Source organism: Nothobranchius furzeri, chromosome 10 (genome assembly GCF_043380555.1).
Source record: "Nothobranchius furzeri strain GRZ-AD chromosome 10, NfurGRZ-RIMD1, whole genome shotgun sequence".
Lineage (NCBI taxonomy): Eukaryota > Metazoa > Chordata > Actinopteri > Cyprinodontiformes > Nothobranchiidae > Nothobranchius > Nothobranchius furzeri.
Window position 1 is genome coordinate 74,529,771 of NC_091750.1, and position 288,358 is coordinate 74,818,128.

At 41.3% G+C, this 288,358-nt stretch overlaps 2 protein-coding genes across 2 annotated transcripts; both read left to right on the forward strand.

Annotated features, from left to right (window-relative positions):
• The first annotated feature begins 48,589 nt into the window (after positions 1 to 48,589).
• On the forward strand, positions 48,590 to 50,200 carry LOC107377648 (zinc finger BED domain-containing protein 4-like). The gene is made up of 5 exons (XM_070555408.1): positions 48,590 to 48,709; positions 48,797 to 49,028; positions 49,116 to 49,259; positions 49,342 to 49,407; positions 49,507 to 50,200. Exons 1-5 carry the CDS (start codon positions 48,624 to 48,626, stop codon positions 49,879 to 49,881), a joined length of 903 nt encoding a protein of 300 aa, XP_070411509.1. The 5' UTR covers positions 48,590 to 48,623; the 3' UTR covers positions 49,882 to 50,200.
• A 9,171-nt stretch (positions 50,201 to 59,371) lies between these two features.
• Positions 59,372 to 61,097, forward strand: LOC107372535 (zinc finger BED domain-containing protein 4-like). Its single transcript, XM_070555409.1, has 5 exons — positions 59,372 to 59,491; positions 59,579 to 59,810; positions 59,898 to 60,041; positions 60,124 to 60,189; positions 60,289 to 61,097. The coding sequence occupies exons 1-5, from the start codon at positions 59,406 to 59,408 to the stop codon at positions 60,661 to 60,663; spliced, it is 903 nt and encodes a 300-aa protein (XP_070411510.1). The 5' UTR covers positions 59,372 to 59,405; the 3' UTR covers positions 60,664 to 61,097.
• The last annotated feature ends 227,261 nt before the right edge of the window (positions 61,098 to 288,358 follow it).

The following is a 288,358-nucleotide window of genomic DNA, read 5'->3' on the forward strand; positions in this document are numbered from 1 at the left end:
GGTTTTTAAATGGCACCCAGAATTATGTTGCACGAAGCACAATTTCACATCATTCTGGGTCCATTTGTGTGAAAACAAGGTCCAATCAGGCTGAAAAGTTACAAGAAGGTAGAATCTATTAAGTTGTAAGTGATCTGAACGTTTCATGATGATCGCACATTCCTATAGGGGGTCAAAACATGTCCCAAAGGTCACCGGGCCTGGTGTCACTTTAAAGAAGTAGTCAAGTTACACCTTTGTGGGCTTATAACTTGGCTTTTGAATAACCTACAGAGGTCAGGTTTGTTTTAGTGTACTCCAATCAATAGCCCCTACAACCACAAAAAAGAATGGAGTCATTAGCACTTATGGTTTTTAAATGGCACCCAGAATTATGTTGCACGAAGCACAATTTCACATCATTCTGGGTTCATTTGTGTGAAAACAATGTCCAATCAGGCTGAAATGTTACAAGAAGATAGAATCTATTGAGTTGTAAGTGATCTGAAAGTTTCATGATGATAGCACTGTCCTAAGGCGGTCAAACCATGTCCCAAAGGTCACCGGATCTGATGTCAATTTAAAGTAGTCCAGTTACACATTTGTGGGCTTATAACTTGGCTTCTGAATGTCCTAGAGAGATCAGGTTTGTTTTAGTGTACTCCAATCAACAGCCCCTACAACCACAAAAAGGAATGGAGTCATTAGCACTTATGGTTTTTAAATGGCACCCAGAATTATGTTGCACGAAGCACAATTTCACATCATTCTGGGTCCATTTGTGTGAAAACAAGGTCCAATCAGGCTGAAAAGTTACAAGAAGGTAGAATCTATTGAGTTGTAAGTGATCTGAACGTTTCATGATGATCGCACATTCCGATAGGGGGTAAAAACATGTCCCAAAGGTCACCGGGCCTGGTGTCACTTTAAAGAAGTAGTCAAGTTACACCTTTGTGGGCTTATAACTTGGCTTTTGAATAACCTAGAGAGGTCAGGTTTGTTTTAGTGTACTCCAATCAATAGCCCCTACAACCACAAAAAGGAATGGAGTCATTATCACTTATGGTTTTTAAATGGCACCCAGAATTATGTTGCACGAAGCACAATTTCACATCATTCTGGTTTCATTTGTGTGAAAACAAGGTCCAATCAGGCTGAAACGTTACAGGAAGGTAGAATCTATTGAGTTGTAAGTGATCTGAACGTTTCATGATGATCGCACATTCCTATAGGGGGTCAAACCATGTCCCAAAGGTCACCGGGCCTGGTGTCACTTTAAAGAAGTAGTCAAGTTACACCTTTGTGGGCTTAAAACTTGGCTTTTGAATAACCTAGAGAGGTCAGGTTTGTTTTAGTGTACTCCAATCAATAGCCCCTACAACCACAAAAAGGAATGGAGTCATTAGCACTTATGGTTTTTAAATGGCACCCAGAATTATGTTGCACGAAGCACAATTTCACATCATTCTGGTTTCATTTGTGTGAAAACAAGGTCCAATCAGGCTGAAATGTTACAGGAAGGTAGAATCTATTGAGTTGTAAGTGATCTGAACGTTTCATGATGATCGCACATTCCTATAGGGGGTCAAACCATGCCCCAAAGGTCACCGGGCCTGGTGTCACTTTAAAGAAGTAGGCCAGTTACACCTTTGTAGGCTTATAACTTGGCTTCTGAATGTCCTAGAGAGGTCAGGTTTGTTTTAGTGTACTCCAATCAACAGCCCCTACAACCACAAAAAAGAATGGAGTCATTAGCACTTATGGTTTGTAAATGGCACCCAGAATTATGTTGCACGAAGCACAATTTCACATCATTCTGGGTTCATTTGTGTGAAAATAAGGTCTAATGAGCTGAAACGTTACAAGAAGGTAGAATCTATTGAGTTGTAAGTGATCTGAACGTTTCATGATGATCGCACATTCCTATAGGGGGTCAAACCATGTCCCAAAGGTCACCGGGCCTGGTGTCACTTTAAAGAAGTAGTCAAGTTACACCTTTGTGGGCTTATAACTTGGCTTTTGAATATCCTAGAGAGGTCAGGTTTGTTTTAGTGTACTCCAATCAACAGCCCCTACAACCACAAAAAGGAATGGAGTCATTAGCACTTATGGTTTTTAAATGGCACCCAGAATTATGTTGCACGAAGCACAATTTCACATCATTCTGGGTTCATTTGTGTGAAAACAAGGTCCGATCAGGCTGAAACGTTACAGGAAGGTAGAATCTATTGAGTTGTAAGTGATCTGAACGTTTCATGATGATGGCACTTTCCTAAGGGGGTCAAACCATGTCCCAAAGGTCACCGGATCTGGTGTCAATTTAAAGAAGTAGTCCAGTTACACATTTGTGGGCTTATAACTTGGCTTCTGAACGTCCTAGAGAGATCAGGTTTGTTTTAGTGTACTCCAATCAACAGCCCCTACAACCACAAAAAGGAATGGAGTCATTAGCACTTATGGTTTGTAAATGGCACCCAGAATTATGTTGCACGAAGCACAATTTCACATCATTCTGGGTTCATTTGTGTGAAAACAAGGTCCAATCAGGCTGAAACGTTACAGGAAGGTAGAATCTATTGAGTTGTAAGTGATCTCAATGTTTCATGATGATAGCACTTTCCTAAGGGGGTCAAACCATGTCCCAAAGGTCACCGGATCTGGTGTCAATTTAAAGAAGTAGTCCAGTTACACATTTGTGGGCTTATAACTTGGCTTCTGAATGTCCTAGATAGATCAGGTTTGTTTTAATGTACTCCATTCAACAGCCCCTACATCCACAAAAAGGAATGGAGTCATTATCACTTATGGTTTGTAAATGGCACCCAAAATTATGTTGCACGAAGCACAATGTCACATCATTCTGGGTCCATTTGTGTGAAAACAAGGTCCAATCAGGCTGAAACGTTACAAGAAGGTAGAATCTATTGAGTTGTAAGTGATATGAACGTTTCATGATGATCGCAAATTCCCATAGGGGGTCAAACCATGTCCCAAAGGTTACCGGGCCTGGTGTCACTTTAAAGAAGTAGTCCAGTTCCACCTTTGTGGGCTTATAACCTGGCTTCTGAATATCCTAGAGAGGTCAGGTTTGTTTTAGTTTACTCCAATCAACAGCCCCTACAACCACAAAAAGGAATGGAGTCATTAGCACTTATGGTTTTTAAATGGCACCCAGAATTATGTTGCACGAAGCACAATTTCACATCATTCTGGGTCCATTTGTGTGAAAACAAGGTCCAATCAGGCTGAAAGGTTACTAGAAGGCAGAATCTATTGAGTTGTAAGTGATCTGAACCTTTAAAGATGATTGCACATTCCTATAGTGGGTCAAATTATGTCCCAAAGGTCACTGAACCTGGTGTCACTTTAAAGAAGTAGTCCAATTACACCTTTGTGGGCTTATAACTTGGCTTCTGAATATCCTAGAGAGGTCAGGTTAGTTTTAGAGTACTCCAATTAACAGCCACCATTACCCCAAAAAGGAATGGAGTCATTAGCACTTATGGTTTTTAAATGGCACCCAGAATTATGTTGCACGAAGCACAATTTCACATCATTCTGGGTTCATTTGTGTGAAAACAAGGTCCAATCAGGCAGAAACGTTACAGGAAGGTAGAATCTATTGAGTTGTAAGTGATCTGAACGTTTCATGATGATCGCACATTCCTATAGGGGGTCAAACCATGTCCCAAAGGTCACCGGGCCTGGTGTCACTTTAAAGAAGTAGTCCAGTTACACATTTGTGGGCTTATAACTTGGCTTCTGAATATCCTAGAGAGGTCAGGTTTGTTTTAGAGTACTCCAATTAACAGCCCCTATTACCCCAAAAAGCAATGGAGTCATTAGCACTTATGGTTTTTAAATGGCACCCAGAATTATGTTGCACGAACCACAATTTCACATCATTCTGGGTTAATTTGTGTGAAAACAAGGTCCAATGAGCTGAAACGTTACAAGAAGGTAGAATCTATTGAGTTGTAAGTGATCTGAACGTTTCATGATGATCGCACATTCCTATAGGGGGTCAAACCATGTCCCAAAGGTCACCGGGCCTGGTGTCACTTTAAAGAAGTAGTCAAGTTACACATTTGTGGGCTTATAACTTGGCTTTTGAATATCCTAGAGAGGTCAGGTTTGTTTTAGTGTACTCCAATCAACAGCCCCTACAACCACAAAAAGGAATGGAGTCATTAGCACTTATGGTTTTTAAATGGCACCCAGAATTATGTTGCACGAAGCACAATTTCACATCATTCTGGGTTCATTTGTGTGAAAACAAGGTCCGATCAGGCTGAAACGTTACAGGAAGGTAGAATCTATTGAGTTGTAAGTGATCTGAACGTTTCATGATGATCGCACTTTCCTAAGGGGGTCAAACCATGTCCCAAAGGTCACCGGATCTGGTGTCAATTTAAAGAAGTAGTCCAGTTACACATTTGTGGGCTTATAACTTGGCTTCTGAATGTCCTAGAGAGATCAGGTTTGTTTTAGTGTACTCCAATCAACAGCCCCTACAACCACAAAAAGGAATGGAGTCATTAGCACTTATGGTTTGTAAATGGCACCCAGAATTATGTTGCACGAAGCACAATTTCACATCATTCTGGGTTCATTTGTGTGAAAACAAGGTCCAATCAGGCTGAAACGTTACAGGAAGGTAGAATCTATTGAGTTGTAAGTGATCTCAATGTTTCATGATGATAGCACTTTCCTAAGGGGGTCAAACCATGTCCCAAAGGTCACCGGATCTGGTGTCAATTTAAAGAAGTAGTCCAGTTACACATTTGTGGGCTTATAACTTGGCTTCTGAATGTCCTAGAGAGATCAGGTTTGTTTTAGTGTACTCCATTCAACAGCCCCTACTTCCACAAAAAGGAATGGAGTCATTATCACTTATGGTTTGTAAATGGCACCCAAAATTATGTTGCACGAAGCACAATGTCACATCATTCTGGGTCCATTTGTGTGAAAACAAGGTCCAATCAGGCTGAAACGTTACAGGAAGGTAGAATCTATTGAGTTGTAAGTGATCTGAACGTTTCATGATGATCGCACATTCCTATAGGGGGTCAAACCATGTCCCAAAGGTCACCGGGCCTGGTGTCACTTTAAAGAAGTAGTCAAGTTACACCTTTGTGGGCTTAAAACTTGGCTTTTGAATAAACTAGAGAGGTCAGGTTTGTTTTAGTGTACTCCAATCAATAGCCCCTACAACCACAAAAAGGAATGGAGTCATTAGCACTTATGGTTTTTAAATGGCACCCAGAATTATGTTGCACGAAGCACAATTTCACATCATTCTGGTTTCATTTGTGTGAAAACAAGGTCCAATCAGGCTGAAATGTTACAGGAAGGTAGAATCTATTGAGTTGTAAGTGATCTGAACGTTTCATGATGATCGCACATTCCTATAGGGGGTCAAACCATGCCCCAAAGGTCACCGGGCCTGGTGTCACTTTAAAGAAGTAGGCCAGTTACACCTTTGTAGGCTTATAACTTGGCTTCTGAATGTCCTAGAGAGGTCAGGTTTGTTTTAGTGTACTCCAATCAACAGCCCCTACAACCACAAAAAAGAATGGAGTCATTAGCACTTATGGTTTGTAAATGGCACCCAGAATTATGTTGCACGAAGCACAATTTCACATCATTCTGGGTTCATTTGTGTGAAAACAAGGTCTAATGAGCTGAAACGTTACAAGAAGGTAGAATCTATTGAGTTGTAAGTGATCTGAACGTTTCATGATGATCGCACATTCCTATAGGGGGTCAAACCATGTCCCAAAGGTCACCGGGCCTGGTGTCACTTTAAAGAAGTAGTCAAGTTACACCTTTGTGGGCTTATAACTTGGCTTTTGAATATCCTAGAGAGGTCAGGTTTGTTTTAGTGTACTCCAATCAACAGCCCCTACAACCACAAAAAGGAATGGAGTCATTAGCACTTATGGTTTTTAAATGGCACCCAGAATTATGTTGCACGAAGCACAATTTCACATCATTCTGGGTTCATTTGTGTGAAAACAAGGTCCGATCAGGCTGAAACGTTACAGGAAGGTAGAATCTATTGAGTTGTAAGTGATCTGAACGTTTCATGATGATCGCACTTTCCTAAGGGGGTCAAACCATGTCCCAAAGGTCAACGGATCTGGTGTCAATTTAAAGAAGTAGTCCAGTTACACATTTGTGGGCTTATAACTTGGCTTCTGAATGTCCTAGAGAGATCAGGTTTGTTTTAGTGTACTCCAATCAACAGCCCCTACAACCACAAAAAGGAATGGAGTCATTAGCACTTATGGTTTGTAAATGGCACCCAGAATTATGTTGCACGAAGCACAATTTCACATCATTCTGGGTTCATTTGTGTGAAAACAAGGTCCAATCAGGCTGAAACGTTACAGGAAGGTAGAATCTATTGAGTTGTAAGTGATCTCAATGTTTCATGATGATAGCACTTTCCTAAGGGGGTCAAACCATGTCCCAAAGGTCACCGGATCTGGTGTCAATTTAAAGAAGTAGTCCAGTTACACATTTGTGGGCTTATAACTTGGCTTCTGAATGTCCTAGATAGATCAGGTTTGTTTTAATGTACTCCATTCAACAGCCCCTACATCCACAAAAAGGAATGGAGTCATTATCACTTATGGTTTGTAAATGGCACCCAAAATTATGTTGCACGAAGCACAATGTCACATCATTCTGGGTCCATTTGTGTGAAAACAAGGTCCAATCAGGCTGAAACGTTACAAGAAGGTAGAATCTATTGAGTTGTAAGTGATATGAACGTTTCATGATGATCGCAAATTCCCATAGGGGGTCAAACCATGTCCCAAAGGTTACCGGGCCTGGTGTCACTTTAAAGAAGTAGTCCAGTTCCACCTTTGTGGGCTTATAACTTGGCTTCTGAATTTCCTAGAGAGGTCAGGTTTGTTTTAGTTTACTCCAATCAACAGCCCCTACAACCACAAAAAGGAATGGAGTCATTAGCACTTATGGTTTTTAAATGGCACCCAGAATTATGTTGCACGAAGCACAATTTCACATCATTCTGGGTCCATTTGTGTGAAAACAAGGTCCAATCAGGCTGAAAGGTTACTAGAAGGCAGAATCTATTGAGTTGTAAGTGATCTGAACCTTTAAAGATGATTGCACATTCCTATAGTGGGTCAAATTATGTCCCAAAGGTCACTGAACCTGGTGTCACTTTAAAGAAGTAGTCCAATTACACCTTTGTGGGCTTATAACTTGGCTTCTGAATATCCTAGAGAGGTCAGGTTAGTTTTAGAGTACTCCAATTAACAGCCACCATTACCCCAAAAAGGAATGGAGTCATTAGCACTTATGGTTTTTAAATGGCACCCAGAATTATGTTGCACGAAGCACAATTTCACATCATTCTGGGTTCATTTGTGTGAAAACAAGGTCCAATCAGGCAGAAACGTTACAGGAAGGTAGAATCTATTGAGTTGTAAGTGATCTGAACGTTTCATGATGATCGCACATTCCTATAGGGGGTCAAACCATGTCCCAAAGGTCACCGGGCCTGGTGTCACTTTAAAGAAGTAGTCCAGTTACACATTTGTGGGCTTATAACATGGCTTCTGAATATCCTAGAGAGGTCAGGTTTGTTTTAGAGTACTCCAATTAACAGCCCCTATTACCCCAAAAAGCAATGGAGTCATTAGCACTTATGGTTTTTAAATGGCACCCAGAATTATGTTGCACGAACCACAATTTCACATCATTCTGGGTTAATTTGTGTGAAAACAAGGTCCAATGAGCTGAAACGTTACAAGAAGGTAGAATCTATTGAGTTGTAAGTGATCTGAACGTTTCATGATGATCGCACATTCCTATAGGGGGTCAAACCATGTCCCAAAGGTCACCGGGCCTGGTGTCACTTTAAAGAAGTAGTCAAGTTACACATTTGTGGGCTTATAACTTGGCTTTTGAATATCCTAGAGAGGTCAGGTTTGTTTTAGTGTACTCCAATCAACAGCCCCTACAACCACAAAAAGGAATGGAGTCATTAGCACTTATGGTTTTTAAATGGCACCCAGAATTATGTTGCACGAAGCACAATTTCACATCATTCTGGGTTCATTTGTGTGAAAACAAGGTCCGATCAGGCTGAAACGTTACAGGAAGGTAGAATCTATTGAGTTGTAAGTGATCTGAACGTTTCATGATGATCGCACTTTCCTAAGGGGGTCAAACCATGTCCCAAAGGTCACCGGATCTGGTGTCAATTTAAAGAAGTAGTCCAGTTACACATTTGTGGGCTTATAACTTGGCTTCTGAATGTCCTAGAGAGATCAGGTTTGTTTTAGTGTACTCCAATCAACAGCCCCTACAACCACAAAAAGGAATGGAGTCATTAGCACTTATGGTTTGTAAATGGCACCCAGAATTATGTTGCACGAAGCACAATTTCACATCATTCTGGGTTCATTTGTGTGAAAACAAGGTCCAATCAGGCTGAAACGTTACAGGAAGGTAGAATCTATTGAGTTGTAAGTGATCTCAATGTTTCATGATGATAGCACTTTCCTAAGGGGGTCAAACCATGTCCCAAAGGTCACCGGATCTGGTGTCAATTTAAAGAATTAGTCCAGTTACACATTTGTGGGCTTATAACTTGGCTTCTGAATGTCCTAGAGAGATCAGGTTTGTTTTAGTGTACTCCATTCAACAGCCCCTACTTCCACAAAAAGGAATGGAGTCATTATCACTTATGGTTTGTAAATGGCACCCAAAATTATGTTGCACGAAGCACAATGTCACATCATTCTGGGTCCATTTGTGTGAAAACAAGGTCCAATCAGGCTGAAACGTTACAAGAAGGTAGAATCTATTGAGTTGTAAGTGATATGAACGTTTCATGATGATCGCAAATTCCCATAGGGGGTCAAACCATGTCCCAAAGGTTACCGGGCCTGTTGTCACTTTAAAGAAGTAGTCCAGTTACACCTTTGTGGGCTTATAACTTGGCTTCTGAATTTCCTAGAGAGGTCAGGTTTGTTTTAGTTTACTCCAATCAACAGCCCCTACAACCACAAAAAGGAATGGAGTCATTAGCACTTATGGTTTTTAAATGGCACCCAGAATTATGTTGCACGAAGCACAATTTCACATCATTCTGGGTCCATTTGTGTGAAAACAAGGTCCAATCAGGCTGAAAGAATACAAGAAGGCAGAATCTATTGAGTTGTAAGTGATCTGAACGTTTCATGATGATCGCACATTCCTATAGGGGGTCAAACCATGTCCCAAAGGTCACTGAACCTGGTGTCACTTTAAAGAAGTAGTCCAATTACACCTTTGTGGGCTTATAACTTGGCTTCTGAATATCCTAGAGAGGTCAGGTTAGTTTTAGAGTACTCCAATTAACAGCCCCCATTACCCCAAAAAGGAATGGAGTCATTAGCACTTATGGTTTTTAAATGGCACCCAGAATTATGTTGCACGAAGCACAATTTCACATCATTCTGGGTTCATTTGTGTGAAAACAAGGTCCAATCAGGCAGAAACGTTACAGGAAGGTAGAATCTATTGAGTTGTAAGTGATCTGAACGTTTCATGATGATCGCACATTCCTATAGGGGGTCAAACCATGTCCCAAAGGTCACCGGGCCTGGTGTCACTTTAAAGAAGTAGTCCAGTTATACATTTGTGGGCTTATAACTTGGCTTCTGAATATCCTAGAGAGGTCAGGTTTGTTTTAGAGTACTCCAATTAACAGCCCCTATTACCCCAAAAAGGAATGGAGTCATTAGCACTTATGGTTTTTAAATGGCACCCAGAATTATGTTGCACGAAGCACAATTTCACATCATTCTGGGTTCATTTGTGTGAAAACAAGGTCCAATCAGGCAGAAACGTTACAGGAAGGTAGAATCTATTGAGTTGTAAGTGATCTGAACGTTTCATGATGATCGCACATTCCTATAGGGGGTCAAACCATGTCCCAAAGGTCACCAGGCCTGGTGTCACTTTAAAGAAGTAGTCCAGTTACACATTTGTGGGCTTATAACTTGGCTTCTGAATGTCCTAGAGAGATCAGGTTTGTTTTAGAGTACTCCAATCAACAGCCCCTACAACCACAAAAAGCAATGGAGTCATTAGAACTTATGGTTTGTAAATGGCACCCAGAATTATGTTGCACGAAGCACAATTTCACATCATTCTGGGTTCATTTGTGTGAAAACAAGGTCCAATCAGGCTGAAATGTTACAGGAAGGTAGAATCTATTGAGTTGTAAGTGATCTGAACGTTTCATGATGATAGCACTTTCCTAAGGGGGTCAAACCATGTCCCAAAGGTCACCGGATCTGGTGTCAATTTAAAGAAGTAGTCCAGTTACACCTTTGTGGGCTTATAACTTGGCTTCTGAATGTCCTAGAGAGATCAGGTTTGTTTTAGTGTACTCCAATCAACAGCCCCTACAACCACAAAAAGGAATTGAGTCATTAGCACTTATGGTTTGTAAATGGCACCCAGAATTATGTTGCACGAAGCACAATTTCACATCATTCTGGGTCCATTTGTGTGAAAACAAGGTCCAATCAGGCTGAAACGTTACAAGAAGGTAGAATCTATTGAGTTGTAAGTGATCTGAACGTTTCATGATGATCGCACATTTCTATAGGGGGTCAAACCATGTCCCAAAGGTCACCGGGCCTGGTGTCACTTTAAAGAAGTAGTCCAGTTACACATTTGTGGGCTTATAACTTGGCTTCTGAATATCCTAGAGAGGTCAGGTTTGTTTCAGAGTACTCCAATTAACAGCCCCTATTACCCCAAAAAGGAATGGAGTCATTAGCACTTATGGTTTTTAAATGGCACCCAGAATTATGTTGCACGAAGCACAATTTCACATCATTCTGGGTCCATTTGTGTGAAAACAAGGTCCAATCAGGCTGAAAGGTTACAAGAAGGCAGAATCTATTGAGTTGTAAGTGATCTGAACGTTTCATGATGATCGCACATTCCTATAGGGGGTCAAACCATGTCCCAAAGGTCACTGAACCTGGTGTCACTTTAAAGAAGTAGTCCAATTACACCTTTGTGGGCTTATAACTTGGCTTCTGAATATCCTAGAGAGGTCAGGTTAGTTTTAGAGTACTCCAATTAACAGCCCCCATTACCCCAAAAAGGAATGGAGTCATTAGCACTTATGGTTTTTAAATGGCACCCAGAATTATGTTGCACGAAGCACAATTTCACATCATTCTGGGTTCATTTGTGTGAAAACAAGGTCCAATCAGGCAGAAACGTTACAGGAAGGTAGAATCTATTGAGTTGTAAGTGATCTGAACGTTTCATGATGATCGCACATTCCTATAGGGGGTCAAACCATGTCCCAAAGGTCACCGGGCCTGGTGTCACTTTAAAGAAGTAGTCCAGTTACACATTTGTGGGCTTATAACTTGGCTTCTGAATATCCTAGAGGGGTCAGGTTTGTTTTAGAGTACTCCAATTAACAGCCCCTATTATCCCAAAAAGGAATGGAGTCATTAGCACTTATGGTTTTTAAATGGCACCCTGAATTATGTTGCACGAAGCACAATTTCACATCATTCTGGGTTCATTTGTGTGAAAACAAGGTCCAATCAGGCTGAAAGGTTACAAGAAGGCAGAATCTATTGAGTTGTAAGTGATCTGAACGTTTCATGATGATCGCACATTCCTATAGGGGGTCAAACCATGTCCCAAAGGTCACTGAACCTGGTGTCACTTTAAAGAAGTAGTCCAATTACACCTTTGTGGGCTTATAACTTGGCTTCTGAATATCCTAGAGAGGTCAGGTTAGTTTTAGAGTACTCCAATTAACAGCCCCCATTACCCCAAAAAGGAATGGAGTCATTAGCACTTATGGTTTTTAAATGGCACCCAGAATTATGTTGCACGAAGCACAATTTCACATCATTCTGGGTTCATTTGTGTGAAAACAAGGTCCAATCAGGCAGAAACGTTACAGGAAGGTAGAATCTATTGAGATGTAAGTGATCTGAACGTTTCATGATGATCGCACATTCCTATAGGGGGTCAAACCATGTCCCAAAGGTCACCGGGCCTGGTGTCACTTTAAAGAAGTAGTCCAGTTACACATTTGTGGGCTTATAACTTGGCTTCTGAATATCCTAGAGAGGTCAGGTTTGTTTTAGAGTACTCCAATTAACAGCCCCTATTACCCCAAAAAGGAATGGAGTCATTAGCACTTATGGTTTTTAAATGGCACCCAGAATTATGTTGCACGAAGCACAATTTCACATCATTCTGGGTTCATTTGTGTGAAAACAAGGTCCAATCAGGCAGAAACGTTACAGGAAGGTAGAATCTATTGAGTTGTAAGTGATCTGAACGTTTCATGATGATCGCACTTTCCTAAGGGGGTCAAACCATGTCCCAAAGGTCACCGGATCTGGTGTCAATTTAAAGAAGTAGTCCAGTTACACATTTGTGGGCTTATAACTTGGCTTCTGAATGTCCTAGAGAGATCAGGTTTGTTTTAGTGTACTCCAATCAACAGCCCCTACAACCACAAAAAGGAATGGAGTCATTAGCACTTATGGTTTGTAAATGGCACCCAGAATTATGTTGCACGAAGCACAATTTCACATCATTCTGGGTTCATTTGTGTGAAAACAAGGTCCAATCAGGCTGAAACGTTACAGGAAGGTAGAATCTATTGAGTTGTAAGTGATCTCAATGTTTCATGATGATAGCACTTTCCTAAGGGGGTCAAACCATGTCCCAAAGGTCACCGGATCTGGTGTCAATTTAAAGAAGTAGTCCAGTTACACATTTGTGGGCTTATAACTTGGCTTCTGAATGTCCTAGAGGGATCAGGTTTGTTTTAGTGTACTCCATTCAACAGCCCCTACTTCCACAAAAAGGAATGGAGTCATTATCACTTATGGTTTGTAAATGGCACCCAAAATTATGTTGCACGAAGCACAATGTCACATCATTCTGGGTCCATTTGTGTGAAAACAAGGTCCAATCAGGCTGAAACGTTACAAGAAGGTAGAATCTATTGAGTTGTAAGTGATATGAACGTTTCATGATGATCGCAAATTCCCATAGGGGGTCAAACCATGTCCCAAAGGTTACCGGGCCTGTTGTCACTTTAAAGAAGTAGTCCAGTTACACCTTTGTGGGCTTATAACTTGGCTTCTGAATTTCCTAGAGAGGTCAGGTTTGTTTTAGTTTACTCCAATCAACAGCCCCTACAACCACAAAAAGGAATGGAGTCATTAGCACTTATGGTTTTTAAATGGCACCCAGAATTATGTTGCACGAAGCACAATTTCACATCATTCTGGGTCCATTTGTGTGAAAACAAGGTCCAATCAGGCTGAAAGGTTACAAGAAGGCAGAATCTATTGAGTTGTAAGTGATCTGAACGTTTCATGATGATCGCACATTCCTATAGGGGGTCAAACCATGTCCCAAAGGTCACTGAACCTGGTGTCACTTTAAAGAAGTAGTCCAATTACACCTTTGTGGGCTTATAACTTGGCTTCTGAATATCCTAGAGAGGTCAGGTTAGTTTTAGAGTACTCCAATTAACAGCCCCCATTACCCCAAAAAGGAATGGAGTCATTAGCACTTATGGTTTTTAAATGGCACCCAGAATTATGTTGCACGAAGCACAATTTCACATCATTCTGGGTTCATTTGTGTGAAAACAAGGTCCAATCAGGCAGAAACGTTACAGGAAGGTAGAATCTATTGAGTTGTAAGTGATCTGAACGTTTCATGATGATCGCACATTCCTATAGGGGGTCAAACCATGTCCCAAAGGTCACCGGGCCTGGTGTCACTTTAAAGAAGTAGTCCAGTTATACATTTGTGGGCTTATAACTTGGCTTCTGAATATCCTAGAGAGGTCAGGTTTGTTTTAGAGTACTCCAATTAACAGCCCCTATTACCCCAAAAAGGAATGGAGTCATTAGCACTTATGGTTTTTAAATGGCACCCAGAATTATGTTGCACGAAGCACAATTTCACATCATTCTGGGTTCATTTGTGTGAAAACAAGGTCCAATCAGGCAGAAACGTTACAGGAAGGTAGAATCTATTGAGTTGTAAGTGATCTGAACGTTTCATGATGATCGCACATTCCTATAGGGGGTCAAACCATGTCCCAAAGGTCACCGGGCCTGGTGTCACTTTAAAGAAGTAGTCCAGTTATACATTTGTGGGCTTATAACTTGGCTTCTGAATATCCTAGAGAGGTCAGGTTTGTTTTAGAGTACTCCAATTAACAGCCCCTATTACCCCAAAAAGGAATGGAGTCATTAGCACTTATGGTTTTTAAATGGCACCCAGAATTATGTTGCACGAAGCACAATTTCACATCATTCTGGGTTCATTTGTGTGAAAACAAGGTCCAATCAGGCAGAAACGTTACAGGAAGGTAGAATCTATTGAGTTGTAAGTGATCTGAACGTTTCATGATGATCGCACATTCCTATAGGGGGTCAAACCATGTCCCAAAGGTCACCAGGCCTGGTGTCACTTTAAAGAAGTAGTCCAGTTACACATTTGTGGGCTTATAACTTGGCTTCTGAATGTCCTAGAGAGATCAGGTTTGTTTTAGAGTACTCCAATCAACAGCCCCCATTACCCCAAAAAGGAATGGAGTCATTATCACTTATGGTTTTTAAATGGCACCCAGAATTATGTTGCACGAAGCACAATTTCACATCATTCTGGGTTCATTTGTGTGAAAACAAGGTCCAATCAGGCTGAAATGTTACAGGAAGGTAGAATCTATTGAGTTGTAAGTGATCTGAACGTTTCATGATGATAGCACTTTCCTAAGGGGGTCAAACCATGTCCCAAAGGTCACCGGATCTGGTGTCAATTTAAAGAAGTAGTCCAGTTACACCTTTGTGGGCTTATAACTTGGCTTCTGAATGTCCTAGAGAGATCAGGTTTGTTTTAGTGTACTCCAATCAACAGCCCCTACAACCACAAAAAGGAATTGAGTCATTAGCACTTATGGTTTGTAAATGGCACCCAGAATTATGTTGCACGAAGCACAATTTCACATCATTCTGGGTCCATTTGTGTGAAAACAAGGTCCAATCAGGCTGAAACGTTACAAGAAGGTAGAATCTATTGAGTTGTAAGTGATCTGAACGTTTCATGATGATCGCACATTTCTATAGGGGGTCAAACCATGTCCCAAAGGTCACCGGGCCTGGTGTCACTTTAAAGAAGTAGTCCAGTTACACATTTGTGGGCTTATAACTTGGCTTCTGAATATCCTAGAGAGGTCAGGTTTGTTTCAGAGTACTCCAATTAACAGCCCCTATTACCCCAAAAAGGAATGGAGTCATTAGCACTTATGGTTTTTAAATGGCACCCAGAATTATGTTGCACGAAGCACAATTTCACATCATTCTGGGTCCATTTGTGTGAAAACAAGGTCCAATCAGGCTGAAAGGTTACAAGAAGGCAGAATCTATTGAGTTGTAAGTGATCTGAACGTTTCATGATGATCGCACATTCCTATAGGGGGTCAAACCATGTCCCAAAGGTCACTGAACCTGGTGTCACTTTAAAGAAGTAGTCCAATTACACCTTTGTGGGCTTATAACTTGGCTTCTGAATATCCTAGAGAGGTCAGGTTAGTTTTAGAGTACTCCAATTAACAGCCCCCATTACCCCAAAAAGGAATGGAGTCATTAGCACTTATGGTTTTTAAATGGCACCCAGAATTATGTTGCACGAAGCACAATTTCACATCATTCTGGGTTCATTTGTGTGAAAACAAGGTCCAATCAGGCAGAAACGTTACAGGAAGGTAGAATCTATTGAGTTGTAAGTGATCTGAACGTTTCATGATGATCGCACATTCCTATAGGGGGTCAAACCATGTCCCAAAGGTCACCGGGCCTGGTGTCACTTTAAAGAAGTAGTCCAGTTACACATTTGTGGGCTTATAACTTGGCTTCTGAATATCCTAGAGGGGTCAGGTTTGTTTTAGAGTACTCCAATTAACAGCCCCTATTATCCCAAAAAGGAATGGAGTCATTAGCACTTATGGTTTTTAAATGGCACCCTGAATTATGTTGCACGAAGCACAATTTCACATCATTCTGGGTTCATTTGTGTGAAAACAAGGTCCAATCAGGCTGAAAGGTTACAAGAAGGCAGAATCTATTGAGTTGTAAGTGATCTGAACGTTTCATGATGATCGCACATTCCTATAGGGGGTCAAACCATGTCCCAAAGGTCACTGAACCTGGTGTCACTTTAAAGAAGTAGTCCAATTACACCTTTGTGGGCTTATAACTTGGCTTCTGAATATCCTAGAGAGGTCAGGTTAGTTTTAGAGTACTCCAATTAACAGCCCCCATTACCCCAAAAAGGAATGGAGTCATTAGCACTTATGGTTTTTAAATGGCACCCAGAATTATGTTGCACGAAGCACAATTTCACATCATTCTGGGTTCATTTGTGTGAAAACAAGGTCCAATCAGGCAGAAACGTTACAGGAAGGTAGAATCTATTGAGATGTAAGTGATCTGAACGTTTCATGATGATCGCACATTCCTATAGGGGGTCAAACCATGTCCCAAAGGTCACCGGGCCTGGTGTCACTTTAAAGAAGTAGTCCAGTTACACATTTGTGGGCTTATAACTTGGCTTCTGAATATCCTAGAGAGGTCAGGTTTGTTTTAGAGTACTCCAATTAACAGCCCCTATTACCCCAAAAAGGAATGGAGTCATTAGCACTTATGGTTTTTAAATGGCACCCAGAATTATGTTGCACGAAGCACAATTTCACATCATTCTGGGTTCATTTGTGTGAAAACAAGGTCCAATCAGGCAGAAACGTTACAGGAAGGTAGAATCTATTGAGTTGTAAGTGATCTGAACGTTTCATGATGATCGCACTTTCCTAAGGGGGTCAAACCATGTCCCAAAGGTCACCGGATCTGGTGTCAATTTAAAGAAGTAGTCCAGTTACACATTTGTGGGCTTATAACTTGGCTTCTGAATGTCCTAGAGAGATCAGGTTTGTTTTAGTGTACTCCAATCAACAGCCCCTACAACCACAAAAAGGAATGGAGTCATTAGCACTTATGGTTTGTAAATGGCACCCAGAATTATGTTGCACGAAGCACAATTTCACATCATTCTGGGTTCATTTGTGTGAAAACAAGGTCCAATCAGGCTGAAACGTTACAGGAAGGTAGAATCTATTGAGTTGTAAGTGATCTCAATGTTTCATGATGATAGCACTTTCCTAAGGGGGTCAAACCATGTCCCAAAGGTCACCGGATCTGGTGTCAATTTAAAGAAGTAGTCCAGTTACACATTTGTGGGCTTATAACTTGGCTTCTGAATGTCCTAGAGAGATCAGGTTTGTTTTAGTGTACTCCATTCAACAGCCCCTACTTCCACAAAAAGGAATGGAGTCATTATCACTTATGGTTTGTAAATGGCACCCAAAATTATGTTGCACGAAGCACAATGTCACATCATTCTGGGTCCATTTGTGTGAAAACAAGGTCCAATCAGGCTGAAACGTTACAAGAAGGTAGAATCTATTGAGTTGTAAGTGATATGAACGTTTCATGATGATCGCAAATTCCCATAGGGGGTCAAACCATGTCCCAAAGGTTACCGGGCCTGTTGTCACTTTAAAGAAGTAGTCCAGTTACACCTTTGTGGGCTTATAACTTGGCTTCTGAATTTCCTAGAGAGGTCAGGTTTGTTTTAGTTTACTCCAATCAACAGCCCCTACAACCACAAAAAGGAAATGAGTCATTAGCACTTATGGTTTTTAAATGGCACCCAGAATTATGTTGCACGAAGCACAATTTCACATCATTCTGGGTCCATTTGTGTGAAAACAAGGTCCAATCAGGCTGAAAGGTTACAAGAAGGCAGAATCTATTGAGTTGTAAGTGATCTGAACGTTTCATGATGATCGCATATTCCTATAGGGGGTCAAACCATGTCCCAAAGGTCACTGAACCTGGTGTCACTTTAAAGAAGTAGTCCAATTACACCTTTGTGGGCTTATAACTTGGCTTCTGAATATCCTAGAGAGGTCAGGTTAGTTTTAGAGTACTCCAATTAACAGCCCCCATTACCCCAAAAAGGAATGGAGTCATTAGCACTTATGGTTTTTAAATGGCACCCAGAATTATGTTGCACGAAGCACAATTTCACATCATTCTGGGTTCATTTGTGTGAAAACAAGGTCCAATCAGGCAGAAACGTTACAGGAAGGTAGAATCTATTGAGTTGTAAGTGATCTGAACGTTTCATGATGATCGCACATTCCTATAGGGGGTCAAACCATGTCCCAAAGGTCACCGGGCCTGGTGTCACTTTAAAGAAGTAGTCCAGTTATACATTTGTGGGCTTATAACTTGGCTTCTGAATATCCTAGAGAGGTCAGGTTTGTTTTAGAGTACTCCAATTAACAGCCCCTATTACCCCAAAAAGGAATGGAGTCATTAGCACTTATGGTTTTTAAATGGCACCCAGAATTATGTTGCACGAAGCACAATTTCACATCATTCTGGGTTCATTTGTGTGAAAACAAGGTCCAATCAGGCAGAAACGTTACAGGAAGGTAGAATCTATTGAGTTGTAAGTGATCTGAACGTTTCATGATGATCGCACATTCCTATAGGGGGTCAAACCATGTCCCAAAGGTCACCAGGCCTGGTGTCACTTTAAAGAAGTAGTCCAGTTACACATTTGTGGGCTTATAACTTGGCTTCTGAATGTCCTAGAGAGATCAGGTTTGTTTTAGTATACTCCAATCAACAGCCCCTACAACCACAAAAAGCAATGGAGTCATTAGAACTTATGGTTTGTAAATGGCACCCAGAATTATGTTGCACGAAGCACAATTTCACATCATTCTGGGTTCATTTGTGTGAAAACAAGGTCCAATCAGGCTGAAATGTTACAGGAAGGTAGAATCTATTGAGTTGTAAGTGATCTGAACGTTTCATGATGATAGCACTTTCCTAAGGGGGTCAAACCATTCCCAAAGGTCACCGGATCTGGTGTCAATTTAAAGAAGTAGTCCAGTTACACCTTTGTGGGCTTATAACTTGGCTTCTGAATGTCCTAGAGAGATCAGGTTTGTTTTAGTGTACTCCAATCAACAGCCCCTACAACCACAAAAAGGAATTGAGTCATTAGCACTTATGGTTTGTAAATGGCACCCAGAATTATGTTGCACGAAGCACAATTTCACATCATTCTGGGTTCATTTGTGTGAAAACAAGGTCCAATCAGGCAGAAACGTTACAGGAAGGTAGAATCTATTGAGTTGTAAGTGATCTGAACGTTTCATGATGATCGCACATTCCTATAGGGGGTCAAACCATGTCCCAAAGGTCACCAGGCCTGGTGTCACTTTAAAGAAGTAGTCCAGTTACACATTTGTGGGCTTATAACTTGGCTTCTGAATGTCCTAGAGAGATCAGGTTTGTTTTAGAGTACTCCAATCAACAGCCCCTACAACCACAAAAAGCAATGGAGTCATTAGAACTTATGGTTTGTAAATGGCACCCAGAATTATGTTGCACGAAGCACAATTTCACATCATTCTGGGTTCATTTGTGTGAAAACAAGGTCCAATCAGGCTGAAATGTTACAGGAAGGTAGAATCTATTGAGTTGTAAGTGATCTGAACGTTTCATGATGATAGCACTTTCCTAAGGGGGTCAAACCATGTCCCAAAGGTCACCGGATCTGGTGTCAATTTAAAGAAGTAGTCCAGTTACACCTTTGTGGGCTTATAACTTGGCTTCTGAATGTCCTAGAGAGATCAGGTTTGTTTTAGTGTACTCCAATCAACAGCCCCTACAACCACAAAAAGGAATTGAGTCATTAGCACTTATGGTTTGTAAATGGCACCCAGAATTATGTTGCACGAAGCACAATTTCACATCATTCTGGGTCCATTTGTGTGAAAACAAGGTCCAATCAGGCTGAAACGTTACAAGAAGGTAGAATCTATTGAGTTGTAAGTGATCTGAACGTTTCATGATGATCGCACATTTCTATAGGGGGTCAAACCATGTCCCAAAGGTCACCGGGCCTGGTGTCACTTTAAAGAAGTAGTCCAGTTACACATTTGTGGGCTTATAACTTGGCTTCTGAATATCCTAGAGAGGTCAGGTTTGTTTCAGAGTACTCCAATTAACAGCCCCTATTACCCCAAAAAGGAATGGAGTCATTAGCACTTATGGTTTTTAAATGGCACCCAGAATTATGTTGCACGAAGCACAATTTCACATCATTCTGGGTCCATTTGTGTGAAAACAAGGTCCAATCAGGCTGAAAGGTTACAAGAAGGCAGAATCTATTGAGTTGTAAGTGATCTGAACGTTTCATGATGATCGCACATTCCTATAGGGGGTCAAACCATGTCCCAAAGGTCACTGAACCTGGTGTCACTTTAAAGAAGTAGTCCAATTACACCTTTGTGGGCTTATAACTTGGCTTCTGAATATCCTAGAGAGGTCAGGTTAGTTTTAGAGTACTCCAATTAACAGCCCCCATTACCCCAAAAAGGAATGGAGTCATTAGCACTTATGGTTTTTAAATGGCACCCAGAATTATGTTGCACGAAGCACAATTTCACATCATTCTGGGTTCATTTGTGTGAAAACAAGGTCCAATCAGGCAGAAACGTTACAGGAAGGTAGAATCTATTGAGTTGTAAGTGATCTGAACGTTTCATGATGATCGCACATTCCTATAGGGGGTCAAACCATGTCCCAAAGGTCACCGGGCCTGGTGTCACTTTAAAGAAGTAGTCCAGTTACACATTTGTGGGCTTATAACTTGGCTTCTGAATATCCTAGAGGGGTCAGGTTTGTTTTAGAGTACTCCAATTAACAGCCCCTATTATCCCAAAAAGGAATGGAGTCATTAGCACTTATGGTTTTTAAATGGCACCCTGAATTATGTTGCACGAAGCACAATTTCACATCATTCTGGGTTCATTTGTGTGAAAACAAGGTCCAATCAGGCTGAAAGGTTACAAGAAGGCAGAATCTATTGAGTTGTAAGTGATCTGAACGTTTCATGATGATCGCACATTCCTATAGGGGGTCAAACCATGTCCCAAAGGTCACTGAACCTGGTGTCACTTTAAAGAAGTAGTCCAATTACACCTTTGTGGGCTTATAACTTGGCTTCTGAATATCCTAGAGAGGTCAGGTTAGTTTTAGAGTACTCCAATTAACAGCCCCCATTACCCCAAAAAGGAATGGAGTCATTAGCACTTATGGTTTTTAAATGGCACCCAGAATTATGTTGCACGAAGCACAATTTCACATCATTCTGGGTTCATTTGTGTGAAAACAAGGTCCAATCAGGCAGAAACGTTACAGGAAGGTAGAATCTATTGAGATGTAAGTGATCTGAACGTTTCATGATGATCGCACATTCCTATAGGGGGTCAAACCATGTCCCAAAGGTCACCGGGCCTGGTGTCACTTTAAAGAAGTAGTCCAGTTACACATTTGTGGGCTTATAACTTGGCTTCTGAATATCCTAGAGAGGTCAGGTTTGTTTTAGAGTACTCCAATTAACAGCCCCTATTACCCCAAAAAGGAATGGAGTCATTAGCACTTATGGTTTTTAAATGGCACCCAGAATTATGTTGCACGAAGCACAATTTCACATCATTCTGGGTTCATTTGTGTGAAAACAAGGTCCAATCAGGCAGAAACGTTACAGGAAGGTAGAATCTATTGAGTTGTAAGTGATCTGAACGTTTCATGATGATCGCACTTTCCTAAGGGGGTCAAACCATGTCCCAAAGGTCACCGGATCTGGTGTCAATTTAAAGAAGTAGTCCAGTTACACATTTGTGGGCTTATAACTTGGCTTCTGAATGTCCTAGAGAGATCAGGTTTGTTTTAGTGTACTCCAATCAACAGCCCCTACAACCACAAAAAGGAATGGAGTCATTAGCACTTATGGTTTGTAAATGGCACCCAGAATTATGTTGCACGAAGCACAATTTCACATCATTCTGGGTTCATTTGTGTGAAAACAAGGTCCAATCAGGCTGAAACGTTACAGGAAGGTAGAATCTATTGAGTTGTAAGTGATCTCAATGTTTCATGATGATAGCACTTTCCTAAGGGGGTCAAACCATGTCCCAAAGGTCACCGGATCTGGTGTCAATTTAAAGAAGTAGTCCAGTTACACATTTGTGGGCTTATAACTTGGCTTCTGAATGTCCTAGAGAGATCAGGTTTGTTTTAGTGTACTCCATTCAACAGCCCCTACTTCCACAAAAAGGAATGGAGTCATTATCACTTATGGTTTGTAAATGGCACCCAAAATTATGTTGCACGAAGCACAATGTCACATCATTCTGGGTCCATTTGTGTGAAAACAAGGTCCAATCAGGCTGAAACGTTACAAGAAGGTAGAATCTATTGAGTTGTAAGTGATATGAACGTTTCATGATGATCGCAAATTCCCATAGGGGGTCAAACCATGTCCCAAAGGTTACCGGGCCTGTTGTCACTTTAAAGAAGTAGTCCAGTTACACCTTTGTGGGCTTATAACTTGGCTTCTGAATTTCCTAGAGAGGTCAGGTTTGTTTTAGTTTACTCCAATCAACAGCCCCTACAACCACAAAAAGGAATGGAGTCATTAGCACTTATGGTTTTTAAATGGCACCCAGAATTATGTTGCACGAAGCACAATTTCACATCATTCTGGGTCCATTTGTGTGAAAACAAGGTCCAATCAGGCTGAAAGGTTACAAGAAGGCAGAATCTATTGAGTTGTAAGTGATCTGAACGTTTCATGATGATCGCACATTCCTATAGGGGGTCAAACCATGTCCCAAAGGTCACTGAACCTGGTGTCACTTTAAAGAAGTAGTCCAATTACACCTTTGTGGGCTTATAACTTGGCTTCTGAATATCCTAGAGAGGTCAGGTTAGTTTTAGAGTACTCCAATTAACAGCCCCCATTACCCCAAAAAGGAATGGAGTCATTAGCACTTATGGTTTTTAAATGGCACCCAGAATTATGTTGCACGAAGCACAATTTCACATCATTCTGGGTTCATTTGTGTGAAAACAAGGTCCAATCAGGCAGAAACGTTACAGGAAGGTAGAATCTATTGAGTTGTAAGTGATCTGAACGTTTCATGATGATCGCACATTCCTATAGGGGGTCAAACCATGTCCCAAAGGTCACCGGGCCTGGTGTCACTTTAAAGAAGTAGTCCAGTTATACATTTGTGGGCTTATAACTTGGCTTCTGAATATCCTAGAGAGGTCAGGTTTGTTTTAGAGTACTCCAATTAACAGCCCCTATTACCCCAAAAAGGAATGGAGTCATTAGCACTTATGGTTTTTAAATGGCACCCAGAATTATGTTGCACGAAGCACAATTTCACATCATTCTGGGTTCATTTGTGTGAAAACAAGGTCCAATCAGGCAGAAACGTTACAGGAAGGTAGAATCTATTGAGTTGTAAGTGATCTGAACGTTTCATGATGATCGCACATTCCTATAGGGGGTCAAACCATGTCCCAAAGGTCACCAGGCCTGGTGTCACTTTAAAGAAGTAGTCCAGTTACACATTTGTGGGCTTATAACTTGGCTTCTGAATGTCCTAGAGAGATCAGGTTTGTTTTAGTATACTCCAATCAACAGCCCCTACAACCACAAAAAGCAATGGAGCCATTAGAACTTATGGTTTGTAAATGGCACCCAGAATTATGTTGCACGAAGCACAATTTCACATCATTCTGGGTTCATTTGTGTGAAAACAAGGTCCAATCAGGCTGAAATGTTACAGGAAGGTAGAATCTATTGAGTTGTAAGTGATCTGAACGTTTCATGATGATAGCACTTTCCTAAGGGGGTCAAACCATTCCCAAAGGTCACCGGATCTGGTGTCAATTTAAAGAAGTAGTCCAGTTACACCTTTGTGGGCTTATAACTTGGCTTCTGAATGTCCTAGAGAGATCAGGTTTGTTTTAGTGTACTCCAATCAACAGCCCCTACAACCACAAAAAGGAATTGAGTCATTAGCACTTATGGTTTGTAAATGGCACCCAGAATTATGTTGCACGAAGCACAATTTCACATCATTCTGGGTCCATTTGTGTGAAAACAAGGTCCAATCAGGCTGAAACGTTACAAGAAGGTAGAATCTATTGAGTTGTAAGTGATCTGAACGTTTCATGATGATCGCACATTTCTATAGGGGGTCAAACCATGTCCCAAAGGCAACCGGGCCTGGTGTCACTTTAAAGAAGTAGTCCAGTTACACATTTGTGGGCTTATAACTTGGCTTCTGAATATCCTAGAGAGGTCAGGTTTGTTTCAGAGTACTCCAATTAACAGCCCCTATTACCCCAAAAAGGAATGGAGTCATTAGCACTTATGGTTTTTAAATGGCACCCAGAATTATGTTGCACGAAGCACAATTTCACATCATTCTGGGTCCATTTGTGTGAAAACAAGGTCCAATCAGGCTGAAAGGTTACAAGAAGGCAGAATCTATTGAGTTGTAAGTGATCTGAACGTTTCATGATGATCGCACATTCCTATAGGGGGTCAAACCATGTCCCAAAGGTCACTGAACCTGGTGTCACTTTAAAGAAGTAGTCCAATTACACCTTTGTGGGCTTATAACGTGGCTTCTGAATATCCTAGAGAGGTCAGGTTAGTTTTAGAGTACTCCAATTAACAGCCCCCATTACCCCAAAAAGGAATGGAGTCATTAGCACTTATGGTTTTTAAATGGCACCCAGAATTATGTTGCACGAAGCACAATTTCACATCATTCTGGGTTCATTTGTGTGAAAACAAGGTCCAATCAGGCAGAAACGTTACAGGAAGGTAGAATCTATTGAGTTGTAAGTGATCTGAACGTTTCATGATGATCGCACATTCCTATAGGGGGTCAAACCATGTCCCAAAGGTCACCGGGCCTGGTGTCACTTTAAAGAAGTAGTCCAGTTACACATTTGTGGGCTTATAACTTGGCTTCTGAATATCCTAGAGGGGTCAGGTTTGTTTTAGAGTACTCCAATTAAAAGCCCCTATTATCCCAAAAAGGAATGGAGTCATTAGCACTTATGGTTTTTAAATGGCACCCTGAATTATGTTGCACGAAGCACAATTTCACATCATTCTGGGTTCATTTGTGTGAAAACAAGGTCCAATCAGGCTGAAAGGTTACAAGAAGGCAGAATCTATTGAGTTGTAAGTGATCTGAACGTTTCATGATGATCGCACATTCCTATAGGGGGTCAAACCATGTCCCAAAGGTCACTGAACCTGGTGTCACTTTAAAGAAGTAGTCCAATTACACCTTTGTGGGCTTATAACTTGGCTTCTGAATATCCTAGAGAGGTCAGGTTAGTTTTAGAGTACTCCAATTAACAGCCCCCATTACCCCAAAAAGGAATGGAGTCATTAGCACTTATGGTTTTTAAATGGCACCCAGAATTATGTTGCACGAAGCACAATTTCACATCATTCTGGGTTCATTTGTGTGAAAACAAGGTCCAATCAGGCAGAAACGTTACAGGAAGGTAGAATCTATTGAGATGTAAGTGATCTGAACGTTTCATGATGATCGCACCTTCCTATAGGGGGTCAAACCATGTCCCAAAGGTCACCGGGCCTGGTGTCACTTTAAAGAAGTAGTCCAGTTACACATTTGTGGGCTTATAACTTGGCTTCTGAATATCCTAGAGAGGTCAGGTTTGTTTTAGAGTACTCCAATTAACAGCCCCTATTACCCCAAAAAGGAATGGAGTCATTAGCACTTATGGTTTTTAAATGGCACCCAGAATTATGTTGCACGAAGCACAATTTCACATCATTCTGGGTTCATTTGTGTGAAAACAAGGTCCAATCAGGCAGAAACGTTACAGGAAGGTAGAATCTATTGAGTTGTAAGTGATCTGAACGTTTCATGATGATCGCACATTCCTATAGGGGGTCAAACCATGTCCCAAAGGTCACCAGGCCTGGTGTCACTTTAAAGAAGTAGTCCAGTTACACATTTGTGGGCTTATAACTTGGTTTCTGAATGTCCTAGAGAGATCAGGTTTGTTTTAGTATACTCCAATCAACAGCCCCTACAACCACAAAAAGCAATGGAGTCATTAGAACTTATGGTTTGTAAATGGCACCCAGAATTATGTTGCACGAAGCACAATTTCACATCATTCTGGGTTCATTTGTGTGAAAACAAGGTCCAATCAGGCTGAAATGTTACAGGAAGGTAGAATCTATTGAGTTGTAAGTGAGTCTGAACGTTTCATGATGATAGCACTTTCCTAAGGGGGTCAAACCATGTCCCAAAGGTCACCGGATCTGGTGTCAATTTAAAGAAGTAGTCCAGTTACACCTTTGTGGGCTTATAACTTGGCTTCTGAATGTCCTAGAGAGATCAGGTTTGTTTTAGTGTACTCCAATCAACAGCCCCTACAACCAAAAAAAGGAATGGAGTCATTAGCACTTATGGTTTGTAAATGGCACCCAGAATTATGTTGCACGATGCACAATTTCACATCATTCTGGGTCCATTTGTGTGAAAACAAGGTCCAATCAGGCTGAAACATTACAAGAAGGTAGAATCTATTGAGTTGTAAGTGATCTGAACGTTTCATGATGATCGCACATTTCTATAGGGGGTCAAACCATGTCCCAAAGGTCACCGGGCCTGGTGTCACTTTAAAGAAGTAGTCCAGTTACACATTTGTGGGCTTATAACTTGGCTTCTGAATATCCTAGAGAGGTCAGGTTTGTTTCAGAGTACTCCAAATATTAGCCCCTATTACCCCAAAAAGGAATGGAGTCATTAGCACTTATGGTTTTTAAATGGCACACAGAATTATGTTGCACGAAGCACAATTTCACATCATTCTGGGTTCATTTGTGTGAAAACAAGGTCCAATCAAGCAGAAACGTTACAGGAAGGTAGAATCTATTGAGTTGTAAGTGATCTGAACGTTTCATGATGATCCCACATTCCTATAGGGGGTCAAACCATGTCCCAAAGGTCACCGGGCCTGGTGTCACTTTAAAGAAGTAGTCCAGTTACACATTTGTGGGCTTATAACTTGGCTTCTGAATATCCTAGAGAGGTCAGGTTTGTTTTAGAGTACTCCAATTAACAGCCCCTATTACCCCAAAAAGGAATGGAGTCATTAGCACCTATGGTTTTTAAATGGCACCCAGAATTATGTTGCACGAAGCACAATTTCACATCATTCTGGGTTCAATTGTGTGAAAACAAGGTCCAATCAGGCAGAAACGTTACAGGAAGGTAGAATCTATAGAGTTGTAAGTGATCTGAACGTTTCATGATGATCGCACATTCCTATAGGGGGTCAAACCATGTCCCAAAGGTCACCGGGCCTGGTGTCACTTTAAAGAAGTAGTCCAGTTACACATTTCTGGGCTTATAACTTGGCTTCTGAATGTCCTAGAGAGATCAGGTTTGTTTTAGTATACTCCAATCAACAGCCCCTACAACCACAAAAAGCAATGGAGTCATTAGCACTTATGGTTTGTAAATGGCACCCAGAATTATGTTGCACGAAGCACAATTTCACATCATTCTGGGTTCATTTGTGTGAAAACAAGGTCCAATCAGGCTGAAATGTTACAGGAAGGAAAAATCTATTGAGTTGTAAGTGATCTGAACGTTTCATGATGATAGCACTTTCCTAAGGGGGTCAAACCATGTCCCAAAGGTCACTGGATCTGGTGTCACTTTAAAGAAGTAGTCCAGTTACACATTTGTGGGCTTATAACTTGACTTCTGAATATCCCAGAGAGGTCAGGTTTGTTTTAGAGTACTCCAATTAACAGCCCCCATTACCCCACAAAGGAATGGAGTCATTAGCACTTATGGTTTTTAAATGGCTCCCAGAATTATGTTGCACGAAGCACAATTTCACATCATTCTGGGTTCATTTGTGTGAAAACAAGGTCCAATCAGGCAGAAACGTTACAGGAAGGTAGAATCTATTGAGTTGTAAGTGATCTGAACGTTTCATGATGATCGCACATTCCTATAGGGGGTCAAACCATGTCCCAAAGGTCACCGGGCCTGGTGTCACTTTAAAGAAGTAGTCCAGTTACACATTTGTGGGCTTATAACTTGGCTTCTGAATATCCTAGAGGGGTCAGGTTTGTTTTAGAGTACTCCAATTAACAGCCCCTATTATCCCAAAAAGGAATGGAGTCATTAGCACTTATGGTTTTTAAATGGCACCCTGAATTATGTTGCACGAAGCACAATTTCACATCATTCTGGGTTCATTTGTGTGAAAACAAGGTCCAATCAGGCTGAAAGGTTACAAGAAGGCAGAATCTATTGAGTTGTAAGTGATCTGAACGTTTCATGATGATCGCACATTCCTATAGGGGGTCAAACCATGTCCCAAAGGTCACTGAACCTGGTGTCACTTTAAAGAAGTAGTCCAATTACACCTTTGTGGGCTTATAACTTGGCTTCTGAATATCCTAGAGAGGTCAGGTTAGTTTTAGAGTACTCCAATTAACAGCCCCCATTACCCCAAAAAGGAATGGAGTCATTAGCACTTATGGTTTTTAAATGGCACCCAGAATTATGTTGCACGAAGCACAATTTCACATCATTCTGGGTTCATTTGTGTGAAAACAAGGTCCAATCAGGCAGAAACGTTACAGGAAGGTAGAATCTATTGAGATGTAAGTGATCTGAACGTTTCATGATGATCGCACATTCCTATAGGGGGTCAAACCATGTCCCAAAGGTCACCGGGCCTGGTGTCACTTTAAAGAAGTAGTCCAGTTACACATTTGTGGGCTTATAACTTGGCTTCTGAATATCCTAGAGAGGTCAGGTTTGTTTTAGAGTACTCCAATTAACAGCCCCTATTACCCCAAAAAGGAATGGAGTCATTAGCACTTATGGTTTTTAAATGGCACCCAGAATTATGTTGCACGAAGCACAATTTCACATCATTCTGGGTTCATTTGTGTGAAAACAAGGTCCAATCAGGCAGAAACGTTACAGGAAGGTATAATCTATTGAGTTGTAATTGATCTGAACGTTTCATGATGATCGCACATTCCTATAGGGGGTCAAACCATGTCCCAAAGGTCACCAGGCCTGGTGTCACTTTAAAGAAGTAGTCCAGTTACACATTTGTGGGCTTATAACTTGGTTTCTGAATGTCCTAGAGAGATCAGGTTTGTTTTAGTATACTCCAATCAACAGCCCCTACAACCACAAAAAGCAATGGAGTCATTAGAACTTATGGTTTGTAAATTGCACCCAGAATTATGTTGCACGAAGCACAATTTCACATCATTCTGGGTTCATTTGTGTGAAAACAAGGTCCAATCAGGCTGAAATGTTACAGGAAGGTAGAATCTATTGAGTTGTAAGTGATCTGAACGTTTCATGATGATAGCACTTTCCTAAGGGGGTCAAACCATGTCCCAAAGGTCACCGGATCTGGTGTCAATTTAAAGAAGTAGTCCAGTTACACCTTTGTGGGCTTATAACTTGGCTTCTGAATGTCCTAGAGAGATCAGGTTTGTTTTAGTGTACTCCAATCAACAGCCCCTACAACCAAAAAAAGGAATGGAGTCATTAGCACTTATGGTTTGTAAATGGCACCCAGAATTATGTTGCACGATGCACAATTTCACATCATTCTGGGTCCATTTGTGTGAAAACAAGGTCCAATCAGGCTGAAACATTACAAGAAGGTAGAATCTATTGAGTTGTAGTTGATCTGAACGTTTCATGATGATCGCACATTTCTATAGGGGGTCAAACCATGTCCCAAAGGTCACCGGGCCTGGTGTCACTTTAAAGAAGTAGTCCAGTTACACATTTGTGGGCTTATAACTTGGCTTCTGAATATCCTAGAGAGGTCAGGTTTGTTTCAGAGTACTCCAATTAACAGCCCCTATTACCCCAAAAAGGAATGGAGTCATTAGCACTTATGGTTTTTAAATGGCACCCAGAATTATGTTGCACGAAGCACAATTTCACATCATTCTGGGTTCATTTGTGTGAAAACAAGGTCCAATCAAGCAGAAACGTTACAGGAAGGTAGAATCTATTGAGTTGTAAGTGATCTGAACGTTTCATGATGATCGCACATTCCTATAGGGGGTCAAACCATGTCCCAAAGGTCACCGGGCCTGGTGTCACTTTAAAGAAGTAGTCCAGTTACACATTTGTGGGCTTATAACTTGGCTTCTGAATATCCTAGAGAGGTCAGGTTTGTTTCAGAGTACTCCAATTAACAGCCCCTATTACCCCAAAAAGGAATGGAGTCATTAGCACTTATGGTTTTTAAATGGCACCCAGAATTATGTTGCACGAAGCACAATTTCACATCATTCTGGGTTCATTTGTGTGAAAACAAGGTCCAATCAAGCAGAAACGTTACAGGAAGGTAGAATCTATTGAGTTGTAAGTGATCTGAACGTTTCATGATGATCGCACATTCCTATAGGGGGTCAAACCATGTCCCAAAGGTCACCGGGCCTGGTGTCACTTTAAAGAAGTAGTCCAGTTACACATTTGTGGGCTTATAACTTGGCTTCTGAATATCCTAGAGAGGTCAGGTTTGTTTCAGAGTACTCCAATTAACAGCCCCTATTACCCCAAAAAGGAATGGAGTCATTAGCACCTATGGTTTTTAAATGGCACCCAGAATTATGTTGCACGAAGCACAATTTCACATCATTCTGGGTTCAATTGTGTGAAAACAAGGTCCAATCAGGCAGAAACGTTACAGGAAGGTAGAATCTATAGAGTTGTAAGTGATCTGAACGTTTCATGATGATCGCACATTCCTATAGGGGGTCAAACCATGTCCCAAAGGTCACCGGGCCTGGTGTCACTTTAAAGAAGTAGTCCAGTTACACATTTCTGGGCTTATAACTTGGCTTCTGAATGTCCTAGAGAGATCAGGTTTGTTTTAGTATACTCCAATCAACAGCCCCTACAACCACAAAAAGCAATGGAGTCATTAGCACTTATGGTTTGTAAATGGCACCCAGAATTATGTTGCACGAAGCACAATTTCACATCATTCTGGGTTCATTTGTGTGAAAACAAGGTCCAATCAGGCTGAAATGTTACAGGAAGGAAAAATCTATTGAGTTGTAAGTGATCTGAACGTTTCATGATGATAGCACTTTCCTAAGGGGGTCAAACCATGTCCCAAAGGTCACTGGATCTGGTGTCACTTTAAAGAAGTAGTCCAGTTACACATTTGTGGGCTTATAACTTGACTTCTGAATATCCCAGAGAGGTCAGGTTTGTTTTAGAGTACTCCAATTAACAGCCCCCATTACCCCACAAAGGAATGGAGTCATTAGCACTTATGGTTTTTAAATGGCTCCCAGAATTATGTTGCACGAAGCACAATTTCACATCATTCTGGGTTCATTTGTGTGAAAACAAGGTCCAATCAGGCAGAAACGTTACAGGAAGGTAGAATCTATTGAGTTGTAAGTGATCTGAACGTTTCATGATGATCGCACATTCCTATAGGGGGTCAAACCATGTCCCAAAGGTCACCGGGCCTGGTGTCACTTTAAAGAAGTAGTCCAGTTACACATTTGTGGGCTTATAACTTGGCTTCTGAATATCCTAGAGGGGTCAGGTTTGTTTTAGAGTACTCCAATTAACAGCCCCTATTATCCCAAAAAGGAATGGAGTCATTAGCACTTATGGTTTTTAAATGGCACCCTGAATTATGTTGCACGAAGCACAATTTCACATCATTCTGGGTTCATTTGTGTGAAAACAAGGTCCAATCAGGCTGAAAGGTTACAAGAAGGCAGAATCTATTGAGTTGTAAGTGATCTGAACGTTTCATGATGATCGCACATTCCTATAGGGGGTCAAACCATGTCCCAAAGGTCACTGAACCTGGTGTCACTTTAAAGAAGTAGTCCAATTACACCTTTGTGGGCTTATAACTTGGCTTCTGAATATCCTAGAGAGGTCAGGTTAGTTTTAGAGTACTCCAATTAACAGCCCCCATTACCCCAAAAAGGAATGGAGTCATTAGCACTTATGGTTTTTAAATGGCACCCAGAATTATGTTGCACGAAGCACAATTTCACATCATTCTGGGTTCATTTGTGTGAAAACAAGGTCCAATCAGGCAGAAACGTTACAGGAAGGTAGAATCTATTGAGATGTAAGTGATCTGAACGTTTCATGATGATCGCACATTCCTATAGGGGGTCAAACCATGTCCCAAAGGTCACCGGGCCTGGTGTCACTTTAAAGAAGTAGTCCAGTTACACATTTGTGGGCTTATAACTTGGCTTCTGAATATCCTAGAGAGGTCAGGTTTGTTTTAGAGTACTCCAATTAACAGCCCCTATTACCCCAAAAAGGAATGGAGTCATTAGCACTTATGGTTTTTAAATGGCACCCAGAATTATGTTGCACGAAGCACAATTTCACATCATTCTGGGTTCATTTGTGTGAAAACAAGGTCCAATCAGGCAGAAACGTTACAGGAAGGTATAATCTATTGAGTTGTAATTGATCTGAACGTTTCATGATGATCGCACATTCCTATAGGGGGTCAAACCATGTCCCAAAGGTCACCAGGCCTGGTGTCACTTTAAAGAAGTAGTCCAGTTACACATTTGTGGGCTTATAACTTGGTTTCTGAATGTCCTAGAGAGATCAGGTTTGTTTTAGTATACTCCAATCAACAGCCCCTACAACCACAAAAAGCAATGGAGTCATTAGAACTTATGGTTTGTAAATTGCACCCAGAATTATGTTGCACGAAGCACAATTTCACATCATTCTGGGTTCATTTGTGTGAAAACAAGGTCCAATCAGGCTGAAATGTTACAGGAAGGTAGAATCTATTGAGTTGTAAGTGATCTGAACGTTTCATGATGATAGCACTTTCCTAAGGGGGTCAAACCATGTCCCAAAGGTCACCGGATCTGGTGTCAATTTAAAGAAGTAGTCCAGTTACACCTTTGTGGGCTTATAACTTGGCTTCTGAATGTCCTAGAGAGATCAGGTTTGTTTTAGTGTACTCCAATCAACAGCCCCTACAACCAAAAAAAGGAATGGAGTCATTAGCACTTATGGTTTGTAAATGGCACCCAGAATTATGTTGCACGATGCACAATTTCACATCATTCTGGGTCCATTTGTGTGAAAACAAGGTCCAATCAGGCTGAAACATTACAAGAAGGTAGAATCTATTGAGTTGTAGTTGATCTGAACGTTTCATGATGATCGCACATTTCTATAGGGGGTCAAACCATGTCCCAAAGGTCACCGGGCCTGGTGTCACTTTAAAGAAGTAGTCCAGTTACACATTTGTGGGCTTATAACTTGGCTTCTGAATATCCTAGAGAGGTCAGGTTTGTTTCAGAGTACTCCAATTAACAGCCCCTATTACCCCAAAAAGGAATGGAGTCATTAGCACTTATGGTTTTTAAATGGCACCCAGAATTATGTTGCACGAAGCACAATTTCACATCATTCTGGGTTCATTTGTGTGAAAACAAGGTCCAATCAAGCAGAAACGTTACAGGAAGGTAGAATCTATTGAGTTGTAAGTGATCTGAACGTTTCATGATGATCGCACATTCCTATAGGGGGTCAAACCATGTCCCAAAGGTCACCGGGCCTGGTGTCACTTTAAAGAAGTAGTCCAGTTACACATTTGTGGGCTTATAACTTGGCTTCTGAATATCCTAGAGAGGTCAGGTTTGTTTCAGAGTACTCCAATTAACAGCCCCTATTACCCCAAAAAGGAATGGAGTCATTAGCACTTATGGTTTTTAAATGGCACCCAGAATTATGTTGCACGAAGCACAATTTCACATCATTCTGGGTTCATTTGTGTGAAAACAAGGTCCAATCAAGCAGAAACGTTACAGGAAGGTAGAATCTATTGAGTTGTAAGTGATCTGAACGTTTCATGATGATCGCACATTCCTATAGGGGGTCAAACCATGTCCCAAAGGTCACCGGGCCTGGTGTCACTTTAAAGAAGTAGTCCAGTTACACATTTGTGGGCTTATAACTTGGCTTCTGAATATCCTAGAGAGGTCAGGTTTGTTTCAGAGTACTCCAATTAACAGCCCCTATTACCCCAAAAAGGAATGGAGTCATTAGCACCTATGGTTTTTAAATGGCACCCAGAATTATGTTGCACGAAGCACAATTTCACATCATTCTGGGTTCAATTGTGTGAAAACAAGGTCCAATCAGGCAGAAACGTTACAGGAAGGTAGAATCTATAGAGTTGTAAGTGATCTGAACGTTTCATGATGATCGCACATTCCTATAGGGGGTCAAACCATGTCCCAAAGGTCACCGGGCCTGGTGTCACTTTAAAGAAGTAGTCCAGTTACACATTTCTGGGCTTATAACTTGGCTTCTGAATGTCCTAGAGAGATCAGGTTTGTTTTAGTATACTCCAATCAACAGCCCCTACAACCACAAAAAGCAATGGAGTCATTAGCACTTATGGTTTGTAAATGGCACCCAGAATTATGTTGCACGAAGCACAATTTCACATCATTCTGGGTTCATTTGTGTGAAAACAAGGTCCAATCAGGCTGAAATGTTACAGGAAGGAAAAATCTATTGAGTTGTAAGTGATCTGAACGTTTCATGATGATAGCACTTTCCTAAGGGGGTCAAACCATGTCCCAAAGGTCACCGGATCTGGTGTCAATTTAAAGAAGTAGTCCAGTTACACCTTTGTGGGCTTATAACTTGGCTTCTGAATGTCCTAGAGAGATCAGGTTTGTTTTAGTGTACTCCAATCAACAGCCCCTACAACCACAAAAAGGAATGGAGTCATTAGCACTTATGGTTTGTAAATTGCACCCAGAATTATGTTGCACGAAGCACAATTTCACATCATTCTGGGTCCATTTGTGTGAAAACAAGGTCCAATCACGCTGAAACGTTACAAGAAGGTAGAATCTATTGAGTTGTAAGTGATCTGAACGTTTCATGATGATCGCACATTTCTATAGGGGGTCAAACCATGTCCCAAAGGTCACCGGGCCTGGTGTCACTTTAAAGAAGTAGTCCAGTTACACATTTGTGGGCTTATAACTTGACTTCTGAATATCCCAGAGAGGTCAGGTTTGTTTTAGAGTACTCCAATTAACAGCCCCCATTACCCCAAAAAGGAATGGAGTAATTAGCACTTATGGTTTTTAAATGGCACCCAGAATTATGTTGCACGAAGCACAATTTCACATCATTCTGGGTTCATTTGTGTGAAAACAAGGTCCAATCAAGCAGAAACGTTACAGGAAGGTAGAATCTATTGAGTTGTAAGTGATCTGAACGTTTCATGATGATCGCACATTCCTATAGGGGGTCAAACCATGTCCCAAAGGTCACCGGGCCTGGTGTCACTTTAAAGAAGTAGTCCAGTTACACATTTGTGGGCTTATAACTTGGCTTCTGAATATCCTAGAGAGGTCAGGTTTGTTTTAGAGTACTCCAATTAACAGCCCCTATTACCCCAAAAATGAATGGAGTCAATAGCACTTATGGTTTTTAAATGGCACCCAGAATTATGTTGCACGAAGCACAATTTCACATCATTCTGGGTTCATTTGTGTGAAAACAAGGTCCAATCAGGCAGAAACGTTACAGGAAGGTAGAATCTATTGAGTTGTAAGTGATCTGAACGTTTCATGATGATCGCACATTCCTATAGGGAGTCAAACCATGTCCCAAAGGTCACCGGGCCTGGTGTCACTTTAAAGAAGTAGTCCAGTTACACATTTGTGGGCTTATAACTTAGGCTTCTGAATGTCCTAGAGAGATCAGGTTTGTTTTAGTATACTCCAATCAACAGCCCCTACAACCACAAAAAGCAATGGAGTCATTAGCACTTATGGTTTGTAAATGGCACCCAGAATTATGTTGCACGAAGCACAATTTCACATCATTCTGGGTTCATTTGTGTGAAAACAAGGTCCAATCAGGCTGAAATGTTACAGGAAGGAAAAATCTATTGAGTTGTAAGTGATCTGAACGTTTCATGATGATAGCACTTTTCTAAGGGGGTCAAACCATGTCCCAAAGGTCACTGGATCTGGTGTCAATTTAAAGAAGTAGTCCAGTTACACCTTTGTGGGCTTATAACTTGGCTTCTGAATGTCCTAGAGAGATCAGGTTTGTTTTAGTGTACTCCAATCAACAGCCCCTACAACCACAAAAAGGAATGGAGTCATTAGCACTTATGGTTTGTAAATGGCACCCAGAATTATGTTGCACGAAGCACAATTTCACATCATTCTGGGTCCATTTGTGTGAAAACAAGGTCCAATCACGCTGAAACGTTACAAGAAGGTAGAATCTATTGAGTTGTAAGTGATCTGAACGTTTCATGATGATCGCACATTTCTATAGGGGGTCAAACCATGTCCCAAAGGTCACCGGGCCTGGTGTCACTTTAAAGAAGTAGTCCAGTTACACATTTGTGGGCTTATAACTTGACTTCTGAATATCCCAGAGAGGTCAGGTTTGTTTTAGAGTACTCCAATTAACATCCCCTATTACCCCAAAAAGGAATGGAGTCATTAGCACTTATGGGTTTTAAATGGCACCCAGAATTATGTTGCACGAAGCACAATTTCACATCATTCTGGGTTCATTTGTGTGAAAACAAGGTCCAATCAGGCAGAAACATTACAGGAATGTAGAATCTATTGAGTTGTAAGTGATCTGAACATTTCATGGAGATAGCACTTTCCTAAGGGGGTCAAACCATGTCCCAAAGGTCACTGGATCTGGTGTCAATTTAAAGAAGTAGTCCAGTTACACATTTGTGGGCTTATAACTTGGCTTCTGAATGTCCTAGAGAGATCAGGTTTGTTTTAGTGTACTCCAATTAATATCCCCCATTACCCCAAAAAGGAATGGAGTCATTAGCACTTATGGTTTGTAAATGGCACCCAGAATTATGTTGCACGAAGCACAATTTCACATCATTCTGGGTTCATTTGTGTGAAAACAAGGTCCAATCAGGCTGAAATGTTACAGGAAGGTAGAATCTATTGAGTTGTAAGTGAGTCTGAACGTTTCATGATGATAGCACTTTCCTAAGGGGGTCAAACCATGTCCCAAAGGTCACCGGATCTGGTGTCAATTTAAAGAAGTAGTCCAGTTACACCTTTGTGGGCTTATAACTTGGCTTCTGAATGTCCTAGAGAGATCAGGTTTGTTTTAGTGTACTCCAATCAACAGCCCCTACAACCAAAAAAAGGAATGGAGTCATTAGCACTTATGGTTTGTAAATGGCACCCAGAATTATGTTGCACGATGCACAATTTCACATCATTCTGGGTCCATTTGTGTGAAAACAAGGTCCAATCAGGCTGAAACATTACAAGAAGGTAGAATCTATTGAGTTGTAAGTGATCTGAACGTTTCATGATGATCGCACATTTCTATAGGGGGTCAAACCATGTCCCAAAGGTCACCGGGCCTGGTGTCACTTTAAAGAAGTAGTCCAGTTACACATTTGTGGGCTTATAACTTGGCTTCTGAATATCCTAGAGAGGTCAGGTTTGTTTCAGAGTACTCCAAATAACAGCCCCTATTACCCCAAAAAGGAATGGAGTCATTAGCACTTATGGTTTTTAAATGGCACACAGAATTATGTTGCACGAAGCACAATTTCACATCATTCTGGGTTCATTTGTGTGAAAACAAGGTCCAATCAAGCAGAAACGTTACAGGAAGGTAGAATCTATTGAGTTGTAAGTGATCTGAACGTTTCATGATGATCCCACATTCCTATAGGGGGTCAAACCATGTCCCAAAGGTCACCGGGCCTGGTGTCACTTTAAAGAAGTAGTCCAGTTACACATTTGTGGGCTTATAACTTGGCTTCTGAATATCCTAGAGAGGTCAGGTTTGTTTTAGAGTACTCCAATTAACAGCCCCTATTACCCCAAAAAGGAATGGAGTCATTAGCACCTATGGTTTTTAAATGGCACCCAGAATTATGTTGCACGAAGCACAATTTCACATCATTCTGGGTTCAATTGTGTGAAAACAAGGTCCAATCAGGCAGAAACGTTACAGGAAGGTAGAATCTATAGAGTTGTAAGTGATCTGAACGTTTCATGATGATCGCACATTCCTATAGGGGGTCAAACCATGTCCCAAAGGTCACCGGGCCTGGTGTCACTTTAAAGAAGTAGTCCAGTTACACATTTCTGGGCTTATAACTTGGCTTCTGAATGTCCTAGAGAGATCAGGTTTGTTTTAGTGTACTCCAATCAACAGCCCCTACAACCAAAAAAAGGAATGGAGTCATTAGCACTTATGGTTTGTAAATGGCACCCAGAATTATGTTGCACGATGCACAATTTCACATCATTCTGGGTCCATTTGTGTGAAAACAAGGTCCAATCAGGCTGAAACATTACAAGAAGGTAGAATCTATTGAGTTGTAAGTGATCTGAACGTTTTATGATGATCGCACATTTCTATAGGGGGTCAAACCATGTCCCAAAGGTCACCGGGCCTGGTGTCACTTTAAAGAAGTAGTCCAGTTACACATTTGTGGGCTTATAACTTGGCTTCTGAATATCCTAGAGAGGTCAGGTTTGTTTCAGAGTACTCCAAATAACAGCCCCTATTACCCCAAAAAGGAATGGAGTCATTAGCACTTATGGTTTTTAAATGGCACACAGAATTATGTTGCACGAAGCACAATTTCACATCATTCTGGGTTCATTTGTGTGAAAACAAGGTCCAATCAAGCAGAAACGTTACAGGAAGGTAGAATCTATTGAGTTGTAAGTGATCTGAACGTTTCATGATGATCCCACATTCCTATAGGGGGTCAAACCATGTCCCAAAGGTCACCGGGCCTGGTGTCACTTTAAAGAAGTAGTCCAGTTACACATTTGTGGGCTTATAACTTGGCTTCTGAATATCCTAGAGAGGTCAGGTTTGTTTTAGAGTACTCCAATTAACAGCCCCTATTACCCCAAAAAGGAATGGAGTCATTAGCACCTATGGTTTTTAAATGGCACCCAGAATTATGTTGCACGAAGCACAATTTCACATCATTCTGGGTTCAATTGTGTGAAAACAAGGTCCAATCAGGCAGAAACGTTACAGGAAGGTAGAATCTATAGAGTTGTAAGTGATCTGAACGTTTCATGATGATCGCACATTCCTATAGGGGGTCAAACCATGTCCCAAAGGTCACCGGGCCTGGTGTCACTTTAAAGAAGTAGTCCAGTTACACATTTCTGGGCTTATAACTTGGCTTCTGAATGTCCTAGAGAGATCAGGTTTGTTTTAGTATACTCCAATCAACAGCCCCTACAACCACAAAAAGCAATGGAGTCATTAGCACTTATGGTTTGTAAATGGCACCCAGAATTATGTTGCACGAAGCACAATTTCACATCATTCTGGGTTCATTTGTGTGAAAACAAGGTCCAATCAGGCTGAAATGTTACAGGAAGGAAAAATCTATTGAGTTGTAAGTGATCTGAACGTTTCATGATGATAGCACTTTCCTAAGGGGGTCAAACCATGTCCCAAAGGTCACCGGATCTGGTGTCAATTTAAAGAAGTAGTCCAGTTACACCTTTGTGGGCTTATAACTTGGCTTCTGAATGTCCTAGAGAGATCAGGTTTGTTTTAGTGTACTCCAATCAACAGCCCCTATTATCCCAAAAAGGAATGGAGTCATTAGCACTTATGGTTTTTAAATGGCACCCTGAATTATGTTGCACGAAGCACAATTTCACATCATTCTGGGTTCATTTGTGTGAAAACAAGGTCCAATCAGGCTGAAAGGTTACAAGAAGGCAGAATCTATTGAGTTGTAAGTGATCTGAACGTTTCATGATGATCGCACATTCCTATAGGGGGTCAAACCATGTCCCAAAGGTCACTGAACCTGGTGTCACTTTAAAGAAGTAGTCCAATTACACCTTTGTGGGCTTATAACTTGGCTTCTGAATATCCTAGAGAGGTCAGGTTAGTTTTAGAGTACTCCAATTAACAGCCCCCATTACCCCAAAAAGGAATGGAGTCATTAGCACTTATGGTTTTTAAATGGCACCCAGAATTATGTTGCACGAAGCACAATTTCACATCATTCTGGGTTCATTTGTGTGAAAACAAGGTCCAATCAGGCAGAAACGTTACAGGAAGGTAGAATCTATTGAGATGTAAGTGATCTGAACGTTTCATGATGATCGCACATTCCTATAGGGGGTCAAACCATGTCCCAAAGGTCACCGGGCCTGGTGTCACTTTAAAGAAGTAGTCCAGTTACACATTTGTGGGCTTATAACTTGGCTTCTGAATATCCTAGAGAGGTCAGGTTTGTTTTAGAGTACTCCAATTAACAGCCCCTATTACCCCAAAAAGGAATGGAGTCATTAGCACTTATGGTTTTTAAATGGCACCCAGAATTATGTTGCACGAAGCACAATTTCACATCATTCTGGGTTCATTTGTGTGAAAACAAGGTCCAATCAGGCAGAAACGTTACAGGAAGGTAGAATCTATTGAGTTGTAAGTGATCTGAACGTTTCATGATGATCGCACATTCCTATAGGGGGTCAAACCATGTCCCAAAGGTCACCAGGCCTGGTGTCACTTTAAAGAAGTAGTCCAGTTACACATTTGTGGGCTTATAACTTGGTTTCTGAATGTCCTAGAGAGATCAGGTTTGTTTTAGTATACTCCAATCAACAGCCCCTACAACCACAAAAAGCAATGGAGTCATTAGAACTTATGGTTTGTAAATGGCACCCAGAATTATGTTGCACGAAGCACAATTTCACATCATTCTGGGTTCATTTGTGTGAAAACAAGGTCCAATCAGGCTGAAATGTTACAGGAAGGTAGAATCTATTGAGTTGTAAGTGATCTGAACGTTTCATGATGATAGCACTTTCCTAAGGGGGTCAAACCATGTCCCAAAGGTCACCGGATCTGGTGTCAATTTAAAGAAGTAGTCCAGTTACACCTTTGTGGGCTTATAACTTGGCTTCTGAATGTCCTAGAGAGATCAGGTTTGTTTTAGTGTACTCCAATCAACAGCCCCTACAACCAAAAAAAGGAATGGAGTCATTAGCACTTATGGTTTGTAAATGGCACCCAGAATTATGTTGCACGATGCACAATTTCACATCATTCTGGGTCCATTTGTGTGAAAACAAGGTCCAATCAGGCTGAAACATTACAAGAAGGTAGAATCTATTGAGTTGTAGTTGATCTGAACGTTTCATGATGATCGCACATTTCTATAGGGGGTCAAACCATATCCCAAAGGTCACCGGGCCTGGTGTCACTTTAAAGAAGTAGTCCAGTTACACATTTGTGGGCTTATAACTTGGCTTCTGAATATCCTAGAGAGGTCAGGTTTGTTTCAGAGTACTCCAATTAACAGCCCCTATTACCCCAAAAAGGAATGGAGTCATTAGCACTTATGGTTTTTAAATGGCACCCAGAATTATGTTGCACGAAGCACAATTTCACATCATTCTGTGTTCATTTGTGTGAAAACAAGGTCCAATCAAGCAGAAACGTTACAGGAAGGTAGAATCTATTGAGTTGTAAGTGATCTGAACGTTTCATGATGATCGCACATTCCTATAGGGGGTCAAACCATGTCCCAAAGGTCACCGGGCCTGGTGTCACTTTAAAGAAGTAGTCCAGTTACACATTTGTGGGCTTATAACTTGGCTTCTGAATATCCTAGAGAGGTCAGGTTTGTTTCAGAGTACTCCAATTAACAGCCCCTATTACCCCAAAAAGGAATGGAGTCATTAGCACCTATGGTTTTTAAATGGCACCCAGAATTATGTTGCACGAAGCACAATTTCACATCATTCTGGGTTCAATTGTGTGAAAACAAGGTCCAATCAGGCAGAAACGTTACAGGAAGGTAGAATCTATAGAGTTGTAAGTGATCTGAACGTTTCATGATGATCGCACATTCCTATAGGGGGTCAAACCATGTCCCAAAGGTCACCGGGCCTGGTGTCACTTTAAAGAAGTAGTCCAGTTACACATTTCTGGGCTTATAACTTGGCTTCTGAATGTCCTAGAGAGATCAGGTTTGTTTTAGTATACTCCAATCAACAGCCCCTACAACCACAAAAAGCAATGGAGTCATTAGCACTTATGGTTTGTAAATGGCACCCAGAATTATGTTGCACGAAGCACAATTTCACATCATTCTGGGTTCATTTGTGTGAAAACAAGGTCCAATCAGGCTGAAATGTTACAGGAAGGAAAAATCTATTGAGTTGCAAGTGATCTGAACGTTTCATGATGATAGCACTTTCCTAAGGGGGTCAAACCATGTCCCAAAGGTCACCGGATCTGGTGTCAATTTAAAGAAGTAGTCCAGTTACACCTTTGTGGGCTTATAACTTGGCTTCTGAATGTCCTAGAGAGATCAGGTTTGTTTTAGTGTACTCCAATCAACAGCCCCTACAACCACAAAAAGGAATGGAGTCATTAGCACTTATGGTTTGTAAATTGCACCCAGAATTATGTTGCACGAAGCACAATTTCACATCATTCTGGGTCCATTTGTGTGAAAACAAGGTCCAATCACGCTGAAACGTTACAAGAAGGTAGAATCTATTGAGTTGTAAGTGATCTGAACGTTTCATGATGATCGCACATTTCTATAGGGGGTCAAACCATGTCCCAAAGGTCACCGGGCCTGGTGTCACTTTAAAGAAGTAGTCCAGTTACACATTTGTGGGCTTATAACTTGACTTCTGAATATCCCAGAGAGGTCAGGTTTGTTTTAGAGTACTCCAATTAACAGCCCCCATTACCCCAAAAAGGAATGGAGTCATTAGCACTTATGGTTTTTAAATGGCACCCAGAATTATGTTGCACGAAGCACAATTTCACATCATTCTGGGTTCATTTGTGTGAAAACAAGGTCCAATCAAGCAGAAACGTTACAGGAAGGTAGAATCTATTGAGTTGTAAGTGATCTGAACGTTTCATGATGATCGCACATTCCTATAGGGGGTCAAACCATGTCCCAAAGGTCACCGGGCCTGGTGTCACTTTAAAGAAGTAGTCCAGTTACACATTTGTGGGCTTATAACTTGGCTTCTGAATATCCTAGAGAGGTCAGGTTTGTTTTAGAGTACTCCAATTAACAGCCCCTATTACCCCAAAAATGAATGGAGTCAATAGCACTTATGGTTTTTAAATGGCACCCAGAATTATGTTGCACGAAGCACAATTTCACATCATTCTGGGTTCATTTGTGTGAAAACAAGGTCCAATCAGGCAGAAACGTTACAGGAAGGTAGAATCTATTGAGTTGTAAGTGATCTGAACGTTTCATGATGATCGCACATTCCTATAGGGAGTCAAACCATGTCCCAAAGGTCACCGGGCCTGGTGTCACTTTAAAGAAGTAGTCCAGTTACACATTTGTGGGCTTATAACTTAGGCTTCTGAATGTCCTAGAGAGATCAGGTTTGTTTTAGTATACTCCAATCAACAGCCCCTACAACCACAAAAAGCAATGGAGTCATTAGCACTTATGGTTTGTAAATGGCACCCAGAATTATGTTGCACGAAGCACAATTTCACATCATTCTGGGTTCATTTGTGTGAAAACAAGGTCCAATCAGGCTGAAATGTTACAGGAAGGAAAAATCTATTGAGTTGTAAGTGATCTGAACGTTTCATGATGATAGCACTTTTCTAAGGGGGTCAAACCATGTCCCAAAGGTCACTGGATCTGGTGTCAATTTAAAGAAGTAGTCCAGTTACACCTTTGTGGGCTTATAACTTGGCTTCTGAATGTCCTAGAGAAATCAGGTTTGTTTTAGTGTACTCCAATCAACAGCCCCTACAACCACAAAAAGGAATGGAGTCATTAGCACTTATGGTTTGTAAATGGCACCCAGAATTATGTTGCACGAAGCACAATTTCACATCATTCTGGGTCCATTTGTGTGAAAACAAGGTCCAATCACGCTGAAACGTTACAAGAAGGTAGAATCTATTGAGTTGTAAGTGATCTGAACGTTTCATGATGATCGCACATTTCTATAGGGGGTCAAACCATGTCCCAAAGGTCACCGGGCCTGGTGTCACTTTAAAGAAGTAGTCCAGTTACACATTTGTGGGCTTATAACTTGACTTCTGAATATCCCAGAGAGGTCAGGTTTGTTTTAGAGTACTCCAATTAACATCCCCTATTACCCCAAAAAGGAATGGAGTCATTAGCACTTATGGGTTTTAAATGGCACCCAGAATTATGTTGCACGAAGCACAATTTCACATCATTCTGGGTTCATTTGTGTGAAAACAAGGTCCAATCAGGCAGAAACATTACAGGAATGTAGAATCTATTGAGTTGTAAGTGATCTGAACATTTCATGGAGATAGCACTTTCCTAAGGGGGTCAAACCATGTCCCAAAGGTCACTGGATCTGGTGTCAATTTAAAGAAGTAGTCCAGTTACACATTTGTGGGCTTATAACTTGGCTTCTGAATGTCCTAGAGAGATCAGGTTTGTTTTAGTGTACTCCAATTAATATCCCCCATTACCCCAAAAAGGAATGGAGTCATTAGCACTTATGGTTTGTAAATGGCACCCAGAATTATGTTGCACGAAGCACAATTTCACATCATTCTGGGTTCATTTGTGTGAAAACAAGGTCCAATCAGGCTGAAACGTTACAGGAAGGTAGAATCTATTGAGTTGTAAGTTATCTGAATGTTTCATGATGATAGCACTTTCCTAAGGGGGTCAAATCATGTCCCAAAGGTCACCGGATCTGGTGTCAATTTAAAGAAGTAGTCCAGTTACACATTTGTGGGCTTATAACTTGGCTTCTGAATGTCCTAGAGAGATCAGGTTTGTTTTAGTGTACTCCAATCAACAGCCCCTACATCCACAAAAAGGAATGGAGTCATTATCACTTATGGTTTGTAAATGGCACCCAAAATTATGTTGCACGAAGCACAATGTCACATCATTCTGGGTCCATTTGTGTGAAAACAAGGTCCAATCAGGCTGAAACGTTACAAGAAGGTAGAATCTATTGAGTTGTAAGTGATATGAACATTTCATGATGATCGCAAATTCCCATAGGGGGTCAAACCATGTCCCAAAGGTTACCGGGCCTGGTGTCACTTTAAAGAAGTAGTCCAGTTACACCTTTGTGGGCTTATAACTTGGCTTCTGAATTTCCTAGAGAGGTCAGGTTTGTTTTAGTTTACTCCAATCAACAGCCCCTACAACCACAAAAAGGAATGGAGTCATTAGCACTTATGGTTTTTAAATGGCACCCAGAATTATGTTGCACGAAGCACAATTTCACATCATTCTGGGTCCATTTGTGTGAAAACAAGGTCCAATCAGGCTGAAAGGTTACAAGAAGGCAGAATCTATTGAGTTGTAAGTGATCTGAACGTTTCATGATGATCGCACATTCCTATAGGGGTCAAACCATGTCCCAAAGGTCACTGAACCTGGTGTCACTTTAAAGAAGTAGTCCAATTACACCTTTGTGGGCTTATAACTTGGCTTCTGAATATCCTAGAGAGGTCAGGTTAGTTTTAGAGTACTCCAATTAACAGCCCCCATTACCCCAAAAAGGAATGGAGTCATTAGCACTTATGGTTTTTAAATGGCACCCAGAATTATGTTGAACGAAGCACAATTTCACATCATTCTAGGTTCATTTGTGTGAAAACAAGGTCCAATCAGGCAGAAACGTTACAGGAAGGTATAATCTATTGAGTTGTAATTGATCTGAACGTTTCATGATGATCGCACATTCCTATAGGGGGTCAAACCATGTCCCAAAGTTCACCGGTCCTGGTGTCACTTTAAAGAAGTAGTCCAGTTACACATTTGTGGGCTTATAACTTGGCTTCTGAATATCCTAGAGAGGTCAGGTTTGTTTTAGAGTACTCCAATTAACAGCCCCTATTACCCCAAAAAGGAATGGAGTCATTAGCACTTATGGTTTTTAAATGGCACCCAGAATTATGTTGCACGAAGCACAATTTCACATCATTCTGGGTTCATTTGTGTGAAAACAAGGTCCAATCAGGCAGAAACATTACAGGAAGGTAGAATCTATTGAGTTGTAAGTGAACTGAACGTTTCATGATGATCGCACATTCCTATAGGGGGTCAAACCATGTCCCAAAGGTCACCGGGCCTGGTGTCAATTTAAAGAAGTAGTCCAGTTACACATTTGTGGGCTTATAACTTGGCTTCTGAATGTCCTAGAGAGATCAGGTTGGTTATAGTATACTTCAATCATCAGCCCCTACAACCACAAAAAGCAATGGAGTCATTAGAACTTATGGTTTGTAAATGGCACCCAAAATTATGTTGCACGAAGCACAATTTCACATCATTCTGGGTTCATTTGTGTGAAAACAAGGTCCAATCAGGCAGAAACGTTACAGGAAGGTAGAATCTATTGAGTTGTAAGTGATCTGAACGTTTCATGATGATCGCACATTCCTATAGGGGGTCAAACCATGTCCCAAAGGTCACCGGGCCTGGTGTCACTTTAAAGAAGTAGTCCAGTTACACATTTGTGGGCATATAACTTGGCTTCTGAATATCCTAGAGAGGTCAGGTTTGTTTTAGAGTACTCCAATTAACAGCCCCTATTACCCCAAAAAGGAATGGAGTCATTAGCACTTGTGGTTTTTAAATGGCACCCAGAATTATGTTGCACGAAGCACAATTTCACATCATTCTGGGTTCATTTGTGTGAAAACAAGGTCCAATCAGGCAGAAACGTTACAGGAAGGTAGAATCTATTGAGTTGTAAGTGATCTGAACGTTTCATGATGATCGCACATTCCTATAGGGGGTCAAACCATGTCCCAAATAGGGATGGGTACCGGTACTCGGTACTTTAATAGCACCGGTTCTGACATAAACGGTAGTAACCAGACCGAAAAGCAACGCAGATTTCGGTGCTTCATTTCGGAGATGTCAATCATCTTGGACTCGAGTAGCCACTCATTTTACTTTTCCGGTGATAGTAGGCGGGCCCAGCCAAGTGCGTATTTAATTAGAGCGGACCTACATTATTTATCAAAATGCCGAAGGTGAAGCGGTCGAAAGCGTGGCTGTACTTCACAGCAAAAGATGCAGACTCAGCAACCTGCAACAGGTGCTTCAAGGTGATACTCAGTAAAGGAGGTAACACCTCTAATTTAATGAAACACCTGGTGACGCATAGCATTTTTTTAAAAGCCGAGACATGCACCGTGTTTGATAGCTTGCAACAGCGAAACCTCCCACCGAACGCATCTACTGTCGGTATTGGAGATAGCTTTAGCAACGTTCCCCCAGAAGAACCTGGAGAGGAGAATCGTCCTGGCACCAGCCGAGCCCCTCCCGCTGTAGCAGAAAAGTTGACAGAGGATGGCGGCAGTAGCAGCCGCTCTTCTTTGGGTAAGTAGCTTAAAGTAGTTTATGTGTATTATACGTTGAGCACACATTATTAAATGAATGCATGTAGGGTGAGCTAGCAAACACGGTCGTAGCTACATGCTGCGTTCTTTTTGGCAGAGACTCCCTTCACGCTGGCCAAGAGGTCTAAATTGACCAAAGAAAAAGTGGAGGAAATACACAGGGCAGTGACGACGTTTGTAGTCAAAGATCTCCAACCGTTCTCAACGGTGGAGTCACCATCATTTAGGTAAAAATGTTGCATTGCTCTGATATAAAAATAGTTTTGTTCATAGCTGTTTAGCTTTGCAAGTGCTCTGTTAATAATTGGTACAAATAAAGGGTGGGTTACATGTTTTTATTTAGTCTTTTTTTTATCTGTTTGGAAAAATAACTACATTTCAATTTAAATTCAAATTTATTTGTTTCTATTCAGGGAGATGTGCACTGCCCTTAATCCGAGGTATCAGCCCCCATCCAGAGACGACCTGTCCAACACATTTATACCTGCATGGTATTCTGTTGAAAAAAGCAACCTCATCCAGAAGTTGGCTCAGGTTAACAAGGTAGCAATCACCTGTGATGGATGGACTAGTGTTGCTCAGGACCATTTCCTCACAGTCACGGTTCATTACATCTACAAAGGCAGGATGATGCAGAATGTGCTAAGCACTGAAGCAGTTTATGAGTCACAAACAGGTCTGGTAGTGGCTAAAGAAATATCAAGTGTTGTGGAGCAGTTTAACTTAGGACAGAAAGTAATTGCTGCCACTGTAGACAACGCCAGCAACATGGATGTTGCTTTGAAAAACTTGAACTTTTTGAAAGTGGGATGCTTTGCCCATACCCTAAACCTAGCAGCACAAAAGGTGTATGACATTCCTGCAGTTTCCAGCTGGTGTGCCAAAATCCGCTCAGTTGTGGTGTGGCTCAAGCGTTCATCATTGAGCAAAACTGTGCTCAGAGAAAAGCAGCGACTCCTGAGTAAGTAGCATATGCAGTTACACATGTAAATGTATTGTTAATCATATTACCTTTTTTACAGTAATTCAAAATACATTTGTGTCTGTCTGTGCTTTAGATTTGCCAGAGCATAATGTCATTCTTGACGTTAAAACGCGCTGGAACTCTCTCTTCCTGATGGTGGAGAGATTTATTGAGCAGTTTGATGCAATCCAGGCAGCTGTTCTGGATCAACGTCTGAGGAAGCCAATGGAGAAGGATAAGTGAGTTAATGACACCAGCATCACTTGTAAGTGCTAAATGATTTCATTTAGTCATTTACCTTAAACATTGTTAATAATTTTCCACAGGCTAGAAGGCTTCACGTGCACTGATCTAACGAAAGCAGAGATGTTTATTAAGTGCATGCAAGTCCTGTACACATCAACCATGTGTGTGTCAAGTGAGAAGTCGCCCACATGCAGCCAAATCATCCCCATCCTGATGAAGCTGGAGGCACATTTCAGGCAATCCGATGAAGACACCGTTTTCACCTCATCAATGAAAGAGAAAGTCTGGGGTAGTCTGCAGAACAGATATCAGGTATCTGCAGAACATATGAATACTAACAAATATAGGGGTAGCATTGCATTTAGGTATCAGCTTCTATATTATATACTTTCTTTAAAGGACGAAAACCTTCAGAAATTTCTGAAGGAGGCCACTCTGATGGACCCACGTTTTAAAGGCAAGCTAGATGAAGGTGAGGCAGCTGACATCTGGGACAGGTTGGAGATGGCAGCAGTTGCAAATGCCACAGCAGCAGTTGAACAGGTATTTTCTGCACAACATTGTCCTTCTGCATGATGTAGTTTCCATGTTGAAGGAATGTTTTTTTTATTTGTGTTATCCATAGCCTCCCATAGAGGACCCTCAAGCAGACAGGGTGATGGATGACGCCGAGATGAAGCCAGAAAAATATGTAATTTCTGAGTTTTTCTAACCCAACCATGTAGTCCTACATTCTAAAAGGGATCTTTGTTGTTTTGACAATCTCACACTACTTATTTTTGTTTTCCAGCCAAGAACGGTCCAAAAGTCAGCCTTGGAAAAGCTGTTTGAGGATGAGGACAGACAACTTAAGGAGGATGCAGCCTCTCATACAGCGGGTAGAGTCCCTTCCATCACAGAGCAGGTACAAAAGGAACTTGACACATACAAAAGACTGCCAAGAATTCCCTCTGGACAAGACCCTGTGGCCTGGTGGTGGAGTAAGAGGGATACACTGCCCAACTTATCTGCCCTATCCAATACATACTTGTGTGTCCCAGCCTCATCAACACCTTCTGAACGTGTTTTCTCTTGCGCTGGGCATGCCATCAGCCAAGAGCGATGCCGAATATTGCCAGAAAAAGCTAACATGGTGATTTTTTTGCAAAAAAATATCAAAAAATAAAATAAGAGGTTTTTGGAAAACTTGTGTATTTTTACATTCTTTAAGCACCGGTTCCGGCACCGTTTGAGCACCGGTACCATTTCAAAAGTACCGGTTTGGCACCGGTATCGGATAAAACCTAATCGATACCCATCCCTAGTCCCAAAGGCCACCGGGCCTGGTGTCACTTTAAAGAAGTAGTCCAGTTACACATTTGTGGGCTTATAACTTGGCTTCTGAATGTCCTAGAGAGATCAGGTTTGTTTTAGTATACTCCAATCAACAGCCCCTACAACCACAAAAAGCAATGGAGTCATTAGCACTTATGGTTTGTAAATGGCACCCAGAATTATGTTGCACGAAGCACAATGTCACATCATTCTGGGTCCATTTGTGTGAAAACAAGGTCCAATCAGGCTGAAACGTTACAAGAAGGTAGAATCTATTGAGTTGTAAGTGATCTGAACGTTTCATGATGATCGCACATTTCTATAGGGGGTCAAACCATGTCCCAAAGGTCACCGGGCCTGGTGTCACTTTAAAGAAGTAGTCCAGTTACACATTTGTGGGCTTATAACTTGGCTTCTGAATATCCTAGAGAGGTCAGGTTTGTTTTAGAGTACTCCAATTAACAGCCCCTATTACCCCAAAAAGGAATGGAGTTATTAGCACTTATGGGTTTTAAATGGCACCCAGAATTATGTTGCACGAAGCACAATTTCACATCATTCTGGGTCCATTTGTGTGAAAACAAGGTCCAATCAGGCTGAAAGGTTACAAGAAGGCAGAATCTATTGAGTTGTAAGTGATCTGAACGTTTCATGATGATCGCACATTCCTATAGGGGGTCAAACCATGTCCCAAAGGTCACTGAACCTGGTGTCACTTTAAAGAAGTAGTCCAATTACACCTTTGTGGGCTTATAAATTGGCTTCTGAATATCCTAGAGAGGTCAGGTTAGTTTTAGAGTACTCCAATTAACAGCCCCCATTACCCCAAAAAGGAATGGAGTCATTAGCACTTATGGTTTTTAAATGGCACCCAGAATTATGTTGCACGAAGCACAATTTCACATCATTCTGGGTTCATTTGTGTGAAAACAAGGTCCAATCAGGCAGAAACGTTACAGGAAGGTAGAATCTTTTGAGTTGTAAGTGATCTGAACGTTTCATGATGATCGCACATTCCTATAGGGGGTCAAACCATGTCCCAAAGGCCACCGGGCCTGGTGTCACTTTAAAGAAGTAGTCCAGTTACACATTTGTGGGCTTATAACTTGGCTTCTGAATGTCCTAGAGAGATCAGGTTTGTTTTAGTATACTCCAATCAACAGCCCCTACAACCACAAAAAGCAATGGAGTCATTAGCACTTATGGTTTGTAAATGGCACCCAGAATTATGTTGCACGAAGCACAATTTCACATCATTCTGGGTTCATTTGTGTGAAAACAAGGTCCAATCAGGCTGAAATGTTATAGGAAGGAAAAATCTATTGAGTTGTAAGTGATCTGAACGTTTCATGATGATAGCACTTTCCTAAGGGGGTCAAACCATGTCCCAAAGGTCACTGGATCTGGTGTCAATTTAAAGAAGTAGTCCAGTTACACCTTTGTGGGCTTATAACTTGGCTTCTGAATGTCCTAGAGAGATCAGGTTTGTTTTAGTGTACTCCAATCAACAGCCCCTACAACCACAGAAAGGAATGGAGTCATTAGCACTTATGGTTTGTAAATGGCACCCAGAATTATGTTGCACGAAGCACAATTTCACATCATTCTGGGTCCATTTGTGTGAAAACAAGGTCCAATCAGGCTGAAACGTTACAAAAAGGTAGAATCTATTGAGTTGTAAGTGATCTGAACGTTTCATGATGATCGCACATTTCTATAGGGGGTCAAACCATGTCCCAAAGGTCACCGGGCCTGGTGTCACTTTAAAGAAGTAGTCCAGTTACACATTTGTGGGCTTATAACTTGGCTTCTGAATATCCCAGAGAGGTCAGGTTTGTTTTAGAGTACTCCAATTAACAGCCCCTATTACCCCAAAAAGGATTGGAGTCATTAGCACTTATGGGTTTTAAATGGCACCCAGAATTATGTTGCACGAAGCACAATTTCACATCATTCTGGGTTCATTTGTGTGAAAACAAGGTCCAATCAGGCAGAAACGTTACAGGAAGGTAGAATCTATTGAGTTGTAAGTGATCTGAACGTTTCATGGAGATAGCACTTTCCTAAGGGGGTCAAACCATGTCCCAAAGGTCACTGGATCTGGTGTCAATTTAAAGAAGTAGTCCAGTTACACATTTGTGGGCTTATAACTTGGCTTCTGAATGTCCTAGAGAGATCAGGTTTGTTTTAGTGTACTCCAATTAATAGCCCCCATTACCCCAAAAAGGAATGGAGTCATTAGCACTTATGGTTTGTAAATGGCAACCAGAATTATGTTGCACGAAGCACAATTTCACATCATTCTGGGTTCATTTGTGTGAAAACAAGGTCCAATCAGGCTGAAACGTTACAGGAAGGTAGAATCTATTGAGTTGTAAGTGATCTGAATGTTTCATGATGATAGCACTTTCCTAAGGGGGTCAAACCATGTCCCAAAGGTCACCGGATCTGGTGTCAATTTAAAGAAGTAGTCCAGTTACACATTTGTGGGCTTATAACTTGGCTTCTGAATGTCCTAGAGAGATCAGGTTTGTTTTAGTGTACTCCAATTAATAGCCCCCATTACCCCAAAAAGGAATGGAGTCATTATCACTTATGGTTTTTAAATGGCATGCAGAATTATGTTGCACGAAGCACAATTTCACATCATTCTGGGTTCATTTGTGTGAAAACAAGGTCCAATCAGGCTGAAACGTTACAGGAAGGTAGAATCTATTGAGTTGTAAGTGATCTGAACGTTTCATGATGATAGCACTTCCCTAAGGGGGTCAAACCATGTCCCAAAGGTCACCGGATCTGGTGTCAATTTAAAGAAGTAGTCCAGTTACACATTGGTGGGCTTATAACGTGGCTTCTGAATGGCCTAGAGAGATCAGGTTTGTTTTAGTGTACTCCAATCAACAGCCCCTACAACCACAAAAAGGAATGGAGTCATTAGCACTTATGGTTTTTAAATGGCACCCAGAATTATGTTGCACGAAGCACAATTTCACATCATTCTGGGTCCATTTGTGTGAAAACAAGGTCCAATCAGGCTGAAACGTTACAAGAAGGTAGAATCTATTGAGTTGTAAGTGATCTGAACGTTTCATGAAGATCGCACATTCCCATAGGGGGTCAAACCATGTCCCAAAGGTCACCAGGCCTGGTGTCACTTTGAAGAAGTAGTCCAGTTGCACCTTTGTGGGCTTCTAACTTGGCTTTTGAATATCCTAGAGAGGTCAGGTTTGTTTTAGAGTACTCCAATTAACAGCTCCCATTACCCCAAAAATGAATGGAGTCATTAGCACTTATGGTTTTTAAATGGCACCCAGAATTATGTTGCACGAAGCACAATTTCACATCATTCTGGGTTCATTTGTGTGAAAACAAGGTCCAATCAGGCTGAAACGTTACAGGAAGGTAGAATCTATTGAGTTGTAAGTGATCTGAACGTTTCATGATGATAGCACTTTCCTAAGGGGGCAAACCATGTCCCAGAGGTAACCGGATCTGGTGTCAATTTAAAGAAGTAGTCCAGTTACACATTTGTGGGCCTATAACTTGGCTTCTGAATGTCCTAGAGAGATCAGGTTTGTTTTAGTGTACTCCAATCAACAGCCCCTACAATCACAAAAAGGAATGGAGTCATTAGCACTTATGGTTTGTAAATGGCACCCAGAATTATGTTGCACGAAGCACAATTTCACATCATTCTGGGTTCATTTGTGTGAAAACAAGGTCCAATCAGGCTGAAACGTTACAGGAAGATAGAATCTATTGAGTTGTAAGTGATCTGAAAGTTTCATGATGATAGCACTTTCCTAAGGGGGTTCAAACCATGTCCCAAAGGTCAACGGATCTGATGTCAATTTAAAGAAGTAGTCCAGTTACACATTTGTGGGCTTATAACTTGGCTTCTGAATGTCCTAGAGAGATCAGGTTTGTTTTAGTGTACTCCAATCAACAGCCCCTACAACCACAAAAAGGAATGGAGTCATTAGCACTTATGGTTTGTAAATGGCACCCAGAATTATAAATCACAAAGCACAATTTCACATCATTCTGGGTCCATTTGTGTGAAAACAAGGTCCAATCAGGCTGAAACGTTACAAGAAGGTAGAATCTATTGAGTTGTAAGTGATCTGAACGTTTCATGATGATCGCACATTCCTATAGGGGGTCAAACCATGTCCCAAAGGTCACCAGGCCTGGTGTCACTTTAAAGAAGTAGTCCAGTTACACATTTGTGGGCCTATAACTTGGCTTCTGAATGTCCTAGAGAGATCAGGTTTGTTTTAGTGTACTCCAATCAACAGCCCCTACAATCACAAAAAGGAATGGAGTCATTAGCACTTATGGTTTGTAAATGGCACCCAGAATTATGTTGCACGAAGCACAATTTCACATCATTCTGGGTTCATTTGTGTGAAAACAAGGTCCAATCAGGCTGAAACGTTACAGGAAGATAGAATCTATTGAGTTGTAAGTGATCTGAAAGTTTCATGATGATAGCACTTTCCTAAGGGGGTTCAAACCATGTCCCAAAGGTCAACGGATCTGATGTCAATTTAAAGAAGTAGTCCAGTTACACATTTGTGGGCTTATAACTTGGCTTCTGAATGTCCTAGAGAGATCAGGTTTGTTTTAGTGTACTCCAATCAACAGCCCCTACAACCACAAAAAGGAATGGAGTCATTAGCACTTATGGTTTGTAAATGGCACCCAGAATTATAAATCACAAAGCACAATTTCACATCATTCTGGGTCCATTTGTGTGAAAACAAGGTCCAATCAGGCTGAAACGTTACAAGAAGGTAGAATCTATTGAGTTGTAAGTGATCTGAACGTTTCATGATGATCGCACATTCCTATAGGGGGTCAAACCATGTCCCAAAGGCCACCGGGCCTGGTGTCACTTTAAAGAAGTAGTCCAGTTACACATTGGTGGGCTTATAACGTGGCTTCTGAATGGCCTAGAGAGATCAGGTTTGTTTTAGTGTACTCCAATCAACAGCCCCTACAACCACAAAAAGGAATGGAGTCATTAGCACTTATGGTTTTTAAATGGCACCCAGAATTATGTTGCACGAAGCACAATTTCACATCATTCTGGGTCCATTTGTGTGAAAACAAGGTCCAATCAGGCTGAAACGTTACAAGAAGGTAGAATCTATTGAGTTGTAAGTGATCTGAACGTTTCATGAAGATCGCACATTCCCATAGGGGGTCAAACCATGTCCCAAAGGTCACCAGGCCTGGTGTCACTTTAAAGAAGTAGTCCAGTTGCACCTTTGTGGGCTTCTAACTTGGCTTTTGAATATCCTAGAGAGGTCAGGTTTGTTTTAGAGTACTCCAATTAACAACTCCCAGTACCCCAAAAAGGAATGGAGTCATTAGCACTTATGGTTTGTAAATGGCACCCAGAATTATGTTGCACGAAGCACAATTTCACATCATTCTGGGTTCATTTGTGTGAAAACAAGGTCCAATCAGGCTGAAACGTTACAGGAAGATAGAATCTATTGAGTTGTAAGTGATCTGAAAGTTTCATGATGATAGCACTTTCCTAAGGGGGTTCAAACCATGTCCCAAAGGTCAACGGATCTGATGTCAATTTAAAGAAGTAGTCCAGTTACACATTTGTGGGCTTATAACTTGGCTTCTGAATGTCCTAGAGAGATCAGGTTTGTTTTAGTGTACTCCAATCAACAGCCCCTACAACCACAAAAAGGAATGGAGTCATTAGCACTTATGGTTTGTAAATGGCACCCAGAATTATAAATCACAAAGCACAATTTCACATCATTCTGGGTCCATTTGTGTGAAAACAAGGTCCAATCAGGCTGAAACGTTACAAGAAGGTAGAATCTATTGAGTTGTAAGTGATCTGAACGTTTCATGATGATCGCACATTCCTATAGGGGGTCAAACCATGTCCCAAAGGTCACCAGGCCTGGTGTCACTTTAAAGAAGTAGTCCAGTTACACATTTGTGGGCCTATAACTTGGCTTCTGAATGTCCTAGAGAGATCAGGTTTGTTTTAGTGTACTCCAATCAACAGCCCCTACAATCACAAAAAGGAATGGAGTCATTAGCACTTATGGTTTGTAAATGGCACCCAGAATTATGTTGCACGAAGCACAATTTCACATCATTCTGGGTTCATTTGTGTGAAAACAAGGTCCAATCAGGCTGAAACGTTACAGGAAGATAGAATCTATTGAGTTGTAAGTGATCTGAAAGTTTCATGATGATAGCACTTTCCTAAGGGGGTTCAAACCATGTCCCAAAGGTCAACGGATCTGATGTCAATTTAAAGAAGTAGTCCAGTTACACATTTGTGGGCTTATAACTTGGCTTCTGAATGTCCTAGAGAGATCAGGTTTGTTTTAGTGTACTCCAATCAACAGCCCCTACAACCACAAAAAGGAATGGAGTCATTAGCACTTATGGTTTTTAAATGGCACCCAGAATTATGTTGCACGAAGCACAATTTCACATCATTCTGGGTTCATTTGTGTGAAAACAAGGTCCAATCAGGCTGAAACGTTACAGGAAGGTAGAATCTATTGAGTTGTAAGTGATCTGAACGTTTCATGATGATAGCACTTCCCTAAGGGGGTCAAACCATGTCCCAAAGGCCACCGGGCCTGGTGTCACTTTAAAGAAGTAGTCCAGTTACACCTTTGTGGGCTTATAACTTGGCTTCTGAATGTCCTAGAGAGATCAGGTTTGTTTTAGTATACTCCAATCAACAGCCCCTACAACCACAAAAAGCAATGGAGTCATTAGCACTTATGGTTTGTAAATGGCACCCAGAATTATGTTGCACGAAGCACAATTTCACATCATTCTGGGTTCATTTGTGTGAAAACAAGGTCCAATCAGGCTGAAATGTTACAGGAAGGAAAAATCTATTGAGTTGTAAGTGATCTGAACGTTTCATGATGATAGCACTTTCCTAAGGGGGTCAAACCATGTCCCAAAGGTCACTGGATCTGGTGTCAATTTAAAGAAGTAGTCCAGTTACACCTTTGTGGGCTTATAACTTGGCTTCTGAATGTCCTAGAGAGATCAGGTTTGTTTTAGTGTACTCCAATCAACAGCCCCTACAACCACAAAAAGGAATGGAGTCATTAGCACTTATGGTTTGTAAATGGCACCCAGAATTATGTTGCACGAAGCACAATTTCACATCATTCTGGGTCCATTTGTGTGAAAACAAGGTCCAATCAGGCTGAAACGTTACAAGAAGGTAGAATCTATTGAGTTGTAAGTGATCTGAACGTTTCATGATGATCGCACATTTCTATAGGGGGTCAAACCATGTCCCAAAGGTCACCGGGCCTGGTGTCACTTTAAAGAAGTAGTCCAGTTACACATTTGTGGGCTTATAACTTGGCTTCTGAATATCCCAGAGAGGTCAGGTTTGTTTTAGAGTACTCCAATTAACAGCCCCTATTACCCCAAAAAGGATTGGAGTCATTAGCACTTATGGGTTTTAAATGGCACCCAGAATTATGTTGCACGAAGCACAATTTCACATCATTCTGGGTTCATTTGTGTGAAAACAAGGTCCAATCAGGCAGAAACGTTACAGGAAGGTAGAATCTATTGAGTTGTAAGTGATCTGAACGTTTCATGATGATCGCACATTCCTATAGGGGGTCAAACCATGTCCCAAATAGGGATGGGTACCGGTACTCGGTACTTTAATAGCACCGGTTCTGACATAAACGGTAGTAACCAGACCGAAAAGCAACGCAGATTTCGGTGCTTCATTTCGGAGATGTCAATCATCTTGGACTCGAGTAGCCACTCATTTTACTTTTCCGGTGATAGTAGGCGGGCCCAGCCAAGTGCGTATTTAATTAGAGCGGACCTACATTATTTATCAAAATGCCGAAGGTGAAGCGGTCGAAAGCGTGGCTGTACTTCACAGCAAAAGATGCAGACTCAGCAACCTGCAACAGGTGCTTCAAGGTGATACTCAGTAAAGGAGGTAACACCTCTAATTTAATGAAACACCTGGTGACGCATAGCATTTTTTTAAAAGCCGAGACATGCACCGTGTTTGATAGCTTGCAACAGCGAAACCTCCCACCGAACGCATCTACTGTCGGTATTGGAGATAGCTTTAGCAACGTTCCCCCAGAAGAACCTGGAGAGGAGAATCGTCCTGGCACCAGCCGAGCCCCTCCCGCTGTAGCAGAAAAGTTGACAGAGGATGGCGGCAGTAGCAGCCGCTCTTCTTTGGGTAAGTAGCTTAAAGTAGTTTATGTGTATTATACGTTGAGCACACATTATTAAATGAATGCATGTAGGGTGAGCTAGCAAACACGGTCGTAGCTACATGCTGCGTTCTTTTTGGCAGAGACTCCCTTCACGCTGGCCAAGAGGTCTAAATTGACCAAAGAAAAAGTGGAGGAAATACACAGGGCAGTGACGACGTTTGTAGTCAAAGATCTCCAACCGTTCTCAACGGTGGAGTCACCATCATTTAGGTAAAAATGTTGCATTGCTCTGATATAAAAATAGTTTTGTTCATAGCTGTTTAGCTTTGCAAGTGCTCTGTTAATAATTGGTACAAATAAAGGGTGGGTTACATGTTTTTATTTAGTCTTTTTTTATCTGTTTGGAAAAATAACTACATTTCAATTTAAATTCAAATTTATTTGTTTCTATTCAGGGAGATGTGCACTGCCCTTAATCCGAGGTATCAGCCCCCATCCAGAGACGACCTGTCCAACACATTTAGACCTGCATGGTATTCTGTTGAAAAAAGCAACCTCATCCAGAAGTTGGCTCAGGTTAACAAGGTAGCAATCACCTGTGATGGATGGACTAGTGTTGCTCAGGACCATTTCCTCACAGTCACGGTTCATTACATCTACAAAGGCAGGATGATGCAGAATGTGCTAAGCACTGAAGCAGTTTATGAGTCACAAACAGGTCTGGTAGTGGCTAAAGAAATATCAAGTGTTGTGGAGCAGTTTAACTTAGGACAGAAAGTAATTGCTGCCACTGTAGACAACGCCAGCAACATGGATGTTGCTTTGAAAAACTTGAACTTTTTGAAAGTGGGATGCTTTGCCCATACCCTAAACCTAGCAGCACAAAAGGTGTATGACATTCCTGCAGTTTCCAGCTGGTGTGCCAAAATCCGCTCAGTTGTGGTGTGGCTCAAGCGTTCATCATTGAGCAAAACTGTGCTCAGAGAAAAGCAGCGACTCCTGAGTAAGTAGCATATGCAGTTACACATGTAAATGTATTGTTAATCATATTACCTTTTTTACAGTAATTCAAAATACATTTGTGTCTGTCTGTGCTTTAGATTTGCCAGAGCATAATGTCATTCTTGACGTTAAAACGCGCTGGAACTCTCTCTTCCTGATGGTGGAGAGATTTATTGAGCAGTTTGATGCAATCCAGGCAGCTGTTCTGGATCAACGTCTGAGGAAGCCAATGGAGAAGGATAAGTGAGTTAATGACACCAGCATCACTTGTAAGTGCTAAATGATTTCATTTAGTCATTTACCTTAAACATTGTTAATAATTTTCCACAGGCTAGAAGGCTTCACGTGCACTGATCTAACGAAAGCAGAGATGTTTATTAAGTGCATGCAAGTCCTGTACACATCAACCATGTGTGTGTCAAGTGAGAAGTCGCCCACATGCAGCCAAATCATCCCCATCCTGATGAAGCTGGAGGCACATTTCAGGCAATCCGATGAAGACACCGTTTTCACCTCATCAATGAAAGAGAAAGTCTGGGGTAGTCTGCAGAACAGATATCAGGTATCTGCAGAACATATGAATACTAACAAATATAGGGGTAGCATTGCATTTAGGTATCAGCTTCTATATTATATACTTTCTTTAAAGGACGAAAACCTTCAGAAATTTCTGAAGGAGGCCACTCTGATGGACCCACGTTTTAAAGGCAAGCTAGATGAAGGTGAGGCAGCTGACATCTGGGACAGGTTGGAGATGGCAGCAGTTGCAAATGCCACAGCAGCAGTTGAACAGGTATTTTCTGCACAACATTGTCCTTCTGCATGATGTAGTTTCCATGTTGAAGGAATGTTTTTTTTATTTGTGTTATCCATAGCCTCCCATAGAGGACCCTCAAGCAGACAGGGTGATGGATGACGCCGAGATGAAGCCAGAAAAATATGTAATTTCTGAGTTTTTCTAACCCAACCATGTAGTCCTACATTCTAAAAGGGATCTTTGTTGTTTTGACAATCTCACACTACTTATTTTTGTTTTCCAGCCAAGAACGGTCCAAAAGTCAGCCTTGGAAAAGCTGTTTGAGGATGAGGACAGACAACTTAAGGAGGATGCAGCCTCTCATACAGCGGGTAGAGTCCCTTCCATCACAGAGCAGGTACAAAAGGAACTTGACACATACAAAAGACTGCCAAGAATTCCCTCTGGACAAGACCCTGTGGCCTGGTGGTGGAGTAAGAGGGATACACTGCCCAACTTATCTGCCCTATCCAATACATACTTGTGTGTCCCAGCCTCATCAACACCTTCTGAACGTGTTTTCTCTTGCGCTGGGCATGCCATCAGCCAAGAGCGATGCCGAATATTGCCAGAAAAAGCTAACATGGTGATTTTTTTGCAAAAAAATATCAAAAAATAAAATAAGAGGTTTTTGGAAAACTTGTGTATTTTTACATTCTTTAAGCACCGGTTCCGGCACCGTTTGAGCACCGGTACCATTTCAAAAGTACCGGTTTGGCACCGGTATCGGATAAAACCTAATCGATACCCATCCCTAGTCCCAAAGGCCACCGGGCCTGGTGTCACTTTAAAGAAGTAGTCCAGTTACACATTTGTGGGCTTATAACTTGGCTTCTGAATGTCCTAGAGAGATCAGGTTTGTTTTAGTATACTCCAATCAACAGCCCCTACAACCACAAAAAGCAATGGAGTCATTAGCACTTATGGTTTGTAAATGGCACCCAGAATTATGTTGCACGAAGCACAATGTCACATCATTCTGGGTCCATTTGTGTGAAAACAAGGTCCAATCAGGCTGAAACGTTACAAGAAGGTAGAATCTATTGAGTTGTAAGTGATCTGAACGTTTCATGATGATCGCACATTTCTATAGGGGGTCAAACCATGTCCCAAAGGTCACCGGGCCTGGTGTCACTTTAAAGAAGTAGTCCAGTTACACATTTGTGGGCTTATAACTTGGCTTCTGAATATCCTAGAGAGGTCAGGTTTGTTTTAGAGTACTCCAATTAACAGCCCCTATTACCCCAAAAAGGAATGGAGTTATTAGCACTTATGGGTTTTAAATGGCACCCAGAATTATGTTGCACGAAGCACAATTTCACATCATTCTGGGTCCATTTGTGTGAAAACAAGGTCCAATCAGGCTGAAAGGTTACAAGAAGGCAGAATCTATTGAGTTGTAAGTGATCTGAACGTTTCATGATGATCGCACATTCCTATAGGGGGTCAAACCATGTCCCAAAGGTCACTGAACCTGGTGTCACTTTAAAGAAGTAGTCCAATTACACCTTTGTGGGCTTATAAATTGGCTTCTGAATATCCTAGAGAGGTCAGGTTAGTTTTAGAGTACTCCAATTAACAGCCCCCATTACCCCAAAAAGGAATGGAGTCATTAGCACTTATGGTTTTTAAATGGCACCCAGAATTATGTTGCACGAAGCACAATTTCACATCATTCTGGGTTCATTTGTGTGAAAACAAGGTCCAATCAGGCAGAAACGTTACAGGAAGGTAGAATCTTTTGAGTTGTAAGTGATCTGAACGTTTCATGATGATCGCACATTCCTATAGGGGGTCAAACCATGTCCCAAAGGCCACCGGGCCTGGTGTCACTTTAAAGAAGTAGTCCAGTTACACATTTGTGGGCTTATAACTTGGCTTCTGAATGTCCTAGAGATATCAGGTTTGTTTTAGTATACTCCAATCAACAGCCCCTACAACCACAAAAAGCAATGGAGTCATTAGCACTTATGGTTTGTAAATGGCACCCAGAATTATGTTGCACGAAGCACAATTTCACATCATTCTGGGTTCATTTGTGTGAAAACAAGGTCCAATCAGGCTGAAATGTTATAGGAAGGAAAAATCTATTGAGTTGTAAGTGATCTGAACGTTTCATGATGATAGCACTTTCCTAAGGGGGTCAAACCATGTCCCAAAGGTCACTGGATCTGGTGTCAATTTAAAGAAGTAGTCCAGTTACACCTTTGTGGGCTTATAACTTGGCTTCTGAATGTCCTAGAGAGATCAGGTTTGTTTTAGTGTACTCCAATCAACAGCCCCTACAACCACAAAAAGGAATGGAGTCATTAGCACTTATGGTTTGTAAATGGCACCCAGAATTATGTTGCACGAAGCACAATTTCACATCATTCTGGGTCCATTTGTGTGAAAACAAGGTCCAATCAGGCTGAAACGTTACAAGAAGGTAGAATCTATTGAGTTGTAAGTGATCTGAACGTTTCATGATGATCGCACATTTCTATAGGGGGTCAAACCATGTCCCAAAGGTCACCGGGCCTGGTGTCACTTTAAAGAAGTAGTCCAGTTACACATTTGTGGGCTTATAACTTGGCTTCTGAATATCCCAGAGAGGTCAGGTTTGTTTTAGAGTACTCCAATTAACAGCCCCTATTACCCCAAAAAGGATTGGAGTCATTAGCACTTATGGGTTTTAAATGGCACCCAGAATTATGTTGCACGAAGCACAATTTCACATCATTCTGGGTTCATTTGTGTGAAAACAAGGTCCAATCAGGCAGAAACGTTACAGGAAGGTAGAATCTATTGAGTTGTAAGTGATCTGAACGTTTCATGGAGATAGCACTTTCCTAAGGGGGTCAAACCATGTCCCAAAGGTCACTGGATCTGGTGTCAATTTAAAGAAGTAGTCCAGTTACACATTTGTGGGCTTATAACTTGGCTTCTGAATGTCCTAGAGAGATCAGGTTTGTTTTAGTGTACTCCAATTAATAGCCCCCATTACCCCAAAAAGGAATGGAGTCATTAGCACTTATGGTTTGTAAATGGCAACCAGAATTATGTTGCACGAAGCACAATTTCACATCATTCTGGGTTCATTTGTGTGAAAACAAGGTCCAATCAGGCTGAAACGTTACAGGAAGGTAGAATCTATTGAGTTGTAAGTGATCTGAATGTTTCATGATGATAGCACTTTCCTAAGGGGGTCAAACCATGTCCCAAAGGTCACCGGATCTGGTGTCAATTTAAAGAAGTAGTCCAGTTACACATTTGTGGGCTTATAACTTGGCTTCTGAATGTCCTAGAGAGATCAGGTTTGTTTTAGTGTACTCCAATTAATAGCCCCCATTACCCCAAAAAGGAATGGAGTCATTATCACTTATGGTTTTTAAATGGCATGCAGAATTATGTTGCACGAAGCACAATTTCACATCATTCTGGGTTCATTTGTGTGAAAACAAGGTCCAATCAGGCTGAAACGTTACAGGAAGGTAGAATCTATTGAGTTGTAAGTGATCTGAACGTTTCATGATGATAGCACTTCCCTAAGGGGGTCAAACCATGTCCCAAAGGTCACCGGATCTGGTGTCAATTTAAAGAAGTAGTCCAGTTACACATTGGTGGGCTTATAACGTGGCTTCTGAATGGCCTAGAGAGATCAGGTTTGTTTTAGTGTACTCCAATCAACAGCCCCTACAACCACAAAAAGGAATGGAGTCATTAGCACTTATGGTTTTTAAATGGCACCCAGAATTATGTTGCACGAAGCACAATTTCACATCATTCTGGGTCCATTTGTGTGAAAACAAGGTCCAATCAGGCTGAAACGTTACAAGAAGGTAGAATCTATTGAGTTGTAAGTGATCTGAACGTTTCATGAAGATCGCACATTCCCATAGGGGGTCAAACCATGTCCCAAAGGTCACCAGGCCTGGTGTCACTTTAAAGAAGTAGTCCAGTTGCACCTTTGTGGGCTTCTAACTTGGCTTTTGAATATCCTAGAGAGGTCAGGTTTGTTTTAGAGTACTCCAATTAACAGCTCCCATTACCCCAAAAAGGAATGGAGTCATTAGCACTTATGGTTTTTAAATGGCACCCAGAATTATGTTGCACGAAGCACAATTTCACATCATTCTGGGTTCATTTGTGTGAAAACAAGGTCCAATCAGGCTGAAACGTTACAGGAAGGTAGAATCTATTGAGTTGTAAGTGATCTGAACGTTTCATGATGATAGCACTTTCCTAAGGGGCAAACCATGTCCCAGAGGTAACCGGATCTGGTGTCAATTTAAAGAAGTAGTCCAGTTACACATTTGTGGGCCTATAACTTGGCTTCTGAATGTCCTAGAGAGATCAGGTTTGTTTTAGTGTACTCCAATAAACAGCCCCTACAATCACAAAAAGGAATGGAGTCATTAGCACTTATGGTTTGTAAATGGCACCCAGAATTATGTTGCACGAAGCACAATTTCACATCATTCTGGGTTCATTTGTGTGAAAACAAGGTCCAATCAGGCTGAAACGTTACAGGAAGATAGAATCTATTGAGTCGTAAGTGATCTGAAAGTTTCATGATGATAGCACTTTCCTAAGGGGGTTCAAACCATGTCCCAAAGGTCAACGGATCTGATGTCAATTTAAAGAAGTAGTCCAGTTACACATTTGTGGGCTTATAACTTGGCTTCTGAATGTCCTAGAGAGATCAGGTTTGTTTTAGTGTACTCCAATCAACAGCCCCTACAACCACAAAAAGGAATGGAGTCATTAGCACTTATGGTTTGTAAATGGCACCCAGAATTATAAATCACAAAGCACAATTTCACATCATTCTGGGTCCATTTGTGTGAAAACAAGGTCCAATCAGGCTGAAACGTTACAAGAATGTAGAATCTATTGAGTTGTAAGTGATCTGAACGTTTCATGATGATCGCACATTCATATACCGTAAATCCTCCAATACAGGCCGGTATTCAATTAAAGGCCGGGTCTCCAATTGTGGCCGGTGTCAAAGTCGGTTGAGGTAAATAATGGCCGGTCTCTTATTGTGGCCGGGTGGAAAGTAGTAACAAGCAAGTTTGAGCGTCCCAGCGGCAGGGTTATAGTCCCCAAATCAACCAGCAGGAGGCAGTAGAGGTTCAAGCAGACCTTTATTAGGCTTTTTCTTCAACGCTTTGTAACGCTACAGACACGATCCTCTATCACGCTCCTACCACACAGAGTCACGGTGTCAGTTAACCATGCTAATTCAACCCACTCCACAGAACACACATCAACTTCCCTGTGGCTTACATAACACTCACACAACACGCAAATCAGCACATAGGAACTAGCAGAACGATAGGAAACACATATAACACAATACCCAGAATGCACCTGGCTTACAACCCCAGCCAGGTCATTACACTATCAAGTTCAAAGAGAACGTGCTGATTATGCTGCAGAACACTCTGGAGAGCAGCAGTAGGGGGTGTATGAACTAGTCAACTTCACTATAGGGACTTTTTATGCCTGTCGTCGACTAGTCGCTGTCACGTGATAATGACCGGCAAGATGCAGCCCTCGGAAAAGACAGCAGTCTGCTGTCAGCAGGTGACAAGCTCCTGCGCTCGGGGGTGGGGGGGTGGGGAGTGGGGGCAACGTGCTGTGCCAGACCGTAGGTACTGACACGCGATCGTTCATGTTGGTTCATTTCCTTTAATGTTTTCTGTCTTTTATTTGCGCCTGATGTGTTTCGCTGCATGCTGTGGAGCGGGGCGCTGCGCGCATCACTTTGTCCTCCGACGCACTGATCACTGATACGGCCGACAAACAGCGAGCACTCCGCTGTTTTTGCAGTCGGTAGATCTTTTAGAACTGCAGTTCAAAGGTAACTCATGAGGTGAATATATATGAACCCAGGTAGCAGTTTTTCTTAAGAATTGAGAGGAGATGAAGGAAGATAATAAACAGACAGGACAGAAAAATAGTCAAATAAAAACAAGTTAGTTTTTGTACCTGCTGTTGCAACAAACAGCCACCATTGAAGGTCATCAGAAGTGAGGAACAGAAAATGAAATAATTATTTTAATGTTTAGAGCAGCAGGAACTCCGAGAGGCTGCAGGCGCATCAGTGAGTTTGCGGCCGCTGCGCAGGGGGAGGGGGGGAGAGGGCTAAAGCAGGGGGAGGGGGGAGAGGGCTAAATCAGGGGGAGGGGGGAGATGGCTGAAGCAGAAACTACCGTTGTTAAAAGAAATGTGTTTAACTTTGAAAATGTGGGCGCAATTTTAATTGTCAAAAACTCCAAGGAACATTAGTTCATTTTGCTCAAATGGAAATAGAGGCCTGCCTCTAATACTGGCCCTCCTTCCAATAAAGGCCTGGAGCTTGATGAGCTTGAGTCAAATAGAGGCCCGGGCCTGTATTAGAGGATTTACGGTAGGGGGTCAAACCATGTCCCAAAGGTCACCAGGCCTGGTGTCACTTTAAAGAAGTAGTCCAGTTACACATTTGTGGGCCTATAACTTGGCTTCTGAATGTCCTAGAGAGATCAGGTTTGTTTTAGTGTACTCCAATCAACAGCCCCTACAATCACAAAAAGGAATGGAGTCATTAGCACTTATGGTTTGTAAATGGCACCCAGAATTATGTTGCACGAAGCACAATTTCACATCATTCTGGGTTCATTTGTGTGAAAACAAGGTCCAATCAGGCTGAAACGTTACAGGAAGATAGAATCTATTGAGTTGTAAGTGATCTGAAAGTTTCATGATGATAGCACTTTCCTAAGGGGGTTCAAACCATGTCCCAAAGGTCAACGGATCTGATGTCAATTTAAAGAAGTAGTCCAGTTACACATTTGTGGGCTTATAACTTGGCTTCTGAATGTCCTAGAGAGATCAGGTTTGTTTTAGTGTACTCCAATCAACAGCCCCTACAACCACAAAAAGGAATGGAGTCATTAGCACTTATGGTTTGTAAATGGCACCCAGAATTATAAATCACAAAGCACAATTTCACATCATTCTGGGTCCATTTGTGTGAAAACAAGGTCCAATCAGGCTGAAACGTTACAAGAAGGTAGAATCTATTGAGTTGTAAGTGATCTGAACGTTTCATGATGATCGCACATTCCTATAGGGGGTCAAACCATGTCCCAAAGGCCACCGGGCCTGGTGTCACTTTAAAGAAGTAGTCCAGTTACACATTTGTGGGCTTATAACTTGGCTTCTGAATGTCCTAGAGAGATCAGGTTTGTTTTAGTATACTCCAATCAACAGCCCCTACAACCACAAAAAGCAATGGAGTCATTAGCACTTATGGTTTGTAAATGGCACCCAGAATTATGTTGCACGAAGCACAATTTCACATCATTCTGGGTTCATTTGTGTGAAAACAAGGTCCAATCAGGCTGAAATGTTACAGGAAGGAAAAATCTATTGAGTTGTAAGTGATCTGAACGTTTCATGATGATAGCACTTTCCTAAGGGGGTCAAACCATGTCCCAAAGGTCACTGGATCTGGTGTCAATTTAAAGAAGTAGTCCAGTTACACCTTTGGGGGCTTATAACTTGGCTTCTGAATGTCCTAGAGAGATCAGGTTTGTTTTAGTGTACTCCAATCAACAGCCCCTACAACCACAAAAAGGAATGGAGTCATTAGCACTTATGGTTTGTAAATGGCACCCAGAATTATGTTGCACGAAGCACAATTTCACATCATTCTGGGTCCATTTGTGTGAAAACAAGGTCCAATCAGGCTGAAACGTTACAAGAAGGTAGAATCTATTGAGTTGTAAGTGATCTGAACGTTTCATGATGATTGCACATTTCTATAGGGGGTCAAACCATGTCCCAAAGGTCACCGGGCCTGGTGTCACTTTAAAGAAGTAGTCCAGTTACACATTTGTGGGCTTATAACTTGGCTTCTGAATATCCCAGAGAGGTCAGGTTTGTTTTAGAGTACTCCAATTAACAGCCCCTATTACCCCAAAAAGGATTGGAGTCATTAGCACTTATGGGTTTTAAATGGCACCCAGAATTATGTTGCACGAAGCACAATTTCACATCATTCTGGGTTCATTTGTGTGAAAACAAGGTCCAATCAGGCAGAAACGTTACAGGAAGGTAGAATCTATTGAGTTGTAAGTGATCTGAACGTTTCATGGAGATAGCACTTTCCTAAGGGGGTCAAACCATGTCCCAAAGGTCACTGGATCTGGTGTCAATTTAAAGAAGTAGTCCAGTTACACATTTGTGGGCTTATAACTTGGCTTCTGAATGTCCTAGAGAGATCAGGTTTGTTTTAGTGTACTCCAATTAATAGCCCCCATTACCCCAAAAAGGAATGGAGTCATTAGCACTTATGGTTTGTAAATGGCAACCAGAATTATGTTGCACGAAGCACAATTTCACATCATTCTGGGTTCATTTGTGTGAAAACAAGGTCCAATCAGGCTGAAACGTTACAGGAAGGTAGAATCTATTGAGTTGTAAGTGATCTGAATGTTTCATGATGATAGCACTTTCCTAAGGGGGTCAAACCATGTCCCAAAGGTCACCGGATCTGGTGTCAATTTAAAGAAGTAGTCCAGTTACACATTTGTGGGCTTATAACTTGGCTTCTGAATGTCCTAGAGAGATCAGGTTTGTTTTAGTGTACTCGAATTAATAGCCACCATTACCCCAAAAAGGAATGGAGTCATTATCACTTATGGTTTTTAAATGGCATGCAGAATTATGTTGCACGAAGCACAATTTCACATCATTCTGGGTTCATTTGTGTGAAAACAAGGTCCAATCAGGCTGAAACGTTACAGGAAGGTAGAATCTATTGAGTTGTAAGTGATATGAACGTTTCATGATGATAGCACTTCCCTAAGGGGGTCAAACCATGTCCCAAAGGTCACCGGATCTGGTGTCAATTTAAAGAAGTAGTCCAGTTACACATTTGTGGGCTTATAACTTGGCTTCTGAATGTCCTAGAGAGATCAGGTTTGTTTTAGTATACTCCAATCAACAGCCCCTACAACCACAAAAAGCAATGGAGTCATTAGCACTTATGGTTTGTAAATGGCACCCAGAATTATAAATCACAAAGCACAATTTCACATCATTCTGGGTCCATTTGTGTGAAAACAAGGTCCAATCAGGCTGAAACGTTACAAGAAGGTAGAATCTATTGAGTTGTAAGTGATCTGAACGTTTCATGATGATCGCACATTCCTATAGGGGGTCAAACCATGTCCCAAAGGCCACCGGGCCTGGTGTCACTTTAAAGAAGTAGTCCAGTTACACATTTGTGGGCTTATAACTTGGCTTCTGAATGTCCTAGAGAGATCAGGTTTGTTTTAGTATACTCCAATCAACAGCCCCTACAACCACAAAAAGCAATGGAGTCATTAGCACTTATGGTTTGTAAATGGCACCCAGAATTATGTTGCACGAAGCACAATTTCACATCATTCTGGGTTCATTTGTGTGAAAACAAGGTCCAATCAGGCTGAAATGTTACAGGAAGGAAAAATCTATTGAGTTGTAAGTGATCTGAACGTTTCATGATGATAGCACTTTCCTAAGGGGGTCAAAACATGTCCCAAAGGTCACTGGATCTGGTGTCAATTTAAAGAAGTAGTCCAGTTACACCTTTGTGGGCTTATAACTTGGCTTCTGAATGTCCTAGAGAGATCAGGTTTGTTTTAGTGTACTCCAATCAACAGCCCCTACAACCACAAAAAGGAATGGAGTCATTAGCACTTATGGTTTGTAAATGGCACCCAGAATTATGTTGCACGAAGCACAATTTCACATCATTCTGGGTCCATTTGTGTGAAAACAAGGTCCAATCAGGCTGAAACGTTACAAGAAGGTAGAATCTATTGAGTTGTAAGTGATCTGAACGTTTCATGATGATCGCACATTTCTATAGGGGGTCAAACCATGTCCCAAAGGTCACCGGGCCTGGTGTCACTTTAAAGAAGTAGTCCAGTTACACATTTGTGGGCTTATAACTTGGCTTCTGAATGTCCTAGAGAGATCAGGTTTGTTTTAGTGTACTCCAATTAATAGCCCCCATTACCCCAAAAAGGAATGGAGTCATTAGCACTTATGGTTTGTAAATGGCAACCAGAATTATGTTGCACGAAGCACAATTTCACATCATTCTGGGTTCATTTGTGTGAAAACAAGGTCCAATCAGGCTGAAACGTTACAGGAAGGTAGAATCTATTGAGTTGTAAGTGATCTGAATGTTTCATGATGATAGCACTTTCCTAAGGGTGTCAAACCATGTCCCAAAGGTCACCGGATCTGGTGTCAATTTAAAGAAGTAGTCCAGTTACACATTTGTGGGCTTATAACTTGGCTTCTGAATGTCCTAGAGAGATCAGGTTTGTTTTAGTGTACTCCAATTAATAGCCCCCATTACCCCAAAAAGGAATGGAGTCATTATCACTTATGGTTTTTAAATGGCATGCAGAATTATGTTGCACGAAGCACAATTTCACATCATTCTGGGTTCATTTGTGTGAAAACAAGGTCCAGTCAGGCTGAAACATTACAGGAAGGTAGAATCTATTGAGTTGTAAGTGATCTGAACGTTTCATGATGATAGCACTTCCCTAAGGGGGTCAAACCATGTCCCAAAGGTCACCGGATCTGGTGTCAATTTAAAGAAGTAGCCCAGTTACACATTGGTGGGCTTATAACGTGGCTTCTGAATGGCCTAGAGAGATCAGGTTTGTTTTAGTGTACTCCAATCAACAGCCCCTACAACCACAAAAAGGAATGGAGTCATTAGCACTTATGGTTTTTAAATGGCACCCAGAATTATGTTGCACGAAGCACAATTTCACATCATTCTGGGTCCATTTGTGTGAAAACAAGGTCCAATCAGGCTGAAACGTTACAAGAAGGTAGAATCTATTGAGTTGTAAGTGATCTGAACGTTTCATGAAGATCGCACATTCCCATAGGGGGTCAAACCATGTCCCAAAGGTCACCAGGCCTGGTGTCACTTTAAAGAAGTAGTCCAGTTGCACCTTTGTGGGCTTCTAACTTGGCTTCTGAATGTCCTAGAGAGGTCAGGTTTGTTTTAGAGTACTCCAATTAACAGCTCCCATTACCCCAAAAAGGAATGGAGTCATTAGCACTTATGGTTTTTAAATGGCACCCAGAATTATGTTGCACGAAGCACAATTTCACATCATTCTGGGTTAATTTGTGTGAAAACAAGGTCCAATCAGGCTGAAACGTTACAGGAAGGTAGACTCTATTGAGTTGTAAGTGATCTGAACGTTTCATGATGATAGCACTTTCCTAAGGGGGCAAACCATGTCCCAGAGGTAACCGGATCTGGTGTCAATTTAAAGAAGTAGTCCAGTTACACATTTGTGGGCCTATAACTTGGCTTCTGAATGTCCTAGAGAGATCAGGTTTGTTTTAGTGTACTCCAATCAACAGTCCCTACAATCACAAAAAGGAATGGAGTCATTAGCACTTATGGTTTTTAAATGGCACCCAGAATTATGTTGCACGAAGCACAATTTCACATCATTCTGGGTTCATTTGTGTGAAAACAAGGTCCAATCAGGCTGAAACGTTACAGGAAGATAGAATCTATTGAGTTGTAAGTGATCTGAAAGTTTCATGATGATAGCACTTTCCTAAGGGGGTTCAAACCATGTCCCAAAGGTCAACGGATCTGATGTCAATTTAAAGAAGTAGTCCAGTTACACATTTGTGGGCTTATAACTTGGCTTCTGAATGTCCTAGAGAGATCAGGTTTGTTTTAGTGTACTCCAATCAACAGCCCCTACAACCACAAAAAGGAATGGAGTCATTAGCACTTATGGTTTGTAAATGGCACCCAGAATTATAAATCACAAAGCACAATTTCACATCATTCTGGGTCCATTTGTGTGAAAACAAGGTCCAATCAGGCTGAAACGTTACAAGAAGGTAGAATCTATTGAGTTGTAAGTGATCTGAACGTTTCATGATGATCACACATTCCTATAGGGGGTCAAACCATGTCCCAAAGGTCACCGGGCCTGGTGTCACTTTAAAGAAGTAGTCAAGTTACACCTTTGTGGGCTTATAACTTGGCTTTTGAATATCCTAGAGAGGTCAGGTTTGTTTTAGTGTACTCCAATCAACAGCCCCTACAACCACAAAAAGGAATGGAGTCTTTAGCACTTATGGTTTTTAAATGGCACCCAGATTTATGTTGCACGAAGCACAATTTCTCATCATTCTGGGTTCATTTGTTTGAAAACAAGGTCCAATCAGGCTGAAACGTTACAGGAAGGTAGAATATATTGAGTTGTAAGTGATCTGAACATTTCATGATGATAGCACTTTCCTAAGGGGGTCAAACCATGTCCCAAAGGTCACCGGATCTGGTGTCAATTTAAAGAAGTAGTCCAGTTACACATTTGTGGGCTTATAACTTGACTTCTGAATGTCCTAGAGAGATCAGGTTTGTTTTAGTGTACTCCAATCAACAGCCCCTACAACCACAAAAATGAATGGAGTCATTAGCACTTATGGTTTTTAAATGGCACCCAGAATTATGTTGCACGAAGCACAATTTCACATCATTCTGGGTTCATTTGTGTGAAAACAAGGTCCAATCAGGCTGAAACGTTACAGGAAGGTAGAATCTATTGAGTTGTAAGTGATCTGAACGTTTCCTGATGATAGCACTTTCCTAAGGGGGTCAAACCATGTCCCAAAGGTCACCGGATCTGGTGTCAATTTAAAGAAGTAGTCCAGTTACACATTTGTGGGCTTATAAATTGGCTTCTGAATGTCCTAGAGAGATCAGGTTTGTTTTAGTGTACTCCAATCAACAGCCCCTACAACCACAAAAAGGAATGGAGTCATTAGCACTTATGGTTTTTAAATGGCACCCAGAATTATGTTGCACGAAGCACAGTTTCACATCATTCTGGGTTCATTTGTGTGAAAACAAGGTCCAATCAGGCTGAAACGTTACAGGAAGGTAGAATCTATTGAGTTGTAAGTGATCTGAACGTTTCATGATGATCGCACATTCCTATAGGGGGTCAAACCATGTCCCAAAGGTCACCGGGCCTGGTGTCACTTTAAAGAAGTAGTAAAGTTACACCTTTGTGGGCATATAACTTGGCTTTTGAATATCCTAGAGAGGTTAGGTTTGTTTTAGTGTACTCCAATCAACAGCCCCTACAACAACAAAAAGGAATGGAGTCATTAGAACTTATGGTTTTTAAATGGCACCCAGAATTATGTTGCACGAAGCACAATTTCACATCATTCTGGGTTCATTTGTGTGAAAACAAGGTCCAATCAGGCAGAAACGTTACAGGAAGGTAGAATCTATTGAGTTGTAAGTGATCTGAACGTTTCATGATGATCGCACATTCCTATAGGGGGTCAAAGCATGTCCCAAAGGTCACCGGGCCTGGTGTCACTTTAAAGAAGTAGTCCAGTTACACATTTGTGGGCTTATAACTTGGCTTCTGAATGTCCTAGAGAGATCAGGTTTGTTTTAGTGTACTCCAATTAATAGCCCCCATTACCCCAAAAAGGAATGGAGTCATTAGCACTTATGGTTTGTAAATGGCAACCAGAATTATGTTGCACGAAGCACAATTTCACATCATTCTGGGTTCATTTGTGTGAAAACAAGGTCCAATCAGGCTGAAACGTTACAGGAAGGTAGAATCTATTGAGTTGTAAGTGATCTGAATGTTTCATGATGATAGCACTTTCCTAAGGGGGTCAAACCATGTCCCAAAGGTCACCGGATCTGGTGTCAATTTAAAGAAGTAGTCCAGTTACACATTTGTGGGCTCATAACATGGCTTCTGAATGTCCTAGAGAGATCAGGTTTGTTTTAGTGTACTCCAATTAATAGCCCCCATTACCCCAAAAAGGAATGGAGTCATTATCACTTATGGTTTTTAAATGGCATGCAGAATTATGTTGCACGAAGCACAATTTCACATCATTCTGGGTTCATTTGTGTGAAAACAAGGTCCAATCAGGCTGAAACGTTACAGGAAGGTAGAATCTATTGAGTTGTAAGTGATCTGAACGTTTCATGATGATAGCACTTCCCTAAGGGGGTCAAACCATGTCCCAAAGGTCACCGGATCTGGTGTCAATTTAAAGAAGTAGTCCAGTTACACATTGGTGGGCTTATAACGTGGCTTCTGAATGGCCTAGAGAGATCAGGTTTGTTTGAGTGTACTCCAATCAACAGCCCCTACAACCACAAAAAGGAATGGAGTCATTAGCACTTATGGTTTTTAAATGGCACCCAGAATTATGTTGCACGAAGCACAATTTCACATCATTCTGGGTCCATTTGTGTGAAAACAATGTCCAATCAGGCTGAAACGTTACAAGAAGGTAGAATCTATTGAGTTGTAAGTGATCTGAACGTTTCATGAAGATCGCACATTCCCATAGGGGGTCAAACCATGTCCCAAAGGTCACCAGGCCTGGTGTCACTTTAAAGAAGTAGTCCAGTTGCACCTTTGTGGGCTTCTAACTTGGCTTTTGAATATCCTAGAGAGGTCAGGTTTGTTTTAGAGTACTCCAATTAACAGCTCCCATTACCCCAAAAAGGAATGGAGTCATTAGCACTTATGGTTTTTAAATGGCATCCAGAATTATGTTGCACGAAGCACAATTTCACATCATTCTGGGTTCATTTGTGTGAAAACAAGGTCCAATCAGGCTGAAACGTTACAGGAAGGTAGAATCTATTGAGTTGTAAGTGATCTGAACGTTTCATGAAGATCGCACATTCCCATAGGGGGTCAAACCATGTCCCAAAGGTCACCAGGCCTGGTGTCACTTTAAAGAAGTAGTCCAGTTGCACCTTTGTGGGCTTCTAACTTGGCTTTTGAATATCCTAGAGAGGTCAGGTTTGTTTTAGAGTACTCCAATTAACAGCTCCCATTACCCCAAAAAGGAATGGAGTCATTAGCACTTATGGTTTTTAAATGGCACCCAGAATTATGTTGCACGAAGCACAATTTCACATCATTCTGGGTTCATTTGTGTGAAAACAAGGTCCAATCAGGCTGAAACGTTACAGGAAGGTAGAATCTATTGAGTTGTAAGTGATCTGAACGTTTCATGATGATAGCACTTTCCTAAGGGGGCAAACCATGTCCCAGAGGTAACCGGATCTGGTGTCAATTTAAAGAAGTAGTCCAGTTACACATTTGTGGGCCTATAACTTGGCTTCTGAATGTCCTAGAGAGATCAGGTTTGTTTTAGTGTACTCCAATCAACAGTCCCTACAATCACAAAAAGGAATGGAGTCATTAGCACTTATGGTTTTTAAATGGCACCCAGAATTATGTTGCACGAAGCACAATTTCACATCATTCTGGGTTCATTTGTGTGAAAACAAGGTCCAATCAGGCTGAAACGTTACAGGAAGATAGAATCTATTGAGTTGTAAGTGATCTGAAAGTTTCATGATGATAGCACTTTCCTAAGGGGGTTCAAACCATGTCCCAAAGGTCAACGGATCTGATGTCAATTTAAAGAAGTAGTCCAGTTACACATTTGTGGGCTTATAACTTGGCTTCTGAATGTCCTAGAGAGATCAGGTTTGTTTTAGTGTACTCCAATCAACAGCCCCTACAACCACAAAAAGGAATGGAGTCATAAGCACTTATGGTTTGTAAATGGCACCCAGAATTATAAATCACAAAGCACAATTTCACATCATTCTGGGTCCATTTGTGTGAAAACAAGGTCCAATCAGGCTGAAACGTTACAAGAAGGTAGAATCTATTGAGTTGTAAGAGATCTGAACGTTTCATGATGATCGCACATTCCTATAGGGGGTCAAACCATGTCCCAAAGGTCACCGGGCCTGGTGTCACTTTAAAGAAGTAGTCAAGTTACACCTTTGTGGGCTTATAACTTGGCTTTTGAATATCCTAGAGAGGTCAGGTTTGTTTTAGTGTACTCCAATCAACAGCCCCTACAACCACAAAAAGGAATGGAGTCTTTAGCACTTATGGTTTTTAAATGGCACCCAGATTTATGTTGCACGAAGCACAATTTCTCATCATTCTGGGTTCATTTGTTTGAAAACAAGGTCCAATCAGGCTGAAACGTTACAGGAAGGTAGAATATATTGAGTTGTAAGTGATCTGAACATTTCATGATGATAGCACTTTCCTAAGGGGGTCAAACCATGTCCCAAAGGTCACCGGATCTGGTGTCAATTTAAAGAAGTAGTCCAGTTACACATTTGTGGGCTTATAACTTGACTTCTGAATGTCCTAGAGAGATCAGGTTTGTTTTAGTGTACTCCAAACAACAGCCCCTACAACCACAAAAATGAATGGAGTCATTAGCACTTATGGTTTTTAAATGGCACCCAGAATTATGTTGCACGAAGCACAATTTCACATCATTCTGGGTTCATTTGTGTGAAAACAAGGTCCAATCAGGCTGAAATGTTACAGGAAGGTAGAATCTATTGAGTTGTAAGTGATCTGAACGTTTCATGATGATAGCACTTTCCTAAGGGGGTCAAACCATGTCCCAAAGGTCACCGGATCTGGTGTCAATTTAAAGAAGTAGTCCAGTTACACATTTGTGGGCTTATAAATTGGCTTCTGAATGTCCTAGAGAGATCAGGTTTGTTTTAGTGTACTCCAATCAACAACCCCTACAACCACAAAAAGGAATGGAGTCATTAGCACTTATGGTTTTTAAATGGCACCCAGAATTATGTTGCACGAAGCACAGTTTCACATCATTCTGGGTTCATTTGTGTGAAAACAAGGTCCAATCAGGCAGAAACGTTACAGGAAGGTAGAATCTATTGAGTTGTAAGTGATCTGAACGTTTCATGATGATCGCACATTCCTATAGGGGGTCAAACCATGTCCCAAAGGTCACCGGGCCTGGTGTCACTTTAAAGAAGTAGTCCAGTTACACATTTGTGGGCTTATAACTTGGCTTCTGAATATCCTAGAGAGGTCAGGTTTGTTTTAGAGTACTCCAATTAACAGCCCCTATTACCCCAAAAAGGAATGGAGTCATTAGCACTTATGGTTTTTAAATGACACCCAGAATTATGTTGCACGAAGCACAATTTCACATCATTCTGTGTTCATTTGTGTGAAAACAAGGTCCAATCAGGCAGAAACGTTACAGGAAGGTAGAATCTATTGAGTTGTAAGTGATCTGAACGTTTCATGATGATCGCACATTCCTATAGGGGGTCAAACCATGTCCCAAAGGTCACCGGGCCTGGTGTCACTTTAAAGAAGTAGTCCAGTTACACATTTGTGGGCTTATAACTTGGCTTCTGAATATCCCAGAGAGGTCAGGTTTGTTTTAGAGTACTCCAATTAATAGCCCCTATTACCCCAAAAAGGAATGGAGTCATTAGCACTTATGGTTTTTAAATGGCACCCAGAATTATGTTGCACGAAGCACAATTTCACATCATTCTGGGTTCATTTGTGTGAAAACAAGGTCCAATCAGGCAGAAACGTTACAGGAAGGTAGAATCTATTGAGTTGTAAGTGATCTGAACGTTTCATGATGATCGCACATTCCTATAGGGGGTCAAACCATGTCCCAAAGGTCACCGGGCCTGGTGTCACTTTAAAGAAGTAGTCCAGTTACACATTTGTGGGCTTCTAACTTGGCTTTTGAATATCCTAGAGAGGTCAGGTTTGTTTTAGAGTACTCCAATTAACAGCTCCCATTACCCCAAAAAGGAATGGAGTCATTAGCACTTATGGGTTTTAAATGGCACCCAGAATTATGTTGTACGAAGCACAATTTCACATCATTCTGGGTTCATTTGTGTGAAAACAAGGTCCAATCAGGCTGAAACGTTACAGGAAGGTAGAATCTATTGAGTTGTAAGTGATCTGAACGTTTCATGATGATAGCACTTTCCTAAGGGGGCAAACCATGTCCCAGAGGTAACCGGATCTGGTGTCAATTTAAAGAAGTAGTCCAGTTACACATTTGTGGGCCTATAACTTGGCTTCTGAATGTCCTAGAGAGATCAGGTTTGTTTTAGTGTACTCCAATCAACAGCCCCTACAATCACAAAAAGGAATGGAGTCATTAGCACTTATGGTTTTTAAATGGCACCCAGAATTATGTTGCACGAAGCACAATTTCACATCATTCTGGGTTCATTTGTGTGAAAACAAGGTCCAATCAGGCTGAAACGTTACAGGAAGATAGAATTTATTGAGTTGTAAGTGATCTGAAAGTTTCATGATGATAGCACTTTCCTAAGGGGGTTCAAACCATGTCCCAAAGGTCAACGGATCTGATGTCAATTTAAAGAAGTAGTCCAGTTACACATTTGTGGGCTTATAACTTGGCTTCTGAATGTCCTAGAGAGATCAGATTTGTTTTAGTGTACTCCAATCAACAGCCCCTACAACCACAAAAAGGAATGGAGTCATTAGCACTTATGGTTTGTAAATGGCACCCAGAATTATAAATCACAAAGCACAATTTCACATCATTCTGGGTCCATTTGTGTGAAAACAAGGTCCAATCAGGCTGAAATGTTACAAGAAGGTAGAATCTATTGAGTTGTAAGTGATCTGAACGTTTCATGATGATCGCACATTCCTATAGGGGGTCAAACCATGTCCCAAAGGTCACCGGGCCTGGTGTCACTTTAAAGAAGTAGTCAAGTTACACCTTTGTGGGCTTATAACTTGGCTTTTGAATATCCTAGAGAGGTCAGGTTTGTTTTAGTGTACTCCAATCAACAGCCCCTACAACCACAAAAAGGAATGGAGTCTTTAGCACTTATGGTTTTTAAATGGCACCCAGATTTATGTTGCACGAAGCACAATTTCTCATCATTCTGGGTTCATTTGTTTGAAAACAAGGTCCAATCAGGCTGAAACGTTACATGAAGGTAGAATATATTGAGTTGTAAGTGATCTGAACATTTCATGATGATAGCACTTTCCTAAGGGGGTCAAACCATGTCCCAAAGGTCACCGGATCTGGTGTCAATTTAAAGAAGTAGTCCAGTTACACATTTGTGGGCTTATAACTTGACTTCTGAATGTCCTAGAGAGATCAGGTTTGTTTTAGTGTACTCCAATCAACAGCCCCTACAACCACAAAAATGAATGGAGTCATTAGCACTTATGGTTTTTAAATGGCACCCAGAATTATGTTGCACGAAGCACAATTTCACATCATTCTGGGTTCATTTGTGTGAAAACAAGGTCCAATCAGGCTGAAACGTTACAGGAAGGTAGAATCTATTGAGTTGTAAGTGATCTGAACGTTTCATGATGATAGCACTTTCCTAAGGGGGTCAAACCATGTCCCAAAGGTCACCGGATCTGGTGTCAATTTAAAGAAGTAGTCCAGTTACACATTTGTGGGCTTATAAATTGGCTTCTGAATGTCCTAGAGAGATCAGGTTTGTTTTAGTGTACTCCAATCAACAGCCCCTACAACCACAAAAAGGAATGGAGTCATTAGCACTTATGGTTTTTAAATGGCACCCAGAATTATGTTGCACGAAGCACAGTTTCACATCATTCTGGGTTCATTTGTGTGAAAACAAGGTCCAATCAGGCTGAAACGTTACAGGAAGGTAGAATCTATTGAGTTGTAAGTGATCTGAACGTTTCATGATGATCGCACATTCCTATAGGGGGTCAAACCATGTCCCAAAGGTCACCGGGCCTGGTGTCACTTTAAAGAAGTAGTAAAGTTACACCTTTGTGGGCTTATAACTTGGCCTTTGAATATCCTAGAGAGGTCAGGTTTGTTTTAGTGTACTCCAATCAACAGCCCCTACAACAACAAAAAGGAATGGAGTCATTAGCACTTATGGTTTTTAAATGGCACCCAGAATTATGTTGCACGAAGCACAATTTCACATCATTCTGGGTTCATTTGTGTGAAAACAAGGTCCAATCAGGCAGAAACGTTACAGGAAGGTAGAATCTATTGAGTTGTAAGTGATCTGAACGTTTCATGATGATCGCACATTCCTATAGGAGGTCAAACCATGTCCCAAAGGTCACCGGGCCTGGTGTCACTTTAAAGAAGTAGTCCAGTTACACATTTGTGGGCTTATAACTTGGCTTCTGAATATCCTAGAGAGGTCAGGTTTGTTTTAGAGTACTCCAATTAACAGCCCCTATTACCCCAAAAAGGAATGGAGTCATTAGCACTTATGGTTTTTAAATGACACCCAGAATTATGTTGCACGAAGCACAATTTCACATCATTCTGTGTTCATTTGTGTGAAAACAAGGTCCAATCAGGCAGAAACGTTACAGGAAGGTAGAATCTATTGAGTTGTAAGTGATCTGAACGTTTCATGATGATCGCACATTCCTATAGGGGGTCAAACCATGTCCCAAAGGTCACCGGGCCTGGTGTCACTTTAAAGAAGTAGTCCAGTTACACATTTGTGGGCTTATAACTTGGCTTCTGAATATCCCAGAGAGGTCAGGTTTGTTTTAGAGTACTCCAATTAACAGCCCCTATTACCCCAAAAAGGAATGGAGTCATTAGCACTTATGGTTTTTAAATGGCACCCAGAATTATGTTGCACGAAGCACAATTTCACATCATTCTGGGTTCATTTGTGTGAAAACAAGGTCCAATCAGGCAGAAACATTACAGGAAGGTAGAATCTATTGAGTTGTAAGTGATCTGAACGTTTCATGATGATCGCACATTCCTATAGGGGGTCAAACCATGTCCCAAAGGTCACCGGGCCTGGTGTCACTTTAACCCTTTGATGCATGAATTATGAAATCTTCAACCATGATTTTTTGAACAATTTTTTTCATTTGTCTTTAGGTGTGAATGAAACAAATTTCAACAAATATTTTTTGTCAAATTTTATAATTTACAAATAATTTATTACATGTCCACCTCAGTGGACAGCATGCATTTTGAGCATAAAATATGTTGGCTTGACTTACTGAAGTCCAAATGGAGGGGCTAAAATGCAATAAAGTCTTCAACAGCTGTGCTTAATAGCAAAAACATATAAATAACAATTTTGAGTACCTGTCCACTGTAGTGACCGTTATGCACCAAAGGGTTAAAGAAGTAGTCCAGTTACATATTTGTGGGCTTATAACTTGGCTTCTGAATGTCCTAGAGAGATCAGGTTTGTTTTAGTATACTCCAATCAACAGCCCCTACAACCACAAAAAGCAATGGAGTCATTAGCACTTATGGTTTGTAAATGGCACCCAGAATTATGTTGCACGAAGCACAATTTCACATCATTCTGGGTTCATTTGTGTGAAAACAAGGTCCAATCAGAATGAAATGTTACAGGAAGGTAGAATCTATTGAGTTGTAAGTGATCTGAACGTTTCATGATGATAGCACTTTCCTAAGGGGGTCAAACCATGTCCCAAAGGTCACTGGATCTGGTGTCAATTTAAAGAAGTAGTCCAGTTACACCTTTGTGGGCTTATAACTTGGCTTCTGAATGTCCTAGAGAGATCAGGTTTGTTTTAGTGTACTCCAATCAACAGCCCCTACAACCACAAAAAGGAATGGAGTCATTAGCACTTATGGTTTGTAAATGGCACCCAGAATTATGTTGCACGAAGCACAATTTCACATCATTCTGGGTCCATTTGTGTGAAAACAAGGTCCAATCAGGCTGAAACGTTACAAGAAGGTAGAATCTATTGAGTTGTAAGTGATCTGAACGTTTCATGATGATCGCACATTTCTATAGGGGGTCAAACCATGTCCCAAAGGTCACCGGGCCTGGTGTCACTTTAAAGAAGTAGTCCAGTTACACATTTGTGGGCTTATAACTTGGCTTCTGAATATCCTAGAGAGGTCAGGTTTGTTTTAGAGTACTCCAATTAACAGCCCCTATTAACCCAAAAAGGAATGGAGTTATTAGCACTTATGGGTTTTAAATGGCACCCAGAATTATGTTGCACGAAGCACAATTTCACATCATTCTGGGTTCATTTGGGTGAAAACAAGGTCCAATCAGGCAGAAACGTTACAGGAAGGTAGAATCTATTGAGTTGTAAGTGATCTGAACGTTTAATGGAGATAGCGCTTTCCTAAGGGGGTCAAACCATGTCCCAAAGGCCACTGGATCTGGTGTCAATTTAAAGAAGTAGTCCAGTTACACATTTGTGGGCTTATAACTTGGCTTCTGAATGTCCTAGAGAGATCAGGTTTGTTTTAGTGTACTCCAATTAATAGCCCCCATTACCCCAAAAATGAATGGAGTCATTATCACTTATGGTTTTTAAATGGCACGCAGAATTATGTTGCACGAAGCACAATATCACATCATTCTGGGTTCATTTGTGTGAAAACAAGGTCCAATCAGGCTGAAACTTTACAGGAAGGTAGAATGTATTGAGTTGTAAGTGATCTGAACGTTTCATGATGATAGCACTTCCCTAAGGGGGTCAAACCATGTCCCAAAGGTCACCGGATCTGGTGTCAATTTAAAGAAGTAGTCCAGTTACACATTGGTGGGCTTATAACTTGGCTTCTGAATGTCCTAGAGAGATCAGGTTTGTTTTAGTGTACTCCAATCAACAGCCCCTACAACCACAAAAAGGAATGGAGTCATTAGCACTTATGGTTTTTAAATGGCACCCAGAATTATGTTGCACGAAGCACAATTTCACATCATTCTGGGTCCATTTGTGTGAAAACAAGGTCCAATCAGGCTGAAACGTTACAAGAAGGTAGAATCTATTGAGTTGTAAGTGATCTGAACGTTTCATGAAGATCGCACATTCCCATAGGGGGTCAAACCATGTCCCAAAGGTCACCAGGCCTGGTGTCACTTTAAAGAAGTAGTCCAGTTGCACCTTTGTGGGCTTCTGACTTGGCTTTTGAATATCCTAGAGAGGTCAGGTTTGTTTTAGAGTACTCCAATTAACAGCCCCCATTACCCCAAAAAGGAATGGAGTCATTAGCACTTATGGTTTTTAAATGGCACCCAGAATAATGTTGCACGAAGCACAATTTCACATCATTCTGGGTCCATTTGTGTGAAAACAAGGTCCAATCAGGCTGAAAGGTTACAAGAAGGTAGAATCTATTGAGTTGTAAGTGATCTGAACGTTTCATGATGATCGCACATTCCTATAGGGGGTCAAACCATGTCCCAAAGGTCACCGAGCCTGGTGTCACTTTAAAGAAGTAGTCCAGTTACACCTTTGTGGGCTTATAACTTGGCTTCTGAATATCCTAGAGAGGTCAGGTTTGTTTTAGAGTACTCCAATTAACAGCTCCCATTACCCCAAAAAGGAATGGAGTCATTAGCACTTATGGTTTTTAAATGGCACCCAGAATTATGTTGCACGAAGCACAATTTCACATCATTCTGGGTTCATTTGTGTGAAAACAAGGTCCAATCAGGCTGAAACGTTACAGGAAGGTAGAATCTATTGAGTTGTAAGTGATCTGAACGTTTCATGATGATAGCACTTTCCTAAGGGGGCAAACCATGTCCCAGAGGTAACCGGATCTGGTGTCAATTTAAAGAAGTAGTCCAGTTACACATTTGTGGGCCTATAACTTGGCTTCTGAATGTCATAGAGAGATCAGGTTTGTTTTAGTGTACTCCAATCAACAGCCCCTACAATCACAAAAAGGAATGGAGTCATTAGCACTTATGGTTTTTAAAAGGCACCCAGAATTATGTTGCACGAAGCACAATTTCACATCATTCTGGGTTCATTTGTGTGAAAACAAGGTCCAATCAGGCTGAAACGTTACAGGAAGATAGAATCTATTGAGTTGTAGGTGATCTAAAAGTTTCATGATGATAGCACTTTCCTAAGGGGGTTCAAACCATGTCCCAAAGGTCACCGGATCTGATGTCAATTTAAAGAAGTAGTCCAGTTACACATTTGTGGGCTTATAACTTGGCTTCTGAATGTCCTAGAGAGATCAGGTTTGTTTTAGTGTACTCCAATCAACAGCCCCTACAACCACAAAAAGGAATGGAGTCATTAGCACTTATGGTTTGTAAATGGCACCCAGAATTATAAATCACAAAGCACAATTTCACATCATTCTGGGTACATTTGTGTGAAAACAAGGTCCAATCAGGCTGAAACGTTACAAGAAGGTAGAATCTATTGAGTTGTAAGTGATCTGAACGTTTCATGATGATCGCACATTCCTATAGGGGGTCAAACCAGGTCCCAAAGGTCACCGGGCCTGGTGTCACTTTAAAGAAGTAGTCAAGTTACACCTTTGTGGGCTTATAACTTGGCTTTTGAATATCCTAGAGAGGTCAGGTTTGTTTTAGTGTACTCCAATCAACAGCCCCTACAACCACAACAAGGAATGGAGTCTTTAGCACTTATGGTTTTTAAATGGCACCCAGAATTATGTTGCACGAAGCACAATTTCTCATCATTCTGGGTTCATTTGTTTGAAAACAAGGTCCAATCAGGCTGAAACGTTACAGGAAGGTAGAATCTATTGAGTTGTAAGTGATCTGAACGTTTCATGATGATAGCACTTTCCTAAGGGGGTCAAACCATGTCCCAAAGGTCACCGGATCTGGTGTCAATTTAAAGAAGTAGTCCAGTTACACATTTGTGGGCTTATAAATTGGCTTCTGAATGTCCTAGAGAGATCAGGTTTGTTTTAGTGTACTCCAATCAACAGCCCCTACAACCACAAAAAGGAATGGAGTCATTAGCACTTATGGTTTTTAAATGGCACCCAGAATTATGTTGCACGAAGCACAGTTTCACATCATTCTGGGTTCATTTGTGTGAAAACAAGGTCCAATCAGGCTGAAACGTTACAGGAAGGTAGAATCTATTGAGTTGTAAGTGATCTGAACGTTTCATGATGATCGCACATTCCTATAGGGGGTCAAACCATGTCCCAACGGTCACCGGGCCTGGTGTCACTTTAAAGAAGTAGTAAAGTTACACCTTTGTGGGCTTATAACTTGGCTTTTGAATATCCTAGAGAGGTCAGGTTTGTTTTAGTGTACTCCAATCAACAGCCCCTACAACAACAAAAAGGAATGGAGTCTTTTGCACTTATGGTTTTTAAATGGCACCCAGAATTATGTTGCACGAAGCACAATTTCACATCATTCTGGGTTCATTTGTGTGAAAACAAGGTCCAATCAGGCAGAAACGTTACAGGAAGGTAGAATCTATTGAGTTGTAAGTGATCTGAACGTTTCATGATGATCGCACATTCCTATAGGGGGTCAAACCATGTCCCAAAGGTCAACGGGCCTGGTGTCACTTTAAAGAAGTAGTCCAGTTACACATTTGTGGGCTTATAACTTGGCTTCTGAATATCTAGAGAGGTCAGGTTTGTTTTAGAGTACTCCAATTAACAGCCCCTATTACCCCAAAAAGGAATGGAGTCATTAGCACTTATGGTTTTTAAATGACACCCAGAATTATGTTGCACGAAGCACAATTTCACATCATTCTGGGTTCATTTGTGTGAAAGCAAGGTCCAATCAGGCAGAAACGTTACAGGAAGGTAGAATCTATTGAGTTGTAAGTGATCTGAACATTTCATGATGATCGCACATTCCTATAGGGGGTCAAACCATGTCCCAAAGGTCACCGGGCCTGGTGTCACTTTAAAGAAGTAGTCCAGTTACACATTTGTGGGCTTATAACTTGGCTTCTGAATGTCCTAGAGAGATCAGGTTTGTTTTAGTATACTCCAATCAACAGCCCCTACAACCACAAAAAGCAATGGAGTCATTAGCACTTATGGTTTGAAAATGGCACCCAGAATTATGTTGCACGAAGCACAATTTCACATCATTCTGGGTTCATTTGTGTGAAAACAAGGTCCAATCAGGCTGAAACGTTACAGGAAGGTAGAATCTATTGAGTTGTAAGTGATCTGAACGTTTCATGATGATAGCACTTTCCTAAGGGGGTCAAACCATGTCCCAAAAGTCACCGGATCTGGTGTCAATTTAAAGAAGTAGTCCAGTTACACATTTGTGGGCTTATAACTTGGCTTCTGAATGTCCTAGAGAGATCAGGTTTGTTTTAGTGTACTCCAATCAACAGCCCCTACAACCACAAAAAGGAATGAAGTCATTAGCACTTATGGTTTTTAAATGGCACCCAGAATTATGTTGCACGAAGCACAATTTCACATCATTCTGGGTCCATTTGTGTGAAAACAAGGTCCAATCAGGCTGAAACGTTACAAGAAGGTAGAATCTATTGAGTTGTAAGTGATCTGAACGTTTCATGATGATCGCACATTTCTATACGGGGTCAAACCATGTCCCAAAGGTCACCGGGCCTGGTGTCACTTTAAAGAAGTAGTCCAGTTACACATTTGTGGGCTTATAACTTGGCTTCTGAATATCCTAGAGAGGTCAGGTTTGTTTTTAAGTACTCCAATTAACAGCCCCTATTACCCCAAAAAGGAATGGAGTCATTAGCACTTATGGTTTTTAAATGGCACCCAGAATTATGTTGCACGAAGCACAATTTCACATCATTCTGGGTTCATTTGTGTGAAAACAAGGTCCAATCAGGCAGAAACGTTACAGGAAGGTAGAATCTATTGAGTTGTAAGTGATCTGAACGTTTCATGGAGATAGCACTTTCCTAAGGGGGTCAAACCATGTCCCAAAGGTCACTGGATCTGGTGTCAATTTAAAGAAGTAGTCCAGTTACACATTTGTGGGCTTATAACTTGGCTTCTGAATGTCCTAGAGAGATCAGGTTTGTTTTAGTGTACTCCAATTAATAGCCCCCATTACCCCAAAAAGGAATGGAGTCATTATCACTTATGGTTTTTAAATGGCACCCAGAATTATGTTGCACGAAGCACAATTTCACATCATTCTGGGTCCATTTGTGTGAAAACAAGGTCCAATCAGGCTGAAACGTTACAAGAAGGTAGAATCTATTGAGTTGTAAGTGATCTGAACGTTTCATGATGATAGCACTTTCCTAAGGGGGTCAAACCATGTCCCAAAGGTCACCGGATCTGGTGTCAATTTAAAGAAGTAGTCCAGTTACACATTGGTGGGCTTATAACGTGGCTTCTGAATGTCCAAGAGAGATCAGGTTTGTTTTAGTGTACTCCAATTAATAGCCCCCATTACCCCAAAAAGGAATGGAGTCATTATCACTTATGGTTTTTAAATGGCACACAGAATTATGTTGCACAAAGCACAATTTCACATCATTCTGGGTTCATTTGTGTGAAAACAAGGTCCAATCAGGCTGAAACTTTACAGGAAGGTAGAATCTATTGAGTTGTAAGTGATCTGAACGTTTCATGATGATAGCACTTCCCTAAGGGGGTCAAACCATGTCCCAAAGGTCACCGGATCTGGTGTCAATTTAAAGAAGTAGTCCAGTTACACATTGGTGGGCTTATAACGTGGCTTCTGAATGTCCTAGAGAGATCAGGTTTGTTTTAGTGTACTCCAATCAACAGCCCCTACAACCACAAAAAGGAATGGAGTCATTAGCACTTATGGTTTTTAAATGGCACCCAGAATTATGTTGCACGAAGCACAATTTCACATCATTCTGGGTCCATTTGTGTGAAAACAAGGTCCAATCAGGCTGAAACGTTACAAGAAGGTAGAATCTATTGAGTTGTAAGTGATCTGAACGTTTCATGATGATCGCACATTCTCATAGGGGGTCAAACCATGTCCCAAAGGTCACCGGGCCTGGTGTCACTTTAAAGAAGTAGTCCAGTTACACCTTTGTGGGCTTATAACTTGGCTTCTGAATTTCCTAGAGAGGTCAGGTTTGTTTTAGTGTACTCCAATCAACAGCCCCTACAACCACAAAAAGGAATGGAGTCATTAGCACTTATGGTTTGTAAATGTCACCCAGAATTATGTTGCACGAAGCACAATTTCACATCATTCTGGGTCCATTTGTGTGAAAACAAGGTCCAATCAGGCTGAAAGGTTACAATAAGGTAGAATCTATTGAGTTGTAAGTGATCTGAACGTTTCATGATGATCGCACATTCCTATAGGGGGTCAAACCAAGTCCCAAAGGTCACCGAGCCTGGTGTCACTTTAAAGAAGTAGTCCAGTTACACCTTTGTGGGCTTATAACTTGGCTTTTGAATGTCCTAGAGAGGTCAGGTTTGTTTTAGAGTACTCCAATTAACAGCCCCCATTACCTCAAAAAGGAATGGAGTCATTAGCACTTATGGTTTTTAAATGGCACCCAGAATTATGTTACACGAAGCACAATTTCACATCATTCTGGGTTCATTTGTGTGAAAACAAGGTCCAATCAGGCAGAAACGTTACAGGAAGGTAGAATCTATTGAGTTGTAAGTGATCTGAACGTTTCATGATGATCGCACATTCCTATAGGGGGTCAAACCATGTCCCAAAGGTCACCGGGCCTGGTGTCACTTTAAAGAAGTAGTCCAGTTACACATTTGTGGGCTTATAACTTGGCTTCTGAATGTCCTAGTGAGATCAGGTTTGTTTTCATGTACTCCAATCAACAGCCCCTACAACCACAAAAAGGAATGGAGTCATTAGCACTTATGGTTTGTAAATGGCACCCAGAATTATGTTGCACGAAGCACAATTTCACATCATTCTGGGTCCATTTGTGTGAAAACAAGGTCCAATCAGGCTGAAACGTTACAAGAAGGTAGAATCTATTGAGTTGTAAGTGATCTGAACGTTTCATGATGATCGCACATTCCTATAGGGGGTCATACCATGTCCCAAAGGTCACCGGGCCTGGTGTCACTTTAAAGAAGTAGTCCAGTTACACATTTGTGGGCTTATAACTTGGCTTCTGAATATCCTAGAGAGGTCAGATTTGTTTTAGAGTACTCCAATTAACAGCCCCTATTACCCCAAAAAGGAATGGAGTCATTAGCACTTATGGTTTTTAAATGGCACCCAGAATTATGTTGCACGAAGCACAATTTCACATCATTCTGGGTTCATTTGTGTGAAAACAAGGTCCAATCAGGCAGAAACGTTACAGGAAGGTAGAATCTATTGAGTTGTAAGTGATCTGAACGTTTCATGAAGATAGCACTTTCCTAAGGGGGTCAAACCATGTCCCAAAGGTCACTGGATCAGGTGGCAATTTAAAGAAGTAGTCCAGTTACACATTTGTGGGCTTATAACTTGGCTTCTGAATGTCCTAGAGAGATCAGGTTTGTTTCAACAGCCCCTATTACACCAAAAAGGAATGGAGTCATTAGCACTTATGGTTTTTAAATGGCACCCAGAATTATGTTGCACGAAGCACAATTTCACATCATTCTGGGTTCATTTGTGTGAAAACAAGGTCCAATCAGGCAGAAACGTTACAGGAAGGTAGAATCTATTGAGTTGTAAGTGATCTGAACGTTTCATGATGATCGCACATTCCTATAGGGGGTCAAACCATGTCCCAAAGGTCACCGGGCCTGGTGTCACTTTAAAGAAGTAGTCCAGTTACACATTTGTGGGCTTATAACTTGGCTTCTGAATGTCCTAGAGAGATCAGGTTTGTTTTAGTATACTCCAATCAACAGCCCCTACAACCACAAAAAGGAATGGAGTCATTAGCACTCATGGTTTTTAAATGATACACAGAATTATGTTGCACGAAGCACAATTTCACATCATTCTGGGTTCATTTGTGTGAAAACAAGGTCCAATCAGGCTGAAACGTTACAGGAAGGTAGAGTCTATTGAGTTGTAAGTGATCTGAACGTTTCATGATGATAGCACTTTCGTAAGGGGGTCAAACCATGTCCCAAAGGTCACCGGATCTGGTGTCAATTTAAAGAAGTAGTCCAGTTACACATTTGTGGGCTTATAACTTGGCTTCTGAATGTCCTAGAGAGATCAGGTTTGTTTTAGTGTACTCCAATCAACAGCCCCTACAATCACAAAAAGGAATGGAGTCATTAGCACTTATGGTTTGTAAATGGCACCCAGAATTATTTTGCACGAAGCACAATTTCACATCATTCTGGGTCCATTTGTGTGAAAACAAGGTCCAATCAGGCAGAAACGTTACAAGAAGGTAGAATCTATTGAGTTGTAAGTGATCTGAACGTTTCATGATGATCGCACATTCCTATAGGGGGTCAAACCATGTCCCAAAGGTCACCGGGCCTGGTGTCACTTTAAAGAAGTAGTCCAGTTACACATTTGTGGGCTTATAACTTGGCTTCTGAATATCCTATAGAGGTCAGGTTTGTTTTAGAGTACTCCAATTAACAGCCCCTATTACCCCAAAAAGGAATGGAGTCATTAGCACTTATGGTTTTTAAATGGCACCCAGAATTATGTTGCACGAAGCACAATTTTACATCATTCTGGGTTCATTTGTGTGAAAACAAGGTCCAATCAGGCAGAAATGTTACAGGAAGGTAGAATCTATTGAGCTGTAAGTGATCTGAACGTTTCATGAAGATAGCACTTTCCTAAGGGGGTCAAACCATGTCCCAAAGGTCACTGGATCTGGTGTCAATTTAAAGAAGTAGTCCAGTTACACATTTGTGGGCTTATAACTTGGCTTCTGAATGTCCTAGAGAGATCAGGTTTGTTTTAGTGTACTCCAATCAACAGCCCCTACAACCACAAAAAGGAATGGAGTGATTAGCACTTATGGTTTGTAAATGGCACCCAGAATTTTGTTGCACGAAGCACAATTTCACATCATTCTGGGTCCATTTGTGTGAAAACAAGGTCCAATCAGGCTGAAACGTTACAAGAAGGTAGAATCTATTGAGTTGTAAGTGATCTGAACGTTTCATGATGATCGCACATTCCTATAGGGGGTCAAACCATGTCCCAAAGGTCACCGGGCCTGGTGTCACTTTAAAGAAGTAGTCCAGTTACACCTTTGTGGGCTTATAACTTGGCTTCTGAATATCCTAGAGCGGTCAGGTTTGTTTTAGAGTACTCCAATTAATAGCCCCCATTACCCCAAAAAGGAATGGAGTCATTATCACTTATGGTTTTTAAATGGCACCCAGAATTATGTTGCACGAAGCACAATTTCACATCATTCTGGGTTCATTTGTGTGAAAACAAGGTCCAATCAGGCTGAAACGTTACAGGAAGGTAGAATCTATTGAGTTGTAAGTGATCTGAACGTTTCATGATGATAGCACTTTCCTAAGGGGGTCAAACCATGTCCTAAAGGTCACCGGATCTGGTGTCAATTTAAAGAAGTAGTCCAGTTACACATTTGTGGGCTTATAACGTGGCTTCTGAATGTCCTAGAGAGATCAGGTTTGTTTTAGTGTACTCCAATCAACAGCCCCTACAACCACAAAAAGGAATGGAGAATTAGCACTTATGGTTTTTAAATGGCACCCAGAATTATTTTGCACGAAGCACAATTTCACATCATTCTTGGTCCATTTGTGTGAAAACAAGGTCCAATCAGGCTGAAACGTTACAAGAAGGTAGAATCTATTTGAGTTGTAAGTGATATGAACGTTTCATGATGATCGCACATTCCCATAGGGGGTCAAACCATGTCCCAAAGGTCACCGGGCCTGGTGTCACTTTAAAGAAGTAGTCCAGTTACACCTTTGTGGGCTTATAACTTGGCTTCTGAATTTCCTAGAGAGGTCAGGTTTGTTTTAGTGTACTCCAATCAACAGCCCCTACAACCACAAAAAGGAATGGAGTCATTAGCACTTATGGTTTGTAAATGGCACCCAGAATTATGTTGAACGAAGCACAATTTCACATCATTCTAAGTCCATTTGTGTGAAAACAAGGTCCAATCAGGCTGAAACGTTACAAGAAGGTAGAATCTATTGAGTTGTAAGTGATCTGAACGTTTCATGATGATCGCACATTCCTATAGGGGGTCAAACCATGTCCCAAAGGTCACCGAGCCTGGTGTCACTTTAAAGAAGTAGTCCAGTTCCACTTTTGTGGGCTTATAACTTGGCTTTTGAATATCCTAGAGAGGTCAGGTTTGTTTTAGAGTACTCCAATTAACAGCCCCCATTACCCCAAAAAGGAATGGAGTCATTAGCACTTATGGTTTTTAAATGGCACCCAGAATTATGTTGCACGAAGCACAATTTCACATCATTCTGGGTCCATTTGTGTGAAAACAAGGTCCAATCAGGCTGAAAGGTTACAAGAAGGTAGAATCTATTGAGTTGTAAGTGATCTGAACGTTTCATGATGATCGCACAGTCCTATAGGGGGTCAAACCATGTCCCAAAGGTCACCGAGCCTGGTGTCACTTTAAAGAAGTAGTCCAGTTACACCTTTGTGGGCTTATAACTTGGCTTCTGAATATCCTAGAGAGGTCAGGTTTGTTTTAGAGTACTCCAATTAACAGCTCCCATTACCCCAAAAAGGAATGGAGTCATTATCACTTATGGTTTTTAAATGGCACCCAGAATTATGTTGCACGAAGCACAATTTCACATCATTCTGGGTTCATTTGTGTGAAAACAAGGTCCAATCAGGCTGAAACGTTACAGGAAGGTAGAATCTATTGAGTTGCAAGTGATCTGAACGTTTCATGATGATAGCACTTTCCTAAGGGGGTCAAACCATGTCCTAAAGGTCACCGGATCTGGTGTCAATTTAAAGAAGTAGTCCAGTTACACATTTGTGGGCTTATAACGTGGCTTCTGAATGTCCTAGAGAGATCAGGTTTGTTTTAGTGTACTCCAATCAACAGCCCCTACAACCACAAAAAGGAATGGAGAATTAGCACTTATGGTTTTTAAATGGCACCCAGAATTATTTTGCACGAAGCACAATTTCACATCATTCTTGGTCCATTTGTGTGAAAACAAGGTCCAATCAGGCTGAAACGTTACAAGAAGGTAGAATCTATTTGAGTTGTAAGTGATATGAACGTTTCATGATGATCGCACATTCCCATAGGGGGTCAAACCATGTCCCAAAGGTCACCGGGCCTGGTGTCACTTTAAAGAAGTAGTCCAGTTACACCTTTGTGGGCTTATAACTTGGCTTCTGAATTTCCTAGAGAGGTCAGGTTTGTTTTAGTGTACTCCAATCAACAGCCCCTACAACCACAAAAAGGAATGGAGTCATTAGCACTTATGGTTTGTAAATGGCACCCAGAATTATGTTGAACGAAGCACAATTTCACATCATTCTAAGTCCATTTGTGTGAAAACAAGGTCCAATCAGGCTGAAACGTTACAAGAAGGTAGAATCTATTGAGTTGTAAGTGATATGAACGTTTCATGATGATCGCACATTCCTATAGGGGGTCAAACCATGTCCCAAAGGTCACCGAGCCTGGTGTCACTTTAAAGAAGTAGTCCAGTTCCACTTTTGTGGGCTTATAACTTGGCTTTTGAATAACCTAGAGAGGTCAGGTTTGTTTTAGAGTACTCCAATTAACAGCCCCCATTACCCCAAAAAGGAATGGAGTCATTAGCACTTATGGTTTTTAAATGGCACCCAGAATTATGTTGCACGAAGCACAATTTCACATCATTCTGGGTCCATTTGTGTGAAAACAAGGTCCAATCAGGCTGAAAGGTTACAAGAAGGTAGAATCTATTGAGTTGTAAGTGATCTGAACGTTTCATGATGATCGCACATTCCTATAGGGGGTCAAACCATGTCCCAAAGGTCACCGGGCCTGGTGCCAATGTAAAGAAGTAGTCCAGTTACACATTTTTGGGCTCATAACTTGGCTTCTGAATGTCCTAGAGAGGTCAGGTTTGTTTTAGAGTACTCCAATTAACAGCTCCCATTACCCCAAAAAGGAATGGAGTCATTAGCAGTTATGGTTTTTAAATGGCACCCAGAATTATGTTGCACGAAGCACAATTTCACATCATTCTGGGTTCATTTGTGTGAAAACAAGGTCCAATCAGGCTGAAACGTTACAGGAAGGTAGAATCTATTGAGTTGTAAGTGATCTGAACGTTTCATGATGATAGCACTTTCCTAAGGGGGTCAAACCATGTCCTAAAGGTCACCGGATCTGGTGTCAATTTAAAGAAGTAGTCCAGTTACACATTTGTGGGCTTATAACGTGGCTTCTGAATGTCCTAGAGAGATCAGGTTTGTTTTAGTGTACTCCAATCAACAGCCCCTACAACCACAAAAAGGAATGGAGAATTAGCACTTATGGTTTTTAAATGGCACCCAGAATTATTTTGCACGAAGCACAATTTCACATCATTCTTGGTCCATTTGTGTGAAAACAAGGTCCAATCAGGCTGAAACGTTACAAGAAGGTAGAATCTATTTGAGTTGTAAGTGATATGAACGTTTCATGATGATCGCACATTCCCATAGGGGGTCAAACCATGTCCCAAAGGTCACCGGGCCTGGTGTCACTTTAAAGAAGTAGTCCAGTTACACCTTTGTGGGCTTATAACTTGGCTTCTGAATTTCCTAGAGAGGTCAGGTTTGTTTTAGTGTACTCCAATCAACAGCCCCTACAACCACAAAAAGGAATGGAGTCATTAGCACTTATGGTTTGTAAATGGCACCCAGAATTATGTTGAACGAAGCACAATTTCACATCATTCTAAGTCCATTTGTGTGAAAACAAGGTCCAATCAGGCTGAAACGTTACAAGAAGGTAGAATCTATTGAGTTGTAAGTGATATGAACGTTTCATGATGATCGCACATTCCTATAGGGGGTCAAACCATGTCCCAAAGGTCACCGAGCCTGGTGTCACTTTAAAGAAGTAGTCCAGTTCCACTTTTGTGGGCTTATAACTTGGCTTTTGAATATCCTAGAGAGGTCAGGTTTGTTTTAGAGTACTCCAATTAACAGCCCCCATTACCCCAAAAAGGAATGGAGTCATTAGCACTTATGGTTTTTAAATGGCACCCAGAATTATGTTGCACGAAGCACAATTTCACATCATTCTGGGTCCATTTGTGTGAAAACAAGGTCCAATCAGGCTGAAAGGTTACAAGAAGGTAGAATCTATTGAGTTGTAAGTGATCTGAACGTTTCATGATGATCGCACATTCCTATAGGGGGTCAAACCATGTCCCAAAGGTCACCGAGCCTGGTGTCACTTTAAAGAAGTAGTCCAGTTCCACTTTTGTGGGCTTATAACTTGGCTTTTGAATATCCTAGAGAGGTCAGGTTTGTTTTAGAGTACTCCAATTAACAGCCCCCATTACCCCAAAAAGGAATGGAGTCATTAGCACTTATGGTTTTTAAATGGCACCCAGAATTATGTTGCACGAAGCACAATTTCACATCATTCTGGGGCCATTTGTGTGAAAACAAGGTCCAATCAGGCTGAAAGGTTACAAGAAGGTAGAATCTATTGAGTTGTAAGTGATCTGAACGTTTCATGATGATCGCACATTCCTATAGGGGGTCAAACCATGTCCCAAAGGTCACCGAGCCTGGTGTCACTTTAAAGAAGTAGTCCAGTTACACCTTTGTGGGCTTATAACTTGGCTTCTGAATATCCTAGAGAGGTCAGGTTTGTTTTAGAGTACTCCAATTAACAGCTCCCATTACCCCAAAAAGGAATGGAGTCATTAGCACTTATGGTTTTTAAATGGCACCCAGAATTATGTTGCACGAAGCACAATTTCACATCATTCTGGGTTCATTTGTGTGAAAACAGGGTCCAATCAGGCTGAAACGTTACAGGAAGGTAGAATCTATTGAGTTGTAAGTGATCTGAACGTTTCATGATGATAGCACTTTCCTAAGGGGGCAAACCATGTCCCAGAGGTAACCGGATCTGGTGTCAATTTAAAGAAGTAGTCCAGTTACACATTTGTGGGCCTATAACTTGGCTTCTGAATGTCATAGAGAGATCAGGTTTGTTTTAATGTACTCCAATCAACAGCCCCTACAACCACAACAAGGAATGGAGTCTTTAGCACTTATGGTTTTTAAATGGCACCCAGAATTATGTTGCACGAAGCACAATTTCTCATCATTCTGGGTTCATTTGTTTGAAAACAAGGTCCAATCAGGCTGAAACGTTACAGGAAGGTAGAATATATTGAGTTGTAAGTGATCTGAACATTTCATGATGATAGCACTTTCCTAAGGGGGTCAAACCATGTCCCAAAGGTCACCGGATCTGGTGTCAATTTAAAGAAGTAGTCCAGTTACACATTTGTGGGCTTATAACTTGACTTCTGAATGTCCTAGAGAGATCAGGTTTGTTTTAGTGTACTCCATTCACTAGCCCCTACAACCACAAAAAGGAATGGAGTCATTAGTACTTATGGTTTTTAAATGGCACCCAGAATTATGTTGCACGAAGCACAATTTCACATCATTCTGGGTTCATTTGTGCGAAAACAAGGTCCAATCAGGCAGAAACGTTACAGGAAGGTAGAATCTATTGAGTTGTAAGTGATCTGAACGTTTCATGATGATCGCACATTCCTATAGGGGGTCAAACCATGTCCCAACGGTCACCGGGCCTGGTGTCACTTTAAAGAAGTAGTAAAGTTACACCTTTGTGGGCTTATAACTTGGCTTTTGAATATCCTAGAGAGGTCAGGTTTGTTTTAGTGTACTCCAATCAACAGCCCCTACAACAACAAAAAGGAATGGAGTCTTTTGCACTTATGGTTTTTAAATGGCACCCAGAATTATGTTGCACGAAGCACAATATCACATCATTCTGGGTTCATTTGTGTGAAAACAAGGTCCAATCAGGCAGAAACGTTACAGGAAGGTAGAATCTATTGAGTTGTAAGTGATCTGAACGTTTCATGATGATCGCACATTCCTATAGGGGGTCAAACCATGTCCCAAAGGTCAACGGGCCTGGTGTCACTTTAAAGAAGTAGTCCAGTTACACATTTGTGGGCTTATAACTTGGCTTCTGAATATCCTAGAGAGGTCAGGTTTTTTTTAGAGTACTCCAATTAACAGCCCCTATTAGCCCAAAAAGGAATGGAGTCATTAGCACTTATGGTTTTTAAATGACACCCAGAATTATGTTGCACGAAGCACAATTTCACATCATTCTGGGTTCATTTGTGTGAAAACAAGGTCCAATCAGGCAGAAACGTTACAGGAAGGTAGAATCTATTGAGTTGTAAGTGATCTGAACATTTCATGATGATCGCACATTCCTATAGGGGGTCAAACCATGTCCCAAAGGTCACCGGGCCTGGTGTCACTTTAAAGAAGTAGTCCAGTTACACATTTGTGGGCTTATAACTTGGCTTCTGAATGTCCTAGAGAGATCAGGTTTGTTTTAGTATACTCCAATCAACAGCCCCTACAACCACAAAAAGCAATGGAGTCATTAGCATTTATGGTTTGAAAATGGCACCCAGAATTATGTTGCACGAAGCACAATTTCACATCATTCTGGGTTCATTTGTGTGAAAACAAGGTCCAATCAGGCTGAAAGGTTACAATAAGGTAGAATCTATTGAGTTGTAAGTGATCTGAACGTTTCATGATGATCGCACATTCCTATAGGGGGTCAAACCATGTCCCAAAGGTCACCGAGCCTGGTGTCACTTTAAAGAAGTAGTCCAGTTACACCTTTGTGGGCTTATAACTTGGCTTTTGAATGTCCTAGAGAGGTCAGGTTTGTTTTAGAGTACTCCAATTAACAGCCCCCATTACCTCAAAAAGGAATGGAGTCATTAGCACTTATGGTTTTTAAATGGCACCCAGAATTATGTTGCACGAAGCACAATTTCACATCATTATGGGTCCATTTGTGTGAAAACAAGGTCCAATCAGGCTGAAACGTTACAAGAAGGTAGAATCTATTGAGTTGTAAGTGATCTGAATGTTTCATGATGATAGCACTTTCCTAAGGGGTTCAAACCATGTCCCAAAGGTAACCGGATCTGGTGTCAATTTAAAGAAGTAGTCCAGTTACACATTTGTGGGTTTATAACTTGGCTTCTGAATGTCTTAGAGAGATCAGGTTTGTTTTAGTGTACTCCAATCAACAGCCCCTACAACCACAAAAAGGAATGGAGTCATTAGCACTTATGTTTTGTAAATGGCACCCAGAATTATGTTGCACGAAGCACAATTTCACAACATTCTGTGTCCATTTGTGTGAAAACAAGGTCCAATTAGGCTGAAACGTTACAAGAAGGTAGAATCTATTGAGTTGTAAGTGATCTGAACGTTTCATGATGATCGCACATTCCTATAGGGGGCCAAACCATGTCCCAAAGGTCACCGGGTCTGGTGTCACTTTAAAGAAGTAGTCCAGTTACACCTTTGTGGGCTTATAACTTGGCTTCTGAATGTCCTAGAGAGGTCAGGTTGGTTTTAGAGTACTCCAATTAACAGCCCCCATTACCCCAAAAAGGAATGGAGTCATTAGCACTTATGGTTTTGAAATGGCACCCAGAATTATGTTGCACGAAGCACAATTTCACATCATTCTGGGTCCATTTGTGTGAAAACAAGGTCCAGTCAGGCTGAAACGTTACAAGAAGGTAGAATCTATTGAGTTGTAAGTGATGTGAACGTTTCATGATGATCGCACATTCCTATAGGGGGTCAAACCATGTCCCAAAGGTCACCGGGTCTGGTGTCACTTTAAAGAAGTAGTCCAGTTACACATTTGTGGGCTTATAACTTGGCTTCTGAATATCCTAGAGAGGTCAGGTTTGTTTTAGAGTACTCCAATTAACAGCCCCTATTACACCAAAAAGAAATGGAGTCATTAGCACTTATGGTTTTTAAATGGCACCCAGAATTATGTTGCACGAAGCACAATTTCACATCATTCTGGGTTCATTTGTGTGAAAACCATGTCCAATCAGGCTGAAACGTTACAGGAAGGTAGAATCTATTCAGTTGTAAGTGTTCTGAATGTTTCATGATGATAGCACTTTCCTAAGGGGGTCAAACCATGTCCCAAAGGTCACCGGATCTGGTGTCAATTTAAAGAAGTAGTCCAGTTACACATTTGTGGGCTTATAACTTGGCTTCTGAATGTCCTAGAGAGATCAGGTTTGTTTTAGTGTACTCCAATCAACAGCCCCTACAACCACAAAAAGGAATGGAGTCATTAGCACTTATGGTTTGTAAATGGCACCCAGAATTATGTTGCACGAAGCACAATTTCACATCATTCTGGGTCCATTTGTGTGAAAACAAGGTCCAATCAGGCTGAAACGTTACAAGAAGGTAGAATCTATTGAGTTGTAAGTGATCTGAACGTTTCATGATGATTACACATTCCTATAGGGGGTCAAACCATGTCCCAAAGGTCACCGGGCCTGGTCTCACTTTAAAGTAGTCCAGTTACACCTTTGTGGGCTTATAACTTGGCTTTGGAATATCCTAGAGAGGTCGTTTTTTTTTAGAGTACTCCAATTAACAGCCCCCATTACCCCAAAAGGAATGGAGTCATTAGCAGTTATGGTTTTTAAATGGCACCCAGAATTATGTTGCACGAAGCACAATTTCACATCATTCTGGGTTCATTTGTGTGAAAACAAGGTCCAATCAGGCTGAAACGTTACAGGAAGGTAGAATCTATTGAGTTGTAAGTGATCTGAACGTTTCATGATGATAGCACTTTCCTAAGGGGGTCAAACCATGTCCCAAAGGTCACCGGATCTGGTGTCAATTTAAAGAAGTAGTCCAGTTACACATTTGTGGGCTTATAACTTGGCTTCTGAATGTCCTAGAGAGATCAGGTTTGTTTTAATGTACTCCAATCAACAGCCCCTACAACCACAAAAAGGAATGGAGTCATTAGCACTTATGGTTTTTAAATGGCACCCAGAATTATGTTGCACGAAGCACAATTTCACATCATTCTGGGTTCATTTGTGTGAAAACAAGGTCCAATCAGCCTGAAACGTTACAGGAAGGTAGAATCTATTGAGTTGTAAGTGATCTGAACGTTTCATGATGATCGCACATTCCTATAGGGGGTCAAAGCATGTCCCAAAGGTCACCGGGCCTGGTGCCAATTTAAAGAAGTTGCCCAGTTACACATTTGTGGGCTTATAACTTGGCTTCTGAATGTCCTAGTGAGATCAGGTTTGTTTTCATGTACTCCAATCAACAGCCCCTACAACCACAAAAAGGAATGGAGTCATTAGCACTTATGGTTTTTAAATGGCACCCAGAATTATGTTGCACGAAGCACAATTTCACATCATTCTGGGTCCATTTGTGTGAAAACAAGGTCCAATCAGGCTGAAACGTTACAAGAAGGTAGAATCTATTGAGTTGTAAGTGATCTGAACGTTTCATGATGATTACACATTCCTATAGGGGGTCAAACCATGTCCCAAAGGTCACCGGGCCTGGTCTCACTTTAAAGTAGTCCAGTTACACCTTTGTGGGCTTATAACTTGGCTTTGGAATATCCTAGAGAGGTCGTTTTTTTTTAGAGTACTCCAATTAACAGCCCCCATTACCCCAAAAGGAATGGAGTCATTAGCAGTTATGGTTTTTAAATGGCACCCAGAATTATGTTGCACGAAGCACAATTTCACATCATTCTGGGTTCATTTGTGTGAAAACAAGGTCCAATCAGGCTGAAACGTTACAGGAAGGTAGAATCTATTGAGTTGTAAGTGATCTGAACGTTTCATGATGATAGCACTTTCCTAAGGGGGTCAAACCATGTCCCAAAGGTCACCGGATCTGGTGTCAATTTAAAGAAGTAGTCCAGTTACACATTTGTGGGCTTATAACTTGGCTTCTGAATGTCCTAGAGAGATCAGGTTTGTTTTAATGTACTCCAATCAACAGCCCCTACAACCACAAAAAGGAATGGAGTCATTAGCACTTATGGTTTTTAAATGGCACCCAGAATTATGTTGCACGAAGCACAATTTCACATCATTCTGGGTTCATTTGTGTGAAAACAAGGTCCAATCAGCCTGAAACGTTACAGGAAGGTAGAATCTATTGAGTTGTAAGTGATCTGAACGTTTCATGATGATCGCACATTCCTATAGGGGGTCAAAGCATGTCCCAAAGGTCACCGGGCCTGGTGCCAATTTAAAGAAGTTGCCCAGTTACACATTTGTGGGCTTATAACTTGGCTTCTGAATGTCCTAGTGAGATCAGGTTTGTTTTCATGTACTCCAATCAACAGCCCCTACAACCACAAAAAGGAATGGAGTCATTAGCACTTATGGTTTTTAAATGGCACCCAGAATTATGTTGCACGAAGCACAATTTCACATCATTCTGGGTTCATTTGTGTGAAAACAAGGTCCAATCAGGCTGAAACGTTACAAGAAGGTAGAATCTATTGAGTTGTAAGTGATCTGAACGTTTCATGATGATCGCACATTCCTATAGGGGGTCAAACCATGTCCCAAAGGTCACCGGGCCTGGTGTCACTTTAAAGAAGTAGTCCAGTTACTCCTTTGTGGGCTTATAACTTGGCTTCTGAATATCCTAGAGAGGTCAGGTTTGTTTTAGGTACTCCAATTAACAGCCCCCATTACCCCAAAAAGGAATGGAGTCATTAACACTTATGGTTTTTAAATGGCACCCAGAATTATGTTGCACGAAGCACAATTTCACATCATTCTGGGTTCATTTGTGTGAACACAAGGTCCAATCAGGCTGAAACGTTACAAGAAGGTAGAATCTATTGAGTTGTAAGTGATCTGAACGTTTCATGATGATCGCACATTCCTATTGGGGGTCAAACCATGTCCCAAAGGTCACCGGGCCTGGTGTCACTTTAAAGAAGTAGTCCAGTTACACCTTTGTGGGCTTATAACTTGGCTTCTGAATGTCCTAGAGGGATCAGGTTTGTTTTAGTGTACTCCAATCAACAGCCCCTACAACCACAAAAATTGAATGGAGTCATTAGCACTTATGGTTTTTAAATGGCACCCAGAATGATGTTGCACGAAGCACAATTTCACATCATTCTGGGTTCATTTGTGTGAAAACAAGGTCCAATCAGGCTGAAACGTTACAAGAAGGTAGAATCTATTGAGTTGTAAGTGATCTGAACGTTTCATGATGATCGCACATTCCTATAGGGGGTCAAACCATGTCCCAAAGGTCACCGGGCCTGGTGCCAATTTAAAGAAGTAGTCCAGTTACACATTTGTGGGCTTATAACTTGGCTTCTGAATGTCCTAGAGAGATCAGGTTTGTTTTCATGTACCCCAATCAACAGCCCCTACAACCACAAAAAGGAATGGAGTCATTAGCACTTATGGTTTTTAAATGGCACCCAGAATTATGTTGCACGAAGCACAATTTCACATCATTCTGGGTTCATTTGTGTGAAAACAAGGTCCAATCAGGCTGAAACGTTACAAGAAGGTAGAATCTATTGAGTTTTAAGTGATCTGAATGTTTCATGATGATCGCACATTCCTATAGGGGGTCAAACCATGTCCCAAAGGTCACCGGGCCTGGTGTCACTTTAAAGAAGTAGTCCAGTTACACCTTTGTGGGCTTATAACTTGGCTTCTGAATATCCTAGAGAGGTCAGGTTTGTTTTAGAGTACTCCAATTAACAGCCCCCATTACCCCAAAAAGGAATGGAGTCATTAACACTTATGGTTTTTAAATGGCACCCAGAATTATGTTGCACGAAGCACAATTTCACATCATTCTGGGTTCATTTGTGTGAAAACAAGGTCCAATCAGGCTGAAACGTTACAAGAAGGTAGAATCTATTGAGTTGTAAGTGATCTGAACGTTTCATGATGATCGCACATTCCTATAGGGGGTCAAACCATGTCCCAAAGGTCACCGGGCCTGGTGTCACTTTAAAGAAGTAGTCCAGTTACACCTTTGTGGGCTTATAACTTGGCTTCTGAATGTCCTAGAGGGATCAGGTTTGTTTTAGTGTACTCCAATCAACAGCCCCTACAACCACAAAAATTGAATGGAGTCATTAGCACTTATGGTTTTTAAATGGCACCCAGAATTATGTTGCACGAAGCACAATTTCACATCATTCTGGGTTCATTTGTGTGAAAACAAGGTCCAATCAGGCTGAAACGTTACAGGAAGGTAGAATCTATTGAGTTGTAAGTGATCTGAACGTTTCATGATTATAGCACTTTCCTAAGGGGGTCAAACCATGTTCCAAAGGTCACCGGATCTGGTGTCAATTTAAAGAAGTAGTCCAGTTACACATTTGTGGGCTTATAACTTGGCTTCTGAATGTCCTAGAGAGATAAGGTTTGTTTTAGTGTACTCCAATCAACAGCCCCTACAACCACAAAAAGGAAAGGAGTCATTAGCACTTATGGTTTTGAAATGGGACCCAGAATTATGTTGCACGAAGCACAATTTCACATCATTCTTGGTTCATTTGTGTGAAAACAAGGTCCAATCAGGCTGAAACGTTACAGGAAGGTAGAATCTATTGAGTTGTAAGTGATCTGAACGTTTCATCATGATAGCACTTTCCTAAGGGGGTCAAACCACGTCCCAAAGGTCACCGGATCTGGTGTCAATTTAAAGAAGTAGTCCAGTTACACATTTGTGGGCTTATAACTTGGCTTCTGAATGTCCTAGTGAGATCAGGTTTGTTTTCATGTACTCCAATCAACAGCCCCTACAACCACAAAAAGGAATGGAGTCATTAGCACTTATGGTTTTTAAATGGCACCCAGAATTATGTTGCACGAAGCACAATTTCACATCATTCTGGGTTCATTTGTGTGAAAACAAGGTCCAATCAGGCTGAAACGTTACAAGAAGGTAGAATCTATTGAGTTGTAAGTGATCTGAACGTTTCATGATGATCGCACATTCCTATAGGGGGTCAAACCATGTCCCAAAGGTCACCGGGCCTGGTGTCACTTTAAAGAAGTAGTCCAGTTACTCCTTTGTGGGCTTATAACTTGGCTTCTGAATATCCTAGAGAGGTCAGGTTTGTTTTAGGTACTCCAATTAACAGCCCCCATTACCCCAAAAAGGAATGGAGTCATTAACACTTATGGTTTTTAAATGGCACCCAGAATTATGTTGCACGAAGCACAATTTCACATCATTCTGGGTTCATTTGTGTGAACACAAGGTCCAATCAGGCTGAAACGTTACAAGAAGGTAGAATCTATTGAGTTGTAAGTGATCTGAACGTTTCATGATGATCGCACATTCCTATAGGGGGTCAAACCATGTCCCAAAGGTCACCGGGCCTGGTGTCACTTTAAAGAAGTAGTCCAGTTACACCTTTGTGGGCTTATAACTTGGCTTCTGAATGTCCTAGAGGGATCAGGTTTGTTTTAGTGTACTCCAATCAACAGCCCCTACAACCACAAAAATTGAATGGAGTCATTAGCACTTATGGTTTTTAAATGGCACCCAGAATGATGTTGCACGAAGCACAATTTCACATCATTCTGGGTTCATTTGTGTGAAAACAAGGTCCAATCAGGCTGAAACGTTACAAGAAGGTAGAATCTATTGAGTTGTAAGTGATCTGAACGTTTCATGATGATCGCACATTCCTATAGGGGGTCAAACCATGTCCCAAAGGTCACCGGGCCTGGTGCCAATTTAAAGAAGTAGTCCAGTTACACATTTGTGGGCTTATAACTTGGCTTCTGAATGTCCTAGAGAGATCAGGTTTGTTTTCATGTACCCCAATCAACAGCCCCTACAACCACAAAAAGGAATGGAGTCATTAGCACTTATGGTTTTTAAATGGCACCCAGAATTATGTTGCACGAAGCACAATTTCACATCATTCTGGGTTCATTTGTGTGAAAACAAGGTCCAATCAGGCTGAAACGTTACAAGAAGGTAGAATCTATTGAGTTTTAAGTGATCTGAATGTTTCATGATGATCGCACATTCCTATAGGGGGTCAAACCATGTCCCAAAGGTCACCGGGCCTGGTGTCACTTTAAAGAAGTAGTCCAGTTACACCTTTGTGGGCTTATAACTTGGCTTCTGAATATCCTAGAGAGGTCAGGTTTGTTTTAGAGTACTCCAATTAACAGCCCCCATTACCCCAAAAAGGAATGGAGTCATTAACACTTATGGTTTTTAAATGGCACCCAGAATTATGTTGCACGAAGCACAATTTCACATCATTCTGGGTTCATTTGTGTGAAAACAAGGTCCAATCAGGCTGAAACGTTACAAGAAGGTAGAATCTATTGAGTTGTAAGTGATCTGAACGTTTCATGATGATCGCACATTCCTATAGGGGGTCAAACCATGTCCCAAAGGTCACCGGGCCTGGTGTCACTTTAAAGAAGTAGTCCAGTTACACCTTTGTGGGCTTATAACTTGGCTTCTGAATGTCCTAGAGGGATCAGGTTTGTTTTAGTGTACTCCAATCAACAGCCCCTACAACCACAAAAATTGAATGGAGTCATTAGCACTTATGGTTTTTAAATGGCACCCAGAATTATGTTGCACGAAGCACAATTTCACATCATTCTGGGTTCATTTGTGTGAAAACAAGGTCCAATCAGGCTGAAACGTTACAGGAAGGTAGAATCTATTGAGTTGTAAGTGATCTGAACGTTTCATGATTATAGCACTTTCCTAAGGGGGTCAAACCATGTTCCAAAGGTCACCGGATCTGGTGTCAATTTAAAGAAGTAGTCCAGTTACACATTTGTGGGCTTATAACTTGGCTTCTGAATGTCCTAGAGAGATAAGGTTTGTTTTAGTGTACTCCAATCAACAGCCCCTACAACCACAAAAAGGAAAGGAGTCATTAGCACTTATGGTTTTGAAATGGGACCCAGAATTATGTTGCACGAAGCACAATTTCACATCATTCTTGGTTCATTTGTGTGAAAACAAGGTCCAATCAGGCTGAAACGTTACAGGAAGGTAGAATCTATTGAGTTGTAAGTGATCTGAACGTTTCATCATGATAGCACTTTCCTAAGGGGGTCAAACCACGTCCCAAAGGTCACCGGATCTGGTGTCAATTTAAAGAAGTAGTCCAGTTACACATTTGTGGGCTTATAACTTGGCTTCTGAATGTCCTAGAGAGATCAGGTTTGTTTTAATGTACTCCAATCAACAGCCCCTACAACCACAAAAAGGAATGGAGTCATTAGCACTTATGGTTTTTAAATGGCACCCAGAATTATGTTGCACGAAGCACAATTTCACATCATTCTGGGTTCATTTGTGTGAAAACAAGGTCCAATCAGGCTGAAACGTTACAAGAAGGTAGAATCTATTGAGTTGTAAGTGATCTGAACATTTCATGATGATCGCACATTCCTATAGGGGGTCAAACCATGTCCCAAAGGTCACCGGGCCTGGTGCCAATGTAAAGAAGTAGTCCAGTTACACATTTTTGGGCTTATAACTTGGCTTCTGAATGTCCTAGAGAGATCAGGTTTGTTTTCATGTACTCCAATCAACAGCCCCTACAACCACAAAAAGGAATGGAGTCATTAGCACTTATGGTTTTTAAATGGCACCCAGAATTATGTTGCACGAAGCACAATTTCACATCATTCTGGGTTCATTTGTGTGAAAACAAGGTCCAATCAGGCTGAAACGTTACAAGAAGGTAGAATCTATTGAGTTGTAAGTGATCTGAACGTTTCATGATGATCGCATATTCCTATAGGGGGTCAAACCATGTCCCAAAGGTCACCGGGCCTGGTGTCACTTTAAAGAAGTAGTCCAGTTACACCTTTGTGGGCTTATAACTTGGCTTCTGAATATCCTAGAGAGGTCAGGTTTGTTTTAGAGTACTCCAATTAACAGCCCCCATTACCCCAAAAAGGAATGGAGTCATTAACACTTATGGTTTTGAAATGGCACCCAGAATTATGTTGCACGAAGCACAATTTCTCATCATTCTGGGTTCATTTGTGTGAAAACAAGGTCCAATCAGGCTGAAACGTTACAGGAAGGTAGAATCTATTGAGTTGTAAGTGACCTGAACGTTTCATGATGATAGCACTTTCCTAAGGGGGTCAAACCATGTCCCAAAGGTCACCGGATCTGGTGTCAATTTAAAGAAGTAGTCCAGTTACACATTTGTGGGCTTATAACTTGGCTTCTGAATGTCCTAGAGAGATCAGGTTTGTTTTAATGTACTCCAATCAACAGCCCCTACAACCACAAAAAGGAATGGAGTCATTAGCACTTATGGTTTTTAAATGGCACCCAGAATTATGTTGCACGAAGCACAATTTCACATCATTCTGGGTTCATTTGTGTGAAAACAAGGTCCAATCAGGCTGAAACGTTACAGGAAGGTAGAATCTATTGAGTTGTAAGTGATCTGAACGTTTCATGATGATCGCACATTCCTATAGGGGGTCAAACCATGTCCCAAAGGTCACCGGGCCTGGTGCCAATTTAAAGAAGTTGCCCAGTTACACATTTGTGGGCTTATAACTTGGCTTCTGAATGTCCTAGTGAGATCAGGTTTGTTTTCATGTACTCCAATCAACAGCCCCTACAACCACAAAAAGGAATGGAGTCATTAGCACTTATGGTTTTTAAATGGCACCCAGAATTATGTTGCACGAAGCACAATTTCACATAATTCTGGGTTCATTTGTGTGAAAACAAGGTCCAATCAGGCTGAAACGTTACAAGAAGGTAGAATCTATTGAGTTGTAAGTGATCTGAACGTTTCATGATGATCGCACATTCCTATAGGGGGTCAAACCATGTCCCAAAGGTCACCGGGCCTGGTATCACTTTAAAGAAGTAGTCCAGTTACTCCTTTGTGGGCTTATAACTTGGCTTCTGAATATCCTAGAGAGGTCAGGTTTGTTTTAGAGTACTCCAATTAACAGCCCCCATTACCCCAAAAAGGAATGGAGTCATTAACACTTATGGTTTTTAAATGGCACCCAGAATTATGTTGCACGAAGCACAATTTCACATCATTCTGGGTTCATTTGTGTGAACACAAGGTCCAATCAGGCTGAAATGTTACAAGAAGGTAGAATCTATTGAGTTGTAAGTGATCTGAACGTTTCATGATGATCGCACATTCCTATAGGGGGTCAAAGCATGTCCCAAAGGTCACCGGGCCTGGTGCCAATTTAAAGAAGTTGCCCAGTTACACATTTGTGGGCTTATAACTTGGCTTCTGAATGTCCTAGTGAGATCAGGTTTGTTTTCATGTACTCCAATCAACAGCCCCTACAACCACAAAAAGGAATGGAGTCATTAGCACTTATGGTTTTTAAATGGCACCCAGAATTATGTTGCACGAAGCACAATTTCACATCATTCTGGGTTCATTTGTGTGAAAACAAGGTCCAATCAGGCTGAAACGTTACAAGAAGGTAGAATCTATTGAGTTGTAAGTGATCTGAACGTTTCATGATGATCGCACATTCCTATAGGGGGTCAAACCATGTCCCAAAGGTCACCGGGCCTGGTGTCACTTTAAAGAAGTAGTCCAGTTACTCCTTTGTGGGCTTATAACTTGGCTTCTGAATATCCTAGAGAGGTCAGGTTTGTTTTAGGTACTCCAATTAACAGCCCCCATTACCCCAAAAAGGAATGGAGTCATTAACACTTATGGTTTTTAAATGGCACCCAGAATTATGTTGCACGAAGCACAATTTCACATCATTCTGGGTTCATTTGTGTGAACACAAGGTCCAATCAGGCTGAAACGTTACAAGAAGGTAGAATCTATTGAGTTGTAAGTGATCTGAACGTTTCATGATGATCGCACATTCCTATAGGGGGTCAAACCATGTCCCAAAGGTCACCGGGCCTGGTGTCACTTTAAAGAAGTAGTCCAGTTACACCTTTGTGGGCTTATAACTTGGCTTCTGAATGTCCTAGAGGGATCAGGTTTGTTTTAGTGTACTCCAATCAACAGCCCCTACAACCACAAAAATTGAATGGAGTCATTAGCACTTATGGTTTTTAAATGGCACCCAGAATGATGTTGCACGAAGCACAATTTCACATCATTCTGGGTTCATTTGTGTGAAAACAAGGTCCAATCAGGCTGAAACGTTACAAGAAGGTAGAATCTATTGAGTTGTAAGTGATCTGAACGTTTCATGATGATCGCACATTCCTATAGGGGGTCAAACCATGTCCCAAAGGTCACCGGGCCTGGTGCCAATTTAAAGAAGTAGTCCAGTTACACATTTGTGGGCTTATAACTTGGCTTCTGAATGTCCTAGAGAGATCAGGTTTGTTTTCATGTACCCCAATCAACAGCCCCTACAACCACAAAAAGGAATGGAGTCATTAGCACTTATGGTTTTTAAATGGCACCCAGAATTATGTTGCACGAAGCACAATTTCACATCATTCTGGGTTCATTTGTGTGAAAACAAGGTCCAATCAGGCTGAAACGTTACAAGAAGGTAGAATCTATTGAGTTTTAAGTGATCTGAATGTTTCATGATGATCGCACATTCCTATAGGGGGTCAAACCATGTCCCAAAGGTCACCGGGCCTGGTGTCACTTTAAAGAAGTAGTCCAGTTACACCTTTGTGGGCTTATAACTTGGCTTCTGAATATCCTAGAGAGGTCAGGTTTGTTTTAGAGTACTCCAATTAACAGCCCCCATTACCCCAAAAAGGAATGGAGTCATTAACACTTATGGTTTTTAAATGGCACCCAGAATTATGTTGCACGAAGCACAATTTCACATCATTCTGGGTTCATTTGTGTGAAAACAAGGTCCAATCAGGCTGAAACGTTACAAGAAGGTAGAATCTATTGAGTTGTAAGTGATCTGAACGTTTCATGATGATCGCACATTCCTATAGGGGGTCAAACCATGTCCCAAAGGTCACCGGGCCTGGTGTCACTTTAAAGAAGTAGTCCAGTTACACCTTTGTGGGCTTATAACTTGGCTTCTGAATGTCCTAGAGGGATCAGGTTTGTTTTAGTGTACTCCAATCAACAGCCCCTACAACCACAAAAATTGAATGGAGTCATTAGCACTTATGGTTTTTAAATGGCACCCAGAATTATGTTGCACGAAGCACAATTTCACATCATTCTGGGTTCATTTGTGTGAAAACAAGGTCCAATCAGGCTGAAACGTTACAGGAAGGTAGAATCTATTGAGTTGTAAGTGATCTGAACGTTTCATGATTATAGCACTTTCCTAAGGGGGTCAAACCATGTTCCAAAGGTCACCGGATCTGGTGTCAATTTAAAGAAGTAGTCCAGTTACACATTTGTGGGCTTATAACTTGGCTTCTGAATGTCCTAGAGAGATAAGGTTTGTTTTAGTGTACTCCAATCAACAGCCCCTACAACCACAAAAAGGAAAGGAGTCATTAGCACTTATGGTTTTGAAATGGGACCCAGAATTATGTTGCACGAAGCACAATTTCACATCATTCTTGGTTCATTTGTGTGAAAACAAGGTCCAATCAGGCTGAAACGTTACAGGAAGGTAGAATCTATTGAGTTGTAAGTGATCTGAACGTTTCATGATGATAGCACTTTCCTAAGGGGGTCAAACCACGTCCCAAAGGTCACCGGATCTGGTGTCAATTTAAAGAAGTAGTCCAGTTACACATTTGTGGGCTTATAACTTGGCTTCTGAATGTCCTAGAGAGATCAGGTTTGTTTTAATGTACTCCAATCAACAGCCCCTACAACCACAAAAAGGAATGGAGTCATTAGCACTTATGGTTTTTAAATGGCACCCAGAATTATGTTGCACGAAGCACAATTTCACATCATTCTGGGTTCATTTGTGTGAAAACAAGGTCCAATCAGGCTGAAACGTTACAAGAAGGTAGAATCTATTGAGTTGTAAGTGATCTGAACATTTCATGATGATCGCACATTCCTATAGGGGGTCAAACCATGTCCCAAAGGTCACCGGGCCTGGTGCCAATGTAAAGAAGTAGTCCAGTTACACATTTTTGGGCTTATAACTTGGCTTCTGAATGTCCTAGAGAGATCAGGTTTGTTTTCATGTACTCCAATCAACAGCCCCTACAACCACAAAAAGGAATGGAGTCATTAGCACTTATGGTTTTTAAATGGCACCCAGAATTATGTTGCACGAAGCACAATTTCACATCATTCTGGGTTCATTTGTGTGAAAACAAGGTCCAATCAGGCTGAAACGTTACAAGAAGGTAGAATCTATTGAGTTGTAAGTGATCTGAACGTTTCATGATGATCGCATATTCCTATAGGGGGTCAAACCATGTCCCAAAGGTCACCGGGCCTGGTGTCACTTTAAAGAAGTAGTCCAGTTACACCTTTGTGGGCTTATAACTTGGCTTCTGAATATCCTAGAGAGGTCAGGTTTGTTTTAGAGTACTCCAATTAACAGCCCCCATTACCCCAAAAAGGAATGGAGTCATTAACACTTATGGTTTTGAAATGGCACCCAGAATTATGTTGCACGAAGCACAATTTCTCATCATTCTGGGTTCATTTGTGTGAAAACAAGGTCCAATCAGGCTGAAACGTTACAGGAAGGTAGAATCTATTGAGTTGTAAGTGACCTGAACGTTTCATGATGATAGCACTTTCCTAAGGGGGTCAAACCATGTCCCAAAGGTCACCGGATCTGGTGTCAATTTAAAGAAGTAGTCCAGTTACACATTTGTGGGCTTATAACTTGGCTTCTGAATGTCCTAGAGAGATCAGGTTTGTTTTAATGTACTCCAATCAACAGCCCCTACAACCACAAAAAGGAATGGAGTCATTAGCACTTATGGTTTTTAAATGGCACCCAGAATTATGTTGCACGAAGCACAATTTCACATCATTCTGGGTTCATTTGTGTGAAAACAAGGTCCAATCAGGCTGAAACGTTACAGGAAGGTAGAATCTATTGAGTTGTAAGTGATCTGAACGTTTCATGATGATCGCACATTCCTATAGGGGGTCAAACCATGTCCCAAAGGTCACCGGGCCTGGTGCCAATTTAAAGAAGTTGCCCAGTTACACATTTGTGGGCTTATAACTTGGCTTCTGAATGTCCTAGTGAGATCAGGTTTGTTTTCATGTACTCCAATCAACAGCCCCTACAACCACAAAAAGGAATGGAGTCATTAGCACTTATGGTTTTTAAATGGCACCCAGAATTATGTTGCACGAAGCACAATTTCACATAATTCTGGGTTCATTTGTGTGAAAACAAGGTCCAATCAGGCTGAAACGTTACAAGAAGGTAGAATCTATTGAGTTGTAAGTGATCTGAACGTTTCATGATGATCGCACATTCTTATAGGGGGTCAAACCATGTCCCAAAGGTCACCGGGCCTGGTATCACTTTAAAGAAGTAGTCCAGTTACTCCTTTGTGGGCTTATAACTTGGCTTCTGAATATCCTAGAGAGGTCAGGTTTGTTTTAGAGTACTCCAATTAACAGCCCCCATTACCCCAAAAAGGAATGGAGTCATTAACACTTATGGTTTTTAAATGGCACCCAGAATTATGTTGCACGAAGCACAATTTCACATCATTCTGGGTTCATTTGTGTGAAAACAAGGTCCAATCAGGCAGAAACGTTACAGGAAGGTAGAATCTTTTGAGTTGTAAGTGATCTGAACGTTTCATGATGATCGCACATTCCTATAGGGGGTCAAACCATGTCCCAAAGGTCACCGGGCCTGGTGCCAATTTAAAGAAGTAGTCCAGTTACACATTTGTGGGCTTATAACTTGGCTTCTGAATGTCCTAGAGAGATCAGGTTTGTTTTCATGTACCCCAATCAACAGCCCCTACAACCACAAAAAGGAATGGAGTCATTAGCACTTATGGTTTTTAAATGGCACCCAGAATTATGTTGCACGAAGCACAATTTCACATCATTCTGGGTTCATTTGTGTGAAAACAAGGTCCAATCAGGCTGAAACGTTACAAGAAGGTAGAATCTATTGAGTTTTAAGTGATCTGAACGTTTCATGATGATCGCACATTCCTATAGGGGGTCAAACCATGTCCCAAAGGTCACCGGGCCTGGTGTCACTTTAAAGAAGTAGTCCAGTTACACCTTTGTGGGCTTATAACTTGGCTTCTGAATATCCTAGAGAGGTCAGGTTTGTTTTAGAGTACTCCAATTAACAGCCCCCATTACCCCAAAAAGGAATGGAGTCATTAACACTTATGGTTTTTAAATGGCACCCAGAATTATGTTGCACGAAGCACAATTTCACATCATTCTGGGTTCATTTGTGTGAAAACAAGGTCCAATCAGGCTGAAACGTTACAAGAAGGTAGAATCTATTGAGTTGTAATTGATCTGAACGTTTCATGATGATCGCACATTCCTATAGGGGGTCAAACCATGTCCCAAAGGTCACCGGGCCTGGTGTCACTTTAAAGAAGTAGTCCAGTTACACCTTTGTGGGCTTATAACTTGGCTTCTGAATGTCCTAGAGGGATCAGGTTTGTTTTAGTGTACTCCAATCAACAGCCCCTACAACCACAAAAATTGAATGGAGTCATTAGCACTTATGGTTTTTAAATGGCACCCAGAATTATGTTGCACGAAGCACAATTTCACATCATTCTGGGTTCATTTGTGTGAAAACAAGGTCCAATCAGGCTGAAACGTTACAGGAAGGTAGAATCTATTGAGTTGTAAGTGATCTGAACGTTTCATGATTATAGCACTTTCCTAAGGGGGTCAAACCATGTTCCAAAGGTCACCGGATCTGGTGTCAATTTAAAGAAGTAGTCCAGTTACACATTTGTGGGCTTATAACTTGGCTTCTGAATGTCCTAGAGAGATAAGGTTTGTTTTAGTGTACTCCAATCAACAGCCCCTACAACCACAAAAAGGAAAGGAGTCATTAGCACTTATGGTTTTGAAATGGGACCCAGAATTATGTTGCACGAAGCACAATTTCACATCATTCTTGGTTCATTTGTGTGAAAACAAGGTCCAATCAGGCTGAAACGTTACAGGAAGGTAGAATCTATTGAGTTGTAAGTGATCTGAACGTTTCATGATGATAGCACTTTCCTAAGGGGGTCAAACCATGTCCCAAAGGTCACCGGATCTGGTGTCAATTTAAAGAAGTAGTCCAGTTACACATTTGTGGGCTTATAACTTGGCTTCTGAATGTCCTAGAGAGATCAGGTTTGTTTTAATGTACTCCAATCAACAGCCCCTACAACCACAAAAAGGAATGGAGTCATTAGCACTTATGGTTTTTAAATGGCACCCAGAATTATGTTGCACGAAGCACAATTTCACATCATTCTGGGTTCATTTGTGTGAAAACAAGGTCCAATCAGGCTGAAACGTTACAGGAAGGTAGAATCTTTTGAGTTGTAAGTGATCTGAACGTTTCATGATGATCGCACATTCCTATAGGGGGTCAAACCATGTCCCAAAGGTCACCGGGCCTGGTGCCAATTTAAAGAAGTAGTCCAGTTACACATTTGTGGGCTTATAACTTGGCTTCTGAATGTCCTAGAGAGATCAGGTTTGTTTTCATGTACCCCAATCAACAGCCCCTACAACCACAAAAAGGAATGGAGTCATTAGCACTTATGGTTTTTAAATGGCACCCAGAATTATGTTGCACGAAGCACAATTTCACATCATTCTGGGTTCATTTGTGTGAAAACAAGGTCCAATCAGGCTGAAACGTTACAAGAAGGTAGAATCTATTGAGTTTTAAGTGATCTGAACGTTTCATGATGATCGCACATTCCTATAGGGGGTCAAACCATGTCCCAAAGGTCACCGGGCCTGGTGTCACTTTAAAGAAGTAGTCCAGTTACACCTTTGTGGGCTTATAACTTGGCTTCTGAATATCCTAGAGAGGTCAGGTTTGTTTTAGAGTACTCCAATTAACAGCCCCCATTACCCCAAAAAGGAATGGAGTCATTAACACTTATGGTTTTTAAATGGCACCCAGAATTATGTTGCACGAAGCACAATTTCACATCATTCTGGGTTCATTTGTGTGAAAACAAGGTCCAATCAGGCTGAAACGTTACAAGAAGGTAGAATCTATTGAGTTGTAATTGATCTGAACGTTTCATGATGATCGCACATTCCTATAGGGGGTCAAACCATGTCCCAAAGGTCACCGGGCCTGGTGTCACTTTAAAGAAGTAGTCCAGTTACACCTTTGTGGGCTTATAACTTGGCTTCTGAATGTCCTAGAGGGATCAGGTTTGTTTTAGTGTACTCCAATCAACAGCCCCTACAACCACAAAAATTGAATGGAGTCATTAGCACTTATGGTTTTTAAATGGCACCCAGAATTATGTTGCACGAAGCACAATTTCACATCATTCTGGGTTCATTTGTGTGAAAACAAGGTCCAATCAGGCTGAAACGTTACAGGAAGGTAGAATCTATTGAGTTGTAAGTGATCTGAACGTTTCATGATTATAGCACTTTCCTAAGGGGGTCAAACCATGTTCCAAAGGTCACCGGATCTGGTGTCAATTTAAAGAAGTAGTCCAGTTACACATTTGTGGGCTTATAACTTGGCTTCTGAATGTCCTAGAGAGATAAGGTTTGTTTTAGTGTACTCCAATCAACAGCCCCTACAACCACAAAAAGGAAAGGAGTCATTAGCACTTATGGTTTTGAAATGGGACCCAGAATTATGTTGCACGAAGCACAATTTCACATCATTCTTGGTTCATTTGTGTGAAAACAAGGTCCAATCAGGCTGAAACGTTACAGGAAGGTAGAATCTATTGAGTTGTAAGTGATCTGAACGTTTCATGATGATAGCACTTTCCTAAGGGGGTCAAACCATGTCCCAAAGGTCACCGGATCTGGTGTCAATTTAAAGAAGTAGTCCAGTTACACATTTGTGGGCTTATAACTTGGCTTCTGAATGTCCTAGAGAGATCAGGTTTGTTTTAATGTACTCCAATCAACAGCCCCTACAACCACAAAAAGGAATGGAGTCATTAGCACTTATGGTTTTTAAATGGCACCCAGAATTATGTTGCACGAAGCACAATTTCACATCATTCTGGGTTCATTTGTGTGAAAACAAGGTCCAATCAGGCTGAAACGTTACAAGAAGGTAGAATCTATTGAGTTGTAAGTGATCTGAACATTTCATGATGATCGCACATTCCTATAGGGGGTCAAACCATGTCCCAAAGGTCACCGGGCCTGGTGCCAATTTAAAGAAGTAGTCCAGTTACACATTTTTGGGCTTATAACTTGGCTTCTGAATGTCCTAGAGAGATCAGGTTTGTTTTCATGTACTCCAATCAACAGCCCCTACAACCACAAAAAGGAATGGAGTCATTAGCACTTATGGTTTTTAAATGGCACCCAGAATTATGTTGCACGAAGCACAATTTCACATCATTCTGGGTTCATTTGTGTGAAAACAAGGTCCAATCAGGCTGAAACGTTACAAGAAGGTAGAATCTATTGAGTTGTAAGTGATCTGAATGTTTCATGATGATCGCATATTCCTATAGGGGGTCAAACCATGTCCCAAAGGTCACCGGGCCTGGTGTCACTTTAAAGAAGTAGTCCAGTTACACCTTTGTGGGCTTATAACTTGGCTTCTGAATATCCTAGAGAGGTCAGGTTTGTTTTAGAGTACTCCAATTAACAGCCCCCATTACCCCAAAAAGGAATGGAGTCATTAACACTTATGGTTTTTAAATGGCACCCAGAATTATGTTGCACGAAGCACAATTTCACATCATTCTGGGTTCATTTGTGTGAAAACAAGGTCCAATCAGGCTGAAACGTTACAGGAAGGTAGAATCTATTGAGTTGTAAGTGATCTGAACGTTTCATGATGATAGCACTTTCCTAAGGGGGTCAAACCATGTCCCAAAGGTCACCGGATCTGGTGTCAATTTAAAGAAGTAGTCCAGTTACACATTTGTGGGCTTATAACTTGGCTTCTGAATGTCCTAGAGAGATCAGGTTTGTTTTAATGTACTCCAATCAACAGCCCCTACAACCACAAAAAGGAATGGAGTCATTAGCACTTATGGTTTTTAAATGGCACCCAGAATTATGTTGCACGAAGCACAATTTCACATCATTCTGGGTTCATTTGTGTGAAAACAAGGTCCAATCAGGCTGAAACGTTACAAGAAGGTAGAATCTAATGAGTTGTAAGTGATCTGAACATTTCATGATGATCGCACATTCCTATAGGGGGTCAAACCATGTCCCAAAGGTCACCGGGCCTGGTGCCAATTTAAAGAAGTAGTCCAGTTACACATTTGTGGGCTTATAACTTGGCTTCTGAATGTCCTAGAGAGATCAGGTTTGTTTTCATGTACTCCAATCAACAGCCCCTACAACCACAAAAAGGAATGGAGTCATTAGCACTTATGGTTTTTAAATGGCACCCAGAATTATGTTGCACGAAGCACAATTTCACATCATTCTGGGTTCATTTGTGTGAAAACAAGGTCCAATCAGGCTGAAACGTTACAAGAAGGTAGAATCTATTGAGTTGTAAGTGATCTGAACGTTTCATGATGATCGCATATTCCTATAGGGGGTCAAATCATGTCCCAAAGGTCACCGGGCCTGGTGTCACTTTAAAGAAGTAGTCCAGTTACACCTTTGTGGGCTTATAACTTGGCTTCTGAATATCCTAGAGAGGTCAGGTTTGTTTTAGAGTACTCCAATTAACAGCCCCCATTACCCCAAAAAGGAATGGAGTCATTAACACTTATGGTTTTTAAATGGCACCCAGAATTATGTTGCACGAAGCACAATTTCACATCATTCTGGGTTCATTTGTGTGAACACAAGGTCCAATCAGGCTGAAACGTTACAAGAAGGTAGAATCTATTGAGTTGTAAGTGATCTGAACGTTTCATGATGATCGCACATTCCTATAGGGGGTCAAACCATGTCCCAAAGGTCACCGGGCCTGGTGTCACTTTAAAGAAGTAGTCCAGTTACACCTTTGTGGGCTTATAACTTGGCTTCTGAATGTCCTAGAGGGATCAGGTTTGTTTTAGTGTACTCCAATCAACAGCCCCTACAACCACAAAAATTGAATGGAGTCATTAGCACTTATGGTTTTTAAATGGCACCCAGAATTATGTTGCACGAAGCACAATTTCACATCATTCTGGGTTCATTTGTGTGAAAACAAGGTCCAATCAGGCTGAAACGTTACAGGAAGGTAGAATCTATTGAGTTGTAAGTGATCTGAACGTTTCATGATGATAGCACTTTCATAAGGGGGTCAAACCATGTCCCAAAAGTCACCGGATCTGGTGTCAATTTAAAGAAGTAGTCCAGTTACACATTTGTGGGCTTATAACTTGGCTTCTGAATGTCCTAGAGAGATCAGGTTTGTTTTAATGTACTCCAGTCAACAGCCCCTACAACCACAAAAAGGAATGGAGTCATTAGCACTTATGGTTTTTAAATGACACCCAGAATTATGTTGCACGAAGCACAATTTCACATCATTCTGGGTTCATTTGTGTGAAAACAAGGTCCAATCAGGCTGAAACGTTACAAGAAGGTAGAATCTATTGAGTTGTAAGTGATCTGAACGTTTCATGATGATCGCACATTCCTATAGGGGGTCAAACCATGTCCCAAAGGTCACCGGGCCTGGTGTCACTTTAAAGAAGTAGTTTAGTTACACATTTGTGGGCTTATAACTTGGTTTTTGAATATCCTAGAGAGGTCAGATTTGTTTTAGAGTACTCCAATTAACAGCCCCCATTACCCCAAAAAGGAATGGAGTCATTAACACTTATGGTTTTTAAATGGCACCCAGAATTATGTTGCACAAAGCACAATTTCACATCATTCTGGGTTCATTTGTGTGAACACAAGGTCCAATCAGGCTGAAACGTTACAAGAAGGTAGAATCTATTGAGTTGTAAGTGATCTGAACGTTTCATGATGATCGCACATTCCTATAGGTGGTCAAACCATGTCCCAAAGGTCACCGGGCCTGGTGTCACTTTAAAGAAGTAGTCCAGTTACACCTTTGTGGGCTTATAACTTGGCTTCTGAATGTCCTAGAGGGATCAGGTTTGTTTTAGTGTACTCCAATCAACAGCCCCTACAACCACAAAAATTGAATGGACTCATTAGCACTTATGGTTTTTAAATGACACCCAGAATTATGTTGCACGAAGCACAATTTCACATCATTCTGGGTTCATTTGTGTGAAAACAAGGTCCAATCAGGCTGAAACCTTACAGGAAGGTAGAATCTATTGAGTTGTAAGTGATCTGAACGTTTCATGATGATAGCACTTTCCTAAGGGGGTCAAACCCTGTCCCAAAGGTCACCGGATCTGGTGTCAATTTAAAGAAGTAGTCCAGTTACACATTTGTGGGCTTATAACTTGGCTTCTGAATGTCCTAGAGAGATCAGGTTTGTTTTAGTGTACTCCAATCAACAGCCCCTACAACCACAAAAAGGAATGGAGTCATTAGCACTTATGGTTTTTAAATGGCACCCAGAATTATGTTGCACGAAGCACAATTTCACATCATTCTGGGTTCATTTGTGTGAAAACAAGGTCCAATCAGGCTGAAACGTTACAGGAAGGTAGAATCTATTGAGTTGTAAGTGATCTGAACGTTTCATGATGATAGCACTTTCCTAAGGGGGTCAAACCATGTCCCAAAGGTCACCGGATCTGGTGTCAATTTAAAGAAGTAGTCCAGTTACACATTTGTGGGCTTATAACTTGGCTTCTGAATGTCCTAGAGAGATCAGGTTTGTTTTAGTGTACTCCAATCAACAGCCCCTACAACCACAAAAAGGAATGGAGTCATTAGCACTTATGGTTTTGAAATGGCACCCAGAATTATGTTGCACGAAGCACAATTTCACATCATTCTGGGTTAATTTGTGTGAAAACAAGGTCCAATCAGGCTGAAACGTTACAGGAAGGTAGAATCTATTGAGTTGTAAGTGATCTGAACGTTTCATGATGATAGCACTTTCCTAAGGGGGTCAAACCATGTCCCAAAGGTCACCGGATCTGGTGTCAATTTAAAGAAGTAGTCCAGTTACACATTTGTGGGCTTATAACTTGGCTTCTGAATGTCCTAGAGAGATCAGGTTTGTTTTAATGTACTCCAATCAACAGCCCCTACAACCACAAAAAGGAATGGAGTCATTAGCACTTATGGTTTTTAAATGGCACCCAGAATTATGTTGCACGAAGCACAATTTCACATCATTCTGGGTTCATTTGTGTGAAAACAAGGTCCAATCAGGCTGAAACGTTACAAGAAGGTAGAATCTATTGAGTTGTAAGTGATCTGAACGTTTCATGATGATCGCACATTCCTATAGGGGGTCAAACCATGTCCCAAAGGTCACCGCGCCTGGTGCCAATTTAAAGAAGTAGTCCAGTTACACATTTGTGGGCTTATAACTTGGCTTCTGAATGTCCTAGAGAGATCAGGTTTGTTTTCATGTACTCCAGTCAACAGCCCCTACAACCACAAAAAGGAATGGAGTCATTAGCACTTATGGTTTTTAAATGGCACCCAGAATTATGTTGCACGAAGCACAATTTCACATCATTCTGGGTTCATTTGTGTGAAAACAAGGTCCAATCAGGCTGAAACGTTACAAGAAGGTAGAATCTATTGAGTTGTAAGTGATCTGAACGTTTCATGATGATCGCATATTCCTATAGGGGGTCAAACCATGTCCCAAAGGTCACCGTGCCTGGTGTCACTTTAAAGAAGTAGTCCAGTTACACCTTTGTGGGCTTATAACTTGGCTTCTGAATGTCCTAGAGGGATCAGGTTTGTTTTAGTGTACTCCAATCAACAGCCCCTACAACCACAAAAATTGAATGGAGTCATTAGCACTTATGGTTTTTAAATGGCACCCAGAATTATGTTGCACGAAGCACAATTTCACATCATTCTGGGTTCATTTGTGTGAAAACAAGGTCCAATCAGGCTGAAATGTTACAGGAAGGTAGAATCTATTGAGTTGTAAGTGATCTGAACGTTTCATGATGATAGCACTTTCCTAAGGGGGTCAAACCCTGTCCCAAAGGTCACCGGATCTGGTGTCAATTTAAAGAAGTAGTCCAGTTACACATTTGTGGGCTTATAACTTGGCTTCTGAATGTCCTAGAGAGATCAGGTTTGTTTTCATGTACTCCAATCAACAGCCCCTTCAACCACAAAAAGGAATGGAGTCATTAACACTTATGGTTTTTAAATGGCACCCAGAATTATGTTGCACGAAGCACAATTTCACATCATTCTGGGTTCATTTGTGTGAAAACAAGGTCCAATCAGGCTGAAACGTTACAAGAAGGTAGAATCTATTGAGTTGTAAGTGATCTGAACGTTTCATGATGATCGCACATTCCTATAGGGGGTCAAACCATGTCCCAAAGGTCACCGGGCCTGGTGCCAATTTAAAGAAGTAGTCCAGTTACACATTTGTGGGCTTATAACTTGGCTTCTGAATGTCCTAGAGAGATCAGGTTTGTTTTCATGTACTCCAGTCAACAGCCCCTACAACCACAAAAAGGAATGGAGTCATTAGCACTTATGGTTTTTAAATGGCACCCAGAATTATGTTGCACGAAGCACAATTTCACATCATTCTGGGTTCATTTGTGTGAAAACAAGGTCCAATCAGGCTGAAACGTTACAAGAAGGTAGAATCTATTGAGTTGTAAGTGATCTGAACGTTTCATGATGATCGCATATTCCTATAGGGGGTCAAACCATGTCCCAAAGGTCACCGGGCCTGGTGTCACTTTAAAGAAGTAGTCCAGTTACACCTTTGTGGGCTTATAACTTGGCTTCTGAATGTCCTAGAGGGATCAGGTTTGTTTTAGTGTACTCCAATCAACAGCCCCTACAACCACAAAAATTGAATGGAGTCATTAGCACTTATGGTTTTTAAATGGCACCCAGAATTATGTTGCACGAAGCACAATTTCACATCATTCTGGGTTCATTTGTGTGAAAACAAGGTCCAATCAGGCTGAAATGTTACAGGAAGGTAGAATCTATTGAGTTGTAAGTGATCTGAACGTTTCATGATGATAGCACTTTCCTAAGGGGGTCAAACCCTGTCCCAAAGGTCACCGGATCTGGTGTCAATTTAAAGAAGTAGTCCAGTTACACATTTGTGGGCTTATAACTTGGCTTCTGAATGTCCTAGAGAGATCAGGTTTGTTTTCATGTACTCCAATCAACAGCCCCTTCAACCACAAAAAGGAATGGAGTCATTAACACTTATGGTTTTTAAATGGCACCCAGAATTATGTTGCACGAAGCACAATTTCACATCATTCTGGGTTCATTTGTGTGAAAACAAGGTCCAATCAGGCTGAAACGTTACAAGAAGGTAGAATCTATTGAGTTGTAAGTGATCTGAACGTTTCATGATGATCGCACATTCCTATAGGGGGTCAAACCATGTCCCAAAGGTCACCGGGCCTGGTGCCAATTTAAAGAAGTAGTCCAGTTACACATTTGTGGGCTTATAACTTGGCTTCTGAATGTCCTAGAGAGATCAGGTTTGTTTTCATGTACTCCAATCAACAGCCCCTACAACCACAAAAAGGAATGGAGTCATTAGCACTTATGGTTTTTAAATGGCACCCAGAATTATGTTGCACGAAGCACAATTTCACATCATTCTGGGTTCATTTGTGTGAAAACAAGGTCCAATCAGGCTGAAACGTTACAAGAAGGTAGAATCTATTGAGTTGTAAGTGATCTGAACGTTTCATGATGATCGCACATTCCTATAGGGGGTCAAACCATGTCCCAAAGGTCACCGGGCCTGGTGTCACTTTAAAGAAGTAGTCCAGTTACACCTTTGTGGGCTTATAACTTGGCTTCTGAATAGCCTAGAGAGGTCAGGTTTGTTTTAGAGTACTCCAATTAACAGCCCCCATTACCCCAAAAAGGAATGGAGTCATTAACACTTATGGTTTTTAAATGGCACCCAGAATTATGTTGCACAAAGCACAATTTCACATCATTCTGGGTTCATTTGTGTGAACACAAGGTCCAATCAGGCTGAAACGTTACAAGAAGGTAGAATCTATTGAGTTTTAAGTGATCTGAACGTTTCATGATGATCGCACATTCCTATAGGGGGTCAAACCATGTCCCAAAGGTCACCGGGCCTGGTGTCACTTTAAAGAAGTAGTCCAGTTACACCTTTGTGGGCTTATAACTTGGCTTCTGAATGTCCTAGAGGGATCAGGTTTGTTTTAGTGTACTCCAATCAACAGCCCCTACAACCACAAAAATTGAATGGAGTCATTAGCACTTATGGTTTTTAAATGGCACCCAGAATTATGTTGCACGAAGCACAATTTCACATCATTCTGGGTTCATTTGTGTGAAAACAAGGTCCAATCAGGCTGAAATGTTACAGGAAGGTAGAATCTATTGAGTTGTAAGTGATCTGAACGTTTCATGATGATAGCACTTTCCTAAGGGGGTCAAACCCTGTCCCAAAGGTCACCGGATCTGGTGTCAATTTAAAGAAGTAGTCCAGTTACACATTTGTGGGCTTATAACTTGGCTTCTGAATGTCCTAGAGAGATCAGGTTTGTTTTCATGTACTCCAATCAACAGCCCCTTCAACCACAAAAAGGAATGGAGTCATTAACACTTATGGTTTTTAAATGGCACCCAGAATTATGTTGCACGAAGCACAATTTCACATCATTCTGGGTTCATTTGTGTGAAAACAAGGTCCAATCAGGCTGAAACGTTACAAGAAGGTAGAATCTATTGAGTTGTAAGTGATCTGAACGTTTCATGATGATCGCACATTCCTATAGGGGGTCAAACCATGTCCCAAAGGTCACCGGGCCTGGTGCCAATTTAAAGAAGTAGTCCAGTTACACATTTGTGGGCTTATAACTTGGCTTCTGAATGTCCTAGAGAGATCAGGTTTGTTTTCATGTACTCCAATCAACAGCCCCTACAACCACAAAAAGGAATGGAGTCATTAGCACTTATGGTTTTTAAATGGCACCCAGAATTATGTTGCACGAAGCACAATTTCACATCATTCTGGGTTCATTTGTGTGAAAACAAGGTCCAATCAGGCTGAAACGTTACAAGAAGGTAGAATCTATTGAGTTGTAAGTGATCTGAACGTTTCATGATGATCGCACATTCCTATAGGGGGTCAAACCATGTCCCAAAGGTCACCGGGCCTGGTGTCACTTTAAAGAAGTAGTCCAGTTACACCTTTGTGGGCTTATAACTTGGCTTCTGAATATCCTAGAGAGGTCAGGTTTGTTTTAGAGTACTCCAATTAACAGCCCCCATTACCCCAAAAAGGAATGGAGTCATTAACACTTATGGTTTTTAAATGGCACCCAGAATTATGTTGCACGAAGCACAATTTCACATCATTCTGGGTTCATTTGTGTGAACACAAGGTCCAATCAGGCTGAAATGTTACAAGAAGGTAGAATCTATTGAGTTGTAAGTGATCTGAACGTTTCATGATGATCGCACATTCCTATAGGGGGTCAAACCATGTCCCAAAGGTCACCGGGCCTGGTGTCACTTTAAAGAAGTAGTCCAGTTACACCTTTGTGGGCTTATAACTTGGCTTCTGAATGTCCTAGAGGGATCAGGTTTGTTTTAGTGTACTCCAATCAACAGCCCCTACAACCACAAAAATTGAATGGAGTCATTAGCACTTATGGTTTTTAAATGGCACCCAGAATTATGTTGCATGAAGCACAATTTCACATCATTCTGGGTTCATTTGTGTGAAAACAAGGTCCAATCAGGCTGAAACGTTACAGGAAGGTAGAATCTATTGAGTTGTAAGTGATCTGAACGTTTCATGATGATAGCACTTTCCTAAGGGGGTCAAACCCTGTCCCAAAGGTCACCGGATCTGGTGTCAATTTAAAGAAGTAGTCCAGTTACACATTTATGGGCTTATAACTTGGCTTCTGAATGTCCTAGAGAGATCAGGTTTGTTTTAGTGTACTCCAATCAACAGCCCCTACAACCACAAAAAGGAATGGAGTCATTAGCACTTATGGTTTTTAAATGGCACCCAGAATTATGTTGCACGAAGCACAATTTCACATCATTCTGGGTTCATTTGTGTGAAAACAAGGTCCAATCATGCTGAAACGTTACAGGAAGGTAGAATCTAATGAGTTGTAAGTGATCTGAACGTTTCATGATGATAGCACTTTCCTAAGGGGGTCAAACCATGTTCCAAAGGTCACCGGATCTGGTGTCAATTTAAAGAAGTAGTCCAGTTACACATTTGTGGGCTTATAACTTGGCTTCTGAATGTCCTAGAGAGATCAGGTTTGTTTTAATGTACTCCAATCAACAGCCCCTACAACCACAAAAAGGAATGGAGTCATTAGCACTTATGGTTTTTAAATGGCACCCAGAATTATGTTGCACGAAGCACAATTTCACATCATTCTGGGTTCATTTGTGTGAAAACAAGGTCCAATCAGGCTGAAACGTTACAAGAAGGTAGAATCTATTGAGTTGTAAGTGATCTGAACATTTCATGATGATCGCACATTCCTATAGGGGGTCAAACCATGTCCCAAAGGTCACCGGGCCTGCTGCCAATTTAAAGAAGTAGTCCAGTTACACATTTGTGGGCTTATAACTTGGCTTCTGAATGTCCTAGAGAGATCAGGTTTGTTTTCATGTACTCCAATCAACAGCCCCTACAACCACAAAAAGGAATGGAGTCATTAGCACTTATGGTTTTTAAATGGCACCCAGAATTATGTTGCACGAAGCACAATTTCACATCATTCTGGGTTCATTTGTGTGAAAACAAGGTCCAATCAGGCTGAAACGTTACAAGAAGGTAGAATCTATTGAGTTGTAAGTGATCTGAACGTTTCATGATGATCGCATATTCCTATAGGGGGTCAAACCATGTCCCAAAGGTCACCGGGCCTGGTGTCACTTTAAAGAAGTAGTCCAGTTACACCTTTGTGGGCTTATAACTTGGCTTCTGAATATCCTAGAGAGGTCAGGTTTGTTTTAGAGTACTCCAATTAACAGCCCCCATTACCCCAAAAAGGAATGGAGTCATTAACACTTATGGTTTTTAAATGGCACCCAGAATTATGTTGCACGAAGCACAATTTCACATCATTCTGGGTTCATTTGTGTGAACACAAGGTCCAATCAGGCTGAAACGTTACAAGAAGGTAGAATCTATTGAGTTGTAAGTGATCTGAATGTTTCATGATGATCGCACATTCCTATAGGGGTCAAACCATGTCCCAAAGGTCACCGGGCCTGGTGTCACTTTAAAGAAGTAGTCCAGTTACACCTTTGTGGGCTTATAACTTGGCTTCTGAATGTCCTAGAGGGATCAGGTTTGTTTTAGTGTACTTCAATCAACAGCCCCTACAACCACAAAAATTGAATGGAGTCATTAGCACTTATGGTTTTTAAATGGCACCCAGAATCATGTTGCACGAAGCACAATTTCACATCATTCTGGGTTCATTTGTGTGAAAACAAGGTCCAATCAGGCTGAAACGTTACAGGAAGGTAGAATCTATTGAGTTGTAAGTGATCTGAACGTTTCATGATGATAGCACTTTCCTAAGGGGGTCAAACCATGTCCCAAAGGTCACCGGATCTGGTGTCAATTTAAAGAAGTAGTCCAGTTACACATTTGTGGGCTTATAACTTGGCTTCTGAATGTCTTAGAGAGATCAGGTTTGTTTTAATGTACTCCAATCAACAGCCCCTACAACCACAAAAAGGAATGGAGTCATTAGCACTTATGGTTTTTAAATGGCACCCAGAATTTTGTTGCACGAAGCACAATTTCACATCATTCTGGGTTCATTTGTGTGAAAACAAGGTCCAATCAGGCTGAAACGTTACAAGAAGGTAGAATCTATTGAGTTGTAAGTGATCTGAACGTTTCATGATGATCGCACATTCCTATAGGGGGTCAAACCATGTCCCAAAGGTCACCGGGCCTGGTGTCACTTTAAAGAAGTAGTCCAGTTACACTTTTGTGGGCTTATAACTTGGCTTCTGAATATCCTAGAGAGGTCAGGTTTGTTTTAGAGTACTCCAATTAACAGCCCCCATTACCCCAAAAAGGAATGGAGTCATTAACACTTATGGTGTTTAAATGGCACCCAGAATTATGTTGCACAAAGCACAATTTCACATCATTCTGGGTTCATTTGTGTGAACACAAGGTCCAATCAGGCTGAAACGTTACAAGAAGGTAGAATCTATTGAGTTGTAAGTGATCTGAACGTTTCATGATGATAGCACTTTCCTAAGGGGGTCAAACCATGTCCCAAAGGTCACCGGATCTGGTGTCAATTTAAAGAAGTAGTCCAGTTACACATTTGTGGGCTTATAACTTGGCTTCTGAATGTCCTAGAGAGATCAGGTTTGTTTTAGTGTACTCCAATCAACAGCCCCTACAACCACAAAAAGGAATGGAGTCATTAGCACTTATGGTTTTGAAATGGCACCCAGAATTATGTTGCACGAAGCACAATTTCACATCATTCTGGGTTCATTTGTGTGAAAACAAGGTCCAATCAGGCTGAAACGTTACAGGAAGGTAGAATCTATTGAGTTGTAAGTGATCTGAACGTTTCATGATGATAGCACTTTCCTAAGGGGGTCAAACCATGTCCCAAAGGTCACCGGATCTGGTGTCAATTTAAAGAAGTAGTCCAGTTACACATTTGTGGGCTTATAACTTGGCTTCTGAATGTCCTAGAGAGATCAGGTTTGTTTTAATGTACTCCAATCAACAGCCCCTACAACCACAAAAAGGAATGGAGTCATTAGCACTTATGGTTTTTAAATGGCACCCAGAATTATGTTGCACGAAGCACAATTTCACATCATTCTGGGTTCATTTGTGTGAAAACAAGGTCCAATCAGGCTGAAACGTTACAAGAAGGTAGAATCTATTGAGTTGTAAGTGATCTGAACGTTTCATGATGATCGCACATTCCTATAGGGGGTCAAACCATGTCCCAAAGGTCACCGCGCCAGGTGCCAATTTAAAGAAGTAGTCCAGTTACACATTTGTGGGCTTATAACTTGGCTTCTGTATGTCCTAGAGAGATCAGGTTTGTTTTCATGTACTCCAATCAACAGCCCCTACAACCACAAAAAGGAATGGAGTCATTAGCACTTATGGTTTTTAAATGGCACCCAGAATTATGTTGCACGAAGCACAATTTCACATCATTCTGGGTTCATTTGTGTGAAAACAAGGTCCAGTCAGGCTGAAACGTTACAAGAAGGTAGAATCTATTGAGTTGTAAGTGATCTGAACGTTTCATGATGATCGCACATTCCTATAGGGGGTCAAACCATGTCCCAAAGGTCACCGGGCCTGGTGTCACTTTAAAGAAGTAGTCCAGTTACACCTTTGTGGGCTTATAACTTGGCTTCTGAATATCCTAGAGAGGTCAGGTTTGTTTTAGAGTACTCCAATTAACAGCCCCCATTACCCCAAAAAGGAATGGAGTCATTAACACTTATGGTTTTTAAATGGCACCCAGAATTATATTGCACGAAGCACAATTTCACATCATTCTGGGTTCATTTGTGTGAACACAAGGTCCAATCAGGCTGAAACGTTACAAGAAGGTAGAATCTATTGAGTTGTAAGTGATCTGAACGTTTCATGATGATCGCACATTCCTATAGGGGGTCAAACCATGTCCCAAAGGTCACCGGGCCTGGTGTCACTTTAAAGAAGTAGTCCAGTTACACCTTTGTGGGCTTATAACTTGGCTTCTGAATGTCCTAGAGGGATCAGGTTTGTTTTAGTGTACTCCAATCAACAGCCCCTACAACCACAAAAATTGAATGGAGTCATTAGCACTTATGGTTTTTAAATGGCACCCAGAATTATGTTGCACGAAGCACAATTTCACATCATTCTGGGTTCATTTGTGTGAAAACAAGGTCCAATCAGGCTGAAATGTTACAGGAAGGTAGAATCTATTGAGTTGTAAGTGATCTGAACGTTTCATGATGATAGCACTTTCCTAAGGGGGTCAAACCCTGTCCCAAAGGTCACCGGATCTGGTGTCAATTTAAAGAAGTAGTCCAGTTACACATTTGTGGGCTTATAACTTGGCTTCTGAATGTCCTAGAGAGATCAGGTTTGTTTTCATGTACTCCAATCAACAGCCCCTTCAACCACAAAAATGAATGGAGTCATTAACACTTATGGTTTTTAAATGGCACCCAGAATTATGTTGCACGAAGCACAATTTCACATCATTCTGGGTTCATTTGTGTGAAAACAAGGTCCAATCAGGCTGAAACTTTACAGGAAGGTAGAATCTATTGAGTTGTAAGTGATCTGAACGTTTCATGATGATAGCACTTTCCTAAGGGGGTCAAACCATGTCCCAAAGGTCACCGGATCTGGTGTCAATTTAAAGAAGTAGTCCAGTTACACATTTGTGGGCTTATAACTTGGCTTCTGAATGTCCTAGAGAGATCAGGTTTGTTTTAGTGTACTCCAATCAACAGCCCCTACAACCACAAAAAGGAATGGAGTCATTAGCACTTATGGTTTTGAAATGGCACCCAGAATTATGTTGCACGAAGCACAATTTCACATCATTCTGGGTTCATTTGTGTGAAAACAAGGTCCAATCAGGCTGAAACGTTACAGGAAGGTAGAATCTATTGAGTTGTAAGTGATCTGAACGTTTCATGATGATAGCACTTTCCTAAGGGGGTCAAACCATGTCCCAAAGGTCACCGGATCTGGTGTCAATTTAAAGAAGTAGTCCAGTTACACATTTGTGGGCTTATAACTTGGCTTCTGAATGTCCTAGAGAGATCAGGTTTGTTTTAATGTACTCCAATCAACAGCCCCTACAACCACAAAAAGGAATGGAGTCATTAGCACTTATGGTTTTTAAATGGCACCCAGAATTATGTTGCACCAAGCACAATTTCACATCATTCTGGGTTCATTTGTGTGAAAACAAGGTCCAATCAGGCTGAAACGTTACAGGAAGGTAGAATCTATTGAGTTGTAAGTGATCTGAACGTTTCATGATGATCGCACATTCCTATAGGGGGTCAAACCATGTCCCAAAGGTCACCGGGCCTGGTGTCACTTTAAAGAAGTAGTCCAGTTTCTCCTTTGTGGGCTTATAACTTGGCTTCTGAATATCCTAGAGAGGTCAGGTTTGTTTTAGAGTACTCCAATTAACAGCCCCCATTACCCCAAAAAGGAATGGAGTCATTAACACTTATGGTTTTTAAATGGCACCCAGAATTATGTTGCACGAAGCACAATTTCACATCATTCTGGGTTCATTTGTGTGAACACAAGGTCCAATCAGGCTGAAACGTTACAAGAAGGTAGAATCTATTGAGTTGTAAGTGATCTGAACGTTTCATGATGATCGCACATTCCTATAGGGGGTCAAACCATGTCCCAAAGGTCACCGGGCCTGGTGTCACTTTAAAGAAGTAGTCCAGTTACACCTTTGTGGGCTTATAACTTGGCTTCTGAATGTCCTAGAGTTATCAGGTTTGTTTTAGTGTACTCCAATCAACAGCCCCTACAACCACAAAAATTGAATGGAGTCATTAGCACTTATGGTTTTTAAATGGCACCCAGAATTATGTTGCACGAAGCACAATTTCACATCATTCTGGGTTCATTTGTGTGAAAACAAGGTCCAATCAGGCTGAAACGTTACAGGAAGGTAGAATCTATTGAGTTGTAAGTGATCTGAACGTTTCATGATGATAGCACTTTCCTAAGGGGGTCAAACCCTGTCCCAAAGGTCACCGGATCTGGTGTCAATTTAAAGAAGTAGTCCAGTTACACATTTGTGGGCTTATAACTTGGCTTCTGAATGTCCTAGAGAGATCAGGTTTGTTTTCATGTACTCCAATCAACAGCCCCTTCAACCACAAAAAGGAATGGAGTCATTAACACTTATGGTTTTTAAATGGCACCCAGAATTATGTTGCACGAAGCACAATTTCACATCATTCTGGGTTCATTTGTGTGAAAACAAGGTCCAATCAGGCTGAAACGTTACAGGAAGGTAGAATCTATTGAGTTGTAAGTGATCTGAACGTTTCATGATGATAGCACTTTCCTAAGGGGGTCAAACCATGTCCCAAAGGTCACCGGATCTGGTGTCAATTTAAAGAAGTAGTCCAGTTACACATTTGTGGGCTTATAACTTGGCTTCTGAATGTCCTAGAGAGATCAGGTTTGTTTTAGTGTACTCCAATCAACAGCCCCTACAAACACAAAAAGGAATGGAGTCATTAGCACTTATGGTTTTGAAATGGCACCCAGAATTATGTTGCACGAAGCACAATTTCACATCATTCTGGGTTCATTTGTGTGAAAACAAGGTCCAATCAGGCTGAAACGTTACAGGAAGGTAGAATCTATTGAGTTGTAAGTTATCTGAACGTTTCATGATGATAGCACTTTCCTAAGGGGGTCAAACCATGTCCCAAAGGTCACCGGATCTGGTGTCAATTTAAAGAAGTAGTCCAGTTACACATTTGTGGGCTTATAACTTGGCTTCTGAATGTCCTAGAGAGATCAGGTTTGTTTTAATGTACTCCAATCAACAGCCCCTACAACCACAAAAAGGAATGGAGTCATTAGCACTTATGGTTTTTAAATGGCACCCAGAATTATGTTGCACGAAGCACAATTTCACATCATTCTGGGTTCATTTGTGTGAAAACAAGGTCCAATCAGGCTGAAACGTTACAAGAAGGTAGAATCTATTGAGTTGTAAGTGATCTGAACGTTTCATGATGATCGCACATTCCTATAGGGGGTCAAACCATGTCCCAAAGGTCACCGGGCCTGGTGTCACTTTAAAGAAGTAGTCCAGTTACACCTCTGTGGGCTTATAACTTGGCTTCTGAATATCCTAGAGAGGTCAGGTTTGTTTTAGAGTACTCCAATTAACAGCACCCATTACCCCAAAAAGGAATGGAGTCATTAACACTTATGGTTTTTAAATGGCACCCAGAATTATGTTGCACGAAGCACAATTTCACATCATTCTGGGTTCAATTGTGTGAACACAAGGTCAAATCAGGCTGAAACGTTACAAGAAGGTAGAATCTATTGAGTTGTAAGTGATCTGAACGTTTCATGATGATCGCACATTCCTATAGGGGGTCAAACCATGTCCCAAAGGTCACCGGGCCTGGTGTCACTTTAAAGAAGTAGTCCAGTTACACCTTTGTGGGCTTATAACTTGGCTTCTGAATGTCCTAGAGGGATCAGGTTTGTTTTAGTGTACTCCAATCAACAGCCCCTACAACCACAAAAATTGAATGGAGTCATTAGCACTTATGGTTTTTAAATGGCACCCAGAATTATGTTGCACGAAGCACAATTTCACATTATTCTGGGTTCATTTGTGTGAAAACAAGGTCCAATCAGGCTGAAATGTTACAGGAAGGTAGAATCTATTGAGTTGTAAGTGATCTGAACGTTTCATGATGATAGCACTTTCCTAAGGGGGTCAAACCCTGTCCCAAAGGTCACCGGATCTGGTGTCAATTTAAAGAAGTCGTCCAGTTACACATTTGTGGGCTTATAACTTGGCTTCTGAATGTCCTAGAGAGATCAGGTTTGTTTTCATGTACTCCAATCAACAGTCCCTTCAACCACAAAAAGGAATGGAGTCATTAACACTTATGGTTTTTAAATGGCACCCAGAATTATGTTGCACGAAGCACAATTTCACATCATTCTGGGTTCATTTGTGTGAAAACAAGGTCCAATCAGGCTGAAACGTTACAGGAAGGTAGAATCTATTGAGTTGTAAGTGATCTGAACGTTTCATGATGATAGCACTTTCCTAAGGGGGTCAAACCATGTCCCAAAGGTCACCGGATCTGGTGTCAATTTAAAGAAGTAGTCCAGTTACACATTTGTGGGCTTATAACTTGGCTTCTGAATGTCCTAGAGAGATCAGGTTTGTTTTAATGTACTCCAATCAACAGCCCCTACAACCACAAAAAGGAATGGAGTCATTAGCACTTATGGTTTTTAAATGGCACCCAGAATTATGTTGCACGAAGCACAATTTCACATCATTCTGGGTTCATTTGTGTGAAAACAAGGTCCAATCAGGCTGAAACGTTACAGGAAGGTAGAATCTATTGAGTTGTAAGTGATCTGAACGTTTCATGATGATCGCACATTCCTATAGGGGGTCAAACCATGTCCCAAAGGTCACCGGGCCTGGTGTCACTTTAAAGAAGTAGTCCAGTTACACCTTTGTGGGCTTATAACTTGGCTTCTGAATATCCTAGAGAGGTCAGGTTTGTTTTAGAGTACTCCAATTAACAGCCCCCATTACCTCAAAAAGGAATGGAGTCATTAACACTTATGGTTTTTAAATGGCACCCAGAATTATGTTGCACGAAGCACAATTTCACATCATTCTGGGTTCATTTGTGTGAAAACAAGGTCCAATCAGGCTGAAATGTTACAGGAAGGTAGAATCTATTGAGTTGTAAGTGATCTGAACGTTTCATGATGATAGCACTTTCCTAAGGGGGTCAAACCCTGTCCCAAAGGTCACCGGATCTGGTGTCAATTTAAAGAAGTAGTCCAGTTACACATTTGTGGGCTTATAACTTGGCTTCTGAATTTCCTAGAGAGATCAGGTTTGTTTTCATGTACTCCAATCAACAGCCCCTTCAACCACAAAAATGAATGGAGTCATTAACACTTATGGTTTTTAAATGGCACCCAGAATTATGTTGCACGAAGCACAATTTCACATCATTCTGGGTTCATTTGTGTGAAAACAAGGTCCAATCAGGCTGAAACTTTACAGGAAGGTAGAATCTATTGAGTTGTAAGTGATCTGAACGTTTCATGAGGATAGCACTTTCCTAAGGGGGTCAAACCATGTCCCAAAGGTCACCGGATCTGGTGTCAATTTAAAGAAGTAGTCCAGTTACACATTTGTGGGCTTATAACTTGGCTTCTGAATGTCCTAGAGAGATCAGGTTTGTTTTAGTGTACTCCAATCAACAGCCCCAACAACCACAAAAAGGAATGGAGTCATTAGCACTTATGGTTTTGAAATGGCACCCAGAATTATGTTGCACGAAGCACAATTTCACATCATTCTGGGTTCATTTGTGTGAAAACAAGGTCCAATCAGGCTGAAACGTTACAGGAAGGTAGAATATATTGAGTTGTAAGTGATCTGAACGTTTCATGATGATAGCACTTTCCTAAGGGGGTCAAACCATGTCCCAAAGGTCACCGGATCTGGTGTCAATTTAAAGAAGTAGTCCAGTTACACATTTGTGGGCTTATAACTTGGCTTCTGAATGTCCTAGAGAGATCAGGTTTGTTTTAATGTACTCCAATCAACAGCCCCTACAACCACAAAAAGGAATGGAGTCATTAGCACTTATGGTTTTTAAATGGCACCCAGAATTTTGTTGCACGAAGCACAATTTCACATCATTCTGGGTTCATTTGTGTGAAAACAAGGTCCAATCAGGCTGAAACGTTACAGGAAGGTAGAATCTATTGAGTTGTAAGTGATCTGAATGTTTCATGATGATCGCACATTCCTATAGGGGGTCAAACCATGTCCCAAAGGTCACCGGGCCTGGTGTCACTTTAAAGAAGTAGTCCAGTTTCTCCTTTGTGGGCTTATAACTTGGCTTCTGAATATCCTAGAGAGGTCAGGTTTGTTTTAGAGTACTCCAATTAACAGCCCCCATTACCCCAAAAAGGAATGGAGTCATTAACACTTATGGTTTTTAAATGGCACCCAGAATTATGTTGCACGAAGCACAATTTCACATCATTCTGGGTTCATTTGTGTGAACACAAGGTCCAATCAGGCTGAAACGTTACAAGAAGGTAGAATCTATTGAGTTGTAAGTGATCTGAACGTTTCATGATGATCGCACATTCCTATAGGGGGTCAAACCATGTCCCAAAGGTCACCGGGCCTGGTGTCACTTTAAAGAAGTAGTCCAGTTACACCTTTGTGGGCTTATAACTTGGCTTCTGAATGTCCTAGAGGGATCAGGTTTGTTTTAGTGTACTCCAATCAACAGCCCCTACAACCACAAAAATTGAATGGAGTCATTAGCACTTATGGTTTTTAAATGGCACCCAGAATTATGTTGCACGAAGCACAATTTCACATCATTCTGGGTTCATTTGTGTGAAAACAAGGTCCAATCAGGCTGAAACGTTACAGGAAGGTAGAATCTATTGAGTTGTAAGTGATCTGAACGTTTCATGATGATAGCACTTTCCTAAGGGGGTCAAACCCTGTCCCAAAGGTCACCGGATCTGGTGTCAATTTAAAGAAGTAGTCCAGTTACACATTTGTGGGCTTATAACTTGGCTTCTGAATGTCCTAGAGAGATCAGGTTTGTTTTCATGTACTCCAATCAACAGCCCCTTACACCACAAAAAGGAATGGAGTCATTGGCACTTATGGTTTTTAAATGGCACCCAGAATTATGTTGCACGAAGCACAATTTCACATCATTCTGGGTTCATTTGTGTGAAAACAAGGTCCAATCAGGCTGAAACGTTACAGGAAGGTAGAATCTATTGAGTTGTAAGTGATCTGAACGTTTCATGATGATAGCACTTTCCTAAGGGGGTCAAACCATGTCCCAAAGGTCACCGGATCTGGTGTCAATTTAAAGAAGTAGTCCAGTTACACATTTGTGGGCTTATAACTTGGCTTCTGAATGTCCTAGAGAGATCAGGTTTGTTTTAGTGTACTCCAATCAACAGCCCCTACAACCACAAAAAGGAATGGAGTCATTAGCACTTATGGTTTTGAAATGGCACCCAGAATTATGTTGCACGAAGCACAATTTCACATCATTCTGGGTTCATTTGTGTGAAAACAAGGTCCAATCAGGCTGAAACGTTACAGGAAGGTAGAATCTATTGAGTTGTAAGTGATCTGAATGTTTTTTGATGATAGCACTTTCCTAAGGGGGTCAAACCATGTCCCAAAGGTCACCGGATCTGGTGTCAATTTAAAGAAGTAGTCCAGTTACACATTTGTGGGCTTATAACTTGGCTTCTGAATGTCCTAGAGAGATCAGGTTTGTTTTAATGTACTCCAATCAACAGCCCCTACAACCACAAAAAGGTATGGAGTCATTAGCACTTATGGTTTTTAAATGGCACCCAGAATTATGTTGCACGAAGCACAATTTCACATCATTCTGGGTTCATTTGTGTGAAAACAAGGTCCAATCAGGCTGAAACGTTACAAGAAGGTAGAATCTATTGAGTTGTAAGTGATCTGAACGTTTCATGATGATCGCACATTCCTATAGGGGGTCAAACCATGTCCCAAAGGTCACCGGGCCTGGTGTCACTTTAAAGAAGTAGTCCAGTTACACATTTGTGGGCTTATAACTTGGCTTCTGAATATCCTAGAGAGGTCAGGTTTGTTTTAGAGTACTCCAATTAACAGCACCCATTACCCCAAAAAGGAATGGAGTCATTAACACTTATGGTTTTTAAATGGCACCCAGAATTATGTTGCACGAAGCACAATTTCACATCATTCTGGGTTCAATTGTGTGAACACAAGGTCCAATCAGGCTGAAACGTTACAAGAAGGTAGAATCTATTGAGTTGTAAGTGATCTGAGCGTTTCATGATGATCGCACATTCCTATAGGGGGTCAAACCATGTCCCAAAGGTCACCGGGCCTGGTGTCACTTTAAAGAAGTAGTCCAGTTACACCTTTGTGGGCTTATAACTTGGCTTCTGAATGTCCTAGAGGGATCAGGTTTGTTTTAGTGTACTCCAATCAACAGCCCCTACAACCACAAAAATTGAATGGAGTCATTAGCACTTATGGTTTTTAAATGGCACCCAGAATTATGTTGCACGAAGCACAATTTCACATCATTCTGGGTTCATTTGTGTGAAAACAAGGTCCAATCAGGTTGAAACGTTACAGGAAGGTAGAATCTATTGAGTTGTAAGTGATCTGAACGTTTCATGATGATAGCACTTTCCTAAGGGGGTCAAACCCTGTCCCAAAGGTCACCGGATCTGGTGTCAATTTAAAGAAGTAGTCCAGTTACACATTTGTGGGCTTATAACTTGGCTTCTGAATGTCCTAGAGAGATCAGGTTTGTTTTCATGTACTCCAATCAACAGCCCCTTCAACCACAAAAAGGAATGGAGTCATTAACACTTATGGTTTTTAAATGGCACCCAGAATTATGTTGCACGAAGCACAATTTCACATCATTCTGGGTTCATTTGTGTGAAAACAAGGTCCAATCAGGCTGAAACGTTACAGGAAGGTAGAATCTATTGAGTTGTAAGTGATCTGAACGTTTCATGATGATAGCACTTTCCTAAGGGGGTCAAACCATGTCCCAAAGGTCACCGGATCTGGTGTCAATTTAAAGAAGTAGTCCAGTTACACATTTGTGGGCTTATAACTTGGCTTCTGAATGTCCTAGAGAGATCAGGTTTGTTTTAGTGTACTCCAATCAACAGCCCCTACAACCACAAAAAGGAATGGAGTCATTAGCACTTATGGTTTTGAAATGGCACCCAGAATTATGTTGCACGAAGCACAATTTCACATCATTCTGGGTTCATTTGTGTGAAAACAAGGTCCAATCAGGCTGAAACGTTACAGGAAGGTAGAATCTATTGAGTTGTAAGTGATCTGAACGTTTCATGATGATAGCACTTTCCTAAGGGGGTCAAACCATGTCCCAAAGGTCACCGGATCTGGTGTCAATTTAAAGAAGTAGTCCAGTTACACATTTGTGGGCTTATAACTTGGCTTCTGAATGTCCTAGAGAGATCAGGTTTGTTTTAATGTACTCTAATCAACAGCCCCTACAACCACAAAAAGGAATGGAGTCATTAGCACTTATGGTTTTTAAATGGCACCCAGAATTATGTTGCACGAAGCACAATTTCACATCATTCTGGGTTCATTTGTGTGAAAACAAGGTCCAATCAGGCTGAAACGTTACAAGAAGGTAGAATCTATTGAGTTGTAAGTGATCTGAACGTTTCATGATGATCGCATATTCCTATAGGGGGTCAAACCATGTCCCAAAGGTCACCGGGCCTGGTGTCACTTTAAAGAAGTAGTCCAGTTACACCTTTGTGGGCTTATAACTTGGCTTCTGAATATCCTAGAGAGGTCAGGTTTGTTTTAGAGTACTCCAATTAACAGCACCCATTACCCCAAAAAGGAATGGAGTCATTAACACTTATGGTTTTTAAATGGCACCCAGAATTATGTTGCACGAAGCACAATTTCACATCATTCTGGGTTCATTTGTGTGAACACAAGGTCCAATCAGGCTGAAACGTTACAAGAAGGTAGAATCTATTGAGTTGTAAGTGATCTGAACGTTTCATGATGATCGCACATTCCTATAGGGGGTCAAACCATGTCCCAAAGGTCACCGGGCCTGGTGTCACTTAAAAGAAGTAGTCCAGTTACACCTTTGTGGGCTTATAACTTGGCTTCTGAATGTCCTAGAGGGATCAGGTTTGTTTTAGTGTACTCCAATCAACAGCCCCTACAACCACAAAAATTGAATGGAGTCATTAGCACTTATGGTTTTTAAATGGCACCCAGAATTATGTTGCACGAAGCACAATTTCACATCATTCTGGGTTCATTTGTGTGAAAACAAGGTCCAATCAGGCTGAAACGTTACAGGAAGGTAGAATCTATTGAGTTGTAAGTGATCTGAACGTTTCATGATGATAGCACTTTCCTAAGGGGGTCAAACCCTGTCCCAAAGGTCACCGGATCTGGTGTCAATTTAAAGAAGTAGTCCAGTTAAACATTTGTGGGCTTATAACTTGGCTTCTGAATGTCCTAGAGAGATCAGGTTTATTTTCATGTACTCCAATCAACAGCCCCTTCAACCACAAAAATTGAATGGAGTCATTAGCACTTATGGTTTTTAAATGGCACCCAGAATTATGTTGCACGAAGCACAATTTCACATCATTCTGGGTTCATTTGTGTGAAAACAAGGTCCAATCAGGCTGAAACGTTACAGGAAGGTAGAATCTATTGAGTTGTAAGTGATCTGAACGTTTCATGATGATAGCACTTTCCTAAGGGGGTCAAACCCTGTCCCAAAGGTCACCGGATCTGGTGTCAATTTAAAGAAGTAGTCCAGTTAAACATTTGTGGGCTTATAACTTGGCTTCTGAATGTCCTAGAGAGATCAGGTTTGTTTTCATGTACTCCAATCAACAGCCCCTTCAACCACAAAAAGGAATGGAGTCATTAACACTTATGGTTTTTAAATGGCACCCATAATTATGTTGCACGAAGCACAATTTCACATCATTCTGGGTTCATTTGTGTGAAAACAAGGTCCAATCAGGCTGAAACGTTACAGGAAGGTAGAATCTATTGAGTTGTAAGTGATCTGAACGTTTCATGATGATAGCACTTTCCTAAGGGGGTCAAACCATGTCCCAAAGGTCACCGGATCTGGTGTCAATTTAAAGAAGTAGTCCAGTTACACATTTGTGGGCTTATAACTTGGCTTCTGAATGTCCTAGAGAGATCAGGTTTGTTTTAGTGTACTCCAATCAACAGCCCCTACAACCACAAAAAGGAATGGAGTCATTAGCACTTATGGTTTTGAAATGGCACCCAGAATTATGTTGCACGAAGCACAATTTCACATCATTCTGGGTTCATTTGTGTGAAAACAAGGTCCAATCAGGCTGAAACGTTACAGGAAGGTAGAATCTATTGAGTTGTAAGTGATCTGAAGGTTTCATGATGATAGCACTTTCCTAAGGGGGTCAAACCATGTCCCAAAGGTCACCGGATCTGGTGTCAATTTAAAGAAGTAGTCCAGTTACACATTTGTGGGCTTATAACTTGGCTTCTGAATATCCTAGAGAGATCAGGTTTGTTTTAATGTACTCCAATCAACAGCCCCTACAACCACAAAAAGGAATGGAGTCATTAGCACTTATGGTTTTTAAATGGCACCCAGAATTATGTTGCGCGAAGCACAATTTCACATCATTCTGGGTTCATTTGTGTGAAAACAAGGTCCAATCAGGCTGAAACGTTACAAGAAGGTAGAATCTATTGAGTTGTAAGTGATCTGAACGTTTCATGATGATCGCACATTCCTATAGGGGGTCAAACCATGTCCCAAAGGTCACCGGGCCTGGTGTCACTTTAAAGAAGTAGTCCAGTTACACCTTTGTGGGCTTATAACTTGGCTTCTGAATATCCTAGAGAGGTCAGGTTTGTTTTAGAGTACTCCAATTAACAGCCCCCATTACCCCAAAAAGGAATGGAGTCATTAACACTTATGGTTTTTAAATGGCACCCAGAATTATGTTGCACGAAGCACAATTTCACATCATTCTGGGTTCATGTGTGTGAACACAAGGTCCAATCAGGCTGAAACGTTACAAGAAGGTAGAATCTATTGAGTTGTAAGAGATCTGAACGTTTCATGATGATCGCACATTCCTATAGGGGGTCAAACCATGTCCCAAAGGTCACCGGGCCTGGTGTCACTTTAAAGAAGTAGTCCAGTTACACCTTTGTGGGCTTATAACTTGGCTTCTGAATGGCCTAGAGGGATCAGGTTTGTTTTAGTGTACTCCAATCAACAGCCCCTACAACCACAAAAATTGAATGGAGTCATTAGCACTTATGGTTTTTAAATGGCACCCAGAATTATGTTGCACGAAGCACAATTTCACATCATTCTGGGTTCATTTGTGTGAAAACAAGGTCCAATCAGGCTGAAACGTTACAGGAAGGTAGAATCTATTGAGTTGTAAATGATCTGAACGTTTCATGATGATAGCACTTTCCTAAGGGGGTCAAACCCTGTCCCAAAGGTCACCGGATCTGGTGTCAATTTAAAGAAGTAGTCCAGTTACACATTTGTGGGCTTATAACTTGGCTTCTGAATGTCCTAGAGAGATCAGGTTTGTTTTAGTGTACTCCAATCAACAGCCCCTACAACCACAAAAAGGAATGGAGTCATTAGCACTTATGGTTTTGAAATGGCACCCAGAATTATGTTGCACGAAGCACAATTTCACATCATTCTGGGTTCATTTGTGTGAAAACAAGGTCCAATCAGGCCGAAACGTTACAGGAAGGTAGAATCTATTGAGTTGTAAGTGATCTGAACGTTTCATGATGATAGCACTTTCCTAAGGGGGTCAAACCATGTCCCAAAGGTCACCGGATCTGGTGTCAATTTAAAGAAGTAGTCCAGTTACACATTTGTGGGCTTATAACTTGGCTTCTGAATGTCCTAGAGAGATCAGGTTTGTTTTAATGTACTCCAATCAACAGCCCCTACAACCACAAAAAGGAATGGAGTCATTAGCACTTATGGTTTTTAAATGGCACCCAGAATTATGTTGCACGAAGCACAATTTCACATCATTCTGGGTTCATTTCTGTGAAAACAAGGTCCAATCAGGCTGAAACGTTACAAGAAGGTAGAATCTATTGAGTTGTAAGTGATCTGAACGTTTCATGATGATCGCACATTCCTATAGGGGGGCAAACCATGTCCCAAAGGTCACCGCGCCTGGTGCCAATTTAAAGAAGTAGTCCAGTTACACATTTGTGGGCTTATAACTTGGCTTCTGAATGTCCTAGAGAGATCAGGTTTGTTTTCATGTACTCCAATCAACAACCCCTACAACCACAAAAAGGAATGGAGTCATTAGCACTTATGGTTTTTAAATTGCACCCAGAATTATGTTGCACGAAGCACAATTTCACATCATTCTGGGTTCATTTGTGTGAAAACAAGGTCCAATAAGGCTGAAACGTTACAAGAAGGTAGAATCTATTGAGTTGTAAGTGATCTGAACGTTTCATGATGATCGCATATTCCTATAGGGGGTCAAACCATGTCCCAAAGGTCACCGGGCCTGGTGTCACTTTAAAGAAGTAGTCCAGTTACACCTTTGTGGGCTTATAACTTGGCTTCTGAATATCCTAGAGAGGTCAGGTTTGTTTTCATGTACTCCATTCAACAGCCCCTTCAACCACAAAAAGGAATGGAGTCATTAACACTTATGGTTTTTAAATGGCACCCAGAATTATGTTGCAATAAGCACAATTTCACATCATTCTGGGTTCATTTGTGTGAAAACAAGGTCCAATCAGGCTGAAACGTTACAGGAAGGTAGAATCTATTTAGTTGTAAGTGATCTGAACGTTTCATGATGATAGCACTTTCCTAAGGGGGTCAAACCCTGTCCCAAAGGTCACAGGATCTGGTGTCAATTTAAAGAAGTAGTCCAGTTAAACATTTGTGGGCTTATAACTTGGCTTCTGAATGTCCTAGAGAGATCAGGTTTGTTTTCATGTACTCCAATCAACAGCCCCTTCAACCACAAAAATTGAATGGAGTCATTAGCACTTATGGTTTTTAAATGGCACCCAGAATTATGTTGCACGAAGCACAATTTCACTTCATTCTGGGTCCATTTGTGTGAAAACAAGGTCCAATCAGGCTGAAACGTTACAAGAAGGTAGAATCTATTGAGTTGTAAGTGATCTGAACGTTTCATGATGATCGCACATTCCTATAGGGGGTCAAACCATGTCCCAAAGGTCACCGGGCCTGGTGTCACTTTAAAGAAGTAGTCCAGTTACACCTTTGTGGGCTTATAACTTGGCTTCTGAATATCCTAGAGAGGTCAGGTTTGTTTTAGAGTACTCCAATTAACAGCCCCCATTACCCCAAAAAGGAATGGAGTCATTAACACTTATGGTTTTTAAATGGCACCCAGAATTATGTTGCACGAAGCACAATTTCACACCATTCTGGGTTCATTTGTGTGAACACAAGGTCCAATCAGGCTGAAACGTTACAAGAAGGTAGAATCTATTGAGTTGTAAGAGATATGAACGTTTCATGATGATCGCACATTCCTATAGGGGGTCAAACCATGTCCCAAAGGTCACCGGGCCTGGTGTCACTTTAAAGAAGTAGTCCAGTTACACCTTTGTGGGCTTATAACTTGGCTTCTGAATGTCCTAGAGGGATCAGGTTTGTTTTAGTGTACTCCAATCAACAGCCCCTACAACCACAAAAATTGAATGGAGTCATTAGCACTTATGGTTTTTAAATGGCACCCAGAATTATGTTGCACGAAGCACAATTTCACATCATTCTGGGTTCATTTGTGTGAAAACAAGGTCCAATCAGGCTGAAACGTTACAGGAAGGTAGAATCTATTGAGTTGTAAATGATCTGAACGTTTCATGATGATAGCACTTTCCTAAGGGGGTCAAACCCTGTCCCAAAGGTCACCGGATCTGGTGTCAATTTAAAGAAGTAGTCCAGTTACACATTTGTGGGCTTATAACTTGGCTTCTGAATGTCCTAGAGAGATCAGGTTTGTTTTAGTGTACTCCAATCAACAGCCCCTACAACCACAAAAAGGAATGGAGTCATTAGCACTTATGGTTTTGAAATGGCACCCAGAATTATGTTGCACGAAGCACAATTTCAACTCATTCTGGGTTCATTTGTGTGAAAACAAGGTCCAATCAGGCCGAAACGTTACAGGAAGGTAGAATCTATTGAGTTGTAAGTGATCTGAACGTTTCATGATGATAGCACTTTCCTAAGGGGGTCAAACCATGTCCCAAAGGTCACCGGATCTGGTGTCACTTTAAAGAAGTAGTCCAGTTACACCTTTGTGGGCTTATAACTTGGCTTCTGAATGTCCTAGAGGGATCAGGTTTGTTTTAGTGTACTCCAATCAACAGCCCCTACAACCACAAAAATTGAATGGAGTCATTAGCACTTATGGTTTTTAAATGGCACCCAGAATTATGTTGCACGAAGCACAATTTCACATCATTCTGGGTTCATTTGTGTGAAAACAAGGTCCAATCAGGCTGAAACGTTACAGGAAGGTAGAATCTATTGAGTTGTAAGTGATCTGAACGTTTCATGATGATCGCACATTCCTATAGGGGGGCAAACCATGTCCCAAAGGTCACCGCGCCTGGTGCCAATTTAAAGAAGTAGTCCAGTTACACATTTGTGGGCTTATAACTTGGCTTCTGAATGTCCTAGAGAGATCAGGTTTGTTTTCATGTACTCCAATCAACAGCCCCTACAACCACAAAAAGGAATGGAGTCATTAGCACTTATGGTTTTTAAATGGCACCCAGAATTATGTTGCACGAAGCACAATTTCACATCATTCTGGGTTCATTTGTGTGAAAACAAGGTCCAATAAGGCTGAAACGTTACAAGAAGGTAGAATCTATTGAGTTGTAAGTGATCTGAACGTTTCATGATGATCGCATATTCCTATAGGGGGTCAAACCATGTCCCAAAGGTCACCGGGCCTGGTGTCACTTTAAAGAAGTAGTCCAGTTACACCTTTGTGGGCTTATAACTTGGCTTCTGAATATCCTAGAGAGGTCAGGTTTGTTTTCATGTACTCCATTCAACAGCCCCTTCAACCACAAAAAGGAATGGAGTCATTAACACTTATGGTTTTTAAATGGCACCCAGAATTATGTTGCAATAAGCACAATTTCACATCATTCTGGGTTCATTTGTGTGAAAACAAGGTCCAATCAGGCTGAAACGTTACAAGAAGGTAGAATCTATTGAGTTGTAAGTGATCTGAACGTTTCATGATGATCGCACATTCCTATAGGGGGTCAAACCATGTCCCAAAGGTCACCGGGCCTGGTGTCACTTTTAAGAAGTAGTCCAGTTACACCTTTGTGGGCTTATAACTTGGCTTCTGAATATCCTAGAGAGGTCAGGTTTGTTTTAGAGTACTCCAATTAACAGCCCCCATTACCCCCAAAAGGAATGGAGTCATTAACACTTATGGTTTTTAAATGGCACCCAGAATTATGTTGCACGAAGCACAATTTCACATCATTCTGGGTTCATTTGTGTGAACACAAGGTCCAATCAGGCTGAAACGTTACAAGAAGGTAGAATCTATTGAGTTGTAAGAGATCTGAACGTTTCATGATGATCACACATTCCTATAGGGGGTCAAACCATGTCCCAAAGGTCACCGGGCCTGGTGTCACTTTAAAGAAGTAGTCCAGTTACACCTTTGTGGGCTTATAACTTGGCTTCTGAATGTCCTAGAGGGATCAGGTTTGTTTTAGTGTACTCCAATCAACAGCCCCTACAACCACAAAAATTGAATGGAGTCATTAGCACTAATGGTTTTTAAATGGCACCCAGAATTATGTTGCACGAAGCACAATTTCACATCATTCTGGGTTCATTTGTGTGAAAACAAGGTCCAATCAGGCTGAAACGTTACAGGAAGGTAGAATCTATTGAGTTGTAAGTGATCTGAACGTTTCATGATGATAGCACTTTCCTAAGGGGGTCAAACCCTGTCCCAAAGGTCACCGGATCTGGTGTCAATTTAAAGAAGTAGTCCAGTTACACATTTGTGGGCTTATAACTTGGCTTCTGAATGTCCTAGAGAGATCAGGTTTGTTTTCATGTACTCCAATCAACAGCCCCTTCAACCACAAAAAGGAATGGAGTCATTAACACTTATGGTTTTTAAATGACACCCAGAATTATGTTGCACGAAGCACAATTTCACATCATTCTGGGTTCATTTGTGTGAAAACAAGGTCCAATCAGGCTGAAACGTTACAGGAAGGTAGAATATTGAGTTGTAAGTGATCTGAACGTTTCATGATGATCGCATATTCCTATAGGGGGTCAAACCATGTCCCAAAGGTCACCGGGCCTGGTGTCACTTTAAAGAAGTAGTCCAGTTACACCTTTGTGGGCTTATAACTTGGCTTCTGAATATCCTAGAGAGGTCAGGTTTGTTTTCATGTACTCCATTCAACAGCCCCTTCAACCACAAAAAGGAATGGAGTCATTAACACTTATGGTTTTTAAATGGCACCCAGAATTATGTTGCAATAAGCACAATTTCACATCATTCTGGGTTCATTTGTGTGAAAACAAGGTCCAATCAGGCTGAAACGTTACAGGAAGGTAGAATCTATTTAGTTGTAAGTGATCTGAACGTTTCATGATGATAGCACTTTCCTAAGGGGGTCAAACCCTGTCCCAAAGGTCACAGGATCTGGTGTCAATTTAAAGAAGTAGTCCAGTTAAACATTTGTGGGCTTATAACTTGGCTTCTGAATGTCCTAGAGAGATCAGGTTTGTTTTCATGTACTCCAATCAACAGCCCCTTCAACCACAAAAATTGAATGGAGTCATTAGCACTTATGGTTTTTAAATGGCACCCAGAATTATGTTGCACGAAGCACAATTTCACTTCATTCTGGGTCCATTTGTGTGAAAACAAGGTCCAATCAGGCTGAAACGTTACAAGAAGGTAGAATCTATTGAGTTGTAAGTGATCTGAACGTTTCATGATGATCGCACATTCCTATAGGGGGTCAAACCATGTCCCAAAGGTCACCGGGCCTGGTGTCACTTTAAAGAAGTAGTCCAGTTACACCTTTGTGGGCTTATAACTTGGCTTCTGAATATCCTAGAGAGGTCAGGTTTGTTTTAGAGTACTCCAATTAACAGCCCCCATTACCCCAAAAAGGAATGGAGTCATTAACACTTATGGTTTTTAAATGGCACCCAGAATTATGTTGCACGAAGCACAATTTCACATCATTCTGGGTTCATTTGTGTGAACACAAGGTCCAATCAGGCTGAAACGTTACAAGAAGGTAGAATCTATTGAGTTGTAAGAGATATGAACGTTTCATGATGATCGCACATTCCTATAGGGGGTCAAACCATGTCCCAAAGGTCACCGGGCCTGGTGTCACTTTAAAGAAGTAGTCCAGTTACACCTTTGTGGGCTTATAACTTGGCTTCTGAATGTCCTAGAGGGATCAGGTTTGTTTTAGTGTACTCCAATCAACAGCCCCTACAACCACAAAAATTGAATGGAGTCATTAGCACTTATGGTTTTTAAATGGCACCCAGAATTATGTTGCACGAAGCACAATTTCACATCATTCTGGGTTCATTTGTGTGAAAACAAGGTCCAATCAGGCTGAAACGTTACAGGAAGGTAGAATCTATTGAGTTGTAAATGATCTGAACGTTTCATGATGATAGCACTTTCCTAAGGGGGTCAAACCCTGTCCCAAAGGTCACCGGATCTGGTGTCAATTTAAAGAAGTAGTCCAGTTACACATTTGTGGGCTTATAACTTGGCTTCTGAATGTCCTAGAGAGATCAGGTTTGTTTTAGTGTACTCCAATCAACAGCCCCTACAACCACAAAAAGGAATGGAGTCATTAGCACTTATGGTTTTGAAATGGCACCCAGAATTATGTTGCACGAAGCACAATTTCAACTCATTCTGGGTTCATTTGTGTGAAAACAAGGTCCAATCAGGCCGAAACGTTACAGGAAGGTAGAATCTATTGAGTTGTAAGTGATCTGAACGTTTCATGATGATAGCACTTTCCTAAGGGGGTCAAACCATGTCCCAAAGGTCACCGGATCTGGTGTCACTTTAAAGAAGTAGTCCAGTTACACCTTTGTGGGCTTATAACTTGGCTTCTGAATGTCCTAGAGGGATCAGGTTTGTTTTAGTGTACTCCAATCAACAGCCCCTACAACCACAAAAATTGAATGGAGTCATTAGCACTTATGGTTTTTAAATGGCACCCAGAATTATGTTGCACGAAGCACAATTTCACATCATTCTGGGTTCATTTGTGTGAAAACAAGGTCCAATCAGGCTGAAACGTTACAGGAAGGTAGAATCTATTGAGTTGTAAGTGATCTGAACGTTTCATGATGATCGCACATTCCTATAGGGGGGCAAACCATGTCCCAAAGGTCACCGCGCCTGGTGCCAATTTAAAGAAGTAGTCCAGTTACACATTTGTGGGCTTATAACTTGGCTTCTGAATGTCCTAGAGAGATCAGGTTTGTTTTCATGTACTCCAATCAACAGCCCCTACAACCACAAAAAGGAATGGAGTCATTAGCACTTATGGTTTTTAAATGGCACCCAGAATTATGTTGCACGAAGCACAATTTCACATCATTCTGGGTTCATTTGTGTGAAAACAAGGTCCAATCAGGCTGAAACGTTACAAGAAGGTAGAATCTATTGAGTTGTAAGTGATCTGAACGTTTCATGATGATCGCACATTCCTATAGGGGGTCAAACCATGTCCCAAAGGTCACCGGGCCTGGTGTCACTTTTAAGAAGTAGTCCAGTTACACCTTTGTGGGCTTATAACTTGGCTTCTGAATATCCTAGAGAGGTCAGGTTTGTTTTAGAGTACTCCAATTAACAGCCCCCATTACCCCCAAAAGGAATGGAGTCATTAACACTTATGGTTTTTAAATGGCACCCAGAATTATGTTGCACGAAGCACAATTTCACATCATTCTGGGTTCATTTGTGTGAACACAAGGTCCAATCAGGCTGAAACGTTACAAGAAGGTAGAATCTATTGAGTTGTAAGAGATCTGAACGTTTCATGATGATCGCACATTCCTATAGGGGGTCAAACCATGTCCCAAAGGTCACCGGGCCTGGTGTCACTTTAAAGAAGTAGTCCAGTTACACCTTTGTGGGCTTATAACTTGGCTTCTGAATGTCCTAGAGGGATCAGGTTTGTTTTAGTGTACTCCAATCAACAGCCCCTACAACCACAAAAATTGAATGGAGTCATTAGCACTAATGGTTTTTAAATGGCACCCAGAATTATGTTGCACGAAGCACAATTTCACATCATTCTGGGTTCATTTGTGTGAAAACAAGGTCCAATCAGGCTGAAACGTTACAGGAAGGTAGAATCTATTGAGTTGTAAGTGATCTGAACGTTTCATGATGATAGCACTTTCCTAAGGGGGTCAAACCCTGTCCCAAAGGTCACCGGATCTGGTGTCAATTTAAAGAAGTAGTCCAGTTACACATTTGTGGGCTTATAACTTGGCTTCTGAATGTCCTAGAGAGATCAGGTTTGTTTTCATGTACTCCAATCAACAGCCCCTTCAACCACAAAAAGGAATGGAGTCATTAACACTTATGGTTTTTAAATGACACCCAGAATTATGTTGCACGAAGCACAATTTCACATCATTCTGGGTTCATTTGTGTGAAAACAAGGTCCAATCAGGCTGAAACGTTACAGGAAGGTAGAATATTGAGTTGTAAGTGATCTGAACGTTTCATGATGATAGCACTTTCCTAAGGGGGTCAAACCATGTCCCAAAGGTCACCGGGCCTGGTGTCACTTTAAAGAAGTAGTCCAGTTACACCTTTGTGGGCTTATAACTTGACTTCTGAATATCCTAGAGAGGTCAGGTTTGTTTTAGAGTACTCCAATTAACAGGCCCCATTACCCCAAAAAGGAATGGAGTCATTAGCACTTATGGTTTTTAAATGGCACCCAGAATTATGTTGCACGAAGCACAATTTCACATCATTCTGGGTTCATTTGTGTGAAAACAAGGTCCAATCAGGCTGAAACGTTACAGGAAGGTAGAATCTATTGAGTTGTAAGTGATCTGAACGTTTCATGATGATAGCACTTTCCTAAGGGGGTCAAACCCTGTCCCAAAGGTCACCGGATCTGGTGTCAATTTAAAGAAGTAGTCCAGTTAAACATTTGTGGGCTTATAACTTGGCTTCTGAATGTCCTAGAGAGATCAGATTTGTTTTCATGTACTCCAATCAACAGCCCCTTCAACCACAAAAAGGAATGGAGTCATTAACACTTATGGTTTTTAAATGGCACCCATAATTATGTTGCACGAAGCACAATTTCACATCATTCTGGGTTCATTTGTGTGAAAACAAGGTCCAATCAGGCTGAAACGTTACAGGAAGGTAGAATCTATTGAGTTGTAAGTGATCTGAACGTTTCATGATGATAGCACTTTCCTAAGGGGGTCAAACCATGTCCCAAAGGTCACCGGATCTGGTGTCAATTTAAAGAAGTAGTCCAGTTACACATTTGTGGGCTTATAACTTGGCTTCTGAATGTCCTAGAGAGATCAGGTTTGTTTTAGTGTACTCCAATCAACAGCCCCTACAACCACAAAAAGGAATGGAGTCATTAGCACTTATGGTTTTGAAATGGCACCCAGAATTATGTTGCACGAAGCACAATTTCACATCATTCTGGGTTCATTTGTGTGAAAACAAGGTCCAATCAGGCTGAAACGTTACAGGAAGGTAGAATCTATTGAGTTGTAAGTGATCTGAACGTTTCATGATGATAGCACTTTCCTAAGGGGGTCAAACCATGTCCCAAAGGTCACCGGATCTGGTGTCAATTTAAAGAAGTAGTCCAGTTACACATTTGTGGGCTTATAACTTGGCTTCTGAATATCCTAGAGAGATCAGGTTTGTTTTAATGTACTCCAATCAACAGCCCCTACAACCACAAAAAGGAATGGAGTCATTAGCACTTATGGTTTTTAAATGGCACCCAGAATTATGTTGCGTGAAGCACAATTTCACATCATTCTGGGTTCATTTGTGTGAAAACAAGGTCCAATCAGGCTGAAACGTTACAAGAAGGTAGAATCTATTGAGTTGTAAGTGATCTGAACGTTTCATGATGATCGCACATTCCTATAGGGGGTCAAACCATGTCCCAAAGGTCACCGGGCCTGGTGTCACTTTAAAGAAGTAGTCCAGTTACACCTTTGTGGGCTTATAACTTGGCTTCTGAATATCCTAGAGAGGTCAGGTTTGTTTTAGAGTACTCCAATTAACAGCCCCCATTACCCCAAAAAGGAATGGAGTCATTAACACTTATGGTTTTTAAATGGCACCCAGAATTATGTTGCACGAAGCACAATTTCACATCATTCTGGGTTCATTTGTGTGAAAACAAGCTCCAATCAGGCTGAAACGTTACAGGAAGGTAGAATCTATTGAGTTGTAAATGATCTGAACGTTTCATGATGATAGCACTTTCCTAAGGGGGTCAAACCCTGTCCCAAAGGTCACCGGATCTGGTGTCAATTTAAAGAAGTAGTCCAGTTACACATTTGTGGGCTTATAACTTGGCTTCTGAATGTCCTAGAGAGATCAGGTTTGTTTTAGTGTACTCCAATCAACAGCCCCTACAACCACAAAAAGGAATGGAGTCATTAGCACTTATGGTTTTGAAATGGCACCCAGAATTATGTTGCACGAAGCACAATTTCACATCATTCTGGGTTCATTTGTGTGAAAACAAGGTCCAATCAGGCCGAAACGTTACAGGAAGGTAGAATCTATTGAGTTGTAAGTGATCTGAACGTTTCATGATGATAGCACTTTCCTAAGGGGGTCAAACCATGTCCCAAAGGTCACCGGATCTGGTGTCAATTTAAAGAAGTAGTCCAGTTACACATTTGTGGGCTTATAACTTGGCTTCTGAATGTCCTAGAGAGATCAGGTTTGTTTTAATGTACTCCAATCAACAGCCCCTACAACCACAAAAAGGAATGGAGTCATTAGCACTTATGGTTTTTAAATGGCACCCAGAATTATGTTGCACGAAGCACAATTTCACATCATTCTGGGTTCATTTGTGTGAAAACAAGGTCCAATCAGGCTGAAACGTTACAGGAAGGTAGAATCTATTGAGTTGTAAGTGATCTGAACGTTTCATGATGATCGCACATTCCTATAGGGGGGCAAACCATGTCCCAAAGGTCACCGCGCCAGGTGCCAATTTAAAGAAGTAGTCCAGTTACACATTTGTGGGCTTATAACTTGGCTTCTGAATGTCCTAGAGAGATCAGGTTTGTTTTCATGTACTCCAATCAACAGCCCCTACAACCACAAAAAGGAATGGAGTCATTAGCACTTATGGTTTTTAAATGGCACCCAGAATTATGTTGCACGAAGCACAATTTCACATCATTCTGGGTTCATTTGTGTGAAAACAAGGTCCAATAAGGCTGAAACGTTACAAGAAGGTAGAATCTATTGAGTTGTAAGTGATCTGAACGTTTCATGATGATCGCATATTCCTATAGGGGGTCAAACCATGTCCCAAAGGTCACCGGGCCTGGTGTCACTTTAAAGAAGTAGTCCAGTTACACCTTTGTGGGCTTATAACTTGGCTTCTGAATATCCTAGAGAGGTCAGGTTTGTTTTCATGTACTCCATTCAACAGCCCCTTCAACCACAAAAAGGAATGGAGTCATTAACACTTATGGTTTTTAAATGGCACCCAGAATTATGTTGCAATAAGCACAATTTCACATCATTCTGGGTTCATTTGTGTGAAAACAAGGTCCAATCAGGCTGAAACGTTACAGGAAGGTAGAATCTATTGAGTTGTAAGTGATCTGAACGTTTCATGATGATAGCACTTTCCTAAGGGGGTCAAACCATGTCCCAAAGGTCACCGGATCTGGTGTCAATTTAAAGAAGTAGTCCAGTTACACATTTGTGGGCTTATAACTTGGCTTCTGAATTTCCTAGAGAGATCCGGTTTGTTTTAGTGTACTCCAATCAACAGCCCCTACAACCACAAAAAGGAATGGAGTCATTAGCACTTATGGTTTTGAAATGGCACCCAGAATTATGTTGCACGAAGCACAATTTCACATCATTCTGGGTTCATTTGTGTGAAAACAAGGTCCAATCAGGCTGAAACGTTACAAGAAGGTAGAATCTATTGAGTTGTAATTGATCTGAACGTTTCATGATGATCGCACATTCCTATAGGGGGTCAAACCATGTCCCAAAGGTCACCGGGCCTGGTGTCACTTTTAAGAACTAGTCCAGTTACACCTTTGTGGGCTTATAACTTGGCTTCTGAATATCCTAGAGAGGTCAGGTTTGTTTTAGAGTACTCCAATTAACAGCCCCCATTACCCCCAAAAGGAATGGAGTCATTAACACTTATGGTTTTTAAATGGCACCCAGAATTATGTTGCACGAAGCACAATTTCACATCATTCTGGGTTCATTTGTGTGAACACAAGGTCCAATCAGGCTGAAACGTTACAAGAAGGTAGAATCTATTGAGTTGTAAGAGATCTGAACGTTTCATGATGATCGCACATTCCTATAGGGGGTCAAACCATGTCCCAAAGGTCACCGGGCCTGGTGTCACTTTAAAGAAGTAGTCCAGTTACACCTTTGTGGGCTTATAACTTGGCTTCTGAATGTCCTAGAGGGATCAGGTTTGTTTTAGTGTACTCCAATCAACAGCCCCTACAACCACAAAAATTGAATGGAGTCATTAGCACTTATGGTTTTTAAATGGCACCCAGAATTATGTTGCACGAAGCACAATTTCACATCATTCTGGGTTCATTTGTGTGAAAACAAGGTCCAATCAGGCTGAAACGTTACAGGAAGGTAGAATCTATTGAGTTGTAAGTGATCTGAACGTTTCATGATGATAGCACTTTCCTAAGGGGGTCAAACCCTGTCCCAAAGGTCACCGGATCTGGTGTCAATTTAAAGAAGTAGTCCAGTTACACATTTGTGGGCTTATAACTTGGCTTCTGAATGTCCTAGAGAGATCAGGTTTGTTTTCATGTACTCCAATCAACAGCCCCTTCAACCACAAAAAGGAATGGAGTCATTAACACTTATGGTTTTTAAATGGCACCCAGAATTATGTTGCACGAAGCACAATTTCACATCATTCTGGGTTCATTTGTGTGAAAACAAGGTCCAATCAGGCTGAAACGTTACAGGAAGGTAGAATATTGAGTTGTAAGTGATCTGAACGTTTCATGATGATAGCACTTTCCTAAGGGGGTCAAACCATGTCCCAAAGGTCACCGGGCCTGGTGTCACTTTAAAGAAGTAGTCCAGTTACACCTTTGTGGGCTTATAACTTGACTTCTGAATATCCTAGAGAGGTCAGGTTTGTTTTAGAGTACTCCAATTAACAGGCCCCATTACCCCAAAAAGGAATGGAGTCATTAGCACTTATGGTTTTTAAATGTCACCCAGAATTATGTTGCACGAAGCACAATTTCACATCATTCTGGGTTCATTTGTGTGAAAACAAGGTCCAATCAGGCTGAAACGTTACAGGAAGGTAGAATCTATTGAGTTGTAAGTGATCTGAACGTTCCGTGATGATAGCACTTTCCTAAGGGGGTCAAACCATGTCCCAAAGGTCACCGGATCTGGTGTCAATTTAAAGAAGTGGTCCAGTTACACATTTGTGGGCTTATAACTTGGCTTCTGAATGTCCTAGAGAGATCAGGTTTGTTTCAACAGCCCCTACAACCACAAAAAGGAATGGAGTCATTAGCACTTATGGTTTGGAAATGGCACCCAGAATTATGTTGCACAAAGCACAATTTCACATCATTCTGGGTCCATTTGTGTGAAAACAAGGTCCAATCAGGCTGAAACGTTACAAGAAGGTAGAATCTATTGAGTTGTAAGTGATCTGAACGTTTCATGATGATAGCACTTTCCTAAGGGGGTAAAACCATGTCCCAAAGGTAACCGGATCTGGTGTCAATTTAAAGAAGTAGTCCAGTTACACATTTGTGGGTTTATAACTTGGCTTCTGAATGTCCTAGAGAGATCAGGTTTGTTTTAGTGTACTCCAATCAACAGCCCCTACAACCACAAAAAGGAATGGAGTCATTAGCACTCATGGTTTGTAAATGGCACCCAGAATTATGTTGCACGAAGCACAATTTCACATCATTCTGGGTTCATTTGTGTGAAAACAAGGTCCAATCAGGCTGAAACGTTACAAGAAGGTAGACTCTATTGAGTTGTAAGTGATCTGAACGTTTCATGATGATCGCACATTCCTATAGGGGGTCAAACCATGTCCCAAAGGTCACCGGGCCTGGTGTCACTTTAAAGAAGTAGTCCAGAGACACCTTTGTGGGCTTATAACTTGGCTTCTGAATGTCCTAGAGGGATCAGGTTTGTTTTAGTGTACTCCAATCAACAGCCCCTACAACCACAAAAAGGAATGGAGTCATTAGCACTTATGGTTTTTAAATGGCACCCAGAATTATGTTGCACGAAGCACAATTTCACATCATTCTGGGTTCATTTGTGTGAAAACAAGGTCCAATCAGGCTGAAACGTTACAGGAAGGTAGAATCTATTGAGTTGTAAGTGATCTGAACGTTTCATGATGATAGCACTTTCCTAAGGGGGTCAAACCCTGTCCCAAAGGTCACCGGATCTGGTGTCAATTTAAAGAAGTAGTCCAGTTACACATTTGTGGGCTTATAACTTGGCTTCTGAATGTCCTAGAGAGATCAGGTTTGTTTTCATAAACTCCAATCAACAGCCCCTTCAACCACAAAAAGGAATGGAGTCATTAACACTTATGGTTTTTAAATGGCACCCAGAATTATGTTGCACGAAGCACAATTTCACATCATTCTGGGTTCATTTGTGTGAAAACAAGGTCCAATCAGGCTGAAACGTTACAGGACGGTAGAATCTATTGAGTTGTAAGTGATCTGAACGTTTCATGATGATAGCACTTTCCTAAGGGGGTCAAACCATGTCCCAAAGGTCACCGGGCCTGGTGTCACTTTAAAGAAGTAGTCCAGTTACACCTTTGTGGGCTTATAACTTGACTTCTGAATATCCTAGAGACGTCAGGTTTGTTTTAGAGTACTCCAATTAAATGCCCCCATTACCCCTAAAAGGAATGGAGTCATTAGCACTTATGGTTTTTAAATGGCACCCAGAATTATGTTGCACGAAGCACAATTTCACATCATTCTGGGTTCATTTGTGTGAAAACAAGGTCCAATCAGGCTGAAACGTTACAAGAAGGTAGAATCTATTGAGTTGTAAGTGATCTGAACGTTTCATGATGATCGCACATTCCTATAGGGGGTCAAACCATGTCCCAAAGGTCACCGGGCCTGGTGTCACTTTTAAGAACTAGTCCAGTTACACCTTTGTGGGCTTATAACTTGGCTTCTGAATATCCTAGAGAGGTCAGGTTTGTTTTAGAGTACTCCAATTAACAGCCCCCATTACCCCCAAAAGGAATGGAGTCATTAACACTTATGGTTTTTAAATGGCACCCAGAATTATGTTGCACGAAGCACAATTTCACATCATTCTGGGTTCATTTGTGTGAACACAAGGTCCAATCAGGCTGAAACGTTACAAGAAGGTAGAATCTATTGAGTTGTAAGAGATCTGAACGTTTCATGATGATCGCACATTCCTATAGGGGGTCAAACCATGTCCCAAAGGTCACCGGGCCTGGTGTCACTTTAAAGAAGTAGTCCAGTTACACCTTTGTGGGCTTATAACTTGGCTTCTGAATGTCCTAGAGGGATCAGGTTTGTTTTAGTGTACTCCAATCAACAGCCCCTACAACCACAAAAATTGAATGGAGTCATTAGCACTTATGGTTTTTAAATGGCACCCAGAATTATGTTGCACGAAGCACAATTTCACATCATTCTGGGTTCATTTGTGTGAAAACAAGGTCCAATCAGGCTGAAACGTTACAGGAAGGTAGAATCTATTGAGTTGTAAGTGATCTGAACGTTTCATGATGATAGCACTTTCCTAAGGGGGTCAAACCCTGTCCCAAAGGTCACCGGATCTGGTGTCAATTTAAAGAAGTAGTCCAGTTACACATTTGTGGGCTTATAACTTGGCTTCTGAATGTCCTAGAGAGATCAGGTTTGTTTTCATGTACTCCAATCAACAGCCCCTTCAACCACAAAAAGGAATGGAGTCATTAACACTTATGGTTTTTAAATGGCACCCAGAATTATGTTGCACGAAGCACAATTTCACATCATTCTGGGTTCATTTGTGTGAAAACAAGGTCCAATCAGGCTGAAACGTTACAGGAAGGTAGAATATTGAGTTGTAAGTGATCTGAACGTTTCATGATGATAGCACTTTCCTAAGGGGGTCAAACCATGTCCCAAAGGTCACCGGGCCTGGTGTCACTTTAAAGAAGTAGTCCAGTTACACCTTTGTGGGCTTATAACTTGACTTCTGAATATCCTAGAGAGGTCAGGTTTGTTTTAGAGTACTCCAATTAACAGGCCCCATTACCCCAAAAAGGAATGGAGTCATTAGCACTTATGGTTTTTAAATGTCACCCAGAATTATGTTGCACGAAGCACAATTTCACATCATTCTGGGTTCATTTGTGTGAAAACAAGGTCCAATCAGGCTGAAACGTTACAGGAAGGTAGAATCTATTGAGTTGTAAGTGATCTGAACGTTCCGTGATGATAGCACTTTCCTAAGGGGGTCAAACCATGTCCCAAAGGTCACCGGATCTGGTGTCAATTTAAAGAAGTGGTCCAGTTACACATTTGTGGGCTTATAACTTGGCTTCTGAATGTCCTAGAGAGATCAGGTTTGTTTCAACAGCCCCTACAACCACAAAAAGGAATGGAGTCATTAGCACTTATGGTTTGGAAATGGCACCCAGAATTATGTTGCACAAAGCACAATTTCACATCATTCTGGGTCCATTTGTGTGAAAACAAGGTCCAATCAGGCTGAAACGTTACAAGAAGGTAGAATCTATTGAGTTGTAAGTGATCTGAACGTTTCATGATGATAGCACTTTCCTAAGGGGGTAAAACCATGTCCCAAAGGTAACCGGATCTGGTGTCAATTTAAAGAAGTAGTCCAGTTACACATTTGTGGGTTTATAACTTGGCTTCTGAATGTCCTAGAGAGATCAGGTTTGTTTTAGTGTACTCCAATCAACAGCCCCTACAACCACAAAAAGGAATGGAGTCATTAGCACTCATGGTTTGTAAATGGCACCCAGAATTATGTTGCACGAAGCACAATTTCACATCATTCTGGGTTCATTTGTGTGAAAACAAGGTCCAATCAGGCTGAAACGTTACAAGAAGGTAGACTCTATTGAGTTGTAAGTGATCTGAACGTTTCATGATGATCGCACATTCCTATAGGGGGTCAAACCATGTCCCAAAGGTCACCGGGCCTGGTGTCACTTTAAAGAAGTAGTCCAGAGACACCTTTGTGGGCTTATAACTTGGCTTCTGAATGTCCTAGAGGGATCAGGTTTGTTTTAGTGTACTCCAATCAACAGCCCCTACAACCACAAAAAGGAATGGAGTCATTAGCACTTATGGTTTTTAAATGGCACCCAGAATTATGTTGCACGAAGCACAATTTCACATCATTCTGGGTTCATTTGTGTGAAAACAAGGTCCAATCAGGCTGAAACGTTACAGGAAGGTAGAATCTATTGAGTTGTAAGTGATCTGAACGTTTCATGATGATAGCACTTTCCTAAGGGGGTCAAACCCTGTCCCAAAGGTCACCGGATCTGGTGTCAATTTAAAGAAGTAGTCCAGTTACACATTTGTGGGCTTATAACTTGGCTTCTGAATGTCCTAGAGAGATCAGGTTTGTTTTCATAAACTCCAATCAACAGCCCCTTCAACCACAAAAAGGAATGGAGTCATTAACACTTATGGTTTTTAAATGGCACCCAGAATTATGTTGCACGAAGCACAATTTCACATCATTCTGGGTTCATTTGTGTGAAAACAAGGTCCAATCAGGCTGAAACGTTACAGGACGGTAGAATCTATTGAGTTGTAAGTGATCTGAACGTTTCATGATGATAGCACTTTCCTAAGGGGGTCAAACCATGTCCCAAAGGTCACCGGGCCTGGTGTCACTTTAAAGAAGTAGTCCAGTTACACCTTTGTGGGCTTATAACTTGACTTCTGAATATCCTAGAGACGTCAGGTTTGTTTTAGAGTACTCCAATTAAATGCCCCCATTACCCCTAAAAGGAATGGAGTCATTAGCACTTATGGTTTTTAAATGGCACCCAGAATTATGTTGCACGAAGCACAATTTCACATCATTCTGGGTTCATTTGTGTGAAAACAAGGTCCAATCAGGCTGAAACGTTACAGGAAGGTAGAATCTATTGAGTTGTAAGTGATCTGAACATTCCGTGATGATAGCACTTTCCTAAGGGGGTCAAACCATGTCCCAAAGGTCACCGGATCTGGTGTCAATTTAAAGAAGTGGTCCAGTTACACATTTGTGGGCTTATAACTTGGCTTCTGAATGTCCTAGAGAGATCAGGTATGTTTCAACAGCCCCTACAACCACAAAAAGGAATGGAGTCATTAGCACTTATGGTTTGGAAATGGCACCCAGAATTATGTTGCACAAAGCACAATTTCACATCATTCTGGGTCCATTTGTGTGAAAACAAGGTCCAATCAGGCTGAAACGTTACAAGAAGGTAGAATCTATTGAGTTGTAAGTGATCTGAACGTTTCATGATGATAGCACTTTCCTAAGGGGGTCAAACCATGTCCCAAAGGTAACCGGATCTGGTGTCAATTTAAAGAAGTAGTCCAGTTACACATTTGTGGGTTTATAACTTGGCTTCTGAATGTCCTAGAGAGATCAGGTTTGTTTTAGTGTACTCCAATCAACAGCCCCTACAACCACAAAAAGGAATGGAGTCAGTAGCACTCATGGTTTGTAAATGGAACCCAGAATTATGTTGCATGAAGAACAATTTCACATCATTCTGGGTCCATTTGTGTGAAAACAAGGTCCAATTAGGCTGAAACGTTACAAGAAGGTATAATCTATTGAGTTGTAAGTGATCTGAACATTTCATGATGAACGCACATTCCTATAGGGGGCCAAACCATGTCCCAAAAGTCACCGGGCCTGGTGTCACTTTAAAGAAGTAGTCCAGTTACACCTTTGTGGGCTTATAACTTGGCTTCTGAATATCCTAGAGAGGTCAGGTTTGTTTTAGAGTACTCCAATTAACAGCCCCCATTACCCCAAAAAGGAATGGAGTCATTAACACTTATGGTTTTTAAATGGCACCCAGAATTATGTTGCACGAAGCACAATTTCACATCATTCTGGGTTCATTTGTGTGAAAACAAGGTCCAATCAGGCTGAAACGTTACAAGAAGGTAGAATCTATTGAGTTGTAAGTGATCTGAACGTTTCATGATGATGCACATTCCTATAGGGGGTCAAACCATGTCCCAAAGGTCACCGGGCCTGGTGTCACTTTAAAGAAGTAGTCCAGTTACACCTTTGTGGGCTTATAACTTGGCTTCTGAATGTCCTAGAGGGATCAGGTTTGTTTTAGTGTACTCCAATCAACAGCCCCTACAACCACAAAAAGGCATAAAGTAATTAGCACTTATGGTTTTTAAATGGCACCCAGAATTATGTTGCACGAAGCACAATTTCACATCATTCTGGGTTCATTTGTGTGAAAACAAGGTCCAATCAGGCTGAAACGTTACAGGAAGGTAGAATCTATTGAGTTGTAAGTGATCTGAACGTTTCATGATGATAGCACTTTCCTAAGGGGGTCAAACCCTGTCCCAAAGGTCACCGGATCTGGTGTCAATTTAAAGAAGTAGTCCAGTTACACATTTGTGGGCTTATAACTTGGCTTCTGAATGTCCTAGAGAGATCAGGTTTGTTTTCATAAACTCCAATCAACAGCCCCTTCAACCACAAAAAGGAATGGAGTCATTAACACTTATGGTTTTTAAATGGCACCCAGAATTATGTTGCACGAAGCACAATTTCACATCATTCTGGGTTCATTTGTGTGAAAACAAGGTCCAATCAGGCTGAAACGTTACAGGACGGTAGAATCTATTGAGTTGTAAGTGATCTGAACGTTTCATGATGATAGCACTTTCCTAAGGGGGTCAAACCATGACCCAAAGGTCACCGGGCCTGGTGTCACTTTAAAGAAGTAGTCCAGTTACACCTTTGTGGGCTTATAACTTGACTTCTGAATATCCTAGAGACGTCAGGTTTGTTTTAGAGTACTCCAATTAAATGCCCCCATTACCCCTAAAAGGAATGGAGTCATTAGCACTTATGGTTTTTAAATGGCACCCAGAATTATGTTGCACGAAGCACAATTTCACATCATTCTGGGTTCATTTGTGTGAAAACAAGGTCCAATCAGGCTGAAACGTTACAGGAAGGTAGAATCTATTGAGTTGTAAGTGATCTGAACATTCCGTGATGATAGCACTTTCCTAAGGGGGTCAAACCATGTCCCAAAGGTCACCGGATCTGGTGTCAATTTAAAGAAGTGGTCCAGTTACACATTTGTGGGCTTATAACTTGGCTTCTGAATGTCCTAGAGAGATCAGGTATGTTTCAACAGCCCCTACAACCACAAAAAGGAATGGAGTCATTAGCACTTATGGTTTGGAAATGGCACCCAGAATTATGTTGCACAAAGCACAATTTCACATCATTCTGGGTCCATTTGTGTGAAAACAAGGTCCAATCAGGCTGAAACGTTACAAGAAGATAGAATCTATTGAGTTGTAAGTGATCTGAACGTTTCATGATGATAGCACTTTCCTAAGGGGGTCAAACCATGTCCCAAAGGTAACCGGATCTGGTGGCAATTTAAAGAAGTAGTCCAGTTACACATTTGTGGGTTTATAACTTGGCTTCTGAATGTCCTAGAGAGATCAGGTTTGTTTTAGTGTACTCCAATCAACAGCCCCTACAACCACAAAAAGGAATGGAGTCAGTAGCACTCATGGTTTGTAAATGGAACCCAGAATTATGTTGCATGAAGAACAATTTCACATCATTCTGGGTCCATTTGTGTGAAAACAAGGTCCAATTAGGCTGAAACGTTACAAGAAGGTATAATCTATTGAGTTGTAAGTGATCTGAACGTTTCATGATGAACGCACATTCCTATAGGGGGCCAAACCATGTCCCAAAAGTCACCGGGCCTGGTGTCACTTTAAAGAAGTAGTCCAGTTACACCTTTGTGGGCTTATAACTTGGCTTCTGAATATCCTAGAGAGGTCAGGTTTGTTTTAGAGTACTCCAATTAACAGCCCCCATTACCCCAAAAAGGAATGGAGTCATTAACACTTATGGTTTTTAAATTGCACCCAGAATTATGTTGCACGAAGCACAATTTCACATCATTCTGGGTTCATTTGTGTGAAAACAAGGTCCAATCAGGCTGAAACGTTACAAGAAGGTAGAATCTATTGAGTTGTAAGTGATCTGAACGTTTCATGATGATGCACATTCCTATAGGGGGTCAAACCATGTCCCAAAGGTCACCGGGCCTGGTGTCACTTTAAAGAAGTAGTCCAGTTACACCTTTGTGGGCTTATAACTTGGCTTCTGAATGTCCTAGAGGGATCAGGTTTGTTTTAGTGTACTCCAATCAACAGCCCCTACAACCACAAAAAGGAATAAAGTCATTAGCACTTATGGTTTTTAAATGGCACCCAGAATTATGTTGCACGAAGCACAATTTCACATCATTCTGGGTTCATTTGTGTGAAACCAAGGTCCAATCAGGCTGAAACGTTACAGGAAGGTAGAATCTATTGAGTTGTAAGTGATCTGAACGTTTCATGATGATAGCACTTTCCTAAGGGGGTCAAACCCTGTCCCAAAGGTCACCGGATCTGGTGTCAATTTAAAGAAGTAGTCCAGTTACACATTTGTGGGCTCATAACTTGGCTTCTGAATGTCCTAGAGAGATCAGGTTTATTTTCATAAACTCCAATCAACAGCCCCTTCAACCACAAAAAGGAATGGAGTCATTAACACTTATGGTTTTTAAATGTCACCCAGAATTATGTTGCACGAAGCACAATTTCACATCATTCTGGGTTCATTTGTGTGAAAACAAGGTCCAATCAGGCTGAAACGTTACAGGAAGGTAGAATCTATTGAGTTGTAAGTGATCTGAACGTTTCATGATGATAGCACTTACCTAAGGGGGTCAAACCATGTCCCAAAGGTCACCGGACCTGGTGTCACTTTAACCCTTTGATGCATAATGGTCACTACAGTGGACAGGTATTCAAAATTGTTATTTGTTCATTTTTGCTATTAAGCACAGCTGTTGAAGACTTTATTGCATTTGAGCCCCTCCATTTGGACTTCAGTAAGTCAAGCCGACATATTTCATGTTCAGAATGCACGCTGTCCACAGAGGTAGACATGTAATAAATTATTTGTAAATTAACAAAATATTACAAAAAATATTTGTTGAAATTTGTTTCATTCACACCTAAAAATGAATGAAAAAAATTGTTTAACAAATCATGGTTGAAGATTTCATATTTCATGCATCAAAGGGTTAAAGAAGTAGTCCAGTTACACCTTTGTGGGCTTATAACTTGGCTTCTGAATATCCTAGAGAGGTCAGGTTTGTTTTAGAGTACTCCAATTAACAGCCCCCATTACCCCAAAAAGGAATGGAGTCATTAGCACTTATGGTTTTTAAATGGCACCCAGAATTATGTTGCACGAAGCACAATTTCACATCATTCTGGGTTCATTTGTGTGAAAACAAGGTCTAATCAGGCTGAAACGTTACAGGAAGGTAGAATCTATTGAGTTGTAAGTGATCTGAATGTTCCGTGATGATAGCACTTTCCTAAGGGGGTCAAACCATGTCCCAAATGTCACCGGATCTGGTGTCAATTTAAAGAAGTGGTCCAGTTACACATTTGTGGGCTTATAACTTGGCTTCTGAATGTCCTAGAGAGATCAGGTTTGTTTCAACAGCCCCTACAACCACAAAAAGTAATGGAGTCATTAGCACTTATGGTTTGGAAATGGCACCCAGAATTATGTTGCACAAAGCACAATTTCACATCATTCTGGGTCCATTTGTGTGAAAACAAGGTCCAATCAGGCTGAAACGTTACAAGAAGGTAGAATCTATTGAGTTGTAAGTGATCTGAACGTTTCATGATGATAGCACTTTCCTAAGGGGGTCAAACCATGTCCCAAAGGTAACCGGATCTGGTGTCAATTTAAAGAAGTAGTCCAGTTACACCTTTGTGGGCTTATAACTTGGCTTCTGAATGTCCTAGAGAGATCAGGTTTGTTTTAGTGTACTCCAATCAACAGCCCCTACAACCACAAAAAGGAATGGAGTCATTAGCACTCATGGTTTGTAAATGGCACCCAGAATTATGTTGCACGAAGCACAATTTCACATCATTCTGGGTCCATTTGTGTGAAAACAAGGTCCAATTAGGCTGAAACGTTACAAGAAGGTAGAATCTATTGAGTTGTAAGTGATCTGAACGTTTAATGATGAACGCACATTCCTATAGGGGGCCAAACCATGTCCCAAAGGTCACCGGGCCTGGTGTCACTTTAAAGAAGTAGTCCAGTTACACCTTTGTGGGCTTATAACTTGGCTTCTGAATATCCTAGAGAGGTCAGGTTTGTTTTAGAGTACTCCAATTAACAGCCCCCATTACCCCAAAAAGGAATGGAGTCATTAACACTTATGGTTTTTAAATGGCACCCAGAATTATGTTGCACGAAGCACAATTTCACATCATTCTGGGTTCATTTGTGTGAAAACAAGGTCCAATCAGGCTGAAACGTTACAGGAAGGTAGAATCTATTGAGTTGTAAGTGATCTGAACGTTTCATGATGATAGCACTTACCTAAGGGGGTCAAACCATGTCCCAAAGGTCACCGGACCTGGTGTCACTTTAAAGAAGTAGTCCAGTTACACCTTTGTGAGCTTATAACTTGGCTTCTGAATATCCTAGAGAGGTCAGGTTTGTTTTAGAGTACTCCAATTAACAGCCCCCATTACCCCAAAAAGGAATGGAGTCATTAGCACTTATGGTTTTTAAATGGCACCCAGAATTATGTTGCACGAAGCACAATTTCACATCATTCTGGGTTCATTTGTGTGAAAACAAGGTCTAATCAGGCTGAAACGTTACAGGAAGGTAGAATCTATTGAGTTGTAAGTGATCTGAATGTTCCGTGATGATAGCACTTTCCTAAGGGGGTCAAACCATGTCCCAAATGTCACCGGATCTGGTGTCAATTTAAATAAGTGGTCCAGTTACACATTTGTGGGCTTATAACTTGGCTTCTGAATGTCCTAGAGAGATCAGGTTTATTTTCATAAACTCCAATCAACAGCCCCTTCAACCACAAAAAGGAATGGAGTCATTAACACTTATGGTTTTTAAATGTCACCCAGAATTATGTTGCACGAAGCACAATTTCACATCATTCTGGGTTCATTTGTGTGAAAACAAGGTCCAATCAGGCTGAAACGTTACAGGAAGGTAGAATCTATTGAGTTGTAAGTGATCTGAACGTTTCATGATGATAGCACTTACCTAAGGGGGTCAAACCATGTCCCAAAGGTCACCGGACCTGGTGTCACTTTAAAGAAGTAGTCCAGTTACACCTTTGTGAGCTTATAACTTGGCTTCTGAATATCCTAGAGAGGTCAGGTTTGTTTTAGAGTACTCCAATTAACAGCCCCCATTACCCCAAAAAGGAATGGAGTCATTAGCACTTATGGTTTTTAAATGGCACCCAGAATTATGTTGCACGAAGCACAATTTCACATCATTCTGGGTTCATTTGTGTGAAAACAAGGTCTAATCAGGCTGAAACGTTACAGGAAGGTAGAATCTATTGAGTTGTAAGTGATCTGAATGTTCCGTGATGATAGCACTTTCCTAAGGGGGTCAAACCATGTCCCAAATGTCACCGGATCTGGTGTCAATTTAAATAAGTGGTCCAGTTACACATTTGTGGGCTTATAACTTGGCTTCTGAATGTCCTAGAGAGATCAGGTTTGTTTCAACAGCCCCTACAACCACAAAAAGTAATGGAGTCATTAGCACTTATGGTTTGGAAATGGCACCCAGAATTATGTTGCACAAAGCACAATTTCACATCATTCTGGGTCCATTTGTGTGAAAACAAGGTCCAATCAGGCTGAAACGTTACAAGAAGGTAGAATCTATTGAGTTGTAAGTGATCTGAACGTTTCATGATGATAGCACTTTCCTAAGGGGGTCAAACCATGTCCCAAAGGTAACCGGATCTGGTGTCAATTTAAAGAAGTAGTCCAGTTACACATTTGTGGGTTTATCACTTGGCTTCTGAATGTCCTAGAGAGATCAGGTTTGTTTTAGTGTACTCCAATCAACAGCCCCTACAACCACAAAAAGGAATGGAGTCATTAGCACTCATGGTTTGTAAATGGCACCCAGAATTATGTTGCACGAAGCACAATTTCACATCATTCTGGGTCCATTTGTGTGAAAACAAGGTCCAATTAGGCTGAAACGTTACAAGAAGGTAGAATCTATTGAGTTGTAAGTGATCTGAACGTTTAATGATGAACGCACATTCCTATAGGGGGCCAAACCATGTCCCAAAGGTCACCGGGCCTGGTGTCACTTTAAAGAAGTAGTCCAGTTACACCTTTGTGGGCTTATAACTTGGCTTCTGAATATCCTAGAGAGGTCAGGTTTGTTTTAGAGTACTCCAATTAACAGCCCCCATTACCCCAAAAAGGAATGGAGTCATTAACACTTATGGTTTTTAAATGGCACCCAGAATTATGTTGCACGAAGCACAATTTCACATCATTCTGGGTTCATTTGTGTGAAAACAAGGTCCAATCAGGCTGAAACGTTACAAGAAGGTAGAATCTATTGAGTTGTAAGTGATCTGAACGTTTCATGATGATCGCACATTCCTATAGGGGGTCAAACCATGTCCCAAAGGTCACCGGGCCTGGTGTCACTTTAAAGAAGTTGTCCAGTTACACCTTTGTGGGCTTATAACTTGGCTTCTGAATGTCCTAGAGGGATCAGGTTTGTTTTAGTGTACTCCAATCAACAGCCCCTACAACCACAAAAAGGAATGGAGTCATTAGCACTTATGGTTTTTAAATGGCACCCAGAATTATGTTGCATGAAGCACAATTTCACATCATTCTGGGTTCATTTGTGTGAAAACAAGGTCCAATCAGGCTGAAACGTTACAGGAAGGTAGAATCTATTGAGTTGTAAGTGATCTGAAAGTTCCGTGATGACAGCACTTTCCTAAGGGGGTCAAACCATGTCCCAAAGATCACCGGATCTGGTGTCAATTTAAAGAAGTGGTCCAGTTACACATTTGTGGGCTTATAACTTGGCTTCTGAATGTCCTAGAGAGATCAGGTTTGTTTCAACAGCCCCTACAACCACAAAAAGGAATGGAGTCATTAGCACTTATGGTTTGGAAATGGCACCCAGAATTATGTTGCACGAAGCACAATTTCACATCATTCTGGGTTCATTTGTGTGAAAACAAGGTCCAATCAGGCTGAAACGTTACAAGAAGGTAGAATCTATTGAGTTGTAAGTGATCTGAACGTTTCATGATGATCACACATTCCTATAGGGGGTCAAACCATGTCCCAAAGGTCACCGGGCCTGGTGTCACTTTAAAGAAGTAGTCCAGTTACACCTTTGTGGGCTTATAACTTGGCTTCTGAATGTCCTAGAGAGATCAGGTTTGTTTTAGTGTACTCCAATCAACAGCCCCTACAACCACAAAAAGGAATGGAGTCATTAGCACTTATGGTTTTTAAATGGCACCCAGAATTATGTTGCACGAAGCACAATTTCACATCATTCTGGGTTCATTTGTGTGAAAACAAGGTCCAATCAGGCTGAAACGTTACAGGAAGGTAGACTCTATTGAGTTGTAAGTGATCCGAACGTTTCATGATGACAGCACTTTCCTAAGGGGGTCAAACCATGTCCCAAAGGTCACCGGGCCTGGTGTCACTTTAAAGAAGTAGTCCAGTTACACATTTGTGGGCTTATAACTTGGCTTCTGAATGTCCTAGAGAGATCAGGTTTTTTTAGTGTACTCCAATCAACAGCCCCTACAACCACAAAAAGGAATGGAGTGATTAGCACTTATGGTTTGTAAATGGCACCCAGAATTATGTTGCACGAAGCACAATTTCACATCAATCTGGGTCCATTTGTGTGAAAACAAGGTCCAATCAGGCTGAAACGTTACATAAAGGTAGAATCTATTGAGTTGTAAGTGATCTGAATGTTTCATGATGATCGCACATTCCTATAGGGGGTCAAACCATGTCCCAAAGGTCACCGGGCCTGGTGTCACTTTAAAGAAGTAGTCCAGTTACACATTTGTGGGCTTATAACTTGGCTTCTGAATATCCTAGAGCGGTCAGGTTTGTTTTAGAGTACTCAAATTAACAGCCCCTACAACCACAAAAAGGAATTGAGTCATTAGCACTTATGGTTTTTAAATGGCACCCAGAATTATGTTGCACGAAGCACAATTTCACATCAATCTGGGTCCATTTGTGTGAAAACAAGGTCCAATCAGGCTGAAACGTTACATAAAGGTAGAATCTATTGAGTTGTAAGTGATCTGAATGTTTCATGATGATCGCACATTCCTATAGGGGGTCAAACCATGTCCCAAAGGTCACCGGGCCTGGTGTCACTTTAAAGAAGTAGTCCAGTTACACATTTGTGGGCTTATAACTTGGCTTCTGAATATCCTAGAGCGGTCAGGTTTGTTTTAGAGTACTCAAATTAACAGCCCCTACAACCACAAAAAGGAATTGAGTCATTAGCACTTATGGTTTTTAAATGGCACCCAGAATTATGTTGCACGAAGCACAATTTCACATCATTCTGGGTTCATTTGTGTGAAAACAAGGTCCAATCAGGCTGAATCGTTACAGGAAGGTAGAATCTATTGAGTTGTAAGTGATCTGAACGTTTCATGATGATAGCGCTTTCCTAAGGGGGTCAAACCCTGTCCCAAAGGTCACCGGATCTGGTGTCAATTTAAAGAAGTAGTCCAGTTACACATTTGTGGGCTTATAACTTGGCTTCTGAATGTCCCAGAGAGATCAGGTTTGTTTTCATAAACTCCAATCAACAGCCCCTTCAACCACAAAAAGGAATGGAGTCATTAACACTTATGGTTTTTAAATGGCACCCAGAATTATGTTGCACGAAGCACAATTTCACATCATTCTGGGTTCATTTGTGTGAAAACAAGGTCCAATCAGGCTAAAACGTTAGAGGAAGGTAGAATCTATTGAGTTGTAAGTGATCTGAACGTTTCATGATGATAGCACTTTCCTAAGGGGGTCAAACCATGTCCCAAAGGTCACCGGGCCTGGTGTCACTTTAAAGAAGTAGTCCAGTTACACCTTTGTGGGCTTATAACTTGGCTTCTGAATATCCTAGAGAGGTCAGGTTTGTTTTAGAGTACTCCAATTAACAGCCCCCAGTACCCCAAAAAGGAATGGAGTCATTAGCACTTATGGTTTTTAAATGGCACCCAGAATTATGTTGCACGAAGCACAATTTCACATCATTCTGGGTTCATTTAAGTGAAAACAAGGTCCAATCAGGCTGAAACGTTACAGGAAGGTAGAATCTATTGAGTTGTAAGTGATCTGAACGTTCCGTGATGATAGCACTTTCCTAAGGGGGTCAAACGATGTCCCAAAGGTCACCGGATCTGGTGTCAATTTAAAGAAGTGGTCCAGTTACACATTTGTGGGCTTATAACTTGGCTTCTGAATATCCTAGAGAGGTCAGGTTTGTTTTAGAGTACTCCAATTAACAGCCCCCATTACCCCAAAAAGGAATGGAGTCATTAGCACTTATGGTTTTTAAATGGCACCCAGAATTATGTTGCACGAAGCACAATTTCACATCATTCTGGGTTCATTTGTGTGAAAACAAGGTCCAATCAGGCTGAAACGTTACAGGAAGGTAGAATCTATTGAGTTGTAAGTGATCTGAACGTTTCATGATGATAGCACTTTCCTAAGGGGGTCAAACCATGTCCCAAAGGTAACCGGATCTGGTGTCAATTTAAAGAAGTAGTCCAGTTACACATTTGTGGGTTTATAACTTGGCTTCTGAATGTCCTAGAGAGATCAGGTTTGTTTTAGTGTACTCCAATCAACAGCCCCTACAACCACAAAAAGGAATGGAGTCAGTAGCACTCATGGTTTGTAAATGGCACCCAGAATTATGTTGCATGAAGAACAATTTCACATCATTCTGGGTCCATTTGTGTGAAAACAAGGTCCAATTAGGCTGAAACGTTACAAGAAGGTATAATCTATTGAGTTGTAAGTGATCTGAACGTTTCATGATGAACGCACATTCCTATAGGGGGCCAAACCATGTTCCAAAAGTCACCGGGCCTGGTGTCACTTTAAAGAAGTAGTCCAGTTACACCTTTTTGGGCTTATAACTTGGCTTCTGAATATCCTAGAGAGGTCAGGTTTGTTTTAGAGTACTCCAATTAACAGCCCCCATTACCCCAAAAAGGAATGGAGTCATTAACACTTATGGTTTTTAAATGGCACCCAGAATTATGTTGCACGAAGCACAATTTCACATCATTCTGGGTTCATTTGTGTGAAAACAAGGTCCAATCAGGCTGAAACGTTACAAGAAGGTAGAATCTATTGAGTTGTAAGTGATCTGAACGTTTCATGATGATGCACATTCCTATAGGGGGTCAAACCATGTCCCAAAGGTCACCGGGCCTGGTGTCACTTTAAAGAAGTAGTCCAGTTACACCTTTGTGGGCTTATAACTTGGCTTCTGAATGTCCTAGAGGGATCAGGTTTGTTTTAGTGTACTCCAATCAACAGCCCCTACAACCACAAAAAGGAATAAAGTCATTAGCACTTATGGTTTTTAAATGGCACCCAGAATTATGTTGCACGAAGCACAATTTCACATCATTCTGGGTTCATTTGTGTGAAAACAAGGTCCAATCAGGCTGAAACGTTACAGGAAGGTAGAATCTATTGAGTTGTAAGTGATCTGAACGTTTCATGATGATAGCACTTTCCTAAGGGGGTCAAACCATGTCCCAAAGGTCACCGGATCTGGTGTCAATTTAAAGAAGTAGTCCAGTTACACATTTGTGGGCTTATAACTTGGCTTCTGAATGTCCTAGAGAGATCAGGTTTATTTTCATAAACTCCAATCAACAGCCCCTTCAACCACAAAAAGGAATGGAGTCATTAACACTTATGGTTTTTAAATGGCACCCAGAATTATGTTGCACGAAGCACAATTTCACATCATTCTGGGTTCATTTGTGTGAAAACAAGGTCCAATCAGGCTGAAACGTTACAGGAAGGTAGAATCTATTGAGTTGTAAGTGATCTGAACGTTTCATGATGATAGCACTTACCTAAGGGGGTCAAACCATGTCCCAAAGGTCACCGGACCTGGTGTCACTTTAAAGAAGTAGTCCAGTTACACCTTTGTGGGCTTATAACTTGGCTTCTGAATATCCTAGAGAGGTCAGGTTTGTTTTAGAGTACTCCAATTAACAGCCCCCATTACCCCAAAAAGGAATGGAGTCATTAGCACTTATGGTTTTTAAATGGCACCCAGAATTATGTTGCACGAAGCACAATTTCACATCATTCTGGGTTCATTTGTGTGAAAACAAGGTCTAATCAGGCTGAAACGTTACAGGAAGGTAGAATCTATTGAGTTGTAAGTGATCTGAACGTTCCGTGATGATAGCACTTTCCTAAGGGGGTCAAACCATGTCCCAAATGTCACCGGATCTGGTGTCAATTTAAAGAAGTGGTCCAGTTACACATTTGTGGGCTTATAACTTGGCTTCTGAATGTCCTAGAGAGATCAGGTTTGTTTCAACAGCCCCTACAACCACAAAAAGTAATGGAGTCATTAGCACTTATGGTTTGGAAATGGCACCCAGAATTATGTTGCACAAAGCACAATTTCACATCATTCTGGGTCCATTTGTGTGAAAACAAGGTCCAATCAGGCTGAAACGTTACAAGAAGGTAGAATCTATTGAGTTGTAAGTGATCTGAACGTTTCATGATGATAGCACTTTCCTAAGGGGGTCAAACCATGTCCCAAAGGTAACCGGATCTGGTGTCAATTTAAAGAAGTAGTCCAGTTACACATTTGTGGGTTTATCACTTGGCTTCTGAATGTCCTAGAGAGATCAGGTTTGTTTTAGTGTACTCCAATCAACAGCCCCTACAACCACAAAAAGGAATGGAGTCATTAGCACTCATGGTTTGTAAATGGCACCCAGAATTATGTTGCACGAAGCACAATTTCACATCATTCTGGGTCCATTTGTGTGAAAACAAGGTCCAATTAGGCTGAAACGTTACAAGAAGGTAGAATCTATTGAGCTGTAAGTGATCTGAACGTTTCATGATGATCGCATATTCCTATAGGGGGCCAAACCAAGTCCCAAAGGTCACCGGGCCTGGTGTCACTTTAAAGAAGTAGTCCAGTTACACCTTTGTGGGCTTATAACTTGGCTTCTGAATATCCTAGAGAGGTCAGGTTTGTTTTAGAGTACTCCAATTAACAGCCCCCATTACCCCAAAAAGGAATGGAGTCATTAGCACTTATGGTTTTTAATTGGCACCCAGAATTATGTTGCACGAAGCACAATTTCACATCATTCTGGGTTCATTTGTGTGAAAACAAGGTCCAATCAGGCTGAAACGTTACAGGAAGGTAGAATCTATTGAGTTGTAAGTGATCTGAACGTTCCGTGATGATAGCACTTTCCTAAGGGGGTCAAACCATGTCCCAAAGGTCACCGGATCTGGTGTCAATTTAAAGAAGTGGTCCATTTACACATTTGTGGGATTATAACTTGGCTTCTGAATGTCCTAGAGAGATCAGGTTTGTTTCAACAGCCCCTACAACCACAAAAAGGAATGGAGTCATTAGCACTTATGGTTTGGAAATGGCACCCAGAATTATGTTGCACGAAGCACAATTTCACATCATTCTGGGTTCATTTGTGTGAAAACAAGGTCCAATCAGGCTGAAACGTTACAAGAAGGTAGAATCTATTGAGTTGTAAGTGATCTGAACGTTTCATGATGATCGCACATTCCTATAGGGGGTCAAACCATGTCCCAAAGGTCACCGGGCCTGGTGTCACTTTAAAGAAGTAGTCCAGTTACACCTTTGTGGGCTTATACATTGGCTTCTGAATGTCCTAGAGGGATCAGGTTTGTTTTAGTGTACTCCAATCAACAGCCCCTACAACCACAAAAAGGAATGGCGTCATTAGCACTTATGGTTTTTAAATGGCACCCAGAATTATGTTGCACGAAGCAAAATTTCAAGTCATTCTGGGTTCATTTGTGTGAAAACAAGGTCCAATCAGGCTGAAACGTTACAGGAAGGTAGAATCTATTGAGTTGTAAGTGATCTGAACGTTTCATGATGATAGCACTTTCCTAAGGGGGTCAAACCCTGCCCCAAAGGTCACCGGATCTGGTGTCAATTTAAAGAAGTAGTCCAGTTACACATATGTGGGTTTACAACTTGGCTTCTGAATGTCCTAGAGAGATCAGGTTTGTTTTCATGTACTCCAATCAACAGCCCCTTCAACCACAAAAAGGAATGGAGTCATTAACACTTATGGTTTTTAAATGGCACAGAGAATTATGTTGCACGAAACACAATTTCACATCATTCTGGGTTCATTTGTGTGAAAACAAGGTCCAATCAGGCTGAAACGTTACAGGAAGGTAGACTCTATTGAGTTGTAAGTGATCTGAATGTTTCATGATGATAGCACTTTCCTAAGGGGGTCAAACCATGTCCCAAAGGTCACCAGGACTGGTGTCAATTTAAAGAAGTAGTCCAGTTACACCTTTGTGGGTTTATAACTTGGCTTCTGAATGTCCTAGAGAGATCAGGTTTGTTTTAGTGTACTCCAATCAACAGCCCCTACAACCACAAAAAGGAATGGAGTCATTAGCACTTATGGTTTGTAAATGGCACCCAGAATTATGTTGCACGAAGCACAATTTCACATCATTCTGGGTCCATTTGTGTGAAAACAAGGTCCAATTAGGCTGAAACGTTACAAGAAGGTAGAATCTATTGAGTTGTAAGTGATCTGAACGTTTCATGATGATCGCACATTCCTATAGGGGGCCAAACCATGTCCCAAAGGTCACCGGGCCTGGTGTCACTTTAAAGAAGTAGTCCAGTTACACCTTTGTGGGTTTATAACTTGGCTTCTGAATATCCTAGAGAGGTCAGGTTGGTTTTAGAGTACTCCAATTAACAGCCCCCATTACCCCAAAAAGGAATGGAGTCATTAGCACTTATGGTTTTGAAATGGCACCCAGAATTATGTTGCACGAAGGACAATTTCACATCATTCTGGGTCCATTTGTGTGAAAACAAGGTAAAATCCGGCTGAAATGTTACATGAAGGTAGAGTCTATTGAGTTGTATGTGATCTGAACGTTTCATGATGATAGCACATTCCTATAGGGGGTCAAACCATGTCCCAAAGGTCACCGGGCCTGGTGTCACTTTAAAGAAGTAGTCCAGTTACACATTTGTGGGCTTATAACTTGGCTTCTGAATGTCCTAGAGAGATCAGGTTTGTTTCAACAGCCCCTACAACCACAAAAAGGAATGGAGTCATTAGCACTTATGGTTTGGAAATGGCACCCAGAATTATGTTGCACAAAGCACAATTTCACATCATTCTGGGTCCATTTGTGTGAAAACAAGGTCCAATCAGGCTGAAACGTTACAAGAAGGTAGAATCTATTGAGTTGTAAGTGATCTGAGCGTTTCATGATGATAGAACTTTCCTAAGGGGGTCAAACCATGTCCCAAAGGTAACCGGATCTGGTGTCAATTTAAAGAAGTAGTCCAGTTACACATTTGTGGGTTTATAACTTGGCTTCTGAATGTCCTAGAGAGATCAGGTTTGTTTTAGTGTACTCCAATCAACAGCCCCTACAACCACAAAAAGGAATGGAGTCATTAGCACTTATGGTTTGTAAATGGCACCCAGAATTATGTTGCACGAAGCACAATTTCACATCATTCTGGGTCCATTTGTGTGAAAACAAGGTCCAATTAGGCTGAAACGTTACAAGAAGGTAGAATCTATTGAGCTGTAAGTGATCTGAACGTTTCATGTTGATCGCACATTCCTATAGGGGGCCAAACCAAGTCCCAAAGGTCACCGGGCCTGGTGTCACTTTAAAGAAGTAGTCCAGTTACACCTTTGTGGGCTTATAACTTGGCTTCTGAATATCCTAGAGAGGTCAGGTTTGTTTTAGAGTACTCCAATTAACAGCCCCCATTACCCCAAAAAGGAATGGAGTCATTAGCACTTATGGTTTTTAATTGGCACCCAGAATTATGTTGCACGAAGCACAATTTCACATCATTCTGGGTTCATTTGTGTGAAAACAAGGTCCAATCAGGCTGAAACGTTACAGGAAGGTAGAATCTATTGAGTTGTAAGTGATCTGAACGTTCCGTGATGATAGCACTTTCCTAAGGGGGTCAAACCATGTCCCAAAGGTCACCGGATCTGGTGTCAATTTAAAGAAGTGGTCCATTTACACATTTGTGGGCTTATAACTTGGCTTCTGAATGTCCTAGAGAGATCAGGTTTGTTTCAACAGCCCCTACAACCACAAAAAGGAATGGAGTCATTAGCACTTATGGTTTTTAATTGGCACCCAGAATTATGTTGCACGAAGCACAATTTCACATCATTCTGGGTTCATTTGTGTGAAAACAAGGTCCAATCAGGCTGAAACATTACAGGAAGGTAGAATCTATTGAGTTGTAAGTGATCTGAACGTTCCGTGATGATAGCACTTTCCTAAGGGGGTCAAACCATGTCCCAAAGGTCACCGGATCTGGTGTCAATTTAAAGAAGTGGTCCATTTACACATTTGTGGGCTTATAACTTGGCTTCTGAATGTCCTAGAGAGATCAGGTTTGTTTCAACAGCCCCTACAACCACAAAAAGGAATGGAGTCATTAGCACTTATGGTTTGGAAATGGCACCCAGAATTATGTTGCACGAAGCACAATTTCACATCATTCTGGGTTCATTTGTGTGAAAACAAGGTCCAATCAGGCTGAAACGTTACAAGAAGGTAGAATCTATTGAGTTGTAAGTGATCTGAACGTTTCATGATGATCGCACATTCCTATAGGGGGTCAAACCATGTCCCAAAGGTCACCGGACCTGGTGTCACTTTAAAGAAGTAGTCCAGTTACACCTTTGTGGGCTTATACATTGGCTTCTGAATGTCCTAGAGGGATCAGGTTTGTTTTAGTGTACTCCAATCAACAGCCCCTACAACCACAAAAAGGAATGGCGTCATTAGCACTTATGGTTTTTAAATGGCACCCAGAATTATGTTGCACGAAGCAAAATTTCAAGTCATTCTGGGTTCATTTGTGTGAAAACAAGGTCCAATCAGGCTGAAACGTTACAGGAAGGTAGAATCTATTGAGTTGTAAGTGATCTGAACGTTTCATGATGATAGCACTTTCCTAAGGGGGTCAAACCCTGCCCCAAAGGTCACCGGATCTGGTGTCAATTTAAAGAAGTAGTCCAGTTACACATATGTGGGTTTACAACTTGGCTTCTGAATGTCCTAGAGAGATCAGGTTTGTTTTCATGTACTCCAATCAACAGCCCCTTCAACCACAAAAAGGAATGGAGTCATTAACACTTATGGTTTTTAAATGGCACAGAGAATTATGTTGCACGAAACACAATTTCACATCATTCTGGGTTCATTTGTGTGAAAACAAGGTCCAATCAGGCTGAAACGTTACAGGAAGGTAGACTCTATTGAGTTGTAAGTGATCTGAATGTTTCATGATGATAGCACTTTCCTAAGGGGGTCAAACCATGTCCCAAAGGTCACCAGGCCTGGTGTCAATTTAAAGAAGTAGTCCAGTTACACCTTTGTGGGTTTATAACGTGGCTTCTGAATGTCCTAGAGAGATCAGGTTTGTTTTAGTGTACTCCAATCAACAGCCCCTACAACCACAAAAAGGAATGGAGTCATTAGCACTTATGGTTTGTAAATGGCACCCAGAATTATGTTGCACGAAGCACAATTTCACATCATTCTGGGTCCATTTGTGTGAAAACAAGGTCCAATTAGGCTGAAACGTTACAAGAAGGTAGAATCTATTGAGTTGTAAGTGATCTGAACGTTTCATGATGATCGCACATTCCTATAGGGGGCCAAACCATGTCCCAAAGGTCACCGGGCCTGGTGTCACTTTAAAGAAGTAGTCCAGTTACACCTTTGTGGGTTTATAACTTGGCTTCTGAATATCCTAGAGAGGTCAGGTTGGTTTTAGAGTACTCCAATTAACAGCCCCCATTACACCAAAAAGGAATGGAGTCATTAGCACTTATGGTTTTGAAATGGCACCCAGAATTATGTTGCACGAAGGACAATTTCACATCATTCTGGGTCCATTTGTGTGAAAACAAGGTAAAATCCGGCTGAAATGTTACATGAAGGTAGAGTCTATTGAGTTGTATGTGATCTGAACGTTTCATGATGATAGCACATTCCTATAGGGGGTCAAACCATGTCCCAAAGGTCACCGGGCCTGGTGTCACTTTAAAGAAGTAGTCCAGTTACACATTTGTGGGCTTATAACTTGGCTTCTGAATGTCCTAGAGAGATCAGGTTTGTTTCAACAGCCCCTACAACCACAAAAAGGAATGGAGTCATTAGCACTTATGGTTTGGAAATGGCACCCAGAATTATGTTGCACAAAGCACAATTTCACATCATTCTGGGTCCATTTGTGTGAAAACAAGGTCCAATCAGGCTGAAACGTTACAAGAAGGTAGAATCTATTGAGTTGTAAGTGATCTGAGCGTTTCATGATGATAGAACTTTCCTAAGGGGGTCAAACCATGTCCCAAAGGTAACCGGATCTGGTGTCAATTTAAAGAAGTAGTCCAGTTACACATTTGTGGGTTTATAACTTGGCTTCTGAATGTCCTAGAGAGATCAGGTTTGTTTTAGTGTACTCCAATCAACAGCCCCTACAACCACAAAAAGGAATGGAGTCATTAGCACTTATGGTTTGTAAATGGCACCCAGAATTATGTTGCACGAAGCACAATTTCACATCATTCTGGGTCCATTTGTGTGAAAACAAGGTCCAATTAGGCTGAAACGTTACAAGAAGGTAGAATCTATTGAGCTGTAAGTGATCTGAACGTTTCATGTTGATCGCACATTCCTATAGGGGGCCAAACCAAGTCCCAAAGGTCACCGGGCCTGGTGTCACTTTAAAGAAGTAGTCCAGTTACACCTTTGTGGGCTTATAACTTGGCTTCTGAATATCCTAGAGAGGTCAGGTTTGTTTTAGAGTACTCCAATTAACAGCCCCCATTACCCCAAAAAGGAATGGAGTCATTAGCACTTATGGTTTTTAATTGGCACCCAGAATTATGTTGCACGAAGCACAATTTCACATCATTCTGGGTTCATTTGTGTGAAAACAAGGTCCAATCAGGCTGAAACGTTACAGGAAGGTAGAATCTATTGAGTTGTAAGTGATCTGAACGTTCCGTGATGATAGCACTTTCCTAAGGGGGTCAAACCATGTCCCAAAGGTCACCGGATCTGGTGTCAATTTAAAGAAGTGGTCCATTTACACATTTGTGGGCTTATAACTTGGCTTCTGAATGTCCTAGAGAGATCAGGTTTGTTTCAACAGCCCCTACAACCACAAAAAGGAATGGAGTCATTAGCACTTATGGTTTGGAAATGGCACCCAGAATTATGTTGCACGAAGCACAATTTCACATCATTCTGGGTTCATTTGTGTGAAAACAAGGTCCAATCAGGCTGAAACGTTACAAGAAGGTAGAATCTATTGAGTTGTAAGTGATCTGAACGTTTCATGATGATCGCACATTCCTATAGGGGGTCAAACCATGTCCCAAAGGTCACCGGGCCTGGTGTCACTTTAAAGAAGTAGTCCAGTTACACCTTTGTGGGCTTATACATTGGCTTCTGAATGTCCTAGAGGGATCAGGTTTGTTTTAGTGTACTCCAATCAACAGCCCCTACAACCACAAAAAGGAATGGAGTCATTAGCACTTATGGTTTTTAAATGGCACCAAGAATTATGTTGCACGAAGCAAAATTTCAAGTCATTCTGGGTTCATTTGTGTGAAAACAAGGTCCAATCAGGCTGAAACGTTACAGGAAGGTAGAATCTATTGAGTTGTAAGTGATCTGAACGTTTCATGATGATAGCACTTTCCTAAGGGGGTCAAACCCTGCCCCAAAGGTCACCGGATCTGGTGTCAATTTAAAGAAGTAGTCCAGTTACACATATGTGGGTTTACAACTTGGCTTCTGAATGTCCTAGAGAGATCAGGTTTGTTTTCATGTACTCCAATCAACAGCCCCTTCAACCACAAAAAGGAATGGAGTCATTAACACTTATGGTTTTTAAATGGCACAGAGAATTATGTTGCACGAAGCACAATTTCACATCATTCTGGGTTCATTTGTGTGAAAACAAGGTCCAATCAGGCTGAAACGTTACAGGAAGGTAGACTCTATTGAGTTGTAAGTGATCTGAATGTTTCATGATGATAGCACTTTCCTAAGGGGGTCAAACCATGTCCCAAAGGTCACCAGGCCTGGTGTCAATTTAAAGAAGTAGTCCAGTTACACCTTTGTGGGTTTATAACTTGGCTTCTGAATGTCCTAGAGAGATCAGGTTTGTTTTAGTGTACTCCAATCAACAGCCCCTACAACCACAAAAAGGAATGGAGTCATTAGCACTTATGGTTTGTAAATGGCACCCAGAATTATGTTGCACGAAGCACAATTTCACATCATTCTGGGTCCATTTGTGTAAAAACAAGGTCCAATTAGGCTGAAACGTTACAAGAAGGTAGAATCTATTGAGTTGTAAGTGATCTGAACGTTTCATGATGATCGCACATTCCTATAGGGGGCCAAACCATGTCCCAAAGGTCACCGGGCCTGGTGTCACTTTAAAGAAGTAGTCCAGTTACACCTTTGTGGGCTTATAACTTGGCTTCTGAATATCCTAGAGAGGTCAGGTTGGTTTTAGAGTACTCCAATTAACAGCCCCCATTACCCCAAAAAGGAATGGAGTCATTAGCACTTATGGTTTTGAAATGGCACCCAGAATTATGTTGCACGAAGCACAATTTCACATCATTCTGGGTCCATTTGTGTGAAAACAAGGTCCAATCCGGCTGAAATGTTACATGAAGGTAGAGTCTATTGAGTTGTATGTGATCTGAACGTTTCATGATGATAGCACATTCCTATAGGGGGTCAAACCATGTCCCAAAGGTCACCGGGCCTGGTGTCACTTTAAAGAAGTAGTCCAGTTACACATTTGTGGGCTTATAACTTGGCTTCTGAATATCCTAGAGAGGTCAGGTTTGTTTTAGAGTACTCCAATTACAAGCCCCTATTACCCCAAAAAGGAATGGAGTCATTAGCACTTATGGTTTGTAAATGGCACCCAGAATTATGTTGCACGAAGCACAATTTCACATCATTCTGGGTCCATTTGTGTGAAAACAAGGTCCAATCAGGCTGAAACGTTACAAGAAGGTAGAATCTATTGAGTTGTAAGTGATCTGAACGTTTCATGATGATCACACATTCCTATAGGGGGTCAAACCATGTCCCAAAGGTCACCGGGCCTGGTGTCACTTTAAAGAAGTAGTCCAGTTACACCTTTGTGGACTTATAACTTGGCTTTGGAATATCCTAGAGAGGTCAGGTTTTTTTTAGAGTACTCCAATTAACAGCCCCCATTACCCCAAAAGGAATGGAGTCATTAGCAGTTATGGTTTTTAAATGGCACCCAGAATTATGTTGCACGAAGCACAATTTCACATCATTCTGGGTTCATTTGTGTGAAAACAAGGTCCAATCAGGCTGAAACGTTACAGGAAGGTAGAATATATTGAGTTGTAAGTGATCTGAACGTTTCATGATGATAGCACTTTCCTAAGGGGGTCAAACCATGTCCCAAATGTCACCGGGCCTGGTGTCACTTTAAAGAAGTAGTCCAGTTACACCTTTGTGGGCTTATAACTTGGCTTCTGAATGTCCTAGAGAGATCAAGTTTGTTTTAGTGTACTCCAATCAACAGCCCCTAAAACCACAAAAAGGAATGGAGTCATTAGCACTTATGGTTTTTAAATGGCACCCAGAATTATGTTGCACGAAGCACAATTTCACATCATTCTGGGTCCATTTGTGTGAAAACAAGGTCCAATCAGGCTGAAACGTTACAAGAAGGTAGAATCTATTGAGTTGTAAGTGATCTGAACGTTTCATGATGATCGCCCATTCCTATAGGGGGTCAAACCATGTCCCAAAGGTCACCGGGCCTGGTGTCACTTTAAAGAAGTAGTCCAGTTACACCTACGTGGGCTTATAACTTGGCTTTGGAATATCCTAGAGAGGTCAGGTTTGTTTTAGAGTACTCCAATTAACAGCCCCCATTACCCCAAAAGGAATGGAGTCATTAGCAGTTATGGTTTTTAAATGGCACCCAGAATTATGTTGCACGAAGCACAATTTCACATCATTCTGGGTTCATTTGTGTGAAAACAAGGTCCAGTCAGGCTGAAACGTTACAGGAAGGTAGAATCTATTGAGTTGTAAGTGATCTGAACGTTTCATGATGATAGCACTTTCCTAAGGGGGTCAAACCATGTCCCAAAGGTCACCGGGCCTGGTGTCACTTTAAAGAAGTAGTCCAGTTACACCTTTGTGGGCTTATAACTTGGCTTCTGAATGTCCTAGAGAGATCAGGTTTGTTTTAGTGTACTCCAATCAACAGCCCCTACAACCACAAAAAGGAATGGAGTCATTAGCACTTATGGTTTTTAAATGGCACCCAGAATTATGTTGCACGAAGCACAATTTCACATCATTCTGGGTTCATTTGTGTGAAAACAAGGTCCAATCAGGCTGAAACGTTACAGGAAGGTAGAATCTATTGAGTTGTAAGTGATCTGAACGTTTCATGATGATAGCACTTTCCTAAGGGGGTCAAACCATGTCCCAAAGGTCACCGGATCTGGTGTCTATTTAAAGAAGTAGTCCAGTTACACATTTGTGGGCTTATAACTTGGCTTCTGAATGTCCTAGAGAGATCAGGTTTGTTTTCATGTACTCCAATCAACAGCCCCTACAACCACAAAAAGGAATGGAGTCATTAACACTTATGGTTTTTAAATGGCACCCAGAATTATGTTGCACGAAGCACAATTTCACATCATTCTGGGTTCATTTGTGTGAAAACAAGGTCCAATCAGGCTGAAACGTTACAGGAAGGTAGAATCTATTGAGTTGTAAGTGATATGAACGTTTCATGATGATAGCACTTTCCTAAGGGGGTCAAACCCTGCCCCAAAGGTCACCGGATCTGGTGTCAATTTAAAGAAGTAGTCCAGTTACACCTTTGTGGGCTTATAACTTGGCTTTGGAATATCCTTGAGAGGTCAGGTTTTTTTTTAGAGTACTCCAATTAACAGCCCCCATTACCCCAAAAGGAATGGAGTCATTAGCAGTTATGGTTTTTAAATGGCACCCAGAATTATGTTGCACGAAGCACAATTTCACATCATTCTGGGTTCATTTGTGTGAAAACAAGGTCCAATCAGGCTGAAACGTTACAGGAAGGTAGAATCTATTGAGTTGTAAGTGATCTGAACGTTTCATGATGATAGCACTTTCCTAAGGGGGTCAAACCCTGTCCCAAAGGTCACCGGATCTGGTGTCAATTTAAATAAGTAGTCCAGTTACACATTTGTGGGCTTATAACTTGGCTTCTGAATGTCCTAGAGAGATCAGGTTTGTTTTCATGTACTCAAATCAACAGCCCCTTCAACCACAAAAAGGAATGGAGTCATTAACACTTATGGTTTTTAAATGGCACCCAGAATTATGTTGCACGAAGCACAATTTCACATCATTCTGGGTTCATTTGTATGAAAACAAGGTCCAATCAGGCTGAAACGTTACAGGAAGGTAGAATCTATTGAGTTGTAAGTGATCTGAACGTTTCATGTTGATAGCACTTTCCTAAGGGGGTCAAACCATGTCCCAAAGGTCACCGGGCCTGGTGTCACTTTAAAGAAGTGGTCCAGTTACACATTTGTGGGCTTATAACTTGGCTTCTGAATGTCCTAGAGAGATCAGGTTTGTTTCAACAGCCCCTACAACCACAAAAAGGAATGGAGTCATTAGCACTTATGGTTTGGAAATGGCACCCAGAATTATGTTGCACGAAGCACAATTTCACATCAATCTGGGTTCATTTGTGTGAAAACAAGGTCCAATCAGGCTGAAGCGTTACAAGAAGGTAGAATCTATTGAGTTGTAAGTGATCTGAACGTTTCATGATGATCGCACATTCCTATAGGGGGTCAAACTATGTCCCAAAGGTCACCGGGCCTGGTGTCACTTTAAAGAAGTAGTCCAGTTACACCTTTGTGGGCTTATAACTTGGCTTCTGAATGTCCTAGAGGGATCAGGTTTGTTTTAGTGTACTCCAATCAACAGCCCCTACAACCACAAAAAGGAATGGAGTCATTAGCACTTATGGTTTTTAAATGGCACCCAGAATTATGTTGCACGAAGCACAATTTCACATCATTCTGGGTTCATTTGTGTGAAAACAAGGTCCAATCAGGCTGAAACGTTACAGGAAGGTAGAATCTATTGAGTTGTAAGTGATCTGAACGTTTCATGATGATAGCACTTTCCTAAGGGGGTCAAACCCTGTCCCAAAGGTCACCGGATCTGGTGTCAATTTAAAGAAGTAGTCCAGTTACACATTTGTGGGCTTATAACTTGGCTTCTGAATGTCCTAGAGAGATCAGGTTTGTTTTCATGTACTCAAATCAACAGCCCCTTCAACCACAAAAAGGAATGGAGTCATTAACACTTATGGTTTTTAAATGGCACCCAGAATTATGTTGCACGAAGCACAATTTCACATCATTCTGGGTTCATTTGTGTGAAAACAAGGTCCAATCAGGCTGAAACGTTACAGGAAGGTAGAATCTATTGAGTTGTAAGTGATCTGAACGTTTCATGTTGATAGCACTTTCCTAAGGTGGTCAAACCATGTCCCAAAGGTCACCGGGCCTGGTGTCACTTTAAAGAAGTAGTCCAGTTACACCTTTGTGGGCTTATAACTTGGCTTTTGAATATCCTAGAGAGGTCAGGTTTGTTTTAGAGTACTCCAATTAACAGCCCCCATTACCCCAAAAAGGAATGTAGTCATTAGCACTTATGGTTTTTAAATGGCACCCAGAATTATGTTGCACGAAGACCAATTTCACTTCATACTGGGTTCATTTGTGTGAAAACAAGGTCCAATCAGGCTGAAACGTTACAGGAAGGTAGAATCTATTGAGTTGTAAGTGATCTGAACGTTCCGTGATGATAGCACTTTCCTAAGGGGGTCAAACCATGTCCCAAAGGTCACCGGCATTGGTGTCAATTTAAAGAAGTGGTCCAGTTACACATTTGTGGGCTTATAACTTGGCTTCTGAATGTCCTAGAGAGATCAGGTTGGTTTCAACAGCCCCTACAACCACAAAAAGGAATGGAGTCATTAGCACTTATGGTTTGGAAATGGCACCCAGAATTATGTTGCACGAAGCACAATTTTACATCAATCTGGGTTCATTTGTGTGAAAACAAGGTCCAATCAGGCTGAAGCGTTACAAGAAGGTAGAATCTATTGAGTTGTAAGTGATCTGAACGTTTCATGATGATCGCACATTCCTATAGGGGGTCAAACTATGTCCCAAAGGTCACCGGGCCTGGTGTCACTTTAAAGAAGTAGTCCAGTTACACCTTTGTGGGCTTATAACTTGGCTTCTGAATGTCCTAGAGGGATCAGGTTTGTTTTAGTGTACTCCAATCAACAGCCCCTACAACCACAAAAAGGAATGGAGTCATTAGCACTTATGGTTTTTAAATGGCACCCAGAATTATGTTGCACGAAGCACAATTTCACATCATTCTGGGTTCATTTGTGTGAAAACAAGGTCCAATCAGGCTGAAACGTTACAGGAAGGTAGAATCTATTGAGTTGTAAGAGATCTGAACGTTTCATGATGATAGCACTTTCCTAAGGGGGTCAAACCCTGTCCCAAAGGTCACCGGATCTGGTGTCAATTTAAAGAAGTAGTCCAGTTACACATTTGTGGGCTTATAACTTGGCTTCTGAATGTCCTAGAGAGATCAGGTTTGTTTTCATGTACTCAAATCAACAGCCCCTTCAACCACAAAAAGGAATGGAGTCATTAACACTTATGGTTTTTAAATGGCACCCAGAATTATGTTGCACGAAGCACAATTTCACATCATTCTGGGTTCATTTGTGTGAAAACAAGGTCCAATCAGGCTGAAACGTTACAGGAAGGTAGAATCTATTGAGTTGTAAGTGATCTGAACGTTTCATGTTGATAGCACTTTCCTAAGGGGGTCAAACCATGTCCCAAAGGTCACCGGGCCTGGTGTCACTTTAAAGAAGTAGTCCAGTTACACCTTTGTGGGCTTATAACTTGGCTTTTGAATATCCTAGAGAGGTCAGGTTTGTTTTAGAGTACTCCAATTAACAGCCCCCATTACCCCAAAAAGGAATGTAGTCATTAGCACTTATGGTTTTTAAATGGCACCCAGAATTATGTTGCACGAAGACCAATTTCACTTCATACTGGGTTCATTTGTGTGAAAACAAGGTCCAATCAGGCTGAAACGTTACAGGAAGGTAGAATCTATTGAGTTGTAAGTGATCTGAACGTTCCGTGATGATAGCACTTTCCTAAGGGGGTCAAACCATGTCCCAAAGGTCACCGGCATTGGTGTCAATTTAAAGAAGTGGTCCAGTTACACATTTGTGGGCTTATAACTTGGCTTCTGAATGTCCTAGAGAGATCAGGTTTGTTTCAACAGCCCCTACAACCACAAAAAGGAATGGAGTCATTAGCACTTATGGTTTGGAAATGGCACCCAGAATTATGTTGCACGAAGCACAATTTCACATCAATCTGGGTTCATTTGTGTGAAAACAAGGTCCAATCAGGCTGAAGCGTTACAAGAAGGTAGAATCTATTGAGTTGTAAGTGATCTGAACGTTTCATGATGATCGCACATTCCTATAGGGGGTCAAACTATGTCCCAAAGGTCACCGGGCCTGGTGTCACTTTAAAGAAGTAGTCCAGTTACACCTTTGTGGGCTTATAACTTGGCTTCTGAATGTCCTAGAGGGATCAGGTTTGTTTTAGTGTACTCCAATCAACAGCCCCTACAACCACAAAAAGGAATGGAGTCATTAGCACTTATGGTTTTTAAATGGCACCCAGAATTATGTTGCACGAAGCACAATTTCACATCATTCTGGGTTCATTTGTGTGAAAACAAGGTCCAATCAGGCTGAAACGTTACAGGAAGGTAGAATCTATTGAGTTGTAAGTGATCTGAACGTTTCATGATGATAACACTTTCCTAAGGGGGTCAAACCCTGTCCCAAAGGTCACCGGATCTGGTGTCAATTTAAAGAAGTAGTCCAGTTACACATTTGTGGGCTTATAACTTGGCTTCTGAATGTCCTAGAGAGATCAGGTTTGTTTTCATGTACTCCAATCAACAGCCCCTTCAACCACAAAAAGGAATGGAGTCATTTAAACTTATGGTTTTTAAATGGCACCCAGAATTATGTTGCACGAAGCACAATTTCACATCATTCTGGGTTCATTTGTGTGAAAACAAGGTCCAATCAGGCTGAAACGTTACAGGAAGGTAGACTCTATTGAGTTGTAAGTGATCTGAACGTTTCATGATGATAGCACTTTCCTAAGGGGGTCAAACCATGTCCCAAAGGTCACCGGGCCTGGTGTCAATTTAAAGAAGTAGTCCAGTTACACATTTGTGGGTTTATAACTTGGCTTCTGAATGTCCTAGAGAGATCCGGTTTTTTTTAGTGTACTCCAATCAACAGCCCCTACAACCACAAAAAGGAATGGAGTCATTAGCGCTTATGGTTTGTAAATGGCACCCAGAATTATGTGGCACGAAGCACAATTTCACATCATTCTGGGTCCATTTGTGTGAAAACAAGGTCCAATTAGGCTGAAACGTTACAAGAAGGTAGAATCTATTGAGTTGTAAGTGATCTGAACGTTTCATGATGATCGCACATTCCTATAGGGGGCCAAACCATGTCCCAAAGGTCACCGGGCCTGGTGTCACTTTAAAGAAGTAGTCCAGTTACACCTTTGTGGGCTTATAACTTGGCTTCTGAATATCCTAGAGAGATCAGGTTGGTTTTAGAGTACTCCAATTAACAGCCCCCATTACCCCAAAAAGGAATGGCGTCATTAGCACTTATGGTTTTGAAATGGCACCCAGAATTATGTTGCACGAAGCACAATTTCACATCATTCTGGGTCCATTTGTGTGAAAACAAGGTCCAATCAGGCTGAAACGTTACATGAAGGTAGAATCTATTGAGTTGTAAGTGATCTGAACATTTCATGATGATCGCACATTCCTATAGGGGGTCAAACCATGTCCCAAAGGTCACCGGGCCTGGTGTCACTTTAAAGAAGTAGTCCAGTTACACATTTGTGGGCTTATAACTTGGCTTCTGAATATCCTAAAGAGGTCGGGTTTGTTTTAGAGTACTCCAATTAATTGCCCCTATTACCCCAAAAAGGAATGGAGTCATTAGCACTTATGGTTTTTAAATGGCACCCAGAATTATGTTGCACGAAGCACAATTTCACATCATTCTGGGTTCATTTGTGTGAAAACAAGGTCCAATCAGGCTGAAACGTTACAGGAAGGTAGAATCTATTGAGTTGTAAGTGATCTGAACGTTTCATGATGATAGCACTTTCCTAAGGGGGTCAAACCATGTCCCAAAGGTCACCGGATCTGGTGTCTATTTAAAGAAGTAGTCCAGTTACACATTTGTGGGCTTATAACTTGGCTTCTGAATGTCCTAGAGAGATCAGGTTTGTTTTAATGTACTCCAATCAACAGCCCCTACAACCACAAAAAGGAATGGAGTCATTAACACTTATGGTTTTTAAATGGCACCCAGAATTATGTTGCACGGAGCACAATTTCACATCATTCTGGGTTCATTTGTGTGAAAACAAGGTCCAATCAGGCTGAAACGTTACAAGAAGGTAGAATCTATTGAGTTGTAAGTGATCTGAACGTTTCATGATGATCGCACATTCCTATAGGGGGCCAAACCATGTCCCAAAGGTCACCGGGCCTGGTGTCACTTTAAAGAAGTAGTCCAGTTACACCTTTGTGGGCTTATAACTTGGCTTCTGAATATCCTAGAGAGGTCAGGTTGGTTTTAGAGTACTCCAATTAACAGCCCCCATTACCCCAAAAAGGAATGGCGTCATTAGCACTTATGGTTTTGAAATGGCACCCAGAATTATGTTGCACGAAGCACAATTTCACATCATTCTGGGTCCATTTGTGTGAAAACAAGGTCCAATCAGGCTGAAACGTTACATGAAGGTAGAATCTATTGAGTTGTAAGTGATCTGAACATTTCATGATGATCGCACATTCCTATAGGGGGTCAAACCATGTCCCAAAGGTCACCGGGCCTGGTGTCACTTTAAAGAAGTAGTCCAGTTACACATTTGTGGGCTTATAACTTGGCTTCTGAATATCCTAAAGAGGTCGGGTTTGTTTTAGAGTACTCCAATTAATTGCCCCTATTACCCCAAAAAGGAATGGAGTCATTAGCACTTATGGTTTTTAAATGGCACCCAGAATTATGTTGCACGAAGCACAATTTCACATCATTCTGGGTTCATTTGTGTGAAAACAAGGTCCAATCAGGCTGAAACGTTACAGGAAGGTAGAATCTATTGAGTTGTAAGTGATCTGAACGTTTCATGATGATCGCACTTTCCTAAGGGGGTCAAACCATGTCCCAAAGGTCACCGGATCTGGTGTCTATTTAAAGAAGTAGTCCAGTTACACATTTGTGGGCTTATAACTTGGCTTCTGAATGTCCTAGAGAGATCAGGTTTGTTTTAATGTACTCCAATCAACAGCCCCTACAACCACAAAAAGGAATGGAGTCATTAACACTTATGGTTTTTAAATGGCACCCAGAATTATGTTGCACGAAGCACAATTTCACATCATTCTGGGTTCATTTGTGTGAAAACAAGGTCCAATCAGGCTGAAACGTTACAGGAAGGTAGAATCTATTGAGTTGTAAGTGATCTGAACGTTTCATGATGATAGCACTTTCCTAAGGGGGTCAAACCCTGCCCCAAAGGTCACCGGATCTGGTGTCAATTTAAAGAAGTAGTCCAGTTACACCTTTGTGGGCTTATAACTTGGCTTTGGAATATCCTAGAGAGGTCAGGTTTTTTTTAGAGTACTCCAATTAACAGCCCCCATTACCCCAAAAGGAATGGAGTCATTAGCAGTTATGGTTTTTAAATGGCACCCAGAATTATGTTGCACGAAGCACAATTTCACATCATTCTGGGTTCATTTGTGTGAAAACAAGGTCCAATCAGGCTGAAACGTTACAGGAAGGTAGAATCTATTGAGTTGTAAGTGATCTGAACGTTTCATGATGATAGCACTTTCCTAAGGGGGTCAAACCCTGTCCCAAAGGTCACCGGATCTGGTGTCAATTTAAAGAAGTAGTCCAGTTACACATTTGTGGGCTTATAACTTGGCTTCTGAATGTCCTAGAGAGATCAGGTTTGTTTTCATGTACTCCAATCAACAGCCCCTTCAACCACAAAATGGAATGGAGTCATTTAAACATATGGTTTTTAAATGGCACCCAGAATTATGTTGCACGAAGCACAATTTCACATCATTCTGGGTTCATTTGTGTGAAAACAAGGTCCAATTAGGCTGAAAAGTTACAGGAAGGTAGAATCTATTGAGTTGTAAGTGATCTGAACGTTTCATGATGATCGCACATTCCTATAGGGGGCCAAACCATGTCCCAAAGGTCACCGGGCCTGGTGTCACTTTAAAGAAGTAGTCCAGTTACACCTTTGTGGGCTTATAACTTGGCTTCTGAATATCCTAGAGAGGTCAGGTTGGTTTTAGAGTACTCCATTTAACAGCCCCCATTACCCCAAAAAGGAATGGAGTCATTAGCACTTATGGTTTTGAAATGGCACCCAGAATTATGTTGCACGAAGCACAATTTCACATCATTCTGGGTCCATTTGTGTGAAAACAAGGTCCAATCAGGCTGAAACGTTACATGAAGGTAGAATCTATTGAGTTGTAAGTGATCTGAACATTTCATGATGATCGCACATTCCTATAGGGGGTCAAACCATGTCCCAAAGGTCACCGGGCCTGGTGTCACTTTAAAGAAGTAGTCCAGTTACACATTTGTGGGCTTATAACCTGGCTTCTGAATATCCTAGAGAGGTTGGGTTTGTTTTAGAGTACTCCAATTAATTGCCCCTATTACCCCAAAAAGGAATGGAGTCATTAGCACTTATGGCTTTTAAATGGCACCCAGAATTATGTTGCACGAAGCACAATTTCACATCATTCTGGGTTCATTTGTGTGAAAACAAGGTCCAATCAGGCTGAAACGTTACAGGAAGGTAGAATCTATTGAGTTGTAAGTGATCTGAACGTTTCATAATGATAGCACTTTCCTAAGGGGGTCAAACCATGTCCCAAAGGTCACCGGATCTGGTGTCAATTTAAAGAAGTAGTCCAGTTACACATTTGTGGGCTTATAACTTGGTTTCTGAATGTCCTAGAGAGATCAGGTTTGTTTTAGTGTACTCCAATCAACAGCCCCTACAACCACAAAAAGGAATGGAGTCAATAGCACTTATGGTTTGTAAATGGCACCCAGAATTATGTTGCACGAAGCACAATTTCACATCATTCTGGGTCCATTTGTGTGAAAACAAGGTCCAATCAGGCTGAAACGTTACAAGAAGGTAGAATCTATTGAGTTGTAAGTGATCTGAACGTTTCATGATGATCGCACATTCCTATAGGGGGCCAAACCATGTCCCAAAGGTCACCGGGCCTGGTGTCACTTTAAAGAAGTAGTCCAGTTACACCTTTGTGGGCTTATAACTTGGCTTCTGAATATCCTAGAGAGGTTGGGTTTGTTTTAGAGTACTCCAATTAATTGCCCCTATTACCCCAAAAAGGAATGGAGTCATTAGCACTTATGGCTTTTAAATGGCACCCAGAATTATGTTGCACGAAGCACAATTTCACATCATTCTGGGTTCATTTGTGTGAAAACAAGGTCCAATCAGGCTGAAACGTTACAGGAAGGTAGAATCTATTGAGTTGTAAGTGATCTGAACGTTTCATAATGATAGCACTTTCCTAAGGGGGTCAAACCATGTCCCAAAGGTCACCGGATCTGGTGTCAATTTAAAGAAGTAGTCCAGTTACACATTTGTGGGCTTATAACTTGGTTTCTGAATGTCCTAGAGAGATCAGGTTTGTTTTAGTGTACTCCAATCAACAGCCCCTACAACCACAAAAAGGAATGGAGTCATTAGCACTTATGGTTTGTAAATGGCACCCAGAATTATGTTGCACGAAGCACAATTTCACATCATTCTGGGTCCATTTGTGTGAAAACAAGGTCCAATCAGGCTGAAACGTTACAAGAAGGTAGAATCTATTGAGTTGTAAGTGATCTGAACGTTTCATGATGATCGCACATTCCTATAGGGGGCCAAACCATGTCCCAAAGGTCACCGGGCCTGGTGTCACTTTAAAGAAGTAGTCCAGTTACACCTTTGTGGGCTTATAACTTGGCTTCTGAATATCCTAGAGAGGTCAGGTTGGTTTTAGAGTACTCCATTTAACAGCCCCCATTACCCCAAAAAGGAATGGAGTCATTAGCACTTATGGTTTTGAAATGGCACCCAGAATTATGTTGCACGAAGCACAATTTCACATCATTCTGGGTCCATTTGTGTGAAAACAAGGTCCAATCAGGCTGAAACGTTACATGAAGGTAGAATCTATTGAGTTGTAAGTGATCTGAACATTTCATGATGATCGCACATTCCTATAGGGGGTCAAACCATGTCCCAAAGGTCACCGGGCCTGGTGTCACTTTAAAGAAGTAGTCCAGTTACACATTTGTGGGCTTATAACCTGGCTTCTGAATATCCTAGAGAGGTTGGGTTTGTTTTAGAGTACTCCAATTAATTGCCCCTATTACCCCAAAAAGGAATGGAGTCATTAGCACTTATGGCTTTTAAATGGCACCCAGAATTATGTTGCACGAAGCACAATTTCACATCATTCTGGGTTCATTTGTGTGAAAACAAGGTCCAATCAGGCTGAAACGTTACAGGAAGGTAGAATCTATTGAGTTGTAAGTGATCTGAACGTTTCATAATGATAGCACTTTCCTAAGGGGGTCAAACCATGTCCCAAAGGTCACCGGATCTGGTGTCAATTTAAAGAAGTAGTCCAGTTACACATTTGTGGGCTTATAACTTGGTTTCTGAATGTCCTAGAGAGATCAGGTTTGTTTTAGTGTACTCCAATCAACAGCCCCTACAACCACAAAAAGGAATGGAGTCAATAGCACTTATGGTTTGTAAATGGCACCCAGAATTATGTTGCACGAAGCACAATTTCACATCATTCTGGGTCCATTTGTGTGAAAACAAGGTCCAATCAGGCTGAAACGTTACAAGAAGGTAGAATCTATTGAGTTGTAAGTGATCTGAACGTTTCATGATGATCGCACATTCCTATAGGGGGCCAAACCATGTCCCAAAGGTCACCGGGCCTGGTGTCACTTTAAAGAAGTAGTCCAGTTACACCTTTGTGGGCTTATAACTTGGCTTCTGAATATCCTAGAGAGGTTGGGTTTGTTTTAGAGTACTCCAATTAATTGCCCCTATTACCCCAAAAAGGAATGGAGTCATTAGCACTTATGGCTTTTAAATGGCACCCAGAATTATGTTGCACGAAGCACAATTTCACATCATTCTGGGTTCATTTGTGTGAAAACAAGGTCCAATCAGGCTGAAACGTTACAGGAAGGTAGAATCTATTGAGTTGTAAGTGATCTGAACGTTTCATAATGATAGCACTTTCCTAAGGGGGTCAAACCATGTCCCAAAGGTCACCGGATCTGGTGTCAATTTAAAGAAGTAGTCCAGTTACACATTTGTGGGCTTATAACTTGGTTTCTGAATGTCCTAGAGAGATCAGGTTTGTTTTAGTGTACTCCAATCAACAGCCCCTACAACCACAAAAAGGAATGGAGTCATTAGCACTTATGGTTTGTAAATGGCACCCAGAATTATGTTGCACGAAGCACAATTTCACATCATTCTGGGTCCATTTGTGTGAAAACAAGGTCCAATCAGGCTGAAACGTTACAAGAAAGTAGAATCTATTGAGTTGTAAGTGATCTGAACGTTTCATGATGATCGCACATTCCTATAGGGGGTCAAACCATGTCCCAAAGGTCACCGGGCCTGGTGTCACTTTAAAGAAGTAGTCCAGTTACACCTTTGTGGGCTTATAACTTGGCTTTGGAATATCCTAGAGAGGTCAGGTTTTTTTTAGAGTACTCCAATTAACAGCCCCCATTACCCCAAAAGGAATGGAGTCATTAGCAGTTATGGTTTTTAAATGGCACCCAGAATTATGTTGCACGAAGCACAATTTCACATCATTCTGGGTTCATTTGTGTGAAAACAAGGTCCAATCAGGCTGAAATGTTACAAGAAGGTAGAATCTATTGAGTTGTAAGTGATCTGAACGTTTCATGATGATCGCACATTCCTATAGGGGGCCAAACCATGCCTCAAAGGTCACCGGGCCTGGTGTCACTTTAAAGAAGTAGTCCAGTTACACCTTTGTGGGCTTATAACTTGGCTTCTGAATGTCCTAGAGAGGTCAGGTTGGTTTTAGTGTACTCCAATTAACAGCCCCCATTACCTTAAAAAGGAATGGAGTCATTAGCACTTATGGTTTTGAAATGGCACCCAGAATTATGTTGCACGAAGCACAATTTCACAACATTCTGGGTCCATTTGTGTGAAAACAAGGTCCAATCAGGCTGAAACGTTACATGAAGGTAGAATCTATTGAGTTGTAAGTGATCTGAACATTTCATGATGATCGCACATTCCTATAGAGGGTCAAACCATGTCCCAAAGGTCACCGGGCCTGGTGTCACTTTAAAGAAGTAGTCCAGTTACACATTTGTGGGCTTATAACTTGGCTTCTGAATATCCTAGAGAGGTCGGGTTTGTTTTAGAGTACTCCAATTAATTGCCCCTATTACCCCAAAAAGGAATGGAGTCATTAGCACTTATGGTTTTTAAATGGCACCCAGAATTATGTTGCACGAAGCACAATTTCACATCATTCTGGGTTCATTTGTGTGAAAACAAGGTCCAATCAGGCTGAAACGTTACAGGAAGGTAGAATCTATTGAGTTGTAAGTGATCTGAACGTTTCATGATGATAGCACTTTCCTAAGGGGGTCAAACCATGTCCCAAAGGTCACCGGATCTGGTGTCAATTTAAAGAAGTAGTCCAGTTACACATTTGTGGGCTTATAACTTGGTTTCTGAATGTCCTAGAGAGATCAGGTTTGTTTTAGTGTACTCCAATCAACAGCCCATACAACCACAAAAAGGAATGGAGTCATTAGCACTTATGGTTTGTAAATGGCACCTAGAATTATGTTGCACAAAGCACAATTTCACATCATTCTGGGTCCATTTGTGTGAAAACAAGGTCCAATATGGCTGAAACGTTACAAGAAGGTAGAATCTATTGAGTTGTAAGTGATCTGAACGTTTCATGATGATTGCACATTCCTATAGGGGGTCAAACCATGTCTCAAAGGTCACCGGACCTGGTGTCACTTTAAATAAGTAGTCCAGTTACACCTTTGTGGGCTTATAACTTGGCTTCTGAATGTCCTAGAGAGATCAGGTTTGTTTTAGTGTACTCCAATCAACAGCCCCTACAACCACAAAAAGGAATGGAGTCATTAGCACTTATGGTTTTTAAATGGCACCCAGAATTATGTTGCACGAAGCACAATTTCACATCATTCTGGGTTCATTTGTGTGAAAACAAGGTCCAATCAGGCTGAAACGTTACAGGAAGGTAGAATCTATTGAGTTGTAAGTGATCTGAACGTTTAATGATGATAGCACTTTCCTAAGGGGGTCAAACCATGTCCCAAAGGTCATCGGATCTGGTGTCAATTTAAAGAAGTAGTCCAGTTACACCTTTGTGGGCTTATAACTTGGCTTCTGAATGTCCTAGAGAGATCAGGTTTGTTTTAATGTACTCCAGTCAACAGCCCCTACAACCACAAAAAGGAATGGAGTCATTAACACTTATGGTTTTTAAATGGCACCCAGAATTATGTTGCACGAAGCACAATTTCACATCATTCTGGGTTCATTTGTGTGAAAACAAGGTCCAATTAGGCTGAAACGTTACAAGAAGGTAGAATCTATTGAGTTGTAAGTGATCTGAACGTTTCATGATGATCGCACATTCCTATAGGGGGCCAAACCATGTCCCAAAGGTCACCGGGCCTGGTGTCACTTTAAAGAAGTAGTCCAGTTACACCTTTGTGGGCTTATAACTTGGCTTCTGAATATCCTAGAGAGGTCAGGTTGGTTTTAGAGTACTCCAATTAACAGCCCCCATTACCCCAAAAAGGAATGGAGTCATTAGCACTTATGGTTTTGAAATGGCACCCAGAATTATGTTGCACAAAGCACAATTTCACATCATTCTGGGTCCATTTGTGTGAAAACAAGGTCCAATCAGGCTGAAACGTTACATGAAGGTAGAATCTATTGAGTTGTAAGTGATCTGAACGTTTCATGATGATCGCACATTCCTATTGGGGGTCAAACCATGTCCCAAAGGTCACCGGGCCTGGTGTCACTTTAAAGAAGTAGTCCAGTTACACATTTGTGGGCTTATAACTTGGCTTCTGAATATCCTAGAGAGGTCAGGTTTGTTTTAGAGTACTCCAATTAACAGCCCCTATTACCCCAAAAAGGAATGGAGTCATTAGCACTTATGGTTTTTAAATGGCACCCAGAATTATGTTGCACGAAGCACAATTTCACATCATTCTGGGTTCATTTGTGTGAAAACAAGGTCCAATCAGGCTGAAACGTTACAGGAAGGTAGGATCTATTGAGTTGTAAGTGATCTGAACGTTTCATGATGATAGCGCTTTCCTAAGGGGGTCAAACCATGTCCCAAAGGTCACCGGATCTGGTGTCAATTTAAAGAAGTAGTCCAGTTACACATTTGTGGGCTTATAACTTGGTTTCTGAATGTCCTAAAGAGATCAGGTTTGTTTTAGTGTACTCCAATCAACAGCCCCTACAACCACAAAAAGGAATGGAGTCATTAACACTTATGGTTTTTAAATGGCACCCAGAATTATGTTGCACGAAGCACAATTTCACATCATTCTGGGTTCATTTGTGTGAAAACAAGGTCCAATTAGGCTGAAACGTTACAAGAAGGTAGAATCTATTGAGTTGTAAGTGATCTGAACGTTTCATGATGATAGCACTTTCCTAAGGGGGTCAAACCATGTCCCAAAGGTCACCGGATCTGGTGTCAATTTAAAGAAGTGGTCCAGTTACACATTTGTGGGCTTATAACTTGGCTTCTGAATGTCCTAGAGAGATCAGGTCTGTTTCAACAGCCCCTACAACCACAAAAATGAATGGAGTAATTAGCACTTATGGTTTGGAAATGGCACCCAGAATTATGTTGCACGAAGCACAATTTCACATCATTCTGGGTCCATTTGTTTGAAAACAAGGTCCAATCAGGCTGAAACGTTACAAGAAGGTAGAATCTATTGAGGTGTAAGTGATCTGAACGTTTCATGATGATCGCACATTCCTATGGGGTATCAAACCATGTCCCAAAGGTCACCGGGCCTGGTGTCACTTTAAAGAAGTAGTCCAGTTACACCTTTGAGGGCTTATAACTTGGCTTTGGAATATCCTAGAGAGGTCAGGTTTGTTTTAGAGTACTCCAATTAACAGCCCCCATTACCCCAAGAAGGAATGGAGTCATTAACAGTTATGGTTTTTAAATGGCACCCAGAATTATGTTGCACGAAGCACAATTTCACATCATTCTGGGTTCATTTGTGTGAAAACAAGGTCCAATCAGGCTGAAACGTTACAGGAAGGTAGAATCTATTGAGTTGTAAGTGATCTGAACGTTTCATGATGATAGCACTTTCCTAAGGGGGTCAAACCATGTCCCAAAGGTCACCGGATCTGGTGTCAATTTAAAGAAGTAGTCCAGTTACACATTTGTGGGCTTATAACTTGGTTTCTGAATGTCCTAGAGAGATCAGGTTTGTTTTAGTGTACTCCAATCAACAGCCCCTACAACCACAAAAAGGAATGGAGTCATTAGCACTTATGGTTTGTAAATGGCACCCAGAATTATGTTGCACAAAGCACAATTTCACATCATTCTGGGTCCATTTGTGTGAAAACAAGGTCCAATATGGCTGAAACGTTACAAGAAGGTAGAATCTATTGAGTTGTAAGTGATCTGAACGTTTCATGATGATTGCACATTCCTATAGGGGGTCAAACCATGTCCCAAAGGTCACCGGACCTGGTGTCACTTTAAATAAGTAGTCCAGTTACACCTTTGTGGGCTTATAACTTGGCTTCTGAATGTCCTAGAGAGATCAGGTTTGTTTTAGTGTACTCCAATCAACAGCCCCTACAACCACAAAAAGGAATGGAGTCATTAGCACTTATGGTTTTTAAATGGCACCCAGAATTATGTTGCACGAAGCACAATTTCACATCATTCTGGGTTAATTTGTGTGAAAACAAGGTCCAATCAGGCTGAAACGTTACAGGAAGGTAGAATCTATTGAGTTGTAAGTGATCTGAACGTTCCATGATGATAGCACTTTCCTAAGGGGGTCAAACCATGTCCCAAAGGTCATCGGATCTGGTGTCAATTTAAAGAAGTAGTCCAGTTACACCTTTTTGGGCTTATAACTTGGCTTCTGAATGTCCTAGAGAGATCAGGTTTGTTTTAATGTACTCCAGTCAACAGCCCCTACAACCACAAAAAGGAATGGAGTCATTAACACTTATGGTTTTTAAATGGCACCCAGAATTATGTTGCACGAAGCACAATTTCACATCATTCTGGGTTCATTTGTGTGAAAACAAGGTCCAATTAGGCTGAAACGTTACAAGAAGGTAGAATCTATTGAGTTGTAAGTGATCTGAACGTTTCATGATGATCACACATTCCTATAGGGGGCCAAACCATGTCCCAAAGGTCACCGGGCCTGGTGTCACTTTAAAGAAGTAGTCCAGTTACACCTTTGTGGGCTTATAACTTGGCTTCTGAATATCCTAGAGAGGTCAGGTTGGTTTTAGAGTACTCCAATTAACAGCCCCCATTACCCCAAAAAGGAATGGAGTCATTAGCACTTATGGTTTTGAAATGGCACCCAGAATTATGTTGCACAAAGCACAATTTCACATCATTCTGGGTCCATTTGTGTGAAAACAAGGTCCAATCAGGCTGAAACGTTACATGAAGGTAGAATCTATTGAGTTGTAAGTGATCTGAACGTTTCATGATGATCGCACATTCCTATTGGGGGTCAAACCATGTCCCAAAGGTCACCGGGCCTGGTGTCACTTTAAAGAAGTAGTCCAGTTACACATTTGTGGGCTTATAACTTGGCTTCTGAATATCCTAGAGAGGTCAGGTTTGTTTTAGAGTACTCCAATTAACAGCCCCTATTACCGCAAAAAGGAATGGAGTCATTAGCACTTATGGTTTTTAAATGGCACCCAGAATTATGTTGCACGAAGCACAATTTCACATCATTCTGGGTTCATTTGTGTGAAAACAAGGTCCAATCAGGCTGAAACGTTACAGGAAGGTAGAATCTATTGAGTTGTAAGTGATCTGAACTTTTCATGATGATAGCGCTTTCCTAAGGGGGTCAAACCATGTCCCAAAGGTCACCGGATCTGGTGTCAATTTAAAGAAGTGGTCCAGTTACACATTTGTGGGCTTATAACTTGGCTTCTGAATGTCCTAGAGAGATCAGGTTTGTTTTAGAGTACTCCAATTAACAGCCCCCATTACCCCAAGAAGGAATGGAGTCATTAACAGTTATGGTTTTTAAATGGCACCCAGAATTATGTTGCACGAAGAACAATTTCACATCATTCTGGGTTCATTTGTGTGAAAACAAGGTCCATTTAGGCTGAAACTTTACAGGAAGGTAGAATCTATTGAGTTGTAAGTGATCTGAACGTTTCATGATGATAGCACTTTCCTAAGGGGGTCAAACCATGTCCCAAAGGTCACCGGATCTGGTGTCAATTTAAAGAAGTAGTCCAGTTACACATTTGTGGGCTTATAACTTGGCTTCTGAATGGCCTAGAGAGATCAGGTTTGTTTTAATGTACTCCAATCAACAGCCCCTACAACCACAAAAAGGAATGAAGTCATTAGCACTTATGGTTTGTAAATGGCACCCAGAATTATGTTGCACAAAGCACAATTTCACATCATTCTGGGTTCATTTGTGTGAAAACAAGGTCCAATCAGGCTGAAATGTTACAAGAAGGTAGAATCTATTGAGTTGTAAGTGATCTGAACGTTTCATGATGATCGCACATTCCTATAGGGGGCCAAACCATGTCCCAAAGGTCACCGGGCCTGGTGTCACTTTAAAGAAGTAGTCCAGTTACACCTTTGTGGGCTTATAACTTGGCTTCTGAATATCCTAGAGAGGTCAGGTTGGTTTTAGAGTACTCCAATTAACAGCCCCCATTACCCCAAAAAGGAATGGAGTCATTAGCACTTATGGTTTTGAAATGGCACCCAGAATTATGTTGCAAGAAGCACAATTTCACAACATTCTGGGTCCATTTGTGTGAAAACAAGGTCCAATCAGGCTGAAACGTTACATGAAGGTAGAATCTATTGAGTTGTAAGTGATCTGAACATTTCATGATGATCGCACATTCCTATAGAGGGTCAAACCATGTCCCAAAGGTCACCGGGCCTGGTGTCACTTTAAAGAAGTAGTCCAGTTACACATTTGTGGGCTTATAACTTGGCTTCTGAATATCCTAGAGAGGTCGGGTTTGTTTTAGAGTACTCCAATTAATTGCCCCTATTACCCCAAAAAGGAATGGAGTCATTAGCACTTATGGTTTTTAAATGGCACCCAGAATTATGTTGCACGAAGCACAATTTCACATCATTCTGGGTTCATTTGTGTGAAAACAAGGTCCAATCAGGCTGAAACGTTACAGGAAGGTAGAATCTATTGAGTTGTAAGTGATCTGAACGTTTCATGATGATAGCACTTTCCTAAGGGGGTCAAACCATGTCCCAAAGGTCACCGGATCTGGTGTCAATTTAAAGAAGTAGTCCAGTTACACATTTGTGGGCTTATAACTTGGTTTCTGAATGTCCTAGAGAGATCAGGTTTGTTTTAGTGTACTCCAATCAACAGCCCCTACAACCACAAAAAGGAATGTAGTCATTAGCACTTATGGTTTGTAAATGGCACCCAGAATTATGTTGCACAAAGCACAATTTCACATCATTCTGGGTCCATTTGTGTGAAAACAAGGTCCAATATGGCTGAAACGTTACAAGAAGGTAGAATCTATTGAGTTGTAAGTGATCTGAACGTTTCATGATGATTGCACATTCCTATAGGGGGTCAAACCATGTCCCAAAGGTCACCGGACCTGGTGTCACTTTAAATAAGTAGTCCAGTTACACCTTTGTGGGCTTATAACTTGGCTTCTGAATGTCCTAGAGAGATCAGGTTTGTTTTAGTGTACTCCAATCAACAGCCCCTACAACCACAAAAAGGAATGGAGTCATTAGCACTTATGGTTTTTAAATGGCACCCAGAATTATGTTGCACGAAGCACAATTTCACATCATTCTGGGTTCATTTGTGTGAAAACAAGGTCCAATCAGGCTGAAACGATACAGGAAGGTAGAATCTATTGAGTTGTAAGTGATCTGAACGTTTCATGATGATAGCACTTTCCTAAGGGGGTCAAACCATGTCCCAAAGGTCACCGGATCTGGTGTCAATTTAAAGAAGTAGTCCAGTTACACCTTTGTGGGCTTATAACTTGGCTTCTGAATGTCCTAGAGAGATCAGGTTTGTTTTAATGTACTCCAATCAACAGCCCCTACAACCACAAAAAGGAATGGAGTCATTAACACTTATGGTTTTTAAATGGCACCCAGAATTATGTTGCACGAAGCACAATTTCACATCATTCTGGGTTCATTTGTGTGAAAACAAGGTCCAATTAGGCTGAAACGTTACAAGAAGGTAGAATCTATTGAGTTGTAAGTGATCTGAACGTTTCATGATGATCGCACATTCCTATAGGGGGCCAAACCATGTCCCAAAGGTCACCGGGCCTGGTGTCACTTTAAAGAAGTAGTCCAGTTACACCTTTGTGGGCTTATAACTTGGCTTCTGAATATCCTAGAGAGGTCAGGTTGGTTTTAGAGTACTCCAATTAACAGCCCCCATTACCCCAAAAAGGAATGTAGTCATTAGCACTTATGGTTTTGAAATGGCACCCAGAATTATGTTGCACAAAGCACAATTTCACATCATTCTGGGTCCATTTGTGTGAAAACAAGGTCCAATCAGGCTGAAACGTTACATGAAGGTAGAATCTATTGAGTTGTAAGTGATCTGAACGTTTCATGATGATCGCACATTCCTATTGGGGGTCAAACCATGTCCCAAAGGTCACCGGGCCTGGTGTCACTTTAAAGAAGTAGTCCAGTTACACATTTGTGGGCTTATAACTTGGCTTCTGAATATCCTAGAGAGGTCAGGTTTGTTTTAGAGTACTCCAATTAACAGCCCCTATTACCCCAAAAAGGAATGGAGTCATTAGCACTTATGGTTTTTAAATGGCACCCAGAATTATGTTGCACGAAGCACAATTTCACATCATTCTGGGTTCATTTGTGTGAAAACAAGGTCCAATCAGGCTGAAACGTTACAGGAAGGTAGAATCTATTGAGTTGTAAGTGATCTGAACGTTTCATGATGATAGCACTTTCCTAAGGGGGTCAAACCATGTCCCAAAGGTCACCGGATCTGGTGTCAATTTAAAGAAGTAGTCCAGTTACACATTTGTGGGCTTATAACTTGGTTTCTGAATGTCCTAAAGAGATCAGGTTTGTTTTAGTGTACTCCAATCAACAGCCCCTACAACCACAAAAAGGAATGGAGTCATTAACACTTATGGTTTTTAAATGGCACCCAGAATTATGTTGCACGAAGCACAATTTCACATCATTCTGGGTTCATTTGTGTGAAAACAAGGTCCAATTAGGCTGAAACGTTACAAGAAGGTAGAATCTATTGAGTTGTAAGTGATCTGAACGTTTCATGATGATAGCACTTTCCTAAGGGGGTCAAACCATGTCCCAAAGGTCACCGGATCTGGTGTCAATTTAAAGAAGTGGTCCAGTTACACATTTGTGGGCTTATAACTTGGCTTCTGAATGTCCTAGAGAGATCAGGTTTGTTTCAACAGCCCCTACAACCACAAAAATGAATGGAGTAATTAGCACTTATGGTTTGGAAATGGCACCCAGAATTATGTTGCACGAAGCACAATTTCACATCATTCTGGGTCCATTTGTTTGAAAACAAGGTCCAATCAGGCTGAAACGTTACAAGAAGGTAGACTCTATTGAGGTGTAAGTGATCTGAACGTTTCATGATGATCGCACATTCCTATGGGGTATCAAACCATGTCCCAAAGGTCACCGGGCCTGGTGTCACTTTAAAGAAGTAGTCCAGTTACACCTTTGAGGGCTTATAACTTGGCTTTGGAATATCCTAGAGAGGTCAGGTTTGTTTTAGAGTACTCCAATTAACAGCCCCCATTACCCCAAGAAGGAATGGAGTCATTAACAGTTATGGTTTTTAAATGGCACCCAGAATTATGTTGCACGAAGCACAATTTCACATCATTCTGGGTCCATTTGTGTGAAAACAAGGTCCAATCAGGCTGAAACGTTACAAGAAGGTAGAATCTATTGAGTTGTAAGTGATCTGAACGTTTCATGATGATCGCTCATTCCTATAGGGGGTCAAACCATGTCCCAAAGGTCACCGGGCCTGGTGTCACTTTAAAGAAGTAGTCCAGTTACACCTTTGTGGGCTTATAACTTGGCTTCTGAATGTCCTAGAGAGATCAGGTTTGTTTTAGTGTACTCCAATCAACAGCCCCTACAACCACAAAAAGGAATGGAGTCATTAGCACTTATGGTTTGTAAATGGCACCCAGAATTATGTTGAACGAAGCACAATTTCACATCATTCTAAGTCCATTTGTGTGAAAACAAGGTCCAATCAGGCTGAAACGTTACAAGAAGGTAGAATCTATTGAGTTGTAAGTGATCTGAACGTTTCATGATGATAGCACTTTCCTAAGGGGGTCAAACCATGTCCCAAAGGTCACCGGATCTGGTGTCAATTTAAAGAAGTAGTCCAGTTACACATTTGTGGGCTTATAACTTGGCTTCTGAATGGCCTAGAGAGATCAGGTTTGTTTTAATGTACTCCAATCAACAGCCCCTACAACCACAAAAAGGAATGAAGTCATTAGACTTATGGTTTGTAAATGGCACCCAGAATTATGTTGCACGAAGCACAATTTCACATCATTCTGGGTCCATTTTTGTGAAAACAAGGTCCAATCAGGCTGAAACGTTACAAGAAGGCAGAATCTATTGAGTTGTAAGTGATCTGAACGTTTCATGATGATCGCACATTCCTAAGGGGGTCAAACCATGTCCCAAAGGTCACCGGGCCTAGTGTCACTTTAAAGAAGTAGTCCAGTTACACATTTGTGGGCTTATAACTTGGCTTCTGAATGTCCTAGAGAGGTCAGGTTTGTTTTAGTGTACTCCAATCAACAGCCCCTACAACCACAAAAAGGAATGGAGTCATTAGCACTTATGGTTTGTAAATGGCACCCAGAATTATGCTGCACGAAGCACAAATTCACATCATTCTGGGTCAATTTGTGTGAAAACAATGTCCAATCAGGCTGAAACGTTACAAGAAGGTAGAATCTATTGAGTTGTAAGTGATCTGAACGTTTCATGATGATTGCACATTCCTATAGGGGGTCAAACCATGTCCCAAAGGTCACCGGGCCTGGTGTCACTTTAAAGAAGTAGTCCAGTTACACCTTTGAGGGCTTATAACTTGGCTTTGGAATATCCTAGAGAGGTCAGGTTTGTTTTAGAGTACTCCAATTAACAGCCCCCATTACCCCAAAAAGGAATGGAGTCATTAACATATGGTTTTTAAATGGCACCCAGAATTATGTTGCACGAAGCACAATTTCACATCATTCTGGGTCCATTTGTGTGAAAACAAGGTCCAATCAGGCTGAAACGTTACAAGAAGGTAGAATCTATTGAGTTGTAAGTGATCTGAACGTTTCATGATGATCGCTCATTCCTATAGGGGGTCAAACCATGTCCCAAAGGTCACCGGGCCTGGTGTCACTTTAAAGAAGTAGTCCAGTTACACCTTTGTGGGCTTATAACTTGGCTTCTGAATGTCCTCGAGAGATCAGGTTTGTTTTCATGTACTCCAATCAACAGCCCCTACAACCACAAAAAGCAATGGAGTCATTAGCACTTATGGTTTTTAAATGGCACCCAGAATTATGTTGCACGAAGCACAATTTCACATCATTCTGGGTTCATTTGTGTGAAAACAAGGTCCAATCAGGTTGAAACGTTACAGGAAGGTAGAATCTATTGAGTTGTAAGTGATCTGAACGTTTCATGATGATAGCATTTTCCTAAGGGGGTCAAACCATGTCCCAAAGGTCACCGGATCTGGTGTCAATTTAAAGTAGTCCAGTTACACATTTGTGGGCTTATAACTTGGCTTCTGAATGTCCTAGAGAGATCAGGTTTGTTTTAGTGTACTCCAATCAACAGCCCCTACAACCACAAAAAGGAATGGAGTCATTAACACTTATAGTTTTTAAATGGCACCCAGAATTATGTTGCACAAAGCACAATTTCACATCATTCTGGGTTCATTTGTGTGAAAACAAGGTCCAATCAGGCTGAAACGTTACAGGAAGGTAGAATCTATTGAGTTGTAAGTGATCTGAACGTTTCATGATGATAGCACTTTCCTAAGGGGGTCAAACCATGTCCCAAAGGTCACCGGATCTGGTGTCAATTTAAAGAAGTAGTCCAGTTACACATTTGTGGGCTTATAACTTGGCTTCTGAATGTCCTAGAGAGATCAGGTTTGTTTTAATGTACTCCAATCAACAGCCCCTACAACCACAAAAAGGAATGGAGTCATTAGCACTTATGGTTTTTAAATGGCACCCAGAATTATGTTGCACGAAGCACAATTTCACATCATTCTGGGTTCATTTGTGTGAAAACAAGGTCCAATCAGGCTGAAACGTTACAGGAAGGTAGAATCTATTGAGTTGTAAGTGATCTGAACGTTTCATGATGATCGCACATTCCTATAGGGTATCAAACCATGTCCCAAAGGTCACCGGGCCTGGTGTCACTTTAAAGAAGTAGTCCAGTTACACCTTTGAGGGCTTGTAACCGTGCTTTGGAATATCCTAGAGAGGTCAGGTTTGTTTTAGAGTACTCCAATTAACAGCCCCCATTACCCCAAAAAGGAATGGAGTCATTAACAGTTATGGTTTTTAAATGGCACCCAGAATTATGTTGCACGAAGCACAATTTCACATCATTCTGGGTCCATTTGTGTGAAAACAAGGTCCAATCACGCTGAAACGTTACAAGAAGGTAGAATCTATTGACTTGTAAGTGATCTGAACGTTTCTTGATGATCGCTCATTCCTATGGGGGGTCAAACCATGTCCCAAAGGTCACCGGGCCTGGTGTCACTTTAAAGAAGTAGTCCAGTTACACCTTTGTGGGCTTATAACTTGGCTTCTGAATGTCCTAGAGAGAACAGGTTTGTTTTAGTGTACTCCAATCAACAGCCCCTACAACCACAAAAAGGAATGGAGTCATTAGCACTTATGGTTTGTAAATGGCACCCAGAATTATGTTGAACGAAGCACAATTTCACATCATTCTAAGTCCATTTGTGTGAAAACAAGGTCCAATCAGGCTGAAACGTTACAAGAAGGTAGAATCTATTGAGTTGTAAGTGATCTGAACGTTTCATGATGATCGCACATTCCTATAGGGGGTCAAACCATGTCCCAAAGGTCACCGAGCCTGGTGTCACTTTAAAGAAGTAGTCCAGTTCCACTTTTGTGGGCTTATAACTTGGCTTTTGAATATCCTAGAGAGGTCAGGTTTGTTTTAGAGTACTCCAATTAACAGCCCCCATTACCCCAAAAGGAATGGAGTCATTAGCAGTTATGGTTTTTAAATGGCACCCAGAATTATGTTGCACGAAGCACAATTTCACATCATTCTGGGTTCATTTGTGTGAAAACAAGGTCCAATCAGGCTGAAACGTTACAGGAAGGTAGAATCTATTGAGTTGTAAGTGATCTGAACGTTTCATGATGATAGCACTTTCCTAAGGGGGTCAAACCATGTCCCAAAGGTCACCGGATCTGGTGTCAATTTAAAGAAGTAGTCCAGTTACACCTTTGTGGGCTTATAACTTGGCTTCTGAATGTCCTAGAGAGATCAGGTTTGTTTTAATGTACTCCAATCAACAGCCCCTACAACCACAAAAAGGAATGGAGTCATTAACACTTATGGTTTTTAAATGGCACCCAGAATTATGTTGCACGAAGCACAATTTCACATCATTCTGGGTTCATTTGTGTGAAAACAAGGTCCAATTAGGCTGAAACGTTACAAGAAGGTAGAATCTATTGAGTTGTAAGTGATCTGAACGTTTCATGATGATCGCACATTCCTATAGGGGGCCAAACCATGTCCCAAAGGTCACCGGGCCTGGTGTCACTTTAAAGAAGTAGTCCAGTTACACCTTTGTGGGCTTATAACTTGGCTTCTGAATGTCCTAGAGAGATCAGGTTTGTTTCAACAGCCCCTACAACCACAAAAATGAATGGAGTAATTAGCACTTATGGTTTGGAAATGGCACCCAGAATTATGTTGCACGAAGCACAATTTCACATCATTCTGGGTCCATTTGTTTGAAAACAAGGTCCAATCAGGCTGAAACGTTACAAGAAGGTAGAATCTATTGAGGTGTAAGTGATCTGAACGTTTCATGATGATCGCACATTCCTATGGGGTATCAAACCATGTCCCAAAGGTCACCGGGCCTGGTGTCACTTTAAAGAAGTAGTCCAGTTACACCTTTGAGGGCTTATAACTTGGCTTCTGAATATCCTAGAGAGGTCAGGTTGGTTTTAGAGTACTCCAATTAACAGCCCCCATTACCCCAAAAAGGAATGGAGTCATTAGCACTTATGGTTTTGAAATGGCACCCAGAATTATGTTGCACAAAGCACAATTTCACATCATTCTGGGTCCATTTGTGTGAAAACAAGGTCCAATCAGGCTGAAACGTTACATGAAGGTAGAATCTATTGAGTTGTAAGTGATCTGAACGTTTCATGATGATCGCACATTCCTATTGGGGGTCAAACCATGTCCCAAAGGTCACCGGATCTGGTGTCAATTTAAAGAAGTAGTCCAGTTACACCTTTGTGGGCTTATAACTTGGCTTCTGAATGTCCTAGAGAGATCAGGTTTGTTTTAATGTACTCCAATCAACAGCCCCTACAACCACAAAAAGGAATGGAGTCATTAACACTTATGGTTTTTAAATGGCACCCAGAATTATGTTGCACGAAGCACAATTTCACATCATTCTGGGTTCATTTGTGTGAAAACAAGGTCCAATTAGGCTGAAACGTTACAAGAAGGTAGAATCTATTGAGTTGTAAGTGATCTGAACGTTTCATGATGATCGCACATTCCTATAGGGGGCCAAACCATGTCCCAAAGGTCACCGGGCCTGGTGTCACTTTAAAGAAGTAGTCCAGTTACACCTTTGTGGGCTTATAACTTGGCTTCTGAATGTCCTAGAGAGATCAGGTTTGTTTCATCAGCCCCTACAACCACAAAAATGAATGGAGTAATTAGCACTTATGGTTTGGAAATGGCACCCAGAATTATGTTGCACGAAGCACAATTTCACATCATTCTGGGTCCATTTGTTTGAAAACAAGGTCCAATCAGGCTGAAACGTTACAAGAAGGTAGAATCTATTGAGGTGTAAGTGATCTGAACGTTTCATGATGATCGCACATTCCTATGGGGTATCAAACCATGTCCCAAAGGTCACCGGGCCTGGTGTCACTTTAAAGAAGTAGTCCAGTTACACCTTTGAGGGCTTATAACTTGGCTTCTGAATATCCTAGAGAGGTCAGGTTGGTTTTAGAGTACTCCAATAACAGCCCCCATTACCCCAAAAAGGAATGGAGTCATTAGCACTTATGGTTTTGAAATGGCACCCAGAATTATGTTGCACAAAGCACAATTTCACATCATTCTGGGTCCATTTGTGTGAAAACAAGGTCCAATCAGGCTGAAACGTTACATGAAGGTAGAATCTATTGAGTTGTAAGTGATCTGAACGTTTCATGATGATCGCACATTCCTATTGGGGGTCAAACCATGTCCCAAAGGTCACCGGGCCTGGTGTCACTTTAAAGAAGTAGTCCAGTTACACATTTGTGGGCTTATAACTTGGCTTCTGAATATCCTAGAGAGGTCAGGTTTGTTTTAGAGTACTCCAATTAACAGCCCCTATTACCCCAAAAAGGAATGGAGTCATTAGCACTTATGGTTTTTAAATGGCACCCAGAATTATGTTGCACGAAGCACAATTTCACATCATTCTGGGTTCATTTGTGTGAAAACAAGGTCCAATCAGGCTGAAACGTTACAGGAAGGTAGAATCTATTGAGTTGTAAGTGATCTGAACGTTTCATGATGATAGCACTTTCCTAAGGGGGTCAAACCATGTCCCAAAGGTCACCGGATCTGGTGTCAATTTAAAGAAGTAGTCCAGTTACACATTTGTGGGCTTATAACTTGGTTTCTGAATGTCCTAAAGAGATCAGGTTTGTTTTAGTGTACTCCAATCAACAGCCCCTACAACCACAAAAAGGAATGGAGTCATTAACACTTATGGTTTTTAAATGGCACCCAGAATTATGTTGCACGAAGCACAATTTCACATCATTCTGGGTTCATTTGTGTGAAAACAAGGTCCAATTAGGCTGAAACGTTACAAGAAGGTAGAATCTATTGAGTTGTAAGTGATCTGAACGTTTCATGATGATAGCACTTTCCTAAGGGGGTCAAACCATGTCCCAAAGGTCACCGGATCTGGTGTCAATTTAAAGAAGTGGTCCAGTTACACATTTGTGGGCTTATAACTTGGCTTCTGAATGTCCTAGAGAGATCAGGTTTGTTTCAACAGCCCCTACAACCACAAAAATGAATGGAGTAATTAGCACTTATGGTTTGGAAATGGCACCCAGAATTATGTTGCACGAAGCACAATTTCACATCATTCTGGGTCCATTTGTTTGAAAACAAGGTCCAATCAGGCTGAAACGTTACAAGAAGGTAGAATCTATTGAGGTGTAAGTGATCTGAACGTTTCATGATGATCGCACATTCCTATGGGGTATCAAACCATGTCCCAAAGGTCACCGGGCCTGGTGTCACTTTAAAGAAGTAGTCCAGTTACACCTTTGAGGGCTTATAACTTGGCTTTGGAATATCCTAGAGAGGTCAGGTTTGTTTTAGAGTACTCCAATTAACAGCCCCCATTACCCCAAGAAGGAATGGAGTCATTAACAGTTATGGTTTTTAAATGGCACCCAGAATTATGTTGCACGAAGCACAATTTCACATCATTCTGGGTCCATTTGTGTGAAAACAAGGTCCAATCAGGCTGAAACGTTACAAGAAGGTAGAATCTATTGAGTTGTAAGTGATCTGAACGTTTCATGATGATCGCTCATTCCTATAGGGGGTCAAACCATGTCCCAAAGGTCACCGGGCCTGGTGTCACTTTAAAGAAGTAGTCCAGTTACACCTTTGTGGGCTTATAACTTGGCTTCTGAATGTCCTAGAGAGATCAGGTTTGTTTTAGTGTACTCCAATCAACAGCCCCTACAACCACAAAAAGGAATGGAGTCATTAGCACTTATGGTTTTTAAATGGCACCCAGAAATATGTTGCACGAAGAACAATTTCACATCATTCTGGGTTCATTTGTGTGAAAACAAGGTCCATGTAGGCTGAAACTTTACAGGAAGGTAGAATCTATTGAGTTGTAAGTGATCTGAACGTTTCATGATGATAGCACTTTCCTAAGGGGGTCAAACCATGTCCCAAAGGTCACCGGGCCTGGTGTCACTTTAAAGAAGTAGTCCAGTTACACATTTGTGGGCTTATAACTTGGCTTCTGAATGTCCTAGAGAGGTCAGGTTTGTTTTAGTGTACTCCAATCAACAGCCCCTACAACCACAAAAAGGAATGGAGTCATTAGCACTTATGGTTTGTAAATGGCACCCAGAATTATGCTGCACGAAGCACAAATTCACATCATTCTGGGTCAATTTGTGTGAAAACAAGGTCCAATCAGGCTGAAACGTTACAAGAAGGTAGAATCTATTGAGTTGTAAGTGATCTGAACGTTTCATGATGATTGCACATTCCTATAGGGGGTCAAACCATGTCCCAAAGGTCACCGGGCCTGGTGTCACTTTAAAGAAGTAGTCCAGTTACACCTTTGAGGGCTTATAACTTGGCTTTGGAATATCCTAGAGAGGTCAGGTTTGTTTTAGAGTACTCCAATTAACAGCCCCCATTACCCCAAAAAGGAATGGAGTCATTAACATATGGTTTTTAAATGGCACCCAGAATTATGTTGCACGAAGCACAATTTCACATCATTCTGGGTCCATTTGTGTGAAAACAAGGTCCAATCAGGCTGAAACGTTACAAGAAGGTAGAATCTATTGAGTTGTAAGTGATCTGAACGTTTCATGATGATCGCTCATTCCTATAGGGGGTCAAACCATGTCCCAAAGGTCACCGGGCCTGGTGTCACTTTAAAGAAGTAGTCCAGTTACACCTTTGTGGGCTTATAACTTGGCTTCTGAATGTCCTCGAGAGATCAGGTTTGTTTTCATGTACTCCAATCAACAGCCCCTACAACCACAAAAAGCAATGGAGTCATTAGCACTTATGGTTTTTAAATGGCACCCAGAATTATGTTGCACGAAGCACAATTTCACATCATTCTGGGTTCATTTGTGTGAAAACAAGGTCCAATCAGGTTGAAACGTTACAGGAAGGTAGAATCTATTGAGTTGTAAGTGATCTGAACGTTTCATGATGATAGCATTTTCCTAAGGGGGTCAAACCATGTCCCAAAGGTCACCGGATCTGGTGTCAATTTAAAGAAGTCCAGTTACACATTTGTGGGCTTATAACTTGGCTTCTGAATGTCCTAGAGAGATCAGGTTTGTTTTAGTGTACTCCAATCAACAGCCCCTACAACCACAAAAAGGAATGGAGTCATTAGCACTTATGGTTTTTAAATGGCACCCAGAATTATGTTGCACGAAGCACAATTTCACATCATTCTGGGTTCATTTGTGTGAAAACAAGGTCCAATCAGGCTGAAACGTTACAAGAAGGTAGAATCTATTGAGTTGTAAGTGATCTGAACGTTTCATGATGATCGCACATTCCTATAGGGGGTCAAACCATGTCCCAAAGGTCACCGGGACTGGTGTCACTTTAAAGAAGTAGTCCAGTTACACCTTTGTGGGCTTATAACTTGGCTTCTGAATGTCCTAGAGAGATCAGGTTTGTTTTAGTGTACTCCAATCAACAGCCCCTACAACCACAAAAAGGAATGGAGTCATTAGCACTTATAGTTTTTAAATGGCACCCAGAATTATGTTGCACAAAGCACAATTTCACATCATTCTGGGTTCATTTGTGTGAAAACAAGGTCCAATCAGGCTGAAACGTTACAGGAAGGTAGAATCTATTGAGTTGTAAGTGATCTGAACGTTTCATGATGATAGCACTTTCTTAAGGGGGTCAAACCATGTCCCAAAGGTCACCGGATCTGGTGTCAATTTAAAGAAGTAGTCCAGTTACACATTTGTGGGCTTATAACTTGGCTTCTGAATGTCCTAGAGAGATCAGGTTTGTTTTAATGTACTCCAATCAACAGCCCCTACAACCACAAAAAGGAATGGAGTCATTAGCACTTATGGTTTTTAAATGGCACCCAGAATTATGTTGCACGAAGCACAATTTCACATCATTCTGGGTTCATTTGTGTGAAAACAAGGTCCAATCAGGCTGAAACGTTACAGGAAGGTAGAATCTATTGAGTTGTAAGTGATCTGAACGTTTCATGATGATCGCACATTCCTATAGGGTATCAAACCATGTCCCAAAGGTCACCGGGCCTGGTGTCACTTTAAAGAAGTAGTCCAGTTACACCTTTGAGGGCTTGTTACCGTGCTTTGGAATATCCTAGAGAGGTCAGGTTTGTTTTAGAGTACTCCAATTAACAGCCCCAATTACCCCAAAAAGGAATGGAGTCATTAACAGTTATGGTTTTTAAATGGCACCCAGAATTATGTTGCACGAAGCACAATTTCACATCATTCTGGGTCCATTTGTGTGAAAACAAGGTCCAATCACGCTGAAACGTTACAAGAAGGTAGAATCTATTGAGTTGTAAGTGATCTGAACGTTTCTTGATGATCGCTCATTCCTATGGGGGGTCAAACCATGTCCCAAAGGTCACCGGGCCTGGTGTCACTTTAAAGAAGTAGTCCAGTTACACCTTTGTGGGCTTATAACTTGGCTTCTGAATGTCCTAGAGAGATCAGGTTTGTTTTAGTGTACTCCAATCAACAGCCCCTACAACCACAAAAAGGAATGGAGTCATTAGCACTTATAGTTTTTAAATGGCACCCAGAATTATGTTGCACAAAGCACAATTTCACATCATTCTGGGTTCATTTGTGTGAAAACAAGGTCCAATCAGGCTGAAACGTTACAGGAAGGTAGAATCTATTGAGTTGTAAGTGATCTGAACGTTTCATGATGATAGCACTTTCTTAAGGGGGTCAAACCATGTCCCAAAGGTCACCGGATCTGGTGTCAATTTAAAGAAGTAGTCCAGTTACACATTTGTGGGCTTATAACTTGGCTTCTGAATGTCCTAGAGAGATCAGGTTTGTTTTAATGTACTCCAATCAACAGCCCCTACAACCACAAAAAGGAATGGAGTCATTAGCACTTATGGTTTTTAAATGGCACCCAGAATTATGTTGCACGAAGCACAATTTCACATCATTCTGGGTTCATTTGTGTGAAAACAAGGTCCAATCAGGCTGAAACGTTACAGGAAGGTAGAATCTATTGAGTTGTAAGTGATCTGAACGTTTCATGATGATCGCACATTCCTATAGGGTATCAAACCATGTCCCAAAGGTCACCGGGCCTGGTGTCACTTTAAAGAAGTAGTCCAGTTACACCTTTGAGGGCTTGTTACCGTGCTTTGGAATATCCTAGAGAGGTCAGGTTTGTTTTAGAGTACTCCAATTAACAGCCCCCATTACCCCAAAAAGGAATGGAGTCATTAACAGTTATGGTTTTTAAATGGCACCCAGAATTATGTTGCACGAAGCACAATTTCACATCATTCTGGGTCCATTTGTGTGAAAACAAGGTCCAATCACGCTGAAACGTTACAAGAAGGTAGAATCGATTGAGTTGTAAGTGATCTGAACGTTTCTTGATGATCGCTCATTCCTATGGGGGGTCAAACCATGTCCCAAAGGTCACCGGGCCTGGTGTCACTTTAAAGAAGTAGTCCAGTTACACCTTTGTGGGCTTATAACTTGGCTTCTGAATGTCCTAGAGAGATCAGGTTTGTTTTAGTGTACTCCAATCAACAGCCCCTACAACCACAAAAAGGAATGGAGTCATTAGCACTTATGGTTTTTAAATGGCACCCAGAAATATGTTGCACGAAGCACAATTTCACATCATTCTGGGTTCATTTGTGTGAAAACAAGGTCCATTTAGACTGAAACGTTACAGGAAGGTAGAATCTATTGAGTTGTAAGTGATCTGAACGTTTCATGATGATAGCACTTTCCTAAGGGGGTCAAACCATGTCCCAAAGGTCACCGGATCTGGTGTCAATTTAAAGAAGTAGTCCAGTTACACATTTGTGGGCTTTTAACTTGGCTTCTGAATGGCCTAGAGAGATCAGGTTTGTTTTAATGTACTCCAATCAACAGCCCCTACAACTACAAAAAGGAATGAAGTCATTAGCACTTATGGTTTGTAAATGGCACCCAGAATTATGTTGCACGAAGCACAATTTCACATCATTCTGGGTCCATTTTTGTGAAAACTAGGTCCAATCAGGCTGAAACGTTACAAGAAGGTAGAATGTATTGAGTTGTAAGTGATCTGAACGTTTCATGATGATCGCACATTCCTAAGGGGGTCAAACCATGTCCCAAAGGTCACCGGGCCTGGTGTCACTTTAAAGAAGTAGTCCAGTTACACATTTGTGGGCTTATAACTTGGCTTCTGAATGTCCTAGAGAGGTCAGGTTTGTTTTATTGTACTCCAGTCAACAGCCCCTACAACCACAAAAAGGAATGGAGTCATTAGCACTTATGGTTTGTAAATGGCACCCAGAATTATGTTGCACGAAGCACAATTTCTCATCATTCTGGGTCAATTTGTGTGAAAACAAGGTCCAATCAGGCTGAAACGTTACAAGAAGGTAGAATCTATTGAGTTGTAAGTGATCTGAACGTTTCATGATGATTGCACATTCCTATAGGGGGTCAAACCATGTCCCAAAGGTCACCGGGCCTGGTGTCACTTTAAAGAAGTAGTCCAGTTACACCTTTGAGGGCTTATAACTTGGCTTTAGAATATCCTAGAGAGGTCAGGGTTGTTTTAGAGTACTCCAATTAACAGCCCCCATTACCCCAAAAAGGAATGGAGTCATTAACATATGGTTTTTAAATGGCACCCAGAATTATGTTGCACGAAGCACAATTTCACATCATTCTGGGTCCATTTGTGTGAAAACAAGGTCCAATCAGGCTGAAACGTTACAAGAAGGTAGAATCTATTGAGTTGTAAGTGATCTGAACGTTTCATGATGATCGCTCATTCCTATAGGGGGTCAAACCATGTCCCAAAGGTCACCGGGCCTGGTGTCACTTTAAAGAAGTAGTCCAGTTACACCTTTGTGGGCTTATAACTTGGCTTCTGAATGTCCTAGAGAGATCAGGTTTGTTTTAGTGTACTCCAATCAACAGCCCCTAGAACCACAAAAAGGAATGGAGTCATTAGCACTTATGGTTTTTAAATGGCACCCAGAATTACGTTGCACAAAGCACAATTTCACATCATTCTGGGTTCATTTGTGTGAAAACAAGGTCCATTTAGGCTGAAACGTTACAGGAAGGTAGAATCTATTGAGTTGTAAGTGATCTGAACGTTTCATGATTATAGCACTTTCCTAAGGGGGTCAAACCATGTCCCAAAGGTCACCGGATCTGGTGTCAATTTAAAGAAGTAGTCCAGTTACACATTTGTGGGCTTATAACTTGGCTTCTGAATGGCCAAGAGAGATCAGGTTTGTTTTAGTGTGCTCCAATCAACAGCCCCTACAACCACAAAAAGGAATGGAGTCATTAGCACTTATGGTTTTTAAATGGCACCCAGAATTATGTTACACGAAGCACAATTTCACATCATTCTGGGTTCATTTGTGTGAAAACAAGGTCCAATCAGGCTGAAACGTTACAAGAAGGTAGAATCTATTGAGTTGTAAGTGATCTGAACGTTTCATGATGATCGCACATTCCTATTGGGGGTCAAACCATGTCCCAAAGGTCACCGGGCCTGGTGTAACTTTAAAGAAGTAGTCCAGTTACACATTTGAGGGCTTATAACTTGGCTTTGGAATATCCTAGAGAGGTCAGGTTTTTTTTAGAGTACTCCAATCAACAGACCCCATTACCCCAAAAGGAATGGAGTCATTAGCAGTTATGGTTTTTAAATGGCACCCAGAATTATGTTGCACGAAGCACAATTTCACATCATTCTGGGTTCATTTGTCTGAAAACAAGGTCCAATCACGCTGAAACGTTACAGAAAGGTAGAATCTATTGAGTTGTAAGTGATCTGAACGTTTCATGATGATAGCACTTTCCTAAGGGGGTCAAACCATGTCCCAAAGGTCACCGGATCTGGTGTCAATTTAAAGAAGTATTCCAGTTACACATTTGTGGGCTTATAACTTGGCTTCTGAATGGCCTAGAGAGATCAGGTTTGTTTTAGTGTGCTCCAATCAACAACCCCTACAACCACAAAAAGGAATGGAGTCATAAGCACTTATGGTTTTTAAATGGCACCCAGAATTATGTTGCGCGAAGCACAATTTCACATCATTCTGGGTTCATTTGTGTGAAAACAAGTTCCAATCACGCTGAAACGTTACAGGAAGGTAGAATCTATTGAGTTGTAAGTGATCTGAATGTTTCATGATGATAGCACTTTCCTAAGGGGGTCAAACCATGTCCCAAAGGTCACCGGATCTGGTGTCAATTTAAAGAAGTAGTCCAGTTACAAATTTGTGGGCTTATAACTTGGCTTCTGAATGTCCTAGAGGGATCAGGTTTGTTTTAATGTCCTCCAATCAACAGCCCCTACAACCACAAAAAGGAATGGAGTCATTAGCACTTATGGTTTTTAAATGGCACCCAGAATTATGTTGCACGAAGCACAATTTCACATCATTCTGGGTCCATTTGTGTGAAAACAAGGTCCAATCAGGCTGAAACGTTACAAGAAGGTAGAATCTATTGAGTTGTAAGTGATCTGAACGTTTCATGATGATCGCACATTCCTATAGGGGGTCAAACTGTGGTTCTTTTTCCTTATCAAAAACAAGAGAGAGACAGTTTATCCAAACTCAGCGTGGGGCTTTATTTGTACAATTCAGCAATACATCACCAACACTTCATGGGGACAGCCTTCAGCCTCGAACTAAATGCCTCGGCTGGAAACCTGCTGCAAAGCCCTCTCTCCTACACCACGCAGCATCGGTTATACTCTTCTGGCCCCCACCCTCATGATTTCGGGAAATGATGGGATGCTGTTTTATTACCCAATATGGTCAAAGTAAGCCAATACTTACTGGAAGTTACATAAGCTGGACTGAACAACATGTTGTTGAGCACGTACGCAGCAGCTGGACAATCAAGATGTTAAAAGTGCACGTACACAGGATGCTGGGCTGATAAACATCTTGTCAAAATGCACGTACACAGAACACTGCTTTTTGGCTCCTACAGATCCCCCCCATGGGGGTGTCCACCCCCATAAACAAGCTGGCTACATAGCAAATAACATAACACATAAATGAATGTCAACATAGACCAGTAAATGGGTGTTAAATGACAAAATGACTAATATACTGCAGTCTTCAGCCAAACTATATAGATATAAATGTAACGACGAAGTAACTGCAAAGTAAGTATCAGCTGCAAGACACAACATGGAATGTGACGTCTTTAACCACCCCAGCAATACATCAAAAATGCATGCGCACACTGTAAGAGGGCGAAAAACCTGTCCGCTGTTCTTAACAGGAAAATTCCCCCTTGACCTCCTGCCCCAACAGGACGATCACGTAATGCACAGAGTGAGCATACAAGTCTAGCCTAAGTACATGGCAGACATTAGGTAACATTGAATTAACAAAAGAACACACATAAGAGAAAATGAAGTGATGATACCTTCCAACAGAGAATAAAAAATCATGAGTACGATCGTGCATTAATTACCCTTAGCAATATTGCAACCAGTAACTGTATGTGAATATGCAGTCAAAAATACAAACTCATATGAAATAAATGATTTACGTGGATACGAATGAACAACTAGGAGATGTTGATGTGACTAAACCTATAAAAAGTTAAACACAACAGTAAATGTAATGAATATACGAATATACTAGATGTAACTACACAACTGCTCAACCGAAATAGAGAACGGAGTCAGAGTCTCAGTTGCAGAGCTGGAAAAAAGAAACGGAGTGAAGAAAACACAAGAGTCAAGTTCAGTTTCATTGATGACTGCTGCAGGGGTCTTGTCGCTGGAAGAGGACTTCGAGGCCGATTCCTTAGTCGAGTGCATGTAACCACAACAACAACATCTCTGATGAGACGCAAAGCTTACTCCACTGCCATCTCATCAGCCGTCCCGTTCTTCAGGCACATTGGGTGTCGTGCTGAGTCCATTGCGGCCATTTCCATTTGCACGTATTGAGACGACGCAGCAAGGTTCATTTGGGCAGCCAGAGTTCGCTCCCACAGTCTCCTCACAACAGGTAGGATGCAACATGCCAATAGAGAAATCAGAATTAGTACTACTATTGCACTAATTCCTGCTTTTACCAAAATAGCTCCCCACTGACCCAATTTGAGGGCTAAGGAGTCTAAGGACCAGCTTTCCCTGCCTGCATTCTCCCTCAGCTCTATCTTTAAATCTTTCAATTTCCTCATTCCTTCAGTAAATGCACCATCAGGGGCCGTATTACTTGTAATGTAGGTGCAACAATCTTGCCCACTGGAGTTCAGAAACTTACAGAGCCCACCTTTCTCGGCCAGCAACCAGTCCAAAGCCTGGTCATGCTGCAAAGTCATCTTGACTGTGGCATGAAGTTGTTCACCCAAGAGGCCAAGGTTATTTACTGTGTAATTTAAGATTCTTTGCTGATTAAAATAAACATAGTTGATCCATTTCACATTCTTATTTATTGTTATCCAAGGAAGAATTGACTCTAAACCAGCTACTACCTCATCTCTTGCTTGAAATTCTATGGGAATTCCTGTTGGCAGTCCTATGGCGTTTAAATGCACTTTATGATCAAACACATCATACCTCTTTGTTCTTCGTCTATTGGTAGTCTCCAACTGAAGTAATTCACTCACACCTTCATGTAAGATAGTCACTGGAACTTTCATACGTACTAGCGTACACAACCCAACCCAAAAACTTGGCAAAACATTCATTAAAACATCACCACCACACATCCAGTAGCTGTCGGCCACTGGAATGTCTTGCTCACCTATGAGATCCAGAGTGGGGATCGTCATCGATATGTTAACACAGTCCTGACTAAGAGTTACAGGGTTTTCATACCAAACAGGGGTATCAATGAGAAGTGGCGTCATATTTGCATGCGGGAACCAGGATAATACCCAAGTGACGTTACAGTTGACAGATGTATTACCTACGTCCACTCCTCCATTGTCAGCGAAACCTCCACTTGCAAAACATTCATAATCAGCACTATAATCAATTTTGTAGTCCGTTGGAGGACCATTTTGGTCTGTTTGGATCGCAAATTCAGCACATTCCTCTAAGATGTTATATTCTGCATATTTTTTAACATATTTGTGCTTATCTCGTGTACCATGGAGCAATCTGCAGTGGAATCCACACAATGGCAACTTAAGAATAGGTGGAATCTTTTTATTTATCTCTATTTCCTCTCTAGTCTTACAAGTACGTCGTTGTGTAATGGCACATTCACTAGAAGTATATTTTTCTGGAACAACCTCAGGTAACATTCCGGGTGCTTGAGCGCACACTATGCAGTCATTAGGAGTCATTTCTCTCGTCGTATACAAAGCCCATTTATACCAACTATTTTGCACGGCGGCATCCCAAAGCCTATCCTCTATCGGCAATGGTCTGCCCGCTCTAGGGGCGATAGGTCCTGTGTTACTCCCGGGCCTAGGTCTAATCGGCCCAAATAGTGGCTTAGGCACAGCTTTGCGATTGGTCACTTCTTGTTCATTTTGGCCTTGCTGAGTAAGATTACAAACATGGTTACTACCAGAGGCTTCTGTGGGAAAATCAGATTTCACAGCTACATCTCCTGTGGGAGTTGTAGGACTAACAGGTGGCTTAGTAGTTACACTTCTTAACTTGCTAACTGGCGTTGTTTCAGGTCTTAAAATCAGTGGAGTCACTAGCTGTAAGTGAGAGGAAGAGCTCCAGTCGGACCTCCCCTCTTCAACAGGAGCTGTGGTAGTCAAAACATCAGGGATTACAGTAGTAGTAGTAGTAGCGCTAGTAGTTAAAACATTATTTGGAACTGTGGTCACACTGTCAGGGATTTTATTTATCTTAGTTGTGGTCAAAACATTATTTGGAATCGTGGTTGTAACACCAGTTTTAACAACTGCTACGTCGAATGCAGGCAAGGATGCTGACCTATGTTGCATCCGGCCTGCTGGATTGTACTTAACTTGATCACGGTGTGCTGCCTCGTCGTTGACCAAGTCGTCTAGCGTATGCTCTTGTGATGGGTCGACGATCTGCTCCTCGGCCATCGTCTCCATCTTCACCTCCTCCAGCACCACCATCAGACCCCCTAGTGTTATCCAAAACAGAACTGTTATCAGGCTTAGCACGCCCTTCTTTTCCTCGGCCATCATGCCGGTTTGTTACGTCAGACACAATACTGCCCTGAGTTTTGTCTTTGACTTTCGTGCAGTGTGTCAGATGATGCCACGTCGATCCTCCTTCGACCTGGACTGCCGTTGGCGTTGCTCGAACCACTTTGTAGGGACCCTCTCGCCGCGGTTCGTGCCACTTCCTCCTGAAAACTTTGATGTACACCTGGTCTCCAGGAACTACTGGCCCTTCTGCGCCTGCGCTAGAGACGAGCTCCTTTCTCTTTTCCTGCAAATAGATGGCTTTATGGATGCTGGTTAGTTGCTTGATATAGCTTTTGAATTCAAGCTCTAGCTGCTCCAGTGAAGGCCCCTTGTGGGGTCCTCTGAGCTGAGGAGCTGGCATTGGCCTGCCTGTTAGGACCTCATGAGGTGAAAGATGCGTGCTTCTGTTAGTTTGCATGTGATAGCTCATTAAGGCAAGCGGCAATGCATCAACCCAGTTAAGGTTAGTACAAGCACAGATTTTGCAGATTTTAGACTTCAGCGTCAGATTTGCTCGCTCGACCATCCCTTGGCTCTGGGGGTGATAAACTGATCCTAATCGTTGCTTTATCCTTAGTTGTTGCAACACACCTTTAAGGACTTTTTCAACAAAAGCAGGACCATTGTCCGAGCTTATTTCCGACGGGATACCAAAGCGAGGAATCACTTCTCTGACTAGAAACTTTACCACTGTTTCTGAACCTAGATCTTTGGAGGGAACGGCTTCGATCCACCGACTGAATCTGTCAATGATCACCAACATGTACCGCTTCCCATGCACAGACTTAATCATGTCAACATAGTCAATGACCAAATGTTTGAAAGGACCTTCGGGCACTGGAATGTGTCCCGCTGGGACTGTGATGCCCTTTTTTACATTGTTCTCAGCACAAATGTCACACTGATCTATTACTTCCTCAACCATGGCTTTTAGGTAGGGTGACCAGTAACCTTGTTTGTTAAGTCTTTTCAGAACCTCTGTACGACCACAATGATCAGGACCGTGGCTCTCTGAGATTAGCATTGTCAGCAGGGAGACAGGTGCAACGATCAAGCCCTCATGAGACCTCCACAAGCCGCTTGAGTCCATTGTTGCATCTCTTTTTCTCCAACACTGCTGCTCGCTTTTCTCTGCCTTTTCCTGAATCAAAATGATGTCTTCTGGTGTTATTACAGGTTCTAATGATATTACAGGCGTCAAAATGGCTTCTTCACACCTGGAGGCAGATTTTGCCGCCTCATCTGCTGCATTGTTGCCTCTGATGACATCGCAGTTACCCTTGCGGTGTGCAGGGCATTTTACAATGGCCAGTTTCGATGGAAGCATCATTGCTGAGATCAGCTCGTTGATCTGCTTTCCATGAAGGATGGGTGTACCGTCCGTCTTCTTAAAACCTCTTTGTCTCCACACACTTCCAAACAGGTGACAAACACCATGTGCGTATGCAGAGTCAGTGTAGATAGTTGCTACCTGGCCACTTGCCAACTTGCAAGCTTCGGTCAGGGCTTTGAGTTCCGCTAGCTGTGCAGAACAGGGTTGGTTACACTTTTCAGCTTTTACTGTTTCAAATCTGTCATCTACTTTTTCCACAACAGCAAACGCTGCATGGTTTCCTAAGTAGTCTCTAAAACATGAACCATCAACAAAATAGGTGACATCAGATTGATCGAAAGGAGTAGATTCCAAATCAGGCCTTAGCTTAGTGTATCTAGATACCTCAGCTATGCAGCAATGTGGTTCTACTTCGAACTCAAAGGGAACACTGTTAGCAGGGTTTGTCGTGGTACACCTCTTTATGACAACGTCCGGATATGTCAGTAGTGGCATATACTGCAGGCATCTTGCTTGGTTTAACACAAACTTCCCTCGGTTGATTAGTTCAGATATTTTGTGATGTGTGTAGATGGTGACAGGATATCCCATTGTTATCACTGAGGCTTTCTCATAAGCATAATGCAAAGCAGCCAATCCTTGATAACAAGGGGGCCATCCCTGTGCCACATTGTCAAGTTTTGCACTGTAGTACGCAATAGGTTGTTTCCGACGTCCACTGCATGTGTCCTGCATTAACACTGCAGAGGCATACATGTCATGTCTGTTTGCGACGTACAGCAAAAATGGTTTTGTGTAGTCAGGTGTTGCTAAACTTGGCGCAGTTTGCATGTCTTGTTTGATAGTTTCAAAAGCTATCTTAGCTTCATTTGTCCATTTTAGAGTCGATTTTAAAGACTCACTTCCAGCATCTTTAATCAGTGCCCTAAGTGGTGCGGTTTCTTCAGCATAGTTTTCAATCCACTCGGAGTTGAAACCAGTCATTCCCAGAAATGTCATCATTTGTCCAACAGTTTGTGGTTGTGGAGCTTTGCTCACACCTTCCACGTGTTCTGGTGAGATGGCGACAGTCCCATGGGAGATTACTCTCCCTAGGTACTCTACCTGTGGTTGGCAGTACTGAAGCTTTGTCAGGGAGGCTTTGTGTCCTCCCCGAGCTAACTTCTGTAGGACTTTAATGGAGTCACGATGGCAATCATCGATTGTTCGTGCGCAAATCAGTAGGTCATCAACATACTGAATCACAGTGCTGTTCACCTCGATGCCTTCGAGGCTCTGTTTCAAAATTTGATTGAAGATGTGTGGACTGTGTTTTAGCCCTTGTGGTAGCCTTCTGTACGTGAGCTGTCTCCCACGAAACGTGAATGCAAAAAGATATTGTGATTCTTTGGCCAATGGGATGCTAAAAAATGCTGAACACAGATCAATTACCGTGAAGTATTTAGCTTCCCCATCGATGTTACTCAGTAATGTGCTTGGATTTGGCACGTCTGCGTCAAAGTCAGTGATCACGTCATTTACAGCTCTTAAATCATGTACCAGTCTGTACTTGAGCTTGTCTGCTTTTAGCACTGGCAAAATTGGAGTGTTACATGTGCTATAGGTTTCTTTTAGTACTCCTGCTTGAATTAGACCTTCAATAGTTGCATTTATACCCTCTTCTGCTTCTGGCTTTAGTGGGTATTGGGGTCGATAAGGCAGTCTTGCATTTGGCTTCAATTCCACTTGAACTGGAGTTGCCGATGTTACCAGTCCAACATCCGTGTCATGTTTGGACCATAGCTGGTCTGGAATCTGTTTTAGCATGTCAGCTTTCAACTCGTTTTGAACTGTTTCTGATTCTGCTACACCTTGCATGTGTTTTTTGTTTGCGACTGTTACAACCTGTGGTTTTGACATCATGGTGGTACCGCAGAGAATTTTAATCATTTCTGCATTTTTTGTAGTGTAGATTAGCGGGTTATCTGTTTTCTGCCACTCTGTTTTAGTTGCTGTTAACATCATTGGTCCAAGATCTTTTGACTCAAAGCCTTTGTTTACCATTAAGGTAATGTGTGGTGCTGATTCTGGCACAGTGTGCCATTTTTCAATAAATGGGTTTTCTTCCACATTCACAGCTGCACCTTGCTGTCCTATCACGATGTATTGTGACACTAGCCTAACGTGCAAGTCTTTTGTTTCTTTGTCCCATTTTTCTTCAAAGATTCTACTGCATGATGGATCGTAAGTCATTGTGCAGTGATAGTCACTGAATGGTACAGTAGCTTCTGGAATTTGAGCTTCAATAAATTTCTCCCATTGTTGAAACATCTCGGAGACTGGCTTGTTAATGTCACCAAGCCAGTAGACCTTAGCGTGTTTTGTCTGAGCAGTCATTTGAAAGTTTATTCCAGAGCTATCTACATAAATTCCTTCTGGTGTGCACCAGATTTTTGTTTTTAGTTTACACAATGCATCTCTTCCTAGTAGATTAACTGGAGTTTGGTCTGAAATCAGAATTGGGATTACGATTTCACTGTCATCAACTGCTAGTTTTACTGGAGCTGTTAAGGGGTTTATTTGTTTTGCTCCCGAGAACCCTGTTGTCTTTACGCTTTTCTCAGACATGGGGAGATGAGTTGCATAATTTGATTTTATGCACGAGTAGGTTGCCCCAGTATCAACTAACATTGGGACCGATTTGCCTTCTATTTTAACATTGATCACTGGTTCTTTATCGGCGTTAGCTGTTAAAATTGGTAGTTGCTCCTCCCCCCCAGGGCCCTCCGGGCATCCCTAGAATCCTTGTTGTGCTGCCCATGGATTAACTGGACCTCCTCTTCCCCGGTTTGGTCGTGTTCCACGACCACGCCCAGACCATTCAGGGTTTGGAATTGGATTCGGACAGTCTCGATACAGGTGACCCATCTGGCCACACCCCCAACATGAACCTGGAAGTGGGGGTCGATTCTGCTGCACCCAGCCTTGTCGAGTTGGGTAGCGATTGGGAAAACGATTTGGAAATCGTCTCTGTGGTCCGGGCTGCTGTCTACCATACTGGTTTGGGTAGACATTGATAACCGGTTGAGATGGAGTTTGAGGCGGGGCCACAGCTGTCTGCAATGCTTGGACTTGGCTGTCACTTTTCACCACTGCTGCCTGAGTTTTTGCCTTGCTCTGGAGATCATTTATGTGCAGCTGCGTGAGTTTTCTTTGAGCACACTTTTCTTGCTCAATCATTTTGTTATTGTCTTTCCGATAGCGGTCCACTGCGTGGACTACATGGTCTCTGAACTGTGCATGTGGCATTGAGTCCAGTCCCACCACATCCTCCAGTTTGTCTCGCACAGGAGTCGGGAGAGTGGAAATCAGGGATGTTCGGAACAGAGAAGTCATTATTGGCGTCCCCTCAGGACCCTCCTCCGTCTCCAGCTTCCACCGTCTGAGCTGCCTGTCAACAAATGACGCAGGACTCTCAGTCTCTGAAAGTGGCTCACCTTTCAAGGCTTTGGGGTCAATCCTGTTGGGATATGCTGCTCTTAGTATGTTCCAGAGTGCATTTCTGTGTGTGTTAAACTACGTGCCGTCAGCCATTGGGTCCAGCATCCATTGGACTCCATTGGATGCGAGCAATGTTCCCATAGCTGATGTCCCAACAACTCGAGCCAAAATAGCTTTGAGATCTCCAAGGGCAAGCATTAGCCCAGTTGTCTCCTGTTCGAAGGCCCGAATCCACTTTCCAGCGCCATCTTGAATGTGGGGCAGCCGTGAAACCAAACCAGTGAGGTCGAGGCTCTGCCAGGGAATATAATTAGCTCTTGTGCCCTTAATTAAAATTGGGTACTGACCATCATTAGTGTATCGAATAGGTGGTTTTAAGTCATGTCTGGGTCTCAGCTCACGGCTTTCACTGCTAGGACCTGGTTTTTCCTTCTCCTGAGTCAGACCTGTATTTGGGTCACCACGCTCTGGTGAGTGAATGCCTGGTTTGTAAAAAGGCTTGAAATTTTTCTCCTTGCTTGTGCTAGTGGTGTTCTCACTAACCTCATCTGAATGTGTGCCTGTGATGTGATTTAAGGATTTCCGCAGGCCTTCAGATATGTCCTGTATAATTTGGTCAACATCGTTTAGCTCATCATGTACATCCTCATCCTTGTTCTCAAGGTCAATCCAGTATGAGTTAGCCTTCGGTTGCCTTTTCAAAAAATCCTTATGTTCTGCAAAACAATCAATCTCCCTTCGTCCTTCTTCACTTACCGCTCGACGTTCTGTACTGCAATATTTTGGATGCGTTCCACGAGGTGGAGTTGTTTGTTCGAATTCTCTTTCCTCACTTCCTTTTGCATGCTTTTCTTTGCCAGGTGCTTCATCTGATTGCTGTGATGTTGTTAATTTTAAAATTGCATTGTCGACATCTAAACCCTTAGGACCTTTGTCGAATGTGTCGCGCAAATCAAAATCTCCCGTAATTGTAATGGTTCCCAAGAGGGGATACAGGCCCTCTTCTGCTGGGGCCTTCACTTCCTTCTGGGGTTTGTCCAATTTGTCTTTCATTTTAAGAATGGCATGTTTAAAGTTCTGTCTGTAAATCTTTCCTTCATTCCTGAATAAGTCCAGGATCTGAATTTCTTTTTCTCTTTTCTGCTGTCTTTTCTTAGATCCATCTGCTTTATGATCCTGAATTCTCAATTCCAAATTATCACACGCCACTACGTCAAAAGTGCCTTCAGATGGCCACGGATTGCATAGTTTTCTCGTCCGTTTTGACCACTTCTCTGACATGTGCTTTATCTCTTTTGCTAAAGCCGGATTCTTCGCTGCCAAAATTCCTGCTGGCGTGACTGGACGTAATTTTGGGGGGGGACAGGGGGGACATGTCCCCCCCACTTTTTCTAAAGTCAAGGTTTGACCCCTGCACTTTTTACCATCCAAAAACAATATTACGCTATATTAAATTGACACTAGTTGAGCTCTAGGACCAAGCAGAAAACAACTGTTTGTGTTGAAGCCTGTTTCCGATTAGAGCATACTGTAAAGATTCACCCCCCCCACCCCTCCGTGTCCCCCCCACTTCTAAAGTGAAAATTACGTCCATGCGTGACAGACATTTTGAAGTTTCAGTGACACTATTATTCCTTTGATTAGTTGACTAGTTTGTTTATTTATAATCTCCTGAAAATAACACAAGAATTGAAAGTTGAAACAGATACTGGTGACATATGATGCTGTGGTCTTGAGTAATCTGTTGTTGCTCTGTTTACACAAATGTTGAACAATTTATCTTCTTATTGTAAATCCCTTAAAATCAAATCTCTTCTGATGTAACACTAAAGTAAAGTTAGTTCAAAAAGCTTTATTTATTGTTGAAAGAAAACTTAATGCCTGATGTATTTATTTCTCCAGCAGTTAAGCTGCAAGATGAGTCTGACTCAAATCTTCTGTCCTGCAGAGTCAGGCTTGTGTGACAGGCTAAAAATAGCCGTATCCTTGGTCCGAGCTGTGTGTGAGCAATGTTCAGCCCACAGGGTAGGGTTTCTCTACGCCTACGGCTCACCAACCAATCCACACACAGAGGTGGAGTCAGAGGCGGGATCGCCTCTGTACTTCTGTGTCTGTGTGTGTGAGGAGATTAACGCACACACAGCTGGTGGGTGGAGCTTACACTTCTATTCTGATTCTCTGCCCAGTCTAAGCTGAGAGTCTGACCGCTAAGGATGTCTGTACAGAGAAACGAACAAGCCCTGGTGACATCAACCGCACCCAGTCTTCAGAATTTAGCAACTCTCATACAGCTTTATAACATTACAACACAGGAAAAAGTCAACCACAATAGAGACCGAACCAGCAGAAGAAAAATCAGTTTCTCTCTAATTTATCCAAGCAATAGTTTAAACAAGATCAGAGTATTTGAACTTTCACGAGTAAAACAACCACACACAGCAAAGCTTTCACACTTGCATAGAGATAAGAAAAACACACTTCAAGGCAGTTTGACACTGGAACAACGTTTCATGCCAAACAGCAACACACATACACATTATTATTTTTACTCATAATCTATATTTCTCATATTTCACATTACCCAGCTGGTAAAAATAGTTATCATGCTTGTGCACTTCAGCATATATTTTTTATTTATATATATGTCACTCTAAAAACTTATTATTATTATTTTAACTTCTGGTTTTCTGTTCAAAGGCTAATCAGAACAAGATCACAGACTTTGAAATTTGTATAACATTAAACATCAAAACTTAGCACTGCAGTGACTATTGCTAATCCATTTACACTGTTTTTAAGGCTTCTCCTAGTTCTTCTCCTTTTTTTTCCTTATTGTCGACCTTTTACTTGTCCTCCCTGGACTTTTTTATCAGCTGTCAAATTCTATTCCAATTCTCGCTGTCCCAGCTTTTAATTTGTCACTTTAAACTTTGTCCGTCATCAAAATGACTCAGCTGACTTCACACATGTGTGAATAATTTCACCGCTGCTCTGGACAAGCGCCTTCTCTTGTTGTTATTCTAAATTATGAGTAGGGCATGTTTTTTCTCCCAGACCATTTCACAATCCACGGAAATAACTCCAAAATTGAACAAAAGTTGTTCTTACCTATAAGGGCCCCGGAGTCAAGTTTCAGTGGATTGAGAAACGATCCGAAGAGCACACCTCCACTCCCCGCTTCGTGGTCACCAAATGTGGTTCTTTTTCCTTATCAAAAACAAGAGAGAGACAGTTTATCCAAACTCAGCGTGGGGCTTTATTTGTACAATTCAGCAATACATCACCAACACTTCATGGGGACAGCCTTCAGCCTCGAACTAAATGCCTCGGCTGGAAACCTGTTGCAAAGCCCTCTCTCCTACACCACGCAGCATCGGTTATACTCTTCTGGCCCCCACCCTCATGATTTCGGGAAATGATGGGATGCTGTTTTATTACCCAATATGGTCAAAGTAAGCCAATACTTACTGGAAGTTACATAAGCTGGACTGAACAACATGTTGTTGAGCACGTACGCAGCAGCTGGACAATCAAGATGTTAAAAGTGCACGTACACAGGATGCTGGGCTGATAAACATCTTGTCAAAATGCACGTACACAGAACACTGCTTTTTGGCTCCTACAAAACCATGTCCCAAAGGTCACCGGGCCTGGTGTCACTTTAAAGAAGTAGTCCAGTTACACATTTGTGGGCTTATAACTTGGCTTCTGAATATCCTAGAGAGGTCAGGTTTGTTTTAGAGTACTCCAATTAACAGCCCCTATTACCCCAAAAAGGAAGGGAGTCATTAGCACTTATGGTTTTTAAATGGCACCCAGAATTATGTTGCACGAAGCACAATTTCACATCATTCTGGGTTCATTTGTGTGAAAACAAGGTCCAATCAGGCTGAAACGTTACAGGAAGGTAGAATCTATTGAGTTGTAAGTGATCTGAACGTTTCATGTAGATAGCACTTTACTAAGGGGGTCAAACCATGTCCCAAAGGTCACTGGATCTGGTGTCAATTTAAAGAAGTAGTCCAGTTACACATTAGTGGGCTTATAACTTGGCTTCTGAATGTCCTAGAGAGATCAGGTTTGTTTTAGTGTACTCCAATCAACAGCCCCTACAACCACAAAAAGGAATGGAGTCATTAACACTTATGGTTTGTAAATGGCACCCAGAATTATGTTGCACGAACCACAATTTCACATCATTCTGGGTCCATTTGTGTGAAAACAAGGTCCAATCAGGCTGAAACGTTACAAGAAGGTAGAGTCTATTGAGTTGTAAGTGATCTGAACGTTTCATGATGATCGCACATTCCTATAGGGGGTCAAACCATGTCCCAAAGGTAACCGGGCCTGGTGTCACTTTAAAGAAGTAGTCCAGTTACACATTTGTGGGATTATAACTTGGCTTCTGAATGTCCTAGAGAGATCAGGTTTGTTTTCATGTACTCCAATCAACAGCCCCTACAACCACAAAAAGGAATGGAGTCATTAGCACTTATGGTTTTTAAATGGTACCCAGAATTATGTTGCACGAAGCACAATTTCACATCATTCTGGGTTCATTTGTGTGAAAACAAGGTCCAATCAGGCTGAAACGTTACAAGAAGGTAGAATCTATTGAGTTGTAAGTGATCTGAAAGTTTCATGATGATAGCACTTTCCTAAGGGGGTCAAACCATGGCCCAAACGTCACCGGATCTGGTGTCAATTTAAAGAAGTAGTCCAGTTACACATTTGTGGGCTTATAACTTGGCTTCTGAATGTCCTAGAGAGATTAAGTTTGTTTTAGTGTACTCCAATCAACAGCCCCTACAACCACAAAAAGGAATGGAGTCATTAACACTTATGGTTTGTAAATGGCACCCAGAATTATGTTGCACGAACCACAATTTCACATAATTCTGGGTCCATTTGTGTGAAAACAAGGTCCAATCAGGCTGAAACGTTACAAGAAGGTAGAGTCTATTGAGTTGTGAGTGATCTGAACGTTTCATGATGATCGCACATTCCTATAGGGGGTCAAACCATGTCCCAAAGGTCACCGGGCCTGGTTTCACTTTAAAGAAGTAGTCCAGTTACACATTTGTGGGCTTATAACTTGGCTTCTGAATGTCCTAGAGAGATCAGGTTTGTTTTCATGTACTCCAATCACCAGCCCCTACAACCACAAAAAGGAATGGAGTCATTAGCACTTATGGTTTTTAAATGGTACTCAGAATTATGTTGCACGAAGCACAATTTCACATCATTCTGGGTTCATTTGTGTGAAAACAAGGTCCAATCAGGCTGAAACGTTACAAGAAGGTAGAATCTATTGAGTTGGAAGTGATCTGAAAGTTTCATGATGATAGCACTTTCCTAAGGGGGTCAAACCATGTCCCAAAGGTCACCGGATCTGGTGTCAATTTAAAGAAGTAGTCCAGTTACACATTTGTGGGCTTATAACTTGGCTTCTGAATATCCTAGAGAGGTCAGGTTTGTTTTACAGTACTCCAATTAGTAGCCCCCATTACCCCAAAAAGAAATGGAGTCATTATCACTTATGGTTTTTAAATGGCACCCAGAATTATGTTGCACGAAGCATAATTTCACATCATTCTGGGTTCATATGTGTGAAAACAAGGTCCAATCAGGCTGAAACGTTACAGAAAGGTAGAATCTATTGAGATGTAAGTGATCTGAACGTTTCATGATGATAGCACTTTCCTAAGGGGGTCAAACCATGTCCCAAACGTCACCGGATCTGGTGTCAATTTAAAGAAGTAGTCCAGTTACACATTTGTGGGCTTATAACTTGGCTTCTGAATGTCCTAGAGAGATTAAGTTTGTTTTAGTGTACTCCAATCAACAGCCCCTACAACCACAAAAAGGAATGGAGTCATTAACACTTATGGTTTGTAAATGGCACCCAGAATTATGTTGCACGAACCACAATTTCACATAATTCTGGGTCCATTTGTGTGAAAACAAGGTCCAATCAGGCTGAAACGTTACAAGAAGGTAGAGTCTATTGAGTTGTGAGTGATCTGAACGTTTCATGATGATCGCACATTCCTATAGGGGGTCAAACCATGTCCCAAAGGTCACCGGGCCTGGTTTCACTTTAAAGAAGTAGTCCAGTTACACATTTGTGGGCTTATAACTTGGCTTCTGAATGTCCTAGAGAGATCAGGTTTGTTTTCATGTACTCCAATCACCAGCCCCTACAACCACAAAAAGGAATGGAGTCATTAGCACTTATGGTTTTTAAATGGTACCCAGAATTATGTTGCACGAAGCACAATTTCACATCATTCTGGGTTCATTTGTGTGAAAACAAGGTCCAATCAGGCTGAAACGTTACAAGAAGGTAGAATCTATTGAGTTGGAAGTGATCTGAAAGTTTCATGATGATAGCACTTTCCTAAGGGGGTCAAACCATGTCCCAAAGGTCACCGGATCTGGTGTCAATTTAAAGAAGTAGTCCAGTTACACATTTGTGGGCTTATAACTTGGCTTCTGAATATCCTAGAGAGGTCAGGTTTGTTTTAGAGTACTCCAATTAGTAGCCCCCATTACCCCAAAAAGAAATGGAGTCATTATCACTTATGGTTTTTAAATGGCACCCAGAATTATGTTGCACGAAGCATAATTTCACATCATTCTGGGTTCATATGTGTGAAAACAAGGTCCAATCAGGCTGAAACGTTACAGAAAGGTAGAATCTATTGAGTTGTAAGTGATCTGAACGTTTCATGATGATAGCACTTTCCTAAGGGGGTCAAACCATGTCCCAAACGTCACCGGATCTGGTGTCAATTTAAAGAAGTAGTCCAGTTACACATTTGTGGGCTTATAACTTGGCTTCTGAATGTCCTAGAGAGATCAAGTTTGTTTTAGTGTACTCCAATCAACAGCCCCTACAACCACAAAAAGGAATGGAGTCATTAGCACTTATGGTTTTTAAATGGCACCCAGAATTATGTTGCACGAAGCACAATTTCACATCATTCTGGGTTCATTTGTGTGAAAACAAGGTCCAATCAGGCTGAAACGTTACAGGAAGGTAGAATCTATTGAGTTGTAAGTGATCTGAACGTTTCATGATGATAGCACTTTCCTAAGGGGGTCAAACCATGTCCCAAAGGTCACCGGATCTGGTGTCAATTTAAAGAAGTAGTCCAGTTACACATTTGTGGGCTTATAACTTGGCTTCTGAATGTCCTAGAGAGATCAGGTTTGTTTCAACAGCCCCTACAACCACAAAAAGGAATGGAGTCATTAGCACTTATGGTTTGGAAATGGCACCCAGAATTATGTTGCACAAAGCACAATTTCACATCATTCTGGGTCCATTTGTGTGAAAACAAGGTCCAATCAGGCTGAAACGTTACAAGAAGGTAGAATCTATTGATTTGTAAGTGATCTGAACGTTTCATGATGATAGCACTTTCCTAAGGGGTTAAAACCATGTCCGAAAGGTCACTGGATCTGGTGTCAATTTAAAGAAGTAGTCCAGTTACACATTTGTGGGTTTATAACTTGGCTTCTGAATGTCCTAGAGAGATCAGGTTTGTTTTAGTGTACTCCAATCAACAGCCCCTACAACCACAAAAAGGAATGGAGTCATTAGCACTTATGGTTTGTAAATGGCACCCAGAATTATGTTGCACGAAGCACAATTTCACATAGTTCTGGGTCCATTTGTGTGAAAACAAGGTCCAATTAGGCTGAAACGTTACAAGAAGGTAGAATCTATTGAGTTGTAAGTGATAGGAACGTTTCATGATGATCGCACATTCCTATAGGGGGCCAAACCATGTCCCAAAGGTCACCGGGCCTGGTGTCACGTTAAAGAAGTAGTCCAGTTACACCTTTGTGGGCTTATAACTTGGCTTCTGAATGTCCTAGAGAGGTCAGGTTGGTTTTAGAGTACTCCAATTAACAGCCCCCATTACCCCAAAAAGGAATGGAGTCATTAGCACTTATGGTTTTGAAATGGCACCCAGAATTATGTTGCACGAAGCACAATTTCACATCATTCTGGGTCCATTTGTGTGAAAACAAGGTCCAATCAGGCTGAAACGTTACAAGAAGGTAGAAGCTATTGAGTTGTAAGTGATCTGAACGTTTCATGATGATCGCACATTCCTATAGGGGGTCAAACCATGTCCCAAAGGTCACCGGGCCTGGTGTCACTTTAAAGAAGTAGTCCAGTTACACATTTCTGGGCTTATAACTTGGCTTCTGAATATCCTAGAGAGGTCAGGTTTATTTTAGAGTACTCCAATTAACAGCCCCTATTACCCCAAAGAGGAATGGAGTCATTAGCACTTATGATTTTTAAATGGCACCCAGAATTATGTTGCACGAAGCACAATTTCACATCATTCTGGGTTCATTTGTGTGAAAACAAGGTCCAATCAGGCAGAAACGTTACAGGAAGGTAGAATCTATTGAGTTGTAAGTGATCTGATCGTTTCATGATGATAGCACTTTCCTAAGGGGGTCAAACCATGTCGCAAAGGTCACCGGACCTGGTGTCAATTTAAAGAAGTAGTCCAGTTACACATTTGTGGGCTTATAACTTGGCTTCTGAATGTCCTAGAGAGATCAGGTTTGTTTTAGTGTACTCCAATTAACAGCCCCTACAACCACAAAAAGGAATGGAGTCATTAGCACTTATGGTTTTTAAATGGCACCCAGAATTATGTTGCACGAAGCATAATTTCACATCATTCTGGGTTCATATGTGTGAAAACAAGGTCCAATCAGGCTGAAACGTTACAGGAAGGTAGAATCTATTGAGTTGTAAGTGATCTGAACGTTTCATGATGATAGCACTTTCCTAAGGGGGTCAAACCATGTCCCAAAGGTCAACGGATCTGGTGTCAATTTAAAGAAGTAGTCCAGTTACACATTTGTGGGCTTATAACTTGGCTTCTGAATGTCCTAGAGAGATCAAGTTTGTTTTAGTGTACTCCAATCAACAGCCCCTACAACCACAAAAAGGAATGGAGTCATTAGCACTTTTGGTTTTTAAATGGCAACCAGAATTATGTTGCACGAAGCACAATTTCACATCATTCTGGGTTCATTTGTGTGAAAACAAGGTCCAATCAGGCTGAAACGTTACAGGAAGGTAGAGTCTATTGAGTTGTAAGTGATCTGAACGTTTCATGATGATAGCACTTTCCTAAGGGGGTCAAACCATGTCCCAAAGGTCACCGGATCTGGTGTCAATTTAAAGAAGTAGTCCAGTTACACATTTGTGGGCTTATAACTTGGCTTCTGAATGTCCTAGAGAGATCAGGTTTGTTTTAGTGTACTCCAATAAACAGCCCCTACAACCACAAAAAGGAATGGAGTCATTAGCACTTATGGTTTTTAAATGGCACCCAGAATTATGTTGCACGAAGCACAATTTCACATCATTCTGGGTTCATTTGTGTTAAAACAAGGTCCAATCAGGCTGAAACGTTACAGGAAGGTAGAATCTATTGAGTTGTAAGTGATCTGAACGTTTCATGATGATAGCACTTTCCTAAGGGGGTCAAACCATGTCCCAAAGGTCACCGGATCTGGTGTCACTTTAAAGAAGTAGTCCAGTTACACATTTGTGGGCTAATAACTTGGCTTCTGAATGTCCTAGAGAAATCAGGCTTGCTTTACTGTACTCCAATCAACAGCCCCTACAACCACAAAAAGGAATGGAGTCATTAGCACTTATGGTTTTAAAATGGCACCCATAATTATGTTGCACGAAGCACAATTTCACATCATTCTGGGTTCATTTGTGTGAAAACAAGGTCCAATCAGGCTGAAACGTAACAAGAAGGTAGAATCTATTGAGTTGTAAGTGATCTGAACGTTTCATGATGATCGCACATTCCTATAGGGGGTCAAACCATGTCCCAAAGGTCACCGGGCCTGGTGTCACTTTAAAGAAGTAGTCCAGTTACACATTTGTGGGCTTATAACTTGGCTTCTGAATGTCCTAGAGAGATCAGGTTTGTTTTAGTGTACTCCAATCAACAGCCCCTACAACCACAAAAAGGAATGGAGTCATTAGCACTTATGGTTTTTAAATGGCACCCAGAATTATGTTGCACGAAGCACAATTTCACATCATTCTGGGTTCATTTGTGTGAAAACAAGGTCCAATCAGGCTGAAACATTACAGGAAGGTAGAATCTATTGAGTTGTAAGTTATCTGAACGTTTCATGATGATAGCACTTTCCTAAGGGGGTCAAACCATGTCCCAAAGGTCACCGGATCTAGTGTCAAATTAAAGAAGTAGTCCAGTTACACATTTGTGGGCTTATAACTTGGCTTCTGAATGTCCTAGAGAGATCAGGTTTGTTTTAATGTACTCCAATCAACAGCCCCTACAACCACAAAACGGAATGGAGTCATTAACACTTATGGTTTTTAAATGGCACCCAGAATTATGTTGCACGAAGCACAATTTCACATCATTCTGGGTTCATTTGTGTGAAAACAAGGTCCAATCAGGCTGAAACGTTACAGGAAGGTAGAATCTATTGAGTTGTAAGTTATCTGAACGTTTCATGATGATAGCACTTTCCTAAGGGGGTCAAACCATGTCCCAAAGGTCACCGGATCTAGTGTCAAATTAAAGAAGTAGTCCAGTTACACATTTGTGGGCTTATAACTTGGCTTCTGAATGTCCTAGAGAGATCAGGTTTGTTTTAATGTACTCCAATCAACAGCCCCTACAACCACAAAACGGAATGGAGTCATTAACACTTATGGTTTTTAAATGGCACCCAGAATTATGTTGCACGAAGCACAATTTCACATCATTCTGGGTCCATTTGTGTGAAAACAAGGTCCAATCAGGCTGAAACGTTACAAGAAGGTAGAATCTATTGAGTTGTAAGTGATCTGAACGTTTCATGATGATCGCACATTCCTATAGGGGGTCAAACCATGTCCCAATGGTCACCGGGCCTGGTGCCAATTTAAAGAAGTAGTCCAGTTACACATTTGTGGGCTTATAACTTGGCTTCTGAATGTCCTAAAGAGATCAGGTTTGTTTTAATGTACTCCAATCAACAGCCCCTACAACCACAAAAAGGAATGGAGTCATTAGCACTTATGGTTTTTAAATGGCACCCAGAATTATGTTGCACGAAGCAGAATTTCACATCATTCTGGGTTCATTTGTGTGAAAACAAGGTCCAATCAGGCTGAAACGTTACAGGAAGGTAGAATCTATTGAGTTGTAAGTGATCTGAACGTTTCATGATGATAGCGCTTTCCTAAGGGGGTCAAACCATGTCCCAAAGGTCACCGGATCTGGTGTCAATTTAAAGAATTAGTCCAGTTACACATTTGTGGGCTTATAACTTGGCTTCTGAATGTCCTAGAGAGATCAGGTTTGTTTCAACAGCCCCTACAACCACAAAAAGGAATGGAGTCATTAGCACTTATGGTTTGTAAATGGCACCCAGAATTATGTTGCACGAAGCACAATTTCACATCATTCTGGGTCCATTTGTGTGAAAACAAGGTCCAATTAGGCTGAAACGTTACAAGAAGGTAGAATCTATTGAGTTGTAAGTGATCTGAACGTTTCATGATGATCGCACATTCCTATAGGGGGCCAAACCATGTCCCAAAGGTCACCGGGCCTGGTGTCACGTTAAAGAAGTAGTCCAGTTACACCTTTGTGGGCTTATAACTTGGCTTTGGAATATCCTAGAGAGGTCAGGTTTTTTTTTAGAGTACTCCAATTAACAGCCCCCATTACCCCAAAAGGAATGGAGTCATTAGCAGTTATGGTTTTTAAATGGCACCCAGAATTATGTTGCACGAACCACAATTTCACATCATTCTGGGTTCATTTGTGTGAAAACAAGGTCCAATCAGGCTGAAACGTTACAGGAAGGTAGAATCTATTGAGTTGTAAGTGATCTGAACGTTTCATGATGATAAGGGGGTCAAACCATGTCCCAAAGGTCACCGGATCTGGTGTCAATTTTAAGAAGTAGTCCAGTTACACATTTGTGGGCTTATAACTTGGCTTCTGAATGGCCTAGAGAGATCAGGTTTTTTTAGAGTACTCCAATTAACAGCCCCTATTACCCCAAAGAGGAATGGAGTCATTAGCACTTATGATTTTTAAATGGCACCCAGAATTATGTTGCACGAAGCACAATTTCACATCATTCTGGGTTCATTTGTGTGAAAACAAGGTCCAATCAGGCAGAAACGTTACAGGAAGGTAGAATCTAGTGAGATGTAAGTGATCTGAACGTTTCATGATGATAGCACTTTCCTAAGGGGGTCAAACCATGTCGCAAAGGTCACCGGATCTGGTGTCAATTTAAAGAAGTAGTCCAGTTACACATTTGTGGGCTTATAACTTGGCTTCTGAATGTCCTAGAGAGATCAGGTTTGTTTTAGTGTACTCCAATCAACAGCCCCTACAACCACAAAAAGGAATGGAGTCATTAACACTTGTGGTTTGTAAATGGCACCCAGAATTATGTTGCACGAAGCACAATTTCACATCATTCTGGGTTCATTTGTGTGAAAACAAGGTCCAATCAGGCTGAAACGTTACAGGAAGGTAGAATCTATTGAGTTGTAAGTGATCTGAACGTTTCATGATGATAGCACTTTCCTAAGGGGGTCAAACCATGTCCCAAAGGTCACCGGATCTGGTGTCAAATTAAAGAAGTAGTCCAGTTACACATTTGTGGGCTTATAACTTGGCTTCTGAATGTCCTAGAGAGATCAGGTTTGTTTTAATGTACTCCAATCAACAGCCCCTACAACCACAAAAAGGAATGGAGTCATTAACACTTATGATTTTTAAATGGCACCCAGAATTATGTTGCACGAAGCACAATTTCACATCATTCTGGGTCCATTTGTGTGAAAACAAGGTCCAATCAGGCTGAAACGTTACAAGAAGGTAGAATCTATTGAGTTGTAAGTGATCTGAACGTTTCATGATGATCGCACATTCCTATAGGGGGTCAAACCATGTCCCAAAGGTCACCGGGCCTGGTGTCACTTTAAAGAAGTAGTCCAATTACACCTTTGTGGGCTTATAACTTGGCTTCTGAATATCCTAGAGAGGTCAGGTTTGTTTTAGAGTACTCCAATTAACAGCCCCCATTACCCCAAAAAGGAATGGAGTCATTAACATTTATGGTTTTTAAATGGCACCCAGAATTATGTTGCACGAAGCACAATTTCACATCATTCTGGGTTCATTTGTGTGAAAACAAGGTCCAATCAGGCTGAAACGTTACAAGAAGGTAGAATCTATTGAGTTGTAAGTGATCTGAACGTTTCATGATGATCGCACATTCCTATAGGGGGTCAAACCATGTCCCAAAGGTCACCGGGCCTGGTGTCACTTTAAAGAAGTAGTCCAGTTACACATTTGTGGGCTTATAACTTGGCTTCTGAATGGCCTAGAGAGATCAGGTTTTTTTAGAGTACTCCAATTAACAGCCCCTATTACCCCAAAAAGGAATGGAGTCATTAGCACTTATGGTTTTTAAATGGCACCCAGAATTTTGTTTCAAAAAGCACAATTTCATATCATTCTGGGTTCATTTGTGTGAAAACAAGGTCCAATCAGGCTGAAACGTTACAGGAAGATAGAATCTATTGAGTTGTAAGTGATCTGAAAGTTTCATGATGATAGCACTTTCCTAAGGGGGTCAAACCATGTCCCAAAGGTCACCGGATCTGGTGTCAATTTAAAGAAGTAGTCCAGTTACACATTTGTGGGCTTATAACTTGGCTTCTGAATGTCCTAGAGAGATCAGGTTTGTTTTCATGTACTCCAATCAACAGCCCCTTCAACCACCAAAAGGAATGGAGTCATTAGAACTTATGGTTTTTAAATGGCACCCAGAATTATGTTGCACGAAGCACAATTTCATATCATTCTGGGTTCATTTGTGTGAAAACAAGGTCCAATCAGGCTGAAACGTTACAGGAAGGTAGAATCTTTTGAGTTGTAAGTGATTTGAACGTTTCATGATGATAGCACTTTCCTAAGGGGTTCAAACCATGTCCGAAAGGTAACCGGATCTGGTGTCAATTTAAAGAAGTAGTCCAGTTACACATTTGTGTGTTTATAACTTCGCTTCTGAATGTCCTAGAGAGATCAGGTTTGTTTTAGTGTACTCCAATTAACAGCCCCCATTACCCCAAAAAGGAATGGAGTCATTAGCACTTATGGTTTTTAAATGGCACCCAGAATTATGTTGCACGAAGCACAATTTCACATCATTCTGGGTCCATTAGTGTGAAAACAAGGTCCAATTAGGCTGAAACGTTACAAGAAGGTAGAATCTACTGAGTTGTAAGTGATCTGAACGTTTCATGATGATTGCACATTCTTATAGGGGGCCAAACCATGTCCCAAAGGTCACCGGGCCTGGTGTCACGTTAAAGAAGTAGTCCAGTTACACCTTTGTGGGCTTATAACTTGGCTTCTGAAGGTGCTAGAGAGGTCAGGTTGGTTTTAGAGTACTCCAATTAACAGCCCCTAATACCCCAAAAAGGAATGGAGTCATTAGCACTTATGGTTTTGAAATGGCACCCAGAATTATGTTGCACGAAGCACAATTTCACATCATTCTGGGTCCATTTGTGTGAAAACAAGGTCCAATCAGGCTGAAACGTTACAAGAAGGTAGAATCTATTGAGTTGTAAGTGATCTGAACGTTTCATGATGATCGCACATTCCTATAGGGGGTCAAACCATGTCCCAAAGGTCACCGGGCCAGGTGTCACTTTAAAGAAGTAGTCCAGTTACACATTTGTGGGCTTATAACTTGGCTTCTGAATATCCTAGAGAGGTCAGGTTTGTTTTAGAGTACTCCAATTAACAGCCCCTATTACCCCAAAGAGGAATGGAGTCATTAGCACTTATGGTTTTTAAATGGCACCCAGAATTATGTTGCACGAAGCACAATTTCACATCATTCTGGGTTCATTTGTGTGAAAACAAGGTCCAATCAGGCTGAAACGTTACAGGAAGGTAGAATCTATTGAGTTGTAAGTGATCTGAACGTTTCATGATGATAGCACTTTCCTAAGGGGGTCAAACCATGTCCCAAAGGTCACCGGATCTGGTGTCAAATTAAAGAAGTAGTCCAGTTACACATTTGTGGGCTTATAACTTGGCTTCTGAATGTCCTAGAGAGATCAGGTTTGTTTTAGTGTACTCCAATCAACAGCCCCTACAGCCACAAAAAGGAATGGAGTCATTAACACTTATGATTTTTAAATGGCACCCAGAATTATGTTGCACGAAGCACAATTTCACATCATTCTGGGTCCATTTGTGTGAAAACAAGGTCCAATCAGGCTGAAACGTTACAAGAAGGTAGAATCTATTGAGTTGTAAGTGATCTGAACGTTTCATGATGATCGCACATTCCTATAGGGGGTCAAACCATGTCCCAAAGGTCACCGGGCCTGGTGTCACTTTAAAGAAGTAGTCCAGTTACACCTTTGTGGGCTTATAACTTGGCTTCTGAATATCCTAGAGAGGTCAGGTTTGTTTTAGAGTACTCCAATTAACAGCCCCCATTACCCCAAAAAGGAATGGAGTCATTAACACTTATGGTTTTTAAATGGCACCCAGAATTATGTTGCACGAAGCACAATTTCACATCATTCTGGTTCCATTTGTGTGAAAACAAGGTCCAATCAGGCTGAAACGTTACAAGAAGGTAGAATCTATTGAGTTGTAAGTGATCTGAACGTTTCATGATGATCGCACATTCCTATAGGGGGTCAAACCATGTCCCAAAGGTCACCGGGCCTGGTGTCACTTTAAAGAAGTAGTCCAGTTACACCTTTGTGGGCTTATAACTTGGCTTCTGACTATCCTAGAGAGGTCAGGTTTGTTTTAGAGTACTCCAATTAACAGCCCCCATTACCCCAAAAAGGAATGGAGACATTAACACTTATGGTTTTTTAATGGCACCCAGAATTATGTTGCGCGAAGCACAATTTCACATCATTCTGGGTTCATTTGTGTGAAAACAAGGTCCAATCAGGCTGAAACGTTACAAGAAGGTAGAATCTATTGAGTTGTAAGTGATCTGAACGTTTCATGATGATCGCACATTCCTATAGGAGGTCAAACCATGTCCCAAAGGTCACCGGGCCTGGTGTCACTTTAAAGAAGTAGTCCAGTTACACCTTTGTGGGCTTATAACTTGGCTTCTGAATGTCCTAGAGGGATCAGGTTTGTTTTAGTGTACTCCAATCAACAGCCCCTACAACCACAAAAAGGAATGGAGTCATTAGCACTTATGGTTTGTAAATGGCACCCAGAATTATGTTGCACGAAGCACAATTTCACATCATTCTGGGTTCATTTGTGTGAAAACAAGGTCCAATCAGGCTGAAACGTTACAGGAAGGTAGAATCTATTGAGTTGTAAGTGATCTGAACGTTTCATGATGATAGCACTTTCCTAAGGGGGTCAAACCCTGTCCCAAAGGTCACCGGATCTGGTGTCAATTTAAAGAAGTAGTCCAGTTACACATTTGTGGGCTTATAACTTGGCTTCTGAATGTCCTAGAGAGATCAGGTTTGTTTTCATGTACTCCAATCAACAGCCCCTACAACCACAAAAAGGAATGGAGTCATTAACACTTATGGTTTTTAAATGGCACCCAGAATTATGTTGCACGAAGCACAATTTCACATCATTCTGGGTTCATTTGTGTGAAAACAAGGTCCAATTAGGCTGAAACGTTACAAGAAGATAGAATCTATTGAGTTGTAAGTGATCTGAAAGTTTCATGATGATAGCACTTTCCTAAGGGGGTCAAACCATGTCCCAAAGGTCACCGGATCTGGTGTCAATTTAAAGAAGTTGTCCAGTTACACATTTGTGGGCTTATAACTTGGCTTCTGAATGTCCTAGACAGATCAGGTTTGTTTTAGTGTACTCCAATCAACAGCCCCTACAACCACAAAAAGGAATGGAGTCATTAGAACTTATGGTTTTTAAATGGCACCCAGAATTATGTTGCATGAAGCACAATTTCACATCTTTCTGGGTTCATTTGTGTGAAAACAAGGTCCAATCAGGCTGAAACGTTACAGGAAGGTAGAATCTATTGAGTTGTAAGTGATCTGAACGTTTCATGATGATAGCACTTTCCTAAGGGGGTCAAACCATGTCCCAAAGGTCACCGGATCTGGTGTCAATTTAAAGAAGTAGTCCAGTTACACATTTGTGGGCTTATAACTTGGCTTCTGAATGTCCTAGAGAGATCAGGTTTGTTTCAACAGCCCCTACAACCACAAAAAGGAATGGAGTCATTAGCACTTATGGTTTGGAAATGGCACCCAGAATTATGTTGCACAAAGCACAATGTCACATCATTCTGGGTCCATTTGTGTGAAAACAAGGTCCAATCAGGCTGAAAAGTTACAAGAAGGTAGAATCTATTGAGTTGTAAGTGATCTGAACGTTTCATGATGATAGCACTTTCCTAAGGGGTTCAAACCATGTCCGAAAGGTAACCGGATCTGGTGTTAATTTAAAGAAGTAGTCCAGTTACACATTTGTGGGTTTATAACTTGGCTTCTGAATGTCTTGGAGAGATCAGGTTTGTTTTAGTGTACTCCAATTAACAGCCCCCATTACCCCAAAAAGGAATGGAGTCATTAGCACTTATGGTTTTTAAATGGCACCCAGAATTATGTTGCACGAAGCACAATTTCACATCATTCTGGGTCTATTATTGTGAAAACAAGGTCCAATTAGGCTGAAACCTTACAAGAAGGTAGAATCTATTGAGTTGTAAGTGATCTGAACGTTTCATGATGATTGCACATTCTTATAGGGGGCCAAACCATGTCCCAAAGGTCACCGGGCCTGGTGTCACGTTATAGAAGTAGTACAGTTACACCTTTGTGGGCTTATAACTTGGCTTCTGAATGTCCTAGAGAGGTCAGGTTGGTTTTAGAGTACTCCAATTACAGCCCCCATTACCACAAAAAGGAATGGAGTCATTAGCACTTATGGTTTTGAAATGGCACCCAGAATTATGTTGCACGAAGCACAATTTCACATCATTCTGGGTCCATTTGTGTGAAAACAAGGTCCAATCAGGCTGAAACGTTACAAGAAGGTGGAATCTATTGAGTTGTAAGTGATCTGAACGTTTCATGATGATCGCACATTCCTATAGGGGGTCAAACCATGTCCCAAAGGTCACCGGGCCTGGTGTCACTTTAAAGAAGTAGTCCAGTTACACATTTGTTGGCTTATAACTTGGCTTCTGAATATCCTAGAGAGGTCAGGTTTGTTTTAGAGTACTCCAATTAACAGCCCCCATTACCCCAAAGAGGAATGGAGTCATTAGCACTTATGGTTTTTAAATGGCACCCAGAATTATGTTGCACGAAGCACAATTTCACATCATTCTGGGTTCATTTGTGTGAAAACAAGGTCCAATCAGGCAGAAACGTTACAGGAAGGTAGAATCTATTGAGTTGTAAGTGATCTGAACGTTTCATGATGATAGCACTTTCCTAAGGGGGTCAAACCATGTCGCAAAGGTCACCGGATCTGGTGTCAATTTAAAGAAGTAGTCCAGTTACACATTTGTGGGCTTATAACTTTGCTTCTGAATGTCCTAGAGAGATCAGGTTTGTTTTAGTGTACTCCAATCAACAGCCCCTACAACCACAAAAAGGAATGGAGTCATTAGCACTTATGGTTTGTAAACGGCACCCAGAATTATGTTGCATGAACACAATTCCACATCATTCTGGGTCCATTTGTGTGAAAACAAGGTCCAATCAGGCTGAAACGTTACAAGAAGGTGGAATCTATTGAGTTGTAAGTGATCTGAACGTTTCATGATGATCGCACATTCCTATAGGGGGTCAAACCATGTCCCAAAGGTCACCGGGCCTGGTGTCACTTTAAAGAAGTAGTCCAGTTACACATTTGTGGGCTTATAACTTTGCTTCTGAATGTCCTAGAGAGATCAGGTTTGTTTTAGTGTACTCCAATCAACAGCCCCTACAACCACAAAAAGGAATGGAGTCATTAGCACTTATGGTTTGTAAACGGCACCCAGAATTATGTTGCATGAACACAATTCCACATCATTCTGGGTCCATTTGTGTGAAAACAAGGTCCAATCAGGCTGAAACGTTACAAGAAGGTAGAATCTATTGAGTTGTAAGTGATCTGAACGTTTCATGAGGATCGCACATTCCTATAGGGGGTCAAACGGTGTCCCAAAGGTCACCGGGCCTGGTGTCACTTTAAAGAAGTAGTCCAGTTACACCTTTGTGGGCTTATAACTTGGCTTTGGAATATCCTAGAGAGGTCAGGTTTTTTTAGAGTACTCCAATTAACAGCCCCCATTACCCCAATAGGAATGGAGTCATTAGCAGTTATGGTTTTTAAATGGCACCCAGAATTATGTTGCACGAAGCACAATTTCACATCATTCTGGGTTCATTTGTGTGAAAACAAGGTCCAATCAGGCTGAAACGTTACAGGAAGGTAGAATCTATTGAGATGTAAGTGATCTGAACGTTTCATGATGATAGCACTTTCCTAAGGGGGTCAAACCATGTCCCAAAGGTCACCGGATCTGGTGTCAATTTAAAGAAGTAGTCCAGTTACACATTTGTGGGCTTATAACTTGGCTTCTGAATGTCCTAGAGAGATCAGGTTTGTTTTAGTGTACTCCAATCAACAGCCCCTAAAACCACAAAAAGGAATGGAGTCATTAGCACTTATGGTTTTTAAATGGCACCCAGAATGATGTTGCACGAAGCACAATTTCACATCATTCTGGGTTCATTTGTGTGAAAACAAGGTCCAATCAGGCTGAAACGTTACAGGAAGGTAGAATCTATTGAGTTGTAAGTGATCTGAACGTTTCATGATGATAGCACTTTCCTAAGGGGGTCAAACCATGTCCCAAAGGTCACCAGATCTGGTGTCAATTTAACGAAGTAGTCCAGTTACACATTTGTGGGCTTATAACTTGGCTTCTGAATGTCCTAGAGAGATCAGGTTTGTTTTAATGTACTCCAATCAACAGCCCCTATTACCCCAAAAAGGAATGGAGTCATTAGCACTTATGGTTTTTAAATGGCACCCAGAATTTTGTTTCAAAAAGCACAATTTCACATCATTCTGGGTTCATTTGTGTGAAAACAAGGTCCAATCAGGCTGAAACGTTACAAGAAGGTAGAATCTATTGAGTTGTAAGTGATCTGAAAGTTTCATGATGATAGCACTTTCCTAAGGGGGTCAAACCATGTCCCAAAGGTCACCGGATCTGGTGTCAATTTAAAGAAGTAGTCCAGTTACACATTTGTGGGCTTATAACTTGGCTTCTGAATGTCCTAGAGAGATCAGGTTTGTTTTAGTGTACTCCAATCAACAGCCCCTACAACCACCAAAAGGAATGGAGTCATTAGAACTTATGGTTTTTAAATGGCACCCAGAATTATGTTGCACGAAGCACAATTTCATATCATTCTGGGTTCATTTGTGTGAAAACAAGGTCCAATCAGGCTGAAACGTTACAGGAAGGTAGAATCTTTTGAGTTGTAAGTGATCTGAACGTTTCATGATGATAGCACTTTCCTAAGGGGTTCAAACCATGTCCGAAAGGTAACCGGATCTGGTGTCAATTTAAAGAAGTAGTCCAGTTACACATTTGTGTGTTTATAACTTGGCTTCTGAATGTCCTAGAGAGATCAGGTTTGTTTTAGTGTACTCCAATTAACAGCCCCCATTACCCCAAAAAGGAATGGAGTCATTAGCACTTATGGTTTTTAAATGGCACCCAGAATTATGTTGCACGAAGCACAATTTCACATCATTCTGGGTCCATTAGTGTGAAAACAAGGTCCAATTAGGCTGAAACGTTACAAGAAGGTAGAATCTATTGAGTTGTAAGTGATCTGAACGTTTCATGATGATTGCACATTCTTATAGGGGGCCAAACCATGTCCCAAAGGTCACCGGGCCTGGTGTCACGTTAAAGAAGTAGTCCAGTTACACCTTTGTGGGCTTATAACTTGGCTTCTGAAGGTCCTAGAGAGGTCAGGTTTGTTTTAGAGTACTCCAATTAACAGCCCCCATTACCCCAAAAAGGAATGGAGTCATTAACACTTATGGTTTTTAAATGGCACCCAGAATTATGTTGCACGAAGCACAATTTCACATCATTCTGGTTCCATTTGTGTGAAAACAAGGTCCAATCAGGCTGAAACGTTACAAGAAGGTAGAATCTATTGAGTTGTAAGTGATCTGAACGTTTCATGATGATCGCACATTCCTATAGGGGGTCAAACCATGTCCCAAAGGTCACCGGGCCTGGTGTCACTTTAAAGAAGTAGTCCAGTTACACCTTTGTGGGCTTATAACTTGGCTTCTGAATATCCTAGAGAGGTCAGGTTTGTTTTAGAGTACTCCAATTAACAGCCCCCATTACCCCAAAAAGGAATGGAGTCATTAACACTTATGGTTTTTTAATGGCACCCAGAATTATGTTGCACGAAGCACAATTTCACATCATTCTGGGTTCATTTGTGTGAAAACAAGGTCCAATCAGGCTGAAACGTTACAAGAAGGTAGAATCTATTGAGTTGTAAGTGATCTGAACGTTTCATGATGATCGCACATTCCTATAGGAGGTCAAACCATGTCCCAAAGGTCACCGGGCCTGGTGTCACTTTAAAGAAGTAGTCCAGTTACACCTTTGTGGGCTTATAACTTGGCTTCTGAATGTCCTAGAGGGATCAGGTTTGTTTTAGTGTACTCCAATCAACAGCCCCTACAACCACAAAAAGGAATGGAGTCATTAGCACTTATGGTTTGTAAATGGCACCCAGAATTATGTTGCACGAAGCACAATTTCACATCATTCTGGGTTCATTTGTGTGAAAACAAGGTCCAATCAGGCTGAAACGTTACAGGAAGGTAGAATCTATTGAGTTGTAAGTGATCTGAACGTTTCATGATGATAGCACTTTCCTAAGGGGGTCAAACCCTGTCCCAAAGGTCACCGGATCTGGTGTCAATTTAAAGAAGTAGTCCAGTTACACATTTGTGGGCTTATAACTTGGCTTCTGAATGTCCTAGAGAGATCAGGTTTGTTTTCATGTACTCCAATCAACAGCCCCTACAACCACAAAAAGGAATGGAGTCATTAACACTTATGGTTTTTAAATGGCACCCAGAATTATGTTGCACGAAGCACAATTTCACATCATTCTGGGTTCATTTGTGTGAAAACAAGGTCCAATCAGGCTGAAACGTTACAGGAAGATAGAATCTATTGAGTTGTAAGTGATCTGAAAGTTTCATGATGATAGCACTTTCCTAAGGGGGTCAAACCATGTCCCAAAGGTCACCGGATCTGGTGTCAATTTAAAGAAGTTGTCCAGTTACACATTTGTGGGCTTATAACTTGGCTTCTGAATGTCCTAGACAGATCAGGTTTGTTTTAGTGTACTCCAATCAACAGCCCCTACAACCACAAAAAGGAATGGAGTCATTAGAACTTATGGTTTTTAAATGGCACCCAGAATTATGTTGCATGAAGCACAATTTCACATAATTCTGGGTTCATTTGTGTGAAAACAAGGTCCAATCAGGCTGAAACGTTACAGGAAGGTAGAATCTATTGAGTTGTAAGTGATCTGAACGTTTCATGATGATAGCACTTTCCTAAGGGGGTCAAACCATGTCCCAAAGGTCACCGGATCTGGTGTCAATTTAAAGAAGTAGTCCAGTTACACATTTGTGGGCTTATAACTTGGCTTCTGAATGTCCTAGAGAGATCAGGTTTGTTTCAACAGCCCCTACAACCACAAAAAGGAATGGAGTCATTAGCACTTATGGTTTGGAAATGGCACCCAGAATTATGTTGCACAAAGCACAATGTCACATCATTCTGGGTCCATTTGTGTGAAAACAAGGTCCAATCAGGCTGAAAGGTTACAAGAAGGTAGAATCTATTGAGTTGTAAGTGATCTGAACGTTTCATGATGATAGCACTTTCCTAAGGGGTTCAAACGATGTCCGAAAGGTAACCGGATCTGGTGTTAATTTAAAGAAGTAGTCCAGTTACACATTTGTGGGTTTATAACTTGGCTTCTGAATGTCTTGGAGAGATCAGGTTTGTTTTAGTGTACTCCAATTAACAGCCCCCATTACCCCAAAAAGGAATGGAGTCATTAGCACTTATGGTTTTTAAATGGCACCCAGAATTATGTTGCACGAAGCACAATTTCACATCATTCTGGGTCTACTATTGTGAAAACAAGGTCCAATTAGGCTGAAACGTTACAAGAAGGTAGAATCTATTGAGTTGTAAGTGATCTGAACGTTTCATGATGATTGCACATTCTTATAGGGGGCCGAACCATGTGCCAAAGGTCACCGGGCCTGGTGTCACGTTATAGAAGTAGTACAGTTACACCTTTGTGGGCTTATAACTTGGCTTCTGAATGTCCTAGAGAGGTCAGGTTGGTTTTAGAGTACTCCAATTAACAGCCCCCATTACCACAAAAAGGAATGGAGTCATTAGCACTTATGGTTTTGAAATGGCACCCAGAATTATGTTGCACGAAGCACAATTTCACATCATTCTGGGTCCATTTGTGTGACAACAAGGTCCAATCAGGCTGAAATGTTACAAGAAGGTAGAATCTATTGAGTTGTAAGTGATCTGAACGTTTCATGATGATCGCACATTCCTATAGGGGGTCAAACCATGTCCCAAAGGTCACCGGGCCTGGTGTCACTTTAAAGAAGTAGTCCAGTTACACATTTGTGGGCTTATAACTTGGCTTCTGAATATCCTAGAGAGGTCAGGTTTGTTTTAGAGTACTCCAATTAACAGCCCCCATTACCCCAAAGAGGAATGGAGTCATTAGCACTTATGGTTTTTAAATGGCACCCAGAATTATGTTGCACGAAGCAGAATTTCACATCATTCTGGGTTCATTTGTGTGAAAACAAGGTCCAATCAGGCAGAAACGTTACAGGAAGGTAGAATCTATTGAGTTGTAAGTGATCTGAACGTTTCATGATGATAGCACTTTCCTAAGGGGGTCAAACCATGTCGCAAAGGTCACCGGATCTGGTGTCAATTTAAAGAAGTAGTCCAGTTACACATTTGTGGGCTTATAACTTTGCTTCTGAATGTCCTAGAGAGATCAGGTTTGTTTTAGTGTACTCCAATCAACAGCCCCTACAACCACAAAAAGGAATGGAGTCATTAGCACTTATGGTTTGTAAACGGCACCCAGAATTATGTTGCATGAACACAATTCCACATCATTCTGGGTCCATTTGTGTGAAAACAAGGTCCAATCAGGCTGAAACGTTACAAGAAGGTAGAATCTATTGAGTTGTAAGTGATCTGAACGTTTCATGAGGATCGCACATTCCTATAGGGGGTCAAACGGTGTCCCAAAGGTCACCGGGCCTGGTGTCACTTTAAAGAAGTAGTCCAGTTACACCTTTGTGGGCTTATAACTTGGCTTTGGAATATCCTAGAGAGGTCAGTTTTTTTTAGAGTACTCCAATTAACAGCCCCCATTACCCCAATAGGAATGGAGTCATTAGCAGTTATGGTTTTTAAATGGCACCCAGAATTATGTTGCACGAAGCACAATTTCACATCATTCTGGGTTCATTTGTGTGAAAACAAGGTCCAATCAGGCTGAAACGTTACAGGAAGGTAGAATCTATTGAGATGTAAGTGATCTGAACGTTTCATGATGATAGCACTTTCCTAAGGGGGTCAAACCATGTCCCAAAGGTCACCGGATCTGGTGTCAATTTAAAGAAGTAGTCCAGTTACACATTTGTGGGCTTATAACTTGGCTTCTGAATGTCCTAGAGAGATCAGGTTTGTTTTAGTGTACTCCAATCAACAGCCCCTAAAACCACAAAAAGGAATGGAGTCATTAGCACTTATGGTTTTTAAATGGCACCCAGAATGATGTTGCACGAAGCACAATTTCACATCATTCTGGGTTCATTTGTGTGAAAACAAGGTCCAATCAGGCTGAAACGTTACAGGAAGGTAGAATCTATTGAGTTGTAAGTGATCTGAACGTTTCATGATGATAGCACTTTCCTAAGGGGGTCAAACCATGTCCCAAAGGTCACCGGATCTGGTGTCAATTTAACGAAGTAGTCCAGTTACACATTTGTGGGCTTATAACTTGGCTTCTGAATGTCCTAGAGAGATCAGGTTTGTTTTAATGTACTCCAATCAACAGCCCCTACAACCACATAAAAGAATGGAGTCATTAACACTTATGGTTTTTAAATGGCACCCAGAATTATGTTGCACGAAGCACAATTTCACATCATTCTGGGTCCATTTGTGTGAAAACAAGGTCCAATCAGGCTGAAACGTTACAAGAATGTAGAATCTATTGAGTTGTAAGTGATCTGAACGTTTCATGATGATCGCACATTCCTATAGGGGGTCAAACCGTGTCCCAAAGGTCACCGGGCCTGGTGCCAATTTAAAGAAGTAGTCCAGTTACACATTTGTGGGCTTATAACTTGGCTTCTGAATGTCCTAGAGAGATCAGGTTTGTTTTCATGTACTCCAATCAACAGCCCCTACAACCACAAAAAGGAATGGAGTCATTAGCACTTATGGTTTTTAAATGGTACCCAGAATTATGTTGCACGAAGCACAATTTCACATCATTCTGGGTTCATTTGTGTGAAAACAAGGTCCAATCAGGCTGAAACGTTACAAGAAGGTAGAATCTATTGAGTTGTAAGTGATCTGAACGTTTCATGATGTTCGCACATTCCTATAGGGGGTCAAACCATGTCCCAAAGGTCACCGGGCCTGGTGTCACTTTAAAGAAGTAGTCCAGTTACACCTTTGTGGGCTTATAACTTGGCTTCTGAATATCCTAGAGAGGTCAGATTTGTTTTAGAGTACTTCAATTAACTTCCCCTATTACCCCAAAAAGGAATGGAGTCATTAACACTTATGGTTTTCAAATGGCACCCAGAATTATGTTGCACGAAGCACAATTTCACATCATTCTGGGTTCATTTGTGTGAAAACAAGGTCCAATCAGGCTGAAACGTTACAATAAGGTAGAATCTATTGAGTTGTAAGTGATCTGAATCTTTCATGATGATCGCACTTTCCTAAGGGGGTCAAACCATGTCCCAAAGGTCACCGGATCTGGTGTCACTTTAAAGAAGTAGTCCAGTTACACATTTGTGGGCTTATAACTTGGCTTCTGAATGTCCTAGAGGGATCAGGTTTGTTTTAGTGTACTCCAATCAACAGCCCCTACAACCACAAAAAGGAATGGAGTCATTAGCACTTATGGTTTTTAAATGGCACCCAGAATTATGTTGCACGAAGCACAATTTCACATCATTCTGGGTTCATTTGTGTGAAAACAAGGTCCAATCAGGCTGAAACGTTACAGGAAGGTAGAATCTATTGAGTTGTAAGTGATCTGAACGTTTCATGATGATCGCACATTCCTATAGGGGGTCAAACCATGTCCCAAAGGTCACCGGGCCTGGTGCCAATTTAAAGAAGTAGTCCAGTTACACATTTGTGGGCTTATAACTTGGCTTCTGAATGTCCTAGAGAGATCAGGTTTGTTTTCATGTACTCCAATCAACAGCCCCTTCAACCACAAAAAGGAATGGAGTCATTAACACTTATGGTTTTTAAATGGCACCCAGAATTATGTTGCACGAAGCACAATTTCACATCATTCTGGGTTCATTTGTGTGAAAACAAGGTCCAATCAGGCTGAAACGTTACAAGAAGGTAGAATCTATTGAGTTGTAAGTGATCTGAACGTTTCATGATGATCGCACATTCCTATAGGGGGTCAAACCATGTCCCAAAGGTCACCGGGCCTGGTGCCAATTTAAAGAAGTAGTCCAGTTACACATTTGTGGGCTTATAACTTGGCTTCTGAATGTCCTAGAGAGATCAGGTTTGTTTTCATGTACTCCAATCAACAGCCCCTACAACCACAAAAAGGAATGGAGTCATTAGCACTTATGGTTTTTAAATGGCAACTAGAATTATGTTGCACGAAGCACAATTTCACATCATTCTGGGTTCATTTGTGTGAAAACAAGGTCCAATCAGGCTGAAACGTTACAAGAAGGTAGAATCTATTGAGTTGTAAGTGATCTGAACGTTTCATGATGATCGCACATTCCTATAAGGGGTCAAACCATGTCCCAAAGGTCACCGGGCCTGGTGTCACTTTAAAGAAGTAGTCCAGTTACACCTTTGTGGGCTTATAACTTGGCTTCTGAATATCCTAGAGAGGTCAGGTTTGTTTTAGAGTACTCCAATTAACAGCCCCCATTACCCCAAAAAGGAATGGAGTCATTAACACTTATGGTTTTTAAGTGGCACCCAGAATTATGTTGCACGAAGCACAATTTCACATCATTCTGGGTTCATTTGTGTGAACACAAGGTCCAGTCAGGCTGAAACGTTACAAGAAGGTAGAATCTATTGAGTTGTAAGTGATCTGAACGTTTCATGATGATCGCACATTCCTATAGGGGGTCAAACCATGTCCCAAAGGTCACCGGGCCTGGTGTCACTTTAAAGAAGTAGTCCAGTTACACCTTTGTGGGCTTATAACTTGGCTTCTGAATGTCCTAGAGGGATCAGGTTTGTTTTAGTGTACTCCAATCAACAGCCCCTACAACCACAAAAATTGAATGGAGTCATTAGCACTTATGGTTTTTAAATGGCACCCAGAATTATGTTGCACGAAGCACAATTTCACATCATTCTGGGTTCATTTGTGTGAAAACAAGGTCCAATCAGGCTGAAACGTTACAGGAAGGTAGAATCTATTGAGTTGTAAGTGATCTGAACGTTTCATGATGATAGCACTTTCCTAAGGGGGTCAAACCCTGTCCCAAAGGTCACCGGATCTGGTGTCAATTTAAAGAAGTAGTCCAGTTACACATTTATGGGCTTATAACTTGGCTTCTGAATGTCCTAGAGAGATCAGGTTTGTTTTAGTGTACTCCAATCAACAGCCCCTACAACCACAAAAAGGAATGGAGTCATTAGCACTTATGGTTTTTAAATGGCACCCAGAATTATGTTGCACGAAGCACAATTTCACATCATTCTGGGTTCATTTGTGTGAAAACAAGGTTCAATCAGGCTGAAACGTTACAGGAAGGTAGAATCTATTGAGTTGTAAGTGATCTGAACGTTTCATGATGATAGCACTTTCCTAAGGGGGTCAAACCATGTCCCAAAGGTCACCGGGCCTGGTGTCACTTTAAAGAAGTAGTCCAGTTACACCTTTGTGGGCTTATAACTTGGCTTCTGAATATCCTAGAGAGGTCAGGTTTGTTTTAGAGTACTCCAATTAACAGCCCCCATTACCCCAAAAAGGAATGGAGTCATTAACACTTATGGTTTTGAAATGGCACCCAGAATTATGTTGCACGAAGCACAATTTCACATCATTCTGGGTTCATTTGTGTGAAAACAAGGTCCAATCAGGCTGAAACGTTACAGGAAGGTAGAATCTATTGAGTTGTAAGTGATCTGAACGTTTCATGATGATAGCACTTTCCTAAGGGGGTCAAACCATGTCCCAAAGGTCACCGGATCTGGTGTCAATTTAAAGAAGTAGTCCAGTTACACATTTGTGGGCTTATAACTTGGCTTCTGAATGTCCTAGAGAGATCAGGTTTGTTTTCATGTACTCCAATCAACAGCCCCTACAACCACAAAAAGGAATGGAGTCATTAGCACTTATGGTTTTTAAATGGCACCCAGAATTATGTTGCACGAAGCACAATTTCACATCATTCTGGGTTCATTTGTGTGAAAACAAGGTCCAATCAGGCTGAAACGTTACAAGAAGGTAGAATCTATTGAGTTGTAAGTGATCTGAACGTTTCATGATGATCGCATATTCCTATAGGGGGTCAAACCATGTCCCAAAGGTCACCGGATCTGGTGTCAATTTAAAGAAGTAGTCCAGTTACACATTTGTGGGCTTATAACTTGGCTTCTGAATATCCTAGAGAGGTCAGGTTTGTTTTAGAGTACTCCAATTAACAGCCCCCATTACCCCAAAAAGGAATGGAGTCATTAACACTTATGGTTTTTAAATGGCACCCAGAATTATGTTGCACGAAGCACAATTTCACATCATTCTGGGTTCATTTGTGTGAAAACAAGGTCCAATCAGGCTGAAACGTTACAATAAGGTAGAATCTATTGAGTTGTAAGTGATCTGAATGTTTCATGATGATCGCACTTTCCTAAGGGGGTCAAACCATGTCCCAAAGGTCACCGGATCTGGTGTCACTTTAAAGAAGTAGTCCAGTTACACATTTGTGGGCTTATAACTTGGCTTCTGAATGTCCTAGAGGGATCAGGTTTGTTTTAGTGTACTCCAATCAACAGCCCCTACAACCACAAAAAGGAATGGAGTCATTAGCACTTATGGTTTTTAAATGGCACCCAGAATTATGTTGCACGAAGCACAATTTCACATCATTCTGGGTTCATTTGTGTGAAAACAAGGTCCAATCAGGCTGAAACGTTACAGGAAGGTAGAATCTATTGAGTTGTAAGTGATCTGAACGTTTCATGATGATCGCACATTCCTATAGGGGGTCAAACCATGTCCCAAAGGTCACCGGGCCTGGTGCCAATTTAAAGAAGTAGTCCAGTTACACATTTGTGGGCTTATAACTTGGCTTCTGAATGTCCTAGAGAGATCAGGTTTGTTTTCATGTACTCCAATCAACAGCCCCTTCAACCACAAAAAGGAATGGAGTCATTAACACTTATGGTTTTTAAATGGCACCCAGAATTATGTTGCACGAAGCACAATTTCACATCATTCTGGGTTCATTTGTGTGAAAACAAGGTCCAATCAGGCTGAAACGTTACAAGAAGGTAGAATCTATTGAGTTGTAAGTGATCTGAACGTTTCATGATGATCGCACATTCCTATAGGTGGTCAAACCATGTCCCAAAGGTCACCGGGCCTGGTGCCAATTTAAAGAAGTAGTCCAGTTACACATTTGTGGGCTTATAACTTGGCTTCTGAATGTCCTAGAGAGATCAGGTTTGTTTTCATGTACTCCAATCAACAGCCCCTACAACCACAAAAAGGAATGGAGTCATTAGCACTTATGGTTTTTAAATGGCACCCAGAATTATGTTGCACGAAGCACAATTTCACATCATTCTGGGTTCATTTGTGTGAAAACAAGGTCCAATCAGGCTGAAACGTTACAAGAAGGTAGAATCTATTGAGTTGTAAGTGATCTGAACGTTTCATGATGATCGCACATTCCTATAGGGGGTCAAACCATGTCCCAAAGGTCACCGGGCCTGGTGTCACTTTAAAGAAGTAGTCCAGTTACACCTTTGTGGGCTTATAACTTGGCTTCTGAATATCCTAGAGAGGTCAGGTTTGTTTTAGAGTACTCCAATTAACAGCCCCCATTACCCCAAAAAGGAATGGAGTCATTAACACTTATGGTTTTTAAGTGGCACCCAGAATTATGTTGCACGAAGCACAATTTCACATCATTCTGGGTTCATTTGTGTGAACACAAGGTCCAGTCAGGCTGAAACGTTACAAGAAGGTAGAATCTATTGAGTTGTAAGTGATCTGAACGTTTCATGATGATCGCACATTCCTATAGGGGGTCAAACCATGTCCCAAAGGTCACCGGGCCTGGTGTCACTTTAAAGAAGTAGTCCAGTTACACCTTTGTGGGCTTATAACTTGGCTTCTGAATGTCCTAGAGGGATCAGGTTTGTTTTAGTGTACTCCAATCAACAGCCCCTACAACCACAAAAATTGAATGGAGTCATTAGCACTTATGGTTTTTAAATGGCACCCAGAATTATGTTGCACGAAGCACAATTTCACATCATTCTGGGTTCATTTGTGTGAAAACAAGGTCCAATCAGGCTGAAACGTTACAGGAAGGTAGAATCTATTGAGTTGTAAGTGATCTGAACGTTTCATGATGATAGCACTTTCCTAAGGGGGTCAAACCCTGTCCCAAAGGTCACCGGATCTGGTGTCAATTTAAAGAAGTAGTCCAGTTACACATTTATGGGCTTATAACTTGGCTTCTGAATGTCCTAGAGAGATCAGGTTTGTTTTAGTGTACTCCAATCAACAGCCCCTACAACCACAAAAAGGAATGGAGTCATTAGCACTTATGGTTTTTAAATGGCACCCAGAATTATGTTGCACGAAGCACAATTTCACATCATTCTGGGTTCATTTGTGTGAAAACAAGGTTCAATCAGGCTGAAACGTTACAGGAAGGTAGAATCTATTGAGTTGTAAGTGATCTGGACGTTTCATGATGATAGCACTTTCCTAAGGGGGTCAAACCATGTCCCAAATGTCACCGGATCTGGTGTCAATTTAAAGAAGTAGTCCAGTTACACATTTGTGGGCTTATAACTTGGCTTCTGAATGTCCTAGAGAGATCAGGTTTGTTTTAATGTACTCCAATCAACAGCCCCTACAACCACAAAAAGGAATGGAGTCATTAGCACTTATGGTTTTTAAATGGCACCCAGAATTATGTTGCACGAAGCACAATTTCACATCATTCTGGGTTCATTTGTGTGAAAACAAGGTCCAATCAGGCTGAAACGTTACAAGAAGGTAGAATCTATTGAGTTGTAAGTGATCTGAACATTTCATGATGATCGCACATTCCTATAGGGGGTCAAACCATGTCCCAAAGGTCACCGGGCCTGGTGCCAATTTAAAGAAGTAGTCCAGTTACACATTTGTGGGCTTATAACTTGGCTTCTGAATGTCCTAGAGAGATCAGGTTTGTTTTCATGTACTCCAATCAACAGCCCCTACAACCACAAAAAGGAATGGAGTCATTAGCACTTATGGTTTTTAAATGGCACCCAGAATTATGTTGCACGAAGCACAATTTCACATCATTCTGGGTTCATTTGTGTGAAAACAAGGTCCAATCAGGCTGAAACGTTACAAGAAGGTAGAATCTATTGAGTTGTAAGTGATCTGAACGTTTCATGATGATCGCATATTCCTATAGGGGGTCAAACCATGTCCCAAAGGTCACCGGGCCTGGTGTCACTTTAAAGAAGTAGTCCAGTTACACCTTTGTGGGCTTATAACTTGGCTTCTGAATATCCTAGAGAGGTCAGGTTTGTTTTAGAGTACTCCAATTAACAGCCCCCATTACCCCAAAAAGGAATGGAGTCATTAACACTTATGGTTTTTAAATGGCACCCAGAATTATGTTGCACGAAGCACAATTTCACATCATTCTGGGTTCATTTGTGTGAAAACAAGGTCCAATCAGGCTGAAACGTTACAGGAAGGTAGAATCTATTGAGTTGTAAGTGATCTGAACGTTTCATGATGATAGCACTTTCCTAAGGGGGTCAAACCATGTCCCAAAGGTCACCGGATCTGGTGTCAATTTAAAGAAGTAGTCCAGTTACACATTTGTGGGCTTATAACTTGGCTTCTGAATGTCCTAGAGAGATCAGGTTTGTTTTCATGTACTCCAATCAACAGCCCCTACAACCACAAAAAGGAATGGAGTCATTAGCACTTATGGTTTTTAAATGGCACCCAGAATTATGTTGCACGAAGCACACTTTCACATCATTCTGGGTTCATTTGTGTGAAAACAAGGTCCAATCAGGCTGAAACGTTACAAGAAGGTAGAATCTATTGAGTTGTAAGTGATCTGAACGTTTCATGATGATCGCATATTCCTATAGGGGGTCAAACCATGTCCCAAAGGTCACCGGATCTGGTGTCAATTTAAAGAAGTAGTCCAGTTACACATTTGTGGGCTTATAACTTGGCTTCTGAATGTCCTAGAGAGATCAGGTTTGTTTTCATGTACTCCAATCAACAGCCCCTACAACCACAAAAAGGAATGGAGTCATTAACACTTATGGTTTTTAAATGGCACCCAGAATTATGTTGCACGAAGCACAATTTCACATCATTCTGGGTTCATTTGTGTGAAAACAAGGTCCAATCAGGCTGAAACGTTACAAGAAGGTAGAATCTATTGAGTTGTAAGTGATCTGAACGTTTCATGATGATCGCATATTCCTATAGGGGGTCAAACCATGTCCCAAAGGTCACCGGGCCTGGTGTCACTTTAAAGAAGTAGTCCAGTTACACCTTTGTGGGCTTATAACTTGGCTTCTGAATATCCTAGAGAGGTCAGGTTTGTTTTAGAGTACTCCAATTAACAGCCCCCATTACCCCAAAAAGGAATGGAGTCATTAACACTTATGGTTTTTAAATGGCACCCAGAATTATGTTGCACGAAGCACAATTTCACATCATTCTGGGTTCATTTGTGTGAAAACAAGGTCCAATCAGGCTGAAACGTTACAGGAAGGTAGAATCTATTGAGTTGTAAGTGATCTGAACGTTTCATGATGATAGCACTTTCCTAAGGGGGTCAAACCATGTCCCAAAGGTCACCGGATCTGGTGTCAATTTAAAGAAGTAGTCCAGTTACACATTTGTGGGCTTATAACTTGGCTTCTGAATGTCCTAGAGAGATCAGGTTTGTTTTCATGTACTCCAATCAACAGCCCCTACAACCACAAAAAGGAATGGAGTCATTAGCACTTATGGTTTTTAAATGGCACCCAGAATTATGTTGCACGAAGCACACTTTCACATCATTCTGGGTTCATTTGTGTGAAAACAAGGTCCAATCAGGCTGAAACGTTACAAGAAGGTAGAATCTATTGAGTTGTAAGTGATCTGAACGTTTCATGATGATCGCATATTCCTATAGGGGGTCAAACCATGTCCCAAAGGTCACCGGATCTGGTGTCAATTTAAAGAAGTAGTCCAGTTACACATTTGTGGGCTTATAACTTGGCTTCTGAATGTCCTAGAGAGATCAGGTTTGTTTTCATGTACTCCAATCAACAGCCCCTACAACCACAAAAAGGAATGGAGTCATTAACACTTATGGTTTTTAAATGGCACCCAGAATTATGTTGCACGAAGCACAATTTCACATCATTCTGGGTTCATTTGTGTGAAAACAAGGTCCAATCAGGCCGAAACGTTACAGGAAGGTAGAATCTATTGAGTTGTAAGTGATCTGAACGTTTCATGATGATAGCACTTTCCTAAGGGGGTCAAACCATGTCCCAAAGGTCAACGGATCTGGTGTCAATTTAAAGAAGTAGTCCAGTTACACATTTGTGGGCTTATAACCTGGCATCTGAATGTCCTAGAGAGATCAGGTTTGTTTTAGTGTACTCCAATCAACAGCCCCTACAACCACAAAAAGGAATGGAGTCATTAGCACTTATGGTTTTTAAATGGCACCCAGAATTATGTTGCACAAAGCACAATTTCACATCATTCTGGGTTCATTTGTGTGAAAACAAGGTCCAATCAGGCTGAAACGTAACAGGAAGGTAGAATCCATTGAGTTGTAAGGGATCTGAACGTTTCATGATGATAGCACTTTCCTAAGGGGGTCAAACCATGTCCCAAAGGTCACCGGATCTGGTGTCAATTTAAAGAAGTAGTCCAGTTACACATTTGTGGGCTTATAACTTGGCTTCTGAATGTCCTAGAGAGATCAGGTTTGTTTTAGTGTACTCCAATCAACAGCCCCTAAAACCACAAAAAGGAATGGAGTCATTAGCACTTATGGTTTTTAAATGGCACCCAGAATGATGTTGCACGAAGCACAATTTCACATAATTCTGGGTTCATTTGTGTGAAAACAAGGTCCAATCAGGCTGAAACGTTACAGGAAGGTAGAATCTATTGAGTTGTAAGTGATCTGAACGTTTCATGATGATAGCACTTTCCTAAGGGGGTCAAACCATGTCCCAAAGGTCACCGGATCTGGTGTCAATTTAAAGAAGTAGTCCAGTTACACATTTGTGGGCTTATAACTTGGCTTCTGAATGTCCTAGAGAGATCAGGTTTGTTTTAATGTACTCCAATCAACAGCCCCTACAACCACAAAAAAGAATTGAGTCATTAACACTTATGGTTTTTAAATGGCACCCAGAATTATGTTGCACGAAGCACAATTTCACATCATTCTGGGTCCATTTGTGTGAAAACAAGGTCCAATCAGGCTGAAACGTTACAAGAATGTAGAATCTATTGAGTTGTAAGTGATCTGAACGTTTCATGATGATCGCACATTCCTATAGGGGGTCAAACCATGTCCCAAAGGTCACCGGGCCTGGTGCCAATTAAAAGAAGTAGTCCAGTTACACATTTGTGGGCTTATAACTTGGCTTCTGAATGTCCTAGAGAGATCAGGTTTGTTTTCATGTACTCCAATCAACAGCCCCTACAACCACAAAAAGGAATGGAGTCATTAGCACTTATGGTTTTTAAATGGTACCCAGAATTATGTTGCACGAAGCACAATTTCACATCATTCTGGGTTCATTTGTGTGAAAACAAGGTCCAATCAGGCTGAAACGTTACAAGAAGGTAGAATCTATTGAGTTGTAAGTGATCTGAACGTTTCATGATGTTCGCACATTCCTATAGGGGGTCAAACCATGTCCCAAAGGTCACCGGGCCTGGTGTCACTTTAAAGAAGTAGTCCAGTTACACCTTTGTGGGCTTATAACTTGGCTTCTGAATATCCTAGAGAGGTCAGGTTTGTTTTAGAGTACTCCAATTAACATCCCCTATTACCCAAAAAAGGAATGGAGTCATTAACACTTATGGTTTTCAAATGGCACCCAGAATTATGTTGCACGAAGCACAATTTCACATCATTCTGGGTTCATTTGTGTGAAAACAAGGTCCAATCAGGCTGAAACGTTACAAGAAGGTAGAATCTATTGAGTTGTAAGTGATCTGAATGTTTCATGATGATCGCACATTCCTATAGGGGGTCAAACCATGTCCCAAAGGTCACCGGGCCTGGTGTCACTTTAAAGAAGTAGTCCAGTTACACCTTTGTGGGCTTATAACTTGGCTTCTGAATGTCCTAGAGGGATCAGGTTTGTTTTAGTGTACTCCAATCAACAGCCCCTACAACCACAAAAAGGAATGGAGTCATTAGCACTTATGATTTTTAAATGGCACCCAGAATTATGTTGCACGAAGCACAATTTCACATCATTCTGGGTTCATTTGTGTGAAAACAAGGTCCAATCAGGCTGAAACGTTACAGGAAGGTAGAATCTATTGAGTTGTAAGTGATCTGAACGTTTCATGATGATAGCACTTTCCTAAGGGGGTCAAACCATGTCCCAAAGGTCACCGGATCTGGTGTCAATTTAAAGAAGTAGTCCAGTTACACATTTGTGGGCTTATAACTTGGCTTCTGAATGGCCTAGAGAGATCAGGTTTGTTTTAGTGTGTTCCAATCAACAGCCCCTACAACCACAAAAAGGAATGGAGTCATTAGCACTTATGGTTTTTAAATGGCACCCAGAATTATGTTGCACGAAGCACAATTTCACATCATTCTGGGTTCATTTGTGTGAAAACAAGGTCCAATCAGGCTGAAACGTAACAGGAAGGTAGAATCCATTGAGTTGTAAGTGATCTGAACGTTTCATGATGATAGCACTTTCCTAAGGGGGTCAAACCATGTCCCAAAGGTCACCGGATCTGGTGTCAATTTAAAGAAGTAGTCCAGTTACACATTTGTGGGCTTATAACTTGGCTTCTGAATGTCCTAGAGAGATCAGGTTTGTTTTCATGTACTCCAATCAACAGCCCCTACAACCACAAAAAGGAATGGAGTCATTAACACTTATGGTTTTTAAATGGCACCCAGAATTATGTTGCACGAAGCACAATTTCACATCATTCTGGGTTCATTTGTGTGAAAACAAGGTCCAATCAGGCTGAAACGTTAAAGGAAGGTAGAATCTATTGAGTTGTAAGTGATCTGAACGTTTCATGATGATAGCACTTTCCTAAGGGGGTCAAACCCTGTCCCAAAGGTCACCGGATCTGGTGTAAATTTAAAGAAGTAGTCCAGTTACACATTTGTGGGCTTATAACCTGGCTTCTGAATGTCCTAGAGAGATCAGGTTTGTTTTAGTGTACTCCAATCAACAGCCCCTACAACCACAAAAATGAATGGAGTCATTAGCACTTATGGTTTTTAAATGGCACCCAGAATTATGTTGCACGAAGCACAATTTCACATCATTCTGGGTTCATTTGTGTGAAAACAAGGTCCAATCAGGCTGAAACGTTACAGGAAGGTAGAATCTATTGAGTTGTAAGTGATCTGAACGTTTCATGATGATAGCACTTTCCTAAGGGGGTCAAACCATGTCCCAAAGGTCACCAGATATGGTGTCAATTTAAAGAAGTAGTCCAGTTACACATTTGTGGGCTTATAACTTGGCTTCTGAATGTCCAAGAGAGATCAGGTTTGTTTTAATGTACTCCAATCAACAGCCCCTACAACCACAAAAAAGAATGGAGTCATTAACACTTATGGTTTTTAAATGGCACCCAGAATTATGTTCCACGAAGCACAATTTCACATCATTCTGGGTCCATTTGTGTGAAAACAAGGTCCAATCAGGCTGAAACGTTACAAGAAGGTAGAATCTATTGAGTTGTAAGTGATCTGAACGTTTCATGATGATCGCACATTCCTATAGGGGGTAAAACCATGTCCCAAAGGTCACCGGGCCTGGTGTCACTTTAAAGAAGTAGTCCAGTTACACATTTGTGGGCTTATAACTTGGCTTCTGAATGGCCTAGAGAGATCAGGTTTGTTTTAGTGTGTTCCAATCAACAGCCCCTACAACCACAAAAAGGAATGGAGTCATTAGCACTTATGGTTTTTAAATGGCACCCAGAATTATGTTGCACGAAGCACAATTTCACATCATTCTGGGTTCATTTGTGTGAAAACAAGGTCCAATCAGGCTGAAACGTAACAGGAAGGTAGAATCCATTGAGTTGTAAGTGATCTGAACGTTTCATGATGATAGCACTCTCCTAAGGGGGTCAAACCATGTCCCAAAGGTCCCCGGATCTGGTGTCAATTTAAAGAAGTAGTCCAGTTACACATTTGTGGGCTTATAACTTGGCTTCTGAATGTCCTAGAGAGATCAGGTTTGTTTTAGAGTACTCCAATCAACAGCCCCTAAAACCACAAAAAGGAATGGAGTCATTAGCACTTATGGTTTTTAAATGGCACCCAGAATGATGTTGCACGAAGCACAATTTCACATCATTCTGGGTTCATTTGTGTGAAAACAAGGTCCAATCAGGCTGAAACGTTACAGGAAGGTAGAATCTATTGAGTTGTAAGTGATCTGAACGTTTCATGATGATAGCACTTTCCTAAGGGGGTCAAACCATGTCCCAAAGGTCACCGGATCTGGTGTCAATTTAAAGAAGTAGTCCAGTTACACATTTGTGGGCTTATAACTTGGCTTCTGAATGTCCTAGAGAGATCAGGTTTGTTTTAATGTACTCCAATCAACAGCCCCTACAACCACAAAAAAGAATTGAGTCATTAACACTTATGGTTTTTAATGGCACCCAGAATTATGTTGCACGAAGCACAATTTCACATCATTCTGGGTCCATTTGTGTGAGAACAAGGTCCAATCAGGCTGAAACGTTACAAGAATGTAGAATCTATTGAGTTGTAAGTTATCTGAACGTTTCATGATGATCACACATTCCTATAGGGGGTCAAACCATGTCCCAAAGGTCACCGGGCCTGGTGCCAATTAAAAGAAGTAGTCCAGTTACACATTTGTGGGCTTATAACTTGGCTTCTGAATGTCCTAGAGAGATCAGGTTTGTTTTCATGTACTCCAATCAACAGCCCCTACAACCACAAAAAGGAATGGAGTCATTAGCACTTATGGTTTTTAAATGGTACCCAGAATTATGTTGCACGAAGCACAATTTACCATCATTCTGGGTTCATTTGTGTGAAAACAAGGTCCAATCAGGCTGAAACGTTACAAGAAGGTAGAATATATTGAGTTGTAAGTGATCTGAACGTTTCATGATGTTCGCACATTCCTATAGGGGGTCAAACCATGTCCCAAAGGTCACCGGGCCTGGTGTCACTTTAAAGAAGTAGTCCAGTTACACCTTTGTGGGCTTATAACTTGGCTTCTGAATATCCTAGAGAGGTCAGGTTTGTTTTAGAGTACTCCAATTAACATCCCCTATTACCCCAAAAAGGAATGGAGTCATTAACACTTATGGTTTTCAAATGGCACCCAGAATTATGTTGCACGAAGCACAATTTCACATCATTCTGGGTTCATTTGTGTGAAAACAAGGTCCAATCAGGCTGAAACGTTACAAGAAGGTAGAATCTATTGAGTTGTAAGTGATCTGAATGTTTCATGATGATCGCACATTCCTATAGGGGGTCAAACCATGTCCCAAAGGTCACCGGGCCTGGTGTCACTTTAAAGAAGTAGTCCAGTTACACCTTTGTGGGCTTATAACTTGGCTTCTGAATGTCCTAGAGGGATCAGGTTTGTTTTAGTGTACTCCAATCAACAACCCCTACAACCACAAAAAGGAATGGAGTCATTAGCACTTATGGTTTTTAAATGGCACCCAGAATTATGTTGCACGAAGCACAATTTCACATAATTCTGGTTTCATTTGTGTGAAAACAAGGTCCAATCAGGCTGAAACGTTACAGGAAGGTAGAATCTATTGAGTTGTAAGTGATCTGAACGTTTCATGATGATAGCACTTTCCTAAGGGGGTCAAACCATGTCCCAAAGGTCACCGGATCTGGTGTCAATTTAAAGAAGTAGTCCAGTTACACATTTGTGGGCTTATAACCTGACATCTGAATGTCCTAGAGAGATCAGGTTTGTTTTCATGTACTCCAATCAACAGCCCCTACAACCACAAAAAGGAATGGAGTCATTAACACTTATGGTTTTTAAATGGCACCCAGAATTATGTTGCACGAAGCACAATTTCACATCATTCTGGGTTCATTTGTGTGAAAACAAGGTCCAATCAGGCCGAAACGTTACAGGAAGGTAGAATCTATTGAGTTGTAAGTGATCTGAACGTTTCATGATGATAGCACTTTCCTAAGGGGGTCAAACCATGTCCCAAAGGTCAACGGATCTGGTGTCAATTTAAAGAAGTAGTCCAGTTACACATTTGTGGGCTTATAACCTGGCATCTGAATGTCCTAGAGAGATCAGGTTTGTTTTAGTGTACTCCAATCAACAGCCCCTACAACCACAAAAAGGAATTGAGTCATTAGCACTTATGGTTTTTAAATGGCACCCAGAATGATGTTGCACGAAGCACAATTTCACATCATTCTGGGTTCATTTGTGTGAAAACAAGGTCCAATCAGGCTGAAACGTTACAGGAAGGTAGAATCTATTGAGATGTAAGTGATCTGAACGTTTCATGATGATAGCACTTTCCTAAGGGGGTCAAACCATGTCCCAAAGGTCACCGGATCTGGTGTCAATTTAAAGAAGTAGTCCAGTTACACATTTGTGGGCTTATAACTTGGCTTCTGAATGGCCTAGAGAGATCAGGTTTGTTTTAGTGTGTTCCAGTCAACAGCCCCTACAACCACAAAAAGGAATGGAGTCATTAGCACTTATGGTTTTTAAATGGCACCCAGAATTATGTTGCACAAAGCACAATTTCATATCATTCTGGGTTCATTTGTGTGAAAACAAGGTCCAATCAGGCTGAAACGTTACAGGAAGGTAGAATCTATTGAGTTGTAAGTGATCTGAACGTTTCATGATGATAGCACTTTCCTAAGGGGGTCAAACCATGTCCCAAAGGTCACCGGATCTGGTGTCAATTTAAAGAAGTAGTCCAGTTACACATTTGTGGGCTTATAACTTGGCTTCTGAATGTCCTAGAGAGATCAGGTTTGTTTTAATGTACTCCAATCAACAGCCCCTACAACCACAAAAAAGAATTGAGTCATTAACACTTATGGTTTTTAAATGGCACCCAGAATTATGTTGCACGAAGCACAATTTCACATCATTCTGGGTCCATTTGTGTGAAAACAAGGTCCAATCAGGCTGAAACGTTACAAGAATGTAGAATCTATTGAGTTGTAAGTGATCTGAACGTTTCATGATGATCGCACATTCCTATAGGGGGTCAAACCATGTCCCAAAGGTCACCGGGCCTGGTGCCAATTAAAAGAAGTAGTCCAGTTACACATTTGTGGGCTTATAACTTGGCTTCTGAATGTCCTAGAGAGATCAGGTTTGTTTTCATGTACTCCAATCAACAGCCCCTACAACCACAAAAAGGAATGGAGTCATTAGCACTTATGGTTTTTAAATGGTACCCAGAATTATGTTGCACGAAGCACAATTTCACATCATTCTGGGTTCATTTGTGTGAAAACAAGGTCCAATCAGGCTGAAACGTTACAAGAAGGTAGAATCTATTGAGTTGTAAGTGATCTGAACGTTTCATGATGTTCGCACATTCCTATAGGGGGTCAAACCATGTCCCAAAGGTCACCGGGCCTGGTGTCACTTTAAAGAAGTAGTCCAGTTACACCTTTGTGGGCTTATAACTTGGCTTCTGAATATCCTAGAGAGGTCAGGTTTGTTTTAGAGTACTCCAATTAACATCCCCTATTACCCCAAAAAGGAATGGAGTAATTAACACTTATGGTTTTCAAATGGCACCCAGAATTATGTTGCACGAAGCACAATTTCACATCATTCTGGGTTCATTTGTGTGAAAACAAGGTCCAATCAGGCTGAAACGTTACAAGAAGGTAGAATCTATTGAGTTGTAAGTGATCTGAATGTTTCATGATGATCGCACATTCCTATAGGGGGTCAAACCATGTCCCAAAGGTCACCGGGCCTGGTGTCACTTTAAAGAAGTAGTCCAGTTACACCTTTGTGGGCTTATAACTTGGCTTCTGAATGTCCTAGAGGGATCAGGTTTGTTTTAGTGTACTCCAATCAACAGCCCCTACAACCACAAAAAGGATGGAGTCATTAGCACTTATGATTTTTAAATGGCACCCAGAATGATGTTGCACGAAGCACAATTTCACATCATTCTGGGTTCATTTGTGTGAAAACAAGGTCCAATCAGGCTGAAACGTTACAGGAAGGTAGAATCTATTGAGTTGTAAGTGATCTGAACGTTTCATGATGATAGCACTTTCCTAAGGGGGTCAAACCATGTCCCAAAGGTCACCGGATCTGGTGTAAATTTAAAGAAGTAGTCCAGTTACACATTTGTGGGCTTATAACTTGGCTTCTGAATGTCCTAGAGAGGTCAGGTTTGTTTTAGAGTACTCCAATTAACATCCCCTATTACCCCAAAAAGGAATGGAGTCATTAACACTTATGGTTTTCAAATGGCACCCAGAATTATGTTGCACGAAGCACAATTTCACATCATTCTGGGTTCATTTGTGTGAAAACAAGGTCCAATCAGGCTGAAACGTTACAAGAAGGTAGAATCTATTGAGTTGTAAGTGATCTGAATGTTTCATGATGATCGCACATTCCTATAGGGGGTCAAACCATGTCCCAAAGGTCACCGGGCCTGGTGTCACTTTAAAGAAGTAGTCCAGTTACACCTTTGTGGGCTTATAACTTGGCTTCTGAATGTCCTAGAGGGATCAGGTTTGTTTTAGTGTACTCCAATCAACAGCCCCTACAACCACAAAAAGGAATGGAGTCATTAGCACTTATGATTTTTAAATGGCACCCAGAATTATGTTGCACGAAGCACAATTTCACATCATTCTGGGTTCATTTGTGTGAAAACAAGGTCCAATCAGGCTGAAACGTTACAGGAAGGTAGAATCTATTGAGTTGTAAGTGATCTGAACGTTTCATGATGATAGCACTTTCCTAAGGGGGTCAAACCATGTCCCAAAGGTCACCGGATCTGGTTTCAATTTAAAGAAGTAGTCCAGTTACACATTTGTGGGCTTATAACTTGGCTTCTGAATGTCCTAGAGAGATCAGGTTTGTTTCCATGTACTCCAATCAACAGCCCCTACAACCACAAAAATGAATGGAGTCATTAACACTTATGGTTTTTAAATGGCACCCAGAATTTTGTTGCACGAAGCACAATTTCACATAATTCTGGGTTCATTTGTGTGAAAACAAGGTCCAATCAGGCTGAAACGTTACAGGAAGGTAGAATCTATTGAGTTGTAAGTGATCTGAACGTTTCATGATGATAGCACTTTCCTAAGGGGGTCAAACCATGTCCCAAAGGTCACCGGGCCTGGTGCCAATTTAAAGAAGTAGTCCAGATACACATTTGTGGGCTTATAACTTGGCTTCTGAATGTCCTAGAGAGATCAGGTTTGTTTTCATGTACTCCAATCAACAGCCCCTACAACCACAAAAAGGAATGGAGTCATTAACACTTATGGTTTTTAAATGGCACCCAGAATTATGTTGCACGAAGCACAATTTGACATCATTCTGGGTTCATTTGTGTGAAAACAAGGTCCAATCAGGCCGAAACGTTAAAGGAAGGTAGAATCTATTGAGTTGTAAGTGATTTGAATGTTTCATGATGATAGCACTTTCCTAAGGGGGTCAAACCATGTCCCAAAGGTCAACGGATCTGGTGTCAATTTAAAGAAGTAGTCCAGTTACACATTTGTGGGCTTATAACCTGGCATCTGAATGTCCTAGAGAGATCAGGTTTGTTTTAGTGTACTCCAATCAACAGCCCCTACAACCACAAAAAGGAATGGAGTCATTAGCACTTATGGTTTTTAAATGGCACCCAGAATGATGTTGCACGAAGCACAATTTCACATCATTCTGGGTTCATTTGTGTGAAAACAAGGTCCAATCAGGCTGAAACGTTACAGGAAGGTAGAATCTATTGAGATGTAAGTGATCTGAACGTTTCATGATGATAGCACTTTCCTAAGGGGGTCAAACCATGTCCCAAAGGTCACCGGATCTGGTGTCAATTTAAAGAAGTAGTCCAGTTACACATTTGTGGGCTTATAACTTGGCTTCTGAATGGCCTAGAGAGATCAGGTTTGTTTTAGTGTGTTCCAATCAACAGCCCCTACAACCACAAAAAGGAATGGAGTCATTAGCACTTATGGTTTTTAAATGGCACCCAGAATTATGTTGCACGAAGCACAATTTCACATCATTCTGGGTTCATTTGTGTGAAAACAAGGTCCAATCAGGCTGAAACGTAACAGGAAGGTAGAATCCATTGAGTTGTAAGTGATCTGAACGTTTCATGATGATAGCACTTTCCTAAGGGGGTCAAACCATGTCCCAAAGGTCACCGGATCTGGTGTCAATTTAAAGAAGTAGTCCAGTTACACATTTGTGGGCTTATAACTTGGCTTCTGAATGTCCTAGAGAGATCAGGTTTGTTTTAGTGTACTCCAATCAACAGCCCCTAAAACCACAAAAAGGAATGGAGTCATTAGCACTTATGGTTTTTAAATGGCACCCAGAATGATGTTGCACGAAGCACAATTTCACATCATTCTGGGTTCATTTGTGTGAAAACAAGGTCCAATCAGGCTGAAACGTTACAGGAAGGTAGAATCTATTGAGTTGTAAGTGATCTGAACGTTTCATGATGATAGCACTTTCCTAAGGGGGTCAAACCATGTCCCAAAGGTCACCGGATCTGGTGTCAATTTAAAGAAGTAGTCCAGTTACACATTTGTGGGCTTATAACTTGGCTTCTGAATGTCCTAGAGAGATCAGGTTTGTTTTAATGTACTCCAATCAACAGCCCCTACAACCACAAAAAAGAATTGAGTCATTAACACTTATGGTTTTTAAATGGCACCCAGAATTATGTTGCACGAAGCACAATTTCACATCATTCTGGGTCCATTTGTGTGAAAACAAGGTCCAATCAGGCTGAAACGTTACAAGAATGTAGAATCTATTGAGTTGTAAGTGATCTGAACGTTTCATGATGATCGCACATTCCTATAGGGGGTCAAACCATGTCCCAAAGGTCACCGGGCCTGGTGCCAATTAAAAGAAGTAGTCCAGTTACACATTTGTGGGCTTATAACTTGGCTTCTGAATGTCCTAGAGAGATCAGGTTTGTTTTCATGTACTCCAATCAACAGCCCCTACAACCACAAAAAGGAATGGAGTCATTAGCACTTATGGTTTTTAAATGGTACCCAGAATTATGTTGCACGAAGCACAATTTCACATCATTCTGGGTTCATTTGTGTGAAAACAAGGTCCAATCAGGCTGAAACGTTACAAGAGGGTAGAATCTATTGAGTTGTAAGTGATCTGAACGTTTCATGATGTTCGCACATTCCTATAGGGGGTCAAACCATGTCCCAAAGGTCACCGGGCCTGGTGTCACTTTAAAGAAGTAGTCCAGTTACACCTTTGTGGGCTTATAACTTGGCTTCTGAATATCCTAGAGAGGTCAGGTTTGTTTTAGAGTACTCCAATTAACATCCCTTATTACCCCAAAAAGGAATGGAGTCATTAACACATATGGTTTTCAAATGGCACCCAGAATTATGTTGCACGAAGCACAATTTCACATCATTCTGGGTTCATTTGTGTAAAAACAAGGTCCAATCAGGCTGAAACGTTACAAGAAGGTAGAATCTATTGAGTTGTAAGTGATCTGAATGTTTCATGATGATCGCACATTCCTATAGGGGGTCAAACCATGTCCCAAAGGTCACCGGGCCTGGTGTCACTTTAAAGAAGTAGTCCAGTTACACCTTTGTGGGCTTATAACTTGGCTTCTGAATGTCCTAGAGGGATCAGGTTTGTTTTAATGTACTCCAATCAACAGCCCCTACAACCACAAAAAGGAATGGAGTCATTAGCACTTATGATTTTTAAATGGCACCCAGAATTATGTTGCACGAAGCACAATTTCACATCATTCTGGGTTCATTTGTGTGAAAACAAGGTCCAATCAGGCTGAAACGTTAAAGGAAGGTAGAATCTATTGAGTTGTAAGTGATCTGAACGTTTCATGATGATAGCACTTTCCTAAGGGGGTCAAACCCTGTCCCAAAGGTCACCGGATCTGCTGTCAATTTAAAGAAGTAGTCCAGTTACACATTTGTGGGCTTATAACTTGGCTTCTGAATGTCCTAGAGAGATCAGGTTTGTTTTAGTGTACTCCAATCAACAGCCCCTACAACCACAAAAAGGAATGGAGTCATTAGCACTTATGGTTTTTAAATGGCACCCAGAATTATGTTGCACGAAGCACAATTTCACATCATTCTGGGTTCATTTGTGTGAAAACAAGGTCCAATCAGGCTGAAACGTTACAGGAAGGTAGAATCTATTGAGTTGTAAGTGATATGAACGTTTCATGATGATAGCACTTTCCTAAGGGGGTCAAACCATGTCCCAAAGGTCACCAGATATGGCGTCAATTTAAAGAAGTAGTCCAGTTACACATTTGTGGGCTTATAACTTGGCTTCTGAATGTCCAAGAGAGATCAGGTTTGTTTTAATGTACTCCAATCAACAGCCCCTACAACCACAAAAAAGAATGGAGTCATTAACACTTATGGTTTTTAAATGGCACCCAGAATTATGTTGCACGAAGCACAATTTCACATCATTCTGGGTCCATTTGTGTGAAAACAAGGTTCAATCAGGCTGAAACGTTACAAGAAGGTAGAATCTATTGAGTTGTAAGTGATCTGAACATTTCATGATGATCGCACATTCCTATAGGGGGTCAAACCATGTCCCAAAGGTCACCGGGCCTGGTGCCAATTTAAAGAAGTAGTCCAGTTACACATTTGTGGGCTTATAACTTGGCTTCTGAATGTCCTAGAGAGATCAGGTTTGTTTTCATGTTCTCCAATCAACAGCCCCTACAACCACAAAAAGGAATGGAGTCATTAACACTTATGGTTTTTAAATGGCACCCAGAATTATGTTGCACGAAGCACAATTTCACATCATTCTGGGTTCATTTGTGTGAAAACAAGGTCCAATCAGGCCGAAACGTTACAGGAAGGTAGAATCTATTGAGTTGTAAGTGATCTGAACGTTTCATGATGATAGCACTTTCCTAAGGGGGTCAAACCATGTCCCAAAGGTCAACGGATCTGGTGTCAATTTAAAGAAGTAGTCCAGTTACACATTTGTGGGCATATAACCTGGCATCTGAATGTCCTAGAGAGATCAGGTTTGTTTTAGTGTACTCCAATCAACAGCCCCTACAACCACAAAAAGGAATGGAGTCATTAGCACTTATGGTTTTTAAATGGCACCCAGAATGATGTTGCACGAAGCACAATTTCACATCATTCTGGGTTCATTTGTGTGAAAACAAGGTCCAATCAGGCTGAAACGTTACAGGAAGGTAGAATCTATTGAGATGTAAATGATCTGAACGTTTCATGATGATAGCACTTTCCTAAGGGGGTCAAACCATGTCCCAAAGGTCACCGGATCTGGTGTCAATTTAAAGAAGTAGTCCAGTTACACATTTGTGGGCTTATAACTTGGCTTCTGAATGGCCTAGAGAGATCAGGTTTGTTTTAGTGTGTTCCAATCAACAGCCCCTACAACCACAAAAAGGAATGGAGTCATTAGCACTTATGGTTTTTAAATGGCACCCAGAATTATGTTGCACGAAGCACAATTTCACATCATTCTGGGTTCATTTGTGTGAAAACAAGGTCCAATCAGGCTGAAACGTAACAGGAAGGTAGAATCCATTGAGTTGTAAGTGATCTGAACGTTTCATGATGATAGCACTTTCCTAAGGGGGTCAAACCATGTCCCAAAGGTCACCGGATCTGGTGTCACTTTAAAGAAGTAGTCCAGTTACACCTTTGTGGGCTTATAACTTGGCTTCTGAATGTCCTAGAGGGATCAGGTTTGTTTTAGTGTACTCCAATCAACAGCCCCTACAACAACAAAAAGGAATGGAGTCATTAGCACTTATGATTTTTAAATGGCACCCAGAATTATGTTGCACGAAGCACAATTTCACATCATTCTGGTTTCATTTGTGTGAAAACAAGGTCCAATCAGGCTGAAACGTTACAGGAAGGTAGAATCTATTGAGTTGTAAGTGATCTGAACGTTTCATGATGATAGCACTTTCCTAAGGGGGTCAAACCATGTCCCAAAGGTCACCGGATCTGGTGTCAATTTAAAGAAGTAGTCCAGTTACACATTTGTGGGCTTATAACTTGGCTTCTGAATGTTCTAGAGAGACCAGGTTTGTATTCATGTACTCCAATCAACAGCCCTTACAACCACAAAAAGGAATGGAGTCATTAACACTTATGGTTTTTAAATGGCACCCAGAATGATGTTGCACGAAGCACAATTTCACATCATTCTGGGTTCATTTGTTTGAAAACAAGGTCCAGTCAGGCTGAAACGTTAAAGGAAGGTAGAATCTATTGAGTTGTAAGTGATCTGAACGTTTCATGATGATAGCACTTTCCTAAGGGGGTCAAACCCTGTCCCAAAGGTCACCGGATCTGGTGTCAATTTAAAGAAGTAGTCCAGTTACACATTTGTGGGCTTATAACCTGGCTTCTGAATGTCCTAGAGAGATCAGGTTTGTTTTAGTGTACTCCAATCAACAGCCCCTACAACCACAAAAAGGAATGGAGTCATTAGCACTTATGGTTTTTAAATGGCACCCAGAATTATGTTGCACGAAGCACAATTTCACATCATTCTGGGTTCATTTGTGTGAAAACAAGGTCCAATCAGGCTGAAACGTTACAGGAAGGTAGAATCTATTGAGTTGTAAGTGATCTGAACGTTTCATGATGATAACACTTTCCTAAGGGGGTCAAACCATGTCCCAAAGCTCACCAGATATGGTGTCAATTTAAAGAAGTAGTCCAGTTACACATTTGTGGGCTTATAACTTGGCTTCTGAATGTCCTAGAGAGATCAGGTTTGTTTTAATGTACTCCAATCAACAGCCCCTACAACCACAAAAAAGAATGGAGTCATTAACACTTATGGTTTTTAAATGGCACCCAGAATTATGTTGCACGAAGCACAATTTCACATCATTCTGGGTTCATTTGTGTGAAAACAAGGTCCAATCAGGCTGAAACGTTACAAGATGGTAGAATCTATTGAGTTGTAAGTGATCTGAACGTTTCATGATGATCGCACATTCCTATAGGGGGTCAAACCATGTCCCAAAGGTCACCGGGCCTGGTGTCACTTTAAAGAAGTAGTCCAGTTACACCTTTGTGGGCTTATAACTTGGCTTCTGAATATCCTAGAGAGGTCAGGTTTGTTTTAGAGTACTCCAATTAACAGCCCCTATTACCCCAAAAAGGAATGGAGTCATTAACACTTATGGTTTTTAAATGGCACCCAGAATTATGTTGCACGAAGCACAATTTCACATCATTCTGGGTTCATTTGTGTGAAAACAAGGTCCAATCAGGCTGAAACGTTACAAGAAGGTAGAATCTATTGAGTTGTAAGTGATCTGAACGTTTCATGATGATCGCACATTCCTATAGGGGGTCAAACCATGTCCCAAAGGTCACCGGGCCTGGTGTCACTTTAAAGAAGTAGTCCAGTTACACATTTGTGGGCTTATAACTTGGCTTCTGAATGTCCTAGAGGGATCAGGTTTGTTTTAGTGTACTCCAATCAACAGCCCCTACAACCACAAAAAGGAATGGAGTCATTAGCACTTATGGTTTTTAAATGGCACCCAGAATTATGTTGCACGAAGCACAATTTCACATCATTCGGGGTTCATTTGTGTGAAAACAAGGTCCAATCAGGCTGAAACGTTACAGGAAGGTAGAATCTATTGAGTTGTAAGTGATCTGAACGTTTCATGATGATAGCACTTTCCTAAGGGGGTCAACCCCTGTCCCAAAGGTCACCGGATCTGGTGTCAATTTAAAGAAGTAGTCCAGTTACACATTTGTGGGCTTATAACTTGGCTTCTGAATGTCCTAGAGAGATCAGGTTTGTTTTGATGTACTCCAATCAACAGCCCCTACAACCACAAAAAGGAATGGAGTTATTAACACTTATGGTTTTTAAATGGCACCCAGAATTATGTTGCACGAAGCACAATTTCACATCATTCTGGGTTCATTTGTGTGAAAAAAAGGTCCAATCAGGCTGAAACGTTACAGGAAGGTAGAATCTATTGAGTTGTAAGTGATCTGAACGTTTCATGATGATAGCACTTTCCTAAGGGGGTCAAACCATGTCCCAAAGGTCACCGGGCCTGATGTCACTTTAAAGAAGTAGTCCAGTTACACCTTTGTGGGCTTTTAACTTGGCTTCTGAATATCCTAGAGAGGTCAGGTTTGTTTTAGAGTACTCCAATTAACAGCCCCCATTACCCAAAAAAGGAATGGAGTCATTAGCACTTATGGTTTTTAAATGGCACCCAGAATTTTGTTTCACGAAGCACAATTTCACATCATTCTGGGTTCATTTTTGTGAAAACAAGGTCCAATCAGGCTGAAACGTTACAGGAAGATAGAATCTATTGATTTGTAAGTGATCTGAAAGTTTCATGATGATAGCACTTTCCTAAGGGGGTCGAACCATGTCCCAAAGGTCACCGGATCTGGTGTCAATTTAAAGAAGTAGTCCAGTTACACATTTGTGGGCTTATAACTTGGCTTCTGAATGTCCTAGAGAGATCTGGTTTGTTTTAGTGTACTCCAATCAACAGCCCCTACAACCACAAAAAGGAATGGAGTCATTAGCACTTATGGTTTTTAAACGGCACCCAGAATTATGTTGCACGAAGCACAATTTCACATCATTCTGGGTTCATTTGTGTGAAAACAAGGTCCAATCAGGCTGAAACGTTACAGGAAGGTAGAATCTATTGAGTTGTAAGTGATCTGAATGTTTCATGATGATAGCACTTTCCTAAGGGGGTCAAACCATGTCCCAAAGGTCACCGGATCTGGTGTCAATTTAAAGAAGTAGTCCAGTTACACATTTGTGGGCTTATAACTTGGCTTCTGAATGTCCTAGAGAGATCAGGTTTGTTTCAACAGCCCCTACAACCACAAAAAGGAATGGAGTCATTAGCACTTATGGTTTGGAAATGGCACCCAGAATTATGTTGCACAAAGCACAATTTCACATCATTCTGGGTCCATTTGTGTGAAAACAAGGTCCAATCAGGCTGAAACGTTACAAGAAGGTAGAATCTATTGAGTTGTAAGTGATCTGAACGTTTCATGATGATAGCACTTTCCTAAGGGGTTCAAACCATGTCCGAAAGGTAACCGGATCTGGTGTCAATTTAAAGAAGTAGTCCAGTTACACATTTGTGGGTTTATAACTTGGCTTCTGAATGTCCTAGAGAGATCAGGTTTGTTTTAGTGTACTCCAATTAACAGCCCCCATTACCCCAAAAAGGCATGGAGTCATTAGCACTTATGGTTTTTAAATGGCACCCAGAATTATGTTGCACGAAGCACAATTTCACATCATTCTGGGTCCATTAGTGTGAAAACAAGGTCCAATTAGGCTGAAACGTTACAAGAAGGTAGGTTCTATTGAGTTGTAAGTGATCTGAACGTTTCATGATGATCGCACATTCTTATAGGGGGCCAAACCATGTCCCAAAGGTCACCGGGCCTGGTGTCACGTTAAAGAAGTAGTCCAGTTACACCTTTGTGGGCTTATAACTTGGCTTCTGAATATCCTAGAGAGGTCAGGTTTGTTTTAGAGTACTCCAATTAACAGCCCCTATTACCCCAAAGAGGAATGGAGTCATTAGCACTTATGGTTTTTAAATGGCACCCAGAATTATGTTGCACGAAGCACAATTTCACATCATTCTGGGTTCATTTGTGTGAAAACAAGGTCCAATCAGGCTGAAACGTTACAGGAAGGTAGAATCTATTGAGTTGTAAGTGATCTGAACGTTTCATGATGATAGCACTTTCCTAAGGGGGTCAAACCATGTCGCAAAGGTCACCGGATCTGGTGTCACTTTAAAGAAGTAGTCCAGTTACACCTTTGTGGGCTTATAACTTGGCTTCTGAATATCCTAGAGAGGTCAGGTTTGTTTTAGAGTACTCCAATTAACAGCCCCCATTACCCCAAAAAGGAATGGAGTCATTAACACTTATGGTTTTTAAATGGCACCCAGAATTATGTTGCACGAAGCACAATTTCGCATCATTCTGGGTTCATTTGTGTGAAAACAAGGTCCAATCAGGCTGAAACGTTACAAGAAGGTAGAATCTATTGAGTTGTAAGTGATCTGAACGTTTCATGAGGATCGCACATTCCTATAGGGGGTCAAACCATGTCCCAAAGGTCACCGGGCCTGGTGTCACTTTAAAGAAGTAGTCCAGTTACACCTTTGTGGGCTTATAACTTGGCTTCTGAATGTCCTAGAGGGATCAGGTTTGTTTTAGTGTACTCCAATCAACAGCCCCTACAACCACAAAAAGGAATGGAGTCATTAGCACTTATGGTTTTTAAATGGCAGCCAGAAATATGTTGCACGAAGCACAATTTCACATCATTCTGGGTTCATTTGTGTGAAAACAAGGTCCAATCAGGCTGAAACGTTACCAGAAGGTAGATTCTATTGAGTTGTAAGTGATCTGAACGTTTCATGATGATCGCACATTCTTATAGGGGGCCAAACCATGTCCCAAAGGTCACCGGGCCTGGTGTCATGTTAAAGAAGTAGTCCAGTTACACCTTTGTGGGCTTATAACTTGGCTTCTGAATATCCTAGAGAGGTCAGGTTTGTTTTAGAGTACTCCAATTAACTGCCCCTATTACCCCAAAGAGGAATGGAGTCATTAGCACTTATGGTTTTTAAATGGCACCCAGAATTATGTTGCACGAAGCACAATTTCACATCATTCTGGGTTCATTTGTGTGAAAACAAGGTCCAATCAGGCTGAAACGTTACAGGAAGGTAGAATCTATTGAGTTGTAAGTGATCTGAACGTTTCATGATGATAGCACTTTCCTAAGGGGGTCAAACCATGTCCCAAAGGTCACCGGATCTGGTGTCAATTTAAAGAAGTAGTCCAGTTACACATTTGTGGGCTTATAACTTGGCTTCTGAATGGCCTAGAGAGATCAGGTTTGTTTTAGTGTGTTCCAATCAACGGCCCCTACAACCACAAAAAGGAATGGAGTCATTAGCACTTATGGTTTTTAAATGGCACCCAGAATTATGTTGCACGAAGCACAATTTCACATCATTCTGGGTTCATTTGTGTGAAAACAAGGTCCAATCAGGCTGAAACGTAACAGGAAGGTAGAATCTATTGAGTTGTAAGTGATCTGAACGTTTCATGTTGATAGCACTTTCCTAAGGGGGTCAAACCATGTCCCAAAGGTCACCGGGCCTGGTGTCACTTTAAAGAAGTAGTCCAGTTACACCTTTGTGGGCTTTTAACTTGGCTTCTGAATATCCTAGAGAGGTCAGGTTTGTTTTAGAGTACTCCAATTAACAGCCCCCATTACCCAAAAAAGGAAAGGAGTCATTAGCACTTATGGTTTTTAAATGGCACCCAGAATTTTGTTTCACGAAGCACAATTTCACATCATTCTGGGTTCATTTTTGTGAAAACAAGGTCCAATCAGGCTGAAACGTTACAGGAAGATAGAATCTATTGAGTTGTAAGTGATCTGAAAGTTTCATGATGATAGCACTTTCCTAAGGGGGTCGGACCATGTCCCAAAGGTCACCGGATCTGGTGTCAATTTAAAGAAGTAGTCCAGTTACACATTTGTGGGCTTATAACTTGGCTTCTGAATGTCCTAGAGAGATCTGGTTTGTTTTAGTGTACTCCAATCAACAGCCCCTACAACCACAAAAAGGAATGGAGTCATTAGCACTTATGGTTTTTAAATGGCACCCAGAATTATGTTGCACGAAGCACAATTTCACATCATTCTGGGTCCATTAGTGTGAAAACAAGGTCCAATTAGGCTGAAACGTTACAAGAAGGTAGGTTCTATTGAGTTGTAAGTGATCTGAACGTTTCATGATGATCGCACATTCTTATAGGGGGTCAAACCATGTCCCAAAGGTCACCGGGCCTGGTGTCACGTTAAAGAAGTAGTCCAGTTACACCTTTGTGGGCTTATAACTTGGCTTCTGAATATCCTAGAGAGGTCAGGTTTGTTTTAGAGTACTCCAATTAACAGCCCCTATTACCCCAAAGAGGAATGGAGTCATTAGCACTTATGGTTTTTAAATGGCACCCAGAATTATGTTGCACGAAGCACAATTTCACATCATTCTGGGTTCATTTGTGTGAAAACAAGGTCCAATCAGGCTGAAACGTTACAGGAAGGTAGAATCTATTGAGTTGTAAGTGATCTGAACGTTTCATGAGGATCGCACATTCCTATAGGGGGTCAAACCATGTCCCAAAGGTCACCGGGCCTGGTGTCAATTTAAAGAAGTAGTCCAGTTACACCTTTGTGGGCTTATAACTTGGCTTCTGAATGTCCTAGAGGGATCAGGTTTGTTTTAGTGTACTCCAATCAACAGCCCCTACAACCACGAAAAGGAATGGAGTCATTAGCACTTATGGTTTTTAAATGGCACCCAGAATTATGTTGCACGAAGCACAATTTCACATCATTCGGGGTTCATTTGTGTGAAAACAAGGTCCAATCAGGCTGAAACGTTACAGGAAGGTATAATCTATTTAGTTGTAAGTGATCTGAACGTTTCATGATGATAGCACTTTCCTAAGGGGGTCAAACCCTGTCCCAAAGGTCACCGGATCTGGGGTCAATTTAAAGAAGTAGTCCAGTTACACATTTGTGGGCTTATAACTTGGCTTCTGAATGTCCTAGAGAGATCAGGTTTGTTTTCAAGTACTCCAATCAACAGCCCCTACAACCACAAAAAGGAATGGAGTCATTAACACTTATGGTTTTAAAATGGCACCCAGAATTATGTTGCACGAAGCACAATTTCACATCATTCTGGGTTCATTTGTGTGAAAACAAGGTCCAATCAGGCTGAAACGTTACAGGAAGGTAGAATCTATTGAGTTGTAAGTGATCTGAACGTTTCATGATGATAGCACTTTCCTAAGGGGGTCAAACCATGTCCCAAAGGTCACCGGGCCTGGTGTCACTTTAAAGAAGTAGTCCAGTTACACCTTTGTGGGCTTATAACTTGGCTTCTGAATATCCTAGAGAGGTCAGGTTTGTTTTAGAGTACTCCAATTAACAGCCCCCATTACCCAAAAAAGGAATGGAGTCATTAGCACTTATGGTTTTTAAATGGCACCCAGAATTTTCTTTCACGAAGCACAATTTCACATCATTCTGGGTTCATTTTTGTGAAAACAAGGTCCAATCAGGCTGAAACGTTGCAAGAAGGTAGATTCTATTGAGTTGTAAGTGATCTGAACGTTTCATGATGATCGCACATTCTTATAGGGGGCCAAACCATGTCCCAACGGTCACCGGGCCTGGTGTCATGTTAAAGAAGTAGTCCAGTTACACCTTTGTGGGCTTATAACTTGGCTTCTGAATATCCTAGAGAGGTCAGGTTTGTTTTAGAGTACTCCAATTAACAGCCCCTATTACCCCAAAGAGGAATGGAGTCATTAGCACTTATGGTTTTTAAATGGCACCCAGAATTATGTTGCACGAAGCACAATTTCACATCATTCTGGGTTCATTTGTGTGAAAACAAGGTCCAATCAGGCTGAAACGTTACAGGAAGGTAGAATCTATTGAGTTGTAAGTGATCTGAACGTTTCATGATGATAGCACTTTCCTAAGGGGGTCAAACCATGTCGCAAAGGTCACCGGATCTGGTGTCAATTTAAAGAAGTAGTCCAGTTACACATTTGTGGGCTTATAATTTGGCTTCTGAATGTCCTAGAGAGATCAGGTTTGTTTTAGTGTACTCCAATCAACAGCCCCTACAACCACAAAAAGGAATGGAGTCATTAGCACTTATGGTTTGTAAATGGCACCCAGAATTATGTTGCATGAAGCACAATTTCACATCATTCTGGGTCCATTTGTGTGAAAACAAGGTCCAATCAGGCTGAAACGTTACAAGAAGGTAGAATCTATTGAGTTGTAAGTGATCTGAACGTTTCATGATGATCGCACATTCCTATAGGGGGTCAAACCATGTCCCAAAGGTCACCGGGCCTGGTGTCACTTTAAAGAAGTAGTCCAGTTACACCTTTGTGGGCTTATAACTTGGCTTTGGAATATCCTAGAGAGGTCAGGTTTTTTTAGAGTACTCCAATTAACAGCCCCCATTACCCCAAAAGGAATGGAGTCATTAGCAGTTATGGTTTTTAAATGGCACCCAGAATTATGTTGCACGAAGCACAATTTCACATCATTCTGGGTTCATTTGTGTGAAAACAAGGTCCAATCAGGCTGAAACGTTACAGGAAGGTAGAATCTATTGAGTTGTAAGTGATCTGAACGTTTCATGATGATAGCACTTTCCTAAGGGGGTCAAACCATGTCCCAAAGGTCACCGGATCTGGTGTCAATTTAAAGAAGTAGTCCAGTTACACATTTGTGGGTTTATAACTTGGCTTCTGAATGGCCTAGGGAGATCAGGTTTGTTTTAGTGTGTTCCAATCAACAGCCCCTACAGCCACAAAAAGGAATGGAGTCATTAGCACTTATGGTTTTTAAATGGCACCCAGAATTATGTTGCACGAAGCACAATTTCACATCATTCTGGGTTCATTTGTGTGAAAACAAGGTCCAATCAGGCTGAAACGTAACAGGAAGGTAGAATCTATTGAGTTGTAAGTGATCTGAACGTTTCATGATGATAGCACTTTCCTAAGGGGGTCAAACCATGTCCCAAAGGTCACCGGATCTGGTGTCAATTTAAAGAAGTAGTCCAGTTACACATTTGTGGGCTTATAACTTGGCTTCTGAATGTCCTAGAGAGATCAGGTTTGTTTTAGTGTACTCCAATCAACAGCCCCTACAATCACAAAAAGGAATGGAGTCATTAGCACTTATGGTTTTTAAATGGCACCCAGAATGATGTTGCACGAAGCACAATTTCACATCATTCTGGGTTCATTTGTGTGAAAACAAGGTCCAATCAGGCTGAAACGTTACAGGAAGGTAGAATCTATTGAGTTGTAAGTGATCTGAACGTTTCATGATGATAGCACTTTCCTAAGGGGGTCAAACCATGTCCCAAAGGTCACCGGATCTGGTGTCAATTTAAAGAAGTAGTCCAGTTACACATTTTGGGGCTTATAACTTGGCTTCTGAATGTCCTAGAGAGATCAGGTTTGTTTTAATGTACTCCAATCAACAGCCCCTACAACCACAAAAAAGAATGGAGTCATTAACACTTATGGTTTTTAAATGGCACCCAGAATTATGTTGCACGAAGCACAATTTCACATCATTCTGGGTCCATTTGTGTGAAAACAAGGTCCAATCAGGCTGAAACGTTACAAGAAGGTAGAATCTATTGAGTTGTAAGGGATCTGAACGTTTCATGATGATCGCACATTCCTATAGGGGGTCAAACCATGTCCCAAAGGTCACCGGGCCTGGTGCCAATTTAAAGAAGTAGTCCAGTTACACATTTGTGGGCTTATAACTTGGCTTCTGAATGTCCTAGAGAGATCAGGTTTGTTTTCATGTACTCCAATCAACAGCCCCTACAACCACAAAAAGGAATGGAGTCATTAGCACTTATGGTTTTTAAATGGTACCCAGAATTATGTTGCACGAAGCACAATTTCACATCATTCTGGGTTCATTTGTGTGAAAACAAGGTCCAATCAGGCTTAAACGTTACAAGAAGGTAGAATCTATTGAGTTGTAAGTGATCTGAACGTTTCATGATGTTCGCACATTCCTATAGGGGGTCAAACCATGTCCCAAAGGTCATCGGGCCTGGTGTCACTTTAAAGAAGTAGTCCAGTTACACCTTTGTGGGCTTATAACTTGGCTTCTGAATATCCTAGAGAGGTCAGGGTTGTTTTAGAGTACTCCAATTAACAGCCCCCATTACCCCAAAAAGGAATGGAGTCATTAGCACTTATGGTTTTTAAATGGCACCCAGAATTATGTTGCACGAAGCACAATTTCACATCATTCTGGGTTCATTTGTGTGAAAACAAGGTCCAATCAGGCTGAAACGTTACAGGAAGGTAGAATCTATTGAGTTGTAAGTGATCTGAACGTTCCGTGATGATAGCACTTTCCTAAGGGGGTCAAACCATGTCCCAAAGGTCACCGGATCTGGTGTCAATTTAAAGAAGTGGTCCAGTTACACATTTGTGGGCTTATAACTTGGCTTCTGAATGTCCTAGAGAGATCAGATTTGTTTCAACAGCCCCTACAACCACAAAAAGGAATGGAGTCATTAGCACTTATGGTTTGGAAATGGCACCCAGAATTATGTTGCACAAAGCACAATTTCACATCATTCTGGGTCCATTTGTGTGAAAACAAGGTCCAATCAGGCTGAAACGTTACAAGAATGTAGAATCTATTGAGTTGTAAGTGATCTGAACGTTTCATGATGATAGCACTTTCCTAAAGGGGTCAAACCATGTCCCAAAGGTAACCGGATCTGGTGTCAATTTAAAGAAGTAGTCCAGTTACACATTTGTGGGTTTATAACTTGGCTTCTGAATGTCCTAGAGAGATCAGGTTTGTTTTAGTGTACTCCAATCAACAGCCCCTACAACCACAAAAAGGAATGGAGTCATTAGCACTTATGGTTTGGAAATGGCACCCAGAATTATGTTGCACAAAGCACAATTTCACATCATTCTGGGTCCATTTGTGTGAAAACAAGGTCCAATCAGGCTGAAACGTTACAAGAAGGTACAATCTATTGAGTTGTAAGTGATCTGAACGTTTCATGATGATCGCACATTCCTATAGGGGGTCAAACCATGTCCCAAAGGTCACCGGGCCTGGTGTCACTTTAAAGAAGTAGTCCAGTTACACCTTTGTGGGCTTATAACTTGGCTTTGGAATATCCTAGAGAGGTCAGGTTTTTTTAGAGTACTCCAATTAACAGCCCCCATTACCCCAAAAGGAATGGAGTCATTAGCAGTTATGGTTTTTAAATGGCACCCAGAATTATGTTGCACGAAGCACAATTTCACATCATTCTGGGTTCATTTGTGTGAAAACAAGGTCCAATCAGGCTGAAACGTTACAGGAAGGTAGAATCTATTGAGTTGTAAGTGATCTGAACGTTTCATGATGATAGCACTTTCCTAAGGGTGTCAAACCATGTCCCAAAGGTCACCGGATCTGGTGTCAATTTAAAGAAGTAGTCCAGTTACACATTTGTGGGCTTATAACTTGGCTTCTGAATGGCCTAGAGAGATCAGGTTTGTTTTAGTGTGTTCCAATCAACAGCCCCTACAACCACAAAAAGGAATGGAGTCATTAGCACTTATGGTTTTTAAATGGCACCCAGAATTATGTTGCACAAAGCACAATTTCACATCATTCTGGGTTCATTTGTGTGAAAACAAGGTCCAATCAGGCTGAAACGTAACAGGAAGGTAGAATCTATTGAGTTGTAAGTGATCTGAACGTTTCATGATGATAGCACTTTCCTAAGGGGGTCAAAACATGTCCCAAAGGTCACCGGATCTGGTGTCAATTTAAAGAAGTAGTCCAGTTACACATTTGTGGGCTTATAACTTGGCTTCTGAATGTCCTAGAGAGATCAGGTTTGTTTTAGTGTACTCCAATCAACAGCCCCTACAACCACAAAAAGGAATGGAGTCATTAGCACTTATGGTTTTTAAATGGCACCCAGAATGATGTTGCACGAAGCACAATTTCACATCATTCTGGGTCCATTTGTGTGAAAACAAGGTCCAATCAGGCTGAAACGTTACAGGAAGGTAGAATCTATTGAGTTGTAAGTGATCTGAACGTTTCATGATTATAGCACATTCCTATAGGGGGTCAAACCATGTCCCAAAGGTCACCGGGCCTGGTGTCACTTTAAAGAAGTAGTCCAGTTACACCTTTGTGGGCTTATAACTTGGCTTCTGAATGTCCTAGAGGGATCAGGTTTGTTTTAGTTTACTCAAATCAACAGCCCCTACAACCACAAAAAGGAATGGCGTCATTAGCATTTATGGTTTTTAAATGGCACCCAGATTTATGTTGCACGAAGCACAATTTCACATCATTCTGGGTTCATTTGTGTGAAAACAAGGTCCAATCAGGCTGAAACGTTACAGGAAGGTAGAATCTATTGAGTTGTAAGTGATCTGAACGTTTCATGATGATAGCACTTTCCTAAGGGGGTCAAACCCTGTCCCAAAGGTCACCGGATCTGGTGTCAATTTAAAGAAGTAGTCCAGTTACACATTTGTGGGCTTATAACTTGGCTTCTGAATATCCTAGAGAGATCAGGTTTGTTTTCATGTACTCCAATCAACAGCCCCTACAACCAGAAAAAGGAATGGAGTCATTAACACTTATGGTTTTTAAATGGCACCCAGAATTATGTTGCACGAAGCACAATTTCACATCATTCTGGGTTCATTTGTGTGAAAACAAGGTCCAATCAGGCTGAAACGTTACAGGAAGGTAGAATCTATTGAGTTGTAAGTGATCTGAACGTTTCATGATGATAGCACTTTCCTAAGGGGGTCAAACCATGTCCCAAAGGTCACCGGGCCTGGTGTCACTTTAAAGTAGTCCAGTTACACCTTTGTGGGCTTATAACTTGGCTTCTGAATATCCTAGAGAGGTCAGGTTTGTTTTAGAGTACTCCAATTAACAGCCCCCATTACCCCAAAAAGGAATGGAGTCATTAGCATTTATGGTTTTTAAATGGCACCCAGAATTATGTTGCACGAAGCACAATTTCACATCATTCTGGGTTCATTTGTGTGAAAACAAGGTCCAATCAGGCTGAAACGTTACAGGAAGGTAGAATCTATTGAGTTGTAAGTGATTTGAACGTTCCGTGATGATAGCACTTTCCTAAGGGGGTCAAACCATGTCCCAAAGGTCACCGGATCTGGTGTCAATTTAAAGAAGTGGTCCAGTTTCACATTTGTGGGCTTATAACTTGGCTTCTGAATGTCCTAGAGAGATCAGGTTTGTTTCAACAGCCCCTACAACCACAAAAAGGAATGGAGTCATTAGCACTTATGGTTTGGAAATGGCACCCAGAATTATGTTGCACAAAGCACAATTTCACATCATTCTGGGTCCATTTGTGTGAAAACAAGGTCCAATCAGGCTGAAACGTTACAAGAAGGTAGAATCTATTGAGGTGTAAGTGATCTGAACGTTTCATGATGATAGCACTTTCCTAAGGGGGTCAAACCATGTCCCAAAGGTAACCGGATCTGGTGTCAATTTAAAGAAGTAGTCCAGTTACACATTTGTGGGTTTATAACTTGGCTTCTGAATGTCCTAGAGAGATCAGGTTTGTTTTAGTGTACTCCAATCAACAGCCCCTACAACCACAAAAAGGAATGGAGTCATTAGCAATTATGGTTTGTAAATGGCACCCAGAATTATGTTGCACGAAGCACAATTTCACATCATTCTGGGTCCATTTGTGTGAAAACAAGGTCCAATCAGGCTGAAACGTTACATGAAGGTAGAATCTATTGAGTTGTAAGTGATCTGAACGTTTCATGATGATCGCACATTCCTATAGGGGGTCAAACCATGTCCCAAAGGTCACCGGGCCTGGTGTCACTTTAAAGAAGTAGTCCAGTTACACATTTGTGGGCTTATAACTTGGTTTCTGAATGTCCTAGAGAGATCAGGTTTGTTTTAGTGTACTCCAATCAACAGCCCCTACAACCACAAAAAGGAATGGAGTCATTAGCACTTATGGTTTGTAAATGGCACCCAGAATTATGTTGAACGAAGCACAATTTCACATCATTCTGGGTCCATTTGTGTGAAAACAAGGTCCAATCAGGCTGAAACGTTACAAGAAGGTAGAATCTATTGAGTTGTAAGTGATCTGAACGTTTCATGATGATCGCACATTCCTATAGGGGGTCAAACCATGTCCCAAAGGTCACCGGGCCTGGTGTCACTTTAAAGTAGTCCAGTTACACCTTTGTGGGCTTATAACTTGGCTTTGGAATATCCTAGAGAGGTCAGGTTTTTTTTAGAGTACTCCAATTAAGAGCCCCCATTACCCCAAAAGGAATGGAGTCATTAGCAGTTATGGTTTTTAAATGGCACCCAGAATTATGTTGCACAAAGCACAATTTCACATCATTCTGGGTTCATTTGTGTGAAAACAAGGTCCAATCAGGCTGAAACGTTACAGGAAGGTAGAATCTATTGAGTTGTAAGTGATCTGAACGTTTCATGATGATAGCACTTTCCTAAGGGGGTCAAACCATGTCCCAAAGGTCACCGGGCCTGGTGTCACTTTAAAGAAGTAGTCCAGTTACACCTTTGTGGGCTTATAACTTGGCTTCTGAATGTCCTAGAGAGATCAGGTTTGTTTTAGTGTACTCCAATCAACAGCCCCTACAACCACAAAAAGGAATGGAGTCATTAGCACTTATGGTTTTTAAATGGCACCCAGAATTATGTTGCACGAAGCACAATTTCACATCATTCTGGGTTCATTTGTGTGAAAACAAGGTCCAATCAGGCTGAAACGTTACAGGAAGGTAGAATCTATTGAGTTGTAAGTGATCTGAACTTTTCATGATGATAGCACTTTCCTAAGGGGGTCAAACCATGTCCCAAAGGTCACCGGATCTGGTGTCAATTTAAAGAAGTAGTCCAGTTACACATTTGTGGGCTTATAACTTGGCTTCTGAATGTCCTAGAGAGATCATGTTTGTTTTAATGTACTCCAATCAACAGCCCCTACAACCACAAAAAGGAATGGAGTCATTAACACTTATGGTTTATAAATGGCACCCAGAATTATGTTGCACGAAGCACAATTTCACATCATTCTGGGTTCATTTGTGTGAAAACAAGGTCCAATCAGGCTGAAACGTTACAAGAAGGTAGAATCTATTGAGTTGTAAGTGATCTGAACGTTTCATGATGATCGCACATTCCTATAGGGGGTCAAACCATGTCCCAAAGGTCACCTGGCCTGGTGTCACTTTAAAGAAGTAGTCCAGGTACACCTTTGTGGGCTTATAACTTGGCTTCTGAATATCCTAAAGAGGTCAGGTTTGTTTTAGAGTACTCCAATTAACAGCCCCCATTACCCCAAAAAGGAATGGAGTCATTAGCACTTATGGTTTTTAAATGGCACCCAGAATTATGTTGCACGAAGCACAATTTCACATCATTCTGGGTTCATTTGTGTGAAAACAAGGT

Bases quoted from the DNA above. Each gene is read 5' to 3' on its own strand.
- LOC107372535 (XM_070555409.1), top strand. From the start codon at position 59,406: ATGGTGGAGAGATTTATTGAGCAGTTTGATGCAATCCAGGCAGCTGTT. The intron at 59,492-59,578 runs GTGAGTTAATGA...AATTTTCCACAG, and splicing joins AAGCCAATGGAGAAGGATAA to GCTAGAAGGCTTCACGTGCA. The intron at 60,190-60,288 runs GTAATTTCTGAG...TTTGTTTTCCAG, and splicing joins AGATGAAGCCAGAAAAATAT to CCAAGAACGGTCCAAAAGTC.
- LOC107377648 (XM_070555408.1), top strand. From the start codon at position 48,624: ATGGTGGAGAGATTTATTGAGCAGTTTGATGCAATCCAGGCAGCTGTT. The intron at 49,260-49,341 runs GTATTTTCTGCA...TGTTATCCATAG, and splicing joins CCACAGCAGCAGTTGAACAG to CCTCCCATAGAGGACCCTCA. The intron at 49,408-49,506 runs GTAATTTCTGAG...TTTGTTTTCCAG, and splicing joins AGATGAAGCCAGAAAAATAT to CCAAGAACGGTCCAAAAGTC.